Source organism: Diadema antillarum, unplaced genomic scaffold (assembly GCF_040938485.1).
Source record: "Diadema antillarum isolate AM-2024a unplaced genomic scaffold, OU_Dant_1.0 seq00001249_RagTag, whole genome shotgun sequence".
NCBI lineage: Eukaryota > Metazoa > Echinodermata > Echinoidea > Diadematoida > Diadematidae > Diadema > Diadema antillarum.
Genome location: NW_027272035.1, coordinates 210715 through 499072, shown reverse-complemented (window position 1 = coordinate 499072; position 288358 = coordinate 210715). Strand labels below are relative to the sequence as shown.

Below are 288358 nucleotides of genomic sequence, written 5' to 3'. Positions count from 1 at the left end.
CTTTTTTGCTTTTCATACAGTCAGACATTCCCTAATATTCTTCAAATGTTTTAATTTCTAGTTTCCCCTCTTCACTATTTTATAATATCATAGGAAAGTGGCAACTGTCCTCCAATTATCGTTAATCTTCAGGTCTATGAAATATCTTCTCTATAACATGTTTATTGCTAAGGTCCAGACTTTTGGCAAGTTTTGCAGAGGACAGATCATTTCCGTATCCCATTTCTGTGATTTACACGTAACCAGCAGCAGTCAGAAACAGTTGCATACCCACAGCACACTTTTGTCTTCTCTTCCTTTGTGTCTATGGCCGTCATCTGAGAGGTGGGCAGTGGGATAGGTCCCTCATCCAGTTCCTTCCTTTTGACACAGGTGTCTCAACTGCTGACTTCCTCTCAGCCTTCCGAATAAAAACGACGGGCGGAAATCACTGTCAAAGCATTCCCAAATAATGACAGATCAGTTCACAAAAGAGTTCAGCATTGTCCTCTCTTTCTCTGTCACAGGACTATTGTAAAAGGAAGGTGCATCTGTGCCTATGTGATATATAAAAGGTTATTCTGCCTCTGACAAAGATTCTGCTAGGATCGAAAGCTGCGGCCGTTTTTTGACTCCATAAAAGAAATACCAAAGTATCTGTGAATATTGTAAATACGTTATATTATAATCTATATCAATGAAAGGACTGGCCTTGACTAGCCTGCACGCTATTGCTGGTTCTTTTCTTTCTTTCTTTTTTGCCAAAACTGTACTTCAACCATTGACTGTTGTGACTATTTTGACGATGTTTGCTTTGGTAAATAAATTTCATTTCATTTCATTTCATTTCATTTCATTTCATTTCATTTCATTTCATTTCATTTCATTTCATTTCATTTCTAGCCATCAAACTGTGTTCCCCTCTTTAACCTTCATTTTCATGAGAAATTTGAAAAGAAAGTAAAGAGCATTTGAGACCTGGAAATTACCATATTTTTCTCTGAAATTTTGTGACTTTAAAAAGAGGCGAGGATAGCTTGAATCATTAAAGTAGGAAAGGGACATTATGACAGTGACCCATCAGCAAACTTGTAAACAAAAGTCCTGTCAAATCTTTGCATGGTCAAAACAGGAACAAGAGATTATGAGCGACTTTGATTTATTTTGTGATATCTTGTTGTCCTTGTCAAACAGAAAGTTGGCAAGATGATCCAACAAACGGGATTTCTGTTCTTTGGCTGAGATTGTCTTTGGATTTTGAAAATCCTTTTCAAAATCCACAAACACTTCTCAGTTTTCTGTTCACCCAATGAAAGTCCTTTTGCTAAAATCATGAGAATTAACTACAGAGATATGAAATAATTAACATGGAGAACCACAATGATTCTGTTTAAATGCTCATGTATGACGTAGTATGTTGAAACTGTAGACAGAAGAAAACCAAGTGAACCATGTAAGGATCTTACAAGTGGTAATATCTTCCCTAGCAACAGGCATTACTTGAAATGAAGATGTTTTGATATGTTTATCACAGCATACATATGTCATACACTCAGACTGTTGATGCACATGGGATCAAATTTAATCCTGTTCCTTTTTCTGTCCAACCACATCTGTTGGATGTTTATCCAGCCAAGAATGTCACAAGCAATAGGTATTGCTCATTTTCAGCACATGGAAAAACTATCTTTAGTCTCTAATCCTACTTAAATTGAGCATATTTTCAGTACAATAATGTAGTTACAATAGCTCAGAATTAGCTGACTGTCTGAACTGTACTGTCTGTTGTTTATAGTATCAAAGTGGGCATTCTTCTCTTTCTCAACTGAAACATTGAGCACTTATCAATAAGTTCTCAGACTAAATCACCATGAAGATTCTTATCCTCTATTTTCATCAAAGCAATGGATTATATATTTTTCTATATGTTTGTACTTATTTGTATGTGTATGAGCATATTTGATGGCTATCATTTGCTTGTATCAATGCCAGATTTTAAATCCAACCTTGAAGATTGTTCAAGTCTGACCCTGGAGGGTCTGATCCATTGTAGTAAAAGCTAGCCCTGTCAAAATGTCCAACCATGAATACACTGGCATCCCCCTCAAAAGGATGTACCAGTCTGGTAACTTAGCAACCATGATAAAATATAACCTGCTGCACACGACAACACTCAAACTCAGTCAGGCAGCAACTCTATCTTCTGCTTTGAACCGGCTGTTCCCCTTTTTTTTTCTCCCAGATCTTTATCACAAATTGAAATATATGTACTTTTATAAAAATGTGCATTTATAGTTGATAACAATGTGATGTGATCACTTAATTATCAGTCACTACTAAAAGTAGAGAACATGTGAATGAAATGTGTTCAACTGTTAGGTTCTACAGTGCTGTTATGGTTGATATATGTCTGGCATCAACCATGATGTATCTGTGTGATTTTGTTTCTGTGGCAGCAATTATAACTATGCTGATTCATTCTTATTGACACCAATATGTTTTATTTGAATTTGAAATAATGTGTAATTTGTTGCTAATGATATAAAATGTATCAAACCTGGCAGTGTTACCATAATGCAAGAAAGAGAGAGAGAAAGAGGAATCATCAGAGAGTTGTATTTATTTATCTATTTATTTATGTATTTATGTATTTATTTCTGTTTTGTTATTCTTTCTAGAGTCATGTCATTCTTTCACAAACTGATAATCAAAGTGATTTTTTTTTTTTATTTATCAATGGTTTAGATATATCAATGTCCATCTTTTCATTAATTATTTTCATTAATGTCAAATAGGAATCAAGCATCACTTTTTAAAGCCTAGTTCCATCAGTTCAAAGCATAAACATTGAATGTATTGAAATATAAGGATTCAAGATCTTTCAAGACCTTTGGTTACAAATCAGTTTGTTTAAACACAAATGACCAATGAGTGTAAATGTAAGCATTGTGGGGCAAGTCAGAGGAAAAATGACCATTTGAATTTTAAGAATCATTAATGTGACCCCTTAATGTAGGATCACCTACATGTAGGTTCTGCATTGTTTTGTGTTAGATAATCCTTTTCCTTGTACACGCTTTTTGCTTGAAGGAAACACTTCTGCCTGTATTCATGAAGGTAGTTTAAATCAAAATCATTGTTTAAATTTATTCTGTGAATTAAGACAAGCATGACTTTCATTGGATATCTGTAGGCATACGCAGTCTATCTGATGTATTCATGTAGAAGAAATTTGCATAAACCATGCACTAGATTAACCACCTGCATGAATATGGGTCATTTTTGTTTGATGCTGATTGAGATATATAAAGCATAGTACTTGAGAATTAAGTTTGAAACAGTGAGTTATGGAAAACTGTTCAGAAAGCCATGGAGTCCGTAGAATTAAGTAATTTTGATGATTGTAGTCGTGGGATAGTTATATTTGGTCTAGTCTGTGGAAGTTTAGTCTCCTCTGTAAAGTTGATTCATCATAAACAGCAGTAGCATATACAAGAACACATCTTCCTGTGTCTGAAATACCCATGTCATGTCCATTAGCAAACCTGACTGTAGTGATGGGAGGGTTAAATGGTTGATCTACAAATTTCCTGATAATCAACTTCATTGTGTTTATATCCAGCTCCTGATAGGTGCAATCGTGTCTCTAGAGGGCCTCATCTTCCGGTATGGGCGGCAGAAGGTCCTGGCCATGGGGGTAATGCTACAGGTGGTTGGTATCTTCATGGCCCTCATTGGAGGTCTCATAGAGGTCATTGCTGCCATATTGATAAAGGTTGGTACCCAATTATCTTAAAGGACTATTTTTCCTTGCAAAGAAAAGCTTTCTTTAAGATCAAAATGGTGTGGGAGATGAGCAAGAGAGCAAAATAAGACAAATCTGAAAATAATGATAATCTGAACAGCAAAGTTTCTGTGTAGTCATCTTTTTTTACTCCAAAGTGTACATAAAGCATGAAGTATACACATCAGTTAAGTTTCATGAAAATTTCTACAATGATATGTTTACACATTGTGTACATATGAAAGAAAAAAAAAACCAAGCAAACATGTATTACAGCTTTTACACATGTCTCCATTCAAAGCATGATTCAATAAAGTTCTATTCTGAAACTTGTGTTTGGCTCTTTTTTTTTTTCCAGGAGACGGTCAATTAATCATTCAAGAATGTTGTGTAATAAGATTGAGGACAATACAAAAGGATTAGACATTTACTACATTGCTATATTATAGCATAATTGCATATCACCTTTTCTGTATGTGTGAAAGAAATGAGTGAACTGTGAGTTCAGTGGTAATCCATTATATCTTATGAAAGCACTGAAGTATTTCAACTGTGCTGTGCTGTGTTTTCCTGATATCCTTTTATTCTCTGGTTGTGTCCACAGGATGTTGACTTCAGTCAGTGTTCCTACTCAAGAATCGGAGAGGCCAATTGTACAGCACAGCTCTCCTGTGATGTGGTACAGCTGAGTTACCCGAAGAGCTGCTACTGCTGCTTTCTAACCAAAGAGAGGGAGGAACCGTGCTACTTCAGAACAGTGAGGTGCGATGACTTAAGTTTTGCCATAAGTGATCATATACAAATATTGAATGTTTATGAGGGCAATGGACAGAATCTTTCATGAGGTGAAAGATGAAATGATCCATTTCATCTTTCACCGTCCATTGCATGAATGAAAAACGTTTATTATTTGTTTTATATAATGCCTAAAATAGATCATTGTCATTTGATGTTTTATTAATTAAGAAACAAGAGAGAATCTGAGATCGCGAGAGTGCTCACTGAGCGCTTTACGCTAGCGCACTGTCGCACACACACACACACGCACACTGCAAACGCAAGCGTTTGATGTAAATCGTACGGACCCAAAATTGCATGGCAAATGGAGCCACAATTGCACGGATGATGACATCATAGTGAAATGGGCCAAATGATCAATGTCAAACAACCAATCAAATGACTAGGATCTCCTCAGGCATTATATAAAGTGTGCTAATCGGCATTTGGGTTTCCACCAAAGATATTTCCATGACAGGTTTGGCCTTAGTTGTTTCAAACAAGATTAGTAATTCCTTGACAGTGATACAAAAAATCATTAAGGTGATATGGTATCATCGTTTTTGTTTCTCAAGTTTAGTAAAGATTTTCATCTTCTGTAGAAGTAGTTTACACTGTCTGAATGAAAGTTAAAAGACAAGGTATTTTTGGCTCATTCAATATTTAAGATGTACAAAGTTTGGAGTTCTTGAGAATATGAATGATCATGCATCAATTATGTCTACCTGTTAGATGTTATGGAAGTTCTTTGCATTGTAAGTACTTGTGACTTCTACTTGGTAGTCATCATAAAACTAAGTTTTGGATTAAGGGTGTAAGGAGAAATCATATAAGTGAAATGACTTATCTTCTTGCTGTGCAGTTTTTTTGAACCACCAAGTCTGTATGCTGGAGTGGATTCCTGCCATCAAGTCCCTGATGAGTATCTCAGCTTTCTCTGGACATCAGTCTTCTTCTGTCTATTCTGCTGTGTCTTTGGAATCATTGCAGCCACCAGCACCTACTCCTATCGAAGAGCTGTAAGTCAATTCTGTTAGTTCTGGTCTCCCCTTCTTTATCAACATGTAACACCATGCCATGTCAGTCTAGACAGCTATTGAGGGCGGCCATCTAGTTGTCTGCAGAGAGTCAAGTTGTTATCACCATTGATGCATAATATTGGAAAGGATTATTTCCTTCATCTTTACGCCAGGGTTTCACTCAGAATTCATCATAGGATTTTGCTTCTAAGAAACAGAGGGGATATAATTTGCCCCTTGAAATTTTGTGCAGTGATTTGCCCAGAAAAAAAAGGGGGGGGGGGAATGAGAAAAATTACTAGATAACATGAGCTGTGTTATAGTGAACTACCAGTGTATGGCGTCTTAGAGCATTCAGCATTCAAGGTGGACAAAGATATGAAAGATGCCTCAACTCAAATGTTACCAAGTAAATGTTTCAGTATTGGAAAATGTATGCAAATTTTGTATTGGATATGTGGATAAATGTCTTTTCTAATATGAATTTTACTCAAATTTTTATCGAATCATTTTCAGTTTGCTGAAAGTTTGAAACCCTACTGGAGTTAATAGTCTTGGGTCAAAATTTTTGTCCGTAGTAAACAAAAAAAAGAAATAATCTCTTTTCAGTAGGTTTTCCACATAGTCCTAGTATATTTTCATGATAGTGATATAAAGAAATGGTGGCATATTGGGAGGAGGTGGAATAGAATGTGGCGTAAATCACAAAGTTTATTCACTGATACAGTGTGTAGAGGTGTGGTAGTGGTCATCATGTTACCTGAGTTTGACATCACAGGTAGGAGACAGAGTTGTCATCTTGACTGAATTTTAATACAAATATGGCAACTTAGTCAGAACTATTAATGTGTGTCACATTCTCCTCTTAAGTAAAAGGGAGAAATCTGACAAAAAGTATCTGATAAGACAGTATAGTAGAGACAGTATTTTCCAATAACAACATGTCTTTATTTTATCCCCCATCACTGTTTGTGTTTAATTTTGGTTCATTTCCAGGCTAAGCCAAGACTTCCAGACATAGCAGTGGCTGCAGTCACATCTCCAATGCTGTCAGACAGCAGCCAAGATAACAAGACAGAGAAATCAGCAAGTTGCAGTACTCTAGACATTCCAATCCCAGCTCCGAGAAGCTCCTTGATACGTTCATCAAGCCAATCCATGGTCAGTGAATCTCAACGGCCCTCAACTCCTGAAAAGGCTTCCACATTGCCCAAAAGACAGAAGAGGCGTGCTCCAGATATTCCAGGGAGGCAGTCTCCTGCATCTTCCACAGATTCACGTCCCAGCTCCTCATGTACAGGGTCAGTGAAACCAGCAGATGGCAGTCCAAATATCTCAAAGCCACCATCGGGGAGCAGGGGAAGGCTAAAGGACAATGTTTCAAGATCATCTCAGGGCAGTCCTGGACCCTCAGGAGTACAGCCACAGTCAGCTGTCACAACACCAAAGCCAACAGACAGCAGAACACATTTGAAGGCTGTGAGACCAAAGTCATCCATTGTTAGTCCAATGCCTTCTGAGGATGTCCAAAGTTCCCCTTCGCGGAGTTCCGTACGAAGTGGAAATCTCTTTCAATCACACCCTGAATCTTCTGTAGCTAGTGAAGACAGTCAATTACTAGAGCTGGTGGAGACATCTTCCACCAGGTCAACCCCTGGTGGTGCCAGCCAGTCTTGTGCAGGAACAAGCAGTCCTGCAACATCTTTAGACAGATCCAACAATGCTGCTGATACTTCTTCAAGCCCACCATCTGGAGCCACAGCATTACCCAGCAAGACGGACACAAAAGGTGGTGCGAAGAAAAAGAAATCTCACAAGGGTCCAGCACCACAGCCTCCTACTCCACAGCGCACACAAACGAGGCAGTTACCACAACTGGAGCCACTGTCAGAACCAATGTCCCCTCCGCCACCATTTGTACCGCAGCCTCCACCTACCCCTCCCCCTTCCTTCATGGATGTTGCACCCATGCACTACCCCCATCATCACCAGCCACCACCTCATCAGCAGCCAGTGACGAACATCCACCTAACGCTGACAACCACACCTATGGGTGCCAATGTCCAGATCCCTATGACAACACATCAGGGCTACATGTACCCCAGTCAACCATCAGCACCTTGTTTATGAATGCCTCATTGGCTCTTGCACATCATTGTACAGCAGTTCTCCATGTCCTGTTGACTTCCTAGAAACAAACTCATTGCTTACCAACTCAAAAAGTCATCCCCAAGGCAGGCCTGGTATGAGGGATGAGATGGAACTAAGAGGAAATGGCATGAAGTCATGTCTGTTGCTCATTGTTATTTTTTAGTGAAGCATTGTCTCATTGTGACCTTCATTCATCTGTCATTGTGACCAGTTGAAGAATGCCATGACTTGGTTGTTCACAAAAAAAAGAGAAATTAGAAAGTCCTAAAGCAAGTGCTTGAAAACATGGATCCTCATCTGGTTCTATGTTTGCAGTAGCAAAAGAAAAATCACTTTTACCAACAAGAAGTGAATGATAGTTTTTGCTTTTTCGTTGAGAATCAATCATGCAAATCAGTCTAATTTTAGCCTCAACTTGTTCATTTCCGCTAAGCCGCACTCCTTGAATGAATTTGGAGGAAAAAACTGCAATTATCACTAACATACACTTTGTATGTTTTACACAGAAGATAAGTTTTTATTTCATTTAGTTTTATTTTCCATATCCAAATAATACAAATTATTGCAAAGTAAGTTACAGTAATTATTTGTACAAGCAGGTAAAAAGGCATGTTTGGATAGTACAATAGAGCAAATACAAATCTGTATTATTCATTGTCTAAAAATACACAGACAGGGAATATTTATCCCTTTCAGTTAATTAGTGTTAGAGATCTGTCATAAGAATTGCTATTCGAGATCACTGGTTTTGTTTGGGGACAGTTGTAGCTTTGTTTACAGTTTTTTTTTTTTTTTTTAATTCAAGTCCATGCTTTTGTCATTTCTTTCTCCCTGTGTTAATATCAAGATAATGTATGGGTTAGCACACTATTTACTTATACTCTTCCCTGTGGTAAATGAAATAACATTTTGAAATAGACATTTTGAAGAGCACAACTCACATGGAATTCAAGGGAGAGAGGGAGAGAGAGGGAGAGATTGAGTGTGTGTATGTTTGTGTGCTTTGCTATCTTGTCAGGCAAACTGAATAAGGCCTGCAACAGAACTCATTATCGTAACATATGCCTTTATCCTTTAACATGAATGCCTGCCTGTATGTTTGTCAGTGTGCAGTATGATTTCCAAACATATGTCTGCTCCCCATTACCATTGTGTATTTGTACTTAATTTTCTCACTCTTTTTTGTAAGAATCCAGTTCTTATATAGGAGAGGAAATGCTGCAAATCACAAAGCATATACCTGATAGTCTTTCACTTTTTGAGTTGTCAGGGACTTTCCTTTGGGTTTACGTACTGCTTATTTTGTATCTTACAAGTAAAGTGGATGTAATGACTTTGACCTCTGTCTAGTCAAACAAAAGGTTTCTCTTCTAAGTAGGTTGTATCACAACAGTGCAGTGCTGTTTGAATTTTCTCCATATTTGTTTAGTGACCATCAATATTTTCAAGCAATGCAATTTTTTTTTTCAAGAATTTATCTATCTATTTATTCAAGTATTTATTTCTTAAAGAGATGTTGCATTCTTGTGAAAACAATTACAGATGGTTTTACAGATAGTCAGTGGACATCAAAGCTACAATGTATGTACCCAATGAGGTTATTATATAATCCTTCGAGAGTGCTATGTTTGATGATTTACAGACATACTTTACAGAAGAACAGATAAGACTGAGTAGTCTCAAGAATCATGATGAAGACAGCTTGAGTACATCTTCATCGCATAACCTGTGTAGAACCAATAAGAAATATAAGCTTACAATGAAGGTGGCATGTGGGACAACGGTGACAAACAAAGTAGATTTTGAGTAATACAGCATGAACTATACAGACCAAAGAAAATGAATTTAACTCACTTCATTGAGAATTGTATAAAGTGCAAGTTGTTTATATGAACAAGGATGCTGTCTGACGAACTTGGAATTTTAGGTGAAGTTGAAATATTTATGAGAACTGCCAAGAATGAGTAGAGAGAGAAAAAAGAGATAGAGAGAGAGGTAATTATACAGATAGACAATGAATGTGAAAAATGAATTTGTATGAAATACATAATTGTTTGTGGAAATATTTTATAAATCATGTGATGACAAACATGCACAAATTCCCCCCCCCCCCAAAAAAAAAAAAAAAAAATCAAATTAAATGCCGTATTCTTGATTTACTACTAGGCCCATAAATGCTCACTGCACTATATAGTTCAGACTAATCCATACAGCATTCTAAATTACTGCATGGAATTGTAGCCTAAACCTGTATTTAGCTCAGTCCTTGATATTCCCAATTATGTGGTATCTCATACACAATGAAATTACACAAACCAGAGGTGAAATTAGGCGATTGGGCATTTGCAAAATTACTGAAGTTGTGATCTTCTGTGGAGGATTACCACCTGGCTTCATGCAGTGTGTTTTACATATATGTACATGTGCTGACACATTTCTTTCGTGTAAATTCTGAAATCACTATATTTACCAAAAATCCATATCTGTATGCTCCCAAGAAGTGCAAACTTTTATCAGAATATGCCAGTCTTTTTATTTTTCAATATATTAATGCTCACATGAAAACTGGGAAACTGGTGAGTGGGTTGTTTTTGTTTTTACTTTCTTTTTCTGTCAGGGAAAGTATGTATTAGTGTAAAGTGAAAATGCTGGGTCAATTATCTCTCTCATGCACTTGATGCAAAAGAATGGTGTATGGACTATTGAAAAATTGATAATGATAATTTGAGGTAGTCTTCCTAGACTGTCAAAGTGTATCTTTGGTCAAAAACTTATTTTTGATATGTGAGAGTGACACATTTCAGTAATCCATTACACCATCTTTCAGAGAAAATGGGTCATTAATTAGTGAAATAATGCATCTCAAAGTTTCCAAACACACTGTGTCTGAGAGATTCAGGAACCGCTGTGGTTTTGTAACCCACTGCAAACAATAGGGTTTGCTGTAGTCTTGCCTCCCAGACCCATTGTGTCTAGAAACTTTGAGATGCAGTATTTCACTAATTGATGACCCCTTTTCTCTGAAAGTTGGTGCAATGGACTACTGAAATGTGTCTCTTTCACATATCAAAAATATTGTTTTTTTGGCAAAGATACACTTTAATATATCATTGCATGAACTCTTTCAGGTATAATACCTATTGTTTAGTAGTGTGTTGTAGGTTTTATTATTGCCTTCATTTTTTACTAAGTTGACTAGTGCCTTACAAATAAAAGTTCATTTCTGTTTTGCACATGTAATGCTTGGAGCTAAGTGTGAGCATATGTAACTATTGGTACATATATATAGCTTTAAATGGCTGACATTCTAAACCCACAAAAGAAGAAAAGTGTCAAATATTTTGCTCTATAAATCTAATCAGAATTAGATTTCATTATATTTGAAGTATGCATGGTAGTCTTTGGAGCCTATGGGAAAACTCACTATGTATAGTCATATATGACCAAAGATGTATGGAGGTTTATCCAAAGACATTCTGGATAGCAGAGATTTTATTATTATTATTTTTTTATGCCAGGACAGTGGCAAGTGAAGTATCGCAACAAAATATCTTGCAGCTATTCATCTGGCAGGTTGGCAGTGGTGCTGTTGCTATTTTTGTTTACATGTTAGCAGGTTGGTAAGGATGCTATCATTAATTTTTTTTCCATCATTATTTTTCATTACCTTTCTGATCATTTTAGCTGTTACCTCTACTGTATTATGATATAATGGCTATATTTCATTAACTGTGAACGTGAAAGTGAAACAAGTGAAAAGTGCTTTAAACTTACAGTAGTGGATTACACAGTCTGTATATTCCTGGCTGTAAATAATGCAGTAACATGTCGATGTGATTGGACATTTTGAATTTGTATGAAGTCAGACATGGACAGTGATAAGAAGTGCAATTTGGTATTTATATGCTATTTAATGTTTTTTATTCGAAGTGTATTTGTATGTTATAGCCACCACACTGCGATGTATACCCTTGCAAAGCACATACTCTTGTAAATGCAAATAATGTAGTGGAGATTCGTAAGTCCCCGTAAATCTTTTTTATATATCATTGTCCGTATGTATTTTCATCCCTTTTGTACATTGTTTTGTACTTTTGTGATTTTTGTACAAAAATGATAAACTTGTATAAAATTACCTATTTATACTCAGATCAATTACAAACCATATCAGAGACTTCAGGTTCTCCTCCTTCATATAAAGAGAACATGATGTTTGTAAATCATATACAATGCCAATTAATAATTTGTTACAAACCAGTGACGGTTCAAATGTCGTGAGACACAATTATTTGACAGAGTGAAATCTTACATTTTTCCCATTTCATTAGAAAATGAAACTTCAATTGTCATAAATGGTATGACTCATCGGCATTTCAGGCTTTGATCTAAAAGTACCAGTATAAAAGAAGAATATGTGCTTTATTCTCTAGATGTCATTTATGTATAGTATGTACTTGAACTGATGGACTAGTTTTCTCACAAATTCAGGAACATGTATGCAGTGTGCTTTGAAATGGTGCAAATTAATGTCCTGTTACAATGTGAACACTGATGTATCTTAAAGGACAAGTTCACCTTCATAGACATGTGGGTTGAGTGAATGCAGCAATATTAGTAGAACACAACAATGAGAGCTTGAGCAAAATCCAACAATCCGTTAAAAAGTTATGAATTGTTGAAATTTCTGCTCAGTCACGGCTGGATGAAAAGACTACTGTAGCTTGTGATGTCACATGAGTACAACGATATAAAGAAAGAATGAAGAAAATTCAACATATTTCCATTTTTCTCCCATAACAAAAGAACACTCGGCTTCTCTCTTTCAGAAGGAAAGGGGAATGATATTACCCTTAACATACGTCGGTAGGAAGTCGAAGAACTGTGCACTTTATTTAAAAAGTAAAGTTTTGTGAAATTCTCTTTTTATTTTCCTTATGTAGTTGTATGCATGTGACATCATATACTGTAGTACTCTTCTCTTCCAGCAGTGACTGCACAAATACTTTAAATATTCGTAACTTTGATGAATTGTCCAATTTTCCTCAAACTTTCACTCATGTGTTCTACTAATATTGCGGCATTCTCACAATCCTTATGTATATGAAGGTAGACTTGTCCTTTAATGTTTTTTCGGTGATGTACATACAACACAGTTGTGTTATGTATATTTGGTATATATTTCAACTTGCCCTTATACATGATATGTTACAGAATTCCTGAACAAAATGGTGCTACATATTGCCTTTTCTTTGTGTTCAAGGCCTTCAAAGGAGGTATTTTATGTGGACTGATATCAGAATGAAATAAAGATGCATAAAATGTTCAATAGCTGTTTTGTAAAGTACTGTACGTATCTTTCCAAGTGGCAGAGTACTAGTATGTCATGAACATTACCATCATAAATCAATTCCAATCATCTTAATATATCATTATATCAAGTCCATTCCCAAGCCCAGGGAGAATGGGCTTGATTTCTGGTTGGCAGGTCTGTTCAGTGGGCAGTGTTTACTTTAGATGGATCCGCTAGCTTGATGATTACTGACCTCAGATGAGATGATATGACCACATGTCTATGACAATAAGTGATATGACAACACTTATCAGTATTTGATTAGATAAGAAATAGAAAAGAAGATGACAGACAATTTTAAACCAAACTTATACATTGCCAACTAGTATGATATTGGACAAAAATAAAGACACACAGGGTAAATTATCAGCCTTCCCAAAGTCTCATTCAGTGTCATTAGCCACTGCCACACTGGCAAAAGAAGCAATTAATCGTTAAGATCTCAAAGTTTTGCCAGTGTGACTGCAAACTTCTCAAAAACTTCTCGCAAAACCTCCCACTTAAACTAGGAAAATTTCAATCCTCATGTGACCAGTTCACCTACCCATTTCTGGTTTTACAACAATGTAGCATAGCAACGAAAAAAGGGATGCATGTATACATGTATGTGGTATGAACAAAATCATCCTTTTCTTAGCGTCTCAAGTGGGTGGCTGCTATACAGGTTTGACAATACTGTGTAGATATATATACTTATATACAGGGCTTGACATAAGTGATGGCCTGATGGCCCCTAAAAATTAGTGTTGAGCCACCAAATTTATATTATGATAGCCTGATTGGGCAACTAGAATTCAAAATGGATTGTTACATTTCCATATATTTTGGATCACATTTTATTTCTTTTTCAGGCCACCAACATTAATGTTTTTCAAAAATATATACACCATGCATCACAAAATTATGCATGCTCTAATTTCACACAGGGACTCAAAATAGGTGAAATGGGTCATCCATATCAAGCTTCATTTTGATTTGTATATTTTCTGAAAGAACAATTAATCTACATTATTTTAAAGTTTGGGATAATAAGTTTGGGATTTCTAGAATACTTTTTTTTTTGTGTGTAGACTAGAGTGACTATATATATAGGTGCACTGTAGTGGCCCCTTTTCATTTTTCATTAAAAAATCCTTTAAAAAATCCTTTAATTGAGCTCTGCTAACTTTTAAAAGGATGGTACTATTACACTTTAAGTTAGCATCTGTCATGAATTGAATGTGCTTGATAAGTGTGAACATTTTCAGCTTAATCTGATAGTCTGTTCATTTTGGCTGCTAGAAGGAGTTTTACAGTGTCTTTCTTGTTGTTGTAGTTGTTTTTTAGTTCATTGCACAAATGACAGCATGAGGAGATTAAGCACTTTTGAATAGACTTACACTCCAAAGCCTCTTATCCCTGAAAAACAATTAAAAAAAAATTAAGGCGAAATTTCATTTGTTCACAACCAGAGAAAACTATACCTTGAATGAGCTTTCGCCTGCTGTCTGTAGGCGTCTTCAGACTGGCGTTGACTCGCCGTAGATGGGGTGTCGGGAGTCGGCAGTCATACAGTCAACAAGAGGCAGAATCACTGGGGAAGACGTACTAGGTGTTACAAAAAAACACTTTTCGTCCTTAATAGTTCAAAAATTATATATCAGATAACACTGACATTGATATGAGCAATAGCTGAATAGTATACAATTTTGTTGGAGGTAATTTGAAAACGATAGCATAAGTCAGTTTCATTAAATTCAAGATTTATTGTGAAGTTATATAGGTTTCAGATTTTGCTCTGTTTTCAACCCTCTGTACAAAATTTTAATTTTGCACAGGGGTCAATGGGTGTGTATGGCAGTGTGTGATTAACACCCTTACAATGGTCCTGAACAATTAATGACCAGGATTGGAATGCTCTATTACATATTCACGTGAAATTCCACTGTCACATTCGTCCTGAAATGTAGTGGATGCAAACACATGAAAACATGTGCTTATCATTTTTTGTTTTCATGTGCATTCACTTTACCCTTCACCATGAATTTAGACTAGCAGCGCCCAGGGCAAGCCATCATAAATTATAAATAAAGCATTCATGTGCCTTGGAGCGAGAGTCCAGAAGCCTAGTCAGCAGAACTCTGAAAAGGTGGTATTCATGGTATTCACGTCTATTGTTCAGGGTCATTGTAAACACACACTCACATACATATCATTGGTTCTAGTGTAAATTTCAATTTTGTACAGAGGGTTCAAATTTGACCAAAATTAATAATGAATTTAATGAAACTGATTCATGCTATCATATTCAAATCACCTCCAACTAAATTGTATATTATTCAGCTATTACTCATATCAATGACGATGTAATATCTGATGTATATAGTTTTTCGAAGTATTAAGGATCAAAAGTGGAATATGTTTTTTGTAACGTCTAGTATTTCACAAGGGCCAAGAAGAAGGAGGCAGATCTCACTCCTAAAAAGTCAGCCATAAGTGATCACGTGGCTCAGAAAAACCACACCATTGACTCGAAAAAGAGCAAGTAAAGGCGTTTTCACATCAGCCCGATGTTTCGAAATATTCGCGCTATTTTTCTGACTTGGGACATTAAAAAATATCTCGAGCTTGGATTTTTATCGGGCTGTTGTGAAAACGCCTTTTGTGTCCAAAGACTGCAACAAATTCACACCATGTATAAGAGAGGCTGTCCACATCCAGCTGGGCCTTGAACACATGATGAATCGTGACTATTCAGCGTCCATTCCCATTCTCTCGGATTGTAACACTACCGACACCCCATCTACGGCGAGTCAACGCCTTCAGACAGTAGGCGAAAGCTCACGCAAGGTAAATAGTTTCCTCTGATTGTGAACAAATGAAATTTCATCTTAATTAGAGGAATACCAAGCAGATGAACCTCTTCCAAGAACTTTTCCAGAATGTTTACTTTTTCTCAGTTTTTGAGATAAGTGAGAAAAGTCTATTTATATTGAATTATACCTCATTTTATAGCTTCGAGTCTCCTCTGTCAGAATCTGCCCTTTACTAAAAACTATATATATATCTGGCAACTGTGGTGGTTTCGTAGTACGGGGTCACTCACACACACACAGACACACACACAGACACACACACACACACACACACACACACACAGAGAGAGAGAGAGAGAGAGTGTGTGTGTGTGTAATGATAGTGTGTCGCTCCGCGCAGTTTGTGTACGACATTTTCGAGATGTTCGAGAGTAACATGTTACAAAATGACAACATTTCGTCGACGAAATGACTAATTTCGTAACGAAATAGGCCATGCGACACTTGGCGCCCAATACAGCTCGCACTAGATCGCAGGCTCAGGTAGCCACAGTGGGAATTCGGCTTTACAATGTTGTTTGTGAATATCGACAGGGAGGTGTCGACAATATTGAAAAAAAAATGACAACAACTAGCACTGACACTTTTACTAGATATCTTCTTTTTTTAATGAGCAAACAAGTCAGAAATCAATTGTGAGGCAATGACAATGTCATCGTCACGTAATACTATGTGTTTGTGACGGCCATTGCAGTTTTGGAAAATGCAATAAACTTCGATAGTCATTAGCTTTCCATTCTTTAATTTTTGGATTCAACTTCTGCCAGTATCTGCTTGGTTGTTTACTGTTCTGCTTAACAATAACACATTTATCGTGACAGATAATGTAGCGATGTTAGCACTCCCGACGGCAAGCTGCCTCACATAGTCGACAGGCAAGTATTGTGACTTATTAACAAGCCCCCTGGGAGCCGGGAATGCTGGGGGTGCTGCAGCACCCCTGACTTTTTGGAGTAGGGGGGCATAGCACCCCTGTGGAAAAAAAATAGGGGTGCGGAAGATGAGGAACACGATTTCAGGACAATATGAAAATTTACTTGAAGTCCAAGTATAATTATGTTGCGTATAGACGGGAAGAAAAAATCTTCATAAATCAACTGAAAAAATTCCACCCGCCCGCCCTCCCTCCCAAACAAACAAACCAGGAACCCACCCAACCAACCAACCAACCAACCAACCAACCAACCAACCAACAAACAAACAAACAAACAAACCACCAAACCAACAAATCAACCAACCAACCTACCAACCAACCAACAAATAAACAAACAAACAAACAAACAAACTAACCACCCAACAACAAAAAACTCGATAAAGAGCGATACCCCTGCCACCTCCTCCTCACGTCTCTTCGGACCACCGCTATAGCCCCAGAATATTCATTTTCATTATTTTTTCATTGTATGATATTGTAAAATTTCTTTGTAAGTATGCAACCTAAAGTGCACTAGATTGCTGGATTTTAATTCTAAAAGAGCTAAGGTTCCCTACTATAAGGGGAAAGAGGTGACAAACAGCACGAAACAGCCATTCTTATTATTGATTATTTGTCTTAGTGTTTTTATTGATTTTTTCCTCAAATATGACAACTCAAGTGTACGTCATACATCCCTGGATCTCAATTATGTGTGTGTAATCCTATACATGTATTTAAAATTATGCATAATATCCACGGACACGAGGAAGAACAGCCGTGCTGGCTGAAGCATGTTCCGTACTAAAATAAATAAATTCAATTCAATTCAATTCAATTCAATTCAATTCAATTTATTTTCGTATTTCTCAATGAAGGAATGTACATCAAACTAATAAAGTAAAAACATAGTAACATCCGGCTTGGATGCACAGTAAATTAATGTGAACATAATTATAAAACATAGCGGTCAATCATCGTACGTTTGGCTCATATGCATAACGCTAAAGAAATATGATGGAACGTACTTACAAGCGAGCTTGTTAAGCGTAGCTCCCAAATTCTGAACAGTGTAAGATACAGATGAGGAGCATGGATGCAACGTATAGGACCAAAATAAAGAAAAACAAAAATGAAAGGCAAAAATACCCGGGGCAATAACAGAATCTTCTCAATACAAATAGTGATATAGAGACAACAACATTCTGCAGACGTAAGAACAGTTGATTTAGCAATGTTGACAATAGTGTTATAATACGATTTGAATAATGCTGAAAAAAGAACAACTCGACACGCGAGTCCTCGGAAGAGATACGGGAAGCCTAAAAAGTAAACATACACGTACTAACACTCAATTTAGAATTAGAATTAGAATTAGAATTAGAATTAGAATTAGAATTAGAATTAGAATTAGAATCAGAATTAGAATTAGAATTAGATTTAGATTTAGATTTAGAATTAGAATTTGAATTTGAATTAGAATTAGAATTAGAAGTAGAATTAGAATTAGAATTAGAATTAGAATCAGAATTAGAATTAGAATTAGAATTAGATTTAGAATTAGAATTAGAATCAGAATTAGAATTAGAATTAGATTTAGATTTAGAACTAGAATTAGAATTAGAATTAGAATTAGAATTAGAATGAGAATTACCAGCCAGTTTAGCACTGAGATGAATACAAAAAGCCAGCTGTTCACGCGTTCCGAAGTCTTAGGGTACGAAAAAGAAAAGAAATGAAATGAAATATACACACGTATGGTTGAAGTTTTAGTTCAGTTTGATTAAAAGCCATATGAGGAAGTATTAAAACGTGTTCAATGAGCGACTCCACACCATTTCCAGTTACTTGCATGGAAATAAAATCCAACGAAAGTTGTGTTACGGATTCCTCGATCACTCACCATTCACTCAACACAGACGTCTAGAAAAAGATCACTTTCTCACCTATTCGGTTGAATTCACATCCTTTTGGTATTTTGCATACTGTTCTCCTCTAATCATCTCACAGAAACTTCTTGATGTCTCCATGCAAAAACTATTAGTTCGTTATTCCGAAGGTTCTAAATACCGAAGGTTTATTAATCTAAAAACGAAATAAAGTTCGTAAATCCAAAGGCTCATTATACTACGCACCTTTTCTTTTTCTCTTTCTTTTTCTTTTCATTATCTGATTAAACATCCTTGGTTTAATTTCAAACTATCGAACCTTCGGAGTTTTGAACCTTATTTTAATTTTCGGATAAACAACCTTCGGAATATAGAACTTTTATTTTATTTTCGGATTAACGATCGACCCTTCAGAATAATAAGCTCTATTTCATTTTCGGATTAACGAACATCATAATAAGTATACGGAATTAATATTTGTGCGTTTAGTAGTGACGAACCTTCGGATTAAAGACCCTTATTTCGTTTTCGAAGTAACAAACCTTCGAAATAACGAACATTACCCTTCAAAAGCACTAGTCCATCTTATTTCCCTTGTTTCACTACGCAAATATGACAAAGTGTCTTGAATTAGAGTTCCTCCAGCAAGGCAGCTGTGGGAATGATTAGGAATTTTATCTGCCAGTTTACTGATGTGGGCAAGATTTTTTTTTTTTTGTTGTTGAATTGGCAAGCTTCAAGTAAGCTTTTTTTTTTGTGTTTGTGTGTGTTTAGGAACATTTATGGTTGACTTGAAAAAAAAATAACATCAAAAATATGAGTGAAATTTCAAGCATTTGATATCAGTACATTATCACTTTAATGACTTCGGAATCGTATTAGCGATCTTTTTTTTTTTTTTATTCATTTAAGTGGATAGAAGGACAGAGAACTGATACACACCTGATACCTCAAAGAGGATATACTATAAAGTAGGCAGTGAGTATTATAGCCTGCTTGTACACCGTACACCTTCTTCTTTCGTAAAGGGACAAAAAGAAAGTATAACCTCTCAGGAAAAGGATGCATACAACTAGTGTTTGCCAATTTGAATACGGGATAAGTACATTGATTACCGGCCATCATTTTCAAAACCTACATAGGTGCATAAAAAGACAAATAAATATTGTAAGATTTCCTGTGTATAAAAGAGATACTTCCTTGTCATGATAGAATCACCAGACGACAAAATAACATTACTTGAAAAAAATTGTAATGAGCAGTATTAGTGTCTTCTTATTGGCTTACTGCTGGGTAATGTTGTTGGTATGGTTTGGTTTTTTTTTTCATAGAGAGAACTCTTCGCAGAGAACAGCGCAGACGCATCTTTCACGCCGTCTGCTCTGTTACGTTTTATGTATGCGCACTATAAAACTATTTCTGACGTCATGATCAGGAGGTATGTTACGCACCTAAGCGCAAGGGACACGCCTTCATGGTATGCAAAAGTATGCGCGTTGACTTGACAACATATCCAAGGTAACAGAAAAACAAAGCAAATACTAGCGTGTACTCAGTATAGCATTACTGTGCTGACTTCGATCGCAAGTGTTTTGTTTCTCTGATATTTTCGTATTTCTGCGCTCAGAGAGACGACAAATCGTATTTTGTCAGGTCAGTATTGGTTGTTTACACTCCATTACGCTACATGTGTTATTACTAGCTTTTTGTTCACTGATTTTCATGATTTTCATTTCTACTCGAGATAAATCAGAGATACAAAGTCAAACAAAGGTCACGCATTTACACTGCATTGTACACACATGGACGCAGGGACACATGCAAAAATATGAATGGGGTAATTCATGACTGCGTACGATAGACAACGACATTTACTACACTATCATTAACTGAATCTACACTATCATTGAGTCTTTCATCTGGTTTTTTTGTAGATATTGAGATCTAGTCTGACAGACGATAGATGGAGATGTTTCCCAAGTCTCAAATTCACGTTCCCGTACCATGGGAGTTACAGAAGAGGGCTCGACATGTCGAACCATGGGTTTGGGCGACCGCAACGTCACCCGTGAACAGCCCTGCAGATGTAAGCAAGACTGTCCTTATACACACTATATGTCACATTGTTATATTATGCCGCTGCAATACAAACCATTACGTCTCTTTACGATACCCTAATTTTCAGTGCTTCAGAATATTTGGTCCTACAAATCCACAGTAACATTTGATACAGATAAACAAATTTGAAAATGTTGAGGAAATACACAAAGGTAATCGAATTATTGTAATGAAACTATTATATAACAACTACAATGTATCATGAAAAGTATGTCACTGCTTATATTTTCCGTAAGTCAAGAACCAAACAAAGTGTATGCCTATACGATACGTGAATGTGGATGATTCAAATCACTCCATACAAGCCGAGGACTCGTTTTAATGTTTTAGGGCCTACTGCGCCTATAGATCACATGTTCTCTTATTAAGTAAAAGTAAATGAATAGATGTCTTTTCTTGAAATAATCAGTAACAGGGGAAAGACAATGCAAAGTGTTGGATACAGATTCTCTTATCTAATAATTTTGACAAATGATTGGCCATAGAATTTACTTTAGTTTAATCGGATGTTTACAAGTGTTGAGTTATATAATGGAACAAGATGATGTAAATTCCAAGTGCTTTTTTATTTTCAAGATTATTTACGGGTAAGTGATTATGATTGTGTTCTTCATTTTCCCATTAAAAAGCTCGCTGAGACAGCCCGCAAAGGTCCATCGCCGCCAGTGTACCTGGCGGGCAACCTGCTCCTTCAACGCTTGCAGGAATCTCTCAAGAACAAGCAGATGAGGGAACAGATTGCAGTATGTTAAAGACCTAGAGCTATTTTTAAATGACATGTTTTTCTCTTTTTATCTTTGATGAGGTTCAAGATGCAAATCAAGGGAAAGCACAGAAATTTTACACTAAAAATAGTTTATGTCAACCAAGACAAAATCAGAATTCAAACTTTTACATTAAAGGGCCTATATACACTCAGCCATCATCTCCTTGAAAAAATAAACTAATGAATCAAACAACAACAAACAGATATGATTATATAGGCCTAGGTAGAGCCAATTTCTGTTTGATGGTTGGTATATAAGCCAGTAGCGCCTATATTATGTTCTAAAATTATCATTTTCTCACATGTAAAGAGGCTATGATTATGTTGTTCCATTCTCATTAATTAGTTACTACATGTATCATACGATCGATTACATGAATGCCGAAAACATTTTCTAAATTGTATCTCCTCATTACTGACAGGCTTTATCCAGCAAGTTACACCATGCTGAGAAGAAGGTACAGCGGGCGAAGCGGACTGCAAATTTCATCGGGGACATGGCCAGCCACTCCCTTAAGAAGGCGGCTAGAGCCCAGGAGGAGACTCGACTGGCCGAGCTGATGGTGAGACAGGCGGAAGCTCGTGCTTCTCGTGCCGAGAAACGGATGACAGCGATTCAGGGGGATATACGAGTAGCCGAGACCAACTTGCGGCTGATCAGAGAGAAGGTGATGATCGCTGAAGAGATCGCGGGGAAAGCTCAGCAAAGGGCGGTATCTGCAGAAGAGAAACTGGCTCTGGCAGAAGAAGGAACTAACATCGCAGAGGAGAAATCTCGGCTTGCCGCGGAGAGAGCGACACGAGCCGAAGATAGGCTGATCATCGCCGAGGAGAGTGCGAGGCAGGCAGGAGAGAAGGTGATCACAGCCGAGGAGAGAGCGAGGCAGGCCGGAGAGAAGACGATCATTGCCGAGGACAGAGCAAGGCAGGCCGAAATGAAAGCGACAATGGCCGAGGAGAGGGCGAAGCAGGCCGAAGATAGGACGAGACGGGTCATGGACAAGTATCTAGATGCAACATCACAGATCGAGATCTTGAAGATGGAGCTGGCTCTGGCTAAATCTAAGAAAGATCCTGCAGGGAGCCATCTTCAGGTGAGTACTCTACTAGGGCGTTAGAAAAAAAAATTCGAAGACATCTATTAAAACGACAATCCGAAAATAAAAGAGGAAATAGAACATCTTATAGCAAATAAGTAGATCATTGTATTTATTAAAGTTATGAAAGTTAAAAAATTAAAACAAAGAATAAATATTTCCCCCTTTTTTTACCTATCCCCAGGATCTTCAGGCTGTCGTGACTGTCGCTTCCTTGGCCGTTTCTCCCTCTCGTACTCCGCCTTCGTGGTGAGAATACAAGTACTTTAAAAGCTATGTATGCTTAAACGCAATGTATGTCCTTCTATATTACTATTTGAGACTTTAAAACTATGCCTTTAAACATTCTAAGTCGATAACATACAATCAAAATAAGAGTAGAATGTAACTTACACATCAACTGACGCAGAAGGTCCAATGAAGAGACAAGTGACGCCGGCTTATATTACTTCTTTGATCCCATGCCTCAACCCCCCCCCCCCCCACTCTACCTCAAAAAATGTTTTATAATTGTTCAGATTATGACGGGTGAAGTCGGCAACAGTGATTTTATGCATTACAAATAGCTATTGATAGAATGATGTCATTTTAAACGCTTACCTTTAATCGTCCTCTGTGCTCTTCGTAAATCAGTACGCCATGTCAAGCCGCAGCCTCGGCACCTCCTAGCACCCTCCTGTCCCCATCCTCACACGGTTCGACACCAGTCGGCACCGCTGGTTATTCGTCACCCAGCCCATCTCCTGCGTCAAACTCCCTATCCTCTGTGTAAGCTTATGGCTTTTTAAGTAATGATTCTTGTCAAATGAATTTCGTACTTAATGGAACTTTTTGCATTACACAGTGGAGTTGAATGTAGGATATCCAGCCATCTTGTCAGTTGGAAAATGGAAACAAATAAAAGAGTACGGTTACATGACGAAGAGATAACAATGCATCGTTTAACATAGAACTGAATTTTTACAAAAAGAATATGGCAATTTCCCATGTAAACTATCTTAGTTTTAACCTTCATTCAATGACAAAAGACGGCGTTTCAAATCGCGCAGAATTTCGATGATAATAACAGTGAACGTATGAGTCTTCTCTCACATTTTGGAAAAACTTCTCCTTTTTCGCAAAGGAAGATAAAGAATTCTACCGTTAGTTTCCCTCTGTAGATATATCTCTTTCTCTCTCTCTTCTTGCAGACATACGCCCCTTACATCCAAACCGACATCTTCCCATCAGACGCTGGCAACCCCCACTCCTCGGTAAGAACTGTAAAAATCACAAACGTTGGAACCAAAGTGTAATCCTTCGACATATCGAAGGCTGGCATTATATATCTTGTTCTTGCAATTATAAACATTTTATCATTCATGTCAGTACGCCAACATCACTCTTTCGTAAGCAATGGGTACACGTGTGATTCCTTAAGGAAAAAATTACGAAATTAGTACGACTACAGGATTATTTTGTATTCTCTTTGCCAGGCCTACCAGCACTCCATCTCAGGTGGGTACGACGACTGGGGCCGTTGCCAATAGCAACACCACGGCGAGAACTCCCAGCCCGCGTGGTGCTGCTGCACCATCTTCACCATCCACTTCCAGCAAATCTTTGGTTACCAGCTCCTACATTTGGACCACCACTGATCTTAAGGAGTTCCACCCCACCAAAGGCTCCATCATCCTTGGACAGGGGTCCTACGGCACGGTTTATCTCTGCCGTCACCGCACCACCAATAAACCAATCGCCCTAAAGACTTTCACGCTGCCCTCGTCTATTAGCCAGATGACCAAGAAGGTAACTTTTCTTGTTTCAATCCTTGTTTACCTCTACATTCCATCAGGGAATTAATAGTTTCTCTATCTCAGTGCTTCTCTGTATTATGTTAGAAAAGCAACGTTTTTATAGATCGTCCATTTGATTTCAAAAGTGTGGTGACTATTTGTCTAATATGCTGATAAGGATCAAAATGATAGTCACAGGGATAAATAAAAATCAAAGTGATAATGAAAACAACGATAGATGATGAAAACATGGATACAAGGTTAGATGTGAACATTAATATTTACGTTCATCATTCATTACTTTTCAGGTAGCTGAGATTCAAGAGGAAGCCGCCTTGTTAGACTTGTTTGGCAGGGAGGAGTGCTTCCCGACGTACCTGGGATGCCTTGAGCTCGGTACTGGGTGTATCGGCCTCGCGATGGAATTCATCGGTAAGCTAATAACAAACTTTGTAATGGTTGACTATACGTAGCTGGGATATATCTATGTCATTTGCACCCAAACAATTATAAGTATGAGAGAATTACAGTAACGACAGGACGTAGAACATGAGCACCAAAACGACTGATGTCGAAAATTCAGGAAACATTATTAGTTGTGGCATTCAAATTTGGGGAAGGCAGTTAATATTATTCATAAGAAACTACGATGATGTATTTTGTGCAACTGATTTGTGATTCTAAGCTAGTGCTAGGTCATATTGTTTTCATCCCGACTCACTGAAGTCATATTCACAAATTCACGGTGAAACCGGCGTTATTATCAAACTGTTCCCAGGTGACGCGGTAACGGGAGAGACCGTGACTCTCCACAAGGCCATGCAGGGCGGGGTCCCTACCATCACCCACACCAACTGGCTCCGTCTGGCATTAGACATCTGCCGAGGTCTTGAGCTCCTTCATCAGAGAGGATATCTGATGAATGACTTAAAAGAGGACAATGTCTTGTTGGACAAGTCCCCTTTAGGTGAGTTCAAGTTCATTAGACCAAAACACATTATGTCATGTCCAAAACACTCGATCCCCCATTTTTAACGAGTTTTTTTTTTTTTTTTTTCAAAAGAGACTTACAAATATTTTGATTTTAATCCCTCCTGTAGCACACCTAACGCATCGACGGACAGCTAAGTTTTTAAGATTTACCAGATTCATAGATTGATGAAAATACTTCCCTCCTTTACATTTCAAAGCGGAGGTTAAGGTGTGTATTTCCAGCCATCATTCATTACCCATGAATGCATTTTTTTTCCCACTATACTCCAAACGCACACACAAGTCTTTTCATTTTTCTTTCTCCCATGTTGTTTCTTCGACTCCAGGTCGATGGCGGGCCAGAGTCATCGATTTAGGCATGGTTTCCCGTCAGTCGTCTTCCTCCCCCTACTATTTCACCCCCGAGGAGAAGTTGCGATATCTCAGGGGGGAGTTATATCAGCATATCGCCCCAGAGGTCGCCGTTCAAGATCAGGCGACCGACGTCCTCAGCGATGTCTATCAGGTGGGTCGCCTGGTGAACATGATGGGGCGAGCTGCAGGCGACGGGACTTTAGTGCTCATCGGTGCGCTCTGTGGTAATCCCAACCGAGCTTCCAGGCCTGCCTTAGGAGCTGTGGTCCAAGAGCTGGAAAGGATGGTATAGATGTGATGCATCGGAGTCCGAAAAGATCTCTTAATGTCTCTTCATTCCATTCTTTTAGAAAATACTTGGTTAGAAACACATTTGTCATTTTATTGACGCAATCAACAGCATGTAAAGACAATATGAATTTGACTGTTAAGCACCGATTTTGTCGATAATAATGAGAACTGACACCACGATGACGAAATCGAGATAATCGATTAACTTCGAACCAATGTTTGAACAGAAAGGTTGGCATGACACTTATTTACGCAAACAACAAGGAAACAAACTGATATTTGCGTAATGTACCAATCCCATTCTATGTGTGCACTGTTCAGTTATGAATTACCACCGTCTGCTTTTACCAGATAAGTAAAATAAGTAACCAGGTCTTTCATTCGAAGAGGTTTATGACATCTTTTTGGACTTTGGTGCAGAGGTAAGCATGTTTGTACATATTCCTATATTGTTATCTTTCTTCTTGAATCATTATAGCTACGTCACAGCGATGATGATGCAATCATCAAAGTATACAAAAATTACTGGTGAATGAAAGATGACTGGTTCATATTGGCTTGACTGCAAAAGCCCGTGACTATGCAAAGGCAACCAGCTGGGCTGTGATCATTGAATAAAAATTACATTGTTACGGTAATAACCAAAATGCAGCAGCTGCATGTAAAATATTTAGTCTACAATTTGCCTGCTTGTAATGGTCACAGATGCAAAACGCTGATTTCGGTGTCTCATTGAAAGAGTATAGAACAACACCGAAAACTGCAAAAAAGAACGAGAAACCCCCCCCCCCCCAACTTTCACAATGATTTCTTTAAATGATGAATCTTCTGTGATGGGACATAATCATGTTCAAATTCAGTGACAATGTCGCTTCAAGTTGGCAATCTCTTTTGAATCACTTGGGGCTCATGCACAACCACTCACTCAGACAAATATTGCATTGTGGGAACTGAGATGGAGTATGATCCAAGGTTGTCCACCACAGTGTAGATCGAGGTGGGGCTCTTCACTAAATTACAACAACAACGACAAACAGCAGGTAAGTTGTAAGGAGTTGAAAAACCAAAAGGTTACCCACCACAGTATAGAGCGAGATGGGGCTCCTCACAACACAACAATCGTAACATCACAAGCAACATGTATGTTGTCAGGAGCTGGAAAACTAAGATGTTGCCCATCACAGTGTAGAGCGAGGTGGGGCTCCTTACAACACATTAACAACAAGACAAGCAACAGGTAAGTTGTAAGGAGATGAAATCATAAGAAATTCTCCATCACAGTGTATAGAGCGATGTGAAAAGAGGCTTTTTACAAAGCAATCATTATACTGTATAAGCAACATCACATGCAACAGGTGTGTTGTAAAGAGATGGAAAAACTATAGAGGTCGCCCATCACAGCGTAGATTACGAGGCGGCCGGGGCTCTTCAATAAATTGCAACAGCAACAACAGACAGAGGGTATAAGTTCTGTTGTAAGGAGATGGAATACTAACAGGTTGTCCATCACAGTGTAGAGCGAGGTGGGGCTCTGCACAAAACAAAAATAGAACAGCAGCAGCAGCAGCAGCTACAACAACAACAGCAAACAACAACTAAGTTTTAAGGAAATGGAATAGGCCTACTGAGAGGTTGTCCACCCATCAGAGTGTATAGAGTGATGTGGGGGCTCTTCACAAAACAACAATAGCAACAGCACAACCAACTGGTAAGTTGTAAGGAGATGGGAATACTGGATAAGAGCTTATCCATCACAGTGTAGAGCGAGGAGGTGGGGCTCTTCACAAAACAACAGGAATAAAACAAACAGCAAGGTAAGTTCTAAGGAGATGGAATACTAAGAGGTTGTCCATCACGGTATAGAGCTAGGTGGAGCTCTTCACAAATAACAATGGCAACATCGCAACAACAGTAAGTTGCAGGGAGATGGAATACTATGTGATTGTCCATCACGGTGTCTCTTCACAAAACAAGGGCAACAACACAACCATCGTAACTTCTAACGAGATGAAATATTACGAGGTTGTCCAGGCTCGATGGGGCTTTTCTTTAAATAACAACAGCAACATCACAAGCAATTAAGTTGCAAGGAGATGGAATACTACGTGGTTGTCCATCACGGTGAAAAGCGTGGCGGGGCTCTTCACAAAATGATAACAGCAAACACATACGCGAAAGACACCGTTGGCAGATGAAATTACGTTATCAATCAAAATGAAACACGATGATTGGCTCTTCACAAACTAACACTGCCTCTATATCAAAAGCATTTCCGATATTGATTTATTCTAATTTGGGTTAGATGACATGCCGTTGGACTAGAAATGACCACAAAACCAAGTCGCAATGCCGAGGCTTGAAACAGTCCACCACTCCACCTTTCTTTGAAGGAAGAGAAATTAACTGCAATTACAAGGAGGAATGATTTTTAGCTCACCTGAGCCAAAGGCGGTGGGGAGGGAGTTCAAGTTCGGGTCAAGTTTTAAAACTTTCTTCATCTTCTTGAAAACGCATGGTCAGAATTTCTCCCAATTTGACAAGTGTTATCCGCTATACGTAGAGTGTAGAATATGATTTGCACAGATATGTGCACAATACCCGGGATGGGGGGGGGGGGGGGCGGAGGGAGAGAAAGCCCCCAAATTAAGGAATCTCTACAAATATTCTTCTCTAGAATCACAAGCGATAATCTAAGTTAGATTTATGTGAAAGTAAAATTGGTGACTACAGTGTCAAGTTTTCTCATATGGCCGTTCCGGGATGGGCTTTTTTTTGGGGGGGGGGGGGCGGAGTAGGGGAAGAAATTGGGGCCTTATTGGTAAAATTTGTCTCCGAACTTGGCAGGCATTATCACAAGAGTGACAATATTATATTCAATACAAAGACCCTAAAATCCTCAAATTAGAGAATCGAAAAACCAGAAATACTCTGGGTAAATACATGAATGCACTTTCCTTGTGTTATTCATAGTAAATCCAGGGGTCGGGCAGGATCCAAATTGGGGGCCAGTTTTCACATTTTGATCTTTTTTTTTCACTGCATGGTCAATTTTTTTGAAATACTCTGCAGGTATTTTTGTCATTGTGATGGAATAGGCCTATACAAATGGACACTTTGCCCCCCTCGAGGTCCTCAAAGCTCTGTTCCCAGGTGATAGTCTGTAAGAATGCATGGTAGGTGAACTTAAGATACAGTATTCAGGTGAGTCAGAGACACCCCGGGTCTCTTGCTTTATTTGTTGTTCAAATTGACACGATTAGCATTTGTTATTTTTTTCTTTTGCCGCGTCTGAGGATTTATTCAGGATTTCATTCAAAATACACAATCAAAATAACATTATCATAACGATCTCACATAAAAGTGATACAAACACAATCGTGCATTAGAGGTTCAACAATTCGTTTGGTAGTAATTGTTCGTTTTTCCTGAGTGTTCTTCTATGTTTCATAAAACATTGTATTTCTATTCTCGGTGTAATTTCTCTCATAAGTACATGCTTTAAAGAACAGCTTCTTTTATCATTACTGGTTTCATTCAGTTTGAAAATAAACTTATAAATACTCCAAAATGCTATTGTCTAAAACAAACTATACTGACTCTTGCACTGTATTTTCAACAAATGTGAAACGTTGATATTTGTTAATGTTGCATGGTATACATCTTGTAATAAACTCCTTACGTGTAGAAAAAAAAAATCGTTAAGTTTGCATTCAATGAAGGCATGAACGATGTCCTCTTTTACGTTGCAGTTCGGGCACAAATCATCACAACTTAAACCCCATTTGAATAGATTACTTTTAACTGGCAATAAATTATAAAACAATATCAAATGAAATTCTCGCAGTTTATTTTCTTTTATATATTCTAAATTATTTCTGAATACACTTGCCCAATCAGCTTGGAAATTAAATTTGTTCTCCCAATATACGGAACATGTATTGGTTAACAAATTCTTTGAAGGTATCAAATTATATAAAGCCTTGCTGCTTAGATCCATAATGAAGATTACTCTTTTTGAAACACACACACTTGGTATGCACAATACATTTTCTTTTCTGATTTAACTATCTAACATTTCCTTATTTATCATGTTAATCCATACTAATGGTATTGCTGTTTTTAATGTTGCATAATCAAAAATTGCAGTACATTTTCTTCTTTTGAAATTAATTTCTGACATAATGTACTCCAGAGACCGGAAGCCATTTATTGTTTCTAAATCTCCAAAATAAAGTATGCCACTTTCATACCAATCTACATAAAACAGCGAATGCTTGTCAAACAATATAAGTTTGTTATGCCTAACAATCTGATTTAAAACATTAGTTGACCCACTGTTTGCACTGTTGATATCTTTCACTGTAGTACAATATCGTATTTGTTCCCATGCCTGTAAAATTTCTTTATAAAACTTTGGATTTTTTTTTTATCAACGTCATTAATAATTCTCGTGTTGTAGTTCCAATTCAGCACCAAAATCTCCCCTCCCACACGAGGAAGAGTTTGCATTTTCAGACCTGAAATTCACTGAGCCATCTGGTGCACACTTTTGGTGAAATTTTGGATTGTTTTCCTATCAAAAAACAAGTAAGAAAAAGAAATATTCATAGATAATTGAATGACAGTAGTATAGGAGGTCACTTTTGGGGAGGTCCAGGAGCAGGAGCAGGAAGATTAAACAATAGAATATGAAATATGAATAGTTGTATTGTTCTTAAGCAAAGAGAAATGTGATATCATATTCTATTGTTTTAGATCATGCTCATGCATATTCTTTTGCTTTAACGGTACGCTACTGTCGACAACGTGATGGTTGATTGTTTTAGCAATATGCTATTGTTTTAACGATATGTCTCTGTGTGTGTGTTTTTCCCCACGCTCATAATGATTCTTTTGTTTGAACAATATCTGATTTTAGGTAACATGATAGTCTACTGTTTTAGTTATATCTTATTGTTTTAATATATAACTTATTATCTCAGGGCGATCTTACTCTTCCTTATAGATATTCTGTTGTTTTAATGAGACCCCGTTGTTTTTAGCAAACCCCGGCCAGCATGCGCTGATGTCATCGGATGTGCTGTAACGTATACGTGTTGACGATATCCATTGTTATGTCATAGCCGTGACAGCATCGGACACGCTTGGATAAGATGGTGAATTCGATGGAAGTATTGTACCATCGTGTGAAAGAGAACAAGACAAAAATTGTATATTCTCAACGGGTGTGGGGTATTGGTCTGTATAACTCGATAAAGATGTGAAAAACTGATGGGTCAAGTTTCGGATGCCTTACTCTATCCGTATGAGACTAGTATGCTTTGGTAGCTGTTGCGTTACCATGCAGTTCAAGTCATTTACCCCTCCCTATTCTAGAGTCTATAATGGAAAGATCCTTGCCATGTTATATTATGTTGTCTGCATCTAATAAAGTACAAGGAAACGAGGACAGTATCCTCATATCTACACGTACACGAATAGTTACTATACCATGGAGAAAAAATAATGGGGGTATAAAAATGAAGCTTTTTTACTGTATACAAGTTTTCATGCATTCAATTAGCCAACTACCCGTGGTATTATTACACTATCAGTAGCCTATGGCACTACTATAACAACGCATACAGTTGATATAAAGTAATGACATCGTCTTTTAACCGAAATGTATTGTTTTCTCTCTTTGCTCATTATTTTGCGTCAATTTTCATGAAGAGGATAAAAGTAGTGCAGTTGAAAGAATACTAACAATTAGTAGTGAGCCTATCAATTTTTGGTCTTCTATGCGATTATTTTGTCAGGGAGTAATATTAAAGTATTCCTGTACTTTTCAAATTATACCTATTTAGATCTATTATACTATGAGTGTAAGTATCATTTGTGCGCACGTTTCTAATTGATAGATAACATCTATAAATATAATATATAGAATAAATCACACGAAGTTTGTTTAATTATTTGACTAGGGCCTAGGTTGTGTATGTTTTCTTTATTTTCCAATGATCATCATAGTGATTTTAAAAGAAAAAAAATCCGTCCACTCGGTAAAGAAAAAAATCGAAATGATAAACCCATTGCTTTTTTTTTTAATGTGAGAAAAGTTGCATTTGTTTTTACGCGGACGTGATTTCCACTAGTCTGTATTCGTACAATTTAAAGCTGAAAAGTGCGATCGTTAACGGTTGCTACTTCACGTACATGTTTCATATTCTCTATCCAATCATTTCATTTTTGCGACAACCTTATACGAAACAGTCATTCACGGTTCGTGGTTCACAACGTTGTTTTTTCCCCTTATGTTTACGTTGCCATTAGCCAAAGATTTGGGGGTTAAATATTCTAGTGAAACTTGTTTAACTTACCAATACCCCCCCCCCCCTTCATTCAGCGCATGAGTTTATCCTCACTGGTAATGTATGTGCAAAGAAATGAAACGAACCCTGCTACATACAGTGCATTACAAAGAGCGGGTGTCATGCGGCTGTACTCACACTGACCAGTGGAGATCGCGCGTGGCTACGAACAATGCCTTTTCCCTGACGTCATTATGCTTGGACAAAAGGACCCGTTTGCGTGTCCAAACGAGTTCAAGAAATCGATAATAGAAATCCCCCTCCCCTGATATCCCTGACAGTGAACATGCCTCTTCTTCATTCTTTCTTAGTAATTCGTTTAAATCATTATTTTCTCATAAAACTTGGTGGGCACAGTTTTGTTCTCGTTTTTTCGTAATTCTTTCTTCGTAGATACGCATAAACGTGTTTTTTTTTTTAGCCATCACACATTCTAATATACATATATATATATATAGGCCTATATAATTGTTTTAATTTTATAAAGGTAAAATATTAAATAAAATACCGATACATGTTTTGAAGATCATTCATTGAAATTAAATTATTATTCTTATCGATTAGAAATAACAGAACTGAACCTCTCTTGGACAAACGCGAAAAAATAAAATCACACAATGTGTCATGCATTGTTTTGAAAGTATTCTGGTCAGATACATACACATACACACGTTAAATATATCTATCCTCTTCACTTGTTCTACTTCATGATGAAATGACGAAATGGTAAAATGGCCAAATGGCCAAATGGCCAAATGACAAATCGACGAAATGTCGAAGTGGCGAATATAAGTACAACATGCCCGTCTTTATGGAATTGACTATGAATAATGAATCGCATGAACCAGGATTGATTTGAGTATTTACATCGCTTCATGAAGTAATACATATTATGTACAACTACGTCAGGAGAGAAAGTGACACATCATTCTATGAACACCGCGGATAAATTCAAACGTCACGCAAACCTATATTTACAATGCATTATATACAGAGCAAATTGTCAAAATATTCAGACGATGAAACGTTGTAGTGGTAGTGTCAGTCATTATATCATGCGGATAAGTTCAACGGGACGGCTAGCATTGCACATTTCGAATACGTGCATACAGAATATTATGTATATTATGTACAGTCCCTCACATGTGAACATAGACCTTACAATCTTATATTCGCATTGCTGGATCGTCTCAATGATCAGCTGATGAAGTGACCGATTTTGGATGTGTAACGATGTTAGCGTTAATAAAATCTTTAAAAAAAAAATCGGCATTCGTAGAACATATTAAGTACGCGTGTGTACATACTTTCACATCACCCCATATTTTTCTCATTCGCATCGTTTCAACAGACAACCGTACCAATGAAGTAAACACGCAATCTCAACCACATTCACCAACTGGAGATATCGGAATTAAAACACATGGAACTTTTTTTTTTTTCATTTTCATTCATTCAGCTAGTTTACTTACAATCAGCATACACAGCATCCATTTATTCGTTGATATTCTAACTATAAAACTTTTGTCATACTCCATTACACGGTAAAATAGATATAGAATTCAAAAACAATACACTGCATATCATTATGTCATTTACCGTATTACTTCTAAACCATGCCCGGGTGTATATTTAACGCGGATATACAGACACTGAGGAAGTCCATGTCAACTCGATGATATTTATTTCACTTATTACGTTAAGTGGTATTGTGCTTTACTGGGTCATCACGTGAAACGGCGAAACGGTGAAAGGTTGAAATGACGAAACCGTAAAACGACGAAAGGTGAAAGTGGTGAATTGTAGACTGGTAAATGGTATCTTTAATTTCATGGGGTCAGGCAGACAGGTTGTATTGTTAAGTAGCTGCTGTACGCTTTAGTTTATTTAATCAAAAGCACGTCGAGCCTCAAAATATGTCTTACATCGGATGAATTAACATTGAATGAACAGTTAATTGTGTCTAATTAGCTTATTTGTATTATTTACAGAAACGAGTATGACATCCCTGGATTGGTGAGGGGGTTCGGACAAATTTGGCAGGACTGAGTCACGAATTGTCCTTAAGAAAAAAAAATACATCGATCTGCTATAGTTTTTTATGATGGTGGTTGTACATAATTTTCAACGAGAAAAAAGAGAGGGAGAGAGATAGACAGACAGACAGAAGTAATAGTTTCAAACAATGTAATCACTATGGGTTCCCACAAAACTTTGTAGAAGTTATATTGGTAGTATCATAATGTTAAATTTTTTTATAATAGAACAGAAAATAAATACTGCTTGAATTATTGATAGTTAAGCATGGAAATCGACATTGTGCCATCATTTATAGAAAACCCTATAGTTTTTTTTTTTATACATAACAAGTCATCCGTAATCAGATTGACTTCCTTATCACCTAACATGCTATGGATAACATTTTGAGTTCAAATAACATCAGTGAAAATAAATCAAAGTACATATTCCAATGGAAAGTTGGGGGAAGTGACGATAGGGAACTTTAAGATTTAAATTTCACATCTGTGGAAAAGCGACATTCAACCAAATTCAAAAGAAGTACAATGCCATCTCAATTTGTACACTTTGCACATGGAACGCCATGCTTTGAACTCACATGATTCAAAAGAAATAAAAAATAATAAACTGGTCAAGAGAAATAACATATGTTAATGTTTTTCCGTGTTTTATATGTCTAGATACGTGGTATTAATTCCATCTTCTGCCACTTTGCGTTTGGGGTAGAAGAACGTGAATGCACTTCGTTCTTGTTTGTACGTAAGTATGTGGTTGTCTTTTACTCGGAATCCACGATTGATTGCCGAGTCCGTTGTTCGCTCTTGCAATACTCGCTTGTACTTCTCAAAGGTAATGTTGTTATTTCTTTTGTTTGCTCCCTTACAGCTAAATTTGTCTTTGGAACCAAAGCCATACCATGTCTTACTGCACAATGCTACAATACCTTGGCCTTCCCATTCAAGTTTGAAAAGACCCGGCGTTCGTTTATCATAACGTTTGTGCTCCTCCGTGTCAGTGCGAGGAAGCCAGTGATGTTTCTCGACTTCAAACTGTTGTCGAAGCTCGGGTCTGACCAGACTTTCAATACTCGAACCCGATAACGCAAAGTATGCCGAATCTGTGTCCATTTGAACATATTCAAAGTCGGATCTATCCATGAAAACATCAAGAAAGTCAAAGTAGAATTGTAGCATTCTCAGCTTTGCATACTGGTACACGAAAAAGCCAATCTGTATCGGCAAGTCGTGCGCAATTTTGCTTTTGGATAATTCAACATAGTCATAAGAGGTATATCGTGTCTCAGTCTGATGTTGATCCTGATAGCGAATGGTGCAAGGAGTTTCAAAAAACTAATAAGAGTAGAGCTAATAGAGTACCTTACGTTGGTGGAATTGTTCAAATATATATATCACTTTAAAAGACCTATCGTTTCACAATCACTTCTTCAGAAATCATTAACTGCAATGGATCTTGAATGCGTGTTAGTATGCTTTCTTATTTTTGTTTTTTGTTTTTGTTTTTGTTTTTGTTTTTGTTTTTGTTTTTGTTTTTGTTTTTTTTTTGGAGGGGAGGGTTTAGTATCAATTCACTTGAACAGGCGAAGCGTAATAGTTCGCATAGTTGCATTCTCGCTACTTATGTACAGTATGTTATATACCCGAATGTGACCTTGTAGTTGACCTGCGCGTAAGGGATAATTGGATCCTAGTTGTTTTGAAACTTCAAGGTAGATCCATTGCTATCTTTATAATGGACCATCGGTATACTCGAGTACTCCTCCGTCGACCTTCGATCGTGCGCTAATCGGATTTATGTTCTTAGTAGACTTCAATGACGGGTCGTCGATATACAATAGGGCTGTGGGCTTCGTTTGCTCGCTAATCTAATCGGATTCAAGTTGTTTTTCAAGATCATAACTGGCTTCTGTAATGAATCGTGGCTAAACCATTGGGCTGACCTTCGACTGTATGTGGCATTGCACAAGGCTTTCAAAATTCTTACACTGGAGTGAGAGTTAATCATCCGTGATACCCATTGTTGACATTCTCCCTGATGTCGCAATGATGTCGCAATATCTGAAAGCTTCTGACTTGCCCAGATGACTCATCCTTTGTAAAGTTCGATCAATTCTTTCGCTCTATGAAAACAGGAGCAACAACCAAACGTTATTCATCTGCAGTCTGACCGTCTAAGGAGCAGCATCTTCGTTAGAATTCTTCCTTACAAGTTTTCACTTACCTATGGTATCATGGAAAAGGTATACAGTTGCAACATATGTGGATTGGATTTTAATCGCATGTACAACTTGAAAAGACATCAACGTACAAAGCATTGGAGGGAGGAAAGAGTGATTGCAGTGTGCGATGTCTGCGGGAAAATCTTTTCCCGTCTGGATAATATGCGGGCTCACCGGAAAATCCACGATCAACCATCAGTTCAGGGAGTAGAAAATGAAGATGGTAATGACGGAGAAGGAGACCAAAATCCGTCACGACAAACGAGAAAGCGACAGCGGACAAACGACAAAACTGATGAGCCCGCGCAGCAGGTGAGTTCATCTGGACTCGAACTGCCAGATGAAATCATCAAAGAACTGGAACCCACCCTAGTGGATGTTTACCATGCTAATTGGATGCATATCAAATCGTCGGTGAAAGAAGGTAAGATACTCGCCAAGTACAATTGCTTCTTGCCCAAACTGGATATAACAAACCTCAAAAGCTGTGCCGAAGAAGTGTTTTCAAAGCAAAGTACCGCGTTTAAGATCAATGTGGCCTTCGGATTTATTCTCCTGAACAATGAAACAAACGAGCGGAGATTTTATTATTCATCGGGGAACACACGACTATTTGAAAAACACCGCTTTTGATAAAGGATCGTGCAACATTTGACGCCTTTATCAAATCACTGGAAGAAATGGATCCACTCGAATACGCAAAGATGCAGCGTCCCGATTCAAAATGGACCGTTGATGCTGTAAGCAACGTGACATTTTTCGTCTACAAGTTCTGTGATCATCCCATCGGGACTTGTTCTTTTCTACCGCCTTATATCCTGGAAAACAAGAACGTCGTGTCGCTGATGAAAAATCCTAATACTAAAAATACTTATACGGATAACTTGTGCTTATTTCGCTGCATAGCCCTTCTCCTGGGTTATCATCGGAAGGCTCTCGAAAAGGCCACCCTAGATTTGTTCAAGATGTACACAAAACAGTCTTGCAGTAGCTTGAAGGAATTAAACTGAGTGACCTTCATCACATCGAGGATCTGTTTAAAATCAACATCATGGTATATGAACTCATAGAACGAGATAGGAAAAACGGTGAAATTCAAGCGGGGGATCCTGATGAGGAGAGAAAAGGCGGAGACATAGTAGCGAGGCTCGTCCGTCGGAGTTTGAAGAAACACGAGACTACTCTGTATGTCAATCTTCACGAAGATCATTTCAGCTACATTACCAATATCGATAGATATACTCACTCGTTTCAGTGTCGCAAGTGTTTGAAGTTGTGGAAGACTGCGAGGCAGCTACATCGTCACGAAGCCTCCTGCGTGTGCAACGGTACAACCGATGTGTATCCCAGAGGAGTCTTCGTGAATTCACAATCGGTATTCGACAAGATTCGAGAGGAAGGCATAGCGATTCCGAATGAGTGGGATTATTTTCCACATTTTGCTGTCTTTGACTTTGAATCTTATGCAGAAATGACAACTGAGAAGTCAGGCGGTGATAAACTGACGTGGACTCGTGAACATATACCACTTAGCGTCAGCGTCTGCAGCAATTTGCCGAATTATCAAGACCCCTGTTGTTTTGTTAGTGGAGGGGAACCAAAAGAAATAGTGGGGGATATGGTGCGATATCTCATTGAGATAAGTCAGGAGAGCTACAAAATCTTAACCCAACAATTTGATGGAGTTATAAGCGAGTTAAGGGAAAAGATTCAGACGTTAGGGGGTCATGCCGAGAGCAAAAAACAAAAGTCTTACCTAGAAAATGTGCTATCTACTCTAACAAGTCATTTGAAACAGATACCCGTTTTTGGATTTAACAGCGGAAGCTATGACATCAACTTGGTAAAGCGACATTTGCTCCCATACCTAGTTGAAAATGAACCAATCAAACATCTGGTCAAAAGAAATAACAATTACATGTCCATTGACACCGAACATATACGCTTTTTAGACATAACCAACTTTCTAGCACCCGGTTTCTCATACGATCAGTTTCTCCGTGCCTATGACTGCTCCATGTACAAGGGCACATTTCCCTATGAATGGATGCATTTGAATAAACTTGACTATCCATCCCTTCCACCCAGAGAAGCTTTCAGTAATACTCTCAAAGGTACCACTCTTACCGAAGAAGATTATGACCATTGTCAAGATGTTTGGCAACGGGAGAGAATGTCTACGATGAGAGACTACCTAGTATGGTATAATAACTTAGATGTCAAGCCCTTTGTAGAAGCCGTCGAAAAAATGGCTGAAACATACCGCAAAAGAAACATCGATCTTTACAAGGATGGTATTTCTGTTCCTGGGCTAACGTTGAAATATCTCTTTGATATTAGTCCATCTGCCAACTTTGCCCTATTTGGCAATCAAGACCAAGATCTCTACAAGACTTTCCGTCAAAATCTTGTTGGCGGTCCCTCTATCGTGTTCACGCGATATCACGAAGCGGGTCAAACGCATATACGGGGTGGTAAACTTTGTGAAAAGATACAGGGTTACGACGCGAATGCTTTATATCTCTGGGCTCTGAGCCAAGATATGCCCACTGGTTATCCAATGCGTAGAAAGGAGGAAACCTCCTTCAAGAAAGAGAGAAAGCCTTTTTCGATTAAGGCTCAAGACTGGCTAGATTGGGAGGCGCAGAATCGTGGAATAAAGATAAGACACGAAGGCAACGGTTCAGAAAAACGCTTAGGTCCGCGTATGCTACCAGTCGATGGTTGGTGCTCAGAGACTAAGCAAGCCTTCGAATTTCAAGGCTGCTATTTCCACGGTCACGCTTGTGAAAAGAATCCTCGTCATGCCGAAGATGAGATGCGGCAAAAATGCGTCAAAACTGTGGAGAAGAGAAAGTATCTCGAAGAATTGGGGTACGAATTTATTGAAATGTGGGAATGTCAGTTCGATGACATGTCAAAGGTTGATCCGAAGCTCAGGCACTTTCTTCGCGAGAGAAAGAAACCACTCGATTACAAATCGAAATTATCCCTAGACGAAATCATTCATGACTTACTAAAGGGCAAGCTGTTTGGATGCCTTGAATGCGATATTCATGTTCCCGATCGTCTGAAACCATACTTTGCGGAAATGACACCCATATTCAAGAACATCAATATTTCTCGGGATGACATCGGGTTATACATGAAAACCTACGGGGGAGAGCATAATATCATGAATACCCCCAGAAGGAGTTTGATAGGCAGCATGTTCGGCGAGAAAATTTTTCTCGCCACACCACTCGCAAAATGGTACCTGGAACATGGCTTAGTAATCACTCGTGTGTACCAAGTAGTAGAATACACACCAATTCCATGCTTCGCTGAATTTGCCGACGCAGTGTCTGACGCGCGTAGGGCTGGGGATAGCGACCCTTCGAAGTCTGTTATAGCGGACACCATGAAGTTGATGGGGAATTCATCCTACGGGAAAACCATTACTAACAAAACCAGATTTCGGAATAATAAAATTACTGATTCTTCCAAGGCTAGTCGCCTCATCAATGACATTTTGTTTCGCGACTTGAACGCCATCACTGACGACTGCTATGAAGTTGAATTGTCCAAGAGCAAAATTGCGCACGACTTGCCGATACAGATTGGCTTTTTCGTGTACCAGTATGCAAAGCTGAGAATGCTACAATTCTACTTTGACTTTCTTGATGTTTTCATGGATAGATCCGACTTTGAATATGTTCAAATGGACACAGATTCGGCATACTTTGCGTTATCGGGTTCGAGTATTGAAAATCTGGTCAGACCCGAGCTTCGACAACAGTTTGAAGTCGAGAAACATCACTGGCTTCCTCGCACTGACACGGAGGAGCACAAACGTTATGATAAACGAACGCCGGGTCTTTTCAAACTTGAATGGGAAGGCCAAGGTATTGTAGCATTGTGCAGTAAGACATGGTATGGCTTTGGTTCCAAAGACAAATTTAGCTGTAAGGGAGCAAACAAAAGAAATAACAACATTACCTTTGAGAAGTACAAGCGAGTATTGCAAGAGCGAACAACGGACTCGGCAATCAATCGTGGATTCCGAGTAAAAGACAACCACATACTTACGTACAAACAAGAACGAAGTGCATTCACGTTCTTCTACCCCAAACGCAAAGTGGCAGAAGATGGAATTAATACCACGTATCTAGACATATAAAACACGGAAAAACATTAACATATGTTATTTCTCTTGACCAGTTTATTATTTTTTATTTCTTTTGAATCATGTGAGTTCAAAGCATGGCGTTCCATGTGCAAAGTGTACAAATTGAGATGGCATTGTACTTCTTTTGAATTTGGTTGAATGTCGCTTTTCCACAGATGTGAAATTTAAATCTTAAAGTTCCCTATCGTCACTTCCCCCAACTTTCCATTGGAATATGTACTTTGATTTATTTTCACTGATGTTATTTGAACTCAAAATGTTATCCATAGCATGTTAGGTGATAAGGAAGTCAATCTGATTACGGATGACTTGTTATGTATAAAAAAAAAACTATAGGGTTTTCTATAAATGATGGCACAATGTCGATTTCCATGCTTAACTATCAATAATTCAAGCAGTATTTATTTTCTGTTCTATTATAAAAAAATTTAACATTATGATACTACCAATATAACTTCTACAAAGTTTTGTGGGAACCCATAGTGATTACATTGTTTGAAACTATTACTTCTGTCTGTCTGTCTATCTCTCTCCCTCTCTTTTTTCTCGTTGAAAATTATGTACAACCACCATCATAAAAAACTATAGCAGATCGATGTATTTTTTTTTCTTAAGGACAATTCGTGACTCAGTCCTGCCAAATTTGTCCGAACCCCCTCACCAATCCAGGGATGTCATACTCGTTTCTGTAAATAATACAAATAAGCTAATTAGACACAATTAACTGTTCATTCAATGTTAATTCATCCGATGTAAGACATATTTTGAGGCTCGACGTGCTTTTGATTAAATAAACTAAAGCGTACAGCAGCTACTTAACAATACAACCTGTCTGCCTGACCCCTTGAAATTAAAGATACCATTTACCAGTCTACAATTCACCACTTTCACCTTTCGTCGTTTTACGGTTTCGTCATTTCAACCTTTCACCGTTTCGCCGTTTCACGTGATGACCCAGTAAAGCACAATATCACTTAACGTAATAAGTGAAATAAATATCATCGAGTTGACATGGACTTCCTCAGTGTCTGTATATCCGCGTTAAATATACACCCGGGAATGGTTTAGAAGTAATACGGTAAATGACATAATGATATGCAGTGTATTGTTTTTGAATTCTATATCTATTTTACCGTGTAATGGAGTATGACAAAAGTTTTATAGTTAGAATATCAACGAATAAATGGATGCTGTGTATGCTGATTGTAAGTAAACTAGCTGAATGAATGAAAATGAAAAAAAAAAAGTTCCATGTGTTTTAATTCCGATATCTCCAGTTGGTGAATGTGGTTGAGATTGCGTGTTTACTTCATTGGTACGGTTGTCTGTTGAAACGATGCGAATGAGAAAAATATGGGGTGATGTGAAAGTATGTACACACGCGTACTTAATATGTTCTACGAATGCCGATTTTTTTTTTTAAGATTTTATTAACGCTAACATCGTTACACATCCAAAATCGGTCACTTCATCAGCTGATCATTGAGACGATCCAGCAATGCGAATATAAGATTGTAAGGTCTATGTTCACATGTGAGGGACTGTACATAATATACATAATATTCTGTATGCACGTATTCGAAATGTGCAATGCTAGCCGTCCCGTTGAACTTATCCGCATGATATAATGACTGACACTACCACTACAACGTTTCATCGTCTGAATATTTTGACAATTTGCTCTGTATATAATGCATTGTAAATATAGGTTTGCGTGACGTTTGAATTTATCCGCGGTGTTCATAGAATGATGTGTCACTTTCTCTCCTGACGTAGTTGTACATAATATGTATTACTTCATGAAGCGATGTAAATACTCAAATCAATCCTGGTTCATGCGATTCATTATTCATAGTCAATTCCATAAAGACGGGCATGTTGTACTTATATTCGCCACTTCGACATTTCGTCGATTTGTCATTTGGCCATTTGGCCATTTGGCCATTTTACCATTTCGTCATTTCATCATGAAGTAGAACAAGTGAAGAGGATAGATATATTTAACGTGTGTATGTGTATGTATCTGACCAGAATACTTTCAAAACAATGCATGACACATTGTGTGATTTTATTTTTTCGCGTTTGTCCAAGAGAGGTTCAGTTCTGTTATTTCTAATCGATAAGAATAATAATTTAATTTCAATGAATGATCTTCAAAACATGTATCGGTATTTTATTTAATATTTTACCTTTATAAAATTAAAACAATTATATAGGCCTATATATATATATATGTATATTAGAATGTGTGATGGCTAAAAAAAAAAACACGTTTATGCGTATCTACGAAGAAAGAATTACGAAAAAACGAGAACAAAACTGTGCCCACCAAGTTTTATGAGAAAATAATGATTTAAACGAATTACTAAGAAAGAATGAAGAAGAGGCATGTTCACTGTCAGGGATATCAGGGGAGGGGGATTTCTATTATCGATTTCTTGAACTCGTTTGGACACGCAAACGGGTCCTTTTGTCCAAGCATAATGACGTCAGGGAAAAGGCATTGTTCGTAGCCACGCGCGATCTCCACTGGTCAGTGTGAGTACAGCCGCATGACACCCGCTCTTTGTAATGCACTGTATGTAGCAGGGTTCGTTTCATTTCTTTGCACATACATTACCAGTGAGGATAAACTCATGCGCTGAATGAAGGGGGGGGGGGTATTGGTAAGTTAAACAAGTTTCACTAGAATATTTAACCCCCAAATCTTTGGCTAATGGCAACGTAAACATAAGGGGAAAAAACAACGTTGTGAACCACGAACCGTGAATGACTGTTTCGTATAAGGTTGTCGCAAAAATGAAATGATTGGATAGAGAATATGAAACATGTACGTGAAGTAGCAACCGTTAACGATCGCACTTTTCAGCTTTAAATTGTACGAATACAGACTAGTGGAAATCACGTCCGCGTAAAAACAAATGCAACTTTTCTCACATTAAAAAAAAAAGCAATGGGTTTATCATTTCGATTTTTTTCTTTACCGAGTGGACGGATTTTTTTTCTTTTAAAATCACTATGATGATCATTGGAAAATAAAGAAAACATACACAACCTAGGCCCTAGTCAAATAATTAAACAAACTTCGTGTGATTTATTCTATATATTATATTTATAGATGTTATCTATCAATTAGAAACGTGCGCACAAATGATACTTACACTCATAGTATAATAGATCTAAATAGGTATAATTTGAAAAGTACAGGAATACTTTAATATTACTCCCTGACAAAATAATCGCATAGAAGACCAAAAATTGATAGGCTCACTACTAATTGTTAGTATTCTTTCAACTGCACTACTTTTATCCTCTTCATGAAAATTGACGCAAAATAATGAGCAAAGAGAGAAAACAATACATTTCGGTTAAAAGACGATGTCATTACTTTATATCAACTGTATGCGTTGTTATAGTAGTGCCATAGGCTACTGATAGTGTAATAATACCACGGGTAGTTGGCTAATTGAATGCATGAAAACTTGTATACAGTAAAAAAGCTTCATTTTTATACCCCCATTATTTTTTCTCCATGGTATAGCAACTATTCGTGTACGTGTAGATATGAGGATACTGTCCTCGTTTCCTTGTACTTTATTAGATGCAGACAACATAATATAACATGGCAAGGATCTTTCCATTATAGACTCTAGAATAGGGAGGGGTAAATGACTTGAACTGCATGGTAACGCAACAGCTACCAAAGCATACTAGTCTCATACGGATAGAGTAAGGCATCCGAAACTTGACCCATCAGTTTTTCACATCTTTATCGAGTTATACAGACCAATACCCCACACCCGTTGAGAATATACAATTTTTGTCTTGTTCTCTTTCACACGATGGTACAATACTTCCATCGAATTCACCATCTTATCCAAGCGTGTCCGATGCTGTCACGGCTATGACATAACAATGGATATCGTCAACACGTATACGTTACAGCACATCCGATGACATCAGCGCATGCTGGCCGGGGTTTGCTAAAAACAACGGGGTCTCATTAAAACAACAGAATATCTATAAGGAAGAGTAAGATCGCCCTGAGATAATAAGTTATATATTAAAACAATAAGATATAACTAAAACAGTAGACTATCATGTTACCTAAAATCAGATATTGTTCAAACAAAAGAATCATTATGAGCGTGGGGAAAAACACACACACAGAGACATATCGTTAAAACAATAGCATATTGCTAAAACAATCAACCATCACGTTGTCGACAGTAGCGTACCGTTAAAGCAAAAGAATATGCATGAGCATGATCTAAAACAATAGAATATGATATCACATTTCTCTTTGCTTAAGAACAATACAACTATTCATATTTCATATTCTATTGTTTAATCTTCCTGCTCCTGCTCCTGGACCTCCCCAAAAGTGACCTCCTATACTACTAATGACTTAACCGTGGTATTTCAGCTCTTGCTCCGCCTGTGTGACATCTAATGTGTAGGCCTACTAATAATAGTGGGGCCTATAACCGGTGCACCCAGGATTTGATCGGGGGGGGGGGGGGGGGGGGGGGTTATTATGCGAGGGATCGAAGCGACCGAGCCCGAGCGAAAGGAGTGAGCGAGGAGGAGGAGGGGGGGGGGGGGTGTAGGTGTAGGTTACCCCCTCACACGGTGAGAACTTTTGCATTTTGATGTTGTAAATGGTGCAAATTGATGTTCCCCTCCCCCTGTGAGAACTTTTTGCATTTCGATGTTGTAAATGGTGCAGTTTCATGTGTGTTTTGGCGTGTTTTTCCTGCTTGACGCAGTCCCACTTGTTAAAGGTATCGGTATATTTTGATGTGGATTATCATTGAACAATATGCATGTTTTTGCGAGTTTTATCGACTTGAAACAGTCCCACTTGTTTCTAAGGTAACAGTATATTCTGATGTAGATTACACTGAATGATTTGCCTATAAAATGGTATCATTTCAAGAAACTTATTGTATTAATTCTTACAATGAATATCATGAATATCATGAACGCTGGCTGTTAAGCAATCAAACAGAAAAAGCAAGCACACGAGGGTCTAGATATAAGGGGCATTTCTCCCACACGAAAATTATTGTGCATTTTCAGACCTGAAATTCAGCGATCTGGTGCAAACTTTTGGTGCAATACTTAGATTTTTTTTCCAGCACCCCACCCCCCCCCCAAAAATAAAATAAATGAATAATGGAAGTAAATAGGGATTTTTCAGGGAAGTGTTAAAATCACGGAGTTTAGCTCTTATTCCGAGTGTGCATCATCTGTGTGTATAGTATACTGTATACAAAGTCTAGTGAGGTAGACCTTAGGGGGAGGGTGTGGGAGGGGGATTTCCCCTCCCATTCGACGCAGCTTTTGCGTTATTAGAATTGAAATAAAGCGATATGAAGCACACGTTTCGGGGGAAATTCGGAAATTGTCATTCCCTAAAGTGTACTAAGTGTGTAGAGGGGACCAAGCAAAAGGGAGGGTGGCAATTCAACTTCTCCCATATTCGAGGGAGCTTTTTTTTTCAGTTTTACAACTGAAATTCAACAATCTGGTGCACACTTTTGTTGGAATATCTGGAAATTTGTCAATCAGAGAAAGAGGGAGGGGATAAGCCCTATTCCCCCTCCTCCACGAGGGAGATTCTGTATTTTCTGATTGCATTTAAACGTTTTGGTGCACATAATTGTGGCATTTTTGGAAAAATGTCTATGTTCAAAGCGTAGCCACAGTCTAATGCATGGGGGGGGGGGGGGGAGCAGGGAGAAGGCGTGGGCGAGTGCTATCACCACCCTTTCCGTATACGAGGGAGCTTTTGCCTTTTTAAAGTTGAAATTGAGATATCTCGTATACGCATATTTGATGGAATATTTTAGAAACTATAAAAAAAAAACTGATCTGGAGGAAAGAGTTGATTAAAAGGTGATATTCCCCTTGTACATGAAGGAACTTCCGAATTTTCGGAATATAAGTGATAAGTCTTGTGCACTCAGAATTATTCAGAATTTTTTGTAAATCTGAGAAGTGTACTAAGGCTAGGGAAAGGGGCACAGAGGGGAGGGTTTGGAAGGGGTATCCCCCTCCCAAGCACAAGAGATTTTGCATTTTTTTAAACTGAAATTCAACGACGGTGCACACTTTGAGTAAAATATTGCAAAATTTTTGATCTTGCTAGATGAAGGGTTGAAAGGGAGACCCGCTTCCTGTACATGCATACAGTACGCACGCATTTTTTTTTCCGCCTTCCAAATCCCCGGTTCAGGATCGACGTCTCTGCATTTTTTTGTTTTTTTTTTATAGAAAACTGTCCAAATAACTTATCCAAAGTGTGCACCAGATTGCAAATTTCAATTCTGAAAATGGAAAAAAAATGTATCTCGCGTTGGAGGGGGATACCCCCTCCCACCGCCTCCCCCTTTCGGTCTTTTTCCTTATTTCTTTTGTAGCTTGACAGATTTCCAAATGTTTCATCTTAAGTGTGCACCAGGTCTGCCTAAAAATTTCGATAAAAAGAGATCATTTTTGGTAAAGAGTTCCGCAGCATTTATCATTTGGGCGATTTGTTTCACAGTAGACTAACTTAAGGCTCCATATACACAAGTGTATACTCTAATTGATTTTCTTTGCTTCCTGTCACCATGTTTACGATAGAACAGAAGGTAATCATTGTAATTTCGTTTTTCAGAAGTAGGGAGAGCACTGTCACGACTCAACGACAGTATCGGCAGGCGTTTGACTTTACACAGATACTGCCAGAGGCTGAATAAAGACTAGTTGTGATAGTGGAATTTCTCATGAATAAATAATGAATCATTCAAACCCTGGCCATTGTTCAGGACCATTGTCAGGGTGTTAACCACACACTCCCATACACACCCATTGACCCCTGTGCAAAGTGAAATTTTGTACAGAGGGTTGAAAATAGAGCAAAATCTGGAACCTAACTCTGAAATTAATCATAGATTTCATGAAACTGATTTATGCTTTCATATTTAAACCACTTTCAACTAAATTGTACACTATTCAGCTATCACTCATATCAATGACAATTTTATCTGATATATAGTTTTTGAATTATGAAGAATCAAAAGTGGGAAATGTTTTTTGAAACACCTAGTACATGTACTCGATTAATATTCGAAAATGCCGTATAGCTGCGTATAGTAAAGTATAGTGGGAATCATGTTTGTTCGATTTTCGTGCAGTGTGTACCATCTCCCGTTTATGAAATGATGAAAATTTTGGTCTGGATTTGCCCTTTTGCAAAAATGAGCATGTAGACGGATATTCTGATGCAGTGTTGTGCATGATCAAGATTAATATAATGTTATTAAACAAATTAGAAATGTAATCAATTTTACTTGATTTACCTAAAACTTGACCCCCAGTGGAGTTGTGTCAGTTTTTTATTCATATATTCAATTTATAGCTTTCTTGTAACAAAAATACTTCGTTCCAATGTAATCTCAATTTAGAAACCGTTAATAACATTGCTGAGATGATTGTGTAGGAGGAAGAAATCCTCCCTACATGGGATAGGGAGTTGATGGTGTGGGTGATGGTGTATTGGGTCAACTTGACGGCGCCAAAAGCACATTAAAGTAGGACACGCGTGCTACCTTATGTGACCCTCCATGCCCAAATAGCGTATAGCGAATAGCGAATAACGAATAGCGAATACCGTATACCGTATACACTATACTTCTATATGTGAACCCAGCCTACGAAACAGCTGATTTTGTTCATAGCACCAATGAAGACACGGTATTTTGTCAATAGGGCAGTCAGTGGACATTTTGCCCCTTTTGTATTTGTAGTATAGTTTGCCCCACATAACATCAGTTGGCGGGAATTCGTATGCATTTGAATAAGATTAGACTTATGACTGGAATCCCTTGACTAGGAATGTTAACCGCACCCACTTTGGGTCGCGTGACAGGATATATTGAGAAACTGCTGATTTTGTGAGAACCAATGAAAACGAGGGATTTTCTCACATGGGCGTTGAAGAGAGTTTTTACTCCTGCCATTGGCTAGGGGGTAGATTCAGTGAAAACAGGGAGGTGGGACCACCTCCCTGGTGAAAAGTATTAAAGGGGAGAGCGTCGATAGAGACCAGCCTGTATCACCCTTGCAGGAGAGTCTTTGCTTCATGGAGGAGTAGTGCATGCTGAGGAACGAGTCAATTTTCCCTGCAGCAAGGCATCCGACATCATGCCGGTGAGGAGTGGGGAGGACCAAACGGCCGTTTCGTGGACATCATCTCTCCCAGGAGTCGGGCAGCTAAATTCTACTTTTGCTCCTTTGTACCGGCATTCAAAGGAAATGTAAGTAATACACATTTAGCCCTCTATCTATTTATCTATCTATCTATTCATTTGCTTCACGAAATAACTGTAGACTGTATAGATCTTTGGTCTTAGTGAGGAAAAAACTACACACAGTGTGTGCATCCAATGTTTTTTATGTTTACAAGTTATGTTATGTAACATTGTTTGTGTGGAAACTGTATTAACTGGTTATTTTTATCTTTATGTCTGTCGTATCAAAGGTGAATGCTAGTCGACAACCCCACCATGCCGAGTGTCCCAACAGCCTTTATGGGGGACGTGCAGCCAGTGAGACCAATCCAAGCTCGGACACCTGCTGGACCGACCATTGTACCACGGAACCATCCTCAGCAGCAGACACTTGTCCACCTGTACCCGTCACAAATGGGCCATTAGTAGTTTAGTCTGTCTTTTAAATCTATGCCTGCAATGATATTGTGTCACTTGTGTTACGGTATAGGGGGTGTCCAATATGCCACTTTATCTCTTTCATCTCTTGTGCAGGTTCCGTAACCATTTGTAGAATCTAGCAGTTAGCTCAAGTGGACATTATTTTAGCAGAATGCGGTTTTAAGCGGTGATGATTATGTATTGGCTGTAAGCTCTCATTGCCTTTTGGGTTTTTGAATTCCATATTTGGGACAGAAATTATAGAAATTTGCTATGCTACTACATGCCATGTGCCACCATATCATCTATATCCTCGACTACCGTTTGGTTTTCTTTTTATTTGAAAGAGTAAAACTAAAAATAACAAGTGAGAAAAGTAATACCGATTCTGATCCGTATAGTGAGATGTAGATTGCAGAAAAGTTAATGATCAATGTCATGTTTTTATGTCTCTAGTTAACAAGACTTCTACAGGTTACTTGTCCAGTCTACGACCCAGAATGCCGAGCATCCCATTGCCTTAGTGGGGCATACAACCAACGAGATTAATCCACTCTCAAACAACCCATTACTAGAGCTGACCGTGAGCCATCTTCGACGGCCGGGGCCTCCCCTCCCGTACTTCACATTGGTCATTACGGTGGGGACGACTTTTACGATCACGGGTAATGCATTTAAAGTCTTTATTAAGTGACTTTGGCTCGTCTTTTTGGGGACTGTCTGATTCTTTGCTTCATCCCAGATAACTTTATTTCTTTATAAGATCTGAATGATCTTAGGAAGGCAAATGACTGCGAACAACTTTCGCTTTTAAAGGTAGGGGATACCTTTTACAGAACTCCCAAAATGCAGCAAAACATTAAATATGAACCTCAGGGGACTTGTTTAGGCCACTGCTTAGAAATTTGGAAGTCAACAGTTATCTACAATTTGAATAATGCACAAAACTCAACCACTCAGTAGTTCTGTGTGTCAGCCACACTTAAGCCTTTTTGTTGCAGTCTTCTGTATTTTTTAGCTATAAACACAAATCTAAAAGTATAAGAGCTGATGTAATAACATATAGAGTGTGTGGCAAGAATGTATATAGAAATGTTTGTAAGTTTTGATGAACTTTATTCACAAAATATACATGATGGACACACATGCAGTGCATGGGTCTGCAAAGGTAGCCTAGTAATGTACTGGAATTTACGGTGAGCCCCGAAAAGAATTCAATTCAAAATCTAACGGTCAAAAAAAGTTACTTAATGTTACCTTCCACTTTCACTACTTTATGGGAGTTTCTAAAATGATACTCTCTTCAACATACCACTGTGTTTATACAACTCTTCATTTAAGGCATGCAAATGGGATTCCCTACCTTTAATTGTAGGCCTATATACTTTCGGGGGGAACTGCTGTTAAAAGCATTTGTACATCACGTAAGGTTAGATAATATTTACAATCCGTTTTGGTATTTCCTGCCAGACGATATAAATCTATTCATATCCTAAACCATAAGACTGAATGGAGGCTCCAATAAATGAATTTAGACCCTTCTTTTGGTTTTGATTCTCTTCCCGAGAAACCAACAAAATAACTGGCGACGTGCTTTGTGATGTATGTCGTATGTACAACAGTATTCTCTGTTGCCTGGAGACATTTAGCTGAATAACGTGACTTACCCTCTAATAACGACAGCTTCATCTTAAGACTTGAAAATCGCTCAAAGACCTGGTCAAGCATCAAATCTTTAGTATAAATACAGATTGATGGACTTCTTGTAGATATCTTGTACAGTTGATTGCAAAAAAAGAAGAAATAATGTTACGAAATTAAAATAAAAGTTTATTTTCAGAACCTGTTTTTGTCTTTTATTTTCAGAGTGTCCAGATTGAAATGTGACATCCATCTCATTTTGTATGCAGAGTATATAAGATAAAATATGTCAAAAGTGCAGAGTGTACAAGACCCCAGGGGGTGTGCCGTCACAGTGCCTACCCAGTCAGCACTGTGACAGCACATCCCCTGGGGTCTGTACACTCTGCACTTTTCACCTATTTATCTTGTATATACTCTGGCATACAAAATGAAATGGAAAATAAAATTCATTTATTCAGGCTTGTAATTTTGGGAGTGTTGTGAAGGTGCAAAGTGTGAAATGTGACATCCACTTCACTTTGTATACATCACAGTATACAAAATTATTTCAAAATAAAGTGTGTGTTGGTGTGACTGAGTGACGTGTCCCATATCATGTAGTAAACAAGACTATGCAAAACGATATAGAAAAATATCAACTTCTTAAAAGACACAAAACACTCGACCGGACAAGACACAGTACACCCAGGGGGTGGAGTTTAAACAAGATACACTCTTGTTTACAACCCATCCATTAGGTGTGGCGCATTCTTTGATACTGGGTCTTGTCTGGTCGAGTGTTTGTGTCTTTTAAGAAAATTAATATCTTTCTATATCGTTTTGTAGTGCAGTACTGAGCTACGAGTGTGCCCCACGCCCAGGGGGTGGGGTGCAGAGCTACGAGTGTGCCACGCCCAGGGGGTGGGGATTTTTTTTCACTTGAGCTTTGACCTTTCACCTCATGACCCGAAATCACACTTTGGAGAATCTTTTTTAGCCTTACACGTATGCACGTAGTTTCGAGAAAATCCCTTCAGGCAATGCATAGATTTTGGGAAAATGGTGAAATATTGGGCATTCGATCTTAACCTTTTGACCTTTGATCTTGAGTATGTCCACTCAAAAGTTGATAGACACAACTTCGTCCATTCATACACATACGTCTCAGGGCGTCACCAACTTTTTTTTTCAAGAGGGGTGCGTTTTGACATTTAATGTAACGAGTTTTTTGGACAGACATTTGGAATTTGATAGGAAGCTGTCAATCCCCAGACTTTTAGTGTTTTTTAAGGGAAATCAAGCGGGGAAAGGGCACCGGCGTAGGTAGGATTTCATCTTTTTTTTGGGGGGGGGGGGGATGTCCCCCCTCCCAAGGTAAAAACTTTTTGCATTTTGATGTTGTAAATGGTGCAATTTTGTGCATATTTTTGCTTGTTTAGTCGACGTGAAACAGTCCCACTTGTTTGAGGTAGCAGTATACTCTGATGTTATTGTTTAACAATTTGCCTATAAAATAGTATCATTCAAATAAATTTCCTGTTTAATATTTACACTGAATATAATGAACGCGACCAAGCAAGAGCGAGCGGATTGAGCGAGGGTTCGGGTTCGGGAGGGGTTGTCCCCTTCCCATGGTGAGAACTTTTTGCATTTTGATGTTGTAAATGGTGCAAATTGGTGCATGTTTTTGCTTATCAATCAACTTGAAACAGTCCCACTTGTTTAAGGTAGCAGTATATATTGATGTAGATTATTATTGAACAATTTGTCTATAAAATAGTATCATCCAAATAAATTTCCTGCTCAATATTTACACTGAATATCATGAACGCGACCAAGCAAGAGCGAGCGGATTGAGCGAGGGGGAGGGTGTGGGAGGGGGTGTTCCCCTCCCACGGTGAGAACTTTTTGTATTTTGATGTTGTAAATGGTGCAATTTAATGCAGGTATTTGCGTGTTTTATCGACTTGAAACAGTCCCACTTGTTTAAGGTAGCAGTACATTTTGATGTAAATTGGTATTGAACAATGTGCCTATAAAATGGTAGAATTTGAATAAACTTCTTGTATTAATTCTTACAATGAATATTATGAACGCTGTCTGTTAAAGGACAAGTTCACCTTCATAAACATAAGGATTGAGAGAATGCAACAATAATAGTAGAACACATCAGTGAAAGTTTGAGGAAAATTGGACAATCGATGCAAAAGTTATAAATTTGTAAAATTTTTGTGTGGGAACCGCTGGATGAGGAGACTATTACAGCTTGTGAGTCATATGCGTACAACAGTATAAAGAAAATGTAAAAGAAAATTCAACATATTTTCACTTTTTTCGCATAATAAAAGAGCACTTGACTTGCCTCTTTCTAAAGGCGGGGGAAATAACATTACCCATAACATTTGTCGGTAACGAGTGGGAATGTGTACTTTTTTCAAAAGATGGAATTTTGTGAAATTCTCTTTATATTTTCCTTATATTGTTGTACGCATGTGACATCTAAGTTATACATACACTGCAGTAGTCTTCTCATCCAGCGGTTACTGCACAAAAACTTCAAAAATTCATAACTTTTGAACGGATTGTCTGATTTTCCTCAAACTTTCACTGATGTGTTCTACTAATATTGCTACATTCTCTCAATCCTTATGTTTATGAAGGTGAACTTGTCCTTTAAGTAATCAAACAGAAAAAAGCATGCACACGAGGATGTACATAAGGGGCATTTCTCCTCCCACACGAAGGTGATTTTGTATTTTCAGACCTGAAATTCAGCGATCTTGTGCAAACTTTTGGTGCATTACTTGAATTTTTTCCAGCCCCCTCCCCCAAATAATAATTTAAACAAAAATAGTTTTTTTTTCCCATGGAGGTGGTAATGGCTCTTATTCCGAGTGTGCATCATCTCTGTGTATGTACAAAGTATAGTGAGGTAGAGTTTAGAGGAGGATGTGGGAGGGGGATACCCCTGCCCCATCGCCCCCCCTCCCCATCGCCCCCCCCCCCCCCTTGCTATGCCAGTGGGAAAGGGTTAATTGAAAGGAGATAATATCCCTTCCCCCACGACGGAACTTTTGAACTTTCATAAAGTTAAGTGATAGATCTGGTGCACACTTCCGATGAAACATTTTTAAATCTGTCAATCTATAGGTGTATTAAATCCATGGAAAATAGACCGAACGGGGGAGGGTGTGGGAAGGGGTATCCCCCTCCCACATGAGAGAGACTTTGCTTTTTTAGAATTGAAATTCAGCAACCTGCCACCTGGTGCACACTTTGGATGAAATAATTGGACAGATTTCTAACAGAAAAGCAAGAAAATCTTTTCATCTCGGGAATTATAATTATGCGGGGTGGGGCAAATGGTGCGCTTGCCCTTCCAATATCATGGGGCAACTTTTTTTCTGTCAAAAAGCAAGAAAAATCTTCTCATCTTGGGAATTATCAATTATGGGGGAAGGGCAAAATCATATAATATTCTTACCCCTCCAATGTTTTTATGGGGGCAACTTTTTTTTTTCCGTCAAAAAAGCAAGAAAGTCTTCTCGTCTCTGGAATCATGGGAGGGGGTGGGCAAAAGGATATACTTGCCCCTCCATTTTTTTAATGAGGCTAAGGCTCGCACTTGGGCTCGCATTATCAATATGGATTGTCAGAAATCACGTGCTGTACATAGACCCTACGTACATGTAAGTAGCACACGTACATGCAAACGTGTACGTACTCAGTACCGTACGGATGTACAGTCAGGCGCGCCGGAAGCAGTTTTGGATTGGGGGGGGGGGGGGGGCAAACATTGTAGGGGGCTCAAGATTAGACCATGCATATGTTACACAATATACACATACACACACACACACACGCACACACATCTATTATATATATATATATATATATATATATATATATATATATGTAAAGTGGCGTACGGTGGGTCGAAACATGGGGGGGGGGGAACCATAAAGTAATTTTGACGGTTTGTATGCTTGTGCGTGTGTGCGTGAGCAATAATGGGACTACAATACATTACGGAATGTGATACATTCAACAACGCAGTCATTGAGGAACATTGTAAGTTTTCCTTACATGGATTATGGAATGACGGTGTGAAACGATCGACAAATTATATACTGTCAGCAACATAAGGTGAATGACATAACAATAAAATGCCAGCGAGCTTGAAAATTTTGATATTCTACAGTTCCAAAACTGGAGTTTTAATTGTAGCTACATATTTCGCTTTGAAATAAATGGGGGCGCATCGGGCGCAACTGCTGGCAATTATTGGCAGCAACATTAGGAGAATGGCATAACGATTCAATGCGAGGGGGCAAAAATGCGTTTTTCCCGCCCATTTTTTGGATGCCCCCCCCCCCACTTCCGGCGCCTATGTGTACAGTACGGTCGATAAATAGTAAACACTGTAGAATACTAGCAGATATGTATAAAATCAGTGCTGCCAGAACCCAGGGTGCGAAAAGTTTTGCCCACGATTTTTTTTTTTGTCCCTGGTGAAAAATGAAAAAATAAAACAATAAAAAACAAGAACAATTCTTTAGCGTTCGGCGTTGAAGTCGCTCGCAGACTAAAGTGGTGATTTTTTTTTTTTTTTAAGGGTCTGAAGGGGGTGCGTTTGCACCCAACGCACCCCCCTTGGTGACGCCCATGCGTTAAGGTTCATTAGAATACCTCAAACCTTTTTTTTTCTGTTATCTACAGATTTGATGACGGATAGAAGGACAATCCGAAACATAATGCCTCCGGCGACACTTCGTGGTGAAGACATAAAAAAAAACATTCCCGATTGAAGGTCCTTATTGAAATGTGTATGTGTGTGTGTGTGTGTGTGTTTGTGTTTTTCTTTTTTTGGAGGGAGTCTGAGATTTGTCTGATCAAATGGTATCTCAATTGTCAACATGAGAGTGTTTGCTAATTAAAGATATTAACTAAAGCAGAGTCTTTTCCAGTTGCCCTAATAACGCGAAGTTGGTTTATACAGGGCGTATCAAAAAAGTTACACTTTATGAAAAAAATTGTCTAAATTACACTTCAAAATATTTGGAAGATATCTTCATATCTGTGGATGCCCAATAGTCTCATCTACCAAGTGCAATCAACAAAACAAATTTTTGTTTACGCTTGGCTGAACACTGACGCTCTTTGTCCAGAGTGTGAAAAATGACTTGCGCCAAGTTGAAAGAAGATGGAAAATTCAGCCAGCAGTCCAAATTACTAAGTGCTCCCATTCAAACAAATTGCTCTTTTGCTTAAAGCTTTGATTATGTTATGATAGCCTGAGATTTTTTTTGTCAGCTTTATCGTAATTTTAATGATTTCATTTCTAAATCAACTGGTGAGAATTAGAGTGTGTAATTACTTCAAGATCTTTAAAGCACAGTTTTCACAATACACGGACATATCAATACCATATGCCAGTTATTCATTAATGCGGTAGTGGTACCAAATTTATCAACATTCTAATCAGTCATCCCATTAATCAATTGATTGACCAATTAATCAGCCAATCAATCAGTCAATCAATCAACCCATCAATACATCAATCGATATATCAGTTAGGCAGTCATTGAGTCGTTCAATCAATCAGTGAATCAACCCAATAATCAATTAATTACTTTTCAGTCATTGAAATAATCAATCGGCTGATTGAATGATTTAACTAGAAAATAAATCAGTTTTTCAAACACTAATCAGCCTTTAAGCCAAGGGGGGGGGGGGTGGGAGGTGATATTCCTATGTCGATCTGTCACTTTTTATAAAAGATGCATACAATTGTGACTGACTAATTGATTGATTGATTAATTGATTGATGGAATGAATGATTGATTGCTTACTTGCTTACTTGATTTATTGATTGATTAATTAGATTGATTGGTTGGATTGATTGATTGATTGGATAGATTGATTGTATTTATTGAATTGATTGAATGATCTGAGGATGCATTAATTTTGTACTTTTCTTGACTGAGTAACTGGCATGTGGGTTCGATATGTCTGTGCATGATTTGTGATAACTGTGCTTAAAAGACCTTGATGTTGTTAATCAACCTTCCAAAACACAATGAAATCATTTAAAACACGACAAAAAAATCACCAGAAAATTCCTAAACTAGCATAACATAATAAAAACTGTGAGCAACAGAGCAATTTGTTTGAATGAGAACACTTATTTGGACTGCTGCCTGAATTTTCCATCTTCTTTCAATTTGGCGCACTGCTAGCCATTTTTCACACTCTGGACAAAGTGCGTCATAGTGTTCAGCCAAGCGTGAACAAGAACTTGTTTTGTTGATTACACTTGATAGATGAGACTATTGGGTATCCATAGATATGGAAAAGTTTTCCAAATATTTTGAAATGTAATTTAGACAATTTTTTCAAAAGTGTAACTTTTTTTTATACGCCCTGTATATCAGTCGCTATATTGGTCCTTTCGCTTGTTTGTGTTATTTTTTAACGTTGTAAGACAATAAGCTAATATTATTCACATGGATCCCGTAGAAAGCTTCAAGTAATCCTCAGTTTAAAGGGATGGTACAAATTTGGTTGACATGGAGCACCAGGTTTCCAAATTTTTTTTTTTTGTGAGATAATGGGAAACATCTTATGAGATATGAATTAAAGGAGGCTGATTTGATGAAAATTGGTTTTAAAATGGCTGAGATATAAAAAAAACAAAAAAAAATAAAGTGAAGACGTCCTAATGAAAGGTGGGACTTTGAATTCCTCTCAGAATTGTATGCTCTTTAGTAATTCATAAGTGGTTTCTAATTATCTTGGTAAAGGTTAAAATCTAAAACCCCATCTCAACCAAAATTATATCATCCTTTTAAAAACAATTGGACGGCAAACTCATCACACGATAGATTATTATTCATCCAGTCGAAGAAACCTCCAAATCCTTAAGGCCCTGTCACACCTTTCCTAGCAAGCCTTGCGATTGCGGAGAGCAATTCTTGCTACCAAGAGATCCCCGCAAATTGCCCGCACATGACAGTTCCTGGCACGTATCACTCCCGTAGACGCCCGGAGGCGCGCATGCAAATCATTTTCACCCACAGTCATGTTTAGGCCCAGTCACAAAAGTTTTCAGCATGCTAAAAACTTGGCTGCCTGGATGGCTAAATCGGGCGGCTACGGACCTCCGGGTAGAAAAATTGTTCCCCACAAGTCACAAGCAAGGTTTGCCCGGAAAGTTGTTACGGGCCCTTGAGCATGCTCAAGCTTGTTCCGGGTGAGTCGCGGGGATTGCCCCGCAGATGTCCACGCAGAACACCAATAACACTGCCGTAGCGGTAGCAACTCGCAGGCAACTCCCATGCAACTAGCCCGTAAATAGAACGTGAGTAGAACGTAAGTAGCACACGTCCAGCAGGTAAGACGCACGCGAAACTCGCCCAAATCCTTGTCTGCTCGCAGAAAATTACCCTGCGTGCTGGAAAATCCATACACGCAACAAGCCCGCGTAGCTTGCCCGGAAAGGTTTGACAGGGCCTTTGTGAATCAGAAAACAGGACCTGAACTTATACGTCACGGGACTATTCTTCTGGTGTCCTTCAAATGCATCAGGGCAATTCCGCAGTTAGGTGGACATGACATGGATAAAAGAAATGTGCCTCTTTATCTTACTCCTTGATTTAGGTATCAACTAATGCCATGGATGTTCATCAATCATTAAGGTCTTTCAAATTCAGTAGATTTTATTTTTCGTATTTATTGATTTTGCGAGATCTAAAACCATCATCTAAAATGTACATGTGGGACTGGGGATGCTGAAATTTACTTAAATGCAAATTACAGTGGGTTCCTTTGAAATTTTTTCCTCCAAGCTTTGCTAAAGGGTAAAGGATGAATACATTTAAATACTCCAGAAGTCATGTGACATTTTGTCAATTACAAAAGGGTGAAATGACCTGCGGAATTACTCCGGACAAATGTAACGTTACTAACTGTAACGTTACTAACCATGCTTTTGGGGGTCTAGCTAAAAAATCGTCGGTCGAACTGCTAACAAAATTTGCATGAATATTTGTCATGATGCAATAATTGAAATTAATGCAACACTTTGTTTGAAGTAACTTGAGTTTTTGCACACTTTTTGTTACAAGACATTGATTTTTTTGTCATGTCCTTTTTTCGTAACGTTACTAACCAGCCCTTTAAGTTGCCATAGCAATTCTAATATTTCTTGGATTGTATTCATTCTTTTCTGTATCATAAACATGGGGAGGATGAATATCTTTTTGACATAATTTTGACTTGAAATGAATAAATGGTAATTTTGTAGTAAAAACAAATATCTAAATTTGTTCAAATGTAACGTTACTAACCGCGGAATTGCCCATCAGTATTAGGGCAACACATCCCTGGTCAACTGCTGGTAGGGAGTTCACTGTCCCTGGTAAGCTCGCAAGGCAGGGAAAATTCGTCCACTGCATGACGCCAGACGAAGCTCTTGAAGCAAAAACTCAGATCCAGTTTTCTGACTCACAAGAATTTGAAGGTACATCTGACGGCAAGTCTACACTCTCTTTGTTTGACCTAACTTACAGTATGCCTTCACTGAAATTACTCCTTATGGTATAATGATGGGGGGGGGGGATGACTCTTTTGATGATGACGATGCAAAAAGAACATTGGGGAAATAAGGCTACGGTCACAACCCCCAAATCCATAGTGGTCGGCGGCCGGGGGCAAGTTTTTTAGCCAATTTCAGGCCGCCTCCAGCACGCCTATGTCCCACCGATTTCTTAAAAATCTAACAGTGGCCATTGAGAGATGGTCCGGTTGCCCTAGGGTCATCATTCCGTCACTGCTCGGAGAAGATCCCCGATTTCGTCAAGTTTGACTTAAAATCGACCGTTGACGGACGGGAAGACGACAGGGCATCGCTCGGACATCGCTGCTTCTTGATAACATCCGGCTCGACTTCTCCTGCGGCGACTGAGCAGGTTAGGGTCCTACAAATCGGCCGGACGCCATCCTGAGACGTGGCCTTGTATGTGATGTGTCCTGTTTAAGTTATCAAAACGATAATTCAATTCAATTCAATTCATTTATTTTCATTCTTCTTCTTTTTTCTTTTTCAACAAAAACATAACACAAGATAGATCAGGTTTTACATCATAAACAAAGAACATTTGTCTTAATTAATAAATGGTATCAATAAACATAGGAGTGCATACTGGCAAAAAAAAAATAATACAAAGTCATGCTTCAGTTGAAAAAAAAAGGAAGAAAGAATAGAGAGGTCCACTAAAAAGCAAAGCTTGTAGATTGTGAACCACTCATAAAACCCATGAATTACTTATTTACAAACACTTGTGACGAATATAATATACGACAGGACGGGACAAAACAGAAGAAACACAACAACATGACACAACATGCCAGAATAGATGAAAAGTATGGAAGGAAAGAAAGAAAAAAAGAGAGAATGAGAGAATACCTACACGCTGAACAAGGGAAATGGAACAGAGGATGGTAGAGAATGTGCTTCATGGAGTTGGTGCTGCATGCAGCTGAGCAAGGATTGTAATGGCTACTTCTTTACGTAATAATAAATTCAGTGTTTGAATGATTGGTGGGTGGATGATGAACCCTGAGGTTAACAAAAACTATAGCTGTTAATGGAAAAAAAAACATATCAGGGAGGATTTAAAGGAAAGGTAAACCCAAAGAGCAATGTGGATTGAGTGAAAGCAGCAACATTAGTAGAACACATAAATGAAAGTTTGAGGAAAATCGGACAATCGATGCAAAAGTTATGAATTTTTAAAGTTTTGGTGTTGGAACCGCTGGATGAGGAGACTACTAGAGGATATGACGTATGAGTGGACAACAATACAAAGAAAATATAAAGGAAATTCAACAAAAATTCACTTTTCTAGATTATGAAAGAGCAGTGGACCAACCGCTTTCAAAAAGCAGGGGGAATAATTGCTACCCTTAACATATGTCAATATCAAATTGATGGAATTTGTACTTTTCATGAAAAATGGATTTTTGTAGTATTTTCTTTATATTTTCTTGGTATTGTTGTCCACTCATACGTCATAACCTCTAGTAGTCTCCTCATCCAGCGGTTCCAACACCAAAACTTTAAAAATTCATAACATTTGCACCGATTGTCCGATTTTCTTCAAACTTTCACTGATGTGTTCTACTAATGTTGCTGCTTTCACTCAATCCACATTGTTCTTGGGGTTTATCTTCCCTTTAATAACAAAAAAGTTTCAACTTGCGTTTAAAAGAATACAACGATGGGGAATTTTTCATTTCACAGCTCAGTGAGCTCCAAAATCTAGGACCAGTGTATATAAATGTATTCTGAGCCAATAAAGTTCTCAGGAGGGGTAAATTAAACTCATTAGATTGTCTAGTGGGATAATCATGAAAAGACTGGTTCCGTGGGAACATTGAATTAAAAATACTGGGAAGTGCATTTACATTGTAATTAAACATAAACTGACCAAGTTGAAAAAAATACAAATCTTTAATTTTCAAAATCTCAGAGATACATATTGTTTTCGGTTTTGTAGGTAACTCCTGAACCACTCCAAGGCCTTCCCGCGTATTCCATAATGAGACAGTTTATAAAGTAATATTTCATGATTAATTGTATCGAAGGCCTTGGAGAAGTCCAGGAAGATACCAATAAGATGAGAATGATTATCAATAGTGTGCGCAGCGTGGTCAATAAACTTTAAAAGAGCATGAATGGTGCTATGTTTCTGACGGAACCCAAATTGAGAATTTGTAAAAACATTATGCAAATTCAAAAAATTAATTGTTCTTGTAAATATCAATTTTTCCAATATTTTACATAAAAGGTGAAAGCAAAGAAATAGGTCTATAATTACATATATCAGAATCATCTCCTTTTTTAAATAAAGGGAAAACCTTAGCTATTTACATAAAATCAGGAAAAACACCACTTGATAAGGATTTATTGAAAATATATGAAAGTGGGTCAGCAATTGAAGATATAATCCCCTTTAAAATAAAATTACTGATATCGTCATAACCGGCACTTCGCTTGTTATTCATTGCGGTAACAATATCTATTATTTCATATTTTGTTGTTGGAACAAAAAAAAAATAGAACTGGAATTGGATTGACCTAAAAATTCAGAAAAATGTATATTTGACTGCGGTATTTTTTCTGCCAAATTCTCTCCAATCATTGAAAAATAAGAGTTGAAAATATTGACTATATCATTTGGATCTTCAAAAACTTTATTATCATGTCTTATTTTTATAATTTCTGATTTCTTTTTTGATATATTCATAGCCTGCTTCAACACCTTCCATGTATTTTTTATATCATGTTTATATTTTTCTAACTGAATCATATAATATTTTCTCTTTTCCAACCGTATAATCTTCGTTAAAATATTTTCATACGAAGTGTATTTATTTTTTATCTTCTCAGTTTTTTTTTCATTTTGAATTTATAATATAACCTATTTTTCCTATTTATTAAACGAAGAAGAGATTTTGTAATCCATGGTAATTTGGGGGAAGTTTTATAATTAACTGACTTTTCTTTTAATCTGGGAATATATTCATCTAAATGTCTATTAATTATCCCTGAAAAATTCTCAAACGATACATTTATATCATCATTATCATAAACACTAGACCAATCAGCCCTGTCTAGGTTAGCACCAAGACTAGCCAAATTTTCTGGTGTAGCTCTACGTCTGGATGAAAAAGAATGAAACTTATCAACACAATGTTTAAGGTCAAAACATGCTATAATGGGGAAATGATCAGTAATATCAGATAAAATTATAGAAGAATTTAAAATCTGCACGGAATTAGTAAAAATATTATCAAGGAGGGTGGCGGAATGATTTGTAACACGAGTTGGCTTCGAAATTAATGGCAAAAAAGAAGCTGACAAAAACATTTCAAGAAATTCTTGAGATGTATTATCATCATTCTCAATCAAATCAATGTTAACATCACCTATTATGAAAATATTTTTATTAATAAAATGGGGGCTTTTTAATAAGTTTGTTATACAATCCAGAAAATCTTTAGGACTTCATAATATTTTTACTTTGCGGAATGAAAATTTCCACAAACAGGGACTCTAAAATATCATTCATGACATTAAATTCATCACAAACACCATATTTAAATTTTTGAGATAAATATAACGCAACCCCACCACCCGTCCTGTTCACTCTGTTATTAACAATGAAATCATAACCATTTAATGCATACGGCAAATTATCATCAGATGATAACCATGTTTCAGTTAAGCCTATTACTGAAATTTGATATTTATTTTGGTTATCTAATAATATCTGTAATTTATCAAAATGTTTATTAATACTCCTTATATTCAGATGTAACATAGAAAAAGTGCATTGTGAAAAACTCTTTGTAAAATCTTTGAATTGATCAACAGTGACATACTTAGAAGGAGTTTGAGTTAAGTCATGTTCAAAATCAAAAGCATTATATAAATCTTTTGAAGATGCGTTAACATTGTTGGCAATGAATTATCAAAAAAAGCAGACGAATGTAACTTATTACGACTTAATTCCGAAGGGAAGCGTCTAAACAAATCAAAGAGTTCATCGTCATCAAGGGAATCAAATGCTGCATTGAGGTGATTAGCCATAAGGAGAGTCATAAAGTATATGAAGGCATGTCAACTGACGAGTTTGTAAAGGAATGCAATATAATGGCACAAGGGAAGCACTAACAGCCCCGGGTTCACGGATAGTACAGCGAGTAGGCAAATTCACATAGAGATAGATTTCTGGCAACATAAACAAAAACATAAAATACATAAACAGCATAGGAAAAGAACATAGATTACATAAACAATATAGGTAGAAAGCGTACACACAATCAGTCAAAGTCTGCAGGAGAACTTTGACTGGACCAGTACAAAGCATGTAAACGGACATAGAAATAGCTCCCGAATTTGAACAGATTTGCTGTTTGTAGGAAATAGTTATGAATATTGACTAAAAAAATTATTAATTGTCTAAAAAAATTATAATGACTGCAAGCAAGAACTAACATCATTTCGATATTTTGATTATGATTCTGTTTGAAAACTTCCTAACGTGTCACCTGATATTCGATCTTTGTGAGATACAGGAAACAGAAAAGACATATATTATATTCAATTCAATGAAATTCAAATGAAATTTCATTTCCAATAACACATGTTCGTTATCGATACAAATTCAAAGAAAACAAAACGTACAAATCAATAAAGAAAAATATGCACATATTATGGAATTATATTGTTCAAAATGATTGGGTTAACGGAAAAGAGGGACCCATGTAAAAGACAGGCTCGTAGGAATGTGGGCCACTCAAGGTACGAAAACACATACACACGCACACATGTAAAGGTGCATGTGACTTCGTTACCACTATTTATACTCTCTCGTTATTGTACAACAAGTAGGCAGATTTGAACTCAGGTATTTACATTGCTGTTGCTGTTTTGATCTCACTGACTTAAATCAAACGAAGATGATCAACCTTTGCACACAACAGAAGCCCAACAAGATCGTCTGCAAACTGAGATTTACTTCACTTCAGTCGGGAAGACAAGAAGCATTATACTACTACCATACATCCCTCTTTCGTATCATTTCTTCATACTGAGAGAGAGAAAAAAAATCACATCCAATCTGTGGGCCGTGTATGTAGTGTGTATAATCAAGACTGTTTGCGCAATCAATCATTTGATAATAATAGTGACTACGTACCTAACACTACCAAGTATCCTTATCGCTATTCGTCTCAAGATACATCAGGAGATATGACTTTAAGTAGACAGAGTGTTTACATCACAAGCACATACAATGTACTCTGCTGAAGATATTCGCGGCACAACATTTTCGGGGATTGGAGCCGACGGCCTTTTTCGCGGTATGAAATTATCGCTAATTGTCACTGGCATTAAATGCAGATAGTGTTAAAAAAAAAAGAACTTCCGAGAATTTTTGTGAATCTTGACTCTCATGAAATTCGCGAAATTAAGAGGCAGGCGACAATTTCTGGCTTTAAAGTGCCTAGTTATAATGCTAAACACTTAAAATCATTCCCTGTAACATGGTAATTGGTATAGTTTAATGCAAATTCCCTCGTACATATACAATACAGTACGCACAAACATAGTCATATTATAAACTCTTATACACTGAGGTTAAAGACGGCACAGACTCACTATGTTTTGAAATTAATATGCACCTTACTCACTGCTCCAGGCGACAAAATAAAGATGCATGTGTTTTAGAGTTTTATAAACAGTTGCGCAGAGGGATCCTAAACGAAGATCATTGGACCGGTAAACGTGCACCTCTTTTGCAGTTTGTCATCGTGTAAACTTGTACAGCATGTTTCTTGGAGTGTGGTGAGGGATGTTGAAATGTTGATTCTGAATGACATACGATCCTCTCTTTTCCCGTTGGTAACAAGACGCGTAATGATATGCATAGACAGACTTATTTTGCCTACAAAGCACAAAACATCTGCTTATTTGATTATATACATACAGTATAATTCTATTGTTTCTAAGTTATAGGATGAGCATATACATGTACGTGCATCCAAACCCATGTTAGGGACCAGGAATTCATCGCTTTATAATCTTCATTCAATCATTCCTTTAAAAAGTAATATGAACACACAAAAGCGCAAGTAAGAAGAAATAGCCAAAAGGGTCTATATTTTCCGTATATACAATCGGAGTAACAGTAAATCACTATTTGAATTAAGTTTAGTAAAGTTCTTTATAACAAGATGCTTTACAATCAAAACAGCAGATGGTATTCTTGAAGTTGATACCCTCCCCCCCCCCCTCACTGATTTCACTTAAAAACTGGAGATATCCCAGAGCAAAGTGAAGTTAATGGAACCGGCCACCACCCCGCCTTTGCTGACTACATAGCTACACTTCAGCTTATCCATACATTTTGTAAGATGTGTCTGACAATATAGATTAGATCATTGTGGGTGTGTGAAACTTGTAGTCAAGAAGCTACACTTGAGCTTTTTGAGTGCCGCGTCTTGTGTTCAGTGATAATCTATCATGACCCTTATCTGCTTGTTACAGCCTGGTATGGCTAGACTTTGTGCCCAACTGCAGTTGAAACCTGCTCAAGACTATTACAGTTCTTTTGTAAAATGCTCCAGTTAACAGTTGTTTCCTCCCGCGATGCAAAGAAGTTCTTTGAAATACAGTATTGCGCTTCATTCTCTGCCGCGGTCTGACAGTTAATTAAATTTTCCGTCTTCATTGTAATGTGGTCTTTCCTATCGCTTCGAATTGGAATGAGTAATGCTACGGTAAGGTTTTTATGACTTGGTCTTCTGGGAGTCTACTTCAAAGTTCACTGTTTTGTGGCAAGAGAGGCATCCAAGCGCATTTAGCGAGGTGCTGTGCTATATAGGGAGCATCGATCGCTAAAGTGGGTGGTTTTGTATACTCGATATCGGTGATCAAAGAAGACACATCGTGATCATGGCGAATAAAATGGTTGTCAGTATCATCCTCGTGATGATAGGGGCTCTCGTCGCATGCGGCATCGGACTCGGGGTGTACTTTGGAGTCGACTGGACAGAGGAGACTGTCGTGGACGACGACGAACCACCAGTCGATGGTTTGAATCGATTTGACTGTTATCCAGAGCCTGGTGGTTCCCAGGCTGCTTGTGAGAGACGAGAATGTATCTGGCAAGAGACTGATGTCGAGGGCGCCCCTTGGTGTTACTACCCATCCAATTTCGGTTACGTGATGTACGAGGTAAGAACCATTCAGTTGCAGACCATCGTTACAAAAACCCATCTTTCCGAAACTGATATAGGCTAAATATTGCAATATTAGTGCAAATATCACTCTGGTCTTGTGGTTTATCTAAAGGGGAATAAACAACTGAGCATGTATAGGTTAGTTTGACAACATGCCCATCTTCACAGTCTTACCTTTGGAACGGACCAAAAAAAAATAATGTCATGAGATCATAGCTAATCATGTACTGACCTTCTAAAGATAAACAATTAGTACAGCTGATGCTAAACTCTATTCCTAGTTTAAATTCGGAGCGGACTGGAATCCCGGACTGGAATTATTTGTTACCGAGTGTTACACAACAATTGGTTAAAAAAAAGATTTTCATTAAAAAAAAATCAACGAATTACACAAAGTTATAATCTCTATCAAATTTGATGAAGCAGAATTCGATACAGTTAGAATGAGTCCAAAGCACAAACCCCCATGTCGTTCAAAGTTTTGTGGGATATTATTCTTTCTATTTTGTATTGAAATGTTGGACGATGCTTACAGTTACGATGCTTACGATATCATTTCAAAATGTTTCTTTGTATTCACGACGTTAAGTGAGAATGTGGCTGTGTTATTGTGGCTAGTTGGCCCTCAGCAGACTCAGCTAATAATATGATCCAAATATATACTGCAATCCAAACGTAGCTGTTAAATTCTTTGGCGATAATCTATGCGATAGCTGTGCTTGATGGATTCTTTGGTAAATAGAGTTTATGGAAACAACGCCGGAGATAAAATGCAGTTTTTCAGTAATTCTTTGCCGAGATTTTGTAACGGACTTAATATGCTGACCTTTGTACATTGGACATCAAGTAAACAGTGCACCATGAACGTTACGATTTTATGGATGCTAATATTGTGATCCTATAAGGCTGCGTTCACATAGAAGTATTCGGTATTCGGTATTCGGTATTCGGTATTCGGGCACCGAGTACACAATCACCCGCACCGTCAACTCACCATCCCATGCAGTGAGGATTTCTTCCTCCTACATCCCAGCAAATCTTATTAACAATTTGTAAACTGCATCAGAATGTCAGTCTACATGCTTATTTTTGCTAAAGGGCAAATCCAGACCAAAAGTGTCACTATTTCATAAACGAGAGACGGTATACGCTGCAAGAATATCGAACAAGCTCGATTCCCACTTTGCTATACTTTTCGCAGCTATTCGGTACTTTCGAATAGTGCCCTCCTATGTGAACCGGTGTGAGGAAATCCTATCGTTCGATTCAAGCTATTCGCGTGCCCTCGAAAAACGAGCCCGAATACCCGCATAGTATACTTCTATGTGAACGCAGCCTAAGGCTCCTATCTCCGAGTGGCCATCGCGGTATTGAATGCCATGATTTTTTCCCACCAAAGAAAAAGACCATGACCCCATATTTCCACCTATATAGTTTATAACCTGACATAATATATTATGTGATATGGAAGTATTGTTTATAACAGGTAGGTGAACCTCCCTGTGTACACACCTCCTTTTAAGTGATTTATATTCATTCAATTTTATTTAGATAATACCACAAACATCAATTCACCTTGATATTACTGTACAACGCGGCATAATTGCTTTGGTATAAAAGCAGCAGTGGAGATTAACATTTCATGTTATTTTTTCAATATAAAAGTAAAATACTAATAGAACAACAATTACCCCTCCCCCCCCCCCTAAAAAAAGAAGAAGTATTGTTTCTAGAATAAAAAGCCATTCCTAATCCAATTCTCCGTTCCTTCCCTTCCTAACAATAAATATGCCTTTAAGCTATATTTATCCAAATATTGTCATGATATTTGCCTGCAGCAAACAAACAAACAAACAAACAAACAAACAAAACAAAGCAAAACAAAGCAAAAACAATGCCCCCCCTTTTTTTTTTCCTTGTCGGGCGTTATAAATTGGCAGGAGTGAACCGGTAAAAATTACATGGGGATCTATTTTTATTCATTTTTTCATTTTGTTATTCTTTTGCTTGCCATTTCTTTTTTCTTGCTTGTACCCGGCAGTGGCCTGAAAGGTCCATTCGTGACGGACCTGAGTTTCCAACGTTTTTTGATGATGACTTTTTGAGATAATGAGAAACCTTTTATGAAATATGAAAGAGCATAATTCTTAGCACTAAGCAGATGCTAAGAGGAAGAGTAAGAGGAAGTTTATTTGATAAAGATTGGTTTTTTGAAATGACTGAGATATCAAACAAAGTAATCTTAAGGCGTTTTCACATCAGCCCGATAAAAATCCCAGCTCGAGATATTTTTCGCAGAAAATAGTCAGCAAAATAGCGCGCTATTTCGAAACATCGGGCTGATGTGAAAACGCCTATAATGACAGGTGGGACCCATCTTTGTTGTTGAATATCTCAGGGGTTTCAAACCGCTTTGCATCAATTGAACTTTGTATTCCTCTAAGAATAATTCGCTCTTTAACATTTTATAAAGTGGCTTCTAAGAAGCTTGCAAACACTTAGACTGAATGCTCACCTCAACCAATATTATACTATCCCTTTAAAGTCCAGCCCATCACCAGACAGACATCATTCTGTCCTTCATCCCATTCCCCTTCATTCCCAGAACAACAACAAACAAATCAAAACAAACAAACAAACAAACAAACAAACAAACAACATACAAGACAAACATCCGCACCTATAGCCCACACATAACTACCTATCCTTCCCTCCCCAACCATATCCATTACAATTTTACAACCTTGACAAACACACAAACACACATACACACACGCACACACACGCACGCACACACACACACACACACACACACATAGGCACACACAACACACGCATCTGTTTTATCTTGTATAATCATATCTATAAAAGGTACATCCATAAATACAGAAAAATCCCACATTAGACTAATTTGGTGATGGAAAACTCATTTTACAGAGAGAAGCTAGAGTAGCCAGCGGTATTGCTAAATATTGATAATAATAATGAAGATCACCATGTAAATCTCAATCTCAATCATTTCGATTGCTCCCCACATCTCCCGCCAGGATCCCACCCGGACAGAGCTGGGCTGGAGGGTTCGTCTCGCCAGAAGAAGACAGGCACACCGCTACGACGTCCCATCGGACAACATCGAATTAACCGTCGAGATTCAGACGGACAGCAGGCTACACTTTAAGGTATTTATCATAACATACCTTTGTTTGCAATACCGGAGGAGGCCGCAGATTTCATTCAAACTGTCATATCATCATCTTTTCATTATGATAAAAAATGATGATGATGATGATTATAGGAATAATAAACGTAAGCAAATGGGAACTCACCAGAAATGTAAATGATTTATAAGTGAATTTATCAGCGTCCCTACTGAACGAACATTGTCATAGGGCTTTTTATATAGCTCAGTCGGGTAGAGTACCGGGCTAGCATCCGAAGGTCTCGGGTTCGAATCCCGATGGAATCCGACTTTCTTTGCTCAATTTTTGATAATAATAACAAAAATGATAATAATGATAACGATAATCATTATCACCATCATCGTCACCTTTATCCAGAGTGGCTTCTTCAGTGTTGCCACTGCTCTACCAGCGGGCACTGCCATTATCATTATGCTAACGTTGTCATACATTTTATATACACTTGGGTCGAGAGGGCCATGGTGGGGAAAAAAAGAAACTTCTTGTCCAAGGACACAGACACTTGACGAGATTCGAACTTTAGAACCGCGATTAAAAGTAAAGAAACTCTATCTGTTACTCGTTGTAAACTGACAGATTACTGATGCCTTCACGGATCGGTTCGAAGTCCCGTTAGAAGTCGAGATTCCGTCGGAGAGAGCCGCCAACCCCCAATACGAGGTTTCCTACACCAGGAATCCATTCAGTCTGCAGATCACACGAGTCAGTACAGGCACTGTCATGTGAGTTCAGTTTTGTTTGTTTGTTTGTTTGTTTGTTTGTTTGTTTGTTGATGTTAATGACGTTGTTGTTGTTGTTATTGTTGTTGCTGCTGTTATAGACAGTTATACTATGAAGCAGCCTCTGAAATAGAAATTGCAGTAAATCGACTTAAATAAGCACTGAATATCATCATTTTAGTAGTAGCCATACAAAAGAAATCATGTTCGGACACACTCCAGCAGGACCTTGCAACTGACTGAAAATTGCTGACGTAAATCAGTTACGTTTAAAAAAAAAACACCCAACAACAAATCGAAGGAAGAATTCAAGAATTTGAAGAATTACGCACTACCCGCTGTCTTCTATAGGGATGAGAACCAGCGCTGGCTGTCGGATATTGGGCCGAATGCATAAACGCTAGCAATTGCTTGTGCAAGCCTTTTACTCGAATCCGTATGCATAAAAACAAGCAATTGCTTGCAAGCAGAAGCTTTTGCTAGCAAGCACAAGCTATTGCTTGCTGCCCGCAAGCAATTGCTTAGAGACCAAGCATTTGCTGAAAAACGTATGCATAAAACATACCATTTGCTAGTTCTTGCTAGCAATTGCTTACGATTTTCCAAGCTCTGTAAAATGAGCTTGAGCTTTTGCTTAACCGGAACGTTCCCTTTTAAGTATCATTTTCAAATTTATGAAAGAAAGACCACACTTGTGAAGGAGTGGTATAAATCTACAAGAACTTACTCATAAGTAGTGTAATAAACTTTGTCGTTTCAACAACGGGAATGTCCAGTGGTTAGCACGCAAAATGTGATGAAAAACAGGTAGGATGTCTGACTTTGGTGGAGAGCGAGGAGACCTCTCTCCACGTGCGATCTGGTAGATCCGGGCTGCTGTAAGCTGCAGTGATGGGAATCAGCCAGTAATACGTGTGTGTGTATAGATGTGTGTGTATGTGTCTGTGTGTGCATTTCATAGCTCTTCTGCTATGTCAGGAAATGTTTCCACACACACATGCCCTTTCAAATACATGCTGCCACACTCGCCTTTGTTCTTGTGTTCGCACAGGCGTGACATCCCTTTTGTTGAAAACGCAAGCAATTGCTTGTGCGGGACAAGCAAAAGGTATTGGCATAAGCAAAAGATTATGCATATGCAATTACTTGAGCTAGACCTTTTGCTAGACGAGCTTGTGCTTTTGCTTGAAGCAATTGCTTACAAGCAATTGCTTGTTTTATGCATTCGGCCCATTGTGGCTTGTGGATATTGGTCACTCCTGTCCGGGGATCAGGAGGTCGTAAGTTCGAATCCTGCTCGAGTTCGTACGCCCATCATTTCTTTAGTTATGGCTACTACTGAAGCACTGATCAATTCAGTGCTGAATATGTAGGGCCCATGTAGCCAGAAGTTGAGGATCGAAGAGTTCATATGGGTTGGTATAGACGAAACAAACATGCGTTGTAGCCAGGAACTGTTTCCTCAATGACATGATAAACCAGAAATATTTAAAAACTTTTTACGTTCCTTCACGGGCAACCAATAAAAACTCTTTAAAATGGGGGGGGGGGGGGGGATCCTTATAAATGATGTTTGCTAGTAAATCAACCAAACAATAACGAGGGTCCTAAAAGCCTAGTATTTGGCAATGAGAGAAATCAATTGTAAATGCATTCAATGCACAATAGTGAAAATGGCTGCTTCCACATAAAAAGAATGTCAAATCAATTTGAGCGGCCATTCTGGCCACACATGCTCTTTATTTTATTTCAACGTGAATTCCATAGATAGTTACGTCGACCAAACTTCAGTATCATGTCGCTTTGGAAACGAGTGAAGTGCTTTACCAACGGAGAAAAAAGGAGAGGTCATTCGGGAGAATGTGCACATGAGCTAATTACGAACTGACTCATTTTCTAAACTAGATCAAAGTTCTTCACTTCTCCTAGTTGACTGTAGGGGCCTACATAAGAAAATGGCACAATATTCAAATTCACCCTATTTGAATTAAACAAAGTTCACTACAGAGCGTTTTGGTAATTCCTGATTAAAGCTTTCACACGTTTCATTCAACATTCGATGTTATTCCCTTTTACTGTATAGATTTGACACATCGGTTGGTGGAATGACTTTTGAGGAACAGTTTCTTCAGATTTCCACACTCCTTCCGTCTTCTAACCTGTACGGCTTCGGAGAGCACAACCATCGCCGTTTTAAGCTCGACCTTAACTGGAAGACTTGGGCTATATTTACCAGAGATGTAGCCCCTATCGTAAGTTATTCGTACAATGATGGCCTATTGAAATGATAATGACATCTCCACATGGTGAACTCTGAATTGCCAGAGAGATATACTCTTATGCATCATTAGTAATGAGGGACATGAATAAACTTGGATAAAGATTTTTGGATAATTACGAATTTTCTGTCTTCATACTTCACCAACACGTCGAGCGAAGGAAAACACCTCGCAAACCCTTCATACCAACCTGATCATACTAGTAATCTATTTATTTTCGAAATCAGAATTTCTCATTGATTTCTTAGGAACTTATGGCGTGCAAATACGCAAAACGGTCATATTGAATTTGATTTCGTCTAATTCATATTTAACAAAAGAAACCTAGTCATCTAGTGAAATAAATTCTAAGTGATAAGTGAATAATGATTGGCCTATATAAGTGAATATCACTAGCCTAAAATCTCACGTGTTTTGAGGGAAAGATGTTCCCATTCCACTCGGCTGTGTACGTCGTCACACAACATTTGTTTGACAGAGATATTCCATGCCATATCAAAGATATTCATACTTATTTCAGGATCCATGGAACCTTTACGGACACCATCCATTTTACATGTGCGTGGAGGAAGACGGCAATGCCCATGGCGTTTTCCTACTCAACAGTAATGCCATGGGTAAGACATGTTACTTGTTCTTGAGATTATCAAACAGTGTGTATCCTATAGAAATCCTAATCCTACATTATAATCATGTCCTAATCTGTTCCTAATGTCCTACCAACTTTACCTACTATATCCTATTCGTAGCTGATGTATCTGTATCGCATTTCTTTTTATATATAGGCCTACGGGGAAAACGTTTTAATGCGTGAAGACATGGCTACTAAAATAAATCACACATATCTTAATTAGACATATTGAAATATGAAAATACCTCGTCATAACACAAATTGAAATTGTGAATAATTGAACAATAACGTAAGTACAATATGTAACACATTAAGAAAGTTTGAACCCAGCTATAATTACTTTAGGCTTCAATGTCGGCTGATTTCAAATTTTAGATTTTTTTAACTTGAATATAATATAAAGATGCATGGAAATTTATGATATACGTTAGGTACCGCACGTTTCATTTTTTTTAATGGTTTATTGGAAAACAGATTTATTGGAAAATGTTTTCAAAATCTCAATGGACGTTACAAAATGAAACGTCCTTTACAAGGCGTTTGTAAACGTTATTGAACGTTATAAAAATGAAACGTCCGGTACCTTACGTATATGTGTATCATGAATAAGGTCCGATAACGTTTACAAACGCTTTGTAAAGGACGTTTCATTTTGTAACGTCCATTGACGTTTTAAAAATGTTTTCCATAAACCTGTGCTTTGCGGTAAATGCTAAGTCCAAACTTAGACCGTTTATGTACTTTTTAAAAAGTCCTCAAAAAATGTTGAAACGTTCTGAAAAAGTTATGTGTTTGCTGCCGGGTATCAACACATTGTGAACACGGTGTGATTTCTCTTCACACTTTTTAATCCAAGCGTGTGAACATTTTAAACACATTGTTATCATCAATTTATAGTGTGAGACAGCACATTACAATGTGAACTCTCTGTGAAAAACAAACACCACAGCTTGAAACTTTCTTCACACTGCGAGCATTTTCACATATAATAGTCGACTATACACAAACATTGTGAACATACTGTGGGACACTGTATTCTTTGCAGCAGGGATATCTTACAAAACAATATTTATTCTCCTCTAAAAATTTGGCACTTCCCTGAATGATAACAAAGGGATAACAGCCAACATGGCATACAACTCTTTCTCATCATTTAGACATTGTCCTTCAGCCAACACCAGGGCTAACGTATAGGACTATTGGCGGCGTGCTGGACTTCTACGTCTTTCTTGGACCAACACCGGAAAATGTCATCGGACAATACGGGGAGGTATATGACGGTGACGATAGGCCCTATGACCTATAAGATGCTTTAAATGTGAATTAAATACACGTTAAAAACATAGTAAGATCCTAACAAAAATGGTTATCATTATTATAAGTAACTATCACCTTGGTACTGAGAACTACTGGCTATTGATAGGGATAATAATTGTTTTGACGAGGATTACAATGATAATGGCCATGACTGTAATAACAAAAGTAATTACAGCTAATGACCATTGTGGTAAACTCACAGTAATAATGATATTGATGGAAATGTTATTTGCAATTGATGGAAAAAATTACAAAGATATCGACGGCGCAAGAAGAACGTTTTCTTTTTCATCATTTAAAGCTTGTTGTTCGCAATAATATTAAACACATGGTTAGACTCGTTTTTATTGAAACTAGAGCCTTATTGCCTTGACTTAGGCGATTATAATAATGGCATACATGTATAAACACTACAGTGCTGTCAAATACAGTACATTATGCACCCGTGTATATGTGACAAAGACGAATCCTATATACTACATCCAAGCGAAGACTCTATATCCGAACCCTTTTATACCACTACGAAGATCTAAAGGGATGGTGCGAAGATCAAACAATCATTATTTTTTGTTCATGCCTGCAGATTATTGGCCGCCCTGTCATGATTCCATACTGGGCCCTGGGATTCCAGCTGAGCAGGTGGAATTATACCACCCTGGACCGCGTGAAGGAGGTCTGGTCTGAAATGGTTGAGGCTGGTATACCTTATGTAAGTACTGTAACCATCGAAGTGCCGCTATCTTTTTCAATGTGCCACACTACCCTTTTCAGTACAGCACGTAATATGATGAAATATTGCTCATTGCTATTCCAAAACTTTCAAAATCATCAAATGGCAACCCTCCGCACGAAACTTTTCGAATGATTGCTATAAACCATTAAAAAATTGAAAAAAGAACCATGAAGGTGATTTTTCTGAAGTCAGAAATTATTGATATCCTTAACGTCCTTCTGCATATCAGCATGAAAGCGCGGTTTAACGTCCTTCTGCCTATCAGCATAAAAGTGTAGTTTAACGTCATTCTGCATATCAGCGTAAAAGCGTGTTGTACTCTGCAGTGATGCATGCAATTGTGCACCCTTAGGCCCGAATTCACGAAGGTGGAACGATTGAAATCATGGTTTAAACCATGGACAATTTGTATGGAGTGTCACATGGCCTATTTCGTTACGAAATCAGTAATTACGTAACGAAATGACAACATTTCGTCGACGAAATTATCGTTTTATTTTCGTTAACGAAATGAAGATTTCATCAACGAAATGGTCATTTCGTCGACGAAATGACTGATTTCGTAAAGAAATATGCCATACGACTCTTGGCGCTCCATACAAATTGTCCATGGTCTAAACCATGGTTTCAATTGTACCACCTTCGTAAATTCGGGCCTATGAGACTGTTGTGAGTCTGGTTTAAAGTGTCTTTGACGAAATATTTGGACATGCTTAAGACTAATGATCATCACGAGTTGCATGGCACTGCTTGTTTCTTGTTGGGCCTGCAGGACGTTCAATACGGCGACATCGATTACATGGACGGGCAGAAGGACTTCACCTACGACAACGTTACATACTACGGTCTTCCCGGCTTCGTCGACCAGCTGCACGCCCATGGACAAAGATATATCATAATCCTGGTAATAAACTGAGAAGAAATTGCATCATTAGTTGACATAGAAACGATGGAATTGAAGCTTTATAATACTTTTCAATGATGACGATGGTGGAAATGGAGAAACAGAGTGAAAGCAGTCCTAGTGATAGTTTAAATTATAACGTAAGAAATAAATATACTTCACTACCAGAAAGAATTACATAATTTGACGTAGAAACGATGTAATTGTATCCCATTTTCCCCTGGATTCGTGAAGCTTTATAAACTTCCAATGATAACTATGTTGGAAATGCAGAAACAGAACTGAAAGCAGTCCCAGTGATAGTTTGAAGTATAACACAAGCAAGAAATATAATCTACTTCCACAACCAATACGGATATAAACCTTCTTCACTCTTTTTGTGGGTTTAATGTCAGATTAGTATCGCCTTATCGTTTTTATGAAGCGCCACGACTGCCGCAGAAGAGTACAATAGCACTTTACACTCAAAGCACCATCAGACATTCATTATTATGTCTATAGTTTGGTGCTCATCCTTGCCATATTATGTTGATAGGAGCCGCAGTGATCAGAATCGTCATCTTTTTGTTTATTACAGTTAATAACTTATTTTCATCCATCTATTCCATTATTATTTGTCTGATAATTTTCCGAACTGTCCCTTTTTTTCGATCAATCCTATCTTTCTTGTCCATGTTGTCAGTGGCTGCCCTCAGCAAAATAACCATTTGGAATATATAGATCGTTATGAAATAAACTCATTACATTCCTCCTTCTCGATGTCTTTTTTCAGGACCACTGTATCAAGAAGGAAGTTGGTTACCATGCCTACGACAGGGGCCTGAACCCAAACGTCTTTGTCCTAGACCCGGCTGGGGAGAAACCTATAGTGGGCAATGTAGGTTGTTTTGTTGTCATCACTTGCACTATTCGACATCCAGTCACCTCATCAAATGATCGAATTATCAACTCAGTAGCACCCAGTAACTCATGAAGATAATTCATTTTCGCTTTCCTTTTGTGAAATAAAAGCATGCCATTGTGACGTCTTGTCTGACGTAACTCTGTACACTTTCCTTGCAGTCGACCACATTACTAGCTCACATATTTACATAATACATAGTATACAAGTTTGTGAAAATGGCTCGAAAAGTAGGTGTGAGGTGGCAATATCTTAAAGTGAACCTACTGTTGTCAGGTGGGAAAGAGAATTTACCTGCGATGCAGACGCCATAAGACAAAAATGTGACTATGTGAAAGGGCTAGTTACGTGAGAGGTAATTAGTCATAGGTCAAAGATCACAGAACACTGGCAAAATGGCATTTCGGCTGTAACTTCATCTAGAAATGTCGAGTAGTAATAAATTTGATAGTACGTGTAGTGGGAGTAGATATAGATATGCAATTTTTTTCATGAAATTATTTTCGTAATGGGAAGAAGGTCACCGCACTTTTGTCAAAAATGTCACTCTGGAATATCCATCGTTAATAACGTCTCATAAGAGTGACAGAAATAGATCAACAATTGATTATCCAAAATTAAATGGATGGTAAAATAACATGAAAATGTAGATGAAGGGACAAATTCTTATTACAGATATAGTAATTGCCTGGGAAGCGGGTTCCTCTCAGTTGACTGTGGGCACCGATCGAGTTGCTGTAATTAGCCACCAAAACTAATATGTACATGTAGCTGTAACCAGAATGTCATTTTCCGGTCGTCAACTCCACGAGGCATAAGTCCAGTAATAACGTTTTTTTTTTTTTGTTGTTGACTATGCACAACGGCCGGGGGGCAACGGTCGAACTGCTCTTGTTAGCTTCTGAAATTAAACTTAGCAATTCCATGCCTTGACCACTTTATTATCACCTGACATTAGGTGTGGCCAGGGGACAGTGTGTATCCGGACTTCACCAATCCCAATGCGCAGGCGTGGTGGACTGACCTCTGCGCGGAATTTCATGACGTCATCCCATATGACGCACTTTGGATTGTAAGTGCAATGTTGTAATTCATGCATTACCCTCTGGTGCATGTCTTAGAAAGATATTTGCAATGACTTTTACATATGTCTTTTTTTTTCAAGATCATTATTGAAGGAGTTCCGTAACCACTCCCCTCTCTCTTTTTTTTTTCTTCTTCCTATGGCAAATCTTTTAGGGAAAGTAAGTTCAGAAACAAAGAACTGTTTCCATGTATTGATTTGTTTTTGTATTTTCTTTGATATATCAGAAATGAAATGTTTGAAGCTGAATGACCCTATTGGTATTGGGGCTTGCTTATGTCATATTAAGTGGTTCTAGTATATTTTACCGGATTAATCCTTTGTATACTCCGAGTGCTGGTTGGCATAGAAAATCTCATATAGCATTGTAAACACTGACCAAAGTCAATGGCACTGAAAAAGTTAGAGGTACTGTTTACCATTGGGAGCAATGATTAAAAAAAATCAAGTTATCACATTTGATGCATCAAAAAAAAAAATCCTACCATATAAAAATTTTGCAATCAAGCCAAAATATATGGAGATATCACTATTTTCTCACTAAACCATAACTGCAGACGGTTCAGTCTAGAAATAATTTTATTAGATTAAAGCAAGATATTATTCAGAGGGATGAAGGTTCAGGTGTAAGTTTCTTCAATTTGTCTCCCTCTACAAATGAAACTTGTTAAGATCGCAACTGCTGATCTGTAACCAGGGACAGCCTGGTGGTAGTGTCGCTGCCCGGAAAGCAGTAGATGACAGGTTCGAGTCCCACTGGTTCCTTTTGTTTTTCAGACGTGTTTGTTAATTTACAGATCAGCAGTTGCGATCTTAATAAATTTCATTTGTAGAGGGAGACAAATTGAAGAAATTCACACCTGAATAATTTTATTATAACTATTGTTCAGATTTTATATATTTAACTATACTTAACATTGATTATACTGATGAACTTTTTTACACTGGTTGTTTATATCACTAACTCACATTTTAAAACTATTTTGAAGCACTACAGTTTTTGTTTCATCTGCAAATGGTAAAACAATGCCTTTAATGACAGGACACGCGAAATAGAGTCATGCTGAATGCCTGATTATGGTTTACTTTAAAGGACATGAACGAGCCATCGAATTTTATTCCGGGATCTATTGATGGGTGCCGAGAAAACCAGTGGAACTATCCGCCTTACATGCCGAGTAAGTGAACTTTTCATTAGACTTCTCTGTCTTGCGATCACGAAAGTTAGAATACATATCTTTAAATCGCATGAAGTGTGTACATTACTGTATACTTATAAGGTAGCAATGAATGTAAAGTGTAATAACTGTTTGGTAAAAAGACTGTGCTTCAATAATTGTGCTTAAGAGTAGGTTCATCAAACTACGCGTCACAATAAGTCACCAATAAGATACAAAGTATATTCTATCTTTGATCAAATGCCAAATACAGCTACAGACATGCGGTCAGTGCTGTTGGCTGTTATCAATGGCAATGCTTCGAGAATTACGTTATATATACATATCATAATCAGAAACAATTTGGACATCTTTATAAAAGCAGGGGAAATGAAGCAAGTTCTATACATTTCTATTTTTTAGGGGGATGGTGAGTACATTTTCCTTGTTTCGATTTGAACATAAACATTGATGTTAATAATAAGTGTAAGAGTACCGAGTCACATTGGGGGACATGTAGGGCTAAATATAAAAAAAGACTCGGTCTCCTGTACGACATGATTGGCTGTATGTAGAGGGAGTAATGTTCTCACAGTATTATATACATAACAAAGAATTTGATGAACAAAGATATTCATGAATCTAATGAAGCACTTAATCTTGTTGCTACCTTTATTCAGACGTATTGATAGATGAGGGGCAGATTTTTACCAAGACATTGTGTATGGATGCCCAGCACTACGGGGGTGCACATTACGACCAACACAGTCTATACGGCCACACCATGAGCGAGATGACCTTCCAGTAAGTATACTAGTTACTACTTTGGACCCTGGACCGAGTTATCAAACCAAATATTTGCCAATTTCTCAAGTGTACACAACAAAATGCAGTATCTAAATTTATTTTCTGCATTAAAGGAAAAAAAAGGAGAAATCACTGCTTATTATCTGCTATACTTTTCCGTTTCTATCTTTTTCGTTGCTATCCTCAAAACTTGATATACACTGAATTAATCACTTCCAAGGAATGTGGAAATGATGATAATCCTGACAGGAACTTTCAAAGTGATTTCCATCCTGAAGGACTTGGGGTTTCTGTGCTCTCAAAATATACATGTCAATACTTCTTCCTGTTGGGCAGAAAAGAAGAAAATCGTAGTTTAGATAGACGTCAAAGTAACCGATAAATTTCAAATAGCCTGTACTGCCTATAATGAATATCATAAATGATTTCTGTCAAATCTTGAAAATTCTTCTTTATGTGTATTGCCAATGTATAGGACACTGAAGACAGTCTTTCCGGACAAACGTAGCATGGCCTTGACCAGGTCCTCATTCGCAGGCACGGGCAAGTACGCACAGCACTGGCTGGGAGACAATCAGAGCTTCTGGGAGCAAATCTGGTGGAGCATTGTGGGTAATTCAAACTTCATTATCGTCTGCGTCGCTTATGCAGTCTACGTGTCTTAATATACACGATGCTAGTGTGTCTTGAGTGGTTTTATTTCGCAAGCATAAATAAAACATCTGACGCTCCCCTCGCCTCCCTCTTTAGACCCATCCCTGTAGGCCTGGATGTTCCATGAAAATAATTGAACTATATCACGGGAACTTAGGCAATTTCAAAATACAGTTTTAAATATGATTCGGAAGATAAATGTTGTGATTATGATGTTAGCATGGCTCTTTTGTAGAATTAAAGATGCATTTAAAGGTTCTCTCATTGTGACTTGCATGAATGGCAGTCTTATATCATTTGATTTTGATTCTAATCAACTGTATAATCTTTCTCTTTCAGGCATGTTTGAATTCAACATGTTTGGCTTTCCATACGTAAGTTTTGATTGATTTTGTTCTCTATGATATGAAATAATAATCATCTAATTTCTTCTCTCGTGACAAAATTCTCATGACTTGATTTCATTCCTCATTTTTATTTTCTTTAGTGTGAACACTACACAGCCACACCCCAACAGACAGACACACGCATGCATACACAGCTACACACACATACTTACCTGTAAATCGTTAACACGTGCAATTATATTCCTTTGCTGTTACCCTATTAAGGTAGAAATTACTGCTGTTTTTTGTTGATTTTATTTGAGCTTTGGAACTGTTAGGAATTATAGTGATGTAAACGTCATGGCTGAAATATAACTTCATTATAATTATCATGTAATGAAAGCATTCAACAGAGTATTGGGTTAGTTTTGCTGACCATGCTGACGGTGTTACGAAGTAAAGAGAACCTAACGCGTGGTTAGTATTGAATGTTTCATCATTAAATCGTTTCCATTTACAAACAGATTGGAGCTGATATATGTGGATTCTGGTTCAACACGACCGAGGAGATGTGCTGGCGATGGATGCAGGTCGGGGCATTCTATCCGTATGCTCGAAATCACAACGGAGACGGTATGATTGTAAGTATAAATCTGGATCAGCACGTCATCTGCCTCTAGTGTTACTATTTCATTTCATTTTAATTTCAATTTATTTTCATATTCCTCACATATATCACAGTAAAGTACATAAATGCGAAAATTATACAAAGCATAGATTAGATGAAATTTCACCGGAATGTACAAAAGTTTGTTTTGGTATGAACACAAGGTCTGTATACATGCGAATTGAACTGTGGTCATGATGCGAAAAATATGATGGGGCCTGCGGAAAAAGCATTAGCATGTACAGCCGCAGGTCCCGTTATAAATCAGTTTAGGGGAAGTTTAAGATACAGATGTTTAAAAGACCACACTACATCTGGGGGAACCGATTAAAACAAACAAATAAAAAATCCGATCAAATAAGTGTTACTAAATAGAATACAGAAATACTATTCAATCGTAAGGACGATTTTCTTTGTACAACTATAGTGCGATCGTTCGACCCCAGCTGTAATACTTTTCTAATGTTCGTATTTTGGCCCTCATGGTATTTAATGAATGGACACTCATTGCTCACTGTCGGTGTAATATTTAGTGTGACTGGGTCTTTATGTTTTGGTGTTTCTTGCCGGCCTCCCTTGACAAACTTCTGTCGAAAGTGGAAAATGCATTTATATTTCAACTCCAGCCTGAAGGAGCCCCCATTTGGTATCTATCATATCGAGGCAAATACACATCAAAGGAAGCTGACACCAAATAATGAGGTCTCAAATTGAATACTGAGTTTCTTTGTTGGTTATTTTCATTTCCAATTTACAAATAGTCTAAGGTAGTGGGTATACACTAAACAGTTGTTTTTGTTCGTGTTCATTCTTAGTTACACGTTATGATAATAACCTGTATCAGTAACAGTGTCTCAACTAGGAATATGAATTCATCTAGTTCCAGAGTCTATTAGAAACATTACTCCTTTGAAGGAAGAAAGAATAACATAAATGCAGTGCAATTTGGTATTTTAATCTGTCACACATGTGTTCTGTTTTGGGTGGTTTTTTTTAAAGCCTCAACATCCTACAGCTTTCAGCGTGGAAATGGCCGATATGTCACGAGACATATTATTGCATCGGTATAGACTTCTACCTTTTCTTTACACGCTGTTCTACGAAGCACATGCAAGCAGTGCCACAGTCGTCAGACCACTGCTGAATGAGTAAGTTCTTAGTAAAGTCTCCTTTGGGAAGATTGTGTTTTTTAGGTAGGTGAGTCTCTTCTCCCTAGAATTATAGGGGGAGGGTGCTGGTGTCTAAAACAAGTTTCCTAGCGCGATTCCTGGGCGGGAGCCTCTTTTGACGGGATGTTTTACCAACGACATCTTCGTGACCCTCGAATGATACGGTAAATATTGGTAGCTGGTATTCAAAACTGGGTATCGGGACAGTTAGAGCTCTTGGGAAGAGTAGTGGCAAAACTGTGTAGAGGTTGCTTAGGTTTCATAGGCCCATACCATTTTCGGAATACAGATTATCACATCATCTTACAATAAATGTTTAGTACTTTATGGACTTGTTTTGTTTACAAATACACTCCGGTATATTCCAGCCAAAAACATACAAATAATCTACCGGCAAAGTCTCGGAGACAATTTTCTTTTCATTCACAATTCTATTTACGTTAGGACAGATTTCCCTTTTTTTCTTCGTTGCGAAAATTTAATGAATTTGTGACAAAATCTTTGGTGCGTTAATGTCATTCACATTTTATTATTGACTTTTTAGTAGTATCTCTTTGCAATGTTTCTTTCACTCAAAACATAATATAATGTATACATTGATTTCTGCTAGATTTTTTAATGAAATTAGTGCATTCATCATGAAAACCTTACAAAAAGATTACAACATGTCGTTAAGAAATTACTTTGATGGAAAAATAATGAAACATTTGACGATTTAGCATTAACAATAGTTATTTGTTTTCCTTATACAGACTTCACTATTCGTATCTTTCCTTGAATAAAAAGATGAATTTTGTTCAATATTATAGTTCATTTACTTTGCAGGAAACAACAAACAAACAAACAAACAAACAAACAAGTGGAGTGAAACAAGTAAACGAGAATATCACTTGTAATGTAAATGTTTCCCATATCGCCAAACCATTGTGTCTGTATACATATAGCTACGTAATCGTGAAGTATATACAGTGTGCATTATGCATAGTAACGTCCTCTTCTTTTTCCTTCACCATACCCAGGTTTACAATGGATAAAAACACTTATGATATCGACCGCCAGTTTCTATGGGGACCGTGTTTTATGATTTCTCCTGTTCTGGAGGAAGTAAGATGTTTATACTATATTTGTAGATGAAGGGTAAATGGAAGTATATTCTAACACCATATAGATTACATTATCCTTTTGCATGTGTTTTGAACGTCTCTGCATATATCAGTTTTTCGATGCAAATATGAAATGGTGTGATTGTGAAATACTATGTTGATGTTAAATGAAAGAAAGATGTTATTGTTGTTATGAGTGCATGTTCTTACGAAGTATCTATTTTAGTTCCCATAGTGTTTGTACATAGCACAGTCAATTCAAGTAGTAAGGAAAGGGTTAATGGGTTTATGCATTTCGATACAGAACAAAATCAAAGAGCTTTCCGTATTATATATATATATATATATATATATATATATATATATACTAAGTGAAGTACACCTGTTAACTTGAAGTCGCTAGTCTAGCTGAGCTTACAGTTCATGTCAAACTCTCACTTAATTTCAATGAATATCGAAACGTTTTGAAATAGATAAGCTCCAAAAATGTCAACTTGAATAGTTCCGGAAAAGTTCGAAAAGATAGAAAAGTTTATACCCCTATTTCCAGGTTGAATGTGATGATAAACATTTGTATCTTTGATCATTAAAGGGCGAAACTACAGTGGAGGTGTACTTTCCCGACGCACGTTGGTACGACTATTACACCGTAAGTACAGGTTAGAACTAGCATTTATATAATACGTTTGCTTCACTTAAATCACTTTTTCTCTAAATCATCTTTGTTTTTGTGGTTTTGATATGTCTTTCAAATTGCCCCTTAAACAGCCTAAATTACATTGGCAACATTGTGAACATTTCAGACATTATTGTTGATAATTGTTGATAATTGTAGTTATACAAAATACTACTATTAGACTAATAATATTGATAACTGGCATAATTCAAACTGAGTGCAAAATATTGATTGATAAAAACGACGATAAAATTTCTTTTGTTAACCGTTATCAGTTATCGTCACTGGTTATGATTGTGATCACCAATATCTTTTGACAAGCGAACATCGCACACATCTATCTCAGTTATGACCTTTACCTTTTGCTATAAAGGAGCATTAAACGTTATACAGTGACCATGTTGACCTAGTGGAACTGTTTATTTCATTTGCTTTTGACACTTAACATGCAACTTCTTGTACATTGTTGTACCATTTATAAAGCCAATCTTAACATACCATAAGAAATGTACATATTTATAAAATTAATTTTTGGACTAAGAGATCGCTGGTACCCCATTTGAAATGATATAGGCCTATTTGGATTTTATGACAGGGCCAAGAAATGGTAGAGGAAAGGGGTGAATTATCAATCCTCCTAGCTCCAATGGAGGTCATTAACCTTCACGTACGAGGAGGCTACATCATTCCCACACAACATCCAGCCAACACTACGGTTTACAGGTGAGCAGACTTGAGGTCTCGCTAAGATTAAAGATGATTGATGAAAGATTCACATCGAAAAATGCGGTCACGAATATTGCCAACGATTAAAGCCTTTATTGACTGATCTTTAATCTTGGATAGGAAGAAAATATCCTGAGGAGTATGAACTTGTGGTTGCCTTTACAGGTTTTTTACACTGGGAAGGAAAGCACGAATCATTGAGAACGGGACATTTTTTGTGACAGACATTCTTCGGAAGATGTTGGGTTTATAATCAAATATCGGTACCCTGGAGTAATATGATATAGTGGTTCTGGTAAGGTTGAGCAAGCCTGAGTACAGATGTGGATTTTACATGTAATAATGTTGTCATGATTAGTGTTAATTTGGCTGTTCAGACTCTTGCTAATATATCTAAGCATGTGGGTTTCTGTTTTGATAACTGCACACATAGCAAACGGGCATCAACCATGTCGTCTTCAGAACCATTTTCTTCGTTAATCATTATGAACTAAGTTTGCAAGGCATCCCCTTCCTTTCATGTCATCTGATGGACAAGTGTCTTAAGAAACGTACGCACAACTGGCTAAAAGATAAGAGTCAGACTCAATGTGTACACGCGAACCCACGTATTACAATAGTAGGAACTCACACGTATAGTAGTAAGTCATAAGAAGGTACTATGTGAGCTCGCCTCAGTACAGCACCTTAATTCTAATGGACAGATTATGGATATCGGAACATTTAGAAGACTGGGGCATTCAGAGATACTGACAAACATTTGGCTTTGTGCACATACAGCAATTAATTCATAGTAAATCATTTAAATAATTGACTCGTTCTAGTTTACTGATTAAGTTCATCAGACAGATAATGTTGCGATGAAATCAATAAACCATCTGTCACCTGTTCCACTAGCCGTCTCAATCCTCTGGGTCTGATCGTAGCCCTCGATGACAACAACGAGGCGAATGGAACCCTGTTCTGGGATGATGGAGAGAAGAGAGGTGAGTGTTGGTTCCAGAACATTCCCTCTGAGAGGTGAGTGTTGGTTCTAGAACATTCCCTCTGAGAGGTGAGTGTTGGTTCCAGAACATTCCCCTCTGAGAGGTGAGTGTTGGTTCTAGAACATTCCCCTCTGAGAGGTGAGTGTTGGTTCTAGAACATTCCCCTCTGAGAGGTGAGTGTTGGTTCGAAAACATCCTCTGAGACTCCGAGGTGAGTGTCGGTTCTAGAACACTCCCCTCTGAGAGGTGAGTGTTGGTAACAGAACATTCTCCTCTAAGAGGTGAGTGTTGGTTCTAGACCACACAACTCTGGAGAAAACGACAGTTTTCGATTGTGTGCACTATTACTAATTAGTTTGTACTGCTGCCACTTAACCCCTTGTAGCAGTATTTCAATAACCCCACCAAAAGTATAATAGCAGTCGACACATAGCCCAAAGTTTGGCAAGATCTGCACGGTCTTGCCTGTTTTTACTTTAATACTCACTCATTGAATTACCAATTTTGAAATGGTAATAATAATGAATATTCTATAGGCAAAAATGCAAGCGTATACTGCATTACAACACAACTTCGACAGAACAACATGCGATTGAATATCAACATGATCATTTTATATAACGCCGTCTTTTCCTGTGTCTCACTAAGATTTATTCATTATTTGTTTTCTTTTTACCCTGAACAGATTCTTATGAGAATGGAGAATACAGTCTCTTGACTTTTACAGCCGCCGAGGTACTATATCATTGTTTTTTTATCACATATATCAATAACCCATCTTCATAGCGAAAAATAGAAACGTATGTTATTAGTTCAAGTAATGTCCTCCTCCGTTCGTCTTGATTGCTGAAATCACGAAAATACAGTCTGAACATGTCTACAGTAATACTGTGGCTACTAATATTGTAAGGTTACAAGCTAATGCGCTCCTGCTGATATTCACGAATATATACATATTATGTATATATATATATATATATATGTGTGTGTGTGTGTGTGTGTGTGTGTGTGTGTATGGATGATAAACAAAACAAAACATCTAAGACACACGATCGGAGTTCTTTACTATGACAAGATGGTCGCCCAAATGCTCTACTATGTCCATGCATTGTTAAGGCTCTGAGAATAATTGCAAACAGAAAAAGGATTAAAAACTTGGTGGTCGTTATACACATGATACACAGATAACAAAGAATTTTGCAATATGCCTTGCGTAATGGATAGAGAGAGAGAGAGAGAGAGAGAGAGAGAGAGAAAGTCGTGCTGGGGAGCCAGGAAGAAGGAATAAAGAGAAAACAAGCTGGCAATCACAACATTTGTACTCTTTTAAAGTTCTACATTGTTTTAGCAAAATGATATTTGTGAAAAATGAGAAAAAAAGAAAAGACAAGTGAGATAAAATAAAAGGGAACAAGAGAAAATGATATCTAAACATTGTGGATTATTATGGAGGGAGAAGGCAGTAAGAGAGAAGAAGAGATAGGGATAAATGGATATATATATATATATATATATATATGTATATATTATATATATATATATATATATATTATATATATGTTGATAAGATAGTCCACGTGTTGGCAAGATAAAAAGATAAGTAACAAAGCTGCAACAAAGTTCATGCTGTATTCACCAACGGTTTATTTCTTGTGTGAAGAAATAAACCGTTGGTGAATACAGCATGAACTTTGTTGCAGCTTTGTTACTTATATTATATATATATATATATATATATATATATATATATAAAGAGGGGGAGAGAGAGAGAGGGAGAAGACTCGAAATGTTAAAGAAAGCAAAGGAGTTAGACAGAAATTGCTGGAAACGAGAGATCTTATTCTAAACCATTGTTGCATGTAGTAGTAAAATACTGCAAATCATTTTATCACATTTATGCATGATACCAGTATTGAATAAATGACTCTACATCAAGACCACAAAAATCTGTCTATATCGAAGACAATTACTCATCTATTCAGACATGTCAGGGCAATCATTTTAGGTAACGCAGAGATTGCTTAAAGGTAATGATTTATGGAGATTTAAAATGTATTCATTACTTACTCGGGATCTTTTTCTACTCTGTTACCCATGTTGTCACTCATAACAAGTGCAATTTCTGTGATGTCTTTTTCTCTTCAATTCACCCTTTACTTGTCTGTGCAGTTTTTATTCTGTTTCATTATGATTGTTTATGCTTACAGTAATAAAAATCGCTGAGACAAGTAAGAGTTGTGAAGAGAAAAAAAAAGCCTACACAAAATAGTATTATTCATTGGTAGAATCATTCTTTCATTTCTTAATCTATTTATTTATTCATTTAGATGTATACTTCTACTCTGTAGAAGCATGGGGCATAACATAATAATGTATATTTGCTATACTACTGGCGATATGCACGGCAAGCCAAGTCATGTTTTTATCTTGATGTTGTTTTTAACACAATTTTACATTCACTTAAAGGGAGTTCTCTCGGCGACAATCGAATTGGCTGGTTTCATAGACCCAAACAACCTGTATTTCGACAATGTCAGTATCTACGGAACGAGCTTTGTGAACGGAACTGACATAGAGATAACAAGTGGGACCGATGTGATCGATACTTTCGATTTCGACTATAACGAGAACACCAAGGTAGGTTTATTCGCTATAAGTAATTATCCATGTACATATTTTGTGCAATGTTTTGTGATTTGTATTTTTCCAAATGAATTGACAAATGCGGGTTTCGTTTTCTTGCATGTATTACTTCTTGATGGAAAAAAAAATTATTTGAATTGAATTGAATAGATTCAAATTAAACTGAATTAAATTGAATTACATATAAGGGAATACCATCAAAATCAGTCCCAGTTTGCAACTGATATCATGTGTTTTGAAAGTATATCGTCCATTATATTTATAAGGTTTTTCATTAATAGTAGTCTTAATAGTGAGAGTTTCTAAAGTAATTACTAAATGAGGAAAATTATGATGAGATTTCTCTTGGAGTTTATTTTTTTCGCGTAAACCTTGCCCTCTACTGTCTAGTAAATAAGAGAATAATCAGAGCCTTTATGTGACCTTTATATGCGCACTGTCTTTCAGTCTATCTCTCTATGTTCTGCCACGTACATAGACAAACACAAAGCCTGTGTGACTTACAGATGTTCATTTCTATGTTCTTCTTTCTTATTTATGTCTTTCAGGTTTTGAACATATCCGGATTTGCGCTTGACATGATGACACCTTTTACCATAAAGTGGGTTTAGAAACAGCATGATAAACGACAATTACACTTTACACACATACACACAGACACACGCTCACACCACCACCACCAACAACAACAACGCCATCAACACTATCAACGCTACCACCGCCATCAACCGCCATAATGCAGGCAATCTTTAGGGATCGGCGGAGGACACTTTCTCGTGATCCATTAAGTCAAATACCCCAGGTTACCAACGTGATCAAGGGACTGACGGAAGCCTTCAACGTCAACGTTCAATCCGGTTTTTCTCGAGGTTTATAGTTAATGAAGTCTGCTAGCAGCGCCCGTTGCATATTCTTCACTTTGCAAAGACTTCATCATTGAAGCGTCATTGTCTAACAGTGATTACTCTATTACTTCTAAAACTTCGAGCAATCTGAGCAACGAATTTATCTTGTAATGACGAATTGAAAGCTTGATGAAATCTCCAAGAATACAGGTGTATTGTGAGAATCTCTTGCGATAACTTCTTGAAATATCCGATCTAGAGGTTATATTGTTTACAGGGTTACTTCGAATACATGTGTATATCATGTGGATTCATTGTATGCATTCATTCAGTAATTGTGTATAGTTGGTGTGGTGAAGTTAGTCTGATGATTTTACTTATTCTCTTGCAATATTTTTAAAGTGCGACTTCGAAGACTTTATGCGAAGAACGCATTCTCGTAAATTGACTCAACAGGAAGTTTTCCATTTTCCATCTTCTCAGATGGAAAATGAACAATTAGTGTGCAGATAAATATTGCGTCTTGTACCTATACTACAGTCAGGGCTCAGCATTAGCAATATGGCTCGATGGCCCACCGGGCCACATAAGATTGGTATTGGGCCACCAAATTTACATTTTTGTGGACAGATTGGGCAACTAAGAAAAAAAAAATAGAATGGTAATTTTGCTTTTCATAATATTTGTGGCCAGTACATATCTTTTTCCTAACATCAGACTTTCAGATTTAAAGATGGCAAAATAAACTGTAGAGCCCTGCTATAGTGATAAGTCCATCGATACTCACATTCTGTTTTTACTATTGTGTATATTTTGTTTATATAAATGAGAATGTGAAATAAAGCTCACATTACATCATTCATGGTTTCAAGATATTATCATAAATAATTATTGTTCTATTGAATCTCATACAAGTGACAAGATTGTCCATCAACTCTAACTTTGTTGCTTCGGAGGGTCTGATATAAGGATCAACGTCAATTTCACTTGGGCTTTCGAATGGAAATAGACTAACTCATAGCTGCATTGAATTGATGCCCATATTAAGGCACATCGCATCTTTACTTTTTTCTCTCTGGCAAAATATCATTGTGTCAAATAAATAGGTATTCTAGGCATTCTTTTCCGGTCAGCATTATTTCACAGGTATCATTGTGATATGAATTCACATCATGAGAGTACAAGGACACTGTTAAACCTTCGATTTCTTTGTGTATCAGTAAGGTGGGTGTTTTTTTTTTTAAAGAATATTTGAAATAAAGATATACCAATGGCTTGTCCGTTGGAATTTTGTTTCAGTCTTACTCAGTAAGAAGTTTGATTATGTGTGTGGTAGAGTTAATAATCTAATTATAGGTTATTAGAAATGTCCTGTGAACTAATGGAGCAGCAGCATTCTTTAAGCAACACGCAATCACAGATGAAACTTGTATCTAATATTGTTTTACTTTAGTTTTATCAGTTCAGAAAGTATCCCATGTTAAATGCGCATTCTACCCGTACACAACACAAAGATAAAACTATAAAGTACAAAAAGAGGTATGCTTCATAGACATTGTAGAATAAAGTGCGACGTGTCTTTCAATGAGAAGTCAGCGACTATACAAAGAAATACATGTCTATGCTGTAAGTGAACAACATCATGATGCACACAAAAATGGTTACATTATATTGTTCGTCAAGTCTATTCCTGGATTTTGATGGTAATGAACACTTAAGTTATGATTCTCCCACTATCAAAAAGAATAGCAACAACTATTGCACTACTATCAAACTACTACTACTATAGGCCTATTACTACTACTGAAAGCAATGCCCTCATTGTTTTCAGTAGTAGTTTCGTTTTCAACAAACAACAACACAGGATAGCCATGGAAAATTCATCCTACCCCAAACATTGTCAAAAATCGATTTTGAGGTGAATAGGAAGACAAATTCGAATCCAAGATCACTTACGTGAGAACACTCTTTTTCATTCTCCACAACTACACTGTCCTCGATGATAATATAGTTTTTTGATACAAAATACCCGTTATATATATACATTAAAAAATATATATATATATATAGAGAGAAGGGGTCCCGAAGGGGTCCTGATGAAGGTCCTAAAGAGACCGAAAGCTCAGCAATAAACACGCACGTTGATCACTAGATATAATCATAATTACAAATAGATAGGCATCATAGAAAAGTCCCACATAGATCAGTAGTTTATAATCCTACGTGTATATAGTCAAGGTTTCAAGATAAACGATTATCGTGACTATAGGGGCCTACTAACAGTCAATCCACTCCAAGCGAAACTACGCCTAGCTTGTTGAATAATTACACTGTATTAAAGCCGCTAGTAGAGTATACCGAGACACACATTCAAGAAGATAAACACACACAAACAACCCTTTACCCGACACCACTTTGCGATACTAACATTAATTACAGTATAATGTACGCGAAGACCGATTATCATTGTGGATTGAACGCTTCTGATGCGATCAATATAAAGGGCACATCATATCATGTCATCTTGTGTCAATAAAATGCTAAGCAGACGACACCAAGATCTTTGTCCTGTACAAAAGTCAAGATATCGGAAGATGATAAGTTGCCATTGCACATTTTCAGAACTCGAACAGAAAATAATATATACTCTTAACTTCCGTCATATTGCTATCAACCATTTCTACGTATTAACACACCATATCAAAAGAATTTAGGACTTAGATTAACAATGGAGTGGACAACGACGAACAAGATCATTCTCACAGTGGTTACTGCGGCCGTAGTTCTGGCCATTGGTCTTGGAGTCGGACTCTCTGGTCTGAACGTATCCACTGATTATGATTTCGATGTCGTTCCCTTGGATGCTGATCGATACGACTGCCTGCCCGACGGTCCCGACCCATTCGACGCCGGCGAGGCTGAGTCGATGTGTCTCCAAAGAGGTTGTAAATGGCGGGAAACAGAGACTCCAGAGGTCCCTTGGTGCTACTATCCATCCGACTACGGCTACCAGATGGTACGCAAACCGTTTTTTTTTTTCGTTAATCTTTATTCAGGTTCTGAGTGGGAATAATATTGTGGTTCAATGAGTGTGAGGTAGGTCACTTTACCACTTTAATGTTAGGTCATGGAGATAATTTGTTTAAAGAATTACCGTCTATCTCTTTTGGTTGTTGTTTTTTTTTGACATTATCTCGATTCCAGGATTTAGTTTCTTCATCTCAAAAATGAAAAACTAAGAAAAGATACGAACCGTTAACATTGGCTGGACGATCGAGCCGATCGCATAGAAGTGTTTTGCAGCTATAAGTCGCAAACACAAATTGGCTAACTATATTGTACACTCGAGGATCATTTAAAAAAAAAAAAAAACCAAGCCATAAGGAGCATGTTTAAAGATAAAATTGGTTTCAACTGTAACAGGACAGAAATAAGGTTTTTGGAAAAATGGATATATTCTAGAAGGGATAATTTGTAGCTTGGTTACACAAAAGTTACTTACACAAATGTCTCATAAAGTCCATAACGTACATAGAGCAATAAGTAATATATCTAGTAAAGATAAACAATGAAATGCGTGTATTAGTATCTGTCATTTAAGTCAACCGGACAAGATTGTTTGAAGTACAAAGAGACGTTCGCCTATAGACATGGATAGTTCAAGTGAGACTAATTTCAGGGAGTGTCTCTCAAAATGCATGTGGACTTCGAGCACCTTAAATGAAAATAAGGAGGCATCTCCATTTGGCTTGTTTGGAACGTATGTTAAATATTAATATATTGCATCCATTAAGACGCGATTTGTTAGCATTCTGTGTTCTAACACTCGACACTCTCTCTCGCACCTATGGAGAAGAAGAAGGAGGGGAGGAAATGGAAAGAGAAGGAAAAAAGGAACTGAAAAAAGGAAGAGGAGGAAAAAGAATATTATAGATATCTTAACAATCAGAGGGAAAAGACCAAAACTAAAACAAAATGAAAGCAAATCGAGGAAAGTGGCATGTTGATACCGAGTGACGATTTTTTCCTTGTGCCTGTACACTGAATCTTTAGATGGGTTACGTATGGTTTCACATGGAAGCTGCACAACGCTGTTCTCGATGCACAGGGGTGTCGTGTGTCAAAAATGATAGATAATATTGCCATAATCATTACCAAGATAATATTATGAAAAGCTGTAATAACTAGCATGATACAAGAAGCATAACAATCATCAAGCAACTGGACAAATGGGCCAATACCAACTTTGGTAACAACTATTTTATTGAACTTTTAGGGCAAGTTCTCACATTCCGGGACGCTGAGAGATATCACCATGTTGACCTCAATAATACATTTTTCATTAATGCCCTTCTCAAAGAAAAATTAATATCATACCATAGGCCAACTTCCTTCCTACAAAATAGGTGGGGGACCCTACGGAATCAGAAGAAGGAATATCCGTTCTTCTTGAACGGCTTGACACGCCGGAACGGTACGGCGGGGCGGCTCAAACCTTACGGTTCGTGGTGCAATTCATGGAGAACACCATTCGCTTTAAGGTAAGTAGCAGATGAAAACAAAAATGTATGCAGCTGGCAAACTAATTAAATATTAACCAACATTTCCTATGCCGTTTCAAAAGGACTGTTGATTTCCCCTTTATGTCTGCTGCGGGTGTTGCAATTTACTGACATCAAGTGTCTTTCACACCGGGCCTGTGTAGAATTACGTATAGACCGAGTAAAAGAACCAGTATAGCGAGGAATAAAACTATTTCAATTTTCTACCAGATACACCACATTATTATAGTTTGTGTACATATTTTTATCGCTTTGTTGGACACGACTAAGGCACTGGGTTTTTTTTTTTTCAGGACCAAGCTGAGATGCAAAGCTGGGTAGGCAAGTTGAATGTAGTCAATAAACTTTCTAATAACACACAACGTGATCGCTCACTTTATGAGAACAGAGATTAGAGGTCACGTGAGTCAGTCCATTGCTTCCTGTGTGTTTGTACAGCGAAGATGGTTGCCATGACGATACTTGAAAAAGTAAAACTTTGCAATATTGGGTTGTAACATAGGTTAGATGCTCAAGGAAAACAAGAAAAATACTACACACAGCCGTGACAGCTCACAAAAACCTTATAGACAGAACCAGACTGCGTGAACCGGGTCCATCAGAAGATCAGAAGTAGCAATCATTGTCAATTCTGATGATGGGCTACTACCCACCGTATTTTTCTCTGTTCTTTCTATATAACACCAAGTAATTTTACTTTCATTCGAATCTGACGATTTTGTTAAGTAAATAATGGCAATAAAAACATACAAAAAATGTATGCGAGAGCAAGATTGAGTTAATGCGCCAAACAGATCATGAACGATTCAAGAGCTTAAAAATTTCAAAGTTTGTAGGGAAGATCACTCACATAAAAGGAGCATTTTTTTTTCATGCCATGAGGTTTTTGGTCTTCAGTATTTAAACAAACAAACAAACATACAAACAAATGAACAAACTGATCTTCATGAGGTTTCAACAGGAGTATTTGTAAACATGTTGCAAAATCAACTCCGCTTCTTTTGATAGATTATCATTATATGATTTTTATAAAGGATATGACTATCTGCATTCTTTTAAGTTGTTCATTTATGCATCTGCAATTGCATAACATGTGGACATTCCCAATAATTCTTTTAAGACGTGATTGAAAATTGATCTGATACTGTTATATGGCAGGGGCGATTAACGATTTATCAACATGATGTGGGCATAGGGTTATAGCCAAGAAACGCAAGTTGAATGTAACGAGTAAATAATATGTTGGTGATATATTCTCTCCAAATATTGTGCTACCACCTTCATTGCTTTTGTTCTACTCTTATCTCATAATAGATAACAGATGCAAATGCAAAACGATGGGAGGTTCCACTTGACACCAGTGAGTGGTCTTACCACATACCGTACGGTCACGATTACGAAGTGCAATTCCGTCGATCGCCCTTTGGACTTGTCATACTGCGCCTCAGCACAAACACGCCGATGTAAGTTCTATTTTCATCTCAACAAATTGTTTTTCGTCTTCACTGCAAATCATCATACACACTGAAACAGCATAATGTATCATATTCATGTATACTTACATCTATATATTACGGACAGTGATTATCTATACATGAGCATAATGAGCCCTCTCCACCTTTATACTCAGAGAAGTCGAGAAGCATTCAAAAATGACATGATATTATTGGAAAATATACTAAAGTAATAGTTTACATAATTGTTGGAACTGAAATGTTGATGCCGTAACTGCCAACTGACAACCATTCCCAATATAATTTCGAAAAATAAGCTGTCTTGTTTCTCAAAGCTTGGCTTTCCTCACAATTGTTTGATTCGATCCATTAAAAGTAGCTTATAAAGCTAGTGTTATTATACCAATTTTAACACATCGACTCCACCTTGGGCCATTCAACCTCGTACCTGACATTGAAACTCGCTACAGATTTGATTCGACCGTTGGTGGTCTAACCTTCGAGGACCAGTTCATACAGATCTCGTCTCGTCTCCCATCCTCCAACGTTTATGGGTTTGGAGAACACAACCACCGAAGGTTCAAGTTGGACCTGAACTACAAGACTTGGGCCATTTTCACACGTGATGTAGCCCCCGTTGTAAGCCAGTCATTCATCTTTCTCGGCCGCAAAAGCGTCTTTCAAGCAAAAGTTTCTAGATACCGTGGCCTCATTTACATCAACGAACATTTCATGGGGATCTTACGTACTTGATCCTTTCCATATTCTTCCAGGAGTCTTTCTCACAAGAACTTTTTCTCTTTATGAAATAATAGTCGTACTGGAGAAAAAAATGACGAGAAATGTTATCGTGCACATGCATTCGCATAAATATCATGTTTGATAAAACAGTGTCTTTATCTCAACTTTTACCCATGTTTTCGTCTTTAAATGTCCAAAACCGATTTCGTACATTCCTTTGCGCATCACTCTGATTTTCGCTCAGCTACAAGTCGTCTTAACATTGAACAAACTTGGTGACATTTCCGTTTAAGATATTATTACTTGCAGAGAAAGGGCTAAAAAGGGGCTAAAGCTTCCTGTTTTTTGACTGAATTAGTTAAGTAATCTTGAAGACAAAGGGCCAGTGTTTGGAATATCCGTTATCTCCACACTTTGAGTCCGTGCTCCTATCATACCCATTATTTGTGTAATATGAACTTGTGTCAAAGTCAATGGATTTATCTGATCTGTCGATACCAATAAACCCCTTGAAGTGAATGCGCCGTAGGTCCTACTGATAATCTGTCATTCTATACCAACCAGGACGAGTGGAATTTGTACGGCGCTCATCCGTTTCACTTATGTCTGGAGGATAACGGTGATGCGAGTGGAGTGTTCCTGCTCAACAGCAATGCCATGGGTGAGAGGGATAGTCTTATTACAATAAGTAATTAGCGTTGTTTGTGAATATATCAGTAGATTTTGTTGCCTCTTATGTTGTCATTCAATAAGAAAATACAAAATAACGCTTACACACAAACACAAAATGCTACGTTGGACTTTCGCACTGATTCTCGCGTAACGAGAACGGTCTGCATAATCTAAGAATGTTGTATGTAGGCATATAACTTATATGTATGAGGAAAAAGACCGAAATATGATAGTTACACATTGAAAGGGGTAAGAACAGGGAAGGAAAAGAGGATAATGATATAGATGGTTTTCACACCCACACGCAAACATTGCACTGATATAGGCCACAGTATTAGACGGTGCGTGCGTGTGTTCATTTGACGATGTTTTGGCAAAGGTAATTAAGTTCATAATTCCTTTAAAGGGGCATTCCGGACGATTTTCATAATTTCACATCATGCAGTACATAAATCGACAGCTCCGTGTCTAGATTCGTGGAATTTATTGTGGTCCTTGAGCAGAGAAACCAATGAATTTAAAATCTTAAACAAATTACACTGAACAGTGTTGATGACATCAGAGCCTCATATATTTCAGAAATGTATAGCAGTGTAATTCCATTACAATACCACTTGCTCAACAAGTTCACCTGTGAAAAATCTATGCATGCCTTCTTCGTTTGTTCTGCTTCCTTGAGCCCCAACTCATGCATTCTTATGGTGAGGCTGCCATGTCATCATCCTTGTTCATTGCAATTTGTTATAAATTTTGAAAACATCCTCATTCCTCATCCCAATCACTTTCAATTCTGAAACTCTGTACTCAGTTTAACCAATTTATAGTTGTTCAGATGTAAAAGTCTGAAAATCATCCGGAGGTCCCCTTTAATTATCATACCTTGTAAACACTGAAAGATATTCCCCATTCCAATCGGTGGCTTTATCTCCCTTATCTATGTTGGTATAAAGTTGAATTATCTATAGACAAAGCAAAGGTCAGCCAATAGGTGACAATCAAATGAGCCAAGAAACATCGATGATGAAATAAAGCTTACACACAAACACAAGTTAAGTCACATACTTTGAGTTAAATGATTGTTTAGTCAAATGATCATGAATATTGATCTATTTTTTTATCACAATTAACGTGTGACTAATTTTCAGAATAGCTTTGATAAACTTACCATGCCATGACACATATTGCACTTTTCGAAATGTTAATTCTGTGTCATACAATTTTTCTTTTATGATGCAGCTAAAATAAATTGCAAATAAAGTCCTTCCAGCATCTATTGCAAGTGCTAATCTGTTGATAAAGGGAAATAGTGTCTTTGTCTAGTTTATGTTTTTGTCTGTTAACGTAGACATTGTGCTGCAACCGACTCCTGCCGTGACTTACAGGACGATAGGGGGCGTCCTCGACTTCTTTGTGTTCATCGGGCCCACTCCTGAAGCTGTGATTCAACAATACTTGAACGTAATGCACTGTATTTCAATAGTTTTACATGTATTAATATCATGTGAATACATATTTTATAAACGTATGTTAATACGATATGACTAAAAGTTTACATCAAAGGAAGATTTTTAATATATCCGTGTATTCATGCACTTTCATCTATTCTATTGGTCAGTGGGATAGCTAGTCATAACATGAATACGTACACTGAATGATTTCAAAATGCGTATTATACTAAGCTGGTGTTAGTGCTATTTCAACACTATGGCACCAGCGATGATCTGACACTTAGAACCGGCCATTGTTAGCAAGTAGACTTCAAAATTATGACACAGTTCCAGAAGCTATATATAGTCGGTTGCAGAGTTGAATCCAGTCTGCTGAACCAAGCTCCTCATTTATTTTCCAAATTACTCTTTAGGGCCAGCCTCTTGGGATTATTATTGACCTTGTCATTTCAAATTTGGTGCTAGCGAAAGCACTGATTTCATAACTATTTTTGCTGGAATCTATTAACAGAGATAGAACCAATAACGTAACCTACAACCTAAACAAAATAAAATCGTTGGAGCTTGATAAACAGAGCAAGGGAGATAAAAAGACACATACGAAAAAAAAAAGCAAAGTGATAATTCCCATAAGATTAATTGGCAAGGGATATTGAGTACCTATAAAGGTAATGATCCTTGTTTTATTTTTTCTTCTTCTTTTCAATTCTTCTTCCCTATATTTGTGTGCATGTACATAATTCTTGTAGGCTTGTCAATTGTATTTACAGCGTTATATTGTATCAGGGCATCCCAACACAAGTTGCCTGTTAGTAATGGTTAATGTAACTTCTCGGGACATGTCCTCATTAGATTATTGTATAGCTGTCGTGTTCCATGTATCTTTGTGATTGATCTGATCTGATCTGAATGGAATAATTTGGAATTCCGAATTCCTAAATGAAAATTAAGTTTAGTTCATCTGAAAATGTAAAGATGGTGCGTGCTTAACGAACCTTGGGAATAACGAATATTCGGAATTCTGACAGGTGATCGGCAGGCCGGTCATGGTGCCCTACTGGTCGCTAGGTTTTCAGCTGAGTCGATGGAATTACGGGTCTCTTGACCGCGTCAAGGAAGTGTGGTCAGAAATGGTAGCTGCTGGCATTCCCTACGTGAGTACACATGGTCCTGGATTAATTCTTATGTTAGCTATTGGTTTGTTTGTTTGTTTGTTTGTTTGAATTGTTAATTTTGTATTACCAGAAGTCTGAAGCTGCATGGTAATTACGGACTGAATGTTTGTCAGTGTAAGTTAGTCAGTCGAAATGTTTGTCTATGTTTCACCCGCGACCCGTGATTAATTTCGTATACTGGTCGTGTTCCCATCCCTTCCGCGCAGCACACATTTGGCAATTACAGTTGATTTGTTGTATTGTTTCTTGAAAGTTCCATTATTTTAACGCTGTCTACACTCGCAGTTCTATCAAGTGGAAAAACAAGTTTTATGACGTAATAGTTTAAAGGGAACCCAAACCCAAAGTGCAATGTGGATTGAGTGAAAGCATTATTTATTAATTATTAGAACACATCAGTGAAAGTTTGAGGAAAATCGGACCATCGATGCAAAAGTTAAAATTTTCTAGATTTAGAAAATAAGCCAGCTGTTCCAACACCAAAATTTTGGTGTGGGAACCGCTGGATGAGGAGACTACAAGAGGTTATGATTTATGCGTGGACAACAATATAAAGAAAATATAAAGAACATTCCACAAAAATTCACTTGACCCATTTTTAGAAAACAGGGGGAATAATTGCTACCCTTAACATATGTCAGTATCAATAAGTTGATGGAATGTGTAATATTCATGAAAAATATTTTTTTGTGGAATTCCCTTTGTATTTTCTTCATACTTAATATATCCTTTGAAAAAGTATGACTCTTAATCGGCGAGCGTTTTCTTTGGGAAGCGATCGCCAATATAACGACCGTGTGATCAGATGATAGTTTCACATCCCTAGATATTAGAAGTCAGTTATGAATTAATTTTGAAGGCTGATTTTTTTCTTTAATCCTTGAAGAAAGAAAATTAATTTTGGACAGAAGGGAAGTACTTGATGCCTCCGGAATAATAACCATGCGATAACGTTGTAAGTTGACACTATTCTATTTCATATATAGGATGTGCAATACGGGGATATAGACTACATGGACGGAAAGAAGGATTTTACGTACGACAACGACACGTACAACGGTCTGCCGGAGTTCGTTGATATGTTACATGATTACGGCCAAAGATACATCATCATATTAGTAAGTCGTGGTATCCTTTTATGGAGTCAATTTGCCGTTTAGATTCTCCACATATTAATCATGTTTTATTGTTTGTTTTCGAAATCTACTATCAGGGTTTTTCACGCAAAGAATAAGAGATCTGTTTCATGTTATTTTGTCAATTACATCGTCAGGTAGTTAGGTAGGTCAGGTAGCTCATCATCATTGAGTAATACTAACAGCAACAAAATAGTATAGCAAAAATGCGTCGCATGTTATTTCTCCCCCGATTGACATTTAGAATTTCCCACTCTTCAGCATTTTTCTTTCTTCTTTTCTTTACCACGCATTGGTATTATTCGTGACTTCTCAGTTTTGAGGCCGAGATAAACGTGTTATCTTTATACATTTTTGAAGGACCATGGTATAAAGGTAGAAGAGGGTTACCATGCATACGACAGAGGACTCGAGCCGAACGTGTACGTCCTGAACTCTGCCGGCACCGCACCTATTGTTGGCGAGGTATATACAGGCTTGTTCTCCCCCTGTGTAAGGCCATGTATTAGTGTACCACTATGCATATTTGGTGGTATGATTTGTTTATGTATATCATAATGTATACATATCTAAAAATGAATACAAGTAAATGATATATATATATATATATATATAGAGAGAGAGAGAGAGAGAGAGAGAGAGAGAGAGGGAGATGTATATATTTATATATCTATATATTTATCAATATATTCATAAAATATTGCACTCCTGTGGTTACTTTTGGTTTACGTCAATATGGAGATTAAAGAAATGTTGAGAAGATGTGACACAAATTTGAAACAAAACAAAACAATTCTTTGGTGTCACCGTTGACAATAAGCTAGTCTTTGAAGATATTCACCATTAATACATATGGGCCGTGACGCGAGAAAATGGTCCGTAGGGCATTAAATACTGAAAATGATTTTTCACCTCCACATTGTAGAAGGAACTCTGAAGTATTTAGATATGCAGGCCTCTTTCTAAAATTCCACTTCTAAATGCCCCAATTACGACACTAAAAAAGCATGTTTTGTCAAAATCCTGTCACTTTTTGATGGGTCTAGCGACTGAGCTATTGAAAGCCCTACAGTTTTCGCTATATGATATATATATATATATATATATATAGGCCTATATTAGATCAGATTAAATTAAATTGTTGTTGTTAGGAAAGATGAGTTGTATGTGTGGGCAGCGGTGTCACATAGTAGCCCTATCTGTTATCCAAATACGATATCATAAAAACAAAGACTTATTTCAGTTGGGTCAGTGTTATGTTAACGCACTCCCTCATAATATATCTCTAAGTCCATATTTCCACGAAAAAAGCCCTTTTATAATTATCCTATACTCGACGGTCTAATGCATTCTCTAATCTCGTATAAACTTTGCTACCTATATGAAGAGCTTTCAACCAAAAGGCGCTAAATCCATTGAAAAATGATGGATCTAGCGCCTTTTGGAAGCAAGTTCTTCATATATACATTCATACATTTTGGTCTTGGATATTGAAATTCTCTAAATTACACTATCAAAAACTCTCGTTCATTGCACGCCCCATGCAGTAAATGTAAGATCTGCGTGTGTGTGTGTGTGTGTGTGGGGGGGGGGGGTTGCGTTTAGACTCGTAGTATGGCACCTTCGCAATTATTTCTCTTTGAGTGTTCAGAATATCTGTATTCAGCCTGTGGCAATCATTATAGCCCTGTTCGCATTCTTGTCTGTTTTATTAACTAATTATTTGAGTAGAATTATGTTCTTGTGTCGTGTTATGCTCTTGTCATATATTATAATCTGATATCCTTTCTTGTCTTTTAATATCTTATATTTTCTTTAATATAATTATTAAAAGTTTCGTCCATATATTATATTGTTTGAAGGATAAGCAATACATCAACTCTGCTTTTCAATAGACCCCTCTATTTTTCAATAGATATGAATTTACAACAAATACACAATACTGACTTCTAATTGTATGCTTGTCATTAATTATCAACTGCATTTACGATGAACGTTTGCAAATCATTTTATTATCATTGTAATTTCTTCAATTTTCCGTTGAGAATCGAAAATAAGTTAAGTTGAATGTTACTTAAATTCAACCTTGAAGCATTATCATCGTGATTGATGGAAAAATCAAATCGCTTGTGTACATGACATTTGTTCAGGTATGGCCTGGAGACAGTGTGTACCCGGACTTTACTAACCCTGACTGCTTCGAATGGTGGACAAGACTGTGTGAAGAGTTCCATGAAGAAATTGCATACGACGCGTTGTGGATTGTGAGTGGCACTGCAATAGCAGTATAGGCTATCTCTTAGTGAAGTCTTTAGTAGCCTCGTTTTGCTATCAAAGCTCTGATCAAAGCAGAATTTAACCGATACCACCAAATAAAACTTTCATTATCTCAGTGAACTGGTATCGAAACATATAGCTATATTTAGCTCTCCTTCAAGGAAAGGTATTCTTTTGTTTTTCTTTCATTTCTTCTTTTTTCTGACATTATTGTCACAGGGTCATACGTCATGATAAAAATGATCCGAGATCTTTGGGTCATGAAGGACTATGATTGGGATGTTGAATAGATTTCTCTCGCGGAATATAATACGATTTAAGGATGATTGCACATAAACGCAGCATGTTGGTTTATTGAAAAATGCCAATCGTGATATACTGACTACATGTGCATGTTGGGACATCAGTAGACCAAAGTCAGATGCGACATTAATGGTCAAATAATGTGTGCATTTCATTGGTTCCTGATCATGGTTATTTATCACAAATTTTTGTGTGTTTTTGCAACCAAAGGATATGAACGAACCGTCGAATTTCATCTGGGGGTCAGTAACTGGCTGCAGCGACAGCCCGCTCAACTATCCACCATACCTACCTCGTAAGTCACCACCACTCGGCTGCTCAGTATTTCACATCGTTCCATTTATATTAGATATCAAACAGATATAACATTATGTACACGGATCCCTCTCCCTTTGAAAAAACCCCGGATAAAACAAAAGATACTCGGTAATTCTAGGCTAGAATAGAACATGCAATCATTACCCAGGGAAGCCCCTGAGTTAGAGACAATGTTGTCATAGAAAATATAAGTAATCCTTCGTGAGATCTGAGTGTGAATTGGCACAGAAACCCCCAAAGCGTTGTACACAATCTTCAGAGCCTCTGGCACATAAAGGGTTAAATCTAAATATTTGTCAAACTTTGGGATTATGGTAACTGAGGCAGATATGAATCCAAATCTGGATGATGCAGCTCTTTTATCCATGAGACTTTTGAGATATTCAAGATGGCCACCAAAATGGCCGTCAAACTATATGCGATTCCTGTATATTGTTTTTTCTTGAAACTTAGTGCTGACAAATGCCAAATATGTATATAATTTATACATGCATATATATATATATATATATATATATATATATATATATATACATATATATATATATATATTTGGAATTCCCATATAGTTTCTTGTAAATCTTGAGAAATTGAAACGAACTTGATGGGCTTACCCTATTTCGAGTGTTTTAATGCAAATCTATGGGATGCAACTCTTGCACTGCTGATGGTTTTGAAGTATCCAAACTGCCCCCCCCCAAAAAAAAAAAAAATCATATAGGTATCTTTCCTTTGAAAAAAAAAAACTGAATATGATTTCATGTTTTCACCTTATTTCGGGGGTGCTGAATCTGAGTCTGACTGCTGCAACTTTTGCATTCCTGAGAGTTTTGAGATATCCAAGATTGTCTCCAAAAATATAAACTCCAGTATCAATATTTCTTATTATAAATGGTGATTACATTCCATATAAATCGAAAGGTTTACCACATTTTCGAAGGCACTGACTCTGAATCTATTTGATACAACAACAATTTGATATGCAAACTCCATGCTGTCAGGTACTTCTTCAAGTAATGTCCAGCGCCTTCAACGTGCTCAAAACCGTGCTGCAGAGCTGGTTTTTCTAGCCAAGAAGCGTGACCATGCCTCTCCTCTTCTTCAGCAATTACACTGGCTCCCTGTGCAAAAGCGAATCATCTACAAAATCCTGTCAATCACGTACAAATGCCTTCAGAATTGTGCTCCATCTTACCTCCTGAGTCTACTTTCACGTCACCAATCTAAAAGACAAAGAATGCGGTCAGGCCAAGACCCAACCCGGCTGTCTGTTCCTAGGACTCTCACTCGGACAGGAGACAGATCCTTTTCGGCAGCTGCCCCACGCCTATGGAATCAGCTCCCTCAAAGTATCAGGGAATCACCATCTCTGTCAGTTTTCCAGGAGTCGTTGCAGACTTTCCTTTTCAATAACTGATTGATTCATTATGTACTTTTTTTTCTTTCTCTCCTTGTTTGTTGTATTTTTTTTCTATCTTTCTTTTCTCCTACCTCCCGAGTGAAAGATGGATTTGTGAAGCGCTGTGATGCATATGTAGGCCCTACTATTTGTAAGAGCGCTATAGAAATACTAATATTGTATTGTATTGTATTGTACAACGTTTGCATCCTTGAGGTTTTTATGGTGTTCAAGATTTTTGTGGCCACTTTAGCGGCCATCTTGAATATCTCAAAACCCGCTAGAATGCAAAAATTGCACAAATCCACAAAAATTCCACAAATCTGTACACGACACTATCGACTTATGTGCTACCTGATGTGCAGTCATGTGAATTTCCTGGAATTCCCTTTTAGCCACAAAATATCCTGAAGTAGAATTGATACAACATAGTATACAGTGATCGAACAATGCGTGGTTTGTTGTTGTTGTTTTTTTTTTTTTCAGGTCTCCTGATGGAAATGACAGGGAATATTTACGATAAGACGATTTGCATGGACGCAATCACTGCCATGGGACTTCAATATGATGTCCACAGTCTTTATGGACACTCTATGAGTGAAGCTACATACAGGTTAGATAAAATGTGTCTTTTAAATCCAAGAAGGTTGCAGTCTCTAGAGTATTTACAGTAACTCTTGTCATTCAGTTAAGTGGTCGTAGTCGTTCTAAACGTGTCTTCCAACGGTAGAAATCTTTGCAGGAAAATGAATGATTTACAAAACAAGAATTGATTACGATGATACACTGAATGAGGAGTATGGTGACAAAGCTAATGATATGAATTATGATGACCGTAGTTTCATGATAACTTACAGTAATGAGAACGGGATAGACTGAGGATCTAAAGGAAAAACAACGGCTGATCAGAAAAAGCAACAACAAAAGAAATTTGTATAATGACAAAAAGGAGTTGAGCAATCCATTGTTTCTTGAGGGTTAACAAGGATTTGATTTTTAATGAGGAAAGCTTAGTTCACATCGATTTCATATTTTTTTTTTAAATGATGTTCGTTCACAGGACACTACAACAGGTGTTTCCAGACAAGAGAAGTCTTGTGCTCACACGATCCTCGTTCGCTGGGACAGGGCGTTACGCACAGCACTGGCTGGGAGACAACCAGAGCCAGTGGCCCCAAATGTCCTGGAGTATCGTTGGTGAGTTTCCGTTACATTCCACTTTGCTTTAAACGCTTCTTTAACAACAGTAAAATAAACATTTGGTCACATTCATAGGGGAAAAAGTCCTTCTCCTGATCACTGCATCAATATTACATTGCTAACATACGTACAGATTGAAATAGAATACCTTCACTCTCCTACTCACATTACATCATATTCTGATGATAAAAAGAAGGCCGTGTTTATCAAGTTTGTGCAGCCTGCAGCTTGACTTAATTCACTAATAGCTTGCTTCCTTCTAGGAATGAATTTGTTTGAATGTTATTGATATTACAACAATGTGTATAAAAAAAATTGTATGATGAATGAGGAAGAGATCGGAAGGTTTCTGAGAAGCTCAAAAGAGTTGAATGTTAACCTTTAAAGGTGCAAGGCGCCTAATATGGAGCTCAAATCAACTGTCATGCTTGCTGACAGTTACGTTGCTGATATCATTTTCTGTATTCTACCCATATAAATGAACCTTTTGCTTTTCTCATTCAAGTCAACAACATATTTAGATCACACAGTCCTTTCAATGTCTTCAGATTTCATCAGTTTGTGCAATTTGAAGAAAGCTTGCGATGACGTTCTGGTTGTTTGTGGTCAAACTGTAAAGGCTCTCAATATATTTGAGACATTTTTTCTCTGCCTCATGTCATGAATCATTCCTTTGCGTTTTTGCCGATCACATATATACGTCATTTACATTACTTGTCTTATTCAGAGAGGGCGTAAGGAGTTTCACGAAAACCCTTTCTGACGTCAATAGGAACTGCACTCATTTCTTTTTTCATATTGCCTAACCAACGAAAACATGAAAGGGAAGCAAATATTTCTAGTCTAATGGTTTCATGGTGTCCTTTTTTTTCATTTCATCTTATACCAATTTCAAGGAATGCTGGAGTTCAACATGTTCGGATTCCCATACGTAAGTTTTTGATAATGCTTTATAATACATGAAACGAAATAGAAATGCTGAGATTGTTGTTGTTGTTGTTTTTTTTCCAGATGAGGATTCATACTTAAATGCCAGCTCTGAACTCCTAATATCACAAACTATTAAAACATTTTTAAGCCTTCCCAAAGTCATGTTTGACGCACGGACATCTGTATTTGCTACTCCAAAATCTGTGCATGGAATGTGAGATAGTAATGTCCTATCATAAATGCAATATTTCTTTTTACCTTTTGGAGAAAGCAGTTTGATAGGTAACAAAACATTTATTAATATGTCAGCTACACATCAGTTACACCTCTTTTTTTCTTCCGAGTATGTCTTCCATGCAATAATTGCTTGATGAAATCGAAACCTTGACAATAATTACGCCAAGATAAATGTAACGGTAGTTTCCTACTACAAAGTAAGCTTGTCAGATAAATGTCAGCTGAAAAAAAAATGATGACTCAAGTTGACTGGCTTAGCGAATAATCATGTATACACCTTACTAAATATCACATTGTCATTTCATTTTGAGCTGACGTATTGGAGGAATGAAAACCGTCAGGCATGATTTTTGTTTCACGTTGTAAGCACTTAAATCGTAAATGACTTTAACGATAAGGGAATATGTGTATATTTCTATTTAGGTTTCTATTGTTTTTCGAGTCACAATGCTCTAAAGTGTCGTGGTCAGAAAATTGCAAATCATTGTACTTGTAATCAAAATCTGAATGACCTTTGACACTTGATATTCAAACCAGATTGGTGCTGATATCTGTGGATTTTGGTACAACACCACGTACGAGATGTGCTGGAGATGGACTCAGCTTGGCGCCTTTTACCCCTACGCCAGAAATCACAATGCAGAGGGGTGGCATGTAAGTATGACGTCAAGAAAATAATGGCTGGCTAGACTGTGTTTCCATGGTTACGGCATGCAACACACTGACTCCCAGGAAGTGGAGTTGTGTATACGGGTGTAATGTGTGTTTATAGTAGACAATACGTCCGATCCGATCCCGGGTGGTTATTACAAGCACTATTGGGGACACACATTATATACAGTGATAAAGAAAGCATTCCTTATAACGCATCATTAAGAATATAGTTATGGGGTATTGATGGAGTCGAAAGGGATCTGAGCTTTCGATCCTAGCAAAATCTTCGTCAGAAGTAAAATAAAAAAATATATGAGAGCACAAAGATACAGAAAATACTTGCAGTGATAGAACATTTATGATAAAATGATCTTTCGGAAAACATCTTTTGAAAGCACATTCACACACGAGCACGAAATCCCTATATTCATAAACATTACAAATTGGAATTGAAACAGAATAATTTGGAACTTGGATACGAAATACGCAAGATGTCACATCTTGCGTGTATATTAATGATCCGTAAAATACCAGCTTTATGAAAAGCTATATGACATATTGACCATGATCGGTGCTGACACTCTCGTTCCACACTGCACTGCAGCCTCAGCATCCCACGGCGTTTGATGAGACTTTCGCAGAGCGGACACGTGACATCCTGCTAGTCAGATATCAACTCCTGCCCTACCTCTACTCGCTCTTCTTCGATGCTACCTTCTACGGAAAAACAGTCGTGAGGCCTCTGATGTTCGAGTAAATTGTCTATTTATTATAACTTCAGCTAAGAATTGGGAAGAAAAAATTCCATGGTTATGATAAACAGTTATTAACGTTTCTAAAGACTTGCGTTAATAGTTGAAAGAACTGTGATACTTCGTGCAAAAACACTGTAATGCAATATCCTTGCTGGAAAGAACACCACAGTGTGTTCACACTGGTGGGTGTATTCACATTGTGTTCAAAGAGCCGACTGTGTAAACACGATCGAATTTAGCAGTGAAAATTATTTCACACTGAGGATTGGTTTTTCACAGGGTATTAGTATTCACACAGTAATATTCTATTTCACGCTAAATTGATAATTCATGCTGGTGAATTGATAATTCACAATCCGTTTACCCTGTTAAAACGCTCGAACTTAACAGTGTAAAGAGATTTTACACTGTGTTCAAATTGTGTTTTTTCACTGTGTTCTTTCCAGCTGGGATATGCGGTAAATCACAAATAAAAATGGTAGGTTCACATCTAATCCTGACTATTTCAACAGTTTGCGGATTGGAACAGGAAGCTCGTTACACATGTTGGTTAGAGCCAAAGATGGAGAAACGTTTTCTAGATGCCTGAATGTTATTATCAAGACGACCGGGAGAATGTTTACCGTGTGTATCACTATTTCTATTCTTTCAGGTTTCCGAGAGATAATATGACTTATGATATCGACCGCCAGTTCCTGTGGGGACCAGCGTTCATGATCTCGCCTGCTTTAGAAGAGGTGCGAATCTTTAGAATTCTTCCCTTATTGAATCAGACAGTCACGTGTTTGTTTGTGTTTTTTTTTCTCTTTGGGTGACAATTGCCTTCTACGTAATATCATATGTTTCTATCATGTAAGCCTTATTTAACCTGAGGTATACTGCGTCAGGAGGGTGTGTAAAAAAGCAAAAACTAACTTTTGACTTAATTTCTGATTAGTAAAGAAATTTCACATTTACAAGTATCTGCCGTATCACTCCGAAAAGCACAAGCAATCAATCTAATAATAGTAAATTCTTCAATATACTATTCACATCTGACGATGACGAAGGCTTCTGCAAAAATTAAAGATATTCATGTTACACAATAAGAGTGCACTTTTCTTTTTGTGGATTGTCCACAGGGTCAAACCACAGTGGACGTGTACTTTCCAACGGATGCAAGATGGTACGATTACTACAATGTAAGTGAGCTCTGTTAGCAGTATAGACTACGAGTACATTATTCTCCGTCCTCCTGGTTTTCATGTTCTCACGTATGGTGTGTGATCGAGAAACAACTGGAAAATTAAGAAACAGCTGAAAAAGAGCAACGAGAGTGTGTGTGCGTGTGTGTGTGTTTGTGTGAGCCCAACTGATTCTATTTATTTATTTATTTATTTATTTATTTATTTATTTATTTATTTATTCATTTGTTTGTTTATTTATTCATTTATTCCGTTGTATATAAACACGGTAGTCCCCTCAGTTTCTCAACTTCTTTCCAGGGCAGCCCTGTGTACATACGTATACATGATAAAACACTGGAGTACAATATACTTCGTAAAAATCACCTACAAGTATAACACACGTACACAAAACAATACACGCTTAAAAAGATACGAGACCATGGAGACTATACTGAAATCTGTATAGACGAAGTGAATTATTCAAGAAAAAAATGTGTAATTACTGTAATGACGCACCATGGATACAAACTGAGTTTAAAATACCATAAAAGGGGTTACCGGAACCAAAAAAAAAAAGAGTAATATAATTTAAAACAATACAAACAGTAAAAAGAAATTGTTAAAACAATCAATTTATGTATTTAAGTATTTGTTTAAAATGTATAACTCAACTGACGGCATAATTTTCTGACTCTTTCAAATGAGCAGCAGGTTTTGGAGGATAGTGGCAAAGTGATCGAATATAGCACTTCCCTGGTAAGAAAAGGAAGTTTGCATGTATTCTGTCCTTGGTGTTGGTGCAGGCAAAGGAATTATACATTATTGAGCGTGGACTTTAATAAACGGCACTGCATCCACCGTGTGTTTAAATGTTTTTCACACTTGCACTCTTCCTCAAAATTTCGACAGGGGTCTGAAATCAGCATGAACACTGACTACATCACTCTCCCATCTCCTATGGAACTCATCAACTTACACGTGCGTGGAGGATACATTCTGCCCCGCCAGGAGCCTAGCAACACAACCAAATACAGGTACTTAACAAAAACACCATGACTTACATATTGGCCTGTATGTAAAAATATTACCAAGAATACTCCTGTGCATACACGCCACCGAATTATGTCATTGATTATCTGTGTACCTCTCAGAAAGGACTGCATTTTCATATTGTGCGTGGAATGTTAATGCAGGATAAAAATATCATCACCTTTGCTTTTAAGCATTTGTATTATTAAAGTAAAGTGTCGTGTGGAATGATCTATATTGAAAAAGAGGGTATACTAATAGACGACTTGGAAAATAAGAGAATAATTCTGTATGAGACTGTATATGCATTCATAAAGATGATGTCGTAATTATTCCTTGCAGTCGTTTGAACCCACTTGGTCTTCTGGTTGCCATGGATACCAACCAAGAAGCTGAGGGCTTCCTATACTGGGATGATGGTGAAAGCAGAGGTTCGAATATTTTGTTATAAGATGAGTTTTCAATGTTGTTTCCATGAATTTGTCAGTTTCTTCATGATCAATGACTTTCAAAATTTACGAAACCTTGAGATTAATGAAATGAAATTTCACAAGCTTTGTGATAAAAAGGAATCAAGGCCGCTTTCAGCGCTTATGTCCGATTCATTCGAAATCAAATTCATGTGTTATTGTATACTTATTAACTATACTAATCCTGCGGAATATACCAACTCTTGGGGAGAAAGAATGTATACGATTTTTCATCGGGATATTTGTCAATAAGTTCTCTCAAAAGATGATAAATCCCTATTTTGATTTGCTCACTCTCTTTTTCTTTTGTCTCTTATCTTATTTATTTCTAGATCTGGATGCTCATACAAAGATTTGGTTTCAAGCACAAGGGGTAAATAGCCGTGTACAGAGCCACCTCCCATAAAAACAATGACAAAAGCTGGCCTTATCATATTTGTCATCTTTCTTTCATTTTCGAGCTTTCATATAGCAAACAATTTCCAATCCGTCCTTTTGGCAGTATTTCAGGACATAAGTTATGGACCATCAATGATATGACAATAAACTCTGAGTAATTATATTACCCAAACATTTCTACCCAATTTAATAGAGTCATTAGCTATATAGATAAACACGTAGAAATATGTTCTATTAAACATGTTAAACAATAGACATCTATTCATATTTGTACGTTACCATTTGATGCTCATTCAAATGATGAATGAAGGCTATGAATGGGTAATAACTTATATCTGCATTCACAGTAAGAAGATTTTATAGTTTTAATAGTTTAAGTACCGAAGAGTGATTAACAAAATACAGTAAAATGTGTTCTATAATGAAACAAAGCTGTATGATGATCCAGATTTATATTAATCTTTGTATATAGGGGACGATTTAGTAAGCCAAAGTAGTTTTTGCCTTAGATCTAATTTAGCTTTCAAACAAACGTTTCATTCCGTCATAATTTTGTTCAAATGGAAGGACATATTTGACTCGGGAAACATGGTAAAACAATAACGTAAGATCTCTTTATGGATTTCGCCAAATAAAGATAACAGTATAAATTACAAACGAGTCAGACATCTTAACGTAATATCCAGTAAGTTACATTAATTGCCCCTTAAAGTCCTAATAAACAGAAACCTTGTGCCAAGTTTCTATGTTTGTTTGACAGAAATGCATTTATATTTCCTGAAAGGGTTGCTGAAATGAAAGAGACGTGATACTCAGATCAGAAATAATCGCTTATTTTGCAGCATAGTATGTCTTTGAGAAAGCTAAGGTCGGTCTGTACTGACCAATAGATTCTGTTTGGACTCCTGTAGGGTGCTATCCGGTCGACGATTGAACGAGCTGCCTACGACGACCCCAACGATTTGTACTTCAACGAGGTCATCGTGTATGGAATCGAGAACTACGATTCCAATTACGGAGTGTACCTTGATGACACGAAACTCGAAAGTGGCGTCGACTTCGACAGCAATCTGAACGTATGTAGTATAGGCCTATATCAGTTTACTAGCATAGCGATAATTTGGAAACATTATCCACAACAATCGATAACCGGCGATTTCCAACGAAGAAAATTGGTAATCGCGTAAGCATAACTATGGCGACTGCGGATTTTAAAACAATGAGTAAAACATTTAAAATTCAATGAAGTATTGCTTTCTGATACATGTATAGATATATATTTGACGGATAGTTCGAATTTTCTTGGGAATTGACATACAAAGACAACCTCTTACGTCAGAGAAATAGCTAAAAACTCGGGCGCGTAATCTGAAATGTTCCATTGTATTTGTATACGCTTATCTCTGGAAAAATGTCTTCATTGTGATATTCATATGGCCCGCGTTCTCACAGTTATTGCTCTAAAGAGGAGCTCATGCGAAGAAATTTTGAAGATCCGTTATAAACCTAAGAAAATGGAATGTTTGCTTGTTTTTTAATTCCTGGCAGGTTCTGAACATTTCTGGTCTTGCTATAGACTTGGTGTCTCTCTGGACGTTGTCGTGGATGTCACTGTAGACTACAGCTCGGAATGGATATGTGACAAGGATACCCTAAACTTTGTAGTTATTTTATATGAATATGTTAGTTATCAAAGATTGGCAGACGTTCATTGTCTTCATGGTTTATAGACAGCATAATTTACTGTTCCAGTGAAAACAATTATCGTACATTTTGTACGATGTTTACGTTACAAGAACAGGAATTCGAGCATCGGTAATGGTGTGTATTTTCCGCTGGTATTAGTGGGCCTACAAACGTTGTGCCTTTGTATACATTGTACTTCTGCCATTTAGGTATATAAGCCTAAAATAAGTTTTACTAGAGGAATAAGGTGCACTCAACCTTTGTAGTCGTTTCTCACTTGTTAGGAAAGCTTTGTTGGTGTATATAATTGAATTAAATTTGTCGGGAAGGTCACTAATGACAGTTCTAGAATGTACTTTTAGTTTCTTTAGTCATTTTTGGAAGCCATTATCATGATTTCTTCTGTACAATAATTCAATGTATGCGATGCTTACTATTGTCATTTGGGTGTTTCAGTGTTCTTCACTGAAAGTCGGTAACAATTGACTGGTAACGACTGATGACATCACTGAAGACGAGAACGCCAAATTTCATCGCGTGAAGCACCGTTTATTGTCATGAGCTTATTCAAATACAACGTAATGTCGGGAATCCCTATAGACCGAAGATCCAATAGACACAACAGCAAAAAGGGGCGTAAACACCGAACACTTCATTGAATTTTGTGATAAAATATTTGACAAAAACTCACACCCTCGCACACACTCACATACTCGCGCGAAAGAGCACACCCCCATCCTATGAAACGTGCTAATAAACTTCATCAAAGAATCTAGTTCACATTATAAATAGTTTGAATGCAAGCTTATTAAAACCCCACATATACACACATACTCTCTCTTTCTCTCACACACACAAAATCGAACCGCCCCACACTAACGCTTGAACACAAACGATGCGATGTTTTCAGACATTGTCCACCCGTATGAACACGCACGCCTTGAGAGGTTAACTATATCTGAACGATAGAAGAACATAAACCCATTAAATACGACAGCTTCATCTGAAATGACTTGACATCACCAAACATCTACCTAACTGCACAAATGTTTTTCGATGATATTAAAGATCTGGCCAAGCATCAAATCTTTAGTTGTAATACTGATTGCTTTTGTAGATATCTGGTAAATTAGGTTGAGAAAGTAGATTGCAATAAGGAAGAAAAAATAAAATTACGAATAAAAATGATGTTCATTTCATAACCTTGGTTCAATCTTGTAATTTTACAGTATTAGCTGAGAGGTAACAAAGGTTTCATTTTGTATACAGAGTATATAACAAACTGAACTTATGGGCAAAAGTACAGACTGCAGACCCAGGGGTGTGTGGTGTCACATTGTTGAGCGTGCACTGTGTCATCACCTCCTTCTAGACTCGGCATACTTGTACTGTGGCACCGGTTGACCCACTTCATTTTGTATACAGAGTATACAAAATGAAATGGAAATAAAGTTCATTTTATTCAGTCTTGTAATTTCAAGGGTGTTGCGTGATAGTACAGGGTATGGAATAGCTTACCCATTCTTTCTGTATACAGACTACGCGAAGAGAAATGGGTATCAGAGTGTGGTGTGACAGTGCAGAGTTCAAGATCGAGTGTATTTCATATTTCTCCATCTCAACTTAATCGATGACATATTTGCACAACGTACACAAAGTGTTGCCCCCACGCAGAGGAGGTTTTAAAGAGGAAATCTAGGCGATTTTCATAATTTCACATCATGTACAGGGTAGGAGGCTTACATAAGTCGACACTTCCATGTTTAGATTTGCGGAATTAATTATGGTCATTGAGCAGAGAAAACAATACTCAGAAAAAAAAAACACGTTGCACTCAACAAGGCTGATGACACAGAGGCTCCGTCATAAGAATGCATGAGTAGGAGACTCTCATATCTTAGAAATGTAGTATGTGTAATCCATTAGAATATCTCTTGCTTAAGAAGCTCTCCTGTGTAGAATGTATGCATGCTCTTTTCTTTTGTTCGACTTCCTTGAGCCCCGACTCACGCATTAATATGGTGAAGCTCCTATATGTCATCATCCTTGTTCATTGTAATTTGTTATAAATTAAAAGAACATTCTTATTCCTTATCCCAATCCAAGTACAAACAATTTAGAGTGGTTCAAATGTAAAGTGCTCTTTCTATATGTGGCATTGTGGATAAGACTCTCGACTCCCAGTCGGAGGACCCGAGTTCGATTCCCGCCCAGTGCTTAAGCCCTTGGACAAGATATTTTTACCCACAATGCCCCTCATGACCCAGGTGTATAAATGGGTACCTGGCAACGCTGGGGTGATAATAATGGCAGGGCTCTCTGGTAGAGCAGTGGCAACACTGAAGATGCTACCCTGGATAAATAAGACATTATTATTATTATTATTATTATTATTATTATTATTATTATCTGTGGGACAGCCCCAGTTTAGCGCATAATTCAAATATTTCTGAGTGGCGGTATTAAACATGGTTTCAAAAGGAGTCAGACTGTTGTTACTCCATCTCTTAAACCTCCTTGCCCAGACCCGGGAGTGTGCACACTCTTGCATTGAAACAATCATCTGGTTTTGTATACAGAGTGTACATAATGAAATGGAAATAGAGTTCATTTTATTCAGTCTTGCAATCTCAAAGGGTTACACGACATTTGCTCTTGCGACAGTTGCTCCGGTTTTATTTTCTCCAACGATTTAGGGTTAGGGTTGTGATTGGGTTTTAGGTTTAATTCGATCTGAGGAATGGAATTACTGTTAGGGCTAGAATGTGGGTAGAATTTATGTATAGTTTAAATATCCAATGGGAGCAAACAAGCGAATGTCATGGAAGATTTGTATGCCGAGTATATAAAAAAGAGAAATGAGTGTCAGAATGCCGTGGTGTGACGGTGCAGAATTCAAGATCGACTTTATTTCACTTTTTTTGCATCTCCACATTATCAAACAAAATGTTTGCTCCTAACAATATATGTCCTAACAATATGTATATACATGTATATATATATATATATATATATATATATATATATATATCGCTATATATACATACATATATATGTATGTCTCGCTCTCTCTATATATATATATATATATATATATATATATATATTATACAAAATGTGGCAAGAAATAAGAGTGTGCAGGACCCAGGGGTGTGGTGTGACTGGAATGTCCTCCTATTCTACCTCCTGAAAGTTTTAAGCCCCCTTTTGCTTTCGATTTGGATATCAGATTTGCAAACAATTTGATCAGTAATTGAGAAGATCAGTCTAAAATGTTAAAGAATCAATTGTCCTTCACCTTCTGTATCGGTGCGAATTCTTATTTCCTTTTTATTTTCATCTCATCTGCGTTTGTTCAATACATTGTTCACACATCGTTATGTGTGATGATGACACATGGCATTATCGTGTAATGTGTCACCATTCCATTCACTTGCCACCTAATTTGTCAATGTCATCTGAGCAGTATTCACATTCATAGACTTACTACACAGTGACAACACACACACACACACACACACACACACACACTCACATACACAAATACGAAACAAGGCATAATACACAGATTCCGAGATTTCTATGGCCAAAAATTTTTCCTCTATACTTTTAAAACGTTAAGGGCATAAAATCCCATTTGCAGTTGAAACAAAATACGAAATATCGATATTAAGTATTGTTAAAATACACAAAATGTGAACAATAGTCATAATAACAATGTTTCCAGACTAAACCGTCTACAGTCAAGGTTTATTCAGAAAAATACTGATATCTCCTTACATTTTAGGCCTTATTGCGAAAATTTTATATGGACCTACACGTCATATGCATTAAATGTGATATTTTGATTTTTTTTTTATCACAGCTGCTCACAAAGGTAAACTGGATCTTTAATGAGTGAAAATTTTCTTACAATTCCATTAAAAGTTGGCACCAGATTGTTGAATTGAAAAAAAAAAGGAAAATCTCCCTCGCCCGCAAGAGGCACAATTCCTTCCACACCCTCCTCCTTGGGCCACCTCTGTATATAGACTTAGCAAAATAAAATATATGGAGCTACTAAAATACATTAGTAGATCCATGGTATATACACAGCAAAGACGCAGACGCAGAAAAAGAGGTGATAGATACCATATTAGCTATTTTGAATGTCATAGAATCTAAATTTCTTACTGTTTAATTGATTTTATTTAAGAAATATTGCTAGAATTAGGAGATTTATTGATCAAACTGCATGTCATGACGCAGTGCGCTCTTTAGTTCTATCCCGTATAGATTATTGTAACGAGCTTCTCTCTTCCATTCCTTCAACTCAACTGGATCGTGTGCAGCGACTTCAAAATTGGGCAGCCCGATTAGTGTTTCAGGTTTCTAGGGACTACCCATCTTAGCCACTTCTGAAGTCGTTGCACTGGCTTCCTTTGAAGCAACGGATAATTTTCAAATTAGTTTTGTTTGTTTATAAAATCCTTAACGATCAAGCTCCGAAATATTTAGACGCCTGTTTGACTTTATATATATACACCTACTAGAAATTTGAGGTCATCTAGTGATCCGCTTCGCCTCACATACTCTGTTACTCGCACCTTAGCCGGTGATAGGACATTTACTGTGTCTGCTTCAAAGCACTGGAACAATTTACCACTTACCGTTAGACAGTCTCCATCAGTCAGTGTGTTCAAAAAAGCCTCGAAAACACATCTTTTCAGGAGCAACTAGTTCGTAGCTGTAACATTTATCCATTATTTTACATACTGTCGTACATGTTTTGAATTGATTGTAAGCGCTTTGGGCCTTGTGGGAAAAGCGCACTATAAATAGTAGTAGTAGTAGTAGTAGTAGTAGTAATAATAATAATAATAATAATAATAACTTTCCAAATATTCCACCAAAAACAATACACCATGGTCGTTGGATTGCACTTCTAGAATGCAAAATCTCCCTCGTGTGGGAAGGGAAACCCCCTCCCAGACCCTTACCCCAGCTCTGTCGCTTCCTCCATTGCACGTATTTTCACCTAAAACACTAACATAGGACCTACGTATCCCCCCCCCCCCCCGAAAAAAAAATACGACCCTTTGACCCACGTCCCCTCCCTAAAATTCTTACAAACCGATCTACGTCTCTGTTCCCATTCGTGGCTAGTGGACCCACTAACTTTGAAAAACGTTCCACCGGGCCTACATGTCAATGACAAAATCATACTAACTTGACTTTTTTTTACCAAAGAAGAGAAAGTTTTTCTCAGGTTAAGCGTTTTATGCAACAGGTCCATATTATGATGTCAGGGAGAGCCTTATATGGATACACGAGCATGCAGATTAACGACAGCACACTATGCTACACCAAAACACATATTGGCAGTGCTTTGTGTTGACTTACATTCATTTCAGGAACATCCATCAATCGTTATTTGTCCCTCCCCCTTCCGCAAGAAAAAAAATACACATAACTGATACCAGCAAATATTACTGATGGTCGTTTAAGGTTTATCCTACCAGAAAAGTGTTATGTACTTCTCTGTTTAGTGTAACAAACAAGTATGTTAATGGCACCATTTAGTGATTGAAAGATCTTTCAATTACACCTATCATAAAACATTTCTCTTTCCCATCAAATCATCCAAAGTACATCATAATTAAACACAAACACGATATTTGTGCTTTTACATCATTGTTACATTAACTGTTAACAAACATCTCCTGTGCTCATTGGTCAATATTGTCATGTGACTGCCATACACGCCTCTCCTTTACTGGAAAGTATGTTGATCATGCGCGATCGGCGTGACCTGGACTACTTCTCGCAAAAGAACCAACAGTGAAGATTGCTGCAAGAAATACATCATCATCTCAACAGAACTCACAAACAGGAGTGCGTTGAAACATTTTAGCTATCAGTTTCGTATGACGACTCCATGCCTGACAACGAGGTGCAATTTTGATTAAGTTCCCTCATTGTTCTGAAACCTGACTGCGTGTCACCAGATAAAAAGTAAAGCTCTATAAATCGTTAAAAGTATCAATTTTTGCTGTAACATCAGTCAAGGGATATTCGCTGGGGCTGAGTGGAGGTGCAGTAGTACGTCCGTCTGTCACTCAACAAAGACTTTATAGCGAGACATGGAACTCGGTGTGAAGATACTCGTCACGTTTATCACCGTCGTGGTCCTGATCGGGATCGGACTGGGAATCGGCCTGTCTAGTCTCTACTACGATCCCGGCGACAATCTCGTGGTAATTCCATTCGAACCAATCCCGGAGCCTGCGTTACGATTCGACTGTTATCCCGAAGAAGGGGCCTCTCAAGAAAGCTGTCTGACCCGGGGATGCTACTGGGCAGAAACGGACGAGCAAGGGGCACCCTGGTGCTACTTCCCGAAGGAGCGGGATGTTCCCGGCTACAGAATGGTGTGTATTAGGCCTTACTTAGTATTTCCCAGTTGTTGTTTTTTTAATCATAGAAAACTAAAAACTTTTTTTCAAAAGTTTTAACGGCAGCCGCAGAAAACAACCAAATAAACAAACAAAACAACACATAAAACGAAATACGCTTGCGCATGATGTATTTGGATATGTTTAATATTCTGAAACTGCTCTAAGAATGTAAAGATACTGCATGTCTAAAGTTAAGACTCTAAAGATCATATTCTTGATGCTATAGAAGAAAAGTGTGATAACGCCGGTCACAATGTTGTGCTTAAGATTCTGTTCAATGTTCAATTTATTCTCTAAATGTAAAACATGAGGGCGAGTTACACAGCGGGAAAATCAAACCAACCTTCCACATTTCGTCATTGTTGTTCTGTAATGTCTCATGTTGTTTTGATTTCCTAGCTAGCTCAACATAAAGTGTACTACATTCCACCCTCTTGTCATTCTTCCTAAGATATAAATACATATACATATTCTTATATATTCATATTTATATATGTACATATACATACATACATATACATATTCTTTTTATACCTCTCCATCTTTTCCTCCTATTACGTGTTTACATCCTTTCACATCTAATTTTCTGCCCCTCTCTCATTCTCTATCCATAGAGTTGTATTTCCCCTAGTAGCAACAAAAATTGATATGCATATACAAGTACTAAACCTTTAAGTTCTGCCCCTTATCACGACAGGTCGGGGATCCCGAAGGAACCCGTCTGGGCTGGAAAGTCCTCCTTCAACGGCTGGACACGCCAGTGCGCTTCGATGGAGCCGTCCAGACACTCGAACTCCAAGTTGAAATGCACACACCTCAGCGACTCCGATTCAAGGTATTCCAGAGTCATGCCATATCTTTTTTTTTAAAGAGGGAATAGAAATAGTTACACACACACATACACACACACGCACACACACAAAAAAATACGAACATAACTCTTTTATTCATGCCCTGACATAACTAATAAATAAATAGATAAATAAATAAATAAATAAATGAATAAATGAATAAATAAATAAATATATAAATGAATATACAAGTAAATATATATCTAAGTAACCAAACAAATTATGATTATAATGCTGCATACATATATATACAGATCAAAACAGTTCTTAGTATAAAAAACAAATCACACAAATTAAACAGATGCTGTTTTAACTCGATTAGTCACAAAATACATAACCTTAAAACATTCATTTGAAATTTTTTACAATTCTTTACAAACAAAAATGTATATCTTTCGCAATAATGCGAATTAAACTGTTGTGAGATGGTGATTTTATTATCAATTTACGACTATCTCCAAGGTTTGCACACACTCTCACACATAATACAAAAACTGAATGATTGAAATCACGTTTTCGATTATGAATCACTACCTAAAGATCGCTTCCCTCTATATAAAAAGAGCAATGATTTTTAAAGTTATTACAGCTGCCGGAAATCTTGTTCAAAGGGTAAGTACATGCGATCTATTCTTCCTTTATTTCAGTTTTTAAAGAGAAATAAAATGTAACGAGTGATTTTGTAGGTGACAGTGTTATCATCTCGTATTGCTTGCATGGTGAATATTCACAGACAATTTGATTATCGTATAATATTAATTGTTGATACACATATTTTCACAAAATCGCTGGTGTTTGTAAGTATAGTTCAAATGCATCATCTTAGCACGTGTTTGTTCTAAATAGGAGTTGAGTTGTTTTATGTTATTAATGGGCACATGAATCAACTGTGTTGAATCAAACTAAATGGAACTGAATTGAGTTATACATAATTATATTCTTCGTAAAGTTGACAGCTAACGACAATGATCGATACGAGGTTCCCACTATCGAAGTCGAAGAGCCCGCTGAAAAGCCTGACGTCACAGAGTATGAAATATCTTACATTCGGGAACCGTTCAGCCTGCAGATTATAAGGGTCAGCACCAGAGAAGTCATGTGAGTTATTCTCTTTATTTTTTATCATGTCAGAAAAACAATAACACTACCAATCACGTGGAAAAGCTTCCATGATATCTTCGATCAAATTGATACTATAGAAATATTAATAATGAATAACATAATGAAAATGATAATGATAATGAATAGCACTTAGCGCTTAATAATGATGCTTCTAAGCGCAAAAATCCGGGGAATATATATATATATATATATATATACATTGATATAAGATACAGCATCATGTACATATGATATAACGACAGCAACTACAGCAACAAAATTAAGATTGAGTAAACAGATAAGTTTTCAACAATGATTTGTACTTATCAACATTTTCAGCATTACGAACATAAAGAGGGAGTTTATTCCAAAGAAAATGGGGAAATAACAGGAAAAGCCCCAAGATTTGTTTATTTAAAAGGACGTTTCCAGTGGAGTTTTTATATATCTTTTTCTTCTTTTTTTTTTTTACTTCTTCAACTTGATTGTGAAAAAGCATAATGTTTGATCATCATACTCCGACGTTGAATAGACTACGTTAGTGTATCGATAATATGAATTGTCTGACGAGACTTATAGATGGGATTACTTTTTAAAACAGAGATAATCATTGCTGACTTTGATTGGCAATTTATGCTACAAATATCAGGACAATCGTTTTTCCCCAGCCACTTAATCAAATTACTCGTACATAACGATCCATACTGACAATGAAATTAATTTCATCCATACTGACAAATTGAAATGAATTTCAACAAAGTTGGAGGACTGTTGAAGCAATATTTTATTCAATGAACAAAATAAAGAGCATGGTTACGATGGATTATTTCTGTTGATTTCTGTTGGAGTTGTTCACCTCTAGTTTACACTGAATCCTTCAAGAGATTCATTCCTCCTCCTATTAGCATCATTACGCTGCTACTGCGATTGATGTCGCACTTAAGTGTTAAAGTACCCATCAAGCAAGATCATTTAGCACTGTCTGAATAACTAGAGCAAACAAAATTATTGGCAAATCAATAGCAAATTATGTAAGATGAGTCGTAAAGGGGATTTTTATGGCTTTGTAAGTGTAGAGCGTGCAAAGAAAACGCCTCTCATTCAAAGGTCGGTACTCTAAAAAAAAGAATCAAGAAATGATTGCTTCTTCCAAATAAAAAAAAATGTAAATACTGGAATCGTGACGAAGATGAGTACAAGCAACCTCTGGTTTCAAATCAAAACAGCTGCTGCTATGTTACAGAAACGAAAAAAAAAATCTCAAATGGAATTTCATCATGAAATCATTTTTTTTTTAATTTCAAAAACACAATATTAAATTACATGATCAAACCCAATATTTATCTATTCTACCACTCCGCGCCCCATTACAAATTTGCCTAAAAAGCCAAGGCTGCAAGGAGGAAAAACAAATAAGTAAACTGTTGTGCTCAAAATCAAATAGGGACTTTGTCATATAAATATTGTATCAATCAGCGATCAGGTCAAATACGGCAAATCCAGTCTCAAAGGGCACTGCTGAAGTGTCATCAGAGCTGAAAAACAAAACTCAGACTGGTAAACATTTAATTGCATCTTCGGGTACAATCTACAGAAATTTTTGAACGCGCTTAATCACTCCGAAAAGTAAATATTATCAAGACAGTTGGTACAGGTTGATAAGCTAACGACAGTGTTCATTATGTAATAGTCTCGCTTGGCTGTACTGAATAAATGGGTAACTGTATAATCTTACTTGTTTTGTGAGAGTCATTAATGTTCAGGGTCACGTATATTCTCATGCATGTCACAACACGAGTGGCGGACTGGTGGTTACGTGCACGGGAGGTCTGTTTCCTAATGTCCGTCTCTTGTTAGTTTCTATATAAGTATTCATTCTAAGAGAAAGATTCTTCTTTTAACTTTTCCCCATATGAGTTATTACGGCTGACATTTTAAGCTTCTTTGATATTAAACACTCAAAACTGGGGACAGTTTTGAAATAACCATTTGACCATCAACTGCTTATTTCCCTCTTCTTCTCTTTTATTTTCCGGAGCATTGGAAGGAAGGGAATGGGAAAAAGATGACTGGCACACCCAAGTTAAGACATGCATGTCCACAACAGACAAACAGAAATGAAGTTATCGCTTTTGTTTTACACTAGGGGGGGGGGGGTGTTGCAAGAAAGTCGGGTTGCAATTGATTGCAAATATCTATTGCAACTTTGCAATAGATAGATCGATTGCAACTTGCAATTGATTGCAAATTTGCAATGGATTTCAGGATTTGCAATAGATTTTGGGGATTTGCAATCAATTGCAACTTCCTTGCAACACCCCCTATGACTGCTAAGCTATCAGGAAATCATTGGGGTTAAATCTCTGCGGAAGAAGGCAATGAGGATAAAGTACCTTTCCTATATACATGTAGGGACACAACCACTTCAGTCATGAGACTCAGACAGGGACATTGTAATTGGTTGCCTGTGATCATAGAGAGCCACTGATTGAGCTACAACAGCTCCCCTAGCTGATACTGCATGGAAAGTTTCGAATAAAGTGAAATGGTCATGTTCATTTCAACTGATCGGATTTTTTCCCATCCCCCCTTTTTTTTTTACTCAGAGAAATCCTCATTTTATGAGTTTAGAGTCAGTTAAGATTAGACAGACGCGCCTTCTGCTGGTGGTAATAACATAAGTTATGACAATGATAACAATAAAAGCAAGAAGATTATGTGTACTTAAATGCTTTGGAAGACGTTTTATGAAAATGATTTAAAAAAATAAAAAATGATAATGATGCCATAGGGCCTATCAAAAATGGCATCATGAAATTCATGTTACCAGCAAGAAGATACAATGATATCAGGAAAAATAACACCAATTAACGATGATTATTCATAACGTCAGATTTGACACATTCCAGAGGAGGTTATGAGATTGTATCCACAGATTGTATCCACAGACAAGATGCCATCATTTAGAATACACACAAAGAGGGATAACTACGATAAGTATAGCAACAAAACAGTCAAGCGTCAAGAGTCTTTCCAGTGAGTTGAGTTTTGAAAGTCAGATTTGAAGTGAAAATGTGACGTCAGTTTTGGAATACAATGCTGGGGGAGTGCATTCAAGAAGGGCAAATAGACTACCTGGGGAGTTTTGTTCGATCGTGCCTATAGTGCATTGGACCTTGTCATTTGAGATAGTCATGTCTGAAGGAGGTATTTTTTACACTATTTGTTTTGTGGTGTTTTGACAATTATTAGATTTGATACTTCCGTTGGAGTCTTAATCTACGAGGATCAGTTCCTTCAAATCTCTACCCGTCTCCCCTCGTCCAACCTGTACGGCTTCGGAGAACACAACCACCGACGCTTCCGGCACGATCTCAACTGGAAGACCTGGGGTATCTTTACCAGGGATATTGGCGTATACGTAAGGCATCATAATTTATCACCTGTCTCTGTCTGCATCATCAACCATGCATGTGATATGTGTTATTATTTTCCATTTTACTGTCATGCATGATAAGCCAACATTCGATGGCTGTACACTACAGCCGATCTCTTGTTAAAGTCGAAATCAGAGAAACCCTTGGGGTGATGAGAATCAATATGCCAATTTTGAATAATTTCTACACTGTCGTAGTTTGGAATCGAAAAAAAAAATGGGATCGGAGCAATAGGATTTGGATCTGCAATCTGCAGACAGCTCTGTTTCTATATATCTCCTGATGTTTCTCGGTAATCTACTTTTAAAGGCACAAGTCAAATATAATTCTAAGTCACCGTGTAAAGATTTTAAGCACCTGATACATCACTTACTCTGGTTCCATGACATTTGCTCCTGCGACAATATCTCCCATGAAATATTTACACTCTAAGCCGAACAGAACATCTATAACATCCACAAACATAACCCTTACACTAATCCTAAGCCTCACATCAAAATAAACATATAACCCCATCACAACCCTAACCCTAAGTCCTTGGAGAAAATAAGATGGGAACAATTGTCGCAGGAGCAAATGTCGTGTCAACATGGTGCGCTTATTCTACCTCTCTCCTTCATACCTACAATAACCACTCAACCTTCCTACCTACCTACCTACCCTCCCACCTACCTGATACCTACCTACCAATACCTACACAAACCACCTACCTATACCTACCCACCTACCTTCCTATCAACCTACCTATGATACCAACTTACCTTCCTACCAACCTATACCTACCTACCTACCTATACCTACCCAACTACCTATACCTACCTAACTACCTACCTACCTTCTTACCAACCTACCTTCCAACCTACCTACCAACCAACCTACCTACCTATACTACCTACCTATACCTACCTACCTATACATATCTGCCTATCTACCTACCTATACCTACCTACCTACCCACTTACCTACCTACCTACCCACCTACCTACCCACTTACCCACCTACCTACTTACCTACCTACCTACCTCCCTACCCGCTTACCTACCTACCTACCTACCTACCTACCCACTTACCTACCTACTAAGTACCTACTTACCTACCTACCTACCTATCTACTAATTATACCTACCTATACCTACCATCATACCTCTGACAGGATCCTGTCAACCTCTACGGGGCCCATCCGTTCCATATGGTGATTGAGGATGACGGAAACGCGCACGGGGTCTTCTTCGTCAACTCGAACGCGATGGGTGAACTGATGACTATTCTTACCCCTTTTGAGCAAAGTTATACATATTGAAAAGTATTCTCTTTGAATGTGTGACGATTAGAATACAAACACATTATTCTATCATACTATAAACTATCCTTTAATACATTTTAGTTTCAGCAGGGAGGTGTAAGAGAAGGAGAAGTAATTATAAGAATCCCTCTTTTGTATACATGCCGCGGAGAAATTATGCGCGTCATATCTTAGCACTTACTACAGTCATGCCAGCAATGAGATGTTTTGACAAAAGACAGCACTTCTGTTTAAGTATCATCATTCCTCATTTACAGCGAACCTATCGAGTAGCAATTCGCTGTCCCGTTCAACTTTTTTTAGTTATTCATTTTCAGAAAATAGGGCACGTAAAAAAATTCTTTAAAAAAGGGGGCATCTTTATTTTCAAGATTTAATAGTCAAGGATCAAACCTATGGCGAACAAAATATCATGCATAGGAATAATGTGCTCAAGATGGTTAAATGGTAACTATTTATGAAATTATGATTTTCGTCGTCATTTTTTTTTCTCCCGTCCTACGGTATCAATAACAAGAAAAATTTTTTTTGAAGGAAAACTGAAAGGTTATAATTATGTTCCGTACCATATTACCACCAAGATCCAACAATGTTTTAATTTTCTCTAAAATACTGAGCTTAAGATTTTTGAAATCAAAGACTTCTTCTTTGGTCTTCATATCCAAATTCTGTGGAAAAGCGGCGTCAAATGGAGCATGGAACATCAAAGCCAGAGATGTGCGAAGTACTAGGCCCTGTACAATTGTCGTGCTGTATATAGAACCTGAGCATAATATAAACATTCACAAATTGCTGAGTGATTCCACTCTTTCGTATTTCGTAACACCTCCCTAATTTCAGATGAAGACAGCACCCAGTATAGCACGTTAATTAACACAATCACGAAAAATTATCATGATTCGAGGAATGAAATATCAAATGATATTTATGTCATGTTTTATCGGAATTTTTTTTCTCAATCCTTTTAGGCTTTTGCCACAAGATCTCTGCGATACATGTTATAATACAATATCTCTTAACTGTAGGCCCTACAAGTACCCTTTCACAAGCATAATGTGTAAAAGCACAGGCATATTTAAAGAGATATAAATTATATACAAATGTGTGTGTGTGTGTTAGTGTGTGTATGTGTGTGTGTGTGTTTGTATGTGTGCGCGCTAGTTAGAGTCCGGGTTGTTGTGAGTTTTTGAGAGTTTGGATTTTATTTTTACACATCAGAGACAAGTCACAATATCATCGTTCTGCACATTCATTGCAAGCGAATTATTGTCCTGTCGATAAGATTTTTAAAAAAAATTATCCCTTATCACATACTTGATATCATCCTCTAGAGGTCGTGCTACAACCCACCCCTGCCTTGACATACAGGACCATAGGGGGTGTCCTCGATTTCCATGTCATCCTTGGCCCTACCCCGGAGAACGTAATAAGTCAGTACGGCGAGGTAAGCCTCGATTGGTTCAGGCAATGAGAGACGTTTATTTGCGATATTATAGTCTCTAGCCATCTTAGAGAGAGCTTTAAAGAAAAAAAAAGAATTCAGTTTTTTTCTGATGCTCTGTAAGATAACAAACCACTCCCAGGTGGAGTGAAGATACCTATAAAATGTGGGGAAAAAAAATATCTCCAGATTCCTGGAATGTATGCTTTGTAGTCATAAATATTATCAATTAATCATATTTATCATGTGAACTGACATAGTGACAATATTATTATAACTATTACGGTAATTTGGTCTTAGTGGTCTTAGTGGTGTAAGACAGATAGTAATATCAGTGGATTTCTTTGTAGAGCTCCTGTATCTTCAAGGGCATCAACCTATTATTTAGAATCTTCTGTAATAGTCATTCTCTTTTGTCTATCCTTACTTTGGTCTTTAATTGTACCTCTGCTCCTCACCCTGTTCTCCACATCAGACTTTTGTTAGGACCTACACTCAACAAGCTTTGCTTTTTAGTAGGTTCCATCGTATTTCTCTTTGCATCCTTTACTTTGATTGAAAATGACACATCGACCGCTATGCATTATGTTTGTATTCCTATTTCTTTTTGTATATGTCCAAGCTGGACATTCTGTATTATTATATTTTGTTACATATCATGTATTTTGCATCAAGAAATACGGAAATAAATTGAAATTGAAACAAAAATTTACATAATTGTCGTGTTTATTGAAACAGTCATTTTGTATGAAATAACAAAATACGCAAATTTAATTCAATTCAATTCAAATCAAATTATATTTCCAATATCACATTTTTGTATACGATCAATTACAATGTTTCTATGCTTTCGTTTCGGTTTGATTGTTTTCAATGTTTATAATCAGTGTTGCTAATCAGTGACTCCTTATCTGATAATATTTGGCCAATGCGACATATCGGAAACGTAAAGGCAAATGTATTTTTTACTATCGTTTCCTTGACCACGCCCTTTTCCAAAACCTTATTCAGTTACTGGTCCAGTGATGGTGCCTTGATAGTGTCTACGACTCCAATTGTGTATGTGGCGAAATATACACCACTATGGACCATTAAGAGTGTATAAACAAACATGATTGTCTGCAATGCACATACAATATGTTGTGACTGACCACAACCTGTTCTCCATTACGCCAGAGCCTTCGAAGGTTGTAACGAAGGCTCTGCATTACGGTCTATAAGATCATTGGCAGCCCAGTTTGGTGCGTTATTGATCTCTATAGGCCTCTGACTGTATACGTGGCCCTTACATCACTCTGTACCTAACACAAATATGTATTTAATGTAAGTGTAACTGACCACTGACTCCCTGTTTTTCATTGTACCATTAGATCATTGGTCGTCCAGTGATGGTACCTTACTGGTCTCTAGGCTTCCAGCTGTGCAGGTGGAACTACACCACACTGGACCGCGTCAAACAAGTCTGGTCCGATATGATTGAGGCACAGATACCATACGTACGTCATCCCTTGGTTTAATCACTTGTCTTTAACCGTATAATCCCCCAAACTTGTGAAAATGTTGTCCACATACTTATATTAGCGCTCAAATATCGATATCACTGAACATTCAGACGTGTGTTTAATTTGGTAGAGGGTATGATTTTATTTTCGGTGCCTGTAATCCTCATGCAAAAAATAGGTCCAAAATCGAGTAAAGTTTATGTTGGAAATAGCAACAAGGAAAAGATGTGAGTGGTGGAATTATTGTAAATTTGCAATCTATGAATTTCTATGACACAACACATCATTCGAACTGGCGAGTAAGTCGTTTTGTAAGTAACAGACGTTGGTTGATAGAGCAACTGCAGTGCTGGAGGAAAGTTTGCATGATTATGATTTCGAGAGTCATTTACATGATGCTTCCTTCTAGTATGAATTCCCACGAAGGTGGCATTACATTATTCGACCAGGTTTGTCTGAAGCAGAAAAGAAGGTCATGAAAAAGTTGCATCTTTCGCTGTTTCAGGACGTGCAATACGGAGACATTGATTACATGGATAAACAAAAGGATTTCACCTACGACAGATACGGAGCTTATGCTGGTCTTCCCGAGTTTGTCCAACAAGTCCATGATCACGGCCAGAGATACATCATCATCCTGGTAAGATGACCACATACAAATCAATTATGTAGACATAAATGTTATCTATGATATACATATATATATATATATATATATATATATATATATATATATATATATATATCATGTAAACACACACTCAGACCCACACAATACATGCACATTTGCTCTACTCTTATTCATCTCTCTATCCATTCGTTAATGAACTCTTTATTTCTATCCTTTTAAATCCCCGATTTGTAAAAGATGTCTGTTTTTAGATCAAACTTTCCACATTATTGTTCTCTCTATATAGCATATGCATTGCTTGATCTGATCTATTGAGCAATGGCTTTCCCTCAGTACAGCTATGAACCTCGATTAGGGTAGGTCCAATATGTTATATATTTCCCCTTCTGTTTTGTTAATAAAAGACCAGCAGTCGTTCAATGGTGTGGCCGAGTTGTTCTCTGTCGTTCCCCCTTCTTTTACCATTGTTTTATATGTCACCTTTACTCGGTATCATAATGTTGTCAAGTAAATGAAATGATAATTGATATTTGATTTGATTTGATTTGATTTATTCACAATAATGATTATGAATATACAAATGCACATACATTACACATAAATATCCACATAGTTTATACGTGGAGTATGTTATATACTTTGATAACAATTTGTGTGGATCGTTATAAGATATGAAAAGGTTGACTGGGGTGTCCAGTAGATATAACTTCCACCATATATAATTATGTACAGAAATATTATACAAAAAAGTTAAATGCACGTTCAGTGGATTCATATAGATAGGGATTCATAGATGAGAGAAAGAGAGAGATAGGAAGAAAGATCAAGAGGTAATTAAGAAGAGCGGTGCTCTACCTCATGATGGTTGAAGTAATACAAAAATGATAATTTTTGGTACGACTCGTTACTATACAATGATGATAAAAATAATTGCATTTGTATGGCGCTTCATACTGGTGTTTCTAAGCGGACTGGTGCTATTCATACAAAAAGACTAGAAAATACAATAGCATTGCGACAATGCAAAACTAAAATTACATTGATTAAAGAATTCTGTCATGCGCATATAAATATGACAAAATAAATCTTTGAACCTGGGAATGCAGGCAAAAAAAGAAGAAGATATGCAACCAGTATTGTTTGCACATATAAAAAGACCAGTCTTTACTCGTCCTCTAAAAGTATGTTTTGTTTTGAACAGTCGTATTTCATGACAAAGAATTCTAGGTGACAGGACCAGCATGTCGTATGGATCGGTGGGCGACGGCAGTTCTTGGATTTTTCTAGGTGCACGTTAATTGTAGAGGTTCTTGTTGGATAACTATGAATTATGATTCGCCGAATCCCCTTTGTTATGTTGTTGAGTGTTCATGGAAGTGATAAGATGAACGGTTTTCAGCAAAGTACGCTATTTTCGCAACGCTTGTTCATGTTGTATGTCATTTTTTAAGGATCATGCCATCAAGAAAGAGCCTGGATACCACGCCTACGACCGCGGACTGGACCCTAATGCGTACGTTTTGGCGCCAAACCGCTCAATGCCTATTGTAGGCAATGTAAGTAACGCTTACTGCCCAAATATTGACAACTTGTCATGAATAACTTTCGTTGAAATGAATTCGAGTTCAAAAGAAATAAAATGTCTCAGTGATGAGAATGTGCTTAACTACTACATGTCCAAAGTAGGCCTTCACGCCTTTCAGCAGTCATTGATTTACCTGCAAAACATGGACTGCAACGCACCTTTACAAGCATACAACGACTACAAAACATACATTATATTTTATACAAGTCAGGAATGCTGGAAGTAGTTTGAAGACAAACTTACACAAAACAATATATGTAATTTATTTCGATTTCATAGCCTTGCAGTCCATCCCAGGTAATGACGTTATAGTACAGAACTGAAAAGTAGCATCTGCTTGAAACACAAATATCACTAATTAAAGAAGGACCTGCTGAACACATAATCAAGAGAATTGAGAACATATTCTGTGTATTCAGACATGGCAATGGAGTGATAAGGACATGACACAAACGAATGTCAAATAACTTAAGATTAAAGAAGAAACCTGTCTAGGAGTGAAAAATAAACTTTACATTTTTGCCCAGGTGTGGCCGGGAGACAGTGTATATCCAGACTTCTTCAACCCCTATGCCGTTGACTACTGGACAAATCTTACACAAGACTTCCACAAAGAAATAGAATTCGACGCTCTCTGGATTGTAAGTACAACGTTAGTACATTGGTTTGTAAAATCATGTTACAGCCATGGTGTTATGTGTAAATACATATATGGAAAGTCAATTTGTGTAAAATTCAGTAAAGGCTGATATCACTCTTATACGATCTACAGTGTTTCCATGTATGCGTTGAACATCGTTTATGTATTATGCATTTGCGTCTTGTATTTTCATTTTCTATTTGTTTATGATTACTGTATTTTCTTTCGTCTGTCGAATCATTAAATCTTGCAGAAAAATCTGAACTGAACTGAACTGTTTTTCTTGTGCTTTCTATGAATGTGGCTGAAACGAAAACATAAGAATTAACTGAAAGATACCCCTTTGTTGCTGTTCCATCTTAAAGAGTATTTTCTTGTTTAGGCAAAGACAGCTAAATTGCAATCTGCATTAAAACAATCAGTCGCGGTTCAGTTGTAGAATTTTGTTTGCTTTTATTTTATTCCGGGTATTTTCATTATCGACATGAAACACACCAGGATATGAACGAACCTTCAAACTTCGTAAGAGGATCGGTTGATGAGTGTGATATCAACCGATGGAATTACCCACCGTATATACCAAGTAAGTAGTCATCTAGTCGTATTCGAAAGAGAAGTTATCATATACTTTGTTAACATCATTAATATTAACTAACTATTTCAAAGTACGCTCAATGATCATGCTCTGTCTTTTCCATTGAAAAAGGTGAAGGTTAGTTCGATATTCGGGGTACCTCATTCGTTTAATGTGGTTATCACCATGCTGGATGTTTTACTAATGTTTTGTGTTTGTGTAATGTGAGAGGATGAAAGAGATAGCAAGGCACACCGCTAGCATTTTGATCACTCTAAGTAGAGTGCTCTTGATAAACATGGGAGTATTATAAAATAGTAGACTATTCCGGGATATGCATCAGATCCTTTCGCGTTTTGATTGTTTGTGTATATCGCATACATTGGACCAGCATTGTGTGTTGTGTGTTTGTATGATGTTGTTATATCACGTCACTAAACCACTTTATTGTCTCTTTCAGAATTGTTAATAGAGGAAAATAAGATCTTTACGAAGACCATTTGCATGGACTCCCATCACTACACGGGGGACCATTACAATCTTCACAGTCTCTACGGGCATTCTATGAGCCAAGTCACACACGAGTAAGCCAGTTGTTGTTGTTGTTGTTGTTGTTGTTGTTGTTGTTATTATTATTATTATAATTATTGTCGTTTGGTTGCACGCTGTCCCCTTTCCAGTAGATGATGTTAGATTTTGCATTTTAAAGTCAGTAATGACGAGCGATCTCAATTCTCTTTATCTCAAGAGTCAGACGACCACCCATCGATACAAGCTACTGTATTCAAAACGTTACTAACTCGACACGTCATCTGCCCATGAGCTATGTCTACGTTTGGTCAATTATGATAGCGTACATTCTCAAAGTATAATGGATAATTGGCTAATTGGATAGTTCCTAACTGTTTTCTTTCTCTATGTGGCAACGTGTTAGTTAGCAGAGTGTGCTGTACTTTGAAATTGTGATAACTCCTCGTGTAAAATAATTTTACCCCTGTGCGTAGATGTTAATGGAAACCAAAACCCAAAGAGAAATGTGGATTGAGTGAAAGCAGCAACATTACGAGAACACATTAGTGAAAGTTTGAGGAAAATCGGGAATCCACAGAAAATTCATTTTTCATGAAAATCACACATTCCATCAACTTAATACTGTCATATGTTAAGGGTATCAATTATTCCCCCTGCTTTCTGAAAGCGGTTATTCAAGTGCTCTTTCATTATGCTAGAAAAGTGAATTTTTATAGATGTTCCCTTTATTTTTCTTTATATTGTTGTCCACACATTACATAATAACCTCTAGTGGTCTCCTCATCCATCCGTTCCAACACCAAAACTTTAAACATCCATAACTTTTGCATCGATTGTCCGATTTTCTTTAAATTTTCACTGATATGTTCTACTAATGATGCTGCTCCCACTCAATCCACACATATTTTTGGGCTTTGGTTTCCTTTAATAAGTGAAACATTTTTTTTTTATCCCCCTTCTATCGAATCCATCTGAAACAGATCACTGAAGAGCGTCTTTCCTTCTAAGCGTAGTCTAGTGTTCAGCCGTTCCACGTTTGCTGGTACAGGAAAGTACGCTCATCATTGGCTTGGAGACAACCATAGTCTCTGGGAACACCTGTGGTGGAGCATTGTGGGTAGGAAGATTGAAATCACACATGAACGCAGTGTATGGATGTATATGTATATATAGTTACAACTCCAATCTTATTGAGAATGATCGCACAAAAGAACCAGTTATACTGATATTTAGTCGGTTTAATTAAAAAGGATAATATTTCGTGTACAGACCTGTCAATCAGTATAATTGATACATAATTACTTATAGGTAGTGCGTACCAAAAATAATGTAATCTAACTTTGGTGGGCTACTATTTCATAATTGTCAGCAGTAGAGACTGCAATAATGGTTGTGAGGAAAAGGGAACTCTTTCCACTGATACCTAATTATGTTGACAAATGCAATGCATGACCAAGCACATAAACATTAAAGACAACGATGACAAATTGCACTTTTTCTAAGTTGGCGTGTTATTGTAAAAGGAGCAATGCATGTCTCGGTGCATGGATGAGATCTGTACATGAATCTCATCCGTGCAGTGAGGCATGCATTGTTTCTTCACAATAACACGCAATCAGTTCTCCGCAGGCAATAATATGTCTTCCATCTCCGCAAATGCAGCAGGTCAGCAGGTATAACCCAGGGCTGAATCTTACGATCCGTTTCAGAGCCAGAAGTGGAGTAACTTTCAGAGCAGTGGTCTTGGGTACTTTGCCTACTGCAGAATTCCTGTGGCTTATAACTATAGGTTCCTTGACCTTTTCTTGAAGATTCTGTAATTCTCTCCAACCTGGGGCTACATACCTGTGATTTCAAGAGCCTTCCAGACACCCTAGCTGACCCACTGTCTAGTTATGTGCATAACATCCTACCTAAAAATAACTACCATTCACATTGGGCTACAGGGGTAGTGTAGGTATTGCCTCACGCAGCCAAATATGTAGGCACTTCCAAAAACATTCTCGACTGGATAAAATGAGCCATTTCTTTTTCACATGCATGGGGATACCACATAGAAACCTCCCCCGCTAATCTGGTCAAGCTGTATACGTGCACACAGGCTAAGCAACCATACAATACATCTTACATCTGCCAGAATGTGACAATGGGAAGTCGAAGGAGCGGTAGACGTAGCTATACTATATAGATTTCAACAAGTTTAATGGCTGCCGAGCTTCCGGTCCCTCAGTGGACCTTCATCAGGGCTACGTTAACAGGAAAGAAAAAGCAAGGGACTACTTGCAGCATCACTCTTGTTAGCTGCTTAAGCAGACTTTTGGGATGTAGAACTACAATGTAATATGGGACGCCCTTAAAATCATAAACTTAACTTTGAGAGGAAATTTCATTATAATTTATCTAAATAACACACAAGATTATGTATCAAGATATAGGCCTAGCATAATAATGTGTACGTAACCTATCGTAAAGAACACATTAACATGATATAATTCCGAACAGGAGGATAGCCTTTATAGTTGTGCAATGATCTTGATGCTTCTAGATCTATACTCGGCACAAACAATGAAAATACACATTATATACAGATTTTATTATTTACCTTTAGTTGATGTGGATGCTGGGGTTGGGTGTTTGTGGGTGCTGGGTTGTGGAATGGGCTGTGCGTGTTATGATTTCGTGTTGTTTATGCGGGGTGCGGGTCACATGTCATGAGATCAGTGATGCGGAAACGTGTTTATTAATGTATATCTGGTCATTTTGTTTGGGGGAGGGTGGTTCATGGGTCGATATTATACCCCCATCTCACTAGACGGCGATTCCGCTACGATCACCAAAAATCGACAAAGCGCGGCGGATCGTGGCTTGATCGCTTTAAATCTTCTCCATCGTATCTTGAGCGGTTCAGAAGCGCTGAGGGTCGCCACCATCGCCATGGTTGGCGACCTCGCTACGGAAGTTTTGAACATGTCCAAAACTTCCGTAGCAAGGTCACCGTGGTTTTACAGCGTATCACAATCGCCTCACGAGCGCATTAAAAGCGCCACATTCGTAACTCTGACAGGGTAGCAACGCGTTAGGCGTAACTCAAGCGCATCGAAAGCGGCCCCCATCGCTCCATGAAAATTACCACTTTTGCAGTATTACGTAACAGGAACCAGCCATGAACCATAGAAAGTGATGCACAGACCAGGAAGGTGGACATGGAGAAAAACGTATAAAATTCATTTTTCCACGTATACTCAGTACGAATCTACTCTGTTTATCAAATTGTTTGTCTGTCATATACCATTCTAAGTCAATGAAAGTAAATTAAGTTGTAATCTTTTCAAATATATCTTCATAACATTTTCTCATTGTAGGATACGATTTATAGTTTGCTCGTAAGCCGGTTCTTTAGTATCATACATACTTTAACCTTTTAATTGAATGGATGACTTAACTAATAGCGCAGTTTCACATCAGGTTCTAACTGGTGTGTTCTAGAATGCTAACATGTAAGGGTAAAACCATATTCTGCATATCCATGTCGGTTTGACACTGACATCTGTTTGAAGAAATTCAATCATGAAACCCATTTTATACCCCGATCGCTAGAGATCGTAGCATGAGCCTGACGTAAACGTATCACTGTCGCTCCGATCGTATCACTGTTGTAGCGAGGTCTTGATAAGCGTACGAATATCGCAACACAGTCGGTTCGATCGCAGAAGCAGCGCGTCTCGTCGGCCTGGAAATGCGGCAACAACGTGGCAGAGTCGTATTATCACCGCGGCGCTATCGCCTACAGCGCAGGTTGAGTGTGGAGAAACCGTAGTGTAATCGCCTCGGAGGCCAAAAATGGAGACGGACGGCGATCGCGCCACGATTTGTTAAATCGTCACAGATCGCCATGATCGTCATGATCGCCCTCCTAGTGAGATGGGGGCCTTAAAGGGAAGGTCCTGTTTTGGTTGATGATGGCACGTCGGGATGAAATTTTTTGGCAAGATAATGACAAACTACTTATGAAATATGAAAGAGCATTGAAATTTATGGGGAATTCAAAGTTTGTTTGACAAAAATTGGTCTAGAAATGGCTGAGAAATGCAAAAAATACGTCGTCCGATGAAAGTGTGGGACCCACACTTTCCCCCGTGATACGACCTTACCTCCCTCTACCGTTTGAATTTGACTACATTGGGCTTGAGGCTTTTTCAACCGTTATCTTCCGCACACGCGAGCGATGTGTACCGCACAGCTTGGTCTGGGAGGTTGACCTTTTCACCTCCGTGAATTTGGGAGAGAGACGGCGCGGCGAGGGAATATTGCGTAATCATGGGGTTCATGGCACATTTGCAGACCTGTATGCACGTCGTGTCTGCGTGGAGTTCTGTGATCGCACTGCGCTATCAGCCGTCGCGTCGTTCCGATTGTTTACTTGAGGGCACATAGTCTCTTTTCCTCGGTGTGATGCTGCGTATAGAGCTCTACGGATTCCGACTCGAGAGCAACTAAAACAGTTAGGTTTTGCAAGACGAAGTATACATACGTCTCCGACCCAGAAATCTCGCAAAAGAATATAGAATCTTTCGAAATGAGGCGTAGGGGGCAACGAAGGGATCGCGATTATTGAAACTGGACAAGATGCCTTCATCCCGTAGAAATGAACCGACGCGACACCTGGATCTACCGACCCCAGCTCGCGATGTCCTGAGTGAAAAAGTGAGTATACAGGCATTTAGTGTAGAAGTTAGTCAGTCCGACCCATCTTTATCCGTAAGTGCATGATGTGAGAGCTTGAAGTTTATCTCGTGAAGAATATCCTGTGCCTGCTAGAAAAGATGTATGTAGGATGACCCACAAAAGGCTTGATTACTTTATTTTTTCACCTTGATTTTCAAGGTTTTATGCGTGTAAAAAGTTCAGAAAAATAGATTTCTGAATAATGAAATTCGCAAGGGGTAATCGGCCAAACGAGAATGAAGTAGGGTCCCTTAGTGCCGAGTGTTCGTTGATCTGAAAATGAAATAAATTTCCTTATTCTGAAGAGTCCATAGTATTCTCAAGATTATGTGTATCGATCCGAAAACGAAATAAGGCTCGTTATTCCAAAGAGGAGATTCGTTAGTCAAAAATGACGGAATATTCGTTATTAATTCTAAAAGTGAATAATATGTGCCCAAAGAGAATGGGGGAAGGGGTGATCATAATTTCTGTCGAGTATAGTTTACATGAGATTTGGAAGGGGATGATCTACACTGTATACTACTAGGTAGTATCAGAAACAGGGGAACACAATGGCGCGGCAGCATTGCACCCTCGTCGTGTCATTTTCTTCTCCCTACCTTTGAGTAGCCCCTATTTATAATAACCGTTTCTACATCATATTACATAGCTCATCCTTATGATGTAATTAATCTGTCATATCATAATCATAAAAATGAAGTATACAATACCTGCAACATAACGACTAACGCTGGCCGTTTGGCGGAGGTTCAGTGGTCCGATGCATCATGATAATGTGCGTGTGTTTGCGTATCATTTTCATTCAATTTTCTCTGCGCAGTATCCTATATACTTTTTTATATGTATTTTGATTTGTATTTTGATTTGTTTGCTTTTTTTTTCAAAGCTCTTCAATTACTGTTTGTTATTATTAAATTGACTGAGACTCTACATGTATATGCCGTAGAAGACTGTAGGTTGTTCGTTCACTGTGTCAGTTTTGTCCATCTATGTAGATCGTACATATTGTACATAGATCCATCATGATGAATTGCTGTTTGCTTTGATGTGCCCTTTTCTTTGAAGTACTGAATAATTATGAAAGTTATAAAAAAGGGAAATATGAAATAGATTTTGTAATTTGACAAGCTATAAGATGATTTGCAGGTTGCATAATTCCATTTCCATTTCATAATTTGTTATCACAGTCAGTGAGAACAGCTTGATGTCAGGTTCTAAAACTTTTTAGGATGCTATGATTATGTTCCCCGGATGAATCCCTTCTGAGAAAAAAAAAAAATCTTCAGATGTATTTTTTTTTCTCAAAAGGGATTCATCCTGGGAACAATGCGTGTATAATTTTTCATAGATTGTCGGTTATGAATGCAACCAATGTCTTTTCCTTTTACACTTTCAGTAGGCTATGGATACTCTACATCTCAAGTGGCACTTTAGTGGTTTCTCGGGACCTCTGAAAATGAAATCAGACCACCAAACTTCTAAACAGTTTATATTTTGACGGTTCCATCGGAGAACTGTGTCGAAAAAAAAAAATTTCCTTTCATTGGTAGGCCACGATACATTTCTTTTTTCGGGTCATCAAAATTCGAATTGAACGTTTTTGTAAGGGATCCGAACAGGACACCAAAAATAAATGAATAAATAAAACTCAAGTTTGTCTCGGAATTAACTTGTGAAAACTCAATTGTTTCCATTAACAGGGAACGCGGGATATTACGATGAATCATGGTAGTCAATGAGATACGTTGTATGACCCGACGTTACTCTTTCAATATACGTTTACGCGTGAAAAAAGAATGAATCTCTAATTCCACTGTATCATTTTTTTTTATAGATCTCAGGAGCAAATCGAGAAAAGACAGGAATGCGCATTGGAAGCCAGTCAACAAAGGTAATGTTATTCTAATAAATATATCAACAAACGTGACCTGTTCTTTTTCGCATTGTGTGTATGTGTGTGTGTGTGTGTGTGTGCATGTGTATTTGTGTTTTTGTTTTATTTTGTTCTGTGTGTTTTTTTTTTGTAGAATGTGAAAACACGTAAGGCCTATATCGGCCTATATGACGCTTATTTTTATTCCGCGAATTTCTTATTAGTCAGAATGGAAGGCATTGTGTGAATATCATTTTACTCTGGTACATAAACTACGGGATGTGCAATTGAATCGTATATTAGTTGAAGAAAATGTCTACTCATGGAACCATGGTAATGATAAAATTATATATGAAAATGTTTCTGTTTTGTTCTTTATTACACAGGCAGATGTGTTCAACAAAATAACAAAACCAAAACCAAAAGCACTAAAACAATTGGAGAGGTTCGGACATGCCGATTTTCTATTCCCGGCCACGAAGTATCGCCAGAGACAAGTCGCTTTATCCATCTGTCTTTCTCCTGAAAAGTTTCTTCCTCCACCTCTCCGAAGTTCGGCTGAGCCCCTTCACAGCCTGAACGTTCCTGGCGAAAACCATGCCCAGCCCGAGGCCTGTCATTCCATCTGGCCCGCTGCTACCACTGCCCACCTGTCTAAAGAGTTGATCATTGGGGAACGACGTTGATGGCATCACAGCGAGTATCCACGGTGGTTGTTCAAACTGTGTGAACAGTTCCTTTGGTAATCTACTCTGCTGTGGAATCGGCAGTAGACTATATCATGGTGTACTATTAGGCCGTAATTTTTTTTTTTAATACAGTGTACTTGTACATTGTTCTAAGTTTTGCACACAACTATATCCCCACAAACACAAGAGCCACTATTAGGGTTCGCGCGTATGCCAAAAAGCGGGATACAAATCTCGAGATTTACATGACCATCGTAATCTCGAGATTTTTGCAAATGTGCACACAAAATCCCACTAATTTGCGCGATCAGCATCGCGACGGTACCCCCAACTGTAATCTTGCACTTGATTTCTGAAATAGTGCGCTGATTTGCTCCCGGTGACCGCGTAAACGGCTGACCGAAAATACTTTACTCATCTCCAGATTTTATATTCCATCATTCAAGCGAGCATCACAATAATGGGTAAATGACAACATCACACTACTGTGTGGCAGCTGCGTAAATATTGTCGGTTCATGCAAACGCGTGAAGAGGGGGAAAAATCTCGAGATTTGGAGTTCAATCGTCATCCTGGGTCGTCATCCCGCTATGTTGTTATACGTGTGGATCCGGCTAATGGCGCGTAGATATTCTACATACTGGAAAGATAGTAAACACAATATCAAGACATGCATGATCATGAATGCGAACGATCCGGGTGAACAAGCGCATGTTGTTTCATTGTACTGATAGGGTATTATGAAGGAAATTGTACGTATAAGGTCCACGAGTGTTACTTAGTAGCCGCGTTTGTACGTACCATATAGCGGGTTACCAAGCTCCCCGAAACTCGACTTTTTATTTTGTTTTGTTTTATTTGTTTTCTTTGTTTTTGTTGAAACCGTTAATCGACACTCTGCAAATTAATTGGTTAGTAGAGTATACTATGCGCTCGGAAACTAGAGTTTGTTGGGCTTTTTGTCTGTTTCTTTATTTGTCTGTTTTTATTTTTGCAGCCTTTCTCCGTCACAGAAATACTAGTAACTCGCTAATTGCCTATCGATAAATCGATAAAACTACAAGCATTGTTCTTGAACCTCACATACATTGTCGAGTGCACGCCGTTGTGGCGTGCGCTATGAATGATGGGATATGAAAGATTCGAGTTTTTGTGGTCGACCGTTCACACGTATCTGCGGGACAAAGATTAGCGCGCTAATAACAGCAAGATTTCTTGGGTTTAGCATTGCGCTGCTGACCGCGCTTTGTTGGGTTTTTGTCCACTCGTGCGAAGAACTCAGTTTACTAGCGGGTTACAAATTTCTCGTTTTGTTACCCAGTAATTTTTATACGTGTGAATCCCCCAATAGGCGTGTATAGATGGGTAATGAGTGCCAGCGCGTTTTCACTTATTTTTCATGTTTATTTAGGCTGTATGTTTGTTTATTATTGCCCTTGTCATATTCAACAAAACAACAAATTACGATACAAAATAATAATATTATACTCAGTATACATTACGCAACAGTCACTCCAAAGATGTTACCCTGAATGCCCATCCCCCGTCACATGGACGTAGGGCCTAATTTACACTGTACAGTGACGTTCAAACAGTAAAAACATTGACTCAACGATCAATCATTAGTTCACACATTGTATACACACATGTTTACATGTATGCTGGTTAATTTCTTTGGTAGTGCAATACGCTGTACAGGCGTGCTGGTAAATTCCCACAAGATGTTCGTAATCTGTCCTTTTTAGTACCTCGGATAAGCTTGATTTTCAGACATTTCCTTTTTTATGTCAAAGGTATATTTTTTCTCATCCTTTTCTCATACAGTATTATCCCTGTGAATTATCCCTGTATGAATTTTCTTTGCAAATATGTGGCTCGACCGTAAGTTTCTTATAGATAATCTATTACATCGGTAAGTATGTAAATTTTGCTACAAACAGGCAATGTTCGCACCTCTTTAAAATAATGGCAGAGAGAAGTTTAAATTTGCGCTTTCAAGCACAGCGATATGCTTGACGTGGAATTATTATAGGCGATATATTGAATACGACTGGGAAGAACACTGTCAAACCGAAGATAATGATAATTCACATGTTACTGCTCAGTATTATCAGTGTAATTCATTTTTGTATAATATTCACATTATTAGTATTATGTCTCGCCATCGTTGTTGTTCCTGTTACTGGTCATTGGTCATTGGTGTTTTTTGTTTTTGTATGTGTGCTATATGCCTATATCTCGCGAATCGTGAAGAGGCTAATGGCTGGGAGCCAAATGATATCCGATAATTATTGTCGATAGCATTAGCACTAACTGGAACGGATTCCACGTACTCTGGCGTTATGAGCATCGTCAAAATAATCTTGACAAAACATATTTTCTCCTCAATCAAAACAGAGGTTCTCGGGAGGTTTGTAATGACAACTTATATAGAGAATGAAATTATTTGTGATGATGATAATAGTACAGTATTCATGATAATCATTACAATGGTATAAAAAACGGTAACAACAAAGGCAACAATTTCAAGCGGCAATACCAATTCCAGGAGTTAGCCGTTTTGTTTAGCAATAACCTCGATTTTTTTTTTTAATACCACGAACTGCGTGTTTGTGATTGATGAAAAAAAAAAGTTAAGTGCATTAATTACTTCACGCAACCACATTGGCCTCATTAGCTGTTATACGAGTTGATAAGAATAATCACAGAAATATTCATTTTCAAAAGTGATTGACACTTCGTCTTGTAATTGTACTTACATTTCCCTTGAAATGTTGGTATGTACGGTCCGATATCACCATCTCCGGTTCTGTCCGAGGTCATAATGTGCAGTAATCGTGGATACTGGTTAGCTCGGTTAGCTTCAAGAGGGATAATTTTAAAGCGAGATGCCGATCCAGAGCACTTGCAAGATAAACTTTATACACTGACGAGAAACTAACTGTAAACAACCGAGGGAACTTGATTAACCACAACTGAAATGCTCTTCCAGGGAATATAAAGCATATGAAAATATGTATGTAGGGTTCATCTTCAAGATCAATTCTTCTTGTTTTGTTCTAATTTATTTATTTTGTAATTCAATTATTTTTAGTGTCTTTTTATTGCACTTCATTGTACTTGAATGATGGTGAATAAAACTAGACCGAGTTTGTAATCCTTGACAAGATCAACCTTGTTTCGTTATGTTCGTCAAGTTCACAGCTTTGTCGACCTCATGTTTCAGCAAGGAACTGTGAACGGAAAGATATCCCCTCCCTCTCTCTCCCTCCCTCTCTCCTTCTCTCTCTCTCTCTCTCTCTCTCTCTCTCTCTTTCTGACCTTAGTTTCAGGCTTACCGTGTTGTTTTGTTTCAGTTTTTACATCAGAATTGTCGGAAAAGATTTCAATGTAATCCATGGTCGGGGAGGTGTGCTGCCGCACATTTTCAGCCCTCGTCTTACTGCATCCGATTGAAAAATTGCCTTTTATACATCGACGTTTATAAGCATTGGAAATCTAATCAGTGTTTTTGAAGTATCTTTGACAAAATAAATCATGGATGTACATAATCGAGAAGAATTCAAACCTACGACCTCCTGATCTCCGGATTTTCAGGAATATATTGACATCTTATTCCTACACAAAATTTTGGTACACTGTCATTTACATCTATGTATCTGTATATGCCCGAAATGAGTTGGATGTGATGTATACAATTTCTATAAAATGATACATGTATCTATAGTTCACACCAATGTCTCATCTGTATTATGGTTGGCGAATTGTCTCCATGTTGATACTTAATAGTTTTCCCCTCCAAAATAGCCCAAAAGAGTCTTGCTATTTAATTAAAAGAGAATTGCTGCAGTCTGTAGGCCTATCGTTGTATTTTTATACTATGTGAAAATTATTTACCATAATACACGCATTTTTTTTAAATATTCCAATGTTATTGTATATAAGATCAACAGATTTATCATTATTTATTATAAGGCTTGTTTCTTATACTACTTACCTTTTCACATCAAACAAGATACATTGTTTAGCACTGTCAGAATTGTGATTGAAAAAAAAATATGTGGTGTGGTTTACATAGGTACATGTATACAAGTATTTATTATATATACAGATATATATATATGTATATATGTATATATATTTATATATATTATATATATGTATATATATATATATATATATATATATTATATATATATATATAAAGTAAAAGAATTAGTAGAAGAAGAACGCCGTAAAAAAAATAAATCATAGATCTTGAAGATCTTAAAAACGGAGCATAGCTCTCAAATACTGAAAGGCAAGGTCACACTCTTCATCAGTTCAAGAGTGTGACCTTGCCTTTCAGTATTTGAGAGCTATGCTCCGTTTTTAAGATCTTCAAGATCTATGATTTTTTTTACGGCGTTCTTCTACTAATTCTTGTACTTATTATCATCAAGATGCCGAGCAGACCAATTTTCTTATTACAATTCTGTACATATATATATATATATATATATATAGGCCTGTTGTTATTACTATTTCTATTTCTGTTCAAATGCATGCAAATTGGTTGCTATTTTGCTTTTATGTTTATGTCTCATCAAGCCCTTGAAAAAGGCTGGTGAAACAGCCGAAAGCTTGGGGAATAAAGGCAAGACTGAACATCACTGCAACGTCTATACTGCAAGTTTTCCTTCCGTCACACACACACACACACACACACACACACATATATATATATATATATATATATATATACGTAAAACTGTCTTGAAATTACTCAAATTTCCAGTTCTATTCTGAAGAATGGGAAAAGACACGCGAATACAAGCGGTGTTCAAAATTTACAACAAATACACATGTACACACATCTCTGTATGAACACTGTCAAACACTGTTTGTGATATGATGGTCACTGCATGTTATAGATTTTGCTTGTGGAGATAGATTGACAAGAGTTTTTGCTTGACGGCATCGTCTTCCATACGGTTACAGCTCGTTATTCCGAAGGTTCGTTATTCCGAAGGCTTGTTATTCCGAAGGCTCTTCAGTCCGAAGTTTCGTTATTCCGAAGGTTCGTTATTCCGAATTTCATTTTCGGATTAACAAAATCTTCGATAGCGAACCTTCTGAATAACGCTACAAAAATGTTCGGATCAACGAACCCTTTTTCATTTTCAGATTAACCAACCTCTAGGTATAGGGAATTTGTGTGTTTCGGATTAAGGAACCTTCGGAATAACGAACCTTCGGAATAAAGAACCTTCGGAATAACGAACAGCACCCTTCCATGTACAGCCAAGATTTCAACCTGCAGATGAGCCAAGACACCTTGTTTCATACGTGAGTATATAGGTATCATAAAAAGCTGTCATTGATTTGAAATTGTAACACGACATTTCCATATAGAATAATGTAAACCTAAATATAGAATCATATAAAATGTCTTTCAGGGTGTCTTACTAAAAATTTTTGATTAAAACATTGTTGATTTCTCCGAACCGAAACTTTTATGGATCATCACATCGCCTCCAATGTATACGTTGTTTATAACAAACGCTCAGTAAGATTTGTGTAATATGAACCATGACTCCATTCTGTCAATATATTTCGAGTTTCGCAGTCGAATTTCACTGTGGGGTGTTTGAGAGATGTACATCATGATAACTGCTAGGGAGTTGAATGTTCCAGCATGATCCTGTCGAATTTACTTGTATTATAGGTATACATCTGAGCTCTATTGTAGCTCGATCCACTAAACATGGGCAAGTCAGTTTGCATGCTATGCACAGTGAAATCAGTGAAATTTCGGCCACTATAATTATACTGAACAAAACATACGATCCCATCGCTGACAAAAACCTGACAATTGATATTATATATAGCATTCTAACTAGAAGTTTCCATGAAGTATAATACAACATAAATATGTAATCAAGTCACTGCCAGGGGGTCTTACCAAAAACAATTCTGAGTAAAATATTTTTGATTCAATGATTCATCACATCGCGTTCGGTACGTGTTTACTTATTTTGTTTACACGCGCTAAGCAGAATAAAGCAGAATGAACCATTTGTCAAGCAGGTAAGTCATATCATTCATGACGTGATTGACAATACAGACTTTGCCACAATAGTTCCGTAACGGCAAATTAACACAAAATCTATGATCATCGTTTGATGATAAGAAACCAAGTGTTGTCTTCATTATATTCCATGAATACTTCACGTATAAAACGTTGTGATACTATACGTACGATACCTGCCCGTATTATGGATCATTCACGGAAACAAATCCCCGCTCATATTTTTTTTTTTTTTCGGCAGTTGTAACGGGGAAGTGACTGTATGTGTATCAGACACAGCTATTAAAAAAAAAGGTGATTTCATTCATGCAAACGTGTATTATTACTATTTTGTCGCATGATTTCGGACATGAATTTCATACAGTTCAGAAGCAGCAGTGAGATTGAAATATTAACATACCTATAGAGATGACCCTTGGTTGCTAAACATACCGATTTGGCAGTCACAATCAAGGAACCAGCCAATAAATGGTATATATTTTCCTTCTCTAATTCAATTCAATGTATTAATTTCTTTATTTCCATCTTTGAAAAGACATGATTAAGAAAAAACTTTGAATTTCAGAAACTCAAGTCCTACAGGCCTACCGGTAATTGCAGTGTCGTTGATTTTCAATTGACAATTACAAATGCATGTCGCATAACTCACATTATTATCAAACATAACTCTCTAAAAAAAGATCGAGTGAAAATATTCACTCTCGAAGGAGTGAATACAAAAAAAGAGTGAATTTAGAGTGAAATTGGAGTGAATTTCGAGTGAACATGTTCATTTCCACTCACTTTGGAGTGACCGCAGGGATCACTCGAAGATTTTGGACTTTGCCACAATAGTTCCGTAACAGTAAATTAACACAAAATCTATAATCATCGTTTGATGATAAGAAACCAAGTGTTGTCTATATCATATTCTATAGATACTTCACGTATACGTTGTGATACCAAGGAGGTACTACGTACGATACCTGCCCGCAATATGGGTCATTTACGTAAACAAAAATCTCAGCCTCGAATTATACGATTGGTAACAAAAGCTATCATTGATTTGAAATTGTAACACGACATTTCCATAAAGAATAATTAATAAACCTAAATAAAATGTCTTTCAGGGGGTCTTACTAAAAATTATTTGATTAAAACATTGTTGATTCCTCCGTACAGAAACTTGTGTATGGTTCTATCACATCGCCTCCAACGTATACATTGTTTATAACAATATAACGCTCAGTAAGACTCAATAGGCGCTTTCACATCAGCCCGATGTTTCGAAATAGCGCGCTATTTTCTGACTTGGGAAATTAAAAAATATCTCGAGCTTGGATTTTTATCGGGCTGATTTGAAAACGCCTATTGTGAACCATATAACTCCATTCTGTCAATATCGCCGGTGGAGCTCTATTGTAGCTCGATCCATGGCATGGGCAAGTCAGTTTGTATGCTATGCACAGTGAAATCAGTGAAATCTCGACCACTATAATTATACTGAACAAAACATACGATCCCATCGGTGACAAAAACCCGACAATTGATAGTATATATAGCATTCTAAGGGTGCTGTTCGTTATTCCGAAGGTTCGCTATTCCGAAGGTTCGTTATTCCGAGAGTCGTTAATCCGAAACACGCAAATTCCCTATACCTACAGGTTCGTTAATCCGAAAATGAAAAAAAGGGTTCGTTAATCCGAAAATTTGTGGCGTTATTCCGAAGGTTCGTTATTCCGAAGATTGGTTAATCCGAAAATGAAATTCGGAACAATGAACCTTCGGAATAACGAATCTTAGGAATAAAGAGCCTTCGGAATAATTAACGACCCTTCGGAATAACGAGCTGTAACCGCATTCTAACTAGAAGTTTCCATGAAGAATATACAACATAAATATGTAATCAAGTCACTGCCAGGGGGTCTTACTTAAAATAATTCTGATTAAAATATTTTTGATTCAAATGATTCGTCATATCGCGTTCGGTACGTGTTTACTTATTTTGTTTACACGCGCCAAGCAGAATAAAGCAGAATGAACCATTTGTCAAGCAGGTAAGTCATATTATTCATGACGCGATTGATAATACAGACTTTGCCACAATAGTTCCGTAACAGTAAATTAACACTAAATCTATAATCATCGTTTGATGATAAGAAACCAAGTATTGTCTCTATTATATTCTATAAATACTTCACGTTATACAAAACGTTGTGATACCAAGGAAGTACTCCGTGATACCTGCCCGTAATATAGGTCATTCACGTAAACAAATCTCTGCTCGTTAGCTTTTTTTCGGCAGTTGTAACGGGAAGTGACTGTATGCGGTAAATTTTGATTAAAAAATGATAACATATGACCGGACGATAGATTGCCTGAATTTCACCCCAGCAATTTTTTTTTTTTTTTTTTTTTGGGGGGGGGGGGGCTGTAACTTCACAATTAATTTCTATAAAAATGTAGTGTCTATACTAATGTATCTTGGCTCATTTGGAGGTTGAAATCTTGATGCAAACTTCTTTCGTTTCATGTGTGTCAAGCTGCAGACTGCAATATAGGTGTAGCGTTTCGAATATTGGCGTCGTCTATCTGTTTGGATACTTTCTGAAATGTCTTGACCAAAAAAAAAAAAAAAAAAAAATCGGAAGTTACCGATCGAGTTTTTTTCCTACTTTTGGGAATTGTGAGGGTGGCTAGTCGCGATTATTCAATAGTGCCTCACATGCGCTGATCAAGCCTGTGTCAAGACAGTCATAAACATATCTCTGAGCTGGCGGTTTGAACATCAAAAATTCAATCGAAATCCATCTAGGATCTTTTTTCTGTGTGTGTGTAGTAGCTAGTACACGTGTGTCTAGTCTTCAAACTTTCATGTTCGAATAAATGATAAAATCGTTGATGCCGGTGGTTCTCAAGTACAGACATACGTGAAATATGTACAGTCGGTGCCATAACCATTCAATTACTTTCTTCGGACTCACAAAGTTTAGTACCCAATGGCACAACCTTGGATACATAGTATTCAATGGATGGAGCTGTACATTACTAGACATTCGGATCATTTCCATAACCAGGTAGGTAGGGATACTGGTATCGGCGACCCAACACGTTCAATGGGGTTACGATACCGGTGTGCATGTTCCACCGTACACCAAATGAAGCAAGTGGCTGGGCATTGGGTATTGTGTGTGTTTCTCTGGTGTGTGTAGGTCTGTACGGCGAGAGTTGGGAGAAGGGGAGAGAGATTCTGCCGAAGTCCTTGGGGAGCTCGCAGAGTGATAGGAAAGCCTAAAAATAGATGTGTTTCGGTCAAGGGGTCAGGAGGGCCTGTCGCTTGGTGGAATGGAAGGCGTGGAAGGTGGCTGGAGTTTGGCTCGCAAAACGCAGAGACAGTATCGTATTGCAATGGAAACGGCAGGTGGCGCTCTGTATGTAACGGTCATCCTGATAGATGTTGGAAAGATTTTGCCTTCTTGCAGCAAATTACTATGTACTAAATTCGTAATTTTCTCATCTATTTTACCCTGTAATGTGAAACGAACCATCGTGGATGTTGATACTATCCTTCCTCAACACAATTTCATCAAGTATTCTGCAAATACTAGCAAATAACATTCTGATACGCCACATAAACAGGAACAGGACCATCCCTTTAAGTCCATGGGGTTGAAGAGTTTTTAGTTTAGCGATCCAGAAATGATTTGCCCCGGAGAATTGTGGGACGAGAGGGCCTTTTGATTGTCTCCATGGCTGTGATTCGCAGGGAGCTGAGGTCGTGACCGGGAAGATTGAAATGTGTGGCGTATGGCAGGTGCTTTGATTGTGTGGTGTTGTAGTTTCGTATTTCTGATAGGGTACGTGTTGTTAAGTCGAGTGTAGAGTTTTTGCAAATGTATTGTTTCTGGCACAGTGAGCATGTGAGAAGTTATACCCACTCTTTGACCAAGGCTCAAAAGTCATTACATTGTCATGATTGTATAGTTGCAAACTTGCAATAAAATGTTCCGATCGAGTGATAAGATCTCTTGTCCGAACCTAATGCTAAGTCCCATCATTGATCAGATTTCTGTATGTTTTTTTTTTCCACTGTAGGAATGTTGGAGTTCAATATGTTCGGAATGCCATACGTGAGTACAAGAAAGTATCATGATTATTATGAACTCACAGATCCATACAATGGGCTGCATAGAGGGTCGGTTGTCTGTTTTCGAATGCTTCTAGGATCAAAGGGCAACGTGATGTCATTTTCGACGTTTTCGCAATTATTATTAAAAGTTATAAAATGGGATTCAGAATCTCTGCAATTTGATTGGTCAATTGTCATGCATTGATTTTTACTGATCCACACTGAGCCATGCGTCTGGTAAAATCCAAATGCATTGCTCAAGTCTTGTATAGTGTTGGAGTTGGTGTACCGGACGCATGGTGGGGGAAAAAGTTATATTTCATGGATTTACGGGCCCATTTTGTAACAAGAATAATGCACAGGCCTATCTCATGGATCCGTGAGAATTGGATGCTATTGTTTAACTTTGGAACAGTCTAAAACCAAAGTTAAACTCGCGCATCCAATTCTCACCGATCCACTCTCTCCTGTGTATCATTTTGTATAATAACCCCCAAAGCAAACACAATCGGGACCATGAACCATACGCGCTCTTGAAAAAAGAAGCCATGATTAACATTTTAAACATTAATTTAGTGAAATTCGGGGGGGGGGGGATGGCCTTGTTACTACGAGAAATGTCGAAAACATGTACAAACACACCAGACGAGAGTGGACGCTTTTTATTCGGGGTTATAGCGAAATAACAGATAGTCTTCGACCAAGGGAAAGTCCTCTCTAGTGCGATGGGCACTTTAAACTTACACAATGTTTAAAAATTTGTAGATCGCAAAAGACTTTTCGGCGTGATTGAAATCTGTAATAATTTGTTGTGTGCGACTTCAGGTGTTGAATTATTTCAAACCAAAACTTCGTTTCTCTCATTCTATAGATTGGTGCTGATATCTGTGGATTCTCGTATAACACGACGTACGAGCTGTGTTGGAGATGGACACAACTTGGAGCCTTCTACCCGTACGCCAGAAATCACAACGCTCACGGCTGGGCCGTGAGTTCAAAGTTGTTGCTTGTTTCATTTCTTTTACTCTTTGGTGTTATTGTGACGTACCTACATGAATGAAAGCCTATACATACAATTCTATGTATTCACGTAAATGTATGTATACTTGTACAAAATTGTACACTGACTGGTGGAAAGGCAAAAAACGAAAGAAAATTTTGCGTGTGCAGCCTTTGCATGTGTAAGCACATTTCTTCCACTTGTTTGCATGATAGTATTTTACTATGTTTACCTTGTAAAAATCCTTCGAACCAGACGATGCAATCCTCAAGTGTAGTGACTAGATTAATCTTCTTGAAAACACCTTTGTCTTTATATCGTTTCTTTTTAGCCTCAACATCCACCAGTGTTTGGCGACGAATTCGTCGCTATGACGAAAAATATTTTGGAAGAACGTTATCGTCTGCTACCATTCCTCTACACTCTTTTCTACCACGCCCACCTAGACAGCGCCACCGTCGTTAGGCCACTGGCCAATGAGTAAGAACATAATATCCCCCATCTCTCCCCATCTATCTCTCTCTCACTCAAACACACACACACACACACACACACACATACATACACACAAATGCATGCACTAGAGTCCCTCCGTTTGTCTCTTTATTTTTCTTCCCCTTCTCTGTCAATCAGTTCACCATCTCCTACCAATCTTGAGGACAAAAAGGATTGACAACTTACTGAGTTGTCTGGCTTTCAAAAAGATTTGTTGGCGTGCAGATGGCCTCCAGGATTTGCTGAGCAACTTGTAGGATTTAAATAGAGACATAGAATAATGATGGTGTCAATCGTGATAATTAAGCCAGGCAAAACGCTGTACATTAGTACACTTACCTTTTGGAGTTTGGAAATCTACCAACATCCCAATTCATCATGATCTAGTTCACGATAGTTATCTGCTTCCTTTTTCCCCCATTTTGAACAGAATGCTATGATTTGATGTTCATTTCATTGTAACAAATACAGAGTGTATACTGAAAACAAAATAGGGGAAAATACATGTAATTTTAATCAGTACAATACCGCTAAAGTGGACAAAATGCAACCCATGAGGACACACACGATGAAAGCACATTTTCGGGAAAATGAAACGAAATTTCCTTGAATAAATGATGAAAATTGACAGACAGCTCTGTATTTCCTTAGGTTTCCCACAGACCCAGTGGCACTGGACATCGACCGCCAGTTCCTTTGGGGTCCCTGCCTCATGATTTCACCTGTCTTGGAAGAGGTAATCACATCAGGTTGCCTTGGTACCTGTCATTTATAAATCCGACGCTAATGTAAATGTTATGTACAGGGAGTAACTACACACACTCGTGTATTACGATACATACAGGTATCTGACTATACTCCTTCGACAATAGAAAGCTCACAAAATCTAAATTGATTAGCTTTTCTGAAATTTGAGAGTCTTGTCGAATAACAAATTGGAGACGATAACCGTATACCATTCATTTACTATACTATTCTTTACGTAGATCATGTGCTGAATTATTATTTAGAGTATCCCTTTCAAGAATAATGTATTGCTATTGACGTGAATGGTTTCAAGAAATGTCAGCATTTCTATTTCTTGTCAGTTCTAAAGAGCTATAGTCCTAACTAGCTTAACAACTTGTATTATGTGAAGAGACTATAACAAAACGTAGAAAAGTAAGTGGCGGTTAGATCTTACACCATCCTTCTTAGATGGAACATCGTCTTTTAAATTTGTGTGGTAATTTCGTCATCCTTTTGATTTATTATATATTTTCGCATCCTGGATGGATATTTCCACACAGGGAGAGACAAGTATTGACGCCTACTTTCCAGACGCCAGGTGGTTTGACTACTTCACGGTGAGTATAACCTGGCACACACCAAGAAAGTCTGATTTAAAAAATTATCGCCAGTGATACGTTCCTGTTTTGTGCAGTTGGACATTATCAAGATTCCAAGCATTTAATCTGGTGAATGTGTAATTTGTCCCTTCCCCATTTAGCCAAATACAGGCAGTACACAAACTGGCCATCAGATTAGTCCAGCTTTGAGAAATGGACCGCAAAACACTGTGTTAAGCAAAAGTACTTCAAAATTGTCTAAAAATTTGAAATGCGGACAAGAGGTAGTCAAGAAATAAAATGTTCAATTTCCAAACAACCCCCAATTTTCACACCTTTCATCAAGATGGGATTCTTTTTTCTTTTGGCATCTTTTTTTTCTTCTCGTTTTTAGGGTTTGGGACATTCATATGGTCATTTAGTCTTCGAGTCACAATTATGAGTTGTCCTTAAGAATATAAAATACAACAACAAATAAACAAAGGAAAAACTGTAATGCTTCGGAACTGCCTACACAAAACAAACAATTCCCTCTTCTAATCTGCATCTTTCATATCTATTTTGCGTAATTGGCTAGTTTGGCATAATTTTATGAAATCTGTAGAAGTGGTGCGGAGTTTTTTTTTTGTCACCAAGAGGATAGAGATAATTGATTAGAAGGATGATTTGCGAGGAAGAATTTACTAGCTGCTCTTTATGTTGCTGTTTTTGTTTTGTTTTTTTATATCTTGCAGGGGGAGGAGATGAGGAATGAAAGAGGCCATTTGTCCTATCTATACACACCAATGGAAAAAATCAACGTACACGTTCGAGGGGGTCATATCATACCGCGCCAGGAACCGGCCAACACTACAGTCTATAGGTGAGTGCGATGTTAGTGACTTAAGAATACTTACAGTCATGACATCTATTATGGGAGACTGAAGAAATATTGTGTGGACGTTGCAGTATAATGTCATGAAATATAAGCTGGTAGAACAATGTAAGGGTAACTGTTGAACATGTGATAGGTGTAATAAAATACATGTAATGAGAAATATCGAGTGTACAAATGAAGAGATCAAGACAATGAGTTATGATACGTTGGCATGTATGAAAGTGTCCTATTGTAAACCAAAGTCTGTTGGTTCTTGGTCATAAATTCATTGCCACTATTATGCAAAATGTGTGCTGGTGATAAAAGTGCATAAGCACGATTCATATTTCACATACAATATCCAATAAGGGAACACTTCTCCCACTATACCTTATACGATATTTTTCTTTATTCTCTATGCTGTTTGATATAATACGTTCGTGTAACCATGGCGACATTTGACAGTCGTCTGAAGCCCCTCAGTGTTTTGGTAGCTCTGGATGACAACATGGAAGCCATGGGAGATTTCTTTTGGGATGATGGCGAGTTAAGAGGTAACTCCTCATTCAGACCTAGTAGTGTATATCAACATTTATCTCTTGTCAGTCATGTAAGTGTAACTTTGATAAATATGTTTAACCAACTTGACATTACTTTATCTTTATAAGCAAAACAATCCTTGGTGCCATACATTAGAAAACATACATTTTTTAACTTAGCTTTTCTGGTTATCATTTTGTTGTATGTGCCGCTTTCTTACAATTTGTAGACTATCTCGAGTTGGCAGGGTTATACTTCTTGATGATTGTGATCGATTATTTCAATTCAAAACTATCCTCTGATAAAAGTAGAACAGAGCATCAATCTTCCTTTTTTTTTTTAGTTGTTACTGTAATCGCGACACGAAATATTAAAGTCACTGTTCACCATTGTGAACAGTGATTTCAATTCAATTCAATTCAATAGTGTATTTATTGCCATCATCAAAAAGAAAAGAAAAAGTTAACATAATCCAAAGTGATACAATTTTTTCATTTTTCTTACACTCGTCTGATAAAGGATTTTTTTTTCAAATACAATATAAAGTATATGCACGAATGATGTCATAAAAAAGAAACAATGCACTTTGCCATGGCAACAAGAATAGTGAATAATCACAATGATGGAAAACAGTGTTCCACTAAGAAAGCCAAGCTTGTAAGACGTGGAACACTGGAACAAAACAAGAACAGCATCAATTTGTTATACCAATAAAACATATTCAGTTTAAATTCTTCTATATACTATTGTACATTTACTCATTGATGATGCTGATACGATGAACAATACTTACTAGGATTTTAGAATGCAAACATATAAACTATATAAAAATTTTAAGATGTTCATGTTGTCACATTGGATGCATAATATGTGTAGGTCAATTGTATCACCAAACATTGTACCATTAAAAAAAATCCGTAATAAAGCCTAAAATGTATTCTGTCAAAACGATTGTTCACATTGTGTAAATTTAACAATACTTGGCGTTGATTATACTCATTAACATTTTTACATTGGTTGGTTCTATTCCTAACACACATTTTAGAACTATTTTGAAGCACTGAAGCTGGGTTTTTGTTTCAACTGCAAATTTTAGACAGCACCTTTAAATAATTATGAAGTAAAATGCTTTACTTGCCATGTACCACCCACTTGAATTACTGGTATAGTGTCGATACAGCTTACAATAATATATTATCAGACAGGCGAGAATATTCTTCTGTGTGAGTACATCCATCTTTTCTTTTTCTACCGTAGATTCGTACGAGAAAGGTGAATACAGTCTATTGAAGTTTGCGGCTTCTCAGGTAGGATACAGCTAAGATATCGCTCTTCTCTCTTTATCTCTTCCACTTTGTTTTTGATATTTGTATTGACCATTAGTTATTCGTGTATAGGATAAAAGCACAATACTTCCCCATTTCCTCACTTTAAAACCGATAACAAAGGATGAGTATAACTCATAACTGAATTACCGTTATTTTCATGCTTGGGAATGGGACCATAACCTTGAATGAATTTACGAAATTTCGTTTCCCACATGTGTTTAGGGGACGTTGACGATGTCTATTGAGGTGACCGGGTATACAGACCCAAACCAGCTTACTTTCGAGCACGTCATGATTTACGGCGCCGATAACTATGTGGAAGGCAGTGCTGTGATCGTACGTAATGGGACGGACGAGTACGACGCACCTATGGTTGAATTCGAACACTCATCTAAGGTGAGCATAGATAGAATAGATTTGGATACGGTGATATCCCTGAAGTGTATACCTTTAGCCCACGAGAAATAAAAGTTCGTTCTCATTTTTCTTCCTTAAAACTTTGTTACAATATCTTAAAAAGAAAATAACCTAGAAGTAGGCTACATTAAGATTATCGGGTTGTGAAGATATAGAGATTAAAAGCTTTTTCATTCAAGCCAGGACATGTATACTCTATTTTAGTAGTTTCAGACTCAGAGGGAAATTCTACCCCAGTACTCCTGGTGACGGTAGGAAAACCAGTGAAATGAAACAAAGTAAACTGAAAATTGCATTGATGTCATTGCTCTACACTACTGTCCATGGGTTTTGAATTAGGCTTTCATGAAATGTTTTGAACCGTTTAGAGATTAATAGCAGAGCAACTGTAAGCCCTTGCTTTAAATGTTTATCATGACTGATTGACCGCCGCAACCCAGGAACAATTTCATGCGAAGGGGATAATTTGTATTATATTATGTATTCATATTAGAAAGGGACATTGTATTGAGTAAATATGCGTGTAAACGATCGAGTGACATTTTGTGTCATTTACTTAGATGAAAGTTATTTTCTGAATGTGGAGTGGAGAATGGCAGAGTGGAATAATCATCTTTGACAAAATCTCTCAACTTATGTTTTGTGAACAACTGCCGTGACAATCACATCAAACTTTTCTCACTCTTTTATGGCTTGTATTGTCCAGATGCTGACGATTTCAGGTCTCGACCTCGACATGATGACACCCTTTACGATCACATGGCACGAAGAGTAGTCCAGTGACACATATTGGCACCAACCGAATCAAAAGGGCTTTTTACACTTGTGTTTCTTAACCCCGGACTTTCTCTGACCCAGGACTATCGTTAGTCCCGTACCAATTTTTTTCAGCTTTTTACACTCGCCAATTAGTCCCGTACTATCTCTTGTCCGGGGCTAAGGAGAAACCTGACCTTTTTACACTCGTATTTCTTAGCCCCGGACTTTCCAAACCACATGAATATTCATAACTACGCTGTGTACTGTACACGTACACGCACGCACCGGCAGCACTTGATTACCTCGTTTCTGATTGGTCAGTGAGGGTCGGACTTCGTCTCCGTCGCTTAGCCCAGGATTATTTTTTCGTTCTGTTTACACTCACTTGCTTGCCACCGCAATTGCGGTGCTAACCCCTGCTATTTTGCAGGGCCAGATAGTACCGTACTATCGGTGGGGCTAGCCCACTTTGGCAAAAACGAGTGTAAACAGAAAGTGGGCTAAGGATAGTCCCGTACCAACGGTGGGGCTAAGGCCCCCCCTTAGCCCCACCGTTGGTCCGGGGCTAAGCAAAAATTTACAAGTGTAAAAAGCCCTAAATTGTCTTTATATAGGGTTACAGTGGACTCCGGTTATAACGAAGTCCTCGGGATTAGCAGTTTTCCTTCGTTCTATCGAAATTTCGTTATAACCGAACAAATAACAGTAAAATACATAGATTACATAAAAGTTGCGACCTGAATTTTTACTTCGTTGTAACCGGAATTTCGTAATGACCGTGTTTGTTATACTTTATTTGACTCCTTACAAACTTTGTTCCTAAATGTAGGAGCTACCTATAGAGTTTCGCCCTCATTTCTAGCGATGTGACAAGTTATTCTTTACTTAGTACAACGTTTTTATATCACGCTGAAGACTGACGGTAATTGTCATCATAGAGGAAGTTCAACTAAAAGCAGTTAACTATAAATGATCATTTTGTCGCTAGAACGTCTTCGTAAATACCTCGAAATTTAGCTGAGATTGTTCAAAAGCTAGTTTTAACGACATTTATTCCACTCTGAGGATGGTCACCATTTGTTTTGTTGTTTAAAGCAGTGAACCACTGGTTTATCATTATCAGGGTAAAGAAAACATTTAGTTTTGGATGTAACTCTGGTGTGGGGTGCAGTGTGCATGTTTATGATCAGGGCCATATTATGTTCACTAATACTTGCGAAATGAATGGCATGAAATCACATGATAAAGCAGAGAGATGTGAAATCATTTGTGTTATTCATTTGAAACTTCATGAAGTGCACATAATCTTTCATTTGAATTATTTCCGCAGTACAACACAAACACTAAACAATGAGTTGGTCCGACAAAATTGAAGTTTATCTGTACTCTATATAGCACCCGTAGCGATACCTTTTAACCAATCACCACCTATCATTACAAAGTCCACATCAGATTAGGCATCAGTGAATAATTTGTATTGATTAAAAATTTCGCCGATCCGAAGGAAAAAATCAAGTAACATTAATTTGGCGAACCGGGACTCTTTATTTTACTGTTTATATTTAAACCCAGTGTAGCTCTATAGAAAGAACTCGATTTAACAACTCAGGAGAGCGCTTGTACCAGAAATTGACTTTCAAATGCGTTCTGTTGAACACAGTATACAAAACAGTATAAATGGAGACTACCAATGATATTCCACGACCTATGAAAAAAGAACGACTGAAAAAAGGGCGTCTCTACCATTACAAAGAAGATGTAGGCATTTAGCTTCGTCTGTGTTACCCAAAGTATGAGTTTAACCACTGTTAAGATTCTCACTGCAATCGAAATACGAAAACACGGGATTTAGAACAGACGCTTGTGAAGAGTGAAGAGATTTTGGAAAGATTGGAAAATACAAAAAAGGAATTAAGAGAATCGTATGATTATGTAAATGAAGGCATAAAGATTCGATCACGAGTTTCGTGGTATGAAAGTGGAGAAAGGGATTTACGATATTTTAATCAGTTAATGCAAGGGAATAAAAAGAGAAGTATTATTAAGAAATTGAAGATATCGGAGGGTGTTATTTGCAGTGATGAAAAAATTATAGCTGAAGAAATCGGGAATTTTTATAGTTGATTGTATAGTACATTAGATAGAAAGGATATAGAAGACTGGGATGTACGGGTTTTTTTTCAAGATTTACCAAAATTAAAGGAGGAATCTCGAGAATATTGTGAAGGTTTGATAAGTAATGAAGAGTGTATAGAGATGTTAAAAGAATTAAAATTAAATAAATCGCCGGGGAATGATGGTCTGACAACTGAATTTTATGATATATTTTGGCCGGAGATTGGAGGAGTAGTAAGAGAAGCCTTAAATGAGGCATATAAGTTAGAGGAAATGTCATCTTCACAGAAGCAAGCTTTAATTAAGTTAATTACAAAGATCTCTTTTTATTGAAGAATTGTAGACCGATATCTCTTCTTAATGTAGATTATAAGATTTTAACAAAGATTTTAGCTAAACGGATAAAGGAAGTTTTGAATGAAGTTATTTTGGGAGATCAAGTAGGTTATATTGCGGGAAGAAATATTGCGGAAGCCATTCGAATCATAGATGATATGATATTTCATACATCTCATAATTTACCAGGGTTTTTATTGGCTATAAATTTTGAAAAGGCTTTCGATGCTATTTCCCATCAGTTTCTTCAAAAGGTTTTGCTTTCTTTTGGATTTGGCCCGTCATTTCAAAAGTGGGTAAAAGTTTTGTATACAAATGCTTTATGTTGTGTTTTGAATGAGGGGGTTTCTACCGGTTATTTTAAAGTGGAGAGAGGTGTTCGACAGGGTGACCCACTGTCTCCTTATTTATTTATTTTATGCATGGAAATAATGGCGCATAGATTACGAAGAGATAATTCTGTACAAGGAATAAAGTTTGGCGATTAAGAAATTAAATTAGTTTTATATGCAGATGATATGACTATTTTTATACGTAATGAGAAATCAATTCATAGGTTAAAGATGTTTGAAGAATTTGAAAAAATGTCGGGATTAAAGGTAAAATGGATAAGACTAGAGTATTAAGATTGGGATCATATCAGCATTTGAAATTAGATACTAATTTTGGAGAAACAGTTGATTTTGTGAAGATACTTGGGGTTTTCTTTTCTTTAGATGAGGGAACGAAGGAAAATATGAATTATAAAGAGATTTTGAGTAAGATAAAAGTTCTTTTGAATTTCTGGAAACAAAGAGACCTAACCTTGATGGGAAAGATTCTATTACTTAAAGTACATATTTATTCAAAAGTTATATATCGAGCTTCTCTCACTCCATTTCCCAGGTGGGTTTTTGATTCTTTAGTCAAATTGGTTTTTGATTTTATATGGAAAGGAAAAAGAGATAAAAATTAGAAAAAATATATTGTTTTTAGATTATAGACAAGGCGGGTTAAAAATGATGAATTTTGTTGATTTAGTTAAAGCACAGCGAGTTATGTGGGGTTAAGAAACTTCTTAATAAAGATGAAAATATGAAATGGAAGCAATATTTTAATTTTGTTACGAGAGACATAGGAGGAGAATTTATATTTTTGTGTGATTAAATACCAGCGCTGTTGAAAGTGAAAGCTCCATTATTTTATAGGGATTTATTAGAAGTCTGGGTAAATACGAAACAAATGAGAAGAAATGTCAGTAATAGTTTGCATAGTGGTAATGTTATAATATTTAATAATGAATATATACGATTAAATAGAAATTGTATATATGATGAAAGTATGCATAAAAGGGGAGTTTATAGATTAAAACATATATTAGGAAATAATGGTGAATTGAAATGTGATAGATATTTTAGAGATTTAGGTTTAGGAGTTAAAGATATTTTTTGTTAAAATGTATTTATGAAAATATACCGATGGGTTGGAGGAGAAATGTGAAAGAAAAAGAAAAAGATATTTTGGAGACTGATTTTATCATAGGAGGGAAAACAATTGATATTAGCAGTTTAAGATCAAAACAAATGTATTTGCAATTTCTTAAGGAAAAAGAAACTGCAGTATCGATTTTTGATAGAATTGATCAAAATTATGGGTTTTCTGTTAGAGAGATACAAAATATATTTGAAGGCCAAGACAATGTACATTAAATAGCCGATTAAGAGAGTTTCAATTTAAACTGATGCATGGTATTGTTATACAAATCACCATCTTTTCAGGTTTGGTTTTACTGCAAGTAACTTATGCTCTTTTTGTGAAAAAGAAGAAGAAACATACAAACATTTATTTTACACTTGTGAGCATGTGAATTAATCTGGGAATTATGTGAAGAAATGATAGAGGATGTTGATTTAACAACTTGTACTTGGGAAGAAATTCTGTTTGGGTGGAAGGAGGATAATAGGGAAAATCATCAGTTGTTAAATCATATTTTAATTTTGGTTTAATATTTGATTTGTAATAGTAGAGAATTTTAATGGAAAGCCGCCTACATATAATGAAATGAAAAATAATATTCTAGCGGATAGATTTGAGGAAAAGAAATAAGCATCAACGAGGGGAACTTTAATCATTAATTTTAGTAAATGGGAAAATTTGAAAATAAGTATGGAAGGACCCGGATCCAGATGTCCACGGGGAAGGGGGGAAGGGAGGGGAAGGGTAGTTGGGAGAGGGAGGGGGAGGGGGTGATTAAAGAGAATATTGATTACATTTGGTTGTATATCGATTTTATTTGGGTGTATATTGATGTGTTAAATATTCTTTTTTTTTCTTATGAAGCACTGTTATGCTGAAAGTACAGCTCCATTTAATAAAAATATTCTTTTTTATGCCCCCTCCACGAAGTGGTGCCGGAGGCATTATGTTTTCGGGTTATCCGTCTGTCCGTCCGTCCGTCCGTCCTTCCGTCCGTCCGCAATGAATTTTGTGGACAGGGTAACTATCAAAACCTTTTGAGGTATCCTAATGAAACTTGGCATGTATGTGTATTAGGGGGTGAAGTTGTGCCTATCAACTTTTAGGTGCACATGCGCAAGGTCAAAGGTCAAAAGGTCATGGTCAAATACATAAAATTTCACTATTTCCACCATATCTATGCAATGCCTGAAGATATTTTCTTGAACTTGGTGTATACATGTATTACCCAATTGAAATTCTCTGGTGAAAGTTTTTGGTCATGAGGTCAAAGGTCAAAAGGTCAAGTAAAAATATCAAAACTTCACCTTTTTCTCTGTACCTTGGAAATTGTTCAAGGTATCTTCATGGAACATAGCATATATACAGTAGTGACTAGCAGTGATTATCTAGAGAATTTAGGATTCATGGGGTCAAAGGTCAAGGGCAACACTTCAAAATTTTACTATTTCCCTCATGTTTATGCAATGCCAGCAGGATTTTTTTTAGACTTGATGCATGCATGTATAACCGAGCAGAGATTCTCTGGAAAGTTTCTTTTCTTTTGTTTTGCCTCAAAGGTCAAAAGGTCAAAGCTCAAGTGAAAGTGCTGAACTAATTTTTTCCTCCATATCTCGGAAGTGGTTCAAGTTATCTTGAAACGTACTACATATTTAATGCATGTTCTGCCTGACAGTGATTATCTTATGAATTCTAGGGTCAAAGGCCAGATGAAAATCGTAACAATTTACTATTCAATACAGAAATTGCAATTTTTCTCCATACCTAGAAAATTACGCAATGCATAAACGTATGAATGGGTCAAAGTCAAGTTAAAATCCTTAAATCCCAAATACATGCTCTCCTATTCATCCAGTTAAACCTAGGTCAAGGAAGGTGAACATTCAACACATTTGTGCCAAACTTGTCATTTTAATATTTTGCCAATTTTGTGAAAATGCAATCACACGTTGTCCACATGTACTATCTATACCTATTAGGAGAATCATGCCTTATGGCGGAGGCATACCAGTCGCCATAGCGACATTTCTAGTAATGAATGCACTGTCATGCTAAAAGGACAGCTCCATTTGATTTTAATGAAAGTAAGTAAGCAGCGTATGTTTTGTTTTGTTTTTTTGGTGCATTGTATATTCTTTACGAATGCACTGTTTCTGCTGAAAGTACAGCTTGGCTTGATTTCATTATAATTGTGTTTTGTTGAATCGTGGATTCTGTAATACATGTGATTAGATTTATCATGAAATTGTATTGAATATGGAATCAATAAAAGATTATGGAAAAACAAAAACAATATATATTATAAGCAAATAGGTAGGCGTACTCATAGAATACATAGAGGACACCGTAGCTAATACGTGCATGCAAGAACTGTAGGGGTACAGTGGTATAGTGCATGAGACTCCTGACTCCCAATCAGATGGCCGGAGTTCAAATCTAGTCCAGTGCTTACGCCGCTTACGTCCCTGGACAAGACGATTCTACCCATTATGTCCCTCTCGTTCATGGTGTAAATTGGTGCCTGGCAACGCTATAGGGTATATAATGATAATGACAAGGTCCTCTGGTAGAGCAGTCGTAACGCTGATGAGGCTACTCTGGATAAAGAACATATTATTATTAACTAAGAATATCGCCGCTGGACGACGCGGACGGCCAGTGATGTGGTAACGCGAAGTTCGAGTGCATGCACGATCCTCGGCTGACATCAGGAGATTTTAAAACATGACTGTAACAAAATGCACTCGTCGTCAGGTCGAACCCTACACCACTGCGCTCAACTACACCCACATGCTTGCACACAACCCCATGCACAATCAGGTACGCCGCCCGCTCACACATTCGCAGCGACCGTCCTCGTGTTTACGTGCTAACGTATTGTTTTGTGCGCGGTGTGTGCAACCGACACACAGCGACGTCCTTGAATGTCTTCTCTTTGTGGTCGACCGGAATGTTTACAGGTAAAGTGAATGGCAAAACCCGGAAGAAGGAAAATACCAAGTGATATTGCCCGCTGATCTCCACGACCCTGCAAAATACCAACTGCAATTGCCTCGCAAAACTACCTCGTATGGGTAATAATGTAAAATATTGCCCAAACTGAAATGATATTGCCCGAGTCGAAGACGAGGGCAATGTTCTTTCAGTGCGGGCAATATTTTTCTGGTATCTCCCTTAAGGCCAGTCAATATCATAATTATTACCTATCCCCTAGGTATATTAGGAAAATATGTGAATACGGCTAAACACTATAATATAGATCAAGCCACATTTGACTACCTGTAGATCATCAGCATCGTGTCGAATACTAGTAATTGCAAAATTGTTAATCAATGTACATCATTCAACTCCAACTTCCAAGATACATATGTAGTTGTAACAGGCGAACTTCAAACATCTCAACGTATTTACACTTTTTTTTGCTTCTGTTTCAATTTTGAGAATCGTAATAACTGATGGTCACTGTGCAATTACTGAGCACAAATGGACTCGTCATCGTTTGACGCGTTGTGCTGCTGGAAGTAGTCGACCTTGTATGAGTTGATTTATTGGCGTTCTTCTGCGGTGCGTGTGTCCCAGATTTGTGAATGTCGCCTCTTTGTGATTGACTGGAATGTTTACATGTAAAGTGAATGGCGAGACCCGGATGGAGGGTGATACGCACTGATATCGCCCGCTGACCTCGACGACCGATCAAAATACCAACTACAATTGCCCCACAAAACTACCTCAGATAGGTAATAATCAGATATATTATATGATCTTCCAACTCTTCCTTCCATGACATCAATGGAACAAAATTATCAAGGAATGACGAAAATGTGAAGCCAGAAAATTACATAATCGTTACCTGTATAGTACTAACTTCTTTTTTCCAGATCTGATAAACACTTTGGTTTGGGTATTGGTTGATTTGGTACACCACGGCAGAGTGTTGTACAAGGACTCCTGTATTCAATTGATTCTGTCAAAAATTGACGAAGGAGCTCCATTACTCGATAGTTCAGATAGGTTGATTGTCCTGACGGCAAATAATCATGATTTACTGCAAATCATCAATAAACATTCTTTCTTAACATGCACGAATCTCTTGTAAAAGCACTAACGAGACTTTGATCATGCATTCATGTTAGGAAACTTGCAGGACCGTCTGTTGAGTAACTACCAAAGACAAAACAGATTCTGGTATTTCTCCACATAATAATTACTCAATCAACACTTTTTGTTCAAGACATTTGTTAAGAGTCAACTCTTTCTTTGCCATTGAGTCAAATGAGCATAAATTTCAGACTCATAATGTATATACGGAAAAGTAATTAATGTGGCACAGAATTAATGGGTTTAATAGCTATCCAATAATATCTTTTCCTTAGACTTGGCAAAAACATCTTAAATATAAAACTCAATCTTGCTATTGTACATTAAAACACAGGAACTGTCATTAAAGCATCTAGCTATACACAAACATATTCTCTATTTATGACATTTTAAAATAGTTTTTACCACAACCCCTCCCCATAATGTTTTGAGCACAATTTGAGAGCAGACACAGTATAAAGGAGGTGATATCACATTAGCTACTTTAATTGTCCTTAAATACGAACTTACTTACTTTTTGATCGACAACTTTCCAAATGTTCCACCAAAATGTGAACACCATGCAGATCGTTTGATTTCACTTCTAAAATTGCAAAAATCTCCCTCGTGTGGGAGAGGGAAACCTCCTCCCTGAGCCTCCTCAGCTCCCTCACATGAGTGTTACATTTAACATAGGGCCTAAACTTGTCCCCTAAAAAAAATACGACCCTGCTACCCACGTCCCTCCAAAAGATTTTTAAAATGGATATACGTCTCTGTTCCCATTCGTGGCTAGTGGACCCCCTTACTTTGAAAAACGTTCCATCGGGCCTACATGTCAATGGCAGCATCATACTCACTTGACAATTTGCCAGAGTTTTTCTCGAGTCAACGTTTTATACAACAGGTCTATGATGTCAGGGAGAGCCTATCTATACACGAGCATGCAGATTAGCGACAGCAAAGCACAATTTACTACACCAAAACACATATTGGCAGCGCTTTGTGTTGACATTTATTTCAGGAACATCCATACAATCGTTATTTGCCCCTCCCCCTTCAGCAAGAAAAAAAAAAACACCCTACAATATTATTGATATCAGCAAATATTACTTATGGTTGTACAAGGTATATTCTAGCAGGTAATGTGTTATATATACTTCACTGTTCAGTGTAACAAACAAGTATATTAATAGTCAAATACCGGTTAGTGATTGGCTAAACACAGTCACGTGATGGAGGCACATTCATTATGTTCGCCCATGGGCGAACAGTTATGTAATGTTCTCCCATGGGAAAACATTTTCACGTAACAAATGACTTCGTCTCGGGACTACCTCCCTCAATAGCATTTCAAACCCTATATAATGTTAATGGCACCATTCAGTGATTGAACGATGATTCAAATACACGTATCATAAAACATTTCTCTGCGTAATGAAATCAACCAAAGTGCATCATAATTGTGTTACATCGGATACAAAACTGTAAACACATACACGATATAAGTGCTGCCACATCATTGTTACCTAACTGTTAACAAACATCTCCTGCGCTCATTGGTCAGCGCTTTCACGTGACTGCCATACACGCCTCTCCTTTACTGAAAAGTATTTCGGTAATGCGCGATCGGTGTGACCTGGACTACTTCCCGTAAAAGAACGAACAGTGAAGATTGCTGCAAGAAATATATCATCATCTCAACAGAACTCACAAACAGGAGTGCGTTGAAACATTATAGCTATCATGTTCGTATGACGACTCCATGCCTGACAACGAGGTGCAATTTTGATTAAGTTCCCTCATTGTTCTGAACCTGACTGCGTGTCACCAGATAAAAAGTAAAACTCTATAAATCGTTGATATTATCAATTTTCGCCGTGACATCATCAGTCAAGGGATATTCGCTGCGGTTGAGTGGAGGTTCAGAAGTCCGTCCGTCTGTCACTCGACAAAGACTTATAGTGAGACATGGAACTCGGTGTGAAGATACTCGTCACGTTTATCACTGTCGTGGTCCTGATCGGGATCGGACTGGGAATCGGCCTGGCTAGTCTCTACTACGATCCCGGCGATGATGTCGTGGTGATTCCATTCGAGCCAATCCCAGAGCCTGCTTTCCGATTCAATTGTTATCCTGAAGAAGGAGCCTCTGAGGAGAGCTGTCTGGCCCGGGGATGCTACTGGGAAGAAACGGACGAGCAAGGGGCACCCTGGTGCTACTTCCCGAAGGAGCGGGATGTTCCCGGCTACAGAATGGTGTGTGTTATTAGGCCTTATTATTCCTCTAGCATTTTTTTTTCTCATACAACATAAAACGAGATACGCTTGCATTTTGTGTATTTGGACATGTTTAACAATATTCCGAAACTGCTACAAGAATGCAAAGATACTGCATGTATAAAGTTAAGACTCTAAACATAATTTTCTAGATGCCAAGGAAGAAAAAGTGTGATAACTCCCGTCACAACGTTTTGCTTAAGAAACTGTTCAATTCGCACACTTTTATTCGATAAATGTATAACATGAGGGTGAGTTCCACAGAGGAAAAATCAAACCAACCTTCCACATTTCGTCATTGTTGTTCATGTCTCATGTTGTGTTGATTTCCTACGGTAAGTTGCCAGCTCAACATAAAGTGTCCCAGATACGTTCCACCCTCTTGTCAATCTTCATTCGCAATAGACATTTTTGTTCGTTAGACCATTCATATGGTTTTTCTCCATATATTATATATATATATATATATATATATATATATATATATACATACCTTACATATATATTTTATTCTTTCTATATTTCTCCACCTTTTCCTCCTATTACGTGTTTACATCCTTTCACATCTAATTTTCCGTATCCGGGCACTTACCCCCTGGGCAACTACCCTCCGGATAACTACCACCCGGATAATTACCCCCCAGGTCAATTCCCCCTTATAGGGCAACAACCCCCCGGACAACTACCCTCCTAGGGCAATCACCCTCCAGGGCCATTACCCCCTAGGACAACTACCACCCGGTCATCTACCCTCCTAGGGCAACTACCCCCAAGGGCAATTACCCTTAAGACATCTACCCCCGGATAACTACCCCCTGGGTAACTACCCCCTGGATGACTACCCCCCGGATAACTGCCCCCCAGATAACTACCACCCGGATAACTACCCCCTGGATAACTACCCCTCGGATAACTACCCCTTGGATAACTACCCCCCGGAGAACTACCCCCTGGGTAACTACCCCCCGGATAACTACCCCCAGGATAACTACCACCCGGATAACTACCCCCCGGATAACTACCACCCGGATTACTACCCCCCCCCCCATAACCATACCCCGACCCCCCCCCCCGCCCCCTCCTGATACTTACCTACTGGACAACCCTCCCTCCCCCCCCCCCCCCCCCGAAAGAAGTACCACCCTTAGTAATTTTTCCATAAGTTCATAACACCATATCAGAAGATGCACCTTTCTCTTACACTGTCATCATTTACTCTTTTGGCTTGTCATTTTCTACCGTTATAACACATTAGAAGATAAACATAAGAAAAGGAGAGTTGATTTCACTGCAATTCATATTTCCTTAACATTAGCGAGGGACCCTTCGATATAAAGCCATAATTTCTTATAGGATTCGGGCACGGTTTTATGATAGTTATCAGTCCTGACAAGCTGTCAGTTCCACACAATTACCAATCGTTGTAGGTCGATCAAAGCAGGTCCATGGTAACAAGTCGGTGACTCGAGCTTATCAATCAAGCAGAACCCATGGTTTTATTGAAATTATTAGAGACTAACAAGATGTCATAACTGGCAACTTTTATCAAACGGTGCCCTAATCTGTCATAAGAGTAAGATTACAGCTTGTTTTACATACAAGTAGAATTGTGCTAGTTTTCAAATTAAATGTTCTCGACACTTTAAGGGGAAATCCAGTTCAAATATAAGTTAGTCTGATTAGAAAGAGTAAAATATTACGAGTTTAACGGTATTTCTTTTTTTTTTACAAAATACCCCTAGTTGTTAACGAAGTCTTTTGTCCTGCACCCTCTTTTTTAATAGATCTATAGAGAGTTGTAGTTGACAGAATCATTTTTACATTATAGGGCTGCTCTGTTTTATCCCGGCCATTTCAAGAGTATTTTTTTTTCACAAAAACTTGAATCCTTCTTGGAATAACATGCTCTTTAATATTTCGTAAGGGGTTTCTAATTTTCTCACCCAAAAGATGTTTAAAACCTGAAGTTAGGTCTCGACCAAAACCAGACGATATGTAGTGAAAAAAAAATTTTTTTTTTCCAATTCAAATAGCAAACGTACTGTTCGAAAATAACAATGAGAAACGTAATTTTCTGGGGGAGAGTTATTGTAAGAGGGGTGACTGTTTGGAGCCTAATTTTAATAGGGAGTAATTGTCAAGGGAGGTAATGCTCTGCGGTGATCATACCAAGGAGGTGACAATCTCTTCCCACATTCTTGATATACTAGTTGTTAATGCCCAATGATGCAGTAGGGCAATTCTTAAATGAGCGTTAACGGTATAACAGTAAAATAGTTACAAAATTGATGAAACAATGCAAAGAGAGGAAATTAAGACAGAGACGAAAAACACAAATAAAGATACAGTGCACTCCCGTTACAACGAACACGGTTATAACGAAATTTCGTTATAACGAAGCAAAACTTCTGGTCCCAAAATTATCGCCATTAAAGTCTATGGTAGAAAATTCGCTTATAACGAAGACGGTTATAACAAAATTTTCGTTATCACGAAGTATTTTCTGAGCACCACTGACAAAGAAAAATAAAGGAAATGTGCTCCTTTTTATAACGAAATGCGGATCGCATTCGAAAATGCGTAGCGGAACAAGAATTTTTAAAGCGTCTCTGCATGAGCGAACGCATCATTGAATGTTCACTCCGTGTATCACGCACAGTTTCCGAGGGGAACTTGCATTATTGTAATACAATAATCTGAATTCAGATAAGGTTTGTTTCATTGTTCCGAAGTCCTTTAATACAAAACACACAGATTCTGATACAACAAAATGTCCGTAATAGTTCGGAAATGAAATATTTAGCACATTTTGGCGTTATTCCATAACAAAGGTTCGTTAATCCGATAATAGAATATGGTCCTTATTCTCATTCTTATACGGTTCGTTAGTCCTAACATGATAGGAATTCCTAAAACGTTCGTTAATCGGAACATTACAAAAATATCGTTAATCCATGGTGAAAAAAGGAGAGTACACTAACAAAACTTATGAACTGCAATCCTTATAATCGTCTTAAGATAAATAAATCTTCGAAATAACTAACCTTTCTCATTTTTTTTTTCATTAACAAAATTTCTTCGGAATAACGAACCTTATTTCATTTTCGGATGAAAAGGCCTTCGGAACAACGGACTTTCTGAATAGTGAACCTTTCTCACTTTTTGATTTATAAACCTTCAAAATGACGAACCTCATTTCATTTTCAGATCAACGAACCTTCGGAAAATGAACAATATATTATTTTGATCTATATCATGAACTTTCGGAATAATGATTCTTCAGAAATGCGAACCTTCAGATAAACAAACCATCGGAATCCCGGGAATGGCGAAACTTCGGAATAAGGAGCCTTCGGAGTAACGTACTTTAGTAAGAAAAGAACCTTTGGAATAGCGAACTGTAACCAAATCCTACACCGTCATTTTCTACACATGTGTAACAACACAAACAACTTTATGCTCTTTTTAAAATGTAATATTTAAACGAAATTACAAAGGTATTCTCCCATCTCACATAGCTTTCCAGCGTATGATGAGGATTCAACAAATAGAATTTTTACGCGTGGTTTCCTTCTTTTCCTTATACATTGCATATTATATTTGTTCGGTTATAATGAAATTTCGTTAAAACGAAAAAAAAAAAAAAAAAAAAAAAACTGCCGGTCCTGAGCATTTCGTTTTAACGGGAGTGCATTGCACATGAACACACACGAGATAAATCCCTTGTAATGAGAGAAAGAGGAAAGGTGAGTAATGAATGACAGAAATAGACTACCTTCACGGTGGACAGAGAAAAGCGAGAGGGAAGAGGAAGATGATGGGTCAAAACCAGGGCACGTGAGGCATGAGATATAAGCTCCTCAAAATAAAGAAGTGTTACATGGAGTTGTGGTAAACGATAGACGATTGTGGTTAAAAAAATATTGCAAAAAGTATAACTCATTCTGAAGTGTAACATTTCTTCAAAATGTCTTTAATTCAATGGTAAAGGCATTCAAACTTAAAACATCTTTTATACTATACTATCAAGAGAAATCCGAAATTTCGGAACAGTAAAAGAAAATACAGATTTAGCGAAAATAGTTTTGGTTAAAGGCATTGACATTTACTGGATTACCGGGAAGGATATGAAGGGACAGCTTCTTGTTTTATGAACATAGCGTCAGAATACAGAGGGAGAAACTAAGCTTGTACATAAATCGTCCTAAATGCAAACGATACAAATCGTAAATCCTTAAGATGTTGTTTTCATAAGATGATGTCTCAGTATGGCATCTCCGTGATTCCTGGCAAATAATACAAAGAACTTCGTTTTCTGTAGTAATGATATCCTCTTTATTAAAAGTAAGAGTCGGGGGGGGGGGGGGATGGGGGGCAGTGACCCGGGAGGTAGTTACCCAGGGAGTAATTGACGTGGTGCACTGTCCTGGGGGTAATTTTCCTCTTGATAGTTATAGGGGAGGGGAAGTTGTAGGCCTACTTATCCGGGGTAATCATCCATGGGGAGTTATCGGAGGAGGGGGTTATTAACCTGGGTATAATTATCCTGGTGGTAATTATCGGGGGGGGGGGGTAGGTATCCGGAGGGTAATTATCCGGGGGGGGGGGGGGTAATTATCCGGGGGGTAATTATCCGGGGGGTAGTTATCCTGGGGGTAGTTACCCAGGGGGTAGTTCTCCTGGGGGTAGTTACCCAGGGGGTAGTTTTCCGGGGGGTAGTTATCCAGGGGGTAGTTTTCCGGGGGTAATTATCCAGGGGGTAGTTATCCGCGGGGGTAGTTATCCAGGGGTAGTTATCCGAGGGGTAGTTATCCAGGGGGTAGATTTCCTAAGGGGGAATTGCCCTGGGGGGTGATTGCCCTAGGAGGGTAGTTGTCCTGGGGGTAGTTGTCCTATACCTGTATATAGGGGGTAATTACCCTGGAGGGTTATTGCCCTTGGAGGGTAGTTGTCCGGGGGGTAGTTGCCCTAGGGGGGAATTGCCCTGGGGGGTAATTATCCGGGTGGTAGTTATCCGGAGGGTGGTTTTCCAGGGGGTACTGTTCCTAGACCCCTAATTTTCTGCCCCTCTCTCATTCTCTATTCATAGAGTCGTATTTCCCCTAGTAGCAACAAAAAATGATATGCATATACAAGTAGTAAACCTTGAATTTCTGCCCCTTATCACGACAGGTCGGGGATCCCGAAGGAACCCGTCTGGGCTGGAAAGTCCTCCTTCAACGGCGGGACACGCCAGTGCGCTTCGCTGGAGCCGTCCAGACACTCGAACTCCAAGTTGAAATGCACACACCTAAGCGACTCCGATTTAAGGTATTCCAGAGTCATGCCATGTGTTTCAATGAGGGTATAGAAATAGTTACCGTACACGTATACACATACATAAACACCCACACACACACACATACTGTAATCTATTTGACCTGACGTATAAATGAGGAAAGAAATGATAAATAAGTAAATAATATTATGTAACTAAGTAGCTAAATAATGATAGAATGTAGTACATATGCATATACATACGGTCACAGTTATAGTGGACTTTAATGAAAGTATAAAAGTCAAATCACACAAATAACACAGAGCCTGCATGTTTTGACTAAATCAGTCATGAAATGCATAGCATATAAACAATAATTTGAAAGTTTCACAATTCTTTTGAAACAAACATGTATCTCTTTCGCAATAACACGAATTAAACTGTGATAAGATGGTGGTATCAATTACTTTTCATAAGGCATGCAAATTCAAACAAAATTGACTTATTGAAATCATGTTTTCGATTATGAATCAGCACCTAAAATCGCTCCCCTCTAAAAGTGGAACGATTTTTAACTTATTACAGCTACCCACGAGATCTGGTGCAAAGGGTAAGCATATGATGTATTTTTTCCCTTTATTTCAGTTTTCAAAGAAAAATGAAATGTAACGAGTGATTTTGAAGGCGACATTATTATCTACTCATAGTATTTGCATGCTGTCGTTTATAATTGGTTGATACGCATACTATAGCTTTACAGAATCGCTGAAGTTGAACTGTCTGTGTAAGTATATAGTTTAAATGCATCATCATAGCATGTGTCTATTGTCAATAGGGGCTGAGTTGTTTCGTGTTATTACTAGGCACATGAATCAATTATGTTGAATCAAACTGAATAGAAATGAATTGAGGCATATAATTATCTTCTTCTTAAAGTTGACCGATAACGACAATGATCGATACGAGGTTCCCACTATCGAAGTCGAAGAGCCCGCTGAAAAGCCTGACGTCACAGAGTACGACATATCTTACATCCGGGAACCGTTTAGCCTCCAGATTATAAGGGTCAGCACCAGAGAAGTCATGTAAGTCATTCTTTTTTTAAATCATATCAGAAAAACAATAACACTACCAATCACGTGGAAGAGTTTCCATGATATCTTCGATCAAATTGATATTCGAAATATAATGCTCTTCCTTTTAAGATTTGTCTGTTTAAGAGGGTAGAAATGTAAATAGACGTCGAATAGACTAAGTTAGTGTATTAATGATATAAATTGTCAGATAAATATGACTACTCTTTAAATCTGATAATCTTCCCGATTTTGCTTGGAAATTTATGCCACAAAGAGACATCTTTTTTCGATCAACATGAAATATCAAGGCAATATATTTTCCCAGGCACTTCATCAAACTAGTGGTACTTGACGATCCATACTGAAAATGAACACACATTGCATACACGTATATATAGTGTGACTTTCAACAAAGCAAGGACTGTTGGAGCAAAGTTTTATCAAATGCACCAAAAATAGAGCGTAGTTACCATGGATTGTTTCTGTTGAATTTTGTTGGGGTTGTTCACCTCTAGTTTACATTCTAGTAATGAAGTGGGACCGTTTATGACTGAATTACTCTGCCTTATCGTTGTAAAACAAGGACCAGATAGTGGTTGCTCCCGATTTCATATGACAGCGACCTGAATCCTTCGAGAGATTTATTCCTCCGCCTAGATTAGCATCATATGCTGGTACTGCGATTGGTGTTACACTTAAGTGGTGAAGCACCCATGAAACAAGATCGTTTGCCACTGTCCGAAAAACTAGAGCAAACAAAATTATTGGTAAATCGATAACAAATTATGGAAGATAAGTCGTAAATGGGAATTTTATGGCTATGTAATTGTAGAGCGTGCATAGGAAACGCCTCTCATTCAAAGGTCGGTACTCTAAACAAGAATCAAGTAAACAAGAATCAAGAAATGATTGCTTCGTTCCAAAAATAAAAAATGCAAATAGTGGTATCGTGACAAAGATGAGTAAAAGCAATCTCTGGTTTAAAATCAAAACAGGTCCAGCAATATTACAGAAACGAAAATTAAAGTGCTCAAAATCAAACAGGTGCTTTCAATTTCATCATGAAATCATGGTTTGATTGTTTTTCTTTGTTCACTTATTTCAAACACACAGTATGCAATTACATGATCTATCCCATGTTCATCTATTTTGACTCTCTCCGCCCCATTACAAATTTCCCTAAAAAACTAAGGTGGAAAACCAAATAAGTGAACGGTTGTGTTCAAAATCAAATCGTGTCTTTGTCATAGATTGTCTCAATCAACGATCAGATCAATGCAGCAAAACCAATTTCAAAAGACACTGTTAAAATGTAATCAGAGCTATAAAACAGAACTCAGACTCGTAAACATTTGATTGCATCTTCGGGTACAATCTATACGGAAAGTTTGAATGCATTTAATCACTTTGAAACGCAAATAAAATCAAGACAGTTGGTAGGTTGCTGGGCTGCCGACAGTGTATATTATGTAACAGTCTTACCTGGCTGTACTGAAGTAAATGGGTGACTATGTAGTGTTACTCGTTTCGTGAGAGTCATTATTGCTCAGGGTCACGTATTCTCATGCATGTCACAACACGAGTAGCAGACTGATGGTTACGTGCATAGGGAGGTCTGTTTGTTGGTGTTCGTCTCTTGCCAGTTTCCAGATAAGTGTTCGAGGGAAGGAGGCTTCCTGTAACTTTTCACCATATAAGTCATGATGGCTGACATTTTAAGCTTCTTTAATGTTGAACACTCAACACTGGGGACAGTACTGATAATCTTTTGACTATCAACTGCGTGTTTTCTTCTTCTTCTTCTTCTTCTTCTCCGGAATATTGGAAAGGGCCGTCGAGTTGAGTAACAACAAAAAGATAACGGTCCCACCCAGGGTTGAGATTATGCATGTCTACAATAGATCTGAAGTTATTTACTTTTGGTTAACATTATGACTGGTAAGGAAGCATTGGCTGCTTATAAGGAAGCAACCAGGAATCCAACGGGTCTAAGTCCCTTCGGAATGAAGGCAATGAGGATAAGGTGCCTTTCCTATGTAGGGACACAACCGCTTCAGCCAAGATACTACTATAGGATCAGGGACATCGTGATTGGTCATATCATATCTACTGAGCTACAACAGCACCTCTAGCGGATACTGCATGGAGAGTTTTGTATAAAATGAAGCTGCTCATTTTCATTTCAACTGATTGGAATCTGTTTTTCTTGTTATTTCCTCCCCCTTTTTTTGTTGCTCAGAAAAGTCCTCATTTTATGAGCTTAGAGTCAGTTAAGATGAGAAAGATGATTCTTCAACTCGTGGTAATAACAACATAAATTATGACAAAGATACAATAAAAGCAAGAAGATAAGTGTGCTGAAATGCTTTTGTAAAAATGAAAAAAAAATAGGATAATGCTATGGCCTATCAAAAATAGCGTCATGAAATTCATGTTACTAACAATGAAAGCAAGATGATACAGTGATATTAGGAACAATAAAGCGATAATTATAATTCTTAACGTCAGAATTGACACATCCTAGGAGAAAGTTATAAGAAAGATTGTATCCACAGAGAAGATACCATAATTTAGAATACACATAGCAGCAGCGAAACAGTCACGTGTCTTTCAAAAGAGGTAAGTTTTTAAGTCAGATTTGAAGTGTAAATGTTTCGTCAATTTTCGAGGAACACGGGGAGTACATACAAGAGGGACAATCATGCTAACTGGGGAGTTTCGTTCAAGCTTGATTAACGCTCAAACCGGTATCGTATTTGAGATAAGATATGGCTATAGGCATGGCTGAAAAGGAGGGTTTCTTTTGACACAACTTGTATTGTGATCTTTTGACAATTATCAGATTTGATACCTCCGTTGGAGTCTTAATCTACGAGGATCAGTTCCTTCAAATCTCTACCCGTCTCCCCTCGTCCAACCTGTACGGCTTTGGAGAGCACAACCACCGACGCTTCCGGCACGATCTCAACTGGAAGACCTGGGGTATCTTTACCAGGGATATCGGCGTTTATGTAAGTCATCGTCATGATCGTGATTACTTTTTGTAAAATTTCTCTGTCTGAAATATCAACGGTTACGTAAATGTCGTTATTCCGAAGGTTCGTTAATCCGAAATAAGGTTTGTTGACATCCGAAACGAAATAAGGTTCCTTATTCCGAATAACAATCAGTGGCGAAGCTAATGGGGGATGGTATCTGTCGAGTAGTTTTGAGGTGGGAAGGGGCTGATTTATCACGACCAGGAGAGCACACAAGATCCTTTCAAAGGAAATGATCGGTACAAGCGTGTGCAATTTTTTTTTCTACCTGTGAGTGGCTTATTATCATCTTATAGTATTATAGCTGTAGTTACGTTGAATGATATGTAAGATTACGTTTTGATATAATTATGATATGCGTAAGGCGCTTAGAAACTATGTATTAAGCGCGGTAAAAATGCTAATTATTATTATTATTGTTGTCATTCTTTTTCGTCATGCATGGCTCATTCTGATGATGATGTAGAAGAGAGGTAAGGGTGACATATATGAAGGAAACAAATACTTCTTTTGTCCATCAATAACACAATTACAGATTATCATTCTAGCAAAATAAGTATGTTTATCCTGTGTGTTTATAGGCATGTCTATGTGTGTTCGTATGTGTATGGGTGTGCGTTTTGTTTTGCTTTTTTTTTTATTTAACTTTCACTGCATAATATCCAGCAATTTTTCTTGTTTTGATTACAACACATTAGTTTGTCGCTGAATGAAGTTTAGGCCATCTTCGGAATTTAAAACATTATTCATTTCTGGATTACTCACAGGCCTTATTTCATTTTCGGATAAACAATTTTCGGATAAACGAACCTCAGGAATAACGAGGCTTGATTCATTTTCGGATTAACGAGCGTTCGAAATAACGGACCTTATTTCATTTTCGGATTAATGAACCTTCGGAATAACGAACTTTACACTGATACATGTACTACCACAGTCGCTCTCCCTCTTTTTTTTTCTCTCCGCTACCTACCATCCTACCTCTGACAGGGTCCAGACAACCTCTACGGCGCCCATCCTTTCCATATGGTGATCGAGAATGACGGAAACTCACATGGCGTCTTCTTCGTCAACTCGAACGCGATGGGTGAGCTCATGACTATTTTACTCTTTTCGTACAAAACAACAAAATTGAATTTTTAAATAGCTGTTGTTGCTGTATATCCACACATGCGACCCCCATTGTATATCCTATTTATATCTAAGGGACAGAGTGTTGTTGCCTCCTTTTTTTTGGGAGGGGGGGAGGGGGAGGGACGGTATGGCTACACACAACCTTGCTCAGTTTGACTCGGGAATCGAACCCGGGTCCTGCCGGATCTGTATGGAAGCAGACGTGCTACCGACTGATCCAAATCGCCATCCTCTCTGTGATTTCTGAAAGTACTGAAATTGATTTCTGTATAGTCCTGTCAACAAGCTCATAAAATATTCCTCGTCACATTTACCTTCTAGAGGTCGTCTTACAACCCACCCCTGCCTTGACATACAGAACCATTGGGGGCGTCCTCGATTTTCACGTCTTCCTTGGCCCTACCCCGGAGAACGTGATAAGTCAATATGGCGAGGTAAGTCTTTGGTTCAGGCAATGAGATACCCTTTAACTGAGGTTATTCTGTGTCTATCTTTGAAATAGCTTTACTGAATGAAAGATTGACTCAGCTACTAACGGACTTTGAGATAAACAAACCACTCTCAGGAACAGTTAAGATACCAAGTAAATTAATGGAAATATACATCTTTTTTCATACTTACGTTATTGACCACGCCCTTTTCCAATACATAGACCATTACTTGATCATTGGTTCAGTGATGTTGCCTTACGAGTCTTTAGGTTCCTAACTGTGCAGGTGGAACTTCACCACGCTGGACCTTTAAGAATATAAGCAAATAATTTGCTATGTCTCTGATACGCGTGTGATTGATCACTCCCTATTCTCCATTGCACCATTAGATCATTGGTCGCCCAGTGATGGTACCTTACTGGTCTCTAGGCTTCCAGCTGTGCAGGTGGAACTACACCACTTTGAACCGCGTCAAACAAGTCTGGTCCGATATGATTGAGGCTCAGATACCATACGTACGTCATCCCCGGTTTTTATCAATTGACTTTAACCTTATAATCCCAAAAAGCTTGTGTTTCAAAGGGTATAACTTTATTTTGGTGCTTGCAATCCTGATGCAAATACAGTCAAACCTGTCTACAGCGGCAATCCAAGGGAGACTAAAAAGATGGCCGTTATAGACAGGTGGCTGCTATATACAGGGTCTTTTTTTCCGTTGAGGACGAGTCCCTAGTATACTCGGGCAGATGTCTATGGGAAATGCGTGTTGTAGCAAAATCAAACCGTCTTTAACGGGGTAAGGGGCTGTACACGGTAGGTGGCTGCTGTAGGCAGGTGGCCTCTAGGGCAGTTTAGATTGTAGTAAATTCCATTTGTTTGGGTTTTTTTTTTTGGGGGGGGGGGGAAGGTTAAAAATCTAGAAAAGTTTATATGGGAAATAACACACGGAAGAGTTGCAGGTGGTGGAGTATATCTGCCATTCCCAGTTAAGAATTTCTGCAACACAACACACAATTTGAACGGGAGAGTAGTGAGATGTTATTAAATAAACAGGCGTTGGCTGATAAAGAAACGGTGTATGGGGAAAGTTTGCATGCTTAAGATTTCGAATGTCAATTTTATTATATTTCATTTAAATAAAAACCTAACATCAATTTTGAGAGGTTTAAGTGAAGCAGAAAAAAAAGGAAAAAAAAAATCAATGAAAACACTTTTACCTTGCACCGTTTCAGGACGTGCAATACGGAGACATTGATTACATGGATAAACAAAAGGATTTCACCTACGACAGAAATGGAGCGTATGCTGGTCTTCCCGAGTTTGTCCAACAAGTCCATGATCACGGCCAGAGATACATCATCATCCTGGTAAGATGACCACATACAAAAGAATCATACGAATATGTTATTTATAAATACACACACACACACACACATGCACGCATACGCATTTGCTTTACTTTTTATTCTTATATCCATCTATCCGTCAATCGACTCTTTGTCTTTATCTCTGTACAAGTCGGATTTGCAAAAGAGAGATGTGTGTTGCAACAAACTATCGACATGTTTTGATCTCTCTGAATAGTATATGCATAGCTTGAATTATTGAGTGATGACTTTGCTTCGATTTTTAGGATAGGCCTTATGAGTTATTTCCTCTACCGTCTTGTTAATAAAATGCCCAGTATTCTGTCAGTGCATGATGACCGTGTATAGTAGCGTTGTTCTCTGTCGTTTTCACTTCTATATTACTATATTGTCATTTTTTATGTCGTTTTCAAGGAGATGATTGGAGTAGTGGTCTTCAGAACAGTATAATGCACTAGCCGCAACCTTTGTTTGTCATTTAATGTTTAAAGGATCACATCATCAAGAAAGAGCCTGGATACCACGCCTACGACCGCGGACTGGACCCTAACGTGTACGTTTTGGCGCCAAACCGCTCAATGCCTATTGTAGGCAATGTAAGTAACGTTCCTCCGGCCTTGACAAGTTGTCATGGTAAATTCTGTTTAATCGGAATTCGAAAGAAACAAACTAAGATCTTTCAGTTGTAAATGCGCTTAACTACTATGCAGATATCCCAAGAACTTGCGTTTTACCATTCACTAATTTATTTGTAAAAGTTGCACCAAGCACTTAAAAAAGTTCAGAACACACATGCACACACACACGCACACACACACACACACACACACACACACACAAATCGACTTCAACAGACACTTATACACATACAATATACTTTATACAACATCAATTGCAAGAGTGCAAACATTTGCAATTGAAATAGAAAAATGACACAAAGTAATAAATATAATAACACCAGATTTTATATAGACCTTGTGATCCATCCCCATGAAATGGTTTTGTCCCTTTTATAGGCAACACATAAATCGCAGCATCTGCTTCGAATGAATGAATGCATCTGCTTCGAATGAATGAAATGAATGGATGAATGAATGAATGAATAAATGAATGAATGATTGAATGAACACAAACACAACTTACTAAAGAAGCTGCTTAACTCGCGGTAACAATAATAGTCCTGAAAATGATGTTTAAAATATATTCTTTGTGTAGTCGTATGAATTGACTAATAGGATAATGATACAAATAACAGATATCAAATTAAAGAAATAATAATAGAAAAATGTAAAATTTGATAAAATCTAGATTTTTCATGAATTTGAAGAAAAATCTATCTACTAGTGATAAGAAACTTCTCTCTGTATTGACTGTTTGACAAGGTGTGGCCGGGAGATAGTGTATATCCAGACTTCTTTAACCCCTATGCCGCTGACTACTGGACGAACCTTACACAAGACTTCCACAAAGAAATAGAATTCGACGCTCTCTGGATTGTAAGTATTCATAGTTACTTAACTCAATTTTGTAAAAACCTTTTACTAGTCACAATCATGGTGCTATGTAGACCCACTACATAGATGGAAAGACAGTATGAAATGTAATATATGCTAATACGTTTCATCACAACATTCTACGGTAGGACAATTTTCTTTTTTTATATTTGACCATTTTCTTCTTTTCCCCTCTAAATCCATATAATAACTTTTCATTACTATATTTTCATTAGGCATGTTGGGCGGTAATATTGTCAAGCAACTTTGCCTGTCGTGACAGCCATTGTGACTAGTTTTAATTCTATTCTTTTACAAGAAAAAATGCAATTATATTCAACAATAACATGAAAAAATTAACGATTTGTACTTTTACACTATTTTCTTGGGGAAAAATATCAACCATTACATAATGACACATGGCAGCATTTCCATGTGTGTCTTTGAATGTATCATTGTATACTTTGTACATCTTTTATGCACTTACGTTCTATATTTTTGCCCTTTATGATAATTGTTTTTTACTTTCAACTTTTGTATTATAAAGGTTTTGGAATAAATTAATTGAACTGAACTGAGCTCTTTATCTCGTATTGTTTTAATGGAACGTGAATCAAAGGCGGAAGAGTCTAGGGAAGACAATTTGTCACCATTTGGCGTTCCATGTTTACCTTCCCTGTTTTAAGTAAAGACAACCAAACTGCAATCTGCATTTATCACTAGTCGCGGTTAAGTTGCAAAATTTAAACAGAGTAGTTCACCTGTATGCCCCATTTTTTAAATCATCTTTATGAAAAATAACAGGATATGAACGAACCTTCAAACTTCCTACGAGGGTCGGTTGATGGATGCGATACCAATAGATGGAATTACCCACCGTATATACCAAGTAAGTTTTCTTCTGGTCGTATTGTAAAGAGAACCTACCTTTTACTTCTGAAATATCTTTCATATCATTGAACAGTTTCAACAGTATGCGGTTAGACGTCTTTGCTGTGTGGTGAAGATTACTCAGATCATGGGTTCCTTATTTGTTCGATGTAGTCATCATTAGACTAGATGCTGTACTAACGATGTCTATTTCATGAAACACGTATAAGTTTACCCACTAGGTGAGTGGTGACTGGATTATCCATTTATTTTGTCGTATTGCATATTGTGTATTTCTGAGACGATTATCAAGAATTTGCATATGATAATAGTCGTTTGCATGTTTATTACACTTAGATTTGCTTAATTTATCTCTTGAACGGCAGGTATGTATATCTTTATATGCATGGAAATGACGCCTGCTTTGTATTATAAGAAAAACAACTGTGTACATTTGCCTATATCCCAGCATTTCCATTATTTATATAGATTCAAATATAACTCAGTACATTTCTTCAATTGATTTTGTGTTATATTCTTGTATGAAAAAAGAAAGCACAAATCAAATCAAATCAATCAAATTAATATTCATTGGTAATGCAGGGATGAATGAAATGGAAAGGCACACAACCAGCCTATCGATTACTGTGGGTAGGCTGTCCCTATTTAAAAGATGAGTGTCTTACGAGAGAAAAATATTTTCTTTGTATTTGATAATGTAATGCTGTTCCGCGTCTCAAGACTAACATCGCGCCTGTAACATCAGAGATGGTTCTGTATATAATCATTTTTATACCCCTTCAAACGAAGTTTGAAGGGGGTATATAGGAATCAGCGGACGGTCGGTCGGGCGGTCGGTCGGGCGGTCGGGCGGTCGGGCGGTCGGTCCGTTGCAAATCTTGCGTCGCGAACTACTTCCTCAGTTTTCAACCGATTCCCATAAAACTTGGCACAGATGTGTGCCTTGGGTTGTAGATGTGCAAGACGTATTTTTTGACAGTACCCAAAAGTACGTTGGCATGGTAACGGCATATTATGGGCAAAAATGGGTACAAATCTTGCGTCGCGAACTCCTCCCACAGTTTTTGATCAATTTTTATGAAATTAGGTACAGATGTTCATCTGAATATGTTAATGTGCAAGACACATATTTCCGCAGTGGCAAAAAGTGCGTTGCCATGGTAACGGCATGCTATTGGTAAAATATAGGGCAAAATGCTTCATGGCAAAACTGCTTCATCAGTGTTCTTCCAATTCTCATGGAATTCATATTGAATGTTTGTCTTAGGATATAGGTCAGCATGACACATTTCTTGACAGTGACAAAAAGTATGTTGCCATGGTAACAGCTCACATATTATGAGCCAAAATGATGGAAAATTTTGTGTTGCAAACTACTTCCTCAGTTTTTGCCCAATATCCATGAAACTTGGTACAGATGTGTGCCTTTGGTTGTAGATGTGCAAGACGCATTTTTCGACAGTACCCGAAAGTACGTTGCCATGGTAACGGCATATTAATGGCAGAAGATCAAGGAAAGATCTTGCGGATTTAACTACTTCCTCAGTTTTTTGACCAAAGCTTATGAAATGTTGTTTTGACCAAAGCTTATGAAATGTTGTTTGGCGGGGGTATAACCAGTCGCTGTAGCGACATTTCTAGTCTTCCTTCTATATGTAATTACAATCTACTTGCTTTCAATAATTCCAGGATACAGATGGTGTATCAGACTATTTGGCGTTTTTGTTATTTGCGTATAGGCCTATATATATATATATATATATATATATATATATCTGTGTGTGTGTGTGTGTGCGCGCGCGTTTGTACATGAGTATTGTGTTTCCGTGTACTATATTCGTGTGTGTGTGTTTGTTTGATGTTTTATTACGACAGTTACTAAACACTGAATTGTCTCTTTCAGAATTGATTATTGAGGAGAATCAGATCTTTACGAAGACCATTTGCATGGACTCCCATCACTATACGGGGGAACATTACAATCTACACAGTCTCTACGGGCATTCTATGAGCCAAGTCACCCACGAGTAAGTCAGTTTGTTGTTGTTGTTTATTTTTTATTGCAAGCTTGTCCTCTTTAAGTAAATAGTATAAGATGTCACATTGCAAAATAAAGTCACTCTGACGACGAACAATCTCATATTTTCTTTTTCAAGATGCAGACGACCATGCATCACCCAATCATACGAGCCACTAATTGTCTTGGAGAAGTAATCAACACGACTTGCAATCTGCCCATTTGGGATGCTTTGTGTCTATACCTGGTCAACTAACGATATTGTGATCTCTCTGTATATAATGCCTTTTGTGGGGAAGTCACCCAGAACTGGATCCCCTTACGTTTTTGTTTTTGTTTTTGTTTTGTTTTTGCCAGTGTGGCTGATATGATACATTATAATCAGCATGCAGGGTAGGCTGTAATGACATATTGATAACTTTTCATGTAAAATGCTTGTAACCCATCCTGTAAAATGTTAAAAGGCGCAACGATTGTTTCCCCTCTCTTTTGTCAACTCCATCTCGCCCGTCGCAGATCACTGAAGAGCATCTTTCCTTATAAGCGTAGTCTAGTGTTCAGCCGTTCCACCTTTCCTGGTACCGGAAAGTACGCTCAACATTGGCTGGGCGACAACCAAAGCATCTGGGAACACTTATGGTGGAGCATTGTGGGTAAGGAGATGAAAATCCAATGCAATCGTGTATTTTCTATTAGATAGTCAGACAGATATATATTCAGATAATCTCATATATTTGTTACACCCTAAGAAAAGAGGTGCACACATAATGGGCTTGCAGCACTTAATAATCACATTAATAATACCGATAAGAAGAAGAAGAAGAAGAAGAAAAAAAAAAGAAAACAAGAAGAAGAAGAATGCTAATGACAATAAGAAAAAAGAAATAATTGGATCATGAGCAAAGGGGAGCATTATTGTCTTTTACACCACGGATTAATCATATCTATAATAATGCTTCCTTTCAATCCCATATGCACTATTATACAAGGTACTTTGTTTTGCACGTCAGCAGATAAAAGCATTTAGCTCAAATTATGTAGCGATGTGTTCATCACACTGCCCCTCTGTATATATTTGAATGAGCTTTTTGCAGTACGTCAAGACATTATTCAACAAGGTCGGGCGACTCTCAATTCGTTATTATGATACGCCCTAAAACGCAAGAGGCGCAAAGTCATAAGTTACAGTGTAACCATGGTAACTATTAGTTATGACACCTCTTGTCCGAACCAAGGCTTAGTACCATCATTGTTCGTATGTTTTTTTAATTACAGGAATGTTGGAGTTTAACATGTTCGGAATGCCGTACGTAAGTACAAGAATCCAATTGCATCAATGAACTGAAAATACCATAATGAACGCACAGATTCATATATACATACGGCTCTGTGGAAGATTGATAGTATTCTTTCGAAGGTCCCGAAATAGGAGCATAGCGCAATGAGGGGTCATTATCGTATTGTAATTGTGTAACTGCTTAGATATTCATCACGAAAACAAACAAAAACAGACTCGTAGCAATGAGTTAGACGCTCTTGTAGAGTAGAAGCCATGGTCAACATTGCAAAGATTTATTAAGATTTGTATATATGCTGCCTTCATTTTACCTTATCGATACGAGAAATGTTGAAGGTCCTGTTTACCTTTGGGAGCAGTGATTTGAAAAAAAAAATGTTCAAGATGTCACTTTTGATGCACATGGTGTAGGTCAGTTGTATCACAAAATATCCGAACATAAAGATGTTCTGCAACAAAGCCTATAGAATATAAGGAAATATCATTATTTTTTTCAATAAACCGTAACTGTAGACGGTGTAGTCAGGAGGCATTTTTATTGTAACTATTGTTCATATTTTGTATACTTAACAATACTTACCATCGATTATACTGGTTCAAATTTTTACATTGGTTGTTTCTACCGTAACGCACACTTATTTTGAGGCACTAATGCTGGATTTGTGTTTCATCTGCAAATGGTAAATTATGCCTTTAAAGACATTTACAAATGCAAAAGACGAGATTAGACTTCATCCCTCTTACAGAAATAAGATATCTTTTTAAAATTTCTTTTAACCAACATTAAAGAGGTATATAGTGTTAAACATTGTTCAAAAAGCCCGGATTCGCAAAAGATTGTGATTCAGCGTGATTCCTGGTTGGCATTCTGAATATAAGCAGGATGTGCGCATTGTACTCAGAACATCCGAACGGCAAAAAGAGTCGCTGCAATGTTGCGCAATTTGATGTAGAATGTACATCTTTGTGCCTTATGCTATATTAAAATGCCTTGCATTGCCAATAATAAGACTTGACCTGGGCTACTTCCTAACTTTTCCATGTACATAAGCACGCGCAAACAAACACAAACAATTTGGTGATGCTCTAAAGTGCAGGTTTTGGACATCCTTCCCCTGCTTGGTCACTTCGACGCCCCCTCGCTGGTCATACCTCCCCAAATCATGAACATAAACCGACACCTTTGACTACCAGTGGCGGATTCGGGGGGGGGGGGGGGCTCACCGGGCGCCCCCCCCCCCTCTTAATTTCCAAAGCCAAAAAATTGTAGCTAAACGGCAGTTTTTGGACCGTAAAATGTCACAATTTTCAAGCTCGCTCGGTTCGCTCGCTCGCGTTTAATTGTTATGCAATTCTCCAGATGTTGCTGCCAGTAATTTGTTGTTTCAAACCGTCATTCCATAATCAATGTAAAGAAAACTTATAATGTTGCTCAATAAGTGTTCTGTGGAATGTATCACATTCCGTTATGTATAGGCCCTATTGCAGTCCCCATTACGTTTGCAGACTGACAGCGCGCACACGCACACACACCCACCCACCCACCCACACACACACACAAGCATACACACCCTCAAAATTACTTTCCACGAGGTGCCCCCCCCCCCCAATGTCTTGACCCACGGTACGCCACTGAATCGAGGGAAAGTCATCATATGAATATAAACAGAACACTTGAAGCTTACATACCGTGTGAGAACAAAAACAAGAACTAATGGTACAGATTGCAGGAATGGATTAGGCCGTGGTTGAAATATGTGATATGCGCGGTTTCATACCAAATCACTATTGCTGCCATTCTTAGATTGGTGCCGATATCTGCGGGTTCTGGGGAAACACGACGTACGAGATGTGCTGGAGATGGACACAGCTTGGAGCCTTCTATCCGTATGCCAGAAATCACAACGCAGATGGTTGGGGCGTGAGTTTTAAGTTGTTGTTGTTTTTTTTCTCTTATTTCGATTAATGTTAACTAACACATACATGTATTTTTCTGTCCTAACGTTAGACACATACATTGATAAGTTGACGGGTAAGAGAAAGAAAAGCTTGCGTGTTACCTTCTCGTGTTATTATGAGTATTCTTGCTTCCACCCGTTTACAGGACTGTACTATGATAATATTACTGTGTCATGTACAGATGTATATCACCTAATTAGCAATCATTGATCCGACGATGCAATTCTCAAGTGTAGGGCCTAAATAGATTAATTCTTTTTCCAGTCACCTTTGGCTCTTAGTTGCTGTTCTTTTCTTCTTCTTTTTTTTTCTTTTTCTTTCTTAGCCTCAACATCCACCCGTGTTCGGCCAGGAATTTGTAAATATGACGAAAAATATTTTGGAAGAACGTTATCGTCTGCTACCATTCCTCTACACTCTTTTCTACCACGCCCACCTAGACAGCGCCACCGTCGTTAGGCCACTGGCCAATGAGTAAGAACACAATTTTCTCCCTCTCTCCACTCCGCCCCCCCCCCCAACGCACACACTCACACTAATACACGCATCGACACTCTTTATTTCTCTCTGTCTCTTTCTCTTGTCTCCTGGGTTTTTTTTCAGTCTGGTTCGCAATCTCTACGTTAGTCCTACCGTTTGTGGTGACAAAAAGGATTAACAACTTAAATAGTCGGTGTCTGGCTTAGAAAAAAAAAACAGTTTTGGAGAAAAATCCGATTAAGACCTAGATGAAAGTGATCAGTTTGGTAATTGCACTTGGCAAAATGCTCTTCATTAACACTTACTTTGCGATTTGTACATTTATCAACATCCCATATTTCATCATGATCAAATTCACGATAATCATCTTTTGCTTCAATCAGAATGTTATAATTCAATGTTCATCACATTGTCGCGAATGTTTATTTTTAGAAATGTAGGAAAAATGAATAGAAATTGACTTGAGTACTGGTCATATCCACACAAATTGATGAGGAGTAAGATGAGAACAAGGAGAAGCTCTAAAGTTGTTGTTGTTTTAGAACTAAAGCAAATTTCTTATAGTGTAGGTTAGACGATGACGACAATTGACAGAAAATCTTGTGTTTCCGCAGGTTCCCCACAGACCAAATTGCACTGGACATCGACCGCCAGTTCCTTTGGGGTCCCTGCCTCATGATTTCACCTGTCTTGGAAGAGGTAATCAGATATAAGAGTTGCCTTGGTAGCTATGCCTTTCACCTAGCACTTATTTTGGGTAACTATTAAACACACACACACACACTCATGGAGTAATAGAGACACATTGGTATTAGACTGCTGCTTCCCATGCATCCACAAAAGAAAGATCACTCATGCCAAAACCTTTTTTAAACTTGAGAGTTTAGTTGATTGATACATTTTAGAGGGTAAGTGCAATAAACCAGTCATTTATATTTACTATTCGGGATCTACCTAGAAAAGTAACACTTGCAATTAAAATATCTATATTTTTATACAATTTGACAGTATTAGTATTGTCTAGTTCTAGTTTATCCTTTTCAACAATGATGTATTGCTATCCACATGAACGGTTTAAAGGAATATCAGCATTTGTATGTCTTGTCAGTCCCATGCAGCTAATATACTACGCTAATAAAACAAATTTTTATATGTAATTATGAGAAAGTTTCTCGAGGGCCGAGCTTAGTGTTGTAAAAAAAAAAAACATAAAACAAAACGGAGAACGCAAATGGCAAAATGTAATGTATGGAACTAAGTGGCAGCTAGATCCTACATCATTTTTGGTAGAGGGAGCATTACCCTTCAGTTTGTCTTATTAATTAGGTCAATCTTTCAATTCCTTACGTATTTTCGCATCCTGGATGGATTTCTCCACACAGGGAGAGACAAGTATTGACGCCTACTTTCCAGACGCAAGGTGGTTTGACTACTTCACGGTAAGTGTCACATGAAGCCACCAAGAAAGCCTGATAAAAACGGCTGAGATAAGTTCGTGATTTCAGGCAATTTGTCATTCTCCAGGCTCTAAGCTTTTAATCATGTGAAATTTGTACCTTCATTACCACAGGCGGTATACAAACTGGCCATCAGATAAGCCCAGCTTTGAGAAATGGACCTCAAAACACTGCGCGGAGTATTATGTTTCAAAAAGCAAAAAGCTCAGTATTTTAAAATTGTTTTAAAATTTGAAATTTGGACAAGAGGTAGGCAAGAAATCAGAGGTTCAATTTCCAAGCAACCCCCAATTTTCACATCTTTCATCAAGATGACATTCTTTTTGGCATTTTTTTCTCGGCTTTAGGGTTTGGGACATTCATAATAATCGCATGGTCATTTAGGCTTCGAGTCACAATCATGAGTTGTCCTTCTTTAGAATATAAAAGACAACGACAAACAAGCAAAGAAAAAACCTTAACATTGCTTAATGCTTGGGAAAAGCCTAAACAAAGCAAGCAATTTCCTTTGTCTAATTTGAGTCTTTTACATCTATTTTGTGTAGATGGCTAGTTTTGTCTAATTCTATTATCATTTTTGACAAGCAAGAGTTTCAGAATGAAAACTGGAAATGATGCGATTTTGTCAGGTGTATACAGATGATTGATCAGAATGACGATTTGCGTGTTGTTTTTACGTTGTGACGTCAAGAAATGTGTCTATATCTAATCAGAGGGGTGCTTTCAATATCAGGAAGAGTTTAGGAGCTGCTCTTTGTGTTTCTTTGTCTTGTAGGGGGAGGAGATGAGGAATGAAAGAGGCCATTTGTCCTATCTATACACACCAATGGAAAAAATCAACGTACACGTTCGAGGGGGTCATATCATACCGCGCCAGGAACCGGCCAACACTACAGTCTATAGGTGAGTGCAATGTTAGTGACTTAAGAATACTTACGGTCATGACATCTATTATGGGACACTGAAAAAATATTGTGTGGACGTTGCAGTATAATGTCATGAAATATAAGCTAGTGGAACAATGTAAGGGTAACTGTTGAACATGTGATAGGTGTAATAAGATAATGAGAAATATCGAGTGTATAAATGAAGAGATCAAGATAACGAGTTATGATACGTTGGCATGTATGAAAGTGTCCTATATTGTAAACCAAAGTCTGTTGGTTCTTGGTCATAAATTCATTGTCACTATTATGCAAAATGTGTGGTGGTGATAAAAGTGCACAAGCATGATTCATATTTCACATTCAATATCCAATAATTGAACACTGCGCCCACTTACCTTACGATTTTTTTTCTTTATTCTCTATGTTGTTTGATATAATACGTTCGTGTAACCATGGCGACGACAGTCGTCTGAAGCCCCTCAGTGTTTTGGTAGCTCTGGATGACAACATGGAAGCCATGGGAGATTTCTTTTGGGATGATGGCGAGTTTAGAGGTAACTCCTTATTCCAATTCCAAATATATCAACATTCATTTTTTTTTCTTCGTCAGCCACATAAGTGTAATGTAATGTAATGTAATGTAATGTAATATAATGTAATGCGATATTTTTGACCACGTCACATTGCTTTATTTTACAAGCAAACGATACTTGGTACCATAAATCTCTGTATATTGTTAGTGCTATAGATAAGCAAACATATCTTTTTCTAATTTGGCTTTTTTTTTGTTGGCATTCAACTTTTGTTGTATGCGCCGCTTTCTTACTATTTGTAATCTCTATCTCGTGTTGGGTTAATTTCTTGTTTATAATAATAATCGGGGTTTTTTTCAAATCATAAATATACTCCAATTAAAGTAGAACAGAGCAATTACAATCTGTTATATATATATAGTTGTTACTGTAATCGCGGCATGAATATTCTTATGAAGTGTAAAATTCCTTTACATGCCATGTACCGCGTATACTTAAATCTCTGATAGTGTTGTTGCAGCTTATCTACAATCAAACAGGCGAGAATAATCTTCTGTATAAATGTATCATTTTTTTCTTTTCATACCATAGATTCATACGAAAAAGGTGCCTACAGCCTACTGAAGTTTGCGGCTTCTCAGGTAGGATTATACAGTTTAGTTTTCCCTCTTCGATTTTTATATCCCCCGTTCTATTTTGATATTTGTGTTATCGATTAAAATGATAAATATTCGTGTTTAGAAGAAAAAAAAGACAAGTTTAGCCGTTTGTTTAGTTTATAAACGAAAACAAAGGATGAGTATAACTCATAACTGAATAACTTTTTTTTTTATTTCTCATATCCTCATGTTTTGGAATGGGGGCAATGTACAGGGTGTCTCTAAAAAAAGTAAACCCAACTTCAACGGCAAATTTTCAGAAAACTATAAAATATTTACACATTATTTTTTCATGGTTACATAGTCCAATAAGTCCTCTGTCCAATGATACCACGTAGGTTATGTAACTCTCATGCATGACTGAGCATGATTCAACTTAGTGAATGGGTGTGAAATCATCACTGTGGCAAGTTCCGTGATCAGCATACTCTCTCACATTGTACCAGATGGCTCTTTGTGTTGGAGGCTGCCTGTCGGGGAACTGCACCCGAAAAGCCTCTTGAACTTCCACGCAACTTCTTGTTTTCTGGTATCGAGTTACCAGGAATACTCTCTGCTCAATTGTCAACTGTACCATGTTTGGAAAGCATGTGAAGTGTGCCTGTGTCAGGAACAACCTTTGCTGACAAAAATTTAACTTCAAATATGCCCTGAATGCATGACAATAGCAAGAAATAACTTGCCACAGTGATGATTTCACACCCATTCACTAAGTTGAATCATGCTCAGTCATGCATGAGAGTTACATAACCTATGTGATATCATTGGATAGAAGACTTATTGAACTATCTAACCATGAAAAAATAATGTGCAAATATTTTATAGTTTTCTGAAAATTTGCAGTTGAAGTTGGGTTTACTTTTTTTAGAGACACACTGTATTATTAAAACTTGGGAAGCATCGGCCAACTGATCTGCGTTTTGATCGGTGTATCTATCATTGTCTATACGCATTATAAATTTGATAACTCAGTAGAGTTTTGTTTCGCACATGTGTTTAGGGGACATTGACGATGTCATTGGAGGTGGCTGGTTTTCAAGACCCAAACCAGCTTATTTTCGAGCACGTCGTGATTTACGGCGCCGATAACTATGTAGAAGGCAGTGCTGTGATCGTACGGCATGGGACGGAAGAGGACGACGCACCTGTGGTTGAATTCGAACACTCAACTAAGGTGAGCTAAACTAGAATACATTTGGATACGGTGATATCCCTGAAGTGTGTACCTTTAGCCCACAAGAAAAAAAATCGAACTCATTTTTCTTCATTGATAGCTTTGTTACAATATTTTAAAAAGAATATAAACTACTAGTATAGATGTAGGTTATAATTATTGTCTTGTAAATATATATATGTATATATATATATATATATATATATATATATGCATTTATGTATATTAGAGGTCAAAGGCTTATTCTGCAAGCGGCTAGATGTACACTAAAACAAACAAAACCTGGAAAATTGCATCCTATGGCCGACAATGCCATCTCCTCACCACTGTCCCTTGTGGGTTTTTAAGTATAGGCCTACACGTAATGCTTCGAACTATTTAGAGATTAATGGCAGAGCAACTGTAAGCCCTTTCTTTGAATGTTTATCATGGCTGACTGATGTAACTCCATAGGCAGAGCGATTTTATGCGAAGAGTAATATCTTTCTTCTTATGTAATCATATCAGAAAGGGACATGCATTAAGTATAATTATGCGTGCAAGCTAATTATATTTCGTGTAAAAAAAAATAGATAAAAGTTATTTTCTGAATGCGGAGCGGAGATTGGCAGAGTGGAATGAACATCCTTGGCAAAATCTCTCAACTTACGTTTTTGTGAACAACTGTCGTGGCAATCACATCAACCTTTTCTCCCTTTTTTATGTTTTGTAATGTCCAGGTGCTCAGGATTTCACGTCTCGACCTCGACATGATGACACCCTTTACGATCACATGGCGCGAAGAGTAGTCCAGTGACACATTCTGGCACCAACCGAATCAAATTGTCTTTATATAGGGTTACAGTGAACTCCCGTCATAACGAATTCCTCGGGACTGACAGTTTTCTTTCGCTATATCGAAATGTCGTTAAAACCGAACAAATAACTGTAAAAATACATAGATGAGATAATGTTGCGACCTGAATTTTTACTTCGTTGAAACCGGAATTTCGTTATGACCGTGTCCGTTATTAGACTCCATATACAAACTTTGTTCCCAAATGTAGGAGCTACCTATGTAGTTTCGCCCTAATTTCATGCGATATGATAAGTTATTCTTTACTTTGTGCAACATTTTCATATCACGCTGAAAACTGGCGGTAATTGTCACCTTAGAGGAAGTTCAACTAAACGTAATGATAACGGCTAGAGGTTAATGACGATTTTGTCCCTAGAACGTCTTCATGAATATTTCGAAATTTAGCTGATATTGTACAAAAGCAAGTTTTAACGGCATTTATTCCACTCTGAGGGTGATCACCATTTGTTTTGCTGTTTAAAGCAATGAACCACTGGTTTATCATTATTAGGATAAAGAAAACGTTTAGTTTTGAATGTAATTCTGGTGTTGGGTACAGTGTGCATGTTTATGATCAGAGCCATGTTATGTTCACTAATACTTGCGAAATACATGGCATGAAATCACACAATAAAGCAGAGAGATGTGAAAACATTTGTGTTATTCATTTGAAACTTCATGAAGTGCACACAATCTTTCATTCGAATTATTTCAACAGTACAACACAAACACTGTACAATGTGTTGGTCTGACAAAATTGAAGTTCATCTGTACTCTACATAGCACCCGTAGTGATACCTTTTAACCAATCACCACCTACTTAGTATTATAAAGTCCACATTAGATTGGACATCTGTAGATAATTTGTATTGAATAAAAATTTAGCTGATCCGAAGGAAAAAATCAAGTAACTAGAAATTTCGGCGAACCGGGACTGTAGAAAGAACTCGACTTAACAACTTGGGAGAGCGCCTGTACCAGAAATTGACTTTCAAATGCCATCTGCCATGTCTGCTGAACACAGTATACAAAACAGTATAAATGGAGACTACCAATGGTATTCCACGACCTAGGAAAAAGAACGACTGAAAAAAATCTACTCTACCATTACAAAGAAGATGTAGGCATTTAGCTTCTACTATGTTACCCAAAGTATGAGTTGAACATTTCACTGCAGTCGGATTACGAAAACACAATAATGTAATAAGCACATAGGTACTCCTAGAATACACAGAGGACAGCGTAGATAATACAATATGCCAGAACTGTAGGGGTACAGTGGTATAGTGAATAACACTCCTGACTCCCAGTCAGAGGCTGGACCCGAGTTCAAATCCAGTCCACATGCTTACACCGCTTACGTCCCTGGACAAGACGATTCTACCCATTATGTCACTCTCGATCATGGTGTAAATTGGTGCCTGGCAACGCTATAGGGTAATGATAATGACATTAAAGGTCCTCTGGTAGAGCAGTGGTAACACTGATGAGGCTACTCTAAATAAAGAGCATGTTATTATTAACTAAGAACATCGCCGCTGGACGACGCAGATGGCCAGTAATGTGGTAACGCGAAGCTCGAGTGCATGCACGATCCTCGGCTGACAGCAGATTTTAAAACATGACTGAAACACCGATAAGTTGACAAATGGAATGCTTGGATCAAACAAATAAGAATGAATAATGGCCCGCTATTACATGTACAATATATTTGCTCCTGTTCGATGTTCTACAAATCATGTATCCCAATGCCCGTGAAGAAACGTTCAAATATAATAGGCGTTGTAGGCCTATCATGTCCCCGTTGGAGGCGTTGTTTTCGGCTGAAACCTTTCTTGGAGCTATGACTCTTTTCATTTCGGATTTACTCTAATGTGTGATCTGACCAAGAAAACGTTTGTCCAAGTAACTTTTCAAGTTGGTCGTCATATGGACGATAGTACGCTTTCAACTTTCTTATGACGTCATCATCAATGACAGGATGTCGCCTTCCCTTTGATTCCCCTGCACATTGTTTAAATGGCAGGGATTTGCAATAAAACCCCTTCCGTTCGTCAAAGTATATGCTCCTCCCATTGAAAAAGTTTGGAAGACCAAGGAATTCCTCCATCTGCAACGACATGACAAAATTTATGTGAAAGTTAGATATACTGTATATTGCGTGACTAAGACATACACATCAATTTATTAATAGACATCAATATTCATGTGAAAGTTAGATATACTTTACATTGCATGACTAAGACATATGCATCGTACAATGATGTTATGAACTAAGCTTTAAAATTGAATATTTTGAATCAAGTATAGGTCATCACCCCGTCCTCACATTTTGTTAAAAGTATAGGTGAAGTGACATCAGAATTGAGACGTCTAATCTGGTCTCAATTCGACAATCTTTTTTTTTTAAAACCAGTAAGTTGGTAAGGAAGTTAGATATGGCACAATATTAGAGAGATAGGTAGATAGAGGTACAAGAAGATAAGTAGGCTTCGAAATAAATGTGATGTACATAGTTCTATCAAGAAATTTCCTAAAAGACATGAAGACAAAGTAGGAATCAACTCCTCTTTTAAAACTATGTCTGCTGAATAGAGTACAGAGAAAATCTCTTACAAACCTGCTGAAGTGCTGGTAATGGATTTTTAATGAAGGCATCTCCGTCAATCACGAGAAACTGTTTCCTTGGAAACACCTTTAGCCACTCCCTAAAGTAGATGACGTAGGCTCCGTGAACCAGGATGGCGTTATTACTGTTGACCTCACCGTTTGGCCGAATGACCGAACCCTCGAACGTGGTGTTCAGGTAGCAGAGAGCTTCTTGGCCTGGTGGCGCCACACGTGGTATGAAGAACTCGGGCCAGGCTATGGTGAGAAGATGCAGATAGTCAGACACTGCCCTTACCACCGGGTCTCGAATGATGACAATGAACTTGGTGTCTGGCATGACAGCTTTTATCCTGGTGGGTGCAGAGACATCGAATATATAGGAAGGCGTCTTCTCCATGGTAACTTCATGTTTAGACGAAACAGGCATCTGATCCCTATACCAGTCCAGACTTTCGTTCTGGTGCTTGTTCCAGTAATATATCTCTTGTGGCACTGAGTGGATCAGGTTTGGATGACTATTCAGGAAGAAGGAGAGGGCACTTGTCCCACACTTTTCCACACCAATCCCAATCGCTTGAGGCAATCTCTTCTTGCAGTCGAGGTCGGTACTGACTTCATCGCCGGGCCTGCTTTGGAGACACGCGTGGGCAGTGGCAGCTAATAATCGATCCTTTGGCGTTCTCCCATTGCTAGAAAATGTATCCTGCCCCAATATAGCCGTCCTTCCGAGATGTCGTCTTGAGGGTTGGGTTTTTCCAGGCACTGGTTCAGAAGAGCGTTCTAGAATTATTGATGTTGCGTAGTAAGTCAAGCTGAAAGCCGTGGTTGCTACAAATATTCCAAGTAGGTAAGCCTTCAGTTCCCCGTGAGTGTGCATCACGACCTGTCTTGAATTCTTCTAGATTTCCTATGATCCTATAAAAGCAAGCATACGGGTAATACTTGACGCACGTTGGCCTGAAACAAAGTAACAAACAAACATGCAAACAAATTGATATTGTTTTACCAAGCTTCATAACAGTAGAAGATCGGGAGATGTGACTACTACTAAGTTTTCACCTAGTATTTCTAGGACCAGTGTGTGGAGGAGATCACAGACCACTTTGTTTCTGTGTGACTCTTTGCTTAAAACACTCATTTTCGCTTGATAAATTACGACATTTATTAAGATGGAAATAACATGTTCCCCAATGAACAGTAGCATTGAGGACGTGATATTCCAAATAATGACTATTTTCTTTGACTGTTTTTTTTTTGTACAGGTGTAGTTTTATTAGGAATGTAAATCTTTCACCCTTGTGGACAAGTAAAAGAAAATAATCAGATAGATGTGATCTTCCAACCCTTCCTTGCATGACATCAATGGAACAAAATTATCAAGAATTGGAGCCAGAAAATAAGATAATCGTTACCTGTCATGCCTGTAAAGCACTAACTTCTTTTCTCCAGGTCTGATAAACACTTTGGTTTGGGTATTAGTTGATTTGGTACACCACGGCAGAGTGTTGGATAAGGACTACTGTATTTAATTGATTCTGTCAAGAACTGACGAAGGAGCTCCATTACCATGTCCATTACTCGATAGTTCAGATGGGTTGATTGTCCTGACGGCAAATAATCATGATTTACTGCAAATCATCAATAAACGATCTTTCTTAACATGCACGAATCTGATCATGCATTCATGTTAGGAAACATGCAAATACGATATATAGAACCGTCCGTTGAGTAACTAACAGAAGACAAATCAGATTCTGATATTTCTCCACATAATAATTATTCAATCAACACTTCTCGTTCAAGAGATTTGTTAAGAGTTAACTCATTCTTTGCCAAATGAGCACAAATTTCAGACTCATAATGTACATATGGACAAGTAATCAATGTGGCACAGAGTGGGTTTAATAGCCTTCCAGTAACATCTTTTCCTTAGACTTGACAAAAACATCTCGAATATAAAACTCAATTGTACAGTAAAACACAGGAGCTGTCAGGAAAGCATCCAGCTATTTCAAGATACTGTAGTTTTTACCACGACCCCTCCCCATAATGTTTTGAGCACAATTTTAGAACTGCTCCAACACAACACGAGATAAGAAATGTGTCCTTACTACAAATCCGCCTTGTTAAACATGGGCCTGTGTACAGTGATAGACAGTGACTCGAAGTATCCATGGAAAGTCTTACAACTGCATCGAACGCATTCCACCGAAGCAGCACGCGATACCACCATGAATGATTCGTCACACGAGCAGTAGTTCTTCAAAATGCTTCCACTATCACTCCAACCTCGTTGCTACTCTGCTCCAATGAAGGAAAAAGAAATTAGTGACAAGTCTTTGTAGTTTTAAGAAAATCCTTGGAGGATGAAAAAGTTGCTAAGGAGTTTGGCTCCATGTGGCAATCTGTTGGAAACAACTCCTGCATCTCTCATGCATACAGGCTGAACTGGGTTATTGCATTCGCTTTATTTACCAAACTACGCATACACAGGCCTAAGCTGGTAGCTTGGTTTGAAGATGAAGCCTTATTCAAACACTCGGCGTTGAGATCTACAACCGCAAAAGAATTTGTTCTACTGTGTTCGCTGGGAAACCTTGCCCTGGGACAATGAGCAAAAGTTGGAGCTTATCCAAAAGAGATGGAGCTATAATCAGGCACACATCCAAGAAGCTCGTACAGACACGAAGACAACAGTACTCTCTCCGCAAGTTGGTAAAGCACAATTCATTCATTCATTCATTCATGTTCTGTCTTCATTTCCAAACGATATATTGTACATGGGTAATACAAACGTCAAAATGATGGTATATACTTGCAACATATGTCACATGATCAGTAGAAATACGTCTTGTTTCATTTAGGACTTGATGGAAATGAAAATTGAGGGGTTGCTAAAAGCGAACTTGTATAGTGCAGTCCCCTCACTTATTTATTTACGTTACATTTCTACAATACATTGTACAAAGCTTACAAAACTATAATACATGTATACCGACAAAGCTTACGAAACTACAATACATGTAACGGACAAATTAATCAGCGCAAATATACACTTATCATTATATCGATGGTAACATGAGGCATGTCACAATAAGTTGTGACCTAGTACCAAATTTTGAGCAATCCATCATTAAAGAAGTTTCCAGCTTAGAAAGACGAGAGCAAAACAGACAGACTGTATTATTTGTCAGTGAACCCAACACATGATTTTAAACAACTGTACCACTGAAAATTCTAAAAAATGTCAATAGAGCCGAATTGAAAGTTTCACTAAAATTAGATCCGAAGTAGTTTCATATTTTCATTTTCATTTCATTGATTTCATTTCCAACAATGCAAAACGTCTACATACACAAAATAACACAATACCAATACAATGTAGTAGCAAAGGAAATGCGTGAAGTTAACAAATTTATGTATCACATATTCACATAAGCAGATGAAATTGAATTAAGATTAAAGTTGTGGGAAATGGAGGAGACGTGCTGAAAAGCCAAGCTTGTATTTTGCAGTCTCCTCGTGGACAAAATAACTAAATAACACCAAGGAAGCAAGTTGCTCATTATATATCTCATGGAGTTTGCATGAAACTCAGAGTTGCAATAAATACGGATGAACCTGCAGTCAACCGCGTGAACTTGTTCCAATTCTTCTGTCTAAAGCTCTTCCTTTGAGGATATCGAGCACCCTTCATAGAAGGATAGAATCACCAAGTGTGTATATATATATATATATATATATATATATATATATATATATATATATAATTATAATGACTATACATGAAAGGCAAATATCCCACAAGAAAATAAAATAGCCTTCTAAAGCAATGAGGAGATACACATTAGGTTAGCGAACAAACTGACATTCAAAATAGGTTTTCTAGGGTGAAAAATGTGCTTTATTTTTTTCGATCCGTTTTTGGTTCCATGAAAATGAGTTGGCACCAAGTGAAAAATCACTGAGTACAGTTAGTCCTGGAGGTCATCAAAAACGTAAAATCAACAGACCTGTTCCCTGAGTGTATAAATGTGTCCCACTGAATTCATGTTCAAGAAAGAATTTGTTTTCAACCAGCCCACTTTGTCAGCTTTAAAATGGGGGCGGGGCCAAGCGTGGAGTCCTCAAAGCGATGCATACTCGCTGAATAGAATGATGAAAGGGCGATGTGTCGAACTCGCTCCGTTGTTAACCTGTGTGGATCCATAGAGGCTGCTGAATAACAATATGCGCAACTCTGAAACATCTTAACAGTTCATCTTTCCCCAACACAAAAACGTGTTCCGCTTTTTTTTTCTCAACAAAAGACTCACACTTTGCCTCGAAGACCCGAATTCATTGACATGGAGCTGCCGTTCTCGAGCACATTGTTACCTCTTGTAGTTAACGTCTGTAGTCGCAAAATTGTGTCGCTGGAGGAATACTTAAGCCAGCATGACGTGTAAGACGTAATGGTGTTGTTCGAAGTATCGACATCTGTCAAGTGAGACCGTAAGAACATTTGCAGCATATTTTTTTTTTAGTTGATTCAACATTGTGATAGAAGTACAGAGGGTAAATATCAAAGGCATGATTCGTTCATGTCCTGTTGTAATGTTTCATAATAATAAGTCTTTTTCAGTTTACATGCATCATCCCTTATTCCTGATAAATGATAATCATTGGGTATCTTTCAAAATTGATAACGCAGTGATACTGACATCAATTGATTATGGCGATAATGATTATAACCACATTTATTTAATTCTCTGCGTGGCCCATTGATTACCTGCCCATAATTATGTTTGTGTGTGATATTTGTGCACATTTTACTCAATATTAGACATGTTAGAGAAGGAGTTAGGATGTTCTCATCGTCATACTGTGCAATTTCATCTGGAACTAACTGACACGTTATTGATCTCGAAACAACGAAACGTTATCTGTTAAGTGCCAAAGATACAAAATGATCTCTTAACAAAGATAGTCATTAGAAATACTTTGCCCCTATTTAGTATGCTCTGGGAGAGCACGTTCCTTTCAATCATTCAGGCATTTACTGGGCATTCAGCGAGAACATTTTTTTCTTTTAATTGCTAGTACATCCCTCCTCCCGTTTGTTTTGTTTTTCCTCCATGTTTATTTTCTTATTTTTTACTTTGTCTTCGTCTACACAGGATGCATTATTTCCGTCTTTACATTAGGTTGTTCAATTCAAACATTATAAAACATCCTAACTTCATTTCGCAGAATATTTCATATGTGTTGGATATGTTTTGAATGAACTATAATGCCTATCATGTTTTTAATAGGAAAACGCCTCAGCAGTGTCCAGTGGAACCTGTAGATCGGAGAAGTAGGGAACTGATTTGAATAATCACATAGTGCACCAGTATATCACCATGCAAATCTCCGGAAACGCTAAGGTGTACCTCACGGGAGTGATCCTCTGTGTAACGGTGGTCATCGTCACCCTCAACCTGTCCCCACCACTGTATCTAAAACAGACCTTCCAACCTGTGCTTGAAAGGATACAACCCGTAAGGCGGCGGTTCCAGACGGTGGGTGCAGAGCGAGAGACTCCTGCATACAGTGGTATCGACGTCTACCCAGGAGGCAATCGGTCAGTGCTCAGCAAATGCGAAACATGCATCCAAGAAGGGAAAGATGACATGGTCGCGGTCGATCTGGAATTCAAGAGGCGATTGCCGAAAGTGATAGGAATTGGGGTGAAAAAATGTGGAACAAGTGCCCTCTCCTTCTTTCTCGAAGATCACCCCTTCCTAGTCCACTCAAAGCCCCAGGAGGTATTTTACTGGAACAAACACAAGAATGAAAGTCTGGACTGGTATAGGGACAAGATGCCGTTTTCGTTTAGACACGAAATCACCATGGAGAAGACACCTTCCTACATCTTCGATCTCACCATACCAACCAGGATAAAAGCTGTCATGCCAGACACCAAGTTCATCGTCATCATTAGAGACCCGGTTGTCAGGGCAGTGTCCGACTACCTGCATCTGCAAGGCATCGGTTGGCCCGAGTTCTTCAAGCCACGCGTAGCGGCACCAGGCAAAGAGCCCTTCTGCTACCTGAACACCACGTTCGAGGGTTCGGTCGTATGGCCAAACGGCGAGGTCAACAGTGATAACGCCATCCTGGTAAATGGAGCCTACGTCATCTACCTGAGGGAGTGGCTAACGGTGTTTCCTAGGAAACATTTTCTCGTGATTGATGGAGACGCCTTTATCAAAAACCCACTGCCAACATTGCAGAAGGTGAGTAGTTAACTTTTAACATTTAGTTGTTATTAAAACACCCTTTTATCAACATTGTGATATACAAATTTGGACAGAAACTAACACGTCACACTTTACATTCTAATGAAGTCAGTGTTCCAGTTTGATTCAGCACTTGATCCCATTCACCCTCCTTTCCCTGAATTCTAGTAATCTACATTGTCAGCACTAGCCAAGATACTTTATTGACATCCAAGCATGTACCCTTGCAGATTTGCCTGCCAATGGAACCCATTTTTGTCTTGTAAGTTATTGCAATAAATCATGTAAATACAGTGGTATGTGAGTTAATGCCAACATCTCCATTACAATTTCGCATCATCACAGATCGAGGAATTTCTTGGACTTCCAAAATTCTTCGATGAGGAGAGCGTGTACTTCGATGACAAGAAAGGATTTTTCTGCAAAGCCAAACCAGTCAAACGCTGCGCTTCAAAGTTCAAGGGAATACCCCATCCGGAAGTTGACGATGACGTCATAATGAAACTAAGAGATTACTATCGTCCGTATAACGCTGAACTAGAGAGATTGCTGGGACAGACATTTACCTGGACCCGACTTGAATAAAGTTGGGATGATTTTCGCAGTGTCGTTATCATGGAAATTTATGTATAAACAATACACCTGCCTCTCGTGGAACTGTAATCTTCCATGATAACAAGAACAATAGTGACTTTATGGCGCATACTAATCATCAATCAGTCTTATTTACCAGGGGCCTGTTGCATAAAACTTACCGTTGAATTTCAATGGTAACTACCGTCAAAATTAGGCGTCACAGCCAATCAGCATCAAGGATTATAAATTTTACCGCTAATTTAAAGACTTACCGCTGGAAAGGAGCGGTAAGTCCAGCGGTAAGGGTTTTATGCAACAGGGCCCAGTATGCGCTTTACAAACAAGCAATTATGATCTGGAGTTAAATACACAGCAACACTACTAGTAATTCATTTTCATTTAAACATTAAGGAAGTTAATGAATAACTTCTTCACCGTATCTATAAAAAAAAAGACAACTAGCCTTTTGTGTAAAGGATGGTTTCAACGTCCATGCAATTACCAATCAATCTATTTGTATTAAAGATGGTTTCTACGTTCATGAAACTGTTTTATACATTCATGTAATTACGCATTGCTTTAACCATCTAGCCGTTTAATGTGTGTACGGTGATCTCTACATTCGTGAAGATGGTCTCCACGTCTGTGTAATTACCCATTGCTACTGCCATAAGAAGCCATTTGTGTGTAAGATGATTTCTACGTTCAAGCCATTACCCATACCATAAGCAAGATAAGTAGCCATTAAGATGGGTCCTATGTTCACGTAATAACCCATTGCTATTACACACCATAATCTATAGAAGGCAGCTGTGTTTAAAGTGATTTCTGCGTGCTTGTATTTCACCCATGCATTCCATTGCTTTTACCATAACCAGCCATTCATCTTGTTCATGTTAAAGATTGTTTCTATACCTGCAAGTGATTACCCATTGCTATTTTCTATGCATGCATTCGTGTTTAAAGTCGTTTCTACGTCCCTGTATATTTTAACCCATTGTTACAAGAAGTCGCTGGAACCCATGCAGAGTATATAGGGATTAAAAAAAAAAACAGGTAAAGGCTGTTTGATACATACGGACTTTACTCGGTGGTTCTGTTCAAACGTTTGTTAGATTTCTTGGAGTAACCTACTTGATTTATCATCTTCGTGGCTGCAACAGTGTCTTGTTAAATGCATGCCATCGTATCCAAATAAAGAAGATTATTAAGACAGTGTTTGAGGTGCTACTAAAAGAGAGCCCCGGATGATTTTCAGACTTTTGTATTTGAACAAATATGAATTGGTTATACCGGGTACAGAGTTTCAGAAGTTCATATTATCACGCAAATTGTCTCCTTAAGGTCGAGTGTCTCCTTAATAAAGTAATTACTTGTTGAAACAGATGTCTTCTTAAAACTGGATACTTTATTGATTGATTGACTGATTGATTTACTAATTGATAGATTGATTGTTTGATTGATTCGATTGATTGATTGATTGATTGATTGATAGATTGATTGATTGAATGAATGATGAATCTTCCAAATTTCCGAAAATGCATTTGGCAGTCAGAAAAGCTCTAATATTCATGCGGGCTTCATAGTCAGGTCGCTTAGTGAAATTACCGTTACACAGCGGATAAAAGCATCAAATTTGGCATACGGATTCCTTTAGGACTATTGAATAAAGTTAGAATAGGATCCCTCTGGAAGTTTTCGATTTTTAGGGTGAAAATGCTGAATTTTGATATATCTTTATGATATGATATATATATATATAGGCCTATACTGGATTGCGTAAGTAATAGGTCGCTTAGCGAAATTACTATTACACGGCGGATAAAAGCATCATTTTTTTTTCACACGGATTCTTTTAGGACTATTAAACAATATTACAGTAGGAGCCCTCCGGGATTTTTTGTAGAAAAACACTAAAAGATCAAATTTCAAAATGGCCGACACTTAATTGGCAAAACCCTCACTTTTCATGTCATATGGGTGATACGATGACAATTATTACGTGTGTTTTTGTATCTATGGTTTGTTTAGAACCTTGGCTTGAACATTGTGTTAGGAGAATTAATTCTTGCGTAATGTAAAGTCTCTGAACTATACTGGGGGAGAGGTATAAGGGCAAAAGGGGGACCCCCCCCCCCCTTCTTAAAAAATGGTTGTTCGCTTGTTCTTTTGCGTGCTTTTTTTTTCTCGTTTTGCTCTATACGCGGGGGATAAAAACATAAAATTTGGCACACGGATTCCTTGAGGACTAGGAAACAATATTAGACTAACCACACACACACATACACACACACACACACACACACACACACACACAGATCAAATTTCAAAATGACCGACACTTATGGCAAACCCCTCACTTTTCATGTGATATTACTTATAGAATGATTGATACGATGACAATATTAGTATATATCTTTAATTTTGGTTTGGCTTAAAACCTGAATTTGGACATTGCCGTAGGAGCATTGTTTATATTCTTGCGTAATGTAAAGTCTCTGAAGGGCTGGGGGAGGGGTAGGGCAAAGGGGGCGGCCCTCAACTTAAAAAGTGGTGGTTCGCTTGTTCTGTTGCGTATTTTTCCGTCTTGTTTTAAACACGGCGGAAAAAAAACATCAAATTTGGCGCACGGATTCCTCATTAGAGTAAGAGTCCTCCTGCAATTTTTAAACACACACACACACGCGCGCGCGCGCGCGAATTGAAATTCCAAAATAAATCAATTCACAACAGATCTGAACTTATATGTTATCACATTCTCTTAGTCAGGTCGCTTATTGTCAACATTTGGGCTTACCGTTAGAGCGGATAAAAGCACCAAATTTGGAGAGGTGATCCCCTAGGACCTACTCATTCATATTGGAATAGGAGCCCTTTGGAATTTTTCGATTTTTAGGGTGAAAATGCTGAATTTTGATATTTCTTTATAATAATTATGATATATATACTGCATTGTGTAAGTAAGGGAATGTGGTCATATATTCCTAAGTTCAGATCTGTTGTGAATTGATGTATTTGTCATGGAACTGAAAACATACTCAAACTTGAGACCATGATTAACATCAAAGCATCTGAAACATGGAGCTGGCAGAATTCTGATCAAATATTATATACGCATATTGTATACTAATCAAATACAACTGTATAATGTATACAGTTTAGACAGCCAGAAGATAGTTTCTAAAATAAACAGTTTTCCTACTCAGTTGGGGATATGGGTGCATGGAGGCGCACCGGGCGCGCCCCTTCTATTCTTTGTTAAAACAAAGAAATAAAAAGAAAAAATGGAGGGGGAGGGCATGCGCCCCCGTAATTAATTTTGTAAAGGCGCCCCTCCCCCTCACGGAATTCCTGGATCCACCCCTGCTACTCCCATGCTCTGAGACTCTAAGAATCATTTCACACTGAAATAATTTTTCAGTGCAGTAAGATTTATTTGTGGATACAGTGCACTCCCGTTATGACGAACGCGGTAAGCATTTTCGTAACAACTAAGTAAAAAAATCAGGTCCCAAAACTCTCATCTATCTTTCTATACATTACTGTTCTGTTTATAATAAATCGAATTGTCGATATCACAGGGTAAAAAAAGCTGCCGGTCCCGACGACGTTTGCTATAACGGGGGTGCATTCTACTGCTACTACTTTCTTCTTGTGCCACTGATATGTGTCTCAGTATACCAGAAAATTTCCCTTCTGAGATTATTGGTGAGCTTTCTCTTTTACCAGGAATTTTACCGATAATTGTACCAAATGAGGACAGAAAGAAAGACACTCTTGTCATATAGTTGTGCTGGCCAATATATATTTGGATTAAAGATGTTTAAAGTTGCGTTTGCATGCTGAGGGAGGTTTATTTTGCAGGAAAAGAACTAACTAACTATCATATAGTCGCTTTACAACAAACTGTATAATGTCCTTCTTTCCCCCAGATGATTACCTTTATCATGTACATGTGCTTTCTGCTGTAACATTCCAAGGCAATATTATACGAGTACATACTTAGAGATAAATTTTTACCAGAAATGTCTTCTCTAACAAATGCATGACAACATTACTCCAATCCACCGTAAGTGAAATGATGTGATGGATATCAAAGTTGTTACAATAATTGGATTAAATTCCAATACTTTTGCTTTTCAGAATGTGATCCATCATGGTTTTTATTATAAAGTGAGATCGTGATTTGCCAGCAAGACACCGCTCAACCCTTAAAGTGTCTCTTGAAGAGTTCAAGGGCAAGTGGTGACAAGACAGATGCCTACAAGTCACTCCTGTCCAATGCTGAACAGTTCCGAGCCATTATTGCTGTTCCAGTTGAACTCTGCTTTGGGAGTGAAGAAACTGTTGAAAGCTTTGTTACACACTCAGCTCAATGGCACAAATCAAGGTTCTAATCGCACCCATATGGCATGAAAAGCGGGGAGTTTGCCATATAGGCCCTAAGTGCTGGCCATTTTGGAATTTGATTTCGTGTGTGTGTGTGTGTGTGTGTGTGTGTGTGTGTGTGTGTGTTTTCCTTAAAAATTGCAGGAGGACTCTTACTCTGATGAGGAATCCGTGCGCCAAATCTGATGCTTTTATCCGCCGTGTATAAAGAAGCAAGACGATTAAAAAATACGCAACAGAACAAGCGAACCACCCCTTGTTAAGTTGAGGGCCGCCCCCTTTGCCCTACCCCTCCCCCAGCCCTTCAGAGACTTTACATTACGCAAGAATATAAACAATGCTCCTACCGCAATGTCCAAATTCAGGTTTTAAGCCAAACCAAATATAAAGATATACTAATATAGTCATCGTATCAACCATTCTATAAGTAATATCACATGAAAAGTGAGGGGTTTGCCATAAGTGTCGGCCACTTTGAAATTTGATCTTGTATGTGTGTGTGTGTGTGTGTGTGTGTGTGTGTGTGGTTTGTCTAATATTGTTCCTAGTCCTCAAGGAATCCATGCGCCAAATTTTATGTTTTTATCCCCCGCGTATAGAGCAAAACGAGGAAAAAGTGCACGCAAAAGAACAAGCGAACAACCATTTTTTTTTTGAAGGGGGGGGGGGTCCCGCCCCTTTTGCCCTACCCCTCCCCCAGCAGAGACTCTACATTACACAAGAATATAATGCTCCTAACGCAATGTTCAAACCAAGGTTCTAAAGCAAACCAAAAATACAAAAACAAATGTAATATATTGTCATCGATCGAATCACCCATATGACATGAAAAGTGAGGGTTTTGCCAATTAAGTGTCGGCCATTTTCAAATTTGATCTTTTTAGTGTTTTTCTACAAAAAAAAAAATCCAGTAGGGCTCCTACTCTAATATTGTTTAATAGTCCTAAAGGAATCCGTATGAAAAAAAAATTGATGATTTTATCTGCTGTGTAATGGTAATTTCGCCAAGCGACCTGACTATTACTTAACAATACAGTATATATATCATATTATAAAGAAATATCAAAATTCAGCATTTTCACCCTAAAAATCGAAAAATTCCAGAGGGCCCCTACTCTAATATCAATGAGTAGGTCCTAGGGGATCACCTCTCCAAATTTGGTGCTTTTATCCGCTCTGTAACGGTAAGCCCGAATTTTGACATTAAGCGACCTGACTATCAGTAAATATCTTTACCGCGCATACCAAGCTTGATTTGATACAGCAGACGGGAACTAAATCGGTCATTTTACAAATACACTTACGCGCGCACACAAAACATGCAAACATCAAAAAAAAAAAAATGGAACTGGGAGCTGGAGGCTTGGTTGAAACAGAGAAATGAAATTGAAAAGCAACTATAAAATCATACAGATTATAAGGAGAGAAAATCGGTGTAGTTCATCTCAAAGTGATGATTTTGATAGACTGAAAAAGCAGCTGTAGGACCTAAGTGAATTTAGAGCAACTAACGAAAACCGTCGTTTAACTGCAGGAATAACGTGTCGACACGACACATTCTTAGCGAAGTGGAGGTATTTTAAGGTTTCCTTTCTCCTATTGAAACTTTGTTGACCGAAAGTATGGTAAACAAGAGGGGGAAAAGGCTCCTTTTAATCGGAGCTGGTCAGCCCGTTGACAAAAAGAGGGTGTTTTTAGCAGGCAGGCATGGCCTGCAAAACTGTTCTCTATCATGCAACCTATAGGTTGCCTATATACGAGAGCAACCCTCTAGCACCTCCCTGCCTCTAGGCTGGTAAACCATGATACACGAAAATGTAGATTATAGCTGATAACTGGACGCCATCATAACAAGGCCATGTAAATCGTCTAAACTACCCCCATGCTACAGTGGACTGCAGCAGTAATCGGAATATAGGCCTAATGTTTAAATTATGTATGCAATGGCGTAAAATTCATGGTATCTGCATATAGGACTAACCACATCAGTATTTAAAAAGTTTTGAATCCACTTCCAGACCGACTCCGCCATTGTGAGAAGGCGAGTAATAAAAGAGTCAGAAATACGGACAGAAAAGTGATGTAGCTGTCTTTCCCTCACTGCACTCCATATACTGTATATAGATTACTAGTATCTTCTCATAAGCCCGCACTAAAATAACGAGTTTGGAATCGTCTTTACCTGAGCAATCCGCTTCCTTAACGCGCTCAAGAAGGATGAATACAGATTATGGCCGGCATAGTGAAGAAACTGCTCTTGAGGTTCGCCGCATTATTCCAGAACTCGGTCAGATTGGTACAGAAAAGCAACCTGTTGATTTCATATCGTAACTAATATGAATTTGTGGTTTTCTCCAACATTTCTTTTTATTCAATTGGATTTGTAGAGAGATATCTCCACTACTTTTTCCACTGTGAATCAATTGATTTTTATCGGGATACGATGATGATTGATAGATTACAAGTTTCTTTCAGATGAACTTTATCATTATCATCAAGAAGCATTGCTGAAAGGCATGGGATCCAACAGAACTCTTACTAATAGAGAAAAGTGCATTGAAAACTTTCACGGTGTCTTGTAATAGCTGCAGGCGTCATCCATACAATACAAATGTGATATTTTAACATTTTAACATTTCTTAAACACGAGCATGTGTGTTTGTATCTACTATAAATTGTTTGTTTGTTATTCTTGTCCATCATTCTTTTGTTGGGTATAACACGGCTCAGCGAATAGTGGCTGCATCAGGTTGTAACTTTGTAAGATTAGTCTGGGTTTTTTTTTTCTTTTCTTTTTTGTACTTAATGATTACTGTTTATAATGATGTCTATGTTGTTTGGTGACTTATTATTACGTTTTGAGTGATCTTCGTATTACAAACCTTGCTTTTAAGTGGATCACCTTTTTTCTCATCCTTTTATGTCACACGTGTCAAAGTATGTATTAATGTTCTTAGCTATTCTACTCTGTTGTGCTTATCATATACTTAACGATTCATATTGCGTTATGTATTTTCTTTTTCAAACAATGTGATGGTGCAGTGCATACTTTATATTTTGTTGTAGGGTTGGGGGTACCACGTATCGACACCCTAAGGATCTGTAGCTTGTTTATTCTAAAAATATAATACAAATCCGCCTAATTCTTACCTCAAATATGCCATAAATACTGCAGTTTTGAATGTCGTGACCGTCTCGTTGATTATGAATCTCCGTTTTAAAATAGCGCAATTTTAGTGCGTGCGTTCCGTTTTCTTCGCGCAGCTAAAAAGGGAACCTTGCGATCGACACCCCCTCTCCTCCATAGGTATACACGTGAATTTCACAGCATAGGTATACACGTGAATTTCACAGGCCATAGGTAATACACGTGAATTTCACAGCCATGCGTCGTTACTGATCGGATGTGTAATTTTTAGCTTGGTTTGTTTGAGTTTGATTTTCGTTTCTTCGTTTTTATTGTTTTTATAGCTAATGACACTTAATCCCGCGCGTACTTTTTTGTTCTATACGCAAACAGCCATGATACGCAGGGTGTCGATGGGAAGGTGCCCTGTCGATAGGTGGTGCCCCAACCATACTCTTTGTTGGATGTCGAATGGAAAATAAATGAAACTGAACTGAACTGAATATATCAATTGTGTTTATCATTTTCCCATAAGCTTCTCTCCGCCTGAAGGCTTTCGAGCAAGTAGGACCCTAATATTTTGCTTGACTAATTCTGCGTTGTTCTGGATGTTTAAAAAATGCTTACCTGCAACATTAGATCTGAAATTCAATTTCTTTCATCCGGACCTCCAATCTTCACGGGACAATTTTAATTCTGGCCCCATCTCTCATTGGCTTGCCACTTGAAAGCATGATTTAAACCGTAAACAGTCACTGCTGGAATAATCAAGTAGATGAAGTAATGTTGTTTATGTTAATGTTTGAGAGTTTCCATACATTGTATTGATATAGTAAGACTTCACAGCTAGAGGACAAAAGAGAGAGGGAGAGAGAGAGGAGAAAGAATTAATTGGCGGAGTTTGAAAAAAAGAAGAAGAAAATACTAACATGACTAACCGTAACCGTAATGGGATCATTGTAATGGAGACAATGCACCATTATTATGCCTACTGTGGACACAGGAAGGCGTGGGCCTGTCCCTTTTTCACTTTTACAGCTTTCTTCCAAGTGGTAATAGGAGGTCAAGCCTTTACTTATCAGGGAGCAATTTGATGTTTCTATGTAATTGTATCAAATCATTGATTTTTTTTTTCTTTTTAAATCTAAACCCCTTGGTAGAACAGTCGTACCTTGTTGGATCAGCCAAGTTATAGGGCAATCCAGCCGTCCTGTGCATTCTTATACTCGATTTGATATACACTGATCTGTTGTTCTTCTCATATCGGAAAATAGATAGAGAATGCAAAACACTAAAGACCCATCTGTCATCCCAGACTTGCCACCTTAAAATAGAACCGACGGATATGATTCACTAGTCTTCGACAGATATGATTCACTAGTCTTCAACGAATTTCACTTTTCACTTTCAATTTAATTTAATTTCTATGCCCAAAATAATACATATAATTGTTGAAAATTAACAATAATCATTGCATAAGCATGTGAAACCTAAGATCATAATTTATTAACGGGATAGTGCAATTAAGGAATTCCAAATACAAATTAGGAACCAAAACATAACATTTGCTATGGACTAAGACACTACTATTTTTCCACCACTTTTGATATTCTAATGTTTGTAATTAAGGTATGCTTGGTTTCAAAAACCCTCTGCAAGTACGGATCAAGCAATTACGTTTCTGTTTTATATCATTATAAGGAAAATCGATTCGACTTATCTTCGGCGCTCAATATCATCCATGACACTTCAATACTCTGCACAATCCATATAGGTAGAAAATCTTATTTCAATTCATAACATTTTTTATCATGAAATTTCAAAAGTCATAACATTTCGGAGATACAGCTTGTCGAAGGTAAAAATGTCAGAGGTGAAACGTGAATAGTTAAAATCTCAGACGTAGAAATGTCAAAGCCAAAATGTTAGCGGTATATAAATATCAGAGGTAAGAGTGTCTGTTTTAAGCATAAGCTGTCGGGGATACCTCTGGCATATACAACATCGTATAGCTTTACCTATACATTGTAGTACCATTTCGCCAGTGTTATTTAAAGAGTTTGTGGGGAAGAACAAACACAAGAAACTGAGGAAGAAAAAAAGACGCACAAAAACTTTTCATTCAAAAGCAGGTCAACCCTCCGGACTAACTGGGCTTCTTACCATCTCTGTCGGGTGGACGAAGAGGTTTCTTATTCATACCTTATCCGCTTGGACGACCAAGCCTACTGAGGTACTGAGAGGGGGCAGTATCATGAAACAAATACCTTTAACAAACTGCTAACAATTTGTTAGCCGAAGGACGATACAAACAATTCGTGCACCAGCATGATATTGTTGAGACAGTGGTTACTAAAGATCGAGTTGAGTCAGTATACTGACCAGTGGGGGAGGCCTGAGTCCGGTCTGGCGATTTCGCTATGCTGAACAAAGAAGTCGCTAAGTCTGTTGACCTGGTATGCTTAGTTTGCGCCTTGGGGACCAAGCTAAGTAAACTTTTGACCAAGAAGAGACATGCCTCATTCTTTTCATGATAGAACCACCAATGCCTTGCACACCAAAAGAACTGTGGGTTCAGAAATAGAATTTTAAGTAGACTTCTGAATATTTACGAAGCATCGTCTGTAGTACAAGAAGGCGGTGCTATCACATTGCCTATGTGTATTGCAAGAATCATGGGCTTTGACGTGGACGCCATTGTGTAGGTAAGTTTGATTTCAAACGCTACTAATGCCAAACGTAAAACTTATTTCCTTGATCGGCAGTAGGCGAAATGACACCAGTCATGCTTAATCCAACGGAAAACTGAAAGAAAGTCACAGTTTATGTTGTTAATTTAACAGGGGAGGGCCCACCAGGCGTTTGTCTTGTTACAAACCTGGAAAGTTCTAGATTGGAGATTAACATCGTTGGAGTTAAGTTCCTCTCTAAGTGGTCCCATAAAATTTCGTGCACTGGTTGTTTGCTATAAATACTGAGGTTGTTCGTTGCTTCAGCGGCATTATTATCTTGCTGACTTGTATATTATCAACATGTACAACGTTAATTTACGTACGTTCACAATTATGCAAATCGCATGAAATTTCCTTGTTTGAAATTTCTAAAGGGGATCTGCCTGTTCAACTATCTGCTATTGAGCCATAGTATTTTCATTGACAAAACGGTAACGGGCCAACAGTTACAGGTTTTTTACTTTGTAGTTACGTTTACTACATATCTTGAATATACCAAAATGGCCTGTCTTCAACATGAATCATTATGGATATGATTGATTGTGAGCTTTTTTCCATCCTTATCCGTCTACTAACGAGACGATAGGTTAATGCGTCTCAAAAATCTTCATTACTTTCGTCTTTTTTAATGTATTAATCATGTTTCCTGATGATTTTTTATTTTCTATGCCTCTAATAAACACTGAATCACAAACTCGAGTGGTGGCCGCTATGTGCACTGAATGGGCAAAAGTAGGAAAATAGTAAACCGTTGTTTCATGCCAATTGCTGGTTACAAGAATCTAGATTTTTTTCACGGAGTTCGTTCAAGAACAAATTAGAAGACCTGATATGAAATACTCAGGACTTATTTATGTTTAAGTGAAGTTTATTTGTGTATTTGAATGGGGATCTGTATGTCTAAATCATTAATAATCTCCCTTTATTTTTTGAAAACATTTCACTCCGTGCCATCTTTCCAGGGCAACTGAGAAGACACTCAGTGTCAGTGTGTTGATGCTCCTGCGGATCGTCCGGAATAGAACGTTGGGTGATTGCCATCAATGATGTGGGCATCCAGGAACATCAAGTCAATCTTGCTAGGTATGTTCATTGTTGCTATGGTCCTTGCCATAACGCACAACATGACAGCAACAATTCTTGACAACACTTTCAAACCAGTCCATGTAAAGACGCAGCCATCGAGGCGACAGCTCGTGAAAGCGTTTGTTGCAGAGGAAATGAGTTTTATAAACATCAGCACAAGAACACGCCAGAAAAATCAGCTGTCAGCAGTAGCCGCTGTCCGGAGCTGTCGCCATTATAAGGAACAGGTTGACGAAGCCGTGGCCGACCTCGACTGCAAGAAGAGATTGCCTCAAGCGATTGGGATTGGTGTGGAAAAGTGTGGGACAAGTGCCCTCTCCTTCTTCCTGAATAGTCATCCAAACCTGGTCCATTCAGCGCCACAGGAGATATATTACTGGAACAAGCGCCAGAACGAAAGTCTGGACTGGTATAGGGATCAGATGCCTGTTTCGTCTAAATATGAAGTTACCATGGAAAAGACACCTTCCTATATATTCGATGTCTCTGCACCCTCCAAGATAAAAGCTGTCATGCCCGACACCAAGTTCATCGTCATCATTCGAGACCCGGTTGTCAGGGCAGTGTCTGACTATCTGCATCTTCTTCACATTGGTTGGCCCGAGTTCTTCATACCACGTGTGGCGCCACCGGGCCAAGAAGCTCTCTGCTACCTGAACACCACGTTCGAGGGTTCGGTCATTCGGCCAAACGGTGAGGTCAACAGTAATAACGCCATCCTGGTTCACGGAGCCTACGTCATCTACTTTAGGGAGTGGCTAAAGGTGTTTCCAAGGAAACAGTTTCTTATGATTGATGGAGACGCCTTCATTAAAAACCCACTGCCAGCATTACAAGAGGTGAGTTGATTCTTACAAAGAACCGTGTCATTGACCTTAGATATAGGAACATAATATGTTTTACGTTTAACACTTCACTTCTTTTATCACTTATATTTGAGAAATATGCCTTTAGGGAAGACTGTAACTTTTTCCAAAAACAAACTTGAAATATTTAATATCTAATTATATGTGTTACTCAATCGCGCAATGAACGGGGGTATATTTGCATCCTGTGTTGAGCGACACCATGAACTAATAGTTCGATACTGTACCATGACTGTAAGCGTTGCTACTGCAAAATTAAATCTGGAAGATCATTAAAATATGAAATAATACACCGCACTGTTCATACTGTGTCATAATCTCTGCAGATGGAGACATTTCTTGGGCTGCCAAAATTCTTCAACGAGAAGAGTGTATATTTCGACAAACACAAAGGATTTTACTGCAAGGCCAAGCCGGTTCACGCCTGTGCTGGAAAGGTCAAGGGGAGACACCATCCGGAAGTGGATAATGAGGTCATGAGAAAGCTGAGAGAATACTATAGGCCATATGACGCCGAGCTTGAATCTCTGCTGGGAAGAACATTCTCCTGGATTCCACATGATGCGGAATGATAATATAGCCACGGACTATTCCCACAGCATGACGGGATTATATGGAGATTGCGGGATGGAGATTGGTGACCTGTGGCCTCCGAGCCTTAGGTGGGGTCGCATTTTACATGTTGAATCTGATGTGGGAATACATCAGATTAGACTTGCATTTACACTGTACCATTAACTTCAATCTAGGTCCCTGTTCTCTTTGGGGTAGTTTACAGACGCCATGCAAGGGAATTCAAGGAGGCATTGAAAGAAGATAAAATGAACTCGGAGACCTATTTTGATTTCACTCCGAAATTCCACTGATACAACGAGCGGCAAATCATCACATATTATTCCAATACAAATGCCAAGTCTCGGTAAGAGAAAAGTACAGATTCAAACTTCGGAGAAGAAAAACCCATAAGTTATGGAGCTTGAAGGGTATAATGTTTTCAGAAGACAGTGATATTTGTCATAGTTCCAATGTGAAAAAAAAAAACAAGGCAATGATATTCTCGCCGCAAAACCAGAAAATATGAAAGAGGCATCAATTTTCGTCAGTAGTACAGCATCTATAATAAATTACGACGCCTCCCATTGTACAAAGTCATTACTGCCAAAATTATGTCATTTTCTTATGATTCATTTAAACAAACATAAATTCACCAAATCTTTGTGTGAATGCTAATGAGAGACTTGTATGTTCGACCATGCTACCATTATACCTTATCACATCTCTTCCATATGTGGCTGTGTCCGCCATCATCACTTTGTTACTTCTTTGTCTGATTTCATTCTACATAATAATACATGTATTTCGTAAATTCAGATTAAAAATGAAGTGAATGAATTTTGACCCATAAGTATCATGACGTCATGATGTGTAGAAGTCTCCTTTATATTTGGGCTGTGGTTTCCTTGAATGCACATTCAACTATTCAAGTCAGCTGCCATAAGATAGGGGGAATCAAAAGACAGAGAATATCCGGAAGTTAATCATCCTGTGTTCGACAAATTAATTGAGTGTATGCACTATGACAAATAGCATAGTTTCCGTGGGACAGAATCGTGTATGCACGTGATGAATTATCAGTAGATTGTATATTAATAGATGTTGATATACACAGGACTTGTGAAAATTTACGAGTACTTTTAGACATCTGAATCCAAAATGCTAAGTTTGGATAGTAATCCTGAAATAACAATCATGTAACAAATCAGTGACGGATCCAGAGGGGGGCGCACCGGGCGCACGTCCCCTCGTTATTTCTTGTTAAAACAAAAGAGGGTAAAAAGAAAAATAAAGTAGATGAAACCCGGAAGTAGCACTAGAAATATTGTTTGCACCCTTCCCCCTTTTACGGAATTCCTGGATCCGTCCTTGCAAATGATTTGTTGTTCAATATTACAGATGTTATTAAGATGTCACGAATGCTTTCGTATACATGATATAGATTGCGTGTGGGTGAGACTGGAATACAGATGCAGTAGAGACAAAGAAAAAAACAACACAACAGTAGTCTCCAAGTACATGTATTGTAGATTCTAAGTATTGTAGATTCCGAGCTGTGTCTTTCGTTTCACTGCCATTTTGCACCAATGAATCTAAAAAACATATCTCAGCTCTTAGCAAATGAGGAATTGCCAGATAATAGGACATCGTGAGATGTGTAATACGGCAATGTATCTACAATCTTCAGTTCATCCAAATCTGATTCACGAATCATTTTGTCATCAGAATTCTCTGGTTCTATTCATTCCATGGGACATGTCATTATGAAAGCCTTAAAGATGATTGAAAAGTCCGAATTCACTAAGATGATTAAATGGTCCAAATTCACTATTTTTTTATTATGAATAAATAAAATTCATACTTCATTCTAGTCCATGGACTACGAGCGCAAAACAGGCATACCTCGCACAATGCGCATAAATTATTGGACGTCTGTTGGCGTCATGCTCACTTGTACAGTCTAAATTTGAATAATCCATAGACTAAATTAATACTAACTTTGCAAATTCCGACCAGCCAATTCTCTAGTTATCTAAGCTACGAAAACTTGCAATAAGTATGTTTTTTTTAAAAATACCCTATGTAAATTGTATAACATGGTAGCTCGTGACAGAAATTGATTGAAATGGCTATTTATTTATATGATGTCAGTTAATTTGCATGTATTTGAAGTTTAACATCCAAACACACAGGTATACACTCTTGCTGAACCAACATAAACAGGTACATATCAAGCAAGGGCTCTTCCAGGGCCCTGTTGCATAAGAGTTGAGATCAAACGTAAGTCAGAAAATCAAACATAAGTCTTTGGCTGATACCTGACTTACGTTTGATTTTCTGACTTATATTTGATTTCATCTTTTTACGCAACAGGGTCCAGGTCACTATCGATCTCACAAACAGTTAAGCCCGCCGCACACTACACGATTTTGCCCCGATTCACCGGTCTTAAGACCTTAAGACTAGAAGTGTGACGTCACAGTCTTGCCATTTTCTAGTCGTACGACTGGGTCTCAGCGCCAGTCATAGAGATTTGACATGTTGAATTTCTACGACTGGTCGTAGGCTTTCAGTCATTCACAATGCAGTAAAATGCAAGCGCACACAGTGCGCACTGCGCGTGCTTTACAGTCAGGTCGTATAGTGTGCGGTGTCCGGTCGTACAACTGGTCTTAAGACCCAGCTTGGCTTACGACTTTAAGACCAGTCTGATCGTGTTGTGTGCGGTGGCCTTTAGTGACCCTAAAAGCACTACATGATCAAGTCACATACCTCAAATCAAAAGGAGACAAATTAAATGCAGCACACTCACAGGTTGATTGAAGCTTTCTTTTGTATTGAAAGGTCATTTTAATACTCCTATTTAGTCAGATGATTTAATAACAGATGTGCCGGTGTTTCAATATTTGTATACATATATGAAAAAAACAACAACGGTCAAAATATACATGCTCGAAAATACATAATTTCTGTTCAATAATCATTCAACATGCTGTATTGGAAATATCAAAGAATGACCCCTCCCCATAATACATGTAACACATGAATTCCATTGAACGCAAATACAGTCTACATGTACATGTAGGAAAGTTGTGGCTCATCATCTGGTTAATAATGTGTCAAATTCATAAAGATCATGAAGCACAAATGTTCATGCACAATTAAACTTTGTAAAGGACTATTGGAGCTTACTGAAAAAAAAGGGAAAATTTTTATATTCTACAAATTCAATTTTTTCAGTTTGTTATTCATTGCGCTGTAACAAAAAAAAAATACTTTCATAGAAATTACATGTACCTTCAAGTACACATGTAAAAGTACATTTCTCAAATCAAGCTGAATCAACTACAATGTATAACAAAGAGTTGACTACTTTATTCCATGAAGAACACGTGACTGAGTGAGAAGTAACTGTTTACCATCTGTTTTTGAAATATGATTTCTGTTTTGTTGAAAAGACAAAAGTGTGCGTATCATGGCTGCATGATAAGAAATACATACACCTGGCCTCAACACTGACTTTTTACTGTGGTGAAACAGGCTACTAAAATGTTTGAATCTGAAATTTTGGTGGCCCAAAATAAAAGCAAGTGTAAGTTGCCCGATTGGGCCACCAAATGATACCCTTTCTTCAACTTTGTGGCCTGACATCAATTTTTAGTGACCTAGGGACCACCATTGATGTACAGCCCTGCATACACCATCACTAATCAATTCTATAACAGCTAAGTAGTGCAAGCAGCCAAAATCAAATGACTGTTTGACACACTTAATCACTACTAAGTCTTTTCTGCATGAGGTGGAGAAATAGATACATGAAATAGCAGAGAATTTGCTTTGGTAAATTTGGACTTGCTCTAGGTCTGCTCTGAGAAGCTTAACTGTAATGTGCCATAATTTTTGACGACTCTGCAATATCAACGCATCTAATATGCATTCGTTTTTCTGTACTTAGGTGTGAGTTGTTCGTTGTCTATTCTTGCAGAGTACATAAACATCATACACACGACAGATCATCTCTACGATTACTGTGAAAGGAAATGAGATGTATATTACAATCCTTTGATCGCATCCCAGAATTGGTCCCTTCCAACACGACTAAACATTCAGCCCTAATTACTGCAAAGGCTGCCAATCATAAATATTTTGCTTCTTTAAAGTGAATCAGGGACCTGGCTATCTTCACCAATGTTATCTCTAGCACTATATGTTAAGTACATGAAGTTTAATTTGAAAAATAAAAAGACCAAAAAAGAAAAGAAGGTATACAGCTGTATTCTTGGCTTTAAGATGTGGTAGTGCGGAAACACCATGCAGTGGAAATGCTGGCCCAACTCAGATCAAACAGGTACTAGTATCCCTGAATCCTCATAATCAGTTGTGTACAGTTTTATCACTGATCTCTATGCCAAGTGCACACAAAGCCACAAATGTCGACTGGGAGTCAAATGTTGCCAATGAGCGTACACTTCAATGCTAACATTGGCTGACACGCAATTTTATTTTAGCAGACCTGCGCTAGTCGTGGTATTTTAATGTATCCCAGTGGGCAAGAAATGAGGACCAATGAAATCAGGTCAACCTCTCCCCTGGCAACCAGGGGATAGTTTCATGAAGTGATTACACAACAGAATGGCCAAAGACGCTCATATGTCGCTATGACAGACTTCAAAGAAAAAGTCAAATCCATTTTCATGAAGTCTCTCGTAAGAGTGCCTTATGAAAGGAAAGTCTCTCACAAGACTTCCATGAAATGGACTCGTCTTTTATGGTTTATATAATAGTAGGGGCAGAAGTACAGATTGTGTTACATCATCAATGGCTATTCCTTCATTTGACACCTGATGCCAACCCCCTCCCCCATCAGCTTTTCAAACTTATGGACTCTATGTATTTCTTGTTTTTGTTTTGTTTTAGTTTTTTTATTTGCTCGTCAACTATTGGAAAACCAGACAAGTTTAAGGCATGAAACTTTCATGAGTTGTAGCTGACTGAATTTTTCACGGGACGAAACTTTCATGAATTGCCACTGACATTCCGTGCATTGCGTAGAAAAAAAAAAATGGGATTAATTTTACTTCCCAAATCTTGGCTCTTTGTGAAATTTACAGAAGTTTCATGCATGTAAAAATTTGTTTCTACAGTGTGCATCCATTTAATACAGTGTGCAAAACTACCAATGAATATCTGAATACCATAAAACATACACAGTGGTAGTCATTATCATCAAATACTTGTGACTCATATTACTGATACACTGTATCTGTGCTTCAATGTTGTAGAAAAACATTCAGGTTTATGTTTTTCAGTACAACTTTGGCAAGTTTTGGAGAAGCGAGGTCAAAATTTCTAATATAATTTTGTACAAATGAAGGCCTACCACATGCACCACTCCACACTTATCCGAGTAATCTAAAAAACTAGAGAAATGTAGATTTTTAACATATTCACACCTCTCTCACTGAGATACATTGCATTGTCTTCAGGAAACAAGAGGAATCTGGCATCCCAGTAGCATTACCACCCAGGTAAAATCTTTTCCCTGAAATTAGGATGGATGGGAGACCTGCACTTCCAAATATCCTTCCAAAGTTTGATGGTTTCTCAATGTCAGATATTCTCATAGTCTGAGCTACATTATCTATATTTCCTTACAACAATAAAAGGAATGCTACCGTTTGAGAGCTGTGCTTCTGACCACTCCAACCCATCCATATGTCTGCAAATAGAAATATTACTCGCTATCTGTGTTTTTTGGAGCGATGGTCCCATGCAATTTACATGCACACCATCAAATGTGCCCTTCAAACACTGATGTGGGATACAGGTCGAGTATTACATACATGATGAAACAAGCTTGTCCTTTGGTCACAGACTGGCTGTACAGAGACCAGCCACACAGAGACTGGCCATACACAGACTGACCGTACACAGACTGACCATGCAGAGACTGATACCAAGTTGCAAGCATGACAATCCTAAAAGCAGGTGCCCTCTCAGCTCCTCAAGCAACTTTTCCATGTGGTGGGTAGGCTATATTTCCCCTGCAGTCTGTTCATTTCAACTAGCCATTTTCCATCCTGTCACTGTCAATGGGGTTTTCACTACCGCTCCTGAACAAACACGCTCTCCTGGGGACACAATCCTGCGTCAGAAAGACTGGTGTTTGAGTCTAGCATCGAGAGGCGCCGGCGGGGATAGTTTGTGATGAGTTCGTACTTCTCCTCACTGAAACCCTCTTTGGATATAAGCTTGATGAGAGCCTGCAGAATGAAGAATAAAGATAGGCAGGGATTCTCAGCTATAAAGGTTTATTGCACTGACAAATCTTGGAGCTTACAGCTAACATAATTAACTGTTTCAATAAAAAACATTTTAATCTCAAGATGTTTAAGATAACTTATATCAGTAACAAATAAGAATACATGTTATAGTACCAAAGCATGATGCTAACATGGTCTCCTACAGAAATATTACATGAAAATGTCTGCCTATAGGCCTCCTCTGGTACTACTTTTTGTGAATTCAATTGCCTGACCTTTGACCCCTGACACAGGAGCAAAGTTGCCAACTTCTTGACATTAAACCCCCCCCCAAAAAAAAAACAAACAAAAAACAAACAAACAAACAAACAAACAAACAAAAACACAAAAAAACACACCAAAAAACAAAAAAACCAAAAAAACCAAAACCAAAACCCCCCAAAAAACAGACAGAATATCCTTTTAAAAAATCTGATTTTGGAGAGGAAAATCAAATTCTCATGAAATCTTGACACCACCACTAGCCTGTTGGCCCTGGGCCATTGAAATGTCAGGAAAAAAACCGGAGCTTTCCTGGTAAGGACAGGCACGGTAACTTCACCAACATTGATGAGAAAATTTAACAGCATCTGCATATTTCCCGCCCATTTAGGCTCATTTTTCAACATTTTTGTACGGGTGGCAGGAATTTAGTAGACATAAAGCCAATATAAACTGCAGAAAACTGTGTCATCACATAGAAAGCTATGTGACGGCACAGTTTTCTGCAGTTTATATTGGCTTTATTTATTTATTTTTTTTGAAAGATGAAAAGTCATACTTTCAAGAGGCAATATCGCTTTTTTATCGTATTTCACTCTGTTTATTGTACTAAATACTATAAAATAATATTGGTTGGCATCTCTGCACAAAGTTTACAGTCTGAGGAGTTGAATTTCTGACACTGTCCTGCAACTGTTTCTTTGAGTGTATCATCAAAATATTGTAATCCTAACTACTGACCTCACTCTTTTTCACCTGACAACAAACACAGCATCATGATGATCACTGTTATCTAAATCATGTGCTCTGTCCTAGTTCCAAATCATTATCAAGTTTGCTTAAATTTGATTTAAGATTCCACTGGCTTTCTATGTTCCTTTCAATTTCAGAGGCAATCGCAGAGAAATTCCAAATTCTGATTTCTGGCAACACTCATGATACTGCAAGTGGCAGTTGATTGGCCATTTACTCGAGTGTTTAATTTCATGCTTTGTGATCTCCTCAATATAACAATCATTTTTAGAAAATACAACAATATTCAGAAGAAAGTGTGACTTCTCAAAGAAACTGTTTTGCTAAAACAATTCTTGAAATGAGATCAAATCTGATAGAAAATAGTGCTAGTTGTCACTTGATGTTACAATGCTAGTGCGCTAGTCTATAACAGTGCGTGCACAGCAAGCTTTTGTTTCAATTATTGTCAAAATTTTCAAGCATTGTTATATACAGTGTATGTGATTGAGAGTCTATTCACAAAATTTGTAAATACAAATCAACCGTGGACATTTCAGCGTTTACAGTATGTCTATATGGGGAGGGAAACAAAACGATCCGAGAATGGCTCCTTGGCTCTTGGTCCTGCAATAAAAAATGTACAATTAAACCTTTAGCAACTGACGATTCTGTACATAATGACCTATTGTTCCCTAGAAGGTACAGCAACATTACTCTCGTTTCGACAACTTTGTAAATTGTGCATAATAGATTACCGGTACTGCATATTTATTTTTGTCTACTATAAATTATGTTTATTTGAAAGCCTTTTAAAGAGGAAAATCCAGTTCAAATATAAGTTAGTCTGATAAAAAAGAGTAAAATCTTACGGTTAAATCTTAAGGTAAAAATTTGACTGAAATTGGATGAAAAATAAGGAAGTTATGACATTTTGAAGTTTTGCTAATATCTGCAAAACAGTTCTCGTACAGCGGATATGAACATGCAAATGAGTGAGCTAACCATGTCATAACCTCACAATTTTCCATTGATTGCATACAAAAAAATGTCGAAAATTCAATGTTTCTGTCATTGAAGTCTGAAACATGATGTTATTCCTGGGTGAATAACTTCAGAGAATAGTGATCAGTCAGATATACAAGGATTTGAGCCTCGGGCATAATTACATTTGAATTAAAAACTGAAAATTTCACAATTTTATGTACAACTATATGGCAAGTTGTGAAGGAATGACATCCTCACTTTGCCATTTGCATATTCATATTGACTGTTGAAGAACTGTTACAAATAGCGAAATTCAAAATGTCATAACTTTCTTATTTTTCATCTGATTTCGATCAAAATCATACCGTTGAACTTGTAATATTTTACTCTTTCTTATCAGACTAACTTATATTTGGACTGGATTTCCCCTTTAAAACTTTACCAAGAGACTTGTGTATCACAAAAACAATTCTGATATACCTTTGTTGACCTTTGACCTCTGTCAAATATCATAATTATATATTCTATATGAAAGCACTAAAAATAGTAAAGCATGAAACTATAAAAAGCGGATGGGCAGTTTCAAGCGGTTCAGTTACTAATGGGTTAAGCATGATAAGTTCATCAATCTCTTAAAATCACACACTATGTGCTTTCCAGATATCCGCTTCCTGTGTGTTCACTTTTAGTACTCAAAACAAGTTACATAATAATCTTTACAGGAGACTGAAGCTCAAATATACATGTGTACTGAGGGAACACAGCAAATATCAGTAGGACACACCAGTAAAGCACGAAGAAAACCAGACAATCAGTAAAAATTCATGAATTTCTAAAGTTTTGGTGCCACCATCGCTGAATAAGAAGACTACATGTACTACAGTTCATGACGTCATACATGGATGATATAAAGAAAATATAAAGCACAAGGGAATTCAACAAATTTTCTTTCCATGATAAGCACCTGTTCCCTTGATTTGTTACTGACATAACTAGTATGTTAAGGGTAATATTATTCCCTCTGCTTTCTGAGAGAGGTAAGTCAGGTGCTCTTTCACAATGCTAGAAAAGTGAAATATGTTCAATTTCCTTTATATTTTCCTAAAATTGGTGTCCATGCATGACATCATGAACTGTAGAAGTCTTCTTATTCAGAGATGGTGGCACCAAAATTTAAAAAATGCACAACTTTTGAATGGATGGTCCGATTTTCCTACAACCATACTGAAGTGTTCTACTAATATTGCTGCATTTCCTCAATCCACATATGTATTTGGGTTTCATTCCCCTTTAAACACAGCTATTTGAGGGTTTTTCAGGCCTGTTGAGCACAAAGAGAACCTGCCTAGGCACTACTTTGAACACAAGTCGTAAAGTGCAAAGGCAATTTGTTAGCGCTTGTGCTATTTATCTTTTTGTACTATCTGTGTAGATACACTGATTTGCCTTTGTTTTTTCTTTGTTTTATGTTTTCTTCTTTTCTTTCATGAAAAGGATTGCAACTACATATTTACAGGGAAATAACTCATGCTATCACTGATACACATCTGCTGAAACTGAATGACAACACATCAAAAAGTTACAGGAAAACATCAACATGATGTTGTGGGTTTTTTTTACACAACATTACACACATGTATATACTGTACATATGTAGTTCTATGGTATGAGTATAAGAAAAAAACAAGTTTTCTGTATCTATATGAAGTGATAAATTTTGAGTCATGCAGGAACCAACACAAATTTTATTGAAGGGTTTTATTCTAAGAAATTACAATCATAGAAGAAGCATATCAATGCCAAATAATATTGATCTGGAAACAAACCTGACACATCTTCCACATCATCATCCCCATCAACACTTTCTTGCGATTCCTTCTCAGGTTTAAGCTTTTCCTCCGAGCTTGTTTCCTTGGCAACCTCAGGTATCGTCTTTGCTCGTCTTCCCACCACGTCGCCATTCCTGCCTGCACTGTTCGACACGACACCTTTCCCTTCACTTTTGAGTTGTCCGTTTGTTCTGGAGTCCCTGTCTTCAACTCTGGTCTTCACGATGGTAACGTCATCATCATTATCAGCGACATTCGTATCCACATTAACACTAGTCCTGACTGATGATGATGCGCCGTTCATAGAGGGCACACTCACAATCACAGAGTTTGACCGCTCGCTAATCTGCTCCGAGTCACTGAACGCAAAGTCGCTCTCCACCGTCTCTACGACGTCATCTTCGTCTTCGTTGTCCGACGCGTCCTCAGAATCGGAGGCGATGGAGATGACGCCTGGACCCTTTTTGGGCTCCTGCTGCAATCTGGAGTTTGCTGCCTCAGCCTCGGCCAGGGACGCTGCAATGGCCGCCTCTATCTGGCTCTCCTCACTGGCATCAATGATACTCTGGTTGACAGAGACAAGGAAGGAAGTTGTGAAACTGCCCTAAAACTTAAAAAGCAGAGGTGTCAAAGAATTCATGCTAGACAGAGAGATGGTGAGCTAATTGACCCTTGAGTTGTTATCGGTCCAGTTGAGTCACACATTTGCTAGTAATTACCAGTATGTGCTTCATTATTCACTGAAAGGAAACGGCAATTCTAAATGTTTGTGGGTCAAAAGGCTGCGCAATTGCTTGCAACTTCAACACACTGGGTACCAAGCCTAAGAATGTAATCAATCGTGACAAAGTTCCCCCTTATACTTTGTAAATATCATGCTTAAGAACAGAACAGACCACTATAAAGTGGAGGGTTTTAATCAGCTCTTTGCATCATGATGTAAATTGAGGTATATTGAAATGCCTGCTGCACAAGTTCTTTACATGCCAACTTCTGGTTGGCATTGGTACAGGTACGCTTTTGGAGCACATCATGAAGTGGTCCACTTTTGGCTCAGTATGGTACAGTATGGTACACTCTGAGAGCATTCAAGAGCTCCTCTAGTACAGAATGGTACAGTACATTTTAGAACATTTAAATGCACCCTAAAAGTTTACAATTAAAACACGCACACAAAATCATAACTAGCTAAAATGATATCAGCAGTTGCAACCTTACAAATTTCATTTGTAAATGGAGAAGAATTGAAGAAAATTCATGCCTCAATGATTTCTAATTTTATATATTTTTTTCCCATGAGATTTGGAGTACCCACCCTCGTTCTTGCCTTCTTTTGGGCGGGTCCTGATGATGAGGGGCTGTCAGCAGGAGGAGAGAGTGGGATGACATCTGGGACATCCATCTTGTGGTCACTCAGGAACTGCATCACTGGGTCATAAGAAGATTAAACAAAGTCATGTGTTTAGCACATCATCACCACTGGTTCAGTTACAAGAGACTCTATTTACCGATACAACCATTATCTTCAGTTTAACTTTCATGTGGAAGTATACAGCACATTCTGTCCCTTTTCTGAGGGTTTACAAATCACTGATACTGCAGACATGAAAAATGTGAGGAATACAGGATAAAAGAAGATGTTATATTCATGGGTGACAAAATTGGTTTCCAAACATATCATTTCTATAAGAATAATGGCTCATCAACTTTCCTACTAGTTACTACATCTGCTATTACAGGATATTTCATGGGGTGGATTTTTTTTTTTTTTCGTGTGAATTGTGCACTGTAATCAACAACTGCAAAATTAGCAACACATAACATTTATGGAGACATTAATTCTATACAAAAATAATCTCATGTGCAGAATTACAAAAAAAAAAAGCAAAGTTGACTGAAAGTGGCTCGGGGTAAAACAAAAATTTCTACTTTTACAGTACTAATCTGGTTCAAGATATTTGTACTTTCGAGTAAATTCTATACATCTCTTTGATTCTACAAATCGCTACTGTGACTAAAATTAAAGGCAAAGCATCTTCTATTTGCTTATACGATATAGTGTATCTATACATTCAAGAAGCAATATTCTAGAGAAATACAGCGAGAAAGAGGACAGAGATATGGAAAAAAGAAAGAATTTCTCTGAAACTGACAAGATTTCATTCTGTTTCTTTTCATGTTTCCTAACCAAATGGGACAATACAACAGTAATATACTCTGAGACTTCCTGACAAGCAACTCACCCACATCACAGAATGACTCGTTATCAATCTTGTGCCATGTAGCCATTTGTTCTCCTGACAGAATAAAATGGAGATATGCAACAGAAAGTTATATGTGTCAAATTCATTTTGAAGTCCTCTCAGATTAACATAACAATAACGTTCAATACAATATTCACTAGAGAGGGTATAGCACTCATGGTTGACGTTCCATTTATTGGACAGTCAATCTGTAAAAAGCTCTGATGACCACTTATACTATCTATTACAATCTTTCACATTCACAAACAGAAGATGAAAGTGAATGCCAAGAGATCTGCAAATGAATAAAGCTTTAGTTTCCAGAAAGCCGTCCTCCACCAGATCAGAGAAGCTAATTGTGCGCCTCTACATCTTATCGTCCCCGAGTGCTTGACTTTTGTTCATCATGATGAATACCTATTTATTTAACTACAAGTTGAGTGCAACAAGTCAATTATCACTTCTAATCATACAACACACACACACACACACACACACCAATGTCCTTACCTGTCCTTGGGTCAATTATAGAGACATAGGGGAAGTCAGTCACTTTGTAGAACTGATTGAAACGCTGACCTTCCTCACTGTCATGATAAACCTGGAGAAAATAGATGAACGGAAACAAATCTTCACATAAAACAATATCAAACATATTACTGTCAACTAATTTGAATAAGCGAAACTATCTCAGTGACTCGTAGAAAATTTGGTGAAAACACAATTGGTATTCTGAAATGATACATCCAGCTGAGGGCACATCAAGAAAACAAAAAGGAAGTCGAACGACACAAGAGTTTTGAAGTCCTTTAAAGTCTACTGAAATAAACATTCTTTTCTTAATATGAAATATTCAGAATACATACATACTGGTCATAATCAATCAATAGTGACACAGCTTTAAAGTGACTACTACAGCCTCATTTCCTCTTAAAACTATGAAAAAAAACCAATCAGGATTAATGAGAAACACAGTGACAAATTATGACCTTTTGAAATGTCTTTCAAAGACATTTATCTCACAGAATGTTCTCAGCAAACTCTATGTAGCTGCATAGCCCCGAACCCTCCCACATTGCCAGCCTCACCCACACCTCAATGGTTTCCATGGCACCTACCTGCCAAAAGATGAAAGCCTCTCGGATGATGCTGCGGACGGTGGAGTCACTCCAGACATCTCGGTTCAGCTTCTGGCAGCTGAACTCTCGCACATCCTGGACATTGACCATCAGCCACTTGCCCTGATTCTGACCTGCCTCCCTGGCCTGGACAGAAGAGTTCAAACAAACAGCGACAAAGCTGACTTAGATTTCACAAGATTGTGTCCAGCATTACAAGAGCTTGTAGCTCATTTACATTCGTCATCAGATTAACATATCAAAAATTCACACACACGTTTGTTTGCTTAAACAAATTGATGCTACAGTAAACATATAGTATAACTTCAGTGTACTTCATCATTGCTTTCAAAAGCTATCAATATGGACAGGTCAAATACAAGCTAAAAACATAAAAATAATTGGATGTCAAAATGTCCAGAAATTGTACACATTCCTTCAAAGTGCACAGGAGTACATTGCATACAGTTGTAGTCAGGCAAGTGTCCTATGCTGTATTTCTCACTTGCATATAATAGTACTCTAGATGAATGAATATATCAGTTTGAAAATTACAACAAAATACAACTATGAGTAGGTGGAAAGTATAATTAGGAATAGGATGTGAATAAAAGTAAAACAGAAGTTCTGTGAATGCAACTGCTATATATCTTACACTTAGCTTGCTTAAAAAGGAATGGAAAGAAAAGTGGAATAATCAGGAGTGCACCAACCTGGGCAGAATATGGAAACCAACTTATCACATACCACTGTACATATATTAGCACACAGTTTGTGAACATGCCTTACCAGGGCCTTGTTTACTTGAAAGATAAAATCGATTTTAAATTTCCTTACCACACAGGCTCTCATAGACATACAGTTGAAATCAACTATATAATCAATTTCAACTCTTCATAAAACAGGGCCCTGGTAGGTTCCCTTAGCTATTTACATTCATAGCACAATTATTTGAGCCTATTCAAAGTTTTCAGCCCTTTCTTACTCACAGTGACAAAGGTCCCCTTGTGCATGAGGTCCAGTGGGGGTCTGAAGAGATCCTCCAGGGTTCTCTTCTTGGAGGAGGACTGTGGGTTCCGTATCATCTCTTCCTGGAGCCCTGTAAACAGACACGGGTGGCACAGCTTTTACCCTCTTATAATCACTGATCCAAGATAACACTAACATCTCACATAGTGTGAGTAATGCTGGTAATGACAAAATTAATGACAAAAATACTGAACACGATCAAAATATGAAGTAATTAACCTTTAATTGGAATTTATAATCATATTCCACCAGCTGATAGTATTTATTTACCACGGTATACAACTCATATTCAGTTTGGCATTGCCCTACGTGAGCAGTATACAATAAATGCTATAAAATCCATAACACCTACAAAAGTGTTTGTCTTCTCTGAATTTGTTAAAAACCGGGGTCAAAGAAAAAAATATGTAAAATATGAAACAAGCAAAGAAAGAAACAAACAAAAAAATTCAAAGCATTTGCAAAATCTGTAGGGGGATGTCTAAAATCAAAAGTGTGTCAGAAATTAATACTAGGATGACCAGGAAGGCCAACCTTTTAAACAGCACTGGAGTATTCTGAGGGTATTTTTCTGAGGACAATTTTACCTTTCCTGCAATAGACACATGTAGTAATACAATATAGGAAAGCAGTATTGTAAATGAAACCTGTAATATTTTTGGCACAATAAGTACAAAATACTGAGAAAAAAAAAGAGCAGTAGTCAGCATTTCTAGAATATGTTGCCACATGGCGATGTTCTGCTCAACCAAGGACATAACTTACTTGTTTCAGCTTGAAAGTCACGTAGCCCATCAAATACAGATTGCCTAGTGCGTCGCTGTCTTGGTCTGGGACCTTAATCAACGCAAAACATGTAAAAGTCAAACTTACAAAATGACAATTTCATCGACTAAAGCACCAAACCATATCGAAATATGTACAATAGGCAAAAATGAAAAAAAAAAATCGAAACAAACTAATCAAGCATCTGAAAAGATCTGAACAATAACACAAAATGATGAAAAATTAATTTGACAATCACACAACCATGACATCATTTTGTAAGTCACAACTTGAAGCTCGAAAATTTGTTGTGAAATTCTTACATCTAAACTTGGTAACAATCACTGTGATCCAGCCAACACCATAAGTCTCTTGTACTTACAGCAGAATAAAATATAATAATAATTTTTTTTTTTTTTTTTTTTTTTTTTTTTTGGGGGGGGGGGGGGGGGGTGATACTTGCTACGCTAACTCTTACATTACAAACTAAATGGTTTCAATAGTGATCATACATGTATATTCAACAGCTTACCAAAGGCTGGAAAGTCTTCTAGAAGGGTGTCTCTCTTGCTTGGAATGGGAGCTCGCACAGAGTCACTATAATCAATAAACAAAACAATGCATGTTATGACCCTTTCAAGAGATACGAAACCGAGTTCTACCTCTAACAAAACATGCTACCACTTTCATTATTTAATTCAGCATGATGAAACCTTGCACATACAAAAACATTTTTTGACATATTTATTTCCTGTGTTGTGCCCACAATCTGCATTAAAATAGGCAACAAAGCAAAAGTAATTCAAATATGATATCTAATAATAAAAGTAGGATCGTTGTCATATCCTGAGAGACTCGAGCATTTGGGGATTCCATCCCGAGAGTATCGACATGAACATTATGATTCAAGTGTTCAAAATATTGCATGGTATGGAAGACTTTGATCCAGCTGTTCTCTTTGTCATCAATGATCATGTTACACGCGGTCACAAGTTGAAGTTGTATAAAGGAAGGTGTCGAACAAGTAAAAGGTTGAAGTCTTTCAGTCAGAGAGTAGTAAATACTTGGAATAGCCTTTGTGCAGATGCTGTCATGGCAACATCTGTGAATAGCTTCAAGTCCAAGCTCAATGATCACTGGAAGCAGAAGCATAACAAATTTCATCCAGATTGCATTAACTGATAATTCCGTGGATACAGTACAACACGTGGATCTCCTCAGGCTCAGGATTAAATCCTTTGAATGGCCCTCTACAAGTTTTCAACTTACTGGGCATCATCGTAGGTAATTCAGGTAATTCAGGTAAGATTTCATACACGATGGTGGGGATTGTTGGGAGACATTATTCTTCAACCAATATGCAAAATTTTGTGATGTTTGCAAATGGGATAAATGACCGTTAAACCTTTGAAACCTGTTACCCATTGAATTCCTTTACACTGTGCAATAACCTTAACTGAATTATTTTATTTGAGATGCTATCTCTTACTCGGGAGGAACAGAAGGTCCAGCAGACTGTGGGTCTGGAGGATGTGGGGTGGCCTCGATCGCATCCACGTCAATAACCCCATCTAGATGCATGGATATCGCCCTCTGCAGGTCACCGTTGCACACTTCCAGAAGACGCAGGCCAATTCCCACAGTGGCTCCTTAGACATTTTTAACAAAGTAAAACAAAGCCATGGTGGATGGTTTATTTTGTGATTATTGACAATCAAACTTATTCCTCGTCATTCTCCAGCATTCACATTTATAGATGAATCATAGCTACACGATGTAGAAATTTCAGACAAGCTTTTCAAATTTCGGACAAGCTATTAAATTCAGACAATCACAGATACAACTGTACAAGATGTAGGAAAACGGAATATAAATTCATGGGATGTAGAAAATTCATGATCAAGACAGCTTTTTGTTATCAGTGGTTATAAATTTTAATGACTGCAACATCACACTGGTTAGGTAGACACTATTCTTACTATGACGGTGGAGAATAAAAACAACATAATTCAAATGAACATTGATTTTCTTTTTTTTTAAATTAAAGTCATGATAAAAATTAAAATCATAATCATCACTGTGTATTCGTATCAGACAGACATGACATCATCATCACATTTTCTGTGTAACGTTAGATAATACAAATAATGGAACTTACATCAGGTAGTAAAGCAGGGCGGGTCCAGGCAGGGGTGCAAAAGGCGCACGCGCCCCCCTCTTTTTATAAAAACAGAAGAAACTAGAGAAGCACTCTGAGAGCGCAGTGCAGACCTCCGCCAAGCATGCAGCTCATTTCCACCACTGATCTTGTTCTATTATTTCCACCCATAGGGCCTATGTACTGCATTGTGTGCAGAGTCGCCCGAATCCCGCAATATAGCAGCCTTTGTTAGTGTTACGTCATAAACCCTCAGCTGCATGGCGCGCCTCGCCCTAACAACAGAAACTAGAGCACGCACTTTAGTGCGCGCATGCAAACCTCAAATGCGCGCAGCCTGAACTCGCAAGTTCATTGACCCTACCTGCTAAAATATCAAAAATCCTTCATAAATTCCCCAAAAATTCTCGGATCACTACCCAAAAGTTAGACTAGTCTGATCGGTTGGTACTTGTGTCATTCTCAACCTTTCCTGCAAGTTTCATCCCAATCCGTTAGCTAGACCTACTTTTTTAGTTATTGTATTTTGCACACATACCCAGAGACTCCAACCCAAAGCACCTTCTGATCTGGAGATTCTCCCGCCTGAAACCCCTAGCAAACTGGAGACTCCAAGTTGATGTGTGCGAAGTGCGAAGTTCCTAGGGTACCATGCTCTCTGGTGCTATCTATAAGGCTTATTTTTTCCACATACGATAGCAATAAGTAATCCTTTTCAACAGGAGACATAGAGCCAGGGCGGGAGAAATTAAATCTCAAGCGGGAGAACGGGATATTTTGCAAAAATGGGTTTTCGGCGGGAGATCTCCCATCGAAAACGGGAGAGTTGGAGTCTCTGACATACCTTGATACCTTGATGTAGAAAAACTAGACTAGTAATCCCTTGAAGCAGCTTGTACATGAAGCTATACTGGGATGAACTCGAACTGTGTGTCATGAGGCGAGGGGGTGTCATTCAGTTTCAGTGTATGTACAAACGAACGAACAAGTGAACGAACAAACCAACAGTACCGAAAACATAACTTCCCCCCTTGGCGGAGGTAATAAAAAGGAAAAAAAATTGGGTGAGCGTACGTGCGCACCCTCCCCCCCCCCCCCCTTTTAATTTTGTAAAGGCGCCTAACACGTACACGTTACTCCCCCTGTAAAGTTTAGTATAACTATAGTAGACTCTACCTGAAATACTTGTTGACCTAACGTTAGTAACGATACTAAGACCAAGCATTCAGTAGTCAGCAGGCCGTCACCCCATGAACACAAGTTCGAGTGCGAGCATTCATGATACTTCAACGTTATCGATGATGATTAAATTTACCTGTGACGGATGCGAAGGTCTCGGCCAGTGCACTCATGTCATCCTTTTTGTTTGTAGCCGTCGTCATCATGTCGAAGAATGAATGAAACGAGGAATTGAATGAGTAGACGAAGTCGAAGAGCAGCGGATAATGGTAGCCTTAGTTTTCACTTTCACAGATCACTCTACTTCGCCATTTCTCTCTCACGTGACGATGACTCTAACCGTTACTTTTGAACGAACTGAAGTAGCTTTTAATACACTAGTCACCACACTATTGCAGTCTGCAACCTTAATGATGATGTTTACGATTTGGATCCTTCGTCCACTGCTGCCGCACAGCACTGGCCCACACAGTTCACATATGCATTCGATGCACGCATTATTCACAGATATGCACAGATATGTGTTGAGCGACTGACATGCACGAACGTGATTGTAGAATGCATGCGCGCGACGTCGAGTGCAAGTTCCGCGCCACGGTCTTCATTCGATTGCCGGAAGTAATATGTAGGTCAAAGAAGTAGCAAAAGTCATCTAGTCCTCAAAATACGTGTACTCGGCCATTATAACTCGGCTTTATTCCATGTACTTTTTTTTTTAGTTTACCTGAATGCCCTTATTTGGCAATATCTTTAATTATTGATTGTCAAATAGGAGTGAGGATGGGTGTAATGCAGGCCTATTTCCTCTAAATCTCACACTGGAAGCATCCAAATCCCTCTAAAATGGATCCATGGCGTCTCCAGGAATCAGGTCACATAAATCATGATGCCGTACAAAATGACAATGTCACTGACAAATGAACTGTTTCCCTCATTTTGACTGAGATGCCTTAATTTCTGACTCAACTGCCTTTCAATTAACGCAAATGATGGGAAGCAGCAAAACTTCAAAACCTCAAAAAATGGTGTGAAGTCCACCTTCATATACATAAGGATTGAGAGAATGCAGTGATATTAGTAGCACACATCAGTGAAAGTTTGAAGAAAATTGGACAATCCGTTCAGAAAGTTACGAATATTTTAAGTATATGCGCAGTCACTGCTGGAAGAGAAGACCACTATACCCATACAGTGTATGATGTCACATGCGTCCAACTATATAAGGAGAATAAAAAAGAGAATTTCACAAAACTTTACTTTAGTAGTTTGAATAAAGTGCACATTTCTTCGACTTGCGATACTGACGTGGATGTTTAGGGTAATATCATTCCTCCTGCCTTCTGAAAGAGGGAAGTCGAGTGTTCTTTTGTTGTGCGCGAAAAATGGAAATATGTTGAATTTTCTTTAATCTTTCTTTCGTCGTACTCATGTGACATCACAAGCTATAGTAGTCTTCAGCCGTGACTGAGCAGAAACTTCAAAAATTAATAACTTTTTAACGGATTGTCCGATTTTGCTCAAACTCTCACTGATGTTTACTATTAATATTGCTGCATTCACTCAACCCACATGTCTATGAAGATGAACTTGTCCTTTAACGGCAGACACTAGACACGTCGTCAACAGTTATACTGTCTGTTTTGACTCTGAAACATGGTGCGAAAATACCAGAAAAATCAAGATTACAAATTATATTTCAAGCTGCAAAAATGATTGTGTATTTCAAAAATGAATTTGCCGCGGAGCGATGATGGCATTCGGCTATACACAGTGACTGCACACATGCATTTTTCTTCAGTTTTTTTATCTTTTTTTTAAGTCAGTGGGAAGAATCTCAAGATTAAAGTTCAGAAAGTCATGGGTTTGTTTTGATTTTAAGTTTTCTCTGTTCTTTTCATTCAGATTTTTACACTGCACGGCCCCTGGTCCCTGTGTTGTCTGCGCTCTGAGGCCTTTACTTGAAACTTGTGTTGGCATCTCGGTAATGGACCCCAGCTGACTTACTTGGAGTTTTATTTACCAAATAATAGCACCTATAAACCCACCAAAAACGAGTGAAAAAAAAAAGGTTGCTCTAATCTGTGTGTATACATCTATCAGTGGGGGGGGGGGGCGAACCCAGTCTTTATCTATTGTAAAAACAAAAGAAATAAAAAGAAAAATGGGAGAATGCGAGCGCCCCCTTTCGGAATTCCTTGATCCGCCCTGTCTATACTCCCCCTTGTACTTTTGGGTGCCTCATGCAAGGTGTTTTTTCAGGCCGGTGCACGGGTTCTGTTGGACTATGGGGTCTGGGTCATTGGTTCACTTGCCTTCCCCCTCTCACTTTAGATGGGAAGAAGCTACAAGACGGGGCATATTGAATTATGTGATGGGTGTTTTTGTTGTTGTTTTTTTTTGACAGCTCCCCGGCCGCACAGCCCCATAAATCATGTGTATATAAGTTGCAAAAAAAGATCCAACGCATGCAGCTCTCAGCAGTAATAGGCCCGTATTTTACTGTAGACCAAAGTTTTAACACTTTAGCTCCATTTTAGACCAAACATTGGTTTAAACTCGGTTTAAAGTTTTTAGCAGAATATATACGGGCCATAGGCTTTAGTGGTCTATACAAATAACTAACTTCTGTTTTAACTTGTCTGCATCATTGCAGGGAATATATTACTGTAATATTGAAAATAACACAGTCTGCAAGAATCCTCAGCTTATTGAAGGAGGCAGACTTGAAGAAGAAGAAGAAGAAGAAGAAGAAGAAGAAGAAGAAGAAGAAGAAGAAGAAGAAGAAGAAGAAGAAGAAGAAGAAGAAGAAGAAGAAGAAGAAGAAGAAGAAGAAGAAGAAGAAGAAGAAGAAGAAGAAGAAGAAGAAGAAGAAGAAGAAGAAGAAGAAGAAGAAGAAGAAGAAGAAGAAGAAGAAGAAGAAGAAGAAGAAGAAGAAGAAGAATGTGTCGAACTGTCCGCTTTTGGCGATCGAACGAGATGTGACTGGGCAAGTTGTTTGTGTGTGGAGTGATGTGGCTCTATACGCGCGCGCGCGCGTCGACTCAACGAATCAGGAGAGATCGCATCTACCCACGCAAAGAGTCAGTCTGAAACGGTGCCCGATCGCCGTGTGTGCAGTGTTCTGTGTGCTGCCGCTGTAAATTAAAGGACCGTGCAGTGCTCCGATCGAATGCAGCCATTCGTATCGGAAGTCGTGGCGGAGATATACGTGGAGGCCAAATTGAGAGAGTAGAGTAGCCCTATAAAATCTCTTTGGTGGAGGCTGAAATGACGTGAAATGTTATCTTCTCTTCATTCGTTGTGAGTTATTTCCACGAAGGAACTTTCTACAAGCTGTTGCAGTAGTGATTTCTGTGACTTATTACCGTGATTGGCAGCCCCGTGATTTTTACGGCACGGGTTTGACTCAAAAGTTTATTTTTGACAATTCGACAATTTCAATTTGCATGATTCACTGGCATTAAACAACCATGATTTGGGAGGATTTTAGAGTGTGTGGGTTGTGTATTAGACTGTTACATACACAGCCCAAGTCGGGCTATAAATTTACTATGGGTTGTGTAAATCGCTATGCAGGATCAGAAACAGAAGTTTACAACCTGACAACCGTAGAAAGAACTCTGTAAAATTTACTCAGGGGCCTATCCGCCATATTTTAGTCAAAAGTTAGGTGAAATTTGTGGGATGTTGTAACGTTAGTTAGTCAGAATTCACGATGTGATCAAATTCAAAATGTGATCTAATTGAGAACACTAAAATTAGTGAAAAAAAAGTGTTAGAAATCTTAGAAAGATATCCCCAGCCATAGACAGTCTCACCTTTTGATAATTTCATTTCACTCGAGGCAGAAAATACCGTAGATTCATATCCCGGCCCGGGCTCAGATTGTGTACTAACGTTAGTCGTACCATACCATACGTCTCTACGTGCAGAATTTTTAGCGACAAATTTACACAAGTGACTTTTTTTTTTAATGAACACCGGCGCAAGCTCGTCATAATTTTAATTGACCGCCGGTTTTCTCATTATTGAAAAGCACGTCTACAGCCTACAGGCCTGAGTCAGAGACTCCAACTCTCCCGCTTTCGACGGGAGATCTCCCGCCGAAAGCCCATTTGTGCAAAATCTCCCGTTCTCCCGCTTGAGATTTAATTTCTCCCGCCCTGGCTCTGTGTCTCCCGCTTGAAATGATTTCTTACTTATTGCCATCGTATGTTTAAAAATAGGCCTTAGATAGCACAAAAATAGAGAGCATCGGTAGAACCCTACAGCTTTCAGGGCCCTGGACCCCGTGATGTGCGCTTCGCGCACATCAAGTTGGAGTCTCCCGTTTGCTAGGGGTTTCAGGCGGGAGAATCTCCAGATCAGAAGGTGCTTGGGGTTGGAGTCTCTGCTGAGTACTTTGAGTCCAGTGAATGGGCAAATATGTGCTAACAATACTTTCATAAGTCTTTAAACCCGTTCTTTACTAGATCTAGTCTACAGGTAGACAAAACTGTACGAGCTGAAATTTTCGCGGTGATTTTATTTTCGCGAATTGCTTTTGAACCGCGAAAATAATAACAACACGCAAATAACTATGGTCTGTAGACCCTCGCAACCGCAAAATTAACAATACGCAAAAATGTCCTCCAAGTAGCAATTCGCAAAAATATCTGTATGCGAAAATTTCAGCTCGTACAGTATGTCACATGTGTATTTACTTACTTTACTTACTTACTTTACTTTAATCCATCGATGCTAGTAGGTCCGGGCCTGTTCATCGATCGATTGGTAGTCATTTGAATCAATCTTTCAATTACGAGTGGTTCTATGGCAAGGTGTGTGTGTGGAGAGGGAGGATTCAGGACATCTGTTAGTATCCTTCAGGGTCATAAACAGAGGGCAATTCTTTCCAGTAGTTGTCTAGTCTGTTTTTGAAGGAGTTCACAGATGGGGCACTGACTACATCTTCTGGTAGCTTATTCCATGATTCCACCACTCTATTTGAGAAGAAGAACTTTCTAACATCTAGGTGAGCGAATGTCTTCTTCAGCTTCAGAGTGTGACCACGTGTTCTATCTTCATTATTGAGATGTAGCAGGTCAGTGTCAGTGTTATATAAGCCATGGACATATTTGTAGACATCAATCATATCACCCCTCCTTCTGCGATGGATAAGCGTTAGTAATTTGAGGCGTCTTAACCGGCTTTTGTAGGGTATGTCCTTCAAGCTTGGTACCATCTTTGTGGCCCTACGCTGGACATTTTCAAGTCTCCTCTGTTCACCAATCCTGTACGGTGACCATGCTGCTTGACCATACTCTAAGACGGGCCTCACAAGTCCTCTGTACAGAAGTTTGAAAGTGTCCTCATCAATGTTTGTGAAAGCTCTTCGTATTACCCCTAGTAGTTTGTTGGACTTGGACACAGCCTGGGAGATGTGATCTTTGAAGGAGAGCTTAGAATCTACAAGCACTCCGAGGTCTCTTTCCACTTCCGATTCTTTCAGGGTTACTGTTTGACTGCCACTTTTCATGCAATATTCATGACTTGAGGGTGACCTGCCTATCTTCAACACCGTGCACTTGTCAGGATGGAATCTAAGTTGCCATTCCTCTGCCCATTTCTGCATCTTATTCAAATCAAGTTGCAATTTCTGAGAATCTTCCAAGGTGTCGCTTCGAGCATAAAGTTTAGTGTCGTCTGCAAAAAGCTTGATTCCAGACTCAATAGTATTGGGAAGGTCATTAATATACATCAGGATCAACAGTGGCCCGAGTACGCTTCCCTGTGGAATTCCACTGTGTACTGATGACCATTCCGACTGCTGACCATTTACTACTACTTGTTGTCTTCTTCCAACTAGGAATGCTCTGATCCACCGCAGGGCCTGTTCATTGATACCAAAGGATTCAACTTTCTGCAGTAGTCGGAGATGCGGTACAGAGTCAAATGCTTTCATAAAGTCCATGTAAATGGCATCAATATTACCTCCATCTTCCAGTACATGTGTCCAGTCATTAAGTACTTCCAGCAACTGAGTGGTGCAGGAACGACCAGCAATAAATCCATGTTGGTGTACAGACAGCATCTCATTTGTTAACAGATGTTCCATTATTTGTTTTCTCACCATGCACTCCAAAATCTTGCATACAACGCATGTAAGGCTCACTGGTCTATAGTTCTTGCTCTCCTGTTTGTTCCCCTTTTTGAAGATTGGGGTAACATTAGCTGACTTCCAATCAAGAGGAAATTCACCCTTTTCTAGACTCATCTTGAACAGGAGCGCAAGTGGTACATCAAGGACGCCTGCTAACTTCTGCAGTAAACGTGGATGTAGTCCATCTGGTCCTTGAGACTTGTTTGGCTTCAGTTTCTTTAGCAGCTCAAAAACATCTGTTGGTGAGATATCAAAGTTTGTCAGTGCTGATTCATAGTTAATTTCTAGAGGTTCCGGCATTCTCTGCATGTCTTCATGGGTGAAAACACTTATGAAAAAGTCTTGCAATACCTGAGCTTTCTCCGCGTCTGTTTCTGTGGTAGTTCCATCTGGCTTAATGAGACTGGCAATACTTTCTCGGGCTGTGGTTTTAGTCTTCACATAAGACCAGAAGGCTTTTGGATCCTGCTTGACTCCAGAAGCTATGTTTTTCTCTAGTCTTTTCACTGCCTTCTTACAGGTCCATTTCGCTTGATTTCTTGCTCGAGCGTATATTCTCCAGTCCTCTTCTGTCCTTGTCCGTTGCCATCGTCTATAAAGCTGGTGTTTCTTCTTGACACTTGCTAGTGTGGCTGTATCCATCCACGGTTTCTTATGTTGTCCTTTTCTAACATCTTTTTTTGGGGTGTATCTGTTGAAAATCGCTAACACCGTATCTTTCAAGAAATTCCAAGCATTGTCCACTGTTTTGGAAGAAAATTCTCCTTTCCAGTCAATATCACTCAGTTTCTCTATCATACTGTCGTAATCTGCCTTAGAATGTAGATACTTTGCAGGGTTATCTTTCCCAACGATTTCTTTTCCTCTGATGTAGAAAATAAGAGCGCAGTGATCACTTTTGCCTATTCCTGCTGTTGTTTGAATTCCTGATATCATGTCCTCCTCATTTGTGAACACGAGGTCTAGTGTATTTGACTGCTGGCCAGTGCGATGTCTAGTTGGTTGGTGTTGGTGTTGTATGAGGAATGCGTCCCTTGTGGTTTCTAGAAATCTATTTGCAGGATGGTTTGGTCCTCTGCAACATGACTCCATTTCCAGTCTATTTCTGGAAAGTTAAAATCCCCAAGGAGGAGTTTGTCACAGTTTCCACAAGAACCAAAGTCTTCTACTAATGTATTTAACTCGTCATTTGCTGTATCAGTACTTCCTGGGCTCCTATAAACCACACCAATGAGGAGTTTTGAGTGTGACAATGAGATCTCTGCAAACACTGCATCTTTGAAGGCTTCTCCTCCCATTTTGTGACATTTCTCTGCTTTTAAAGATGAATGCACATACAGGCACACTCCTCGTCCTTCTTCGTGAAGATTGTGGAAAAGTTCGAAGCCATCCAAGTGGATTTCTCTTGGCATTAGCTCATATCGTGAGTTTTTTGGTTTCACTTCTGTGATTCCTATAATGTGAGGGTTGTGCAAGGAGATAAGTGCCTCTAACTTGTGTCGCTTATTCAGTAAAGTATCAGCATTGGTGTATATACATTTCAGGTTGTGCTGTGCAGGTGCAGGGTAAAAATCTCGCTCAGTGACTACTCTTCGAGATCTGGAAAGTGCTGCTTGCTCTGCAGATCCACTATGGGTTGTATTTCTTCCTCTTGATTGATCCTGTTGGGTTCTTGAGGTGCCGTTAGGTTGACAGTGTCCGGGTAGGACCCTATGTTGATGACTTTCCCATTTCTTCTTATCCACTTGGCATGGATATCTCCTTTTTGTGTCGAATCTGCCTTTTTTTCTTGCCAAATCTTCCTTAAGTTTTTTTCCTCATCACGCTGCAGAGGGGTGAGATCTTTTCTGAGGACAATATCCTTGGTTTCATTGGTCTGTATTTACAAATGCAGATTTCCTTTAATTCTTTTTCCTCCTGTTTCCTCATGTTATTTACCTGTATATAAAATCCCCCTAATTTCTCTTGATTTGTATTCATGTTCGAATGTCGCAGTCAGCAGCATATCCGTATTGTAATCCCTCCCACGCGTACTTTTTGATTTTAGATCTACAGTGTATACGCAAGAGAGCCATTGCGCGAGGGTGGTCAATCTAAAAATAGGTGGTCAATGAGCATTAGACTTACTATTTTGTAGACACAAAAGTACTAACAGTTACAAGTTGTCTACAGACAACATTAAACATGGTAAATCACAGTCATATTGATAGTACCCATGTGTATAAGCTGAGCTGAGAAGGTTGACTGATAAGGTAGGGTGGTATGACGAAATGAAGGGGGGGGGGGGACATTGGGAAGTCTATTCCAACTTTTTTTACTATAAACTTAGTAGAGTCCCCTATCACTCGGTAGCCTAGAATAGTAACCTGGTTACATCCAGTACATGAAGAAGAAGATAATGAAAAATACTGTATGGACTTATTGTATTGGCTTTTTGAAGAGTTGCCATGAACTTTTTATTTGTTTGTTTATACCTTGACCTCTCTGTACAAATCTTTAATAACAATTTCAAAACAATCAAATTTCTGTACATTTTGAATGTCCTTTTTTGCAGTGGAGAGTAGAGTGTCTAGAGACCGGTCGACAATGCTGTTAAACTAAAGGTTGGAGGTGATACCACGAAAGATTTAAAATATGGCATCAATACGGAGACAGCAACGCCTCATGTCTGTGAAATCACAGTACATGATACGTGACAATGAAACCTTCACTTCCTCGAGTCCGCGTCCGGAAGCTGAGGGCAGAGAAATGACTGGGCTGCCATCATCACTTGAACGTGGACAAACGGGTGGCTTCAGGCAGGCAAGAGCTAACCCGATTTTCTTTGAGAGCAAGAACAGAAATTCCACTGATGTCGCCTATCGTCAAAGACAAAGCCAAAAAGCTCAAAACTTTGAGGACATTCATGAATCAGTACAGCTACAAGAGAAGAAGACAGCAGGTAAACATGCCTTGTGATTTTGAACTCCATGGAATGTATAGATTAAGATTTGTGCAATTATTGATAAATGCATCTGAAACTCACCATCTTTCTTATTGTTACAAGTATGTTAGTGTCATCTAATGTGCAGAAAAATCATGAAGTTGTTATCATAGGCATTTACAGATGAATCAATGTGCAGTTTATGTTCTATAAAGTATACGAATTAAATGACTGTGTTCTTATTGATCTGCCTGTCTTCCTATATCTCTGATATTTTCACTTCATGATCAGTTGCAAGTTTTAAAAGTATGAAACAATAGTCAGTGCAGTTTTCCAAATTTTCATATGTGTACATATCATTGCTCTGTAAATGGTTTCAGTAGTAAGCACATGCTACTGTATTATTCTAACCCATAGTGTGTGCATGCAAACAAGTTTGGGTTTTGTCAATGAGCAGTTAGCATGCAGCTTATTTTTCATGTATGAATTGGTCTTTCAGTCAGTACAGCTGGGGAAGGTCTACTTCAAGAGCTGTATGCAGACCAAAGCAAACGTCTGGAGAAGGCGGAGAACGCCCTCAATGGAGCCCAGAAAGCCAGGGACACGCTCGAGAAAAAATGTATGGAACTGCAAGCAGAACTCACAGCACAGACTCAGGTGATGATCCAGTCATCTCTTACCTAAGTTTGTGGCTTTTGATGCTTAGGAAATGTGCAAATGTAATCCATAATGGCCTTGTTTTGGTCTGTAAAATATATGTACTATTTATGTATTTATTTATTTGTTTATTTGTTAGTATGGAGGTAACTTAAGGGCAAGTCTGATTTGGTACCAAACGAAATGTTTTTGCATGTTGGGTGTCAAAAATGCTCCATTAAGTTCACAGTTATATTTACACTTTACACACTGAAGGGTAGGAAAAGGAAATCCAACAGATAATGGTAGTGAAGACAAAGTTAGATTTGATAAGAAGTCAATCTAGTCAATGATTATTTGGCTGACAGTAATTCAACTTGAGGTCCTATGGGCACCTCTTAAAAGAAAAAATTGTCTCAGTCATATTACTGTAGCATCATTTGGTAATAAGTTCTTGAATGTGCAATACATCAGAGGATGAAGTTGAGGTGGTCAAATTTGTTGCAGTGATCCCAGTCACTACCTCATTTGCATGATGTAGATAGCTAGTTTTGATTGATAGAGCTAAACCTGCATCTCCCAAGTTCAAATCAGGAGTAAACTTCTACATTGATTTCTTTTGATTGTTTAATTGTGCAGGTTAATAAGGAGCTGAAGAAACTCTTGGTAGCTTCAATGGGGGCAGACCTACAGTTGCAACTAGAGGGCATGGCCCGGGACCGCGCCCAACTGGCCCAGGACCTAGAGAACACCATGACGGCCCTCCTCAAAGAACGCGAATCCCTGGAGAAAGTCAACATCCAGTGTGACGTGTGGAGGAGCAAATTTCTGGGAAGCAGGTACTGGTTGTACTTGTACAGTTTCTATGTGCACAGAGGGCTTCTACAGTATTTCATGAGAATTTAACCTATTGAGGATGAGTCCCGAGTAACTACTGTACGAGCTGAAATTGTCGTGTACAGATATTTTCGCGAATTGCTACATGGAGGACATTTTGGCGTGTTGTTAATTTCGCGGTTGCGAGGGTCTAACTGAACTTAGCTATTCGCGCGTTGTTATTTTCGCGGTTCAAAGGCGAATTGCGAAATTCGCGAAAAAGAAACCACCACGAAAATTTCAGCTCGTACAGTAATACCAAGGCAAGTGTCTATGGGAAATGCGTGTTGTACCAAAATCGGCCCGTCCTCAATGGGTTAATTATTCTTCAAGTTCTTCTGCCTGCTTCTGACTTGCTTTCAATAATGACAGTATTGGCAGTAATATTGCAGAAATATCACAAAATACGAGATATGTCAAGCTCTTATTATGATAATGTGTTTGTCATCTCAAGATTGTAAAAACATGAATCACTTTATGTATGTGTTAGTTGAAGTGTTTTACGACACTTAACAATGCACGAATATTTCTGTTTTCCCTTTTCTGTATTTGATGTTAATTTCAAGGCCTCCATTCAACCTATTTATGCTAGATGAATGCAAGAGAATTGTACGCTGTGTTTTCTATTTTTTCTCAAGGTTAGTTTTAGATGGTCTGCAAATGCAATGCAACATGATTTACAGGATGATGATATCTTGAAATATGATCTTAGAATTACGACTAGATGCCTAGTCAGCAATTAATTATGCCAATTTATGTCATTGAAGCTTCTCTTGAATAACCAGTCAATGTCTATCTACTGTAATGAACTTCACTCTTATCTGTACTGTTCCGCTTCTCTACTACTATCAGATTACAGGTAGATGAACTAGTGTCTTCCAGGACACACCTAGACATGCTTCAGCAGGAATCCTGCCACGCCCTCCAGAAGCTCCTTGACGAGAGAGCTGAAATGAGAAGACACATGATGTCCACCAATCGGTAAGAGCATCATCCAGCTGTCTTCTTCTCCCTCTAATGCTTGCGGGTTGAGTCCCCCACTTTCAAACCCTCTCATATTCAAATACTCAAGCATTGACATCAGCTGAGAAGACTGAACATTTGTAAATTAGTCCAACTCCAAACCAAAGTTAGAAGCTACTTGAGAGCACAAGCCTCCACCAGGGCCATAGGGTCAATAAAGCCACTTCAACTCTGCATGTATCTTTGAAAAAAAAAAAAAGGCTGAATCCTAATAATGACATTGGTCACAACACAAAATCAGTCACCTGTCCCTTTCACCACAATTGACCTGTCCTGAGTATTTCATCAAAATTATTCATAGCTTTTGAAGGATTATTGCCAGCAAACTTAACTGAACTAAACTAAACAAACAAACAAACAAAGAAAAAAGAAATCAAATTAATGAAATTTTGCGTGAAGTTGTTTTTCTTTAAATTGTCTTGTCAAGTTGTTTTAATTGCAACTGATACAAATTACATTGATGTAGGGCAATTTGTTAATCAGTTGCAATAAACAAAAGAATGCTGGCAAAAGCTCATGTTGAAATCCATTTTAGTTTTATTATGCATCCTTTAACATTGTCAAAGTATCTTCTCCCTGCCTTGTGAAATATGTACTGTTATTATCAATGGATGATGAGCATGTCTTGGCTAAGGAGTCCGCATGCAGAGCAGCAAATCCTTTTGATGAGACTGTCATGATACAAAAATATATATATATATGAGAGAAAACTTAAAAAGATATCACTCATGCTGACCGGACCTATGATCTTTCCCTTTCTTCCTCGTCCTTCCAGGTTGTTACAGTATCTATCCAGGGCTCTACAGAGAAACCACAGCATCACGGAGGAGAGCAGCAAAACGCCGAGCAACGTCATCACGCTGGCCCTGGTCAATGAGCAGCTGTCTTCCACGATCTCCAGTGTTCTCCTGGGTGATGTCGGTCGACACCATCAGGGGCCAGAAGGGGGAAACATTCCTGGTCAGAGGGGTTTTAACTTTGTGGACTGGACGACTGCAGAGATGCTTGCCAAAGATGTAAGATTATTACCTCCACCAAGGGAGGAGGTTATGTTTTCATTACCGTTGGTTTGTTTGTCCGTGTGCAAAATAACTCAAAAAGTAGTCAACAGATTTGAATGGAACTTGCAGGAAAGATTTAGAATGATACAAGTAAGAGATGATTAAGTTTTGGTAATGATCTGAGAATTTAGGGGAATTTATGAAGGATTTTTTATATTTTGGGAGGAAGGGTCAATGAACTTCGGAGTTCAGGATTTGAGGTTTGCATGCGCGCACTAAAGTGAGTGCTCTAGTTTCTGCCAAGGTAAGGCACGCCACGCAGCTGAGGGTTTATGACGTAACAAAAGGTTTCTATATTGGGAAATCGGGCGACTTTCAGCACACAATGCTATAAGTACGTATGGGTGCAAATCACTGATATCTCTATGGAAGAACAAGATCAGTGGTGGAAATGAGCTGCATGCTTAGCGGAGGTCTGCGCTCTCAGAGTGCTTTTCTAGTTTCTTTATATTTGCATTTGTTTGTCAAATGATTGAATAATCGAATTGATTAGATAGACAAAACTCACAATGCCAAATATCTGTGTCGTGATTTGGTATATCTTTCAGATAGTGATGTAATCAAAGAGAGCTTAGCTTCAATTGTACTTTTTGTCTTTAAATCGAATTGAAATGTTAGCATTTGACTGGCGATTTGCTAGTTCTTGGTGTCATGCCATTTTGTTTTTTTCTCAGTATTTTCATGTATGGTGGAAAAGATTCTGTTTTTCTTCTTTTATGGACATAGCAAGTTGAAAGTGGCATAGTTGTCTGATCTGAGATTCTTTTCTGTTCACTTAGCTATCATGTTAAGTAAGTGCTGTATCTGACAATAGAAAGGTGCAACTCCTCTCTCCTCTCATATTTCACCAGTTTTTGCTCAGTGTTTGCAGATGTTGTACTTTGTTATTTGCATATGTTCCATAAAAACTATGTTACTTTCAAGGGCTTTCATACAAAAATATCTGCTTGTTTATCTGCAAAAACTACAGATAGGAGAAACTGTTGAAGTTTGGTTGATTCTTAATGATTTCCATTGGTTCCTTGCTTCCTGTCTGCAGATTCTGCTCAACAAGCAGCCAATCATGAAACTTGAACAGATTCAGCAACAAAGTTTCCTTCAGGGCCCTGTCCCCAAGGTCAACATGACCCATCGCTACCACCCTCACACCCGCTATGAGAACATCACCGTCAACTGCTGTAACCGCTGCAAGGGAGAAATCCATGTGGTGTGAAATTCCTTAGGAACAAAGGCTTGACAGCATCGCTTTCATCAGTTTCTGCCAAAAGAGGAACATCCTCAATTTTGAGACATTTTGTGAGACTCTGAGCTGTCATACAGAAACATCCCCATTTGTTACAGCTGTATCAGTGGAATATCAGGCATCAGTGGAATATAAGGCGTCTTTGTAACAGATCATGAAACAGTAAACACTTTTTCCGACAAACTCATATACTGTGACTAGTTGGGTCATTATGAATATCTCAGCTTGGAGAAAGGAGTCTAAATGGAGAAGTATGTGTCACATGGAAATTCACTGATATATATTTTGCTTTGGTGCATCATTTCATCAGTTTTCATTTTTGGGAGGTAGTACTGCATTCTCTACATCATGAACACTTGCAACATCCTCAACAGGATTTAAGGTTGTGTTAAAAGTTTACATACATGTAGTTACAGTGTCATCAATAACTGTCATAGACTGGAAGATTTCTATACTGTAAACATACTTTGTAGGTGCTTTCCAGAGGATTTGAGATGATTTCATCAAACAGATACTGACAGTCAGATACAGGTTTAATAAAGCAGCAAAATCCTATGCACATTGAACCCAATATGTTCTGATATGCTACTCAAGCCCATGTGACTGGTGACAGAGCAGGCTATAGCACAAACATAACAATGGTTGAAGCTGAGCATACACACAACATGCCTGTGTTATGATCAGCTGTAATGAGTTACATGTGTGTATGAATAAGGTATAATTGTCCAGCTATTAGCCAAGTTTGCAAATGTGATGATATGCATGTGCACCATATTGCCATACACAGTATGTAGCAGTAGTTCTACACAGAAGAATTTGTCTGTCTGGAGGAGTTTTGAATCATTTTTTGACATGATATTATTTGGCTCTGAGGTGATTCCGTGAAGCCAGACTTACGGGTGTTGCAAGAAAGTTGCAATCAATTGCATCTCCCAAAATCTATTGCAAAGTTTGCAATAGATATTTGCAATTGATTGCAACTCGACTTTCTTGCAACACCCCCTTAGTCTCCACGGAACATATCCCTGATGACAAGATACAGGCTGATCTTTTGGTCAACAGTAGTTCTAACTTTTTCTCTTGTGTGAAAAGCAATGAGCAGTAGCATTCCACATGAATCACTTTTCACCAGGAAATTAGTTCTGCTTTAATTTCCAGAATAGTTTATTATGGCATGCAGAAAGGTGTGATGATGTGAAAATGTGTAGCTTAATTTGACAAGATTGTTTTATTTGAGTTGAGAAAAATGAGTTGCTATGTTTATTACCGTACATTACTCATATTACCAATTGCCATAAAGAGTGGGTCTAGGAAGGCAGCTGCCTGCTTGGCATGTCACACTGGGGTAGCATTGTAATTTAGTGTATAATACCTTTGTATATTTTGCCTCAATCCCAGCACAATATTTTGGAAACTTCAGGTGTTCATGAAAAAACAACAACAACAACCTCCATGATTCCAGATTCAAAACAGAAAATTTTTGGTTTGTTATACACACATTTCTTATTATCATCTGTGATAGAAGAGAGCCTTTTCAGATGTTCTGTTTTTCTTTTTGTATGCCATGGTGTACATAATCATACACCCCGTGTGTGCCACATTATTCTGAGACTGCAATGCATGAGCATTTTTGGGAACATTCTACTTTTCAAAGCCATGTAACTTTTTATAGCAGAGCTTTAGTGCAAAAAAAAAAAAAAAAAAAGACAGCAAAGAAGTACAATCAAGAGAGTATGAACATTCTTTTGAATAAGTGAGCTGAACTGAAAAGTGCAATTTGTATGAACTGTTGTGCTACACATTATAATTTTTATAGCTTTATTTCCGTAGTAATGTCCATCTTGGCTGGAAAACAAGAGTAAAATTGATATAAAAAACACTCAAAGAAAATAGCAAGAGCAAGCAAACCCTAGTGTTTGTGATAGTGCCTTAATTTCAAGAGTCCTGTTTTTGAAAGCCTGGGGTGTTGCAATATCACATAGCTTGAAATACTGACACATGTTTTGCAGAAAATGTGTACACCCACCTTTGCTACACTACTTATATAAGTCATGCAAACTGCACATGCTTAATTATGATGTAATGGTGAAAATATAATGTATACAAGTGAAAAAAGATTTGAGATATTTTTGTACTTGTACATATTCGGACGTTCTGAAGGCTTTGTGATACATTTATGATGAAGCATGTTGCAGCAGTGTAACCTTTGCAGAGAATATGCATCCATACAACCTCTGTTCAATAGCAATTTACTTTTTCTCTTTATATAAAAAAAGGGGGGTTAGGGTTGTTTATCATTTTCCATATTTGCCATTTTCACCGAATCGTTTTTACTGTATGTATCACATAATATCACGCTGTGCCATGAGACTTCATGAAATAAAGGAAATATGAAGTACAGTACATACATAAAGTCCTTAAGAGTGGTATATATACATACTGAAGTCCTTCAATGTTTACATGACTGTTCTCTTTCCATTCATTTTGCATTTCCTGGAAACCTTGAAGCTGTTTTGTTCAGCGCTTGATGCATGAAAGTATGGGGAAACAATGAGACGGTTTCACCCTTAGATTTGAACAATATGTACATTGTATTTCATTCAGTAAAGATCAGGCTTGTGTGCACAATAGATGAATTGAGAATACACTTTGTACATCTGCACACACAAGCACACAGAGACACAGACACACACACACAGACACACACAAACACACACACAGACACAGACACACACACACAGACACACACACGCACACACACACACACACACACAAACTTGCTTATCAAGTACTGTAAAGGTTTAAATTTTTGCAATGTGGAAATTTGTGCGCATTTCGCGCAACCAGAAACTAGCACAATGATGAAAGCAAGCAAGTATTTTGGCTTGTTACATATATGCACCACTAATTAATGTCTTGATTCTGCAGAATTAAAAACATGTGAAATTCGTCTTACCTGGCTGAGGGCAAAAAGTTGCTCACATGAAAATATCCACTTTTTACAGTAATGACACTTAAGCAGGGAGACTGACACTCGTGTAATACACAAGTGTTTAGTCTACATTGTGATGTATAATAAGTACAGTTACATGTAGTTTTAAAGGTTGTTCTTTTGTTTCTGGTTTTAGTTTTAGTTTGCCTGACAGAGCGCTTTTTGCTCAGCAAGTCTCTTCCTGAAAAAATAAAACAATTAAAATTAATTTTGAAACCAACCCTCATTTCATAACTTTGTACAACAATTGGTGCATTCCTTGGCATGCTTTAGTACTCCATTCACCACAGACATGTCATGAAACTTGCTGATAACAGAAAAGGATTTGATAAGAGTTTCTACAAATCTCTTTTCTCTTGCTATAACTCCCAAGTGGGACAGTCACATTATTACATTTGGAGGGTTTGTCCAAATAATAATCAAGTTTTAGAGAAATTGACAGTAGCAAGTCACTGAATACCTTGCCATAGGTGTCTGTATAGGGACATACAGAAATGATGCAGAGAAATAGGTAACTATAATCATATCGTCTATTGAGAATGAGAAGGGCGTTACGTTGTCTTGAACACTACGGGTTTAGTGGCAACTTAATGCCCTTATCATTCTTGACCAACGATATCATAGTTGCCAAATCTAATTGGTTCAAAACAAAAGTTGCTTGAGGAGCAAACTTTTGCAAGCATACATATCCACATGTTAGTGGTGTGGTAATGATTTTAAGGAGCACCTTAATTCCAATATACATGTTTTGTAATATCAGTAGAACACTTTAATAGATCAGTGAAAGTTTTTGGAAAATCAGACAATCTGTTCAAACGTTTATTTGTAACATTTCTGCTTGGTCACTGCTTTGTGAGAAGACTACAGCAGTTTATGATGTCACATGCAATATAAGGAGAATAAGAGCAATTCCACAAAATTTCATTTAAAAAAAAAAGAGTACGCATTTCCTTGACTTGATATATGCTAAGGGTAAAATAGATTATTGCCCCAGCCTTCTGAAAGAGGCAAGTCAATTAAGTGCTCCATAACAGGAGCGGATCGAGGATTTCTGTAAAGGGGGGGGGGGGGGCGCAAGTAATATTTCTGGTGCCAGGTGCGCCCCCCTCTGGATCCGCCACTGTGTAAGAAAAGTGAAAATGTTGAATTGAAAAAAAAGTACATATTTCCTCAACTTGATATATATCTTATTCCCCCTGCCTTCTGAAAGAGGCAATTCAAGTGCTCTTTTATCATGTAAGAAAAGTGAGAATGTTGATTTTATTTATTTTCTTTAAAGGCCTATTGTTCTGCACGTGTGACATCACAAGAAGTTGTACTGAAGGGTGAGTTCCAGTACTCTGTGAAGATATCAGCTTGACTGTAAAGAGAGGATTATTATTACATGTACTATTTTATTACTGGCACATATTTCACATCATAGATACCAAACTGGTACACATTTTTTAGAATTGGCTTTATCATATGCGATGCGATTAAAGTAGTAGTACATTGAACAAATAAAATTGAATTGAATTGAATTGAATTACATGTACGGTACTTTATCATTCTCCAAATCTCTTTGATATTATACATTGTACAACATACTACATGTAGTACAAACTTGTACTGATCCAACCCGGCAATGACGTACTGTATGCTGCGCTCGCTCCATCATAACTACCGGTCGCGGTTGTAGCAGACTCGAGATACAACTAGCTCCGCCCACTGATTTCACACATTCATTGACGTACATCTAGTGGGGTGGCTTAGTGACAAATATACTGATAATCGTGACACGCCGGACAAAAGTGTCATTTTTTCCTCAGACATTGGTATATATATGAGGATCAAAATTAGGGGGTGCTCCAAGAAATCCGCTAACAGAAAAAATGAGAAAATGCCCTTAATTTGTACATAACAATAATGTCTGAATTCAAAGACTATACACAGGGCATTCGCCAGGTTTCTGTACAATGCAATGCAATGTACATGGTTGCTAGTCTTAAAATTCAGACCCATAATACGACATATTATGTGCATGTTTACAGTAATACACCATTTTTACTGGTTTTCCTATGGTAACAGGTGGTTAGTCTGTGTTGCAGACCTGAGGGAGGTGTGTTGGAATAGTCCAGTTTTCTTAAGCACCTTTTCATTGAATAATTTCATATAATTTCTTGTAAAGGATTTTTTTAGTACTGTCTACCTCCTGTAGAGAAATGGCAAAGAGTGACATGTGACTCTGGCTCAGATACTTTAAATCTTGGGCAATGACTGAGCCAGGTGTAGGACTATGTCACAGTTCATTTTTTCTCCCAGAACTACTAGTTTACCAGTAGAAGAGCTGCATATTCCATTGAGAACTTAAAGGGTGTGTACAGTTCTGGTCGAGGTGAAGATTTAGCTTTTAACGTTTCGTGAGATATTCAGAAACCACTCTATGAGATGTCAAAGAGCATGCGGTTCTAAGAGGTATCAAAAGTTTATTCGATGAAAATCGGTTTTGAAATGGCTGAGATATCCAAAAACAAGGTGAAACAAAGAGATACTAATAAAGTTGGGGCATGTCGCCTTTTATTATTAGCACTTTTTTGGATATCTCAGCCATTTGAAAACCAATTTTCCTCAAATAAACGTTGAATCCTTCTCAGAATTACATGCTCTTTCATATTTCATGAGAGGCTTTTCATTATCTCACTTAGGAATGTTCAAAACATGAATCCCCACCTCAACCAGTACTGTACAGTCCCTTTAAGGTTTTGGGTATTGCCCTACATATTTCCTAACAAATTTAACCCGTTTCCTCCAAGATTGTGTGAATTCCATAGGTTTAGCGCAGGGATTACCTGGTTCCCGTAAGCAATTTTTATAGTCCGCACCTCCCCTCTTTATATGTTTCTTATTTCTTATGGGGGTTATTCAAATGTTTAAAAAAGTTAAAAGTCTGCTTTCATAGATAAAGTTGAATTTAGACAATTTGAATATTTTTAAAGATATATTGATATTTGTAATTTCACTCATAAAGACTTAAAGCGGTTTGAATATTTTTGGTCTGATAGCTATGTATAGACATGTTATTAAAAAGTAAAAGCAATGTTTGATTGGTTCACATTATCCAAAGAGGGTGGGATGTAGTTGGCTGGTGAACAAAGTCTATGGGGAAGTTTAAAAAGTTAATAGAAATAAAACAAAATCGGCATAGAGCAGAATCTAAATCACAATATGATATGACAAAATTCCCGACCCCAAAGGCGGTTGATTCTATGATGCTTTATGTCAAAATACATTCCACCCAAAAATACATGTGATTGATAGGAGGAAAAAGTATAGCACATTAAAAACAATATAGTTCAACTAACCCCATTAGTCCAGCAGCATAATGAAATGATTGTTAAGTTTTATCGCCTTGTCAATTGAAGATGATGTTACATAATGACAATTATCAAAGTCAGGTAGATCTACTAGTATATCAAGAAACCAAAAAGAAGGGGTGGGGTGGGGAGAGAAGAATGAAGTAAGTTATTAGTATCTGTAGTTTTGGTTTTCAGTATATTCATTTTAATTTCCTTAATTTCCGTTAGGTCATCATGGATTGGAGCATTTGTGTACTAGTAATCTGCCAGGAACAAACACAAGAAAAACTTAAAGGTCCTATATATACACTTTTGGGAGAGTGACTTGAAAAAAATGTTCAGGATATCACATTTTATGCATAATATGTGTAGGTCTGGGGGCATTTCATGAAGCATTTTGTCCGACAAGTTGTCGGACAAATTTGCTCTCTGCCAATCAGATGCAAGGATTTCTGTAGTTTGTAACAGTTTGTCAGAAAAATATCTGACCAAACTGCTTCATGAAATGCCCCCCTGTTGTATCACAAGACATCCTACCATATACAGTTTTTGCAATCAAAGCAAACATATAAAGAGATATCAGTATTTTTCTCATTAAAGCATAAATGCGGACGGTTTAGTCTGGAAACATGTTATCATAGAAATATTGTTCACATTTTGTGTTATTAACAATACTTAACATTGATTATACAGATTCATTTTTTTTTTACAGAGGTTCTTTCTATCCGTAACTCACACTTAAGAATAATTTTCAAGCACTAATTTTGGGTTTTTGCCTTTAATTATCCACAAAAAGGAGGACTCAATGCATAAAAGGTGTATGCTTTATTTTTGGAAAATGTTGAGGAGATCAGGAAAATAATATATATTGATGTAGATTTTGGACCTGAAGGAGCAGTTGAAGCATTTTTAAGAAACAATGCCTTGTGGCATCGTTCTTATCATCAAAAATTAATAATGACAAACTCAAATGAAAATTGGAGGGGGGAAGAAAAGATGAACATAATGACATGAGACAGCTTGGTAAAGATTAAACGCTAAAATAGACAATGCAGCCTCTTTTCTCAGTTCATACTTATCCAGAGTGTGTGCTTTCTTTCCAGTACCGGTATTATTATTTAGATAGGTTAGGGGAATCCCTTTGAATTGTGTGATACATCATTTTAAAGCTTACAGTCTGCTCTTTCAGAATCTGTCCTTAAAGGACAAGTCCACTTTCATGCGCACGTGGATTCAGTGAATACAACAATATTAGTAGGACACATCACAGAAAGCTTGGAAAAAATCGTACAATCCGTTCAAAAGTTATGATTTTTTAAGGTATCTGCACAGTCGCGGCTGGATGAAAAGACTACCACAGTGTATGATGTCACATGCGCACATTCTAAGGAAAATGAAATGAGAATTTCACAAAACCATACTTTTTGAATAAAGTTCACATAGTTTCTTTGACTTGCTAGTGACGTATGTCAAGGGTAATATTATTCCCCCTGCCTTCTGAAAGAGAAGTCGAGTATCCTTTTGTAAGCGAAAATAATTTATGTTGAATTTTCTTTATTCATTCTTTATATCGTTGTACACATGTGATATTACAAGGTATAGTAGTCTTCTCATCCAGCCTCGACTGCATGAGCAGAAACTTCAAAAATTCATAACTTTAGAACGGATTGTCCAATTTTCCTCAAACTCTCACTGATGTGTTCTACTATTGTTGCTGCATTCACTCAACCCACATGCTATAAAGGTGACAAATCTTTGTCTGGCGACTTTTTTGTTGATCAATAATACCAACCCTGATGGAAATCTCTTCAAATTCATAAGTTCTGAAGTCTCCTTTAAGTTTAACCAAAATCTATATATGTAGTTGCCATGGCAACATACCACTTAACACTAATGAAAAGTATTTCAAACCTCTATACATCCCGTTGATCAGTTGTACCTATTCAAATGGAATCTCTTCCAAACTGGAAAATAGCCTCCTGTAACTAACTTCAATTAAAAACCCTAGTTTTGGGTTGCCATGGCAACGCACAAATCAACAATTATATTTGACCCCTGGTTTATACTCTTGGTACCTTCTATACAACGTTCATATCAAATTTTGTGAAAATTGAATCTTCCTACCTGGAGAAATAAACAAAAACATGATTTTTAGAAAAAGTTCATTGACCTTTGACCTTTGACCTTTGGAAATTTCACCCCAAATTCAATCAAAATATTTTACTTGTTCTCAATATTCTTCCTGCCAAGTTTTATCCAGATTGGATATTCCTGACCTGAGAAATAGCCAAAAAACCTATTTCACAAATAAAGGTCATTGACCTTTGACCTCTAACCTCCTTCCCAGCATCAATTTTCTTGGAGCACCCTATTTTTTGAGAAGGTACATCATGAAGTACCTTTGGTGAAAAAATCATGCTTTTGTCCGCCGTGTCACGATAATTTCACTAAGCCACCCCACTACTAGTATCTCAACGTACGTAAATTGATATCTCTTGTGTGTAAATAACAACACGATGCAGTGCACCCGCGCCCGCCCGCGACCGCGGCCCGAATTTTCCATTACGGTCTACGTCGTCGCGTGTATTATGTAGCGTACTACTATTTCCGCATAGACCCAACCCACCCCGGACTCGTCTCTTGCCGGGTTTGGTACTTCGTCGGACTCTGAGCCGTGTACGATGACTAATTCAGCTGATCCCAAGTCTAATCTAGCCTGTAACTTTCCATGATTGATTGACAGTGGATTTAAAGAGACGTTTATTCCTGCTTAGACTCATACGTGGTGTTCGAATCGAAAGAGCAATCATGACCTTACCAGCGACTACCGCCGGTACTACGACACCTCTGCCTATGGACCAGTGCCCTCTCTTTGATGGGGATCTTGTGAAGTGTGTAAGTATTGCAATCATGCTATTCAAATTGTGTTAAATCAGGTTGGTCCCTGTATTTAGCGAAGGTCCCTGCAATCCAGATGTATGTTGCCGACACAGTATATGTGCCTACCATTCATTGATTGTTATCACTGCACTCCATATTGCCATAGAAAATGCAAATTGTCTACTAGTGACAGTTTTTGACATATCATAACAAATGCATGGGAAGCCACATCAGTTCGGGAAACCCACTCACAAGGGGGGCCCCTCCTTATAAGTAACCCGTCCCCCTTATAAGTAACCCCGTCCCCCTTATAAGTAACCCCCGGGGCACCCCTTATAAGGAGTCTCCACGCTTTTTTGCAATGCAACGCGAAAATGAAAGGACTGCGGCAATTCGCTTGATTATGTCCATAAAGCTTCACAAGTTTCCTAGTTACTCACGAAATTTGAGCAAAATCGGTTTGAGGCATCATATCTAAAATCATGGATTTAAATGCGATGTCAAACGACCCATGCGAATGCTGAAATGCGAGCGATTACTGGCGTGAGTGTCGCCAGGCGCGGCGGCGCGGCAATGCTTGAGTCCAGACGTGGCGACTGAGTACGGAGACTTTCGTACTCAGATATGATGCCTCAAACCGATTTTGCTCAAATTTCGTGAGTAACTAGGAAACTTGTGAAGCTTTATGGACATAATCAAGCGAATTGCCGCAGTCCTTTCATTTTCGCGTTGCATTGCAAAAAAGCGTGGAGACTCCTTATAAGGGGTGCCCCTGGGGTTACTTATAAGGGGGACGGGGTTACTTATAAGGGGGACGGGTTACTTATAAGGAGGGGCCCCCCTTGTGAGTGGGTTTCCCGAACTGACATAACTCACTCACCTCAGCTCAAGTGTTAACACGGCAATATACATGGAAATAGGTTAGAAGTCCCCACCATACATTTGGATCGCAGGGACGGACCTTGATTTAACCTATTCAGAATGGTTCGATTTTGCTACAACACGCATTTCCCCATAGACAGCTGCCTCAGCTCGATCAGTAGACTCGCAGCTCGGGACTCGTCCTCAACGGGTTAATTTTTACTTTAAGTAGAGGTTCTACACTCCTCACATTATTGCAACTGATTGGCAAACCCTACATCAACATATGTTGTACGTATACAAATGTACGCACTGAATTAATCATGGGCATGCATACTCGGGCGGGATTTGAACCTACATTGTAGATGACCTCTGCCAGGCTCTGGATCACCGGACAGACATCATCCACCTGATCACTATACTACTTAACACTGATTAATTCAGTACTTTAGTATTTACATTGATGTAGTCGTAGAGCAATTTGTCAACAATCAGTTGCGATAAAAACAGCTCAACAAAAGTATTTCATCAACTCCTCATTTTGTATTGGCATGAAGCACCCGGACCTGTCGGACTGGCAGCATACATTTTGTAATCCTGCCTCACATTCACGGCTGGCTGCATGTACTAAAACTCCTAATTAAGTTTTGTAGTCCTGAGTGAATGAGAAGCTTTAGGCGTACTGGAGGTCCATGTTCATTGGGGGCCTGTGCTGGATGTCACGTTCTAAGTCAGTCTACCATCTGGTTTCTATGAACAGAGAGCTAGCACAGTGGGGAAAAAAAAGACAAAATCAAAAACTGGAACAATTTGCAGCAAAAAAAAAACACTTTTTTTCCCCCCCCCAAGCTATAGATCTATAGTTTAATGCGTTTGAATTGTTTAGGTTTGGTATCGACTATCAATGCATGCATCAAAGCACAATCATTGTATTCACTTTAATAGGGTTTGTCTTGTTTTGTTTATTAACATTTGGTGCAGTGCTGTACAACGTATGATTATCATTAGACTGAGAGTTTGTAGGATCCAGGAGAAATTACTCTCTGTCTAGACAACGGGTATTGATCAGTGTAACAAGATGTGTCTGTTTACGCCCTCTCATTTATTAAATTTTTTTAATTTTTAATTTTTTTTTTAAATTTTTATTTTTTATTTTTAATTTTTTTTACGGGGGGGGGGGGGGAGGTTTATCTTTGCAAATTCTCCAAGTCAGACCGGTGCTATTTGTGAATATAGAAAGATGCAAAATATTCAACTCTGATCTTGACATGAATGTGACGTGTTCACACGTACATTTCTCAATCCAATACTGTACTCCATGCTATTAATGTAATCATATCATATGGCATATATCCCATATACAACTATGAAAGGTAATTACAGTACATGTATTCCCAATATCTCACAACTGCATCAGTGTAATAAAGATATATTATCTTAGTGTGCTGGGCACATGTAATTTGCTCAGTATTTGAATGGCTCTGTGAACAAAAGTGGTCTAAAGATTCCTTGAAGAATACCTAATTTGATTTATGGATACTAGCTCCCACCCTAAAATTAAATATTTTGTTAATTTTGAATCTATTTGGTCACTACTTCAGCTCAGTAACAAAGCTGCAAGGCAAGTTGTGTCTGGTGATTTAAGTCATGCTTGGGACATTGTTTTGTGTTTCATAGTTATCCACAGAGTAGCATTCTTTGTGTTTCATTCTGTTTTTCTCCTTCTTTGACTCCTCTTTTTTTCTATGAAGAATACGATCTACGGCGTGAGAAAAGCCTTGGCATCTCTTTCCTTGGTTGGCTGGTGAGTTTATTTTTCAGCTCTGAAAGCATTGTCAAATTAGTCATATTATATTGTCTTAATTTGATCAAATTAATGTTCTACTGTCTCAATTTGATTGTGTGTTAAGGTGGTTATAGTGTAATGATGTATACTATTGTAGACTAGTATGTCAGGCAAGTGTGTAAAATTTATCTGGTCTGCAGGAAACAGTGTGAATGCTTTATTCTTATTTTCATCATAATTTATGGATACCTCATATCAGAAAAAAAAAAAGAATGTCCAAAGTATAGTGTACATTTATGTGATGATTTCCACAAATGCTAATTATAGTTATGACTACATGATTTAATTTTGAAAAGGGAGTTTTACTATAAACTAAGATGTTATGCACAAGTGGAAAACAAAACATTTTCCTTGATAACAAGAAAGTTTGTTTGACGTTGTCCCTACCTAGCAACAACTAGTAGGGCAAGACCTCTGAAAGACCACTGAAAAACCATAAAAATTAGATCTCAAGATCTCAATAATCTTTCACTGAACTTTCAGTAATCTCCAAGGTCCTTCATGATTCCTGAAAACTCAGGCTCTGTCATAAATCCACACAAGCTATAAAGCTGGGGAGGGAATTGCACATTACTCACATCACATGAAAGACACCATATGACCACACTGTGTGCTTTGAGTACTAATTGGCACAGAAAACCCCATAGCGTAGTACACACTGTCCAAACTCCCTAGCACAAAAAGGCTCAATCAGATTATATCATAAAACTCTGATATTACCTTTGAATTGATCCGTGTCAAATCCAATTTAGTTTATGGTCACTTCATTATTATCTTTGAGAAGTCCTGATCTAATACTGAAAAAGAAACAAATGATCATCAATTCATTATGCTTTCCTGACAAGGCCAAATATTTGTTTCTTATTTCCTTTCCACAGTATTTTCATGATCACACTTATCTGGCTGTTCAAGAAATATGAGCTCTTTGTGCAGAGACTTATCCTCTATCTTACGGTGGCGGCTTTCTTTGGCTCCATCTCAAAATTCATGGTAAGTGAATTAGTCTGTTTAGAGCTTATCTTATCACAAGAAGACTTTCAGTATACATGTTTTGATGTGTTGGACGACTGAACAGTAATTAGTAACAGCCGTCCATTGGTATCCATTCCTGAAGCTGTTGATCTGCAATAAAGCTGTCACCATGACGCTTCTTGGGAAGTCAAAATTGTTGAAGATTAGTGTTTCAAATGGTACATTTTGCCAGATGTGAATTTTTAGCATATAAAATGTTGTAATGTATCATTGTCATAGTTTATTATCATTTTATAATGCTTGTATGAAGGGACCTGATGATATCTCGAAAATGTCAAAATTTGGACAGTCAATATTTTCTTTAATGAAGACAAAGACAATTATATGCACTTCCTACAGTACAGAGTTTGTAGGAATCTTCATGTTTGTCAAGGTCATTGAGCTGTCTCAAGAACTGTGTGTGTGTTCATTAAACATTAGTCCACACAATCTAACTGTGTATGAAAGTACAATTGTAGGATTGTGTGGTCAATCATGAGCGCATGACCCCCGGGTCTCTTGTTTTTTGTTTGTTTTTTTATGTCACAGGTTTTACTTACAAACCTGGCCCAGTTCGGGTTTAGTTTATAAACAGGAGATTTACTTCATACAATAATAGATTAATGAGCAGAAATTAAGATGAGTGTGACCGACTTTATTAGGTTTAGGGTCAATCAACTAAACCTTCAAATAGACGGTGTTTAATACAATATAAGCAACGAGACATTACAATGCACTAAAGATGCAGTCAATATAATTGTGCTTAAAAATAAGTAACAACGTATACAGCGTGTCAGTAACAGGACAAGGTATATCCCAACATTAACAATTTGTCAACTTCAAGTAAGTCAAGGGACTGATTAATTATAATCAATGAAAGGTCGATTATGTGGATTATCGGCGGGTCTTGTAGGGTGCGTCCTTTCCCTCAGGCAGAGAGTGTGCCTTCAGCTCGGGATTGCATTAGATGGGGTCCACTACCAGCTGGAAGGGGGACCTGATGTTAAGGAGCAGGATCGTCTGTATTAGGGGTATAACAGTTGGCTATATGAGAGCAGCCACAGGACCAATTTTGTGCGTCTGATCTGGCTAATGTTATAACAAGCTCTCCCTTTATTTACTAACAAGTCAGCAGTATTCATGATAGTGGAGGTTAATTGCCAAAATGTACTTATCAGTATTGCTCATGATATTCCATAACTTTAACACATGCAATAACTTTAACACTAATATGCAATAACTTTAATTATCCGATTATATGTATGACATAACTGTGTGGGATGGAAAACTGTGATTGTATTATGATCCTATAGTTTTATATAAACAGCTTATCAAGGATAGAATTATATGATCACCTAAAACTAATCACACAAACATTCATATTTCCTTTTTGATATTAACATTGATTCTGAGTGTACTCATACTTTCATTCCATAAAATTAGAACTGAATAATTCCATAACCCATCAATTAATCCTAATCTTGAACTGAACTCAGTCTTGTATAAGCATGAGCTTGATCACACTGAAATATGACATGTATTCAACAAATACATTTAGTTATAACTAATCTATTGTGTCAATTCACGATTGAACCTTTCAATATCAGATGGATGAGAAGCTAATTGTTCTGACTCAGGTAAGCGTCAATATGCTATACAAATTCTAAACGGCGATATAATTTATGTTGTACCTAATCACTGTTTACGATGATAAACTTTTAAAGGTTAGGATTTGATACTTAACAAAAATAAACAATAATACAATATCCATTTCAATCTATAATTTCCTTTAACAGCTTCTACTACAGGGCAAGTCCAAGATAAGGTCCCCTCAGAAGGCAAAATTTCATCTTTGCTCAATATTGACATATTTGGTATCATTTTGAAGCTTATGAGTTGAAGTTTTGATTTCCATGGAGGAAAAAATGATATTAGGTAAATTTATGCAAATTTCAAGGGCTTCATTTGCATAAATGTAAAACACAGCGTTACGTATGGGACATTTATAAAAAATCATATTTATTCAAAGGAAAGCAAATGATATTTGATTAATATGTGGACATAAGAAGTTCATCAAATAGTTTAACTTGGTATGAAAATTTAGGGATTATGCAAATGATTATGCAAATTAGCTCGTGTCCTATCATGAGATGTCCCATACGTAACAAAATGAGGTCATTTTTTTAGGTTTTTTCTGAAATTGCTAAGGTTATTTGAATGCCCTTTTGGAAAGTTCTAATTTATTCTTTAAAGAAATTGAATACCATTGAAAAAAGAAAAAACAGTAAAAGAAATATTTTTTATTAGGCATTGAAATAATGTTACGTATGGGAAAAATGTGTTACGTATGGGACGTCCTCATATATATTGCATGTGAATGCATGTAGCTAGCTGGGAAGGTCTCTCAGTAAACAAAACATCAATCATCCTGAAGAAAGCATCCCAACTTTGTAGCTACTTTTTGAGTTATAGACACTTGAAACAATACATGTACTTGACTGAACAAGTTTCAGAAAGGGGGAGCGGAAAATGGCAAAATACACAATGAAAATCAGCATTAAAGGGATGGTATAGTTTTTGTAGAAATGGGGATTCACTTTTCAAAATTTTATGAGATGACTGGAAACCAATAATATGAATTACTGAAGAGCATACAATTCTAAGACTAGAGGAATTCAAAGTTAATTTGATGGAGATCCAATTTGAAATGGTTGTGATATCAACAACAACAAAATAAAGTAAAATGATTCTTTTTTTTATTACAAGTGATACACAAATTGTCCTTATTCGGTTTTCAATAGTAGCCACAACAAAATTTATGGGTATATGTAACATACTGAGGTGTGACTCAAATCAATGACCTGACTGCTAGACAGACATCATACATCTACTTGATTACTGAAATTCCACGCAGCAGGTATTGCTTATTTAGATTAATATTTCTTGTGTCAAGTTGTTTTTTATTGAAACTAAATGGCAAACTGCCCTTCATCAATGGAAGTAAACACTTTAAACTATTCAATTTTTTAGTAGTAACTATCCTGATAAAAATAGGGCATACATACTCAGGTTGGTCATAAAAATTATAGAATATGATTGAATATGATTATGAGGGTAAATATTTGGGGGATATTGTTTCCTTGACAATCTGGATCAGTATTTGAGTAATTTCAACTGATTCCACCTCAATAATTATGCAAAAATTTGTTTTATGGGTATTTTGCAAAATTATTTCGCAAAATACCCATAAACATGGTTCTCCACACACTAAACGAATGGGGGACAGAGGGCATGCATACTCAGGTTGGTCATAAAAATATAGAAATATGATTGAATATGACTATGATGGTGAATATTTGGGGAATATTGTTTCCTTGACGATCTGGATCAGTGTTTGAGTAGTTTCAACTGATTTTACTTCAATAATTATGCAAAATACCTATAAACATGGTTCTCCACACACTAAATGAATGGGGGACAAAGTGTCCCATACGTAACTGTCCCATACGTAACACGTCATGTCTGTCTTTAATCAGAACCTGTAATTAGAGCTTTTTCCCTAATGACATGAAACTTACCTGTGATAATCTTGAGTGTTGTGACTTTCATCACAGTGAGTTACAAGTTGTAGAATGAAATACTTTCAGAGAGTTTTGAGGTTGAAAAAAATGTTCAAAAAAACAAAATTTTTCTGGTCCCATACGTAACGGCACATATTTTCTCTTCTAGAATATAATTGTGAAGGTCATTTTTCTCAATTTTTTACATGATTATACTTCTCCTAGATATCAATCACCATGATAAAGTTCAATATGATCAAAGGCCATTAAAACTATTTTTCAGGTCATAAAAGTCTCTGAATGTCCCATACGTAACGCGCGTGTTATCTTGGACTTGCCCTACAACTGAATCGCGACATTCAATGTGAAGGCGATAACACATATGTTTTTGTGTGTTACTCTTTCTTCTGCAGTGTATGAGCTCGGCAATCTACCTAATTAACACAACAACGTGTTTATTATACCCCCGCCAAACGAAGTTTGAAGGGGGTATATAGGAATCAGCGGACGGTCGGGCGGTCGGGCGGTCGGTCCGTTGCAAATCTTGCGTCGCGAACTACTTCCTCAGTTTTCAACCGATTCCCATAAAACTTGGCACAGATGTGTGCCTTGGGTTGTAGATGTGCAAGACGTATTTTTTGACAGTACCCAAAAGTACGTTGCCATGGTAATGGCATATGGGCAAAAATGGGTACAAATCTTGCGTCGCGAACTCCTCCCACAGTTTTTGATCAATTTTTATGAAATTAAGTACAGATGTTCATCTGAATATGTAAATGTGCAAGACACATATTTCCGCAGTGGCAAAAAGTGCGTTGCCATGGTAACGGCATGTTATTGGTAAAATATAGGGCAAAATGCTTCATGGCAAAACTGCTTCATCAGTGTTCTTCCAATTCTCATGGAATTCATATTGAATGTTTGTCTTAGGATATAGGTCAGCATGACACATTTCTTGACAGTGACAAAAAGTATGTTGCCATGGTAACAGCTCACATATTATGAGCCAAAATGATGGAAAATTTTGTGTTGCAAACTACTTCCTCAGTTTTTGCCCAATTTCCATGAAACTTGGTACAGATGTGTGCCTTTGGTTGTAGATGTGCAAGACGCATTTTTTGACAGTACCCGAAAGTACGTTGCCATGGTAACGGCATATTAATGGCAGAAGATCAAGGAAAGATCTTGCGGATTTAACTACTTCCTCAGTTTTTTGACCAAAGCTTATGAAAAGTTGTTTTGACCAAAGCTTATGAAATGTTGTTTGGCGGGGGTATAACCAGTCGCTGTAGCGACATTTCTAGTATACAATTGTGGTGACTTTGCAAAAAGGAATGTTCAGTATATAGGCTTTCAGATCCACCTGAAGGGGTGCTAGCACATATCTTATTAATAATTGTCATATGTAGAGGGATAATATTACCCAAGATTCAATTCAAGTAAACCTCCTAGCTCTTGGCTTTGTCAAAGGAGGCAAATAGCAATATCCACTCATGCTAATATTAAATAACAACTCAAATATAAACCAGAACAATATCATCATACATGTATGTGCAGGTAAGCCATACTGAACGTTCATTGCATAGTCATCAATCATCATCTTTAATCCAATTAATACATCGTGTATTCATAATACTCCAGAATACTGAGTATATACTTTGGACAACTGTAAACTAACACAAAACATCTAAGTCATATGTACTCTTCAAGATTGAGTGACAAAGAGGAGTAAGAAGGAGAAGATGAGAAGGAGAAGAAGAAGAAGAAGGAAAGGGAGGAGGAGGAGGAAGAAAGTGTGATGAGAGAGACACTAGCAGAGAATAAGAAGAGAAGAGCACAGAAACATAATGTAAAAATATTCTTAAACTCATACAACATAATTATGAACATAATCATGTGGACATTATAATCAGCAAATAATGAGGAATCATGTTAGCTTTAACCTGTATTGGGGGTATGATAGTTGGCTGTATGAGAGCAGCCACGGGACCAATTTTGTGCGTCTTATCTGGCCGATTATGGAACGCCATAACTGATCAGAGGTTTCGAGCTGTCCGTGCAGAGATAAAACTACAGATCAGAGGTTTAAAACTACTGATCAGCGGTTTCAAGCTGTGCGTGCAGAGTTAAGCGAACTACCGATCAGAGGTTTTGCTTTGCTCGTATACAGAGTTAGAAACCTCTGATCAGTAGTTTTTACTTTGCACGAGCAAAGAAAAACCTCTGATCAGTGGTTTCAAACCACTGATCAGTGTTTCCCTGACTTTTGCAACATATGACCTTCCATAGCCAATATCATAATGAGCTCTCACCGACAGAGTAAAAATCTCTCCCCAATACAGGCTCACTACTAGAGACTCCAACCTCAATCACCTTCTGATCTGGAGATTCTCCCACCTGAAACCCCTAGCAAACGGGAGACTCCAACTTGATGTGCGCTTCGCGCACATCACGAGCGCAAAGTCCCTTGCGGTCTAGGGTTCTAGATACTCTCTCACGCTATCTATGGCTTATTTTTCAACATAAAATGAAATTAAATAAGAAATCATTTCAAGCAGGAGAAATTAAATCTCAAGTGGTAAAACAAAAACAAATCTCAAACGGGACATTCTGCAAAAATGGGCTTTTGAAGAGAGATCTCCCGTCGAAAGCGGGAGAGTTGGAGTCTCTGCACTACCGAATTCTTATCTCTTTTGTCCCATTCATCTGAACAGATTCTTAAAGGTGCATGGTCCCGGTGTCTTAGCCAAATGCATACACGGGCCCACGGCGCAAGTTTCCTATAGAGGCCTACGCTACCGACTCCTCTTTAGCGCTTACGCTTTGGCCCACTTCCCCTAGTCCGAAGAAGTCCGATCCACTGTAGTCAGTGGTCCGATCACAGTTCGGCTCATGATTCGGCTTTAGCAAACTTCTTTTTTGATGTCATAATAACAAGCACATATGCACGCACCCTGGCATTACTACAGACTGCACGATGCGCAGAGAAGACAACGAAGGCAACGTTACTTAGCAACACCTACGCACTTTACTCTTGATGACAGCTCAACTTCGGTAATCTTCGTATCAATGCTAACGGTGATCGGCAGTATCAACAGCGCCCTCTGCACTACTGGGACTATGCCCCTTTAATTTGTAAACTGGCTAAAGGACAGGGGTTTACACTTACATAGAAATACAATGACAGCCTATCTTTGACCAAGGAACCTTGGAACTGTAGTTCTTTGTTTTTCTGATGTACAGCTGTATGCTAACCTCTCTGTCATTGCTCACTACAGGAAAGCCCTCGTGAAGATAGCGCTGTGTGCAACTTTGAAGCGTGGTGGACGTCATTTTGGGGTGAGCTACATATCATTACTTGTGTGTCATGTGCAAATGGTCAACACGATGTACAGATGACTGTATGCTAGAGAGATCTGTTTTTATGCCTCCGCCACAAAGTGGTGCCGGAGGCATTATGTTTTCGGGTTGTCCGTCCGTCCTTCCGTCCGTCCGTAATGAATTTTGTGGACAGCGTAACTAAAAGACCTTTTAAGGTATTCTAATGAAACTTGGCATGTATGTGTATTAGGGGGTGAAGTTGTGCCTATCAACTTTTGGGTGCACATGCTCAAGGTCAAAGGTCAAAAGGTCAAGGTCAAATGCTTAAAATTTCACTATTTCCCCCCATATGTATGCAATGCCAGAAGATATTTTCTTGAAACTCAATGTATACATGTATCACCCGATTAAGATTCTCTGGTTAAAGTCTGGGGTCATGAGGTCAAAGGTTAAAGGTCAAAAGGTCAAGTAAAAATGTTAAAATTTTTACTTTTTTTCCCGTATCTTGGAAATTGTTCAAGGTATCTTCATGGAACACCATATGCATGCACTAACTGGCAGTGATTATCTAGCAATTTGGGGTTCATGGGGTCAAAGGTCAGGGGTCAAAGGTCAAGGGCAACACTTCAAAATTTTACTATTTCCCTCATATTTATGCAATGCCAGCAGGATTATTTTTTTAAACTTGGTGTATGCATGTATAACCCAATAGAGATTCTTTGGGAAGTTTTTTCCCCCAAAAAAGGTCAAAGGTCAAAAGATCAAAGATCAAGTGAAAGTGCTGAACTTACTTCTTCCTCCATATCTCCGAAGTGGCTCAAGTTATCTTAAAACTTAGTACATATTTATGCATGTTCTGCCTGACAGTGATTCTCTTATGAATTTTAGGGTCAAAGGCCAGATGAAAATGGTAACACTTACTATTCAATACAGAAATTGCACTTTTTCTCCATACCTTGAAAATTACTCAATACACAAACTTATGAAAGGGTCAAATTCAAGTTAAAGTCCTTAAATCCCCAAATACATGCTCTCATATTCATCCAATTAAATCTAGGTCAAGGAAGGTGAACATTCAACATATTTGTGACAAACGTGTCATTTTAATATTTTGCCAATTTTGTGAAAATGTCCCTGGTAATCACACATTGTCCATGTACTATAGACCTATTAGGAGAATCATGCATTATGGCGGAGGCATACCAGTCACCATAGCGACATTTCTAGTTCATTCTATTTTCTGTGTCAGCATGTGTGTTTGTGTGTATGTGGTGAATTGGAGTTGGTGTTGGATTTGTCATGCAGATAAAGGGAAACATAATGCACATACAGTAGTCATGTTCATATTTTTCCAAGCTAAACAGAACTTCCTATAAATGTTGAATTTGATTTGAACAATTAGGGTATGTAGAACATACATGGTTGTATGTAGAACAACCATGATTCAGCATGTTAGTGGAGTTAAAGCATTAAAATGATGGTGAATTACAAATTCTTTGGGGTGTTTTGCTTTCCCCACAAAATTGATTTACAATTTTGAACACAAAACTTTAGAATGAAAGTCCCATTTAAAAAACTTGTCAAACAACAAAGGTATGGTCAAAGTTGTGTTATTTTTTGTGTTATTTTCTTTTTTCTTATTTTCACTCCAGACTGGGTCACATTGCTATGGGTCAGCTGTATCACCTTCAACCTGTATCTTATTATCATTTGGATGATGAACACAGAGAAGAAAGAAATGTGAGTATGACTAATTATTTTTAGATCAATTATTGGCCTCTTAGGCCATTGTCAATCCCTGATTCTTTTGCATGCCTTGCACACTTTGTTTGTTGGTGTGTGTGTTTTTTTTTAATAAAGCATGAGTTGAATGTGTACGTGTAGATCTATACAAGCCTGTACATCAACAGACAATGTATTTATGATTTGAAACTGATAGCACTTCCATTGTCAGTTATTATGGAGAAAAAGCGTAATATTTTAAATGAAATAATTGCGGTTAGTACCAAGCTTCATGTGAAACAGAAACTACAGTATTTACATAATGTACTACAGCTAGATTTCTTAGGATATCATAATTGATATACATTTCATTACAGTCATATGATAAGCTCATCATACAAGTTTTCCATTTTTAATCTAACCATCTGTGTTAGATGAATATTCAATATAGTTTTGTTTTGTTGTTTTAGGAAACTTCCCTTTGTTTAAAAATGTTGTTTATTGAATAGTTTCATGTGAAACGGAAACTATTTACTGCAGCTAGATTTTCTGCCGTAGAGGAAATCATAATTGATATAAATTTGATTACATTGTACATGTGGTAAGTTCACCGTACAAGTTTTCCTCATCAAATCTACCTAGCAGTTTTAGGAGACTGTCCAATATAGTGCTTTTTGCTGGAAACTCCTCCATCTCTTAGTGGATTACAAAAAGGTCTTTGATCTTGTTGACAGACCTGAGTCCCATTTTATCAAAAGATAAAATCGATTTTAAATTTCCTTACCACACAGTCTGCCATAGACGTACAGTTGAAATCTTCACAAAGCAGGGCCCTGTCTTCATTTTGTGATTCAAAAGCTTAGTTTATTGTTTTTTTTCACTCTTAAACAATTGTTTGCTTTAAATGACCTGAGCATGAGAATTTTCACAGACATCACAACTGTTAGTATGTTTCAGTTACTAGTGATTTAAATGGATCTTTCTGCTTGATATTGCAGACCTTGCATATTTTTTATCGTAGATGATTGAATAAGGTGAATATCATCAATACTTGATTTGGTCATGCACAGGAACAGTGGACTCAAATCATTGTCATGTGTTGATTAACCCATTGAGTGCATCAAGTGCCCATAGGCACAGAAAACCCCATAGCATTGTACACACTGCCAAAAATCCATGGCACAGAAAGGGTTAATCATAAAGTTGGTGATGTCTTTCTCGTTTCCTGTCATCCAGCATATATCACATCGTGACTTGGGGCATTTCACTGCTGATGGCGTGTCTCCCTCTAATCGGTGACCGCTATGGTCCGGCAGGAGCATGGTGGTGAGTAATAATCTTCAGAGAAAGGAACCAACATGCGTTGCTATTGATCAATAAATGTATTTATAATCTTATATTCAAGTGAATGGCCATGTTTCATGGAACAAATTTATGTCTCATATTCCTGTACGTTTCTCTTACACATCAGTTGTCAGAGATTTCATTGCACTCACATGAAGATGGAGATACATGTACTTGTCATTTCATCTCATCTTTGCACGTTGAAATGATTTATGCAGTGATATTAAAGTTGACCTCACAAGGAAAATGCTGGCAATCTAATGAATGATGAAAAAAATAATAAATCATCAAGAAATTATAAAAAGTAATCATGTTCTTCAACAGGGAACCTGTGTTATGGTGCAATAGGAGATTTACATTCTATAGTCTTCTTTTGTTTGATTGTTTTTTGTTTTGTTTTATGAGATCATGGCTCAGCATATTTTTGTATCTATTTTGTGCATAAAACATATCTTGTATTTTTTCATGAATTTGTGGAAAGAAATAAGCATCATCTGTTTAACAGAATATATGTAGGGTGTTTATGGGAGATAGAGGGGTGGAGAAGGTGAGATAATTTTTTTTTTTTTTAATGCAATTTTTGCTCAACGTGATCAACAGAGCCAGTGGAGAGCTGGGAAGAAAATTGTTCTTTGACATCTCATGTATCCTTTTTCTTTCCATATTTTTCTCTTTATAGTTGGATTAAAGATGAATACCCTGTATGGCGATTCTTCATGTAAGTATATGTACAGGCAACTCCTGGTATAACAAAGTCCTTGTGACTAGCATTTTTCTTCCATTAAATATCAAAATGTCGTTTTCGATGAACAGTAAAGTATAGAAAGATGTATACAGACAATTATTTTTGGACCTGAATATCTACTATGTTATTAAAGGAGAGGTTCTTTGTGACCTTGTTCATTATAACGGGAGAGTGCTGTATTTGAAATTCAAGTTAGTATTGGTCCTAAGAAATGTCATTTGTAGAGTCAGTCATATAAAGAGTGGAAATTGAGCACAAAATATGATCTGCTGTGGAGGATGTGATGACAACTGTCTCTTTCAGCCTGAGCAAAACTTGCGGTGTGAAAAATGAAATTAGAAAGTTTACAAACAAAAAGCTACAATGCCCATCCCGATTGCTGAACTTTCCCCCTTTTGCCCCTGCAACAGGTGGTACGGACCGCTGGTTCTCCTCATCGTTCTCATGTTTGTTACCTACACCTACATCACATACAAACTCCGCCACAGGGTAAGTGCTATATTTTCCGCTCGTTTCCTAACATCAAGCGCCACAGAAGATTAGTCCATTCAGAGTTGATTTATAGAGGCCACAGTTTGCAGCAAAACCAACCTGAGAGTGGTTTGTCTTCATTCTATGGAATGGAATGGGAGATGAGATAGCTCAAGACAAACAAGATGACTGATGAAGGGCTAGAGTCCTCTGGTAATGGTACACAAACTGTGAAAATGTGAGAAGGCTTTCGTGCTAGCGCTCATTTTTTCTTTTCAACCATGTAGGTGATTTGAACCTTCATCTGGCTTGATGTAAGTCAGACTAAAGCATGATTTCCATGCTTTCCTGAAATGTAACTGTTTGCAATTGTTCCAGTGCTGCAGTCAATTCCACTGGGGTAAAGATATTCGCACCCGGTGGGGCAAGCATGTTTCACATGGACAAATATAGGAATAACGCATGCCGCGGAGTTGTTTAGCGAGTATGCAGTGCACGAGAGGTTTCTTCTGAGCATGCGCACTCCACACGAGCCGGAGGCGAGTGTGGAGTGTGCACGCGAAGAAGAAACCTCGAGTGCACTGCATATCGCTGAACAACGACGGGAAAATGCGTTATTCCTTTTATAAGATGGCTAAGTGATTTCAAACGCGAGGTGAATATACCTTGTATGAGAAAGAAATAATGAAATAAATCCAATATCAAAGATTTTGAAATTGTACTTACCGTTGGAAAATGGCCCAGAGTAGGCTTTCTCCGAGATTATCCCAGCTTGTGTTGAATACTGTAAAAGTGGATATTTTTGTGTGACTAATTTTTCGCGCTTGGCCGGGTCGGAAGAGTTTGCTTTTATTTTCGCGCTAGTTTCTGGTTGCCGAAATGCGCGCAAATTTGAACACCGCGAAAATTTCAACCGTGGATTAGACAATTTGGGTGCGCGAAAATCCCACAGGCGTGCAGGGATAGACACTTTTCGCGAATGATCACGTGGTACGCTTTGACCAATCAGCAAGCTGGAAATTACTTAGCCATCTTATAAGATATTCTAGCCCAGTGGGGCAGTGGTGTTCCACTGAGGTAAATCTGTTCTAACCCAACAGCGGTTGATCAGACATTGTCGTAAATTGTTAACTTTGTGGTCTTCTCATTTTCATGATAATTGCAACAACATCAACAACAACAACAACAACAATGACATAATAATAATAATAATAATAATAATGATGATAATAATAATAGTAATAATGATAATAATAATAATACAAATGTACATGTATCAATCTCTCAGGAAAAAAGTCCTTCAATACTAGTAGTCACTTGATGTTGCAATGATACTATAGTGTGCTGGCCTTTGACGGTGTGTGCAGGGAACATTTTTGATTTCATATTTTTTGTCAACATTGTCGAGCATTGTTATTTTTGCAATCAAGAGCTTTTCTGTGAAATTCACGAAAATCAAACTGCTGCAAATATTTCCGCATGTACAGTAACCATATGGCAGTGGTGTAATTGTTTGGTTGATGCATGAACGCTTTTGCCTTCTAAGTGGTTGAATTAATTAGGAGACTTCCTCATGCTATTGCTATCTGTTTCTTTATGTCTAGATACGAAGCTGGCAGGGCACCTATGAGCCGGAGATCGAGCGTAGCAGACAGCTAATCCGAGAGGAGATTAAGCCGTTGAGGGCTTATCCCTTCATCTATCTTGTTCTCTCCATCTTCCCCTTGATCAACAGGTAAGAATAATGCTTCAAATCAGTGTTTGGCCCAACGTTGTTAAAGGCATAATTTACCATTTTCAGATGTAACAAAAACCCAGCATTAGTGCTTCAAAATAGTTCTAAAATGTGAGTTAGGGATAGAAACAACCAACGTAAAAATTTGAACCAGTATAATCAATGTTTAGTATTGTTAAATATATAAAATGTGAACAGTAGTTATAATAAAAGTGTGTCCAGATGAGACTGTGTACAGTTATGGTTTAATGAGAAAAGTAGTGATATCTCCTGATATTTTAAGCTGTACTGCAAAAAAATGTGTATGGTAGGATGTTATGTGATACAACTGACCTACTTATATGCATCAAAAGTGATATCTTGAACATTTCAAAATCACTTCTCCCAAAGATAAACATGATCTTTAACCTCTGTTCCCCCCCCCCCCCCCAAGGGCACTACTTGCAGATTACTTAGGGGCTGAATCGATTTTGTGAGAGGAAATGAAATGTCCCGTCATTGTTGGCCTCGAAGTGTAGAGGAGTGACCTCTACTAATGACCTCTCTTGCACAAAGCGTGTGTTGATTAAAATCATACACAAACAAACAAGACTGCAAATCTTTGCCCTGTAAGTGGTGCCTTTGCCATGAGGTATGGCAAACAATACTAGTGAGTCAAATACTGTCTTTCATCTTTTAAAGTGTCAGAATACTGTGCAAAAAAAGTATTGATATATATTGCCAAGTGGTTTTCTAGGTGCTATCCTAGCAATTCATATTCATCCCTGTAATTCACTATTTGACCATGATCATAAAAGGTTCACTTTTGAACAGATATCTTTGCAGCAAAATTCTTGTCGTGTGAGAAATATACCTAAGAGGGTGTGCAGTTGTGGTTGATGTATTCCATTTGTCGCAGTGCAATTAATTTCTCTTTTCTATCATGTTCTTTGCAGAATCCAGAATGCAGTGTCTCCAAATAACCCCATCTTTGCACTGTATCTTCTGCATGCCATGTCGGATCCTTTGGTTGGGTTCGTTAATGCCATTGTCTACGGCATGGACCCAGAGACACGGAGCCGGCTCTCATGGACACAGATTAAGGTAAAGGCTGTGTGTGCTATATCGCACATCACTGGGCACATCAAAATCATTTATTATCAACCATCAGTACTGCATACTTGTTCTGTGTATATCACTTTTCAATGTGATGACATATTGTTGGATTCATGACTTAAAGCAATGTGCCAGCAAAAAGTCACAGCAAGTAATGAGTGTAGAATCAAACAAGTACTTTAAAAAAAGACATAATGTGCAATGTATTTCATGCCATAAGATGTTGAGATGTCCAAAGAAGCGTGTGACATAGAAGGATGAAAATGACACTTTCCATAAAAATCATACATTGTAGACTTTTCCCACAACACTCAAACAACCTGGGATAAAGTGTTGCAGGAATAGAAAGAGAATTGATCTGATTACTGTTACACTGATGAAGCAGTGAACTATCAGTATACATGACAAGTTTTAGATTCATTCATATTCCATTCATGCAGACACTGTCATAAAAATATTTTTATGTCTGTTCATGATTCTCATAAATCATCTGCATTCTGAGAAAAAAAAAGAAGTTCTGTGTGCTTTGCGAAGTACATTTTTCATTTAACGAAGGCAATGAAAGGAAGACGAACTGTTAAAATGAATAGATTTCCTTTCTTAGGTGTGAGTTCAGTATCTGCTTGGTGGTTTGTTTGTGTGTTTTTTATTGCAATACTTGTACACTATACATCATTCAGGTGTTTGTGATTAGATAATCATGTAAACTTATAACACTCTTTTAATAGATATGAGTAGAGTAAGGAAGAGAACCATCAGCATTGTAGCAAAGTTATTCTACATGTAAGTCAATGATTTTAGATTAACAGGAATTTTACATTTACTGTTAAACAATGCATTTTACATCAATACCTTCAGTGAATATCTGACCCAATACTAGTATTTGTTGGCAGTTTTGTCATTATATTATGCACTTACATAGTCTGGATAGTCTGAACTGTGTAGCCTTCAAATATGTAGACTTTTCTTCACTATCTTTGTCCAGCATGAGAGATTTTGACATATATCAGTGTCTGTTGTTAGTTTGCTCTACAGTGGCATAAAAAAACATACCCATTGTTAACATGTCACTTGCCTGACTTGCACATTGTAGAAATGTCCAACATATATGTGTAAAAGTTTATTGTTTTGTATTTATGTCCACTGCACTATATTTCTTGGAGTAGTCACAGTACAAGACCTGTTGAATAAAAGCCATGGTGGTTGAGGGTGTCTTGATTAATGTCACCCTATGTAATTCATTCACTGTGATACAAAAAGTATTCAATAAGTAGTCAATTTTTAGGATCTAGAGCCTACAAGTAGCATAGATCTTGGTGTCGTCGCAACAATTGATGTCTAAAATTACAGGCTTGACTTGGAGGGAGACCTTTTGTGAAAGCTATTAATCTTCATAATGCCTTTTAGTAATTTGGCATCAGCATCTACTATGAATGCAATCAAAATTACAATGTATTAGAGTTACTGGACTCAAGTAAGGGCTATGATAATGATGTTGGAGTGTCTACATGTGTGTTTTGTATGATGCTGCTGGATTTATCACTCTCCCTGTGTTACATGCAAGTGGCGAGATGACATTCAAACATATTACCATTATGTTATGTTTTGCCATGAGCACATGTGATACATACACTGTACTGTGTATGTACTTCAGCAAATTTGTGTGTTCCACTTGTGTCAGATTTTGATAGTAGTCTTTGTGCATTCCCATAATGACAAACTTATTGAGTGTTCACAATAAATGAGATCTGCAAAGTAAAGCAACTACAACAATAACAGTCAGACAGAAAACCCGAATTTACTCAATGAAAGATTCATGAACTTTCAGTGCAATTTGGAAGTCCCGGTAGAATGTAGATCAACTGACTGTCACGTGCACAATGTGAATTTTTGAAAAGATTTTTCAAATTTTAGTGGTTACACTCGTATAAACTTGCCTCAACTTCTTGCTTATTAAAAAAAAAAATTAAGTTAAGGTTATCTATATTAGAGACTATATGATGGTAAAAGAATATTTGAATATTGTTTGACAAATTGGTTAATAGAGATCACAGAATAAGTTTGCTCATGATTTTAAAATCCATCCAGTTCAGTTTCTGTCTAGATCTGTCTAGTGTTTCAGGGATTTGCTATACTGATCTGAGCTTTTTTCTTTTCCTTTCTTTTATTTATTTATTTATTCTTATTTTTATTTATTTTTTATTTTATTTTTTTTTTTTTGGGGGGGGAGTGGAGTGGGGAAGGAACAGATGATGATGATGATGATGATGATGATGATAGAGTGTGTGTATGTGTGTATGTTTGAGTTTCTTCATTGGCAAGTGGTCAACTTCATGTTTTAAACAATTACTATGGATGAACATACCTTTAGTAGCCAGTGTTCATGGCTTTTCATGGAAATTGCATAGTTTCCTTTCCCACTCTGAAGTTGCGCAGTCATGTTCAAATTGTACTTTGTAGGTCGAATTGATATACTACTTGCCCATGCTATAATCAGACCACTAACACAGAATTCCTAGCATCTGTATGTTCCTCGACTGCTTCATTTAATCTCTTTTCCATCTCTCTTGCTTGTATTTCTGGCTCATTCCAAAATATTTGATTTGCATCAAAATTCCTTACTTTAATTATTTATATTCTTATTCTACCTCCATTACAATGTATACACTAAATGGGAATGATGAATTTGATCATCTTCACATGTATCTAAATGCTTAGCCTTCATATCTGAATATATTTACTAAGGTATTCATCCCATGTCCAGAATTCCATTAAAATACCATGTTTCTATTCTTCTTCTTTTTTTGTAAGCTTCAAGATATCATTGTAAAAGGATCCAATAAGTGTAATTCAAGTTTGATAATCAGTCTTTTCTAATCAATGAGGAGTAAAGGAAACTAGTTCTTTGTCTTCATTTGTACTGTAGTCAGTAGGATATAAGTGAAACATGATTTCTCGTTTGCACCTCTCATTCTTTGCACCTTTTCGTGTAAAGTAAAAGGCCAACAATGATAAGGACATGATAACATTCAATGAGAATGAATGTTATTTTTACATAAAAGAATTAGAAATATATCCCTTTTCAGTGTCTAACGTAGAAATGCATGATTCTTCCACAACAGCATATTTGGAATCATAATTGTACAGATGTGTGCATGTCAATATTCTGGTAGTGATTACATGAAGGGGACATTTAATAGCGCCTTGCCTGACATGGCAAGAAGTCCTTTAGTGGTTCTACTTCTTCATTCCTCTGCACACTGTCTGGTCTCACCCCCCGCTTCACACAGGGTGCTCTTAACAAACGATCGGCCCACCAACCAATCAGAGAGTACCCTCTCGTCTCCGCCCCGGAGACCCCAGATCTCGAAGACGTTTCCGTCCTGGGAATGAAATCTGCGTTCCACCGTAACCAGTACCAGCACTTGCCAATGAAATAGCCTTCTGTGCAGTGCTGACTGCTTTGTGATGCGCAACACCACAATGTTAGTCCCCAGCATGATCCGCCTGTTTCAACTTGTTCTTGTTTTATTTTGTTAAGTGCATGATAGTTAGATGGCAGTGTGAATGCTTATTATATAGTTATCCACTCCTGTTTAAAAAAAAAAGAAAAAAAAAAGATCCTGTTACTTACTTTTCTCCCACATGTTTTACACATTATTTAATCACTAGTTTTTGAGGTCATCAGTATTTCTTGTAAGTTGTAGTAGCTTTTCTTACCACATTCATGACCACTCAAATGAGCAGACTCACTTATTGGTTGCAGAAGAGCAATAAACAATACAGTATAGGTTTTGTGCAAAGTTGATACCCAATGTTTTTCAGCTGATTGCCAGAAATGACATGCTTACAGCACTTGCTGACATTTTTTTCCGCACAAATCAAATCAGGGCCATAAACCCAAAGGAGAGTATGACATATCACAAATATGTGTGGTTTCACGGTATATTTGTGTAAGTGATATGAAATCTTTTGAATTAATTCACCATAGGGTTCCATACTTTTGTTAACTAGTATTTATTTTAGTATGATTTGTCAGATACACCATTATCACATGTTCAAGTTGGGTTCTGTCTTGTTCAAAGTCTCAGTTGCAAGTTTTTGTTTCTGCCATAATTTATTTACTTTATGAACATAAGTAATCAATCTAAAGTCACTTAGAATTGTAAATGTTCATTTTAAGTCTTAGTCAAGAAAGATAGATGGATTGGTGTTGAGTGTGCTCTCTTAGAGTAAAAAATTAAAGAAACCCTTTTATTTTTCCTTAAACTTCTTAAATTTACTCACTGAAATTACTGAAAATAGAGCCTGTTTTTGTTAGCATTATTTTGTATTTGTGCACAGTGATATCATTGTCTGCCTGTGCATGAAATGGTGAAACCTTCTGCCTTATATTACTTGGCAAGCATTTAATTTGAAGAAAGACAAGCCGATTGATATTTGTTTTCTTCAATTTGTTTTGGATGTTATAGGATGAGGATGACTACCATCTTGTTCACTGCACGTTTATAATGCATTTTAAATCTGGGATCCCATGATTCCCAGTCAAATGTGCACCCCAAACCACAGAACCACAGCACAGATTGCCTTCTTTGTATGCATGCTAAAGATGTACCATATATACACACCTTTAACCCATTGAGGACGAGTCCCGAGTATACTCGTGCAGGGGTCTATAGGAAATGCGTGTTGTAGCAAACTCAACTCATCCTCAACGGGTTAAGATTTCTGGTAGTAGTTTCACCTGTTGCTAGTTCTGCCATTACAGACACCACTTTTGCCACTGCTGTTCTTGCAGCCATGTTTTGTCACTGAAACTGCATTTAATGTTCAGTGACCTTGCATTTCTGTTACTGCTGACACAATCGTTATAACATACTGCCACTACTAGTGACATTATATAAGATTTACTTCTACTGCTACTGCTTATACGTGTTACTGTATACGCCATATATTTCGCGAGCCTAAATTTTCGCGAATCGGGAACTCCTGACGATTTCGCAAGAGGTTAAATTCGTGATCGGGGAGTCCTGTACTGAACAGAGAAGTGTACACGCGAACATCACATTCACATCGGGATCAGAGTCAATATTTTTGCGTGTCTTTAATTTCGCGAATAGCACCTGACTTGCAAAATTCGCGAAAACAAAAACCTCGCAAAATATTCGGCGTATGCACTACTTCTACTACCAGTACTGCTGCTGCTACTGCTACTATTTTTTCAACTACTACAACTACTACTACCACTACTACTACCACTACTACCACTACTACCACTACTACCACTACTACCACTACTACCACTACTACCACTACTACTACTACTACTACTACTACTACCACTACTACCACTACTACTACTACTACTACTACTACCACTACTACCACTACTACCACTACTACTACTACTACTACTACTACTACCACTACTACCACTACTACTACTACTACTACTACTACCACTACTACCACTACTACTACTATTACTACTACTACTACCACTACTACCACTACTACCACTACTACCACTACTACTACTACTACCACTACTACTACTATTACTACTACTACTACCACTACTACCACTACTACTACCACTACTACTACCACTACTACTACCACTACTACTACCACTACTACGTGAGAAATCCTGTAGTCATGCAGTCCTTTCTTCAAATCTAATCCTGCTTTTAATGACCTATCAATACTGTAAAACCAGAAATTTTCACTTGCATGAAACTTTGTGAATTTGGAGAGGAGCCAAGAATCCAGAAGTAAAATGCACACGAGAGGTTTTGTCATCGTAATGCAATGCAGGCCTCAAAAAAGGCTGTCGGCTCCAATTTGTGAACTTGTTTCTGGTTTTACAGCACCATGTATCAGGCTGCACCACAGTGTGATTCTTTCATGCCTTTGCATCCATTGTGTTCTGAATTTCCTTTCCATGGTTAACTTTGTCTTCTTGCATGCGAAACATCTGTTCCCACTTATGTTTAGCTTGTGTTTTTCCTTCTTTTTTTTTCACTTCTTGCAAGTAAACATTTACCTGTCTGTGTGCCTGTAATTTCTGTCAATTTTTCATTGTGGTTTTGTAGGTATACAGCAGCTCATCCAATAAGTATGTCAAAACTTTGTTGACATTTTCAAACAACCAACCAAAAATGCTTCTCATTCATAAAATTTGAGCCAAATCTGTGTGTTACAAGACCGCTGATCCATAGCCGAATGTTGATTGCATGATTTTGACATTTCCATTTTCTTGAGACTCCAAAGCTTTCCAGAGATATGTATTTTTTTTTTTTTATTTCTCATTTCTACAAACCCACCAAATAAAAGATCTGAAAGCTGGCAATCAGACAAATAAAAAAATGAGAAAATTAACTCTGAAGATTAAATGTAGTCCAGTTTTGAGGAGATATAGATCATTTCAAAGCAGTGTAGCAACATACTTTCAAGATAGAGAAAAGAAAAGCATGAATTTCAAGCCATGGATGTCTTTCACATTAAGATTAAGAAGGCTGTACCGAAGATCTCAAGTGTTTAATTTTGGAACAAATACCAAAATTTGGTATGGGCTGCTTCTCACTGACTAGCTAGGGTACATGCTTTGATGTACATGTACTTTCTCTCTTACTGGAGGAACTGTTGGTAGTATTTCATCCTTCTATTCTTTATTTCCTGTTCTTTTTTTACAGCTAGCGTTCCAGTCCCACCAAGCTGCCAGAGTCATCATCCAGGAATATGACGTCCCGACGGAGGCACCTCCAACAGAGAGACAATTAGATGTGGATGGAGGGGGCCCCCTGGGTACTGATGATGTGAAGTACTCCATGGAGGATGGTGGACGCGAGAGGGATGGGGAGAACAATGAGGGAGCAAAGGACGTGACCCAGGATGGTGAGGCGGAAAAGACGGAAAAGGGCGATGAAGTAGTCTCAGTTTCTTGAGGGATGCTCCAGATAACCATCTAAACACAGTCCAGATCAAGTGATCAGATGGTACAAAGATGTTATCATCACAGTTATGCATTTTCTTTGTCCTCCATCTTTGCTCTACTTATCATATGTGATGCATTGTGACAGTGGCCATGAGTGTATCGATGTGCTTCTGTGCAGACAGTGAATATGTATAGTAGAAATAGGCTGGTCAAGACGAACTCGACTTTTGTGTCATGGAGATGAGTGTGGCTTCATTATAAATGTCAGTAAACAGCTAGTGAGTGGCTATGATTGAAAGTCATGAAGAGAACATGAAATGAGGATCCTGCTTGAATGTGTAAGTGATGTTGTTTTATATGAGTTTCATACTATTGAGTTTCATACTATTTTCACATCAGGGATCATATAACTGTCAGGAGGTTACTAATTGTCATCTTGAAATTGATGTACACCTGTAAGGTTGTGAAATGAGTGATGCATCCTGGCGTACAAAATGTATGGATCCATCAGTGCTTCATGCTGAAATACCCGCCATATTTCCTATCAGCGACTTCCCAGTAACCATACAGTGTACATGCAGTGATGTCTCATTTCATGTGCCAAGTACTTTTTGTTCACGGAGAGCAGATAAAATCAGTGATTTCCTTCTTGTTTCCTTTTTTTTTATTGCAGGGACTGTGATAGAAGTGATCGTTGTGATCCACCAGACTGTTGATAAATGGAGCAATGTGATACTGTGTTTAAAGGGTTCCTGCAATCCAACTAAATTAGGCTTTTCTCTACAGACAGTAACAAATTTGAATGCTGTTTGGAATTAATCAGTTGGTTTGACCCTACATACTACAACAATGGAAACTTGATATTGAAAGTTTATCAGAGCCAGTATATGTATTTTTCTTATATATCAGGTGTATATTTTGCTATGATTAGCTTGCAACAGGGACAAAAGACTACATTGGGCTCCATTTGTACCAAAGAAATGATTGTTATATCAGGTATTTTGTAAGTCAGATCTCTAGATACAGAGTTATTAGTGGACCTTGGTCTAGTGTACAAGCAGAGCGACTGATTTCCATATTGTGTCTAGACATGTCTTTCACGAAAATGTGGAGACAAGATAGCTTTGAAATATTTCCATTGTGCTTTCATATGCAGACCTATTTAAGTTTTTATTTTGCAGAATTTTTATATATTATACATTGTATATTGAGTTCAAAGTTTTCATGAAAAAAAAAATTGTACTTGGGTTATCTCACGATCCTAAGCAAATATATCTATAAAGGGGAATTAAAAACTGTTGTTTAAATCAATATGAATGGAATACAACTTAAGATTGTGTGGCATTCTAGTTGGTAAAGGCTGATATATGCTTTGACAAGCCAGGAGCAGACCCTTGCAAAAAAAAGAGAGAAAAAAGGAAAAGTATTTTGTGCAGCCATGAAGAGTAAAGACATTTTGGAATCATAGTGCCAGATTCCAGTCAGATGAGATGAGTAGTAAGGCAACTTCCAGTGTAACAATGGCCTCGGGTCTGGCAGTTTTCTCTTGTTTAGATGTTGAAATTTCATCATAGCTGAATTATAAAGTATATAAAGATGATTGTATAGACAATAACTTTGGGACCAGAATTTTTACTTTGGTGTAAATAGAATTTTGTTGTAACTGTGTTCATTATATCGGATGTGCATTGTATCAAATGCCATGGACCTCTAATTTGTCCTTCCATCAAACCACAATACAGGTTAATCGAACAATCAGATCTTGAGGAAATTTGTGCTGCAGAAGTTTTCATGTTATGGTCTTTAAATTGGCACCTCTGAATTTGATTGCATATCTTCTGTTGGAGAAAGATGAGATGAAACTGGTTACAGTCATTGAATCTGCACACAATTAGAAAGAATCTTACCAAAATTTGGTTAGTATGTGTTGCCAATTTGATAAGATATGAATTTAGCAATCAAAGGCTTTTAAAAATTGTTCACCAGCATAAAACATTCATACATGAATTATGAAGAGCTCAGTGAAAAAAAGAAGAAAAGAATTAGCTTTCTGTATGAAATGCTACAATTAATAATATTCAAAGAGTGAGTAGTCACAAGTGCGATTGAACGAAATTTGCACTCGGGGCGAAAGATGAATAGAGTGCCTCTTTCCTTCACTTCATTGCACGAGTAAAGACCATACGCTATTTTTTTGTATACAACACCTCAGACACTGACGGATGTGGTCCACACCGATTCTTGAATTTAAATACAGAATTGGCAACCCTTCTGGTAATAAAGCAATACAGCACCAAACCACAAAGTGTTTTCTAGGTCTTGAGAGGTTTAGTGATCTAGATCGTGAATCTGTAATCCTACTGTGTGTCAAATGTATGTTGTACTGTGGCAGTAATACTGTTGGTCACCTAGTTGCCTGCCATGGAGAGTTCTGATTGCAGCAAACATGTCACATTTATTAGCTGCAGGTCAAACCTGCATCAGTGGGCAACTGAAGTGAGAATACCTTTTTTTGGGTTGTATTTATAATAGATGATTTGTGAATGAGTGAATGGTGTCATCATGTTGGGTATCGTGTCCTAAAAATCACTCACTGTTGCAATTAATAGTGTATGACTGTGCCAGTTTTTGCTCATTGCTGAAAGTATTTGGATATGTAAACAAAGAGTTGTACACATGTTTATGCATACTTTGTGCTGCTAGTACTACTTAACACAATGTAAATATCCCAAATTTGTACAAAGTGATGTTTTTGATGAATTTGCAGCAACTGCAGTGTAAGTTAATGAGGTCATGTCAGTATTCTCCAAATGAAGCTCAAACTCCAAAATGCTCTGTTGTCATACATATTACATTTATTCAAACTGGATATAGTATATTTTTGTTAGTACATACATGTATATCATATATTACCCCATGCACTTGGTTGTGGTCTGTCATGTGTAAAGGATTGAAATTTGATGTTTATGTGTAACAAAGTTGTCATAAAAGTTGATTGGGAATCACTACCGTAGACAGAAGTTATGATCCTTTCTCTATAGTCATAAAAATGTGAAGGTCTGTTCATGTCCTATTGGACTTGTGTATTCAGTGTTTCTTTTAAATGTAAAATTGTGCAAACATCTTGCATGTAGAATATTAAGATACTTAAAAGAGTGTGAAAGGCTTTGAGTGACTTTCCACTAAAAGTCTGACTGTCGAGACTTCCAAACCTTTGACATCTTGACATTGTCAGGGGTAATGATATGAATGGTATAAACAATCTGCAGCACAAGCCCACTTATAACAGATGGCTATTTTCAGTATTTTAAAACATGGAGGTGGTATTTAAAATTATGGAATGATCTACCCATGAGTGAGACCAGGGCTTCAGTTGCAAGAGATGTTTGTGGTTGTATGTGCATATACAACGATATTGCATAATCTCCCTCTGTTTGTAAGGCAAGCAGCTACAGTTAATGAGTTTAAGACCAGGTTAAAAACACACCTTTGAACAATGCATTCCATGTTTGAATTGTGTATGCCATGATTATCACTTTGTAATGTGCAGTAGAGTATATCATTACAATAGCTGCGCAATATAAATGTCCTTTATCATTATTGTTAGCAATACCATAATTGGTATTACCATAGCAACAAATGTGATCCTCTCTGCTGAGTGTTTCCTATCTGTTACTATAGTAACATCAATTATTGCTACATACACACAATACAATTGCAGACCTTGCTATGAAGTGGGTGCCAGGCCATTAAGTTAAATGATATGCTAATTTGATGCAACATGTTCAGAGTTAATTCACTGATGTATAATTTTGAATTCCCAGAGTGACTCTTTTTTCTTCCAGTGCTCATTTGTTAGCTCCACAGTGGGCTGCAAATGAAGTTTGTTTAATACACAAGGCAGTTAATTAAACATTCGTAACTTGACAAGAACATTGTCTTGAGTGTTGTGTGTTGTGTGTTGCAGTGTTATTGCTAATACAATTATGTGTGGTATGTACTGAGAAAAGTTAAGGGGTTGTGTCACAATCATCAAATTCTTACTAGACATAATTCATTCAATCAAAAAAATTCGATTTTGTTGTTTTTTGTCCTTTGTTTTCCATCATGTATAGACATCCCTAAACTAGTCTCTACTTCTCTGAGACAAAAGGAGCAGAATGAAAGAGAAGTAGGAGGAAGAGAAGAGGACTAGGGTAGAAAGGGGCAGGTAGATGGAAAAAGGAGGAGTAAAAGAAGGTAAAGAGGGGAGGAGGGGTACAAGAAGGAGAGGGAAAAGGGAAAGAAGGGGAGGTGGGCTAGAAGGAAAGGGGAATAGAAAATAGGAAAGGAGTAGATGGAGTTGTGGAAAGAGGGAGAGGAGGAGGTTGGATCAAGGGGGTAGGAGGAAGAGAAAGGAGAGGTAGGAGGAGGAGGGAGGAGAATGAGGGGGTGGTAGGAGGTGGATTGAGGAGGAAGAGGGCAGAGGTGAGGTAGGAGGAGGAGATGCAGAAGGACAGGGCAGGCAGGAGAAAGTCATGGGAAGAGCTGTAGCAGCCATTGGGGAAACATTTTGCAGATGAAGACCGGTGGGGGGGGGGGGGGGGGGGGGGGAAATATACAAAACATTCCATTTGAGGGGATTGCAGTGCTATTGAGGAGGGTGAAACTTCCCCTAAATAGCATTTCACAGTGAGGTCTGAGCATTCTGTTGAAGCCTGGCAACCAAAGTCCATCCATTTGTTTTTTTTCTGGGGTAGTAAGACCACATACCTTTACTCAAAATTTTTCCAAACCTGATGCATCAATCACTGTCAGGCACT

The 288358-nt window shown here is 37.8% G+C and overlaps 9 protein-coding genes across 9 annotated transcripts in view; 7 read left to right on the top strand and 2 right to left on the bottom strand.

Annotated features, from left to right (window-relative positions):
• Positions 1–7689, top strand: part of LOC139745276 (uncharacterized) — a 9312-nt gene extending 1623 nt beyond the window's left edge. The window contains exons 3-6 of the mRNA XM_071655677.1: positions 3602–3754; positions 4368–4525; positions 5403–5559; positions 6562–7689. Coding sequence (XP_071511778.1) covers positions 3602–3754; positions 4368–4525; positions 5403–5559; positions 6562–7689 — 1596 coding nt within the window. The remainder of the gene's footprint in view (positions 1–3601; positions 3755–4367; positions 4526–5402; positions 5560–6561) is intronic.
• A 59040-nt stretch (positions 7690–66729) lies between these two features.
• Positions 66730–194994, top strand: LOC139745275 (sucrase-isomaltase, intestinal-like). Its single transcript, XM_071655676.1, has 69 exons — positions 66730–67011; positions 70064–70195; positions 70793–70938; positions 73019–73187; positions 83626–83634; positions 97871–97961; positions 99318–99430; positions 100449–100574; positions 101582–101713; positions 103882–103995; positions 104522–104606; positions 105860–106000; positions 106515–106641; positions 107089–107225; positions 108125–108159; positions 108933–109049; positions 109654–109802; positions 110457–110541; positions 110926–110985; positions 111880–112004; positions 112342–112430; positions 112802–112842; positions 113780–113944; positions 120671–120964; positions 121689–121826; positions 122792–122940; positions 126196–126358; positions 127534–127630; positions 129015–129127; positions 130495–130620; positions 131132–131266; positions 132709–132813; positions 133370–133483; positions 133981–134065; positions 134517–134640; positions 135568–135704; positions 152022–152056; positions 152927–153043; positions 153387–153535; positions 154202–154286; positions 154840–154896; positions 155613–155740; positions 156200–156288; positions 157532–157581; positions 157825–157998; positions 158726–158741; positions 168731–169020; positions 174214–174351; positions 175235–175383; positions 178217–178389; positions 179410–179499; positions 179868–179980; positions 180367–180492; positions 181210–181344; positions 181836–181940; positions 182727–182840; positions 183642–183726; positions 185632–185755; positions 186262–186398; positions 187021–187055; positions 188847–188963; positions 189327–189475; positions 190096–190180; positions 190864–190920; positions 191714–191841; positions 192291–192379; positions 192950–192999; positions 194018–194191; positions 194911–194994. The coding sequence occupies exons 1-69, from the start codon at positions 66730–66732 to the stop codon at positions 194977–194979; spliced, it is 8082 nt and encodes a 2693-aa protein (XP_071511777.1). The 3' UTR covers positions 194980–194994.
• On the top strand, positions 139199–141978 carry LOC139745285 (uncharacterized). The gene is made up of 3 exons (XM_071655685.1): positions 139199–139291; positions 141150–141206; positions 141575–141978. The coding sequence occupies exons 1-3, from the start codon at positions 139214–139216 to the stop codon at positions 141872–141874; spliced, it is 435 nt and encodes a 144-aa protein (XP_071511786.1). The 5' UTR covers positions 139199–139213; the 3' UTR covers positions 141875–141978.
• A 1899-nt stretch (positions 194995–196893) lies between the features above and the next one.
• Positions 196894–198516, bottom strand: LOC139745274 (heparan sulfate glucosamine 3-O-sulfotransferase 1-like). Its single transcript, XM_071655675.1, has 2 exons — positions 197650–198516; positions 196894–197139 (listed from the first exon to the last, which is right to left on the bottom strand). Exons 1-2 carry the CDS (start codon positions 198514–198516, stop codon positions 196894–196896), a joined length of 1113 nt encoding a protein of 370 aa, XP_071511776.1.
• A 4507-nt stretch (positions 198517–203023) lies between these two features.
• On the top strand, positions 203024–204487 carry LOC139745273 (heparan sulfate glucosamine 3-O-sulfotransferase 1-like). Its single transcript, XM_071655674.1, has 2 exons — positions 203024–203899; positions 204248–204487. The coding sequence occupies exons 1-2, from the start codon at positions 203024–203026 to the stop codon at positions 204485–204487; spliced, it is 1116 nt and encodes a 371-aa protein (XP_071511775.1).
• Positions 204488–215850: 11363 nt separating this feature from the next.
• Positions 215851–217250, top strand: LOC139745272 (heparan sulfate glucosamine 3-O-sulfotransferase 3B1-like). Its single transcript, XM_071655673.1, has 2 exons — positions 215851–216651; positions 217005–217250. The coding sequence occupies exons 1-2, from the start codon at positions 215851–215853 to the stop codon at positions 217248–217250; spliced, it is 1047 nt and encodes a 348-aa protein (XP_071511774.1).
• A 6087-nt stretch (positions 217251–223337) lies between these two features.
• Positions 223338–236125, bottom strand: LOC139745271 (UBX domain-containing protein 7-like). Its single transcript, XM_071655672.1, has 12 exons — positions 235934–236125; positions 233950–234109; positions 232993–233057; positions 232461–232532; positions 231656–231765; positions 230667–230813; positions 230059–230149; positions 229549–229602; positions 228621–228733; positions 227303–227870; positions 225082–225116; positions 223338–223496 (listed from the first exon to the last, which is right to left on the bottom strand). Exons 1-12 carry the CDS (start codon positions 236001–236003, stop codon positions 223338–223340), a joined length of 1644 nt encoding a protein of 547 aa, XP_071511773.1. The 5' UTR covers positions 236004–236125.
• A 2869-nt stretch (positions 236126–238994) lies between these two features.
• On the top strand, positions 238995–249850 carry LOC139745265 (golgin-45-like). Its single transcript, XM_071655666.1, has 7 exons — positions 238995–239097; positions 244494–244880; positions 245362–245519; positions 246138–246337; positions 247227–247355; positions 248173–248413; positions 249498–249850. Exons 2-7 carry the CDS (start codon positions 244574–244576, stop codon positions 249669–249671), a joined length of 1209 nt encoding a protein of 402 aa, XP_071511767.1. The 5' UTR covers positions 238995–239097; positions 244494–244573; the 3' UTR covers positions 249672–249850.
• Positions 249851–258502: 8652 nt separating this feature from the next.
• LOC139745264 (cyclic AMP receptor-like protein A) lies at positions 258503–283453 on the top strand. The gene is made up of 12 exons (XM_071655665.1): positions 258503–258923; positions 261521–261573; positions 262494–262605; positions 269465–269525; positions 271160–271247; positions 272466–272555; positions 273253–273291; positions 273729–273807; positions 275394–275524; positions 276460–276607; positions 279910–280104; positions 283315–283453. Exons 1-11 carry the CDS (start codon positions 258837–258839, stop codon positions 280057–280059), a joined length of 1038 nt encoding a protein of 345 aa, XP_071511766.1. The 5' UTR covers positions 258503–258836; the 3' UTR covers positions 280060–280104; positions 283315–283453.
• The last annotated feature ends 4905 nt before the right edge of the window (positions 283454–288358 follow it).

What these genes read in the sequence shown, in the direction of transcription:
- LOC139745285 (XM_071655685.1), top strand. Translation starts at nt 139,214, where the DNA reads ATGCCTTCATCCCGTAGAAATGAACCGACGCGACACCTGGATCTACCG. An exon ending in GCGATGTCCTGAGTGAAAAA is followed by an intron (nt 139,292 to 141,149) that starts GTGAGTATACAG and finishes TTTTTTTTATAG; the next exon opens with ATCTCAGGAGCAAATCGAGA. An exon ending in TTGGAAGCCAGTCAACAAAG is followed by an intron (nt 141,207 to 141,574) that starts GTAATGTTATTC and finishes TTTATTACACAG; the next exon opens with GCAGATGTGTTCAACAAAAT.
- LOC139745275 (XM_071655676.1), top strand. Translation starts at nt 66,730, where the DNA reads ATGGCGAATAAAATGGTTGTCAGTATCATCCTCGTGATGATAGGGGCT. An exon ending in CTCAGCGACTCCGATTCAAG is followed by an intron (nt 121,827 to 122,791) that starts GTATTCCAGAGT and finishes TTCTTCGTAAAG; the next exon opens with TTGACAGCTAACGACAATGA. An exon ending in ATGAGCCAAGTCACCCACGA is followed by an intron (nt 185,756 to 186,261) that starts GTAAGTCAGTTT and finishes CGCCCGTCGCAG; the next exon opens with ATCACTGAAGAGCATCTTTC.
- LOC139745274 (XM_071655675.1), bottom strand. Translation starts at nt 198,516, where the DNA reads ATGCACACTCACGGGGAACTGAAGGCTTACCTACTTGGAATATTTGTA. An exon ending in CATTACCAGCACTTCAGCAG is followed by an intron (nt 197,140 to 197,649) that starts GTTTGTAAGAGA and finishes ATGTCGTTGCAG; the next exon opens with ATGGAGGAATTCCTTGGTCT.
- LOC139745264 (XM_071655665.1), top strand. Translation starts at nt 258,837, where the DNA reads ATGACCTTACCAGCGACTACCGCCGGTACTACGACACCTCTGCCTATG. An exon ending in GGTCCGGCAGGAGCATGGTG is followed by an intron (nt 272,556 to 273,252) that starts GTGAGTAATAAT and finishes TTCTCTTTATAG; the next exon opens with TTGGATTAAAGATGAATACC. An exon ending in CCTGTATGGCGATTCTTCAT is followed by an intron (nt 273,292 to 273,728) that starts GTAAGTATATGT and finishes CCCCTGCAACAG; the next exon opens with GTGGTACGGACCGCTGGTTC.
- LOC139745265 (XM_071655666.1), top strand. Translation starts at nt 244,574, where the DNA reads ATGGCATCAATACGGAGACAGCAACGCCTCATGTCTGTGAAATCACAG. An exon ending in AACTCACAGCACAGACTCAG is followed by an intron (nt 245,520 to 246,137) that starts GTGATGATCCAG and finishes TTAATTGTGCAG; the next exon opens with GTTAATAAGGAGCTGAAGAA. An exon ending in CACATGATGTCCACCAATCG is followed by an intron (nt 247,356 to 248,172) that starts GTAAGAGCATCA and finishes TCGTCCTTCCAG; the next exon opens with GTTGTTACAGTATCTATCCA.
- LOC139745271 (XM_071655672.1), bottom strand. Translation starts at nt 236,003, where the DNA reads ATGATGACGACGGCTACAAACAAAAAGGATGACATGAGTGCACTGGCC. An exon ending in GGACCTTCTGTTCCTCCCGA is followed by an intron (nt 233,058 to 233,949) that starts GTAAGAGATAGC and finishes TATTGATTATAG; the next exon opens with TGACTCTGTGCGAGCTCCCA. An exon ending in AGGCTTTCATCTTTTGGCAG is followed by an intron (nt 230,150 to 230,666) that starts GTAGGTGCCATG and finishes TATTTTCTCCAG; the next exon opens with GTTTATCATGACAGTGAGGA.
- LOC139745273 (XM_071655674.1), top strand. Translation starts at nt 203,024, where the DNA reads ATGCAAATCTCCGGAAACGCTAAGGTGTACCTCACGGGAGTGATCCTC. An exon ending in CACTGCCAACATTGCAGAAG is followed by an intron (nt 203,900 to 204,247) that starts GTGAGTAGTTAA and finishes GCATCATCACAG; the next exon opens with ATCGAGGAATTTCTTGGACT.
- LOC139745272 (XM_071655673.1), top strand. Translation starts at nt 215,851, where the DNA reads ATGACAGCAACAATTCTTGACAACACTTTCAAACCAGTCCATGTAAAG. An exon ending in CACTGCCAGCATTACAAGAG is followed by an intron (nt 216,652 to 217,004) that starts GTGAGTTGATTC and finishes TAATCTCTGCAG; the next exon opens with ATGGAGACATTTCTTGGGCT.